Below are 288,358 nucleotides of genomic sequence, written 5' to 3'. Positions count from 1 at the left end.
CTTCCCACCGGTCGATCATTTCTTGTACTCTCTCCTTGGTGAGCACGTGCCTTGGGTGAAGAGTGACGAAGGGTCCGGAGTGGATGTCCAGACTTGCACAGAAACCGCTTAGCTGAGGAGCGTAGCCGGTTTTGTTGGAGAGAAGCATCTTCTTCAGGTTACTGAAGATGATCCAGGACCAGTTGACCGGTGTCCCAACCGTTACGGCGATCATCATCTCGAAGACCCTTTGGGTGTAGTAGTAACTCTTCTCTCTGCACAAGACAGATTTTCCCAGAATCTCGTAGAGAAGCTGGTACTTGTGAGAAAGTTGACTCTTAGGACCCCAGGGTTTAACCGGGATGTCAGATCCTGAAAACCGGCGACACATCTCTTCCATTGTCACCGGAGAGTAAGTTAGGTCGGTTACCCCTTCATTGGGCAAACCGCAATATACAGCGAAATTCGTCTCGCTGAATAGGAATTTTTGACCGTAGACCTGTGCAACGAGTATATCTCGATGCACCTCTTTCGCGGTCTCAAAGAGTTCTTCGACTACAAGGTAGTCGATGATGAATCTGTTCTCAAGAAAACTTCTTAGCCCGCTCCTTTCTATGGCTAAGAACATTTCATTTACTTCATAATCCTCATATTGGTAGATTGATTCAAAATCTGCCAATAGGATTTTCTTGGCTAAAGAGTTGGTATTCATGTTTTTGAGAGAGAGAGGATTTTATCTCAAGAATGATACTTGTGAATAGTGAACTTGTGATGTTTTGAAAAGGATTAAGGATGGTTTATATAGCCCGGGGATTCGGCTTGGTCTTTAATGAGGTTAAGCATGCCTGATGATGTCATCAGCTATTTAATAGACTTAACTTGTTGAATTAACTAATGGTTATTTCCAAGGTAAATCTAATTATTACTAAGATAGCAATGATGGAAAATATCTATTGACAAGATGTGAGTCTCCCTCTCTTGATGATGGACACATGTCGTCATTTCGATTGTGGTAGACTTGTTCTAATTAATTACAGGCTTCATTTTTCAAAACATGCACGAAAACTCAGTCAGTCATCTCAGATTAACCGGAAAAGTTCATTTCATCAGACCAGAGTGCATATGTACTAAGCGGTTTCCCATGACTGGTTTTAGTAGGATATTTCCATTTATGAAGAACAGTTGATTGGTGTCAACAGTTGTTCAACTTTGGACTTGTTTTATCCACTTCAGCCTAGTTATTTCAACCGGATAGTAGATATACATTTGATTTGAAATTATGAAGTAGTCGGGCATAACCGGAGACTTCCTCCCGGTTAGCATGTTTGATTTATTAATGGCCTATTTGAATATGGTTTGAGAAGCTTTAGCTTCTCCCTGAACACATATCCCGGTTTTATATACAAGAATGCATGATGATTATATTAATTGATTAAGATTAGTAAGACCCAAGATATTTCGAAAATGTGAAAACTTAGCTTCCTGTAGCGGTTTCGTGAATATGTCCGCTACTTGTTGCTCGGTCGACACATATTCCAGCCGGATGTGTTTCTCCTGAACATGCTCCCGGATGAAATGATGTCGGATGTCGATATGCTTTGTTCTTGAGTGCAACACCGGATTGTATGTGATCGCTATGGCGCTGGTGTTGTCACAAAAGATTGGAGACTCCTTTGCTTCTATTCCGAAATCCCTTAGTTGCTGTTGAATCCAGAGGAGTTGTGCACAGCAGCTTCCAGCCGCTAGGTACTCCGCCTCTGCGGTTGAAGTTGCAACAGATGTTTGTTTCTTGCTGCTCCAAGTGACTAACCGGTCACCTAGAAACTGACAGGTTCCACTTGTACTCTTTCTGTCGATTTTGCACCCCGCGTAATCGGCATCTGAGTAGCTTATTAGATTGAAGCTCGAGTCTTTTGGGTACCAAAGTCCCACTTCTTGAGTTCCCTTCAAATATTTTAGGATTCTTTTGGCCGCCGTATAATGAGATTGCTTTGGATTTGCTTGGAACCTTCCGCACACTCCAACCGCAAACAGAATGTCAGGTTGGCTTGCCGTGAGATACAGCAGCGATCCGATCATTCCTCGATATGCTGTGATGTCAACGGCTTGACCATCATCATCTTTGTCCAGCTTCACGGAAGGACTCATTGGCGTAGCCGCTTCGGCACAGGTATCCATCCCAAATCTCTTCAGCAGTTCGGCTGTATACTTCGGTTGGCTTATAAAGATTCCGGCTTCAATCTGCTTGACCTGAAGTCCTAGAAAGAAACTCATTTCCCCCATCATACTCATTTGAAAATTATTAGTCATCATTTTCGAAAATTTGTCACATAATTTTGGATCGGTTGACCCGAATATGATGTCATCAACATAAATCTGAACAAGTAAAATTTGTTCCTTTCTTTCAAATTTGAAAAGGGTTTTGTCTACCGAACCTATTGTAAATTTGTGATCAAATATGAATTGAGTCAAAGTATCATACCAAGCTCTTGGAGCTTGTTTCAAACCGTAAAGGGCTTTATTCAGCCGGTAAACGTGATTTTCATGTTCTGGATTTTTAAAACCTAGAGGTTGGTTAACATACACCTCTTCATTTACTTTACCGTTTAGAAAAGCACTCTTAACATCCATTTGATAAACTTTGAAAATTTTGAAAGCTCCATATGCTAAAAATATTCTAATGGCCTCAAGTCTAGCTACAGGGGCGAATGATTCTTCAAAATCAATGCCTTCTTCCTGCTTATAGCCTTGAGCCACTAACCGGGCTTTGTTCCTCGTAACTAAACCGTCTTCATTGAGTTTATTTCTGAATACCCATCGTGTGCCTATAACCGGTTTGTTTTTCGGTCTAGGGACTAGGTACCAGACTTTATTTCTCTCAAACTCGTTTAATTCCTCTTGCATTGCCAAGATCCAATCTGGATCTGACAGTGCTTCATCCACCTTTTTCGGCTCAATTTGTGATATGAAAGCAGAGTTTCCATAGTGATCCAAATTTTGTTGCCTAGTTCGGACGGGTGAGGATATGTTACCTATTACTAGTTCAAGAGGATAATTTTTGTTCCTTCTGAGGTTAATCCGAGACGTGTCTACCAAGCTTTCGGTTGGCTGATCAAGGTTAGACTGATCGGTAGGTTGAACAGAGTCAGACCGACCGATTTCTTCAGTAGAAACTGAAGCGTCAACTTTCTGCGGTAAAGCAGCTTGATCAGGCTGAATTTCAACATCAACCGCTTGGTCCTTGACAAAGCGTCTGTAAACCGGAACCTCGTCTTCATCATCAGAATAAATATTGAAATTTTCCATTCTGTTGTGAAGGTCGAAGGGTAATGCAGTGTTTCGCTCAACCGATTCATCGAAAACAACGTGTGCGGTTTCTTCAACTGTTAAAGTCCTAGTATTATATATTCTGTAGGCTTTACTCACAGCTGAATATCCCAACATTATTCCCTCATCGGATTTAGCATCAAAAGCGGTCAAGTAATTCTTGCCGTTATTGTGAACAAAGCATTTACTACCAAAAATTCGAAAATACCGTATACTTGGAACTTGATCAAAATAAATTTCAAAAGGAGTTTTCGAAAACCGTTTAGTTACTAAAGATCGATTTTGTGTATAGCAAGCGGTATTGATAGCTTCAGCCCAAAACATTTGAGCGATACCCGAATCGGCTATCATTGACCTTGCGGCTTCCTTGAGAGTTCGGTTTCTTCTCTCAGCCAGGCCATTTTGTTGAGGAGTTCTGGCACTAGACAACTCGTGCCTAATACCGGAATCATCAAGAAAAGTTGTTAGATTACTGTTTATAAACTCAGTTCCTCTATCACTTCTGATTTTATTTACTCGGATAGATTTTTCATTTTGTATTCTCAAAATCAGTTTAATCAAGTTTGGAGTTGCTTGATTTTTAGAAGCTAGAAAAGTAACCCAAGTAAATTTGGAGTAATCATCAATAACCACCATAGTATAATGCATGCCTCCTAAACTGGTTACTTTAACCGGACCAAACAGATCCATATGCAAGAGTTCTAAGCATCTTTCAGATTGATAATTTCCTTTACTTTTGAAAGATGATTTCACTTGTTTCCCCATTTGACATGCAGCACATACTTTATCTTTTTAAAACTTAACATTTGGAAAACCGTGAACTAGTTCTTTGGAACAAATAAAGTTAATCGTTTTGAAATTCAAGTGATTTAACCGTTTATGCCAAAGCCAGTTTGGGTCATTTCCGGCTATCATACACACAGGTTTTTCGAAATCAGTTTTCCAGTTCACTTTGTAAATGTTTCCTATCCGGTTACCGGTTAGCAAAATGTTATTATCTTGATTTTTGACCAAACATGAGTTTTTATGAAATTTAACTTTGTAGCCCACATCACACATTTGGCTTATGCTTAACAGGTTAAAGCTTAGTTTTTCTACCAATAGTACATTATTTATGGATAGTTCACCATGGACAATCTTACCCTTGCCCACGGTTTTACCTTTTGAGTTATCCCCGAATGTGATGAATGCTCCGGTTTCATACTTGATGTCGGTCAGTAGCTCCTTGTTTCCGGTCATATGCCTTGAGCATCCACTGTCCAAGTACCATTCAGAATTCTTTAACCGGTTGCTCCTCCTAACCTGCAACTAACAATTATTTACACCTTTTTGGTACCCACATTTAGTTGGGTCCATGGTTGATTAGTCCCTTTGGGATCCAGACTTGAATGAGTCGGATCACTTTCCCGGTTATTGTTTTGATAATATTTGACTTAACTTCTTGGTTGTTGCTCAAGAATGCCTTATGTGGTGATGGGCTTCTTTGAGGTCGAGTTTTATTTGTTTTACTTGGTTTCCGGTTGACTTTCCTTCTCTCAGGATGAAGCCATTTTTCAGATTCGTTAGGGCCTACATATTTAAGCGTTTCTTCCGGTTTTAGGTCATTTTCGGTTTGTGAACTTTTGACAAATTTTATAAATGGAGGATTATTTTTCGTTAGTTTCATCCCGTTAGGTTGTCTTGTTTCATTTTGTTTACTTGGTTCATAGCCGATACCATATCTACACTTCGGATGTCTTTTATAGTTACACATTTGCTTCACTGCTTGACGTGATCTCTCCCACGCAGCCGTGACGCACATTGCTCGTTCATCGGTTTCGGTTACCGGTTGAACTGTCTTCTCATTATCGGAGAATAGTTCATCCGGTTCATACGTTTCGATTTCACATGTTTTATCATATACATATTCTGTTTGTTCGGTTTTAGGTTCTACAGGTGTTGGTATATACGCAGATATATTTCTGAACTCAGCAACCATTTGGTTGAGTGCAGAAACTAGATCTTCTTTAGTAAACTCATCAGAAGAGAAATCAAATACCTCTTCGTCGTTTGCCATGAAGCAGGTTACTTTCTCTTCACCATCTTCATTATCGGAGTATGCCCACTCGCTTCCACCGTCGGATGCAATGAGTGCTTTTTGAATCTCCTTTCCTTCATCAGCATGTTGATCATCGTTTCTTCGGTAGTCATTTCGTTGGTTATTGTTGTTTCCCCGATAATTGTTTCCTTGATAATTGTTTCCCTGATACCGGTTGCCTTGATAGTTATTCCTTTGATAATTATTTCCTTGATAATTTCCTTCCGGTTTTCTATCGTCTCTTCTTGGTTTTCTACATTCTGACCTGAAATGTCCAAAACCATCACAGTTATAACATCTCTTGTTTGATTTATCTACATAGTTATAATTAAAATCATTATTAGATGGTGGCTGGCTCTTCTTCATGAATTTCCCGAATTTCTGGGCTAGCATCGCCATCACATCGTCGGTAATTTGATCGGTGCTTTTGACTGGAGCTGGTGCGGTTGATACTGGAGCCGTCGGTTCCACCGATGTGACTAAAGCTCTTGTTGCGGTTGATGTGGATGCTTCATCTTCGATCTGAGACTTGATCTCGAATTCGTAGGCTTTCAAGTCCTCAAACACATCATGCAACTTCATCTGCCCAAGGGTACTTGATTCCCTCATAACCATGGTCTTGATATCCCACGTGCTTGGCAAAGATCTTAGAGCTTTGATGATCACTTCTCGGTTGTCATACTTCTTTCCGAGTGTTTGAAGCTCGTTTACTACACTGGTGAACCGGTTGCTGAATTCCTTCATATTTTCTCCCGGTTTCATCCTTATGTTTTCATACTTCTGCGTAGCCACCAAGATTTTGTTCTCCTTGGTTCTTTCGTTTCCTTCGTGGATCTGAATGATCGTTTCCCAGGCTTCCTTTGCATTTTCACACTCTGATATTTTGTTCAAAGTGTTGTTATCTATAGCCTTATAGATATGCCTCATGCAATGGTTATCCAGGTTACTTCTTCTCCGATCTTCACTCGTCCATTGGCTTTCCTCCTTGTTGATCTTGATCGGTCCCTCTTTCAGGACTCGGCTCATCTCATCATCTATCGTAATCAGATGTAGATACATCTGTTTCTTACAACTACTAAACGTTTCGCTGTTTAGCATTGGCGGCTTGTCGCTGTGGGTCATGCTTCCCATCTTCTTTGGTTGCTTGAGTGCTAAGAACCTCGCTCTGATACCACTTGTTAGGATCGGGGACGCCCTTGGAGGACCGGGGTGTTTCCGGTTTCTAGGAAGGGTGGCCGCTTACACAACACACAACACTTTGGTGATAGTCCGGTTAGAGACTAAAACCTTTCTCAGCACTGCACAACCTGTCACAGACTCTTGAACCGGGTTCAAGGGTGGAAATGTCTGTTTCAGGTTGAAGTAACGTTTGCGACTGTAGATGATGTTTTTAGGAGGATTCGGTTTTATGGATGTGAGTTACCGGTTTTAGAAGTATGATTGGTTTTGAGGTTAAGGTTTAAGTAACCAAGAAATGAAAGCAAGAGAAGGAACACGAGACACGAGATTTGTTTATGGATGTTCGGAGCAAACCCTCCTACGTCACCCCTTCTTCTCAGGTTATGAGAAGGATCTCCACTAACTCTTTAGAGTTACAATTACACTTCCGGTCGAGCCCAACTTCGCTACTCGCCGGTTACACCAAACTCACACTTTTGATGTAATACAACAACACAACACAATAACACACAAAGAACTTCCGGTTTTAGGCACACCGGTTTTGGAATACAGGACTTTATCTCTCTAGAATTTAATGCTTTATGACTTTCAGAATTTATGATGCTCACAACTACAACTGCCGAACTGCATGAATGAAAACGTTTCGACTTCCTTTTATAGCTGAAAGTAGCCAACGGTTACTTTCTTCTCTCTCTTGCGGATTGGTCGATCATTATCACGCCTGTTTGCAGAAAGGTTGCTTGCACGCTTCAACTTCCTCAACACCTGGCATTCATGCAGGTGACTCTGAGCATAGGATGACATAGCCGGTTTTCAGATTGAGACACGTGTTGAACATCCGCTTCCGGTTGTCAGCATCGGATCAACAAAGCATCATTGCTTTCCTCGCATGCTTCTGATCGGATCTGATCTTCTTTTATTCTTTCAAGACACGTTTCTTCCGTCATGGTACGTCACTCTTGAATTTTGAATCTTCTGACTTTTGTTCTGAACCATCCGGTTTTTGTGTCTTGTAGTATAATCCGGTTGGAATGGAAATTTATGTCTTGGCTAACCGGTCGCTTGAGAAGGTGAAAACCGGTTCCTCTGATCTTTAACTTGATCAATTGAGACTGGTTTCTTTGAAGTAGTAGCCACCGGTTTTTGATGCCCCAACCGGTTCATACGGTTTTAGAGGTACCTGCACATGAAGTTTAACTTCTGTTTAGTTTGTCTGGCCGGTTCCAAAATTAATCTACTTAATTTTTCTATCAATATTATTTTCAATCTTTAAAAGGTTGGATACCTAATAAAGAAATACTTTTTTTTAAAATATCTTTAATATTGAAATATATATAATTTATATAATGTAAGTTAATTTATTTATATATAATTTAAATATTAAAATAAAAAATTTATGTAATATAAAATATAAGATTGCCAACATACATCTATTCTAAATTATAATATTATTTTTTTTAAAGTTGTGTAAATGTATATTAACAAAATCTGAAAAAGATTTTAAGTTATAAAATTATTTGTTAATGAAATTATTTAAATTTAAGTTTTTATTTTGTAAATGAAAAATTCCTAATATTTAATTATTTATGTCAACTACTAACTAAAATTGAAAATGGTGTAATTGGAATAAAATTTAAATTGAGGCATAAAGAATTGTACAATTAACTTTGATTTTAAAATTTATTTGATTCAATTAAAATGTTAAATGTAAAACTAATGCATGTAATATACGAATACATAATTTAAGTCATAAAAGTTGGTCTCTAAAGAATTAAAAATTAACCGTACAATTTTCACTTAAAACATTTTAAACGGAAATGAGATAACGATAATAGGTATTAAATTAAAGTATAATCAGTAAGTAGGAGATTGTAATAAAATATTAAATAAATAAATAAAAATATTTAAGGCGACTCTTATGTTATATTAACCTATTTCATTTAAATTAGTAAATGATAAAATTAAATTATTTTAATGGTTAGTTTGAGCCTTTCTATCATAAAAATATGACAATGATTAGTTTTCATAGTGAAACTAGTGGAGTAAATTTTAATAGCTTGTTTACTATTAAAATCGGAGGTGTTTAACAATGTTGGAGGCAATTTTGTATGATGATGTCAAATTTATTTAGCCGGCAGCTAAATACAAAAAAAAATTGAATGTTTATTTCTTTCCACTTTAAAATTTCAAATATTAAAAAACAAACTTGTCACCCGTAAGGAGTATATTCTTAATCAATTTTCATAAAAAATGAAAGATTTTAGATTGACACGGAGTTTCACTAAAAAAATTATAAAATTTAGATTGTGGCAAAAAAATATGTAATGATTATATTCTATTTCCGGAGGTTGATACCTTGCATAATAAGCATACCTAATTGAAAATATACCTATGAATTATAATAAATATTGAGCATGAGACCATACCAAATATTATTTGAATTTTTAACTAATTAGATTTATTGTTTTATTCACTCCATGTTTATCCCATTTGAACCAATAAATACTATTCGTTTGCACCAATAAATACAATTTATTTTCACTAATAAATACGATTGTGGAATTGGTTTTGTGAGTTTAAAGAACAATTTTAATCAAAAATTTGTTATAGGAGTATTACCTTTCCAATTTTTTGTATTTGAGGATATTTGACATACCAACAAATGTAACAACTTAGTTTTCGATCCACCACATTGTAGGTTCCATCAATAAATAATAAATAGTTAATTTGTAGACCTTCGCAAGAAAGAGAAATACCCATTAACCAGTTCTTAGCCACCACATTCTTGACAATACTATTGAAATTTCATCGTAATTGAACCTTTTCTAATTTGCAATGGTAATTAGTTAATATAGAAGAAGAGTTTTTGTTTATTTGTTGAAATGATAATAAAAATGTTGAAGATAATTGAAAAATTATATTATAAATGATGAAAATTAAAAAGAAGAGAAAAAAAAATTTGAAACTCAAAGACTTGAGGTGTAGGATGGGTAAAACCATTTTTCCAATTATTGCATTAAACTTGGAAAACGAGTATCTTTCGATTGGAGGCAATACAGTATCTTTCGAATGGGGGCAATACAGTAATTTGATAATAACTTTTCAATGGTTAGAAAGGATTTCTAAAGAAATCTATTACCCTTGCATATGTTTTTTTTTTGTTTTTGTTATTTCACCTTAATATATTGGAATAGCTTTAAGTTGATTTTTTATTTTTTTTGTTGATCACAAATATTTGTGATATTTTATATTGATTAGTATTTTTGATAATTTATTATAATTCATGTCAAAACTTTGAACTAAACATATTTTTAAATAATTCTTTTACAATAAGTTGCGATATTTGCAATTTAATAGATCAATGAAGTGTGTTTTATTACTTAAAAAATAATTATTACATCCTTGTTAAATCTATTTACAATTTATTTTCATATTTTCAAAATACATGCTTAAAATTTACATGTGTACAAAGTTTAAAAATTATTTTCTCTTTGAACTCATAAATATAAACTATTTAACATTAATCTAAAGAAAAAATGGATTATTATTAATAGCATTTGACAACAATAACTCATATTTACAAATTAACAAGGGATTATTAAAAAACAAATAAATGAAATATTTTCGCTTATAAGTTGAGAGGAATATTCTAAATGATATAAAACATAAGCCTCTTCTAGACCATAACATTAGGATCAGACCTATCATGCCTCACGTTGCTTCCAAAAATTCTCATCCACAATTAGTCCATCGGTAATTCACAAATCATTTGACAAATCTGTACTCCTTCCAACCCATGTTAATAATGTCGTTCTTCAATAAAAATATCTTCATTCCTTCCATACCATGTCAATGATTTCGTTCTTCAATAAACATGTCTTCATTCATTGACACACTCACTCATATTTAAGAGTCTTATTTAAATTTAGAGTAATTAAGATAAGAAATAGAATACAAGTTCAGACATTCTTGTAATTATCAAGAAGTGAAAATCTAATAATCTCAAACTTAAAACAAACATGAATACAATGAGAAATTACGAGTTATTGAAGTTTATGATGTTGGGTTTTTTGTTTCCTTAGTCCATGAGGAAAAGCCCAGCAAATAGGCCTATTTGGGCCCCACTTTATTCACTTATTTGGGAGCAATATAAAAGGGGAGAAATTTTCTTTTGCAAGAAATAAGATCAAAAGAAAGAGAGAGAAAATCAAGAAAGAAAAGAGGGGAAAAACTTCAATTTCAGCGGCCTTAATATTTTGATGATTGCCGGAGTTTGCACCGTTGGATCTTTCTAATTTTTGGACAGAATCTTCACAACTTCTGGGCCAACATTCTGGACAGTAGAGATCGGATTTTGAGGTCTGGAGGTCAGGGTTTTGTTGCCGGAACAGTATCAGTTGTTTTTGGTGATATTCTTCCTTTATTGTTCTTTGATTGTTTCTATATCCTTGATGTGCATGTTTCTAAGGGTATTATGAATTTGTATGCCTCTAGTATTGTCTAGAGAAGACTTTTTTATTGCTTTCTTACTGGTGATAGTGGATTTTAAGCGGCACTAGGTGTCCCGTGGTTTTTACCCATTGAGGGGTTTTCCACGCTAAAATTCTGTGTTGTTTGTGTGTGCTTGCTTGGTGTGTTACTCACTGTTTTAGGGCTGTGTTGATTGCATTTTGCATACCTATTTGTTAGCTTCCTCACAGGTTTAAACGGTTTGGGAAAGTGTTGCCAAACGTAAGATAAATTCCGCATTTGTTGTTTACTGTTGTGGTGCATTTCCATAAAAGTGGTATCAGAGCCTTGGTTGCATATTTGTGAATTGAACTATTTGAACGATGGAAACTAATACAAGTAGGATGATTAATTTTAATGGTTCTAATTATCATGATTCGAAGGCAAAAATGGAAGATCTCCTATATGTGAAAGATTATTACTTATCTGTTTTTGCTACTGATAAACCTGAGAATAAAACAGATGCAGAATGGACTATTTTGCATAGACAGGTTTGTGGATATATTCGGCAATGGGTGAAAGATAATGTGCTGAATCATATTATTGGGGAGACACATGCTCATACTTTTTCGAACAAGCTTGAACATTTGTATGCTCGGAAGACTGGGAACAATAAACTGTTCTTGATTAAGCAATTGATCAAGTTACAGTACAAAGATGGCACTCCTGTTACAGATCACTTAAATGCATTTCAGGGCATTGTGAATCAGCTTTCAGGAATGGGTATCAAGTTTGATGATGAGATTCAAGGTCTATGGCTACTTGGTACATTACCGGATTCTTGGGAGACTTTTAGGGCATCCTTGTCCAACTCTGCACCGGATGGTATTATCACCATGGAATTGGCTAAGGGCAGTGTTATGAATGAAGAGATGAGAAGAAAGTCACAGGGTTCCTCTTCACAATCAGATGTCTTGGTCTTTGAAAAGCGGGGGAGAAGTCAGAGTATAGGTCCGAGTAACAAAGGAAATCAGCGTGGTACTAGCAACTCCGGTAAAAGGAAGTATGCTAATATTGAGTGTTACTATTGTGGTAAAAAGGGGCACACAGTAAAGTTCTGCAGACAGGCAAAGAAAGAGAACAAGAAGAAAAACTACAACAACCAGAACAACAATCAAAGGAAAGATGACGATGGCAGTGACAAGGTTGAAGTGAATACTATCACTAATGATTTCTTTGTTTGTTGTGATGATAATTTGGTGAACTTTGCACATGATGAGGCGAGTTGGGTGATTGACAGTGGAGCTTCGTGTCATGTTACATCACGAAGAGATTTTTATTCATCTTACACTCCAAGTGATTTTGGGGATGTCAAGATGGGTAATAGTGGGCTATCAAAGATTGTTGGCATTGGAGAAGTCTGTTTGAAATTTGATACTGGAATGGAGTTGGTTTTACAAAATGTAAAACATGTCCCGGATATGAGATTAAATTTAATTTCTACAGGTTTACTTGATGATGATGGGTACAACAACTACTTTGGTAATGGTTTGTGGAAACTCACTCGTGGTTCTTTGATTGTGGCAAGAGGTAAAAGGTGTTCAAAGTTATATGTGGTACAACCGAAGATCTCTAAGAGCATTGTTAATGCTGTGGAGAATGCTGACATGACTGAGATATGGCATAAGAGACTTGGTCATATGAGTGAAAAGGGCATGGCTTTGTTGTCAAAGAAAGAAGTGTTATCAGGTGTAAATGATGTCCAGTTAAAGAGGTGTTCTCATTGTTTTGCAGGTAAACAAAACAGAGTTTCCTTCAAGAGCAATCCTCCCTACAGAAGAGAGAGTATACTTGATCTTGTTCATTCCGATGTTTGTGGTCCTATGAAGACAAAAACACTTGGTGGTTGCTCATATTTTGTCACATTCATTGATGATCACTCCCGGAAGGTATGGCTTTATACTTTTAAGTCTAAAGATCAAGTTTTAGATGTGTTTAAGCAGTTTCATGCCTCAGTTGAGAGAGAGACTGGAAAAAAGCTCAAGTGTATTCGGACAGACAATGGAGGTGAATACATTGGGCCATTTGATGCTTACTGTAGAGAGCAGGGTATTCGGCATCAAAAGACTCCTCCAAAGACACCACAATTGAATGGCTTAGCAGAGCGGATGAACAGAACATTGGTTGAGAGAGTCAGATGTTTGCTTTCACATTCAGGGTTGCCGCGTTTCTTTTGGGGTGAAGCGTTGAACACGACAGTACATGTTATTAATCTAACCCCTTGTGTTCCTTTGCAGTTTGATATTCCTAACAGGGTTTGGAGCGGCAAAGATGTTTCTTACAGTCACTTGCGAGTCTTTGGATGCAAGGCATTTGTGCATATTCCAAAAGATGAAAGGTCAAAGCATGATGTGAAGTCTAAGCTTTGTGCGTTCCTCGACTATGGCGATGATGAGTTTGGATACAGGCTTTATGATCCAGTTCAGAAGAAACTTGTTCGAAGTCGGGATGTTGTGTTTATGAAGATCAGATTTTGAAGGATGTTGAGAAGATAGAGACAGTTCCTCGACATAGTGATGATCTTATTGATTTGGGTCCAGTTCCTCTACAACATGTTGACACACAGGTTGGAGATGATGTTCCTATTGAAGACCATGGTACTGATGATGTTGATGCTCAAGAGCAAGATGTAGATGAAGTTGTTCATCCAGAGTTACTAGTTCCAGACATGCCACCATGTGTTCCACTCAGACGGTCTACGAGAGATCGTCATCCTTCTGTACGTTATTCTGCAAATGAGTATGTTCTTCTCACTGATGAGGGGGAGCCTGAGTGTTATGCAGAAGCTATAGAAGATGAGTATAAGAAAGAATGGGCTGAAGCTATGCAAGATGAGATGAATTCCTTGTATAAGAACAATACTTATGAGTTGGTGAAGTTGCCTAAAGGCAAGAGAGCATTGAAGAACAAGTGGGTTTATAAGGTGAAGACTGATGAGTTCACCTCACAGCCCAGATACAAAGCTATATTGGTGGTCAAAGGATTCAGCCAGAAAAAAGGTATTGATTTCGATGAGATTTTCTCTCCAGTTGTGAAGATGGGTTCTATTCGGGTGGTTCTCGGTTTAGCGGTCAGTCTTGATCTTGAGGTTGAGCAGCTGGATGTCAAGACTTCTTTCCTTCACGGTGAATTGGATAAAGAAATCTATATGGAGCAGCCTGAAGGGTTTCAGGTAGAAGGTAAAGAAGACTATGTGTGTAGACGTCAGAAAAGTCTATATGGGCTGAAGTAGGCACCAAGACAGTGGTATAAGAAGTTTGAGTCTGTTATGGGGGAGCAAGGCTACCGAAAGACTACTTCAGATCATTGTGTTTTCTTTCAGAGGTTTGGTGATGATGATTTCATCATTTTATTGCTTTATGTTGATGACATGCTTATCGTTGACAAGAATGCAGGAAGAATTGCTAAGTTGAAACAGTAGTTAAGCAAGTCTTTTGCAATGAAAGACTTGGGGCCTGTGAAACAAATTCTTGGGGTACGGATCACTCGAGATAGAGCTGCCAAGAAGTTGCATATGTCACAAGAGCGATACATTGAGAAGGTGCTTTGTAGGTTTAACATGGACAAAGCTAAAGTGGTTAGTTCTCCTCTTACTACCAACTTTAAGCTAACAGATAAAGATTGCCCTACTTCAAAGGAGGACATTGAAGATATGGATAAGGTTCCATATGCCTCAGCGGTTGGTAGCTTGATGTATGCTATGGTATGTACAAGGAAGGATTTAGCTCATGCAGTTGGTGTTGTTAGTCGGTTTCTGTCAAATCCTGGTAGGAAGCATTGGGAAGCAGTTAAATGGATTCTCATATATCTGCGCGGTACTTCCAAATTGGGTATCACATTTGGAAATGAAAAGCCGGTGCTTATGGGATACACATATTCTGATATGGCTGGAAATAAGGATAACATGAAATCCACTTCTGGATATTTGATGACATTTGCAGGGGGAGCTGTTTCATGGCAATCAAGATTGCAAAAGTGTGTGGCCTTATCGACAACAGAGGCTGAGTATATGGCAGCAACGGAAGCTTGCAAAGAACTATTGTGGTTGAAAAGATTTCTACAGGAGCTTGGCTTCAAGCAACAGCGCTACATAGTTCTTTGTGATAATCAAAGTGCAATACACCTTGCTAAGAATTCCATGTTTCATAAGAGAACGAAACATATTGATGTGCGGTATCATTGGATTAGAGAATCTCTTGAAGATGGGTTGTTTGAACTTGATAAAGTTCACACTGATGATAATGGTTCCGATATGTTAACAAAGGCATTGGCAAGGGAAAAGTTGAAGGTGTGTTGTTCGATCGCCGGGATGGCGAACATTTCCTCATAGTCAGGAAAAAGGGGAGATTTGTTGGGTTTTTTGATTCCTTAGTCCATGAGGAAAAGCCCAGCAAATAGGCCCATTTGGGCCCCACTTTATTCACTTATTTGGGAGCAATATAAAAGGGGAGAAATCTTCTTTTGCAAGAAATAAGATCAAAAGAAAGAGAGAGAAAATCAAGAAAGAAAAGAGGGGAAAAACTTCAATTTCAGCAGCCTTAGTATTTTGATGATTGCCAGAGTTTGCACCGTTGGATCGTTCTAATTTTTGGACAGAAGCTTCACAACTTCTGGGCCAACATTCTGGACGGTGGAGATCGGATTCTGAGGTCTGGAGGTCGGGGTTTTGTTGCCGGAACAGTAGCAGTTGTTTTTGGTGATATTCTTCCTTTATTGTTCTTTGATTGTTTCTATATCCTTCATGTGCATGTTTCCAAGGGTATTATGAATTTGTATGCCGCTAGTATTGTCTAGAGAAGACTTTTGTATTGCTCTCTTATTGGTGATAGTGGATTTTAAGCGGCACTAGGTGTCTCGTGGTTTTTACCCATTGAGGGGTTTTCCACGCTAAAATTCTGTGTTGTTTGTGTGTGCTTGCTTGGTGTGTTACTAACTGTTTTAGGGCTGTGTTGATTGCATTTTGTATACCTATTTGTTAGCTTCCTCACAGGTTTAAACGGTTTGGGAAAGTGTTGCCAAACGTAAGATAAATTTCGTATTTGTTGTTTACTGTTGTGGTGCATTTCCATCATATGATAGGATATGTATTAATATAAAGTTATATGTCTATGATGGTTTATATAGTTGTATCACAAGTTACTTAGATTAAAGTATACGTGAGTTTGATGTTCATATCTTTAAACTTGTTCAAGTTGAAAAAATATGTTTCAACATCAAACACAAATATAACGAAATCTTACTAACTCACAATTAAACTATATTAACTATCATAAACATATACCTTACTATTGATACTTCAAAAATATCATAAACCTCGAAACACTTGGATTTCTTTGTCGTATTCGTACCACAATCCACCTGATTAATATAAAATAGTCAAAAGTACGGATTACTATCAAAAGTCTCTTAAACATGAGAGAGTAATGTCAATGAACGGAGACAAATTAATTGAAAAAAATAATTGGCAAGATGGAGACTTTTCGAATGTGTCTGTAGGGATTACTTGTTAATTAAATATAAGAAGACACTGCAATCCACCTGATTAATATAAAATAGTATCTAGTTAATATATAATAATTATGTCAATCTCTACACATTTACATCTACAATTTAAGCAATAAAATTGAAAATATAAAATAATTGCATTACCTATCAAATTGATGATACATAAAAGGCTAGATGGACTAAAGAATGAAATCAAAATTGTAGAAAATATTTGAGAGTGTGAGAATGATGGTTAAGATAACTTCTCTATTTATATACTTATAAAGAGTATTGTAATTTAGATAGAGATGATGTATTTATAGAAAACAATAATGTTAATCATGCTTATAAGGTATAATAATATTTTAATGATATTTTCAAAATAACTTGTCCTCATAATATTGTTAACATATTACTATTATCTAGGATAAGAAATAAATCAAAATTAAAATTATATGATTGTTGTAATATAAATTTAGATTCTATTAATAATTTGTATGATGTAAGATAAAATGGATAGGGTAATTAATTTATGGGCACATAATATTTTCTTTAGATATTTATATATTGAATATTTCGATTCATTTCCATCAATATTTCAATAGAATTTAGAGATATTTTTTTTAGTAAGTTTTGAATATAAAAAGGTATAATTCAAATTATCGTTATAGTTAGAACACAAGTATAAAAATAATGAAATAATTAAACACAATAAATAAACATAAAAGGGAAAACAATGTGAAATCATTATATTAGGTGTCACAATCAAATTATAAAAATTTAATTGGTCATGTTTATAATATTATTTCCAATCTTTAAAAGGTTGGATACCTAATAAAAAAATACTTTCTTTTAAATTATCTTTAATATTGAAATATGTATAATTTATATAATGTAAATTAATATATTTATATATAATTTAAATATTAAAATAAAAAATTTATGTAATATAAAATATAAGATTGCCAACTACATCTATTCTAAATTATAATATTATTTTTTTTAAAGTTGTGTAAATGTATATTAACAAAATCTGAGTTAGATTTTAAGTTATAAAATTATTTGTTAATGAAAAATTCCTAATATTTAATTATTTATGTCAACTACTGACTAAAATTGAAAATCGTGTAATTGGAATAAAATATTAATTGAGGCATAAAGAATTGTAAATTAACTTTGATTTTAAAATTTATTTGATTCAATTAAAATGTTAAATGTAAAACTAATGCATGTAATATACGAATACATAATTTAAGTCATAATAGTTGGTGTCTAAAGAATAAAAAATTAACCGTACAATTTTCACTTAAAACGTTTTAAATGGAAATGAGATAACGATAATAGGTATTAAATTAGAGTAGAATCAGTAAGTAGGAGATTTTAATAAAATCTTAAATAAATAAATAAAAATATTTAAGGCGGCTCTTATGTTATATTAACCTATTTCATTTAAACTAGTAAATGATAAAATTAAATTATTTTAATGGATAGTTTGAGCCTTTCTATCATAAAAATATGACAATGATTAGTTTTCATAGTGAAACTAGTGGAGTAAATTTTAATAGCTTGTTTACTAAACAAATTTAAACCAAGATCCGAGGTGTTTAACAATATTGGAGGCAATTTTGTATGATTATGTCAAATTTATTTAGCCGGCAGCTAACGACAAAAAAAAAATTGAATGTTTATTTCTTTCCACTACAAAATTTCAAATGTTAAAAAAAAACTTGTCACCTGTAAGGAGTATATTCTGAATAAATTTTCATAAAAAATTAAAGATTTTAGATTGACACGGAGTTTCACTAAAAAAATTATAAAATTTAGATTGTGGCAAAAAATATGTAATGATTATATTCCATTTCCGGATATTGATACATTGCATAATAAGCATACCTAATTGAAAATATACCTTTGAATTATAATAAAGTTTGAACATGAGACCATACCAAATATTATTTGAATTTTTAACTAATTAGATTTATTGTTTTATTCACTCCATGTTTATCCCATTTGAACCAATAAATACGATTCATTTGCACCAATAAATACAATTTATTTTCACTAATAAATACGATTGTGGAATTGATTTTGTGAGTTTAAAGAACAATTTTAATCAAAAATTTGTTATAGGAGTATTACCTTTCCAATTTTTTGTATTTGAGGATATTTGACAAACCAACAAATGTAACAACAGTTTTCGATCCACCACATTGTAGGTTCCATCAATAAATAATAAATAGTTAATTTGTAGACCTTCGCGAGAAAGAGAAATACCAATTAACCAGTTCTTAGCCACCACATTCTTGACAATATTATTGAAATTTCATCGTAATTGAACCTTTTCTCATTTGCAATGGTAATTAGTTAATATAGAAGAAGATTTTTTGTTTATTTGTTGAAATGATAATAAAAATGTTGAATATAATTGAAAAATTATATTCTAAATGATGACAATTAAAAAGAAGAGAAAAAAAAATTGAAACTCAAAGACTTGAGGTGCACAATGTGACAAAAGTTGTTCTGTAGGATGGGTAAAACCATTTTTCCAATTATTGCATTAAACTTGGATAACGAGTATCTTTCGAATGGGGGCAATACAATAATTTGATAATAACTTTTCAATGGTTAGAAAGGATTTCTAAAGAAATCTATTACCCGAGATAGTGTTATTCTTCTTGCTCTTGCATATGTTTTTTTTTTTTTTTGTAATTTCACCTTTATCTATTTGAATAGCTTTAAGTTGATTTTTTATTTTTTTTTGTTGATCACAAATATTTGTGATATTTTATATTGATTAGTATTTTTGATAATTTATTATAATTCATGTCAAAATTTTGAACTAAACATATTTTTAAATAATTATTTTACAATAAGTTACGATATTTGCAATTTAATAGATCAATGAAGTGTGTTTTATTACTTAAAAAATAATTATTACATCCTTGTTAAATCTATTTACAATTTATTTTTATATTTCAAAATACATGCTTAAAATTTACATGTGTACAAAGTTTAAAAATTATTTTCTCTTTGAACTCATAAATATAAACTATTTAACATTAATCTAAAGAAAAAATGGATTATTATTAATAGCATTTGACAACAATAACTCATATTTGCAAATTAATAAGGGATTAATAAAAAACAAATAAATGAAATATTTTCACTTCTAAGTTGAGAGGAATATTCTAAATGATATAAAACATAAGATAGCCTCTTCTAGACCATAACATTAGGATCAGACCTATCATGCCTCACGTTTCTTCCAAAAATTCTCATCCACAATTAGTCCATCGGTAATTCACAAATTATTTGACAAATCTATACTCCTTCCATCCCAGGTTAATAATGTCTTTCTTCAATAAAAATGTCTTCATTCCTTCCATACCATGTCAATAATTTCGTTCTTCAATAAACATGTCTTCATTCATTGACACACTCACTCATATTTAAGAGTCTTATTTAAATTTAGAGTAGTTAAGATAAGAAATAGAATACAATTTCAGACATTGATGTAATTATCAAGAAGTGAAAATCTAATAATTTCAAACTTAAACAAACATGAATACAATGAGAAATTACGAGTTATTGAAGTTTATGATAGGATATGTATTAATATAAAGTTATGTTAGGATCGGGGACGCCCTTGGAGGACCGGGGTGTTTCCCGTTTCAAGAAGGGTGGACGCTTACAACACACACAACACTTTGGTGATAGTCCGGTTAGAGACTAAAACCGTTCTCAGCACTACACAAACTGTCACAGACTCTTGAACAGGGTTCAAGGGCGGAAATGTCTGTTTCAGGTTGAAGCAACGTATGCGACTTAGATGATGTTTAGAAGAAGTCGGTTTTATGGATATGAGTGGACCGGTTTACGGAGTGCGATTAATTTGGTTTGAGGTTAGGATAAGTAAGTAAGTAATGAAAGCAAAAGAAAGAACACGAGACAAGGATTTTTATGGATGTTCGGAGCAAACCCTCCCACGTCACCCTTCTTCTCAGGTTATGAGAAGGATCTCCACTAACTTTTATAGTTACAACAACACTGTCGGTCGAGCCCAACTTCGCTATTCGCCGGTTACACCAACTCACACTTTGATATAATACAACAACTCAACACAACACGATACCGAAAGCTTCCGGTTTTAGACACACCGGTTTGGATCGTAACAGTTTATCTCTCTAACTTATTGCTTTTATGATTCGTTTTTCGTAATCCGTAACTTGCATTAAATGAAGACGTTTCGTCTTCCTTTTATAGCTGAGAAGAGCCAACGGTCACTTTTCTTCTCTCTCCTCTGGATTGGTTGATCATTATCACGCCGGTGCAGAGAGGTTGCTTGCACGCTTCACCTTCCTCAACACTTGGCAGTCATGCAGGAAACTCTGAGTGTAAGATGACATAATCGGTTTTCAGATTTGGACACGTGTTGGACATGCACCTCAGGTTGTCAACTTCAGATCAATAAAGCATCATTGCGTTCCTCGCATGCTTCCGATCGGATCTGATCTTCTTTTATTCTTTCAAGACACGTCTGTTTCGTCATGTTATGTCACTCTTGAAGTTTGAATTTTCCAGTTTTGTCTCTTGTGCAGTATGGTCCGGCTGGTATGTAAACTTTTGTCTTTGCTGACCGGTCGCTTGAGATAGTGAAAACCGGTTCCTCTGATCTTTAACTTGATCACTTAGAACTGATTTTCTTTGAAGGATTTCAGCAATCGGTTTATGATGCCCCAACCGGTTCATACGATTTGATCTGTACCTGCACATGAAAGTTAACAACTGTTTAGTTTATCTAGTCGGTTCCAAAAATTAACTTACTTCATTTTTCTATCAATTTCTCCCTTTTTGATTATTTAGAATAAATATTCAAAACTTGTAATGTGTGGCCGATTTGAAAATTAACCTACTTAATTTTTCTATCAATTTCTCCCTTTTTGATTATTTAGAATAAATATTCAAAACTTGTAATGTGTGGCCGGTTTGAAAAACTTGTTTAGCGATTTCTCCCTTTTTGATTATTTTCAGTTTGAAGAAAATGTTTTAAAAACATGTGTTTGATTTTTCAAAAAGGTATGTGGAAACTAACATAGAAAAGTATGATAAAATAACCAAGTTCTGAAGCATAGTTAAACATAAATTGTTTTGAAGGAAATAAAGAAAAGGACTAAGGCTTGGATGGTCCCCCCTTTTCAAGATCTTTCTCCAGTTCTTTTTCAAGCCGTCTTCTTTCTTCCTCTTCCCCTGCCTTCCACTCCCTGTCGCGTCTTTCAGCGTCAATCAACATTCCGGCCCATACACTTGAGATGCCGGGAGTCCTTTTGCCAAATCCAAAACCGGCACAAACTGGTTTTGAAGGATGAAGCGGTGGAGCAACAACTGTTCTGAAGCTTGTAGTTGCGGTTGAACCTTCAATTGTCCTCTTCTTGCGCCGGTTAAGTTCTTCAGTGTCATCTTCTTCTTCTTCATCAAGAGGTTGCACATTCAGCCCGACTGGTTCAATTGCTCTTTGACTGCTTCGTTCTGCCCGCTTGATTACCTTTGCAACCGCACTCCGTTTCTTCTTGTTTCTTGTGTTCATTGAATGGGACGGTTGAGCCGGTGGAGGTTCCTGGATACCTGCCTGTTCTTCCTTGTTGCACTTTTGGGCAAGCTCGTAATCTTTGTCCTCAATCTCCTTCTACACCCGTTCCCTTTCCCTTTCTTCATCTTGCAGCCTTTTAGCGGTTTCAGCATCAGACTCGATTTGCGCTTGAGTCTTGCTGACTTGGAGTTTGGACAACTCCCCAATTTGAATAGCCATTGCCTGCAACATATCTAACAGTAGAGCGGTTGCGGTTTGAATGGACTCTGCGATTAAGGATTTGACGGAGGTCTGCATAGCCTCATCTATCATAGACTTGATAGATGTTTGAACGGTGTTGGCGATTTCGGTTTGTACAGATCCCCGTATAGTGTTTGACAGATTAGCTTCAGCAGTTGCAATCCTCTCATCGGTTGCGGTTTTATAACTGCCAAGACATGAATCAATTGTATCAACCACCGCTTGCTTCTTTTGATCGATTTCCGGAGCCTTAGCAGTTTGAGATGAGTCTTGTTCCAGATTCTCCGCTGTTATAGATGACTCCCCGACCACATAGAATGGCTTACTTTGATGTAGATCGGTATTATTGAGTTGGTTTCGGCAGCCTTTTCTCCATTGTGCATCAAGATTGTCGAGGCTTTGTAAGAGCTTTTCTCGCACCGTATGGAACCGTTCAGTCATTCTTATTTCGATCGGAGTTAGCGTCTTTCCTTCAGCTTCTTTCAATGCATCCTCCACTTCTTGCAACCAAGCATATTCAAGAATTACCGCGGTTTTGCTGAAGGCGGGTTGGATAAGATTGGTGTAAGCTAACTTGAGGGCCATTTCTTCCAGCTTGATGAGTCTATCCCAATGCTTGTTGTCGCTCAGTCCTGGAGCCATATCGGATATCTTTGTTTCACAACGGAGTTTTACCCACATGAGGTATGGTGCTATCGCATCACTAGCACCCTTGTTCATGTCCCTGAGAAGTTCCTCGAATAATTCATCTTCTTGTTCTGCGGTAAAAGGGACCTCGTCCCCGATTATGACTTCTGGTTGAGGGCCGGTTTGAAGGGTACCTTTTCCTGTTACCACTGAATCTTCAACAAGGACTTCTTTTCCTTTGTTGACCTGAACAGATCCTTCAGGTATGGATGCTGAGTCAGATGGCCCATCTTGAGCCGATTGGTTATCTGAAGCTGACTTGTTCCCCGCGAAACAGGATGGTTCCTGTTCTTCAAAATTACCTTCCTGAGCCGGAGGTGTAATGTCTGCGGTTTTGGCCGTTTCTTCGACCGGTTGAACTTCACTCTAATCGGGTATCTGAACCTTATCAACTGACTTGCGACGACTTGACACATCGTCTTCGGTTTCCCTTGCAATGTCTTGGATAACGTCCTCAATGGCTTCAGAGGTATTTAAGCCCACGTCGGCTATTACCTCTTCGATTCTTTTGCTTGGAGACTTGGAGGTTTCAGAGTGTATACTAACCTCTGCTTCCTCCTTTGAAGCTGACTCGGTTTTCTGGCTCCCCGAGGGTTCGGCTTGCCTTGGTGAGTTAGATGGAATAGGGGTAGGGTGAACGGTATTGATGGGGATGGGTTGGAAAACGTCTCCGGTTCTTTCTGGTGGATTATCCGAGGAAAGAGTTTTCTCGGAGTCCGCCGGCTTGTTGGAACTCTTCCTTGCAGTCGACTTCTTCCTCCCCTTCGGTTCTTATGCGGCTTCGGTTTCAACCGCCTTTCTTTTCGGTTTCTTTTGTTTGGAGACTTCTTCAGCCGGAGCGAAAGAGCTGGTCCCTTTGGACGACTTTGTTCTTGATGACTTCGGCTTGACCGCTTTCTCCGGTCTCTCAATCATTGACTCTGAGTTGAGAATATTGTTGAGTGGGAGCGGTTCACCTTCACCAAGTTCCACATTAAGGAACTTAAGAATTTTGACGATCTGCATTGCGAAGGCCTGAACCCGGCCATCCTTCTGAATCACCATTTGGCAAAATTCTTCGAAAATAACGAATCCCCAATCCACCTTGTCACCGCGGACAATGGCCATCAGCATTTTGAGCTTAAGTTTCGTCAGGTTGTCGAAGTTACCTCCTCTTCCCTGAAGTGAGCGGGCGATGACGTTCAACAACCACTTGAACTCCGGTTTTAGCTTATTCTTCCTGCTGGAATGAATCACTAGATCCTGATCTGAAAACGATATCACCAACCGGACAACATTTGATTCTGCAGCGGTTAGGTCAGTTTTGAGATCCAGGCCTGTGTTGGGCAAACCGAGGGCTTCAGCAAATAGCTCCTCGGTGATCAGAATGTTCTTCCCGTTGACTGTGGCGGAGATCTTCCTCTTTGTGAGCGTCGCCGTCGCCAGAAACTCCGTCACCGCCGCCGGATAAACAGTGAATGGACCAGATAGGAATTCCTCTAACCCAGAATCTCTTAGAGATTGAAGAACAGCCTTGTTTTTGTCTTCAGCATGTTCATCAATATCCGCGAAATCAACTTGCAACATCAATTGGAAGGGAGCTTTGCTTATATCCATGATAGATTTTTGAGAAGAAAAGAAATGAAGAGCGATGATAATTGGAGAGTAGAAAGCTTTTGAAGATTTGGAAATTTTAGAGAGAGAAAGCACATGTGTCAAATGGGATGGTTAGAACTTATATAGATGACGGTTCCGAACGGTTGGAAGATGAACCGTCGCTTGATGTTTTTTGCCGCCAATTTTCCCTCCAAAAGTTATTGCAGTAACTTTCGGCGGTAAAAGTGGAGAATCAATGGGCGGTAAATTTTCGGAGGTAAAACCGTGGGCGGTAAATTTTCAAACTTTTCATCTTTGCTTGTGATTCCAGTTTTACTTGAAACATTGTTAACCGGAAGTTTCGTTTAACATGAGGTTTTTGTGTTTATTATCTTTTAAAAGCCGGAAGGAAATATATGAATGAAAAGCGGAGACTTTTAAAATTAAACATTTCATAAATGATAAGAGTGAACATTGAGCGGTTTTGGTCGTACAACAAAATGACCAAAAACCGGAAAGAAAAAAACCGATAACTTAGTTTTCTTTGAACTAGTCCTCCTCCACCATTCTTTCGTACCACTTGTTCACGGTGTTTTCAGGTGTCCATTCCTCAATCCTTGATATCCATCTTTCCAACATGGATATGGTGATGGTGTTGGACGGTCCGACCGAAACACCGGGTCCAAGGTTGCGGCGCTGAGCCATCAGAAACCGGGTGATTTGAGGGGCGAAACTGGTCCTTCTCCTTGAAGCGGTTATCAACGTCTTCAGGTTGTTGAAGAGGTAGGTTGCCCAGTTAATTGAGGAGTTGCGGATGATGGCTATCATGATGTCGAACGCCTCCCGGTTATAGTTCTAGTTTGGCATTCGGCCCATGATAGACCTTTGAACCAAGTCATGCAGGACTTGGTAGTGAGGAGCAAGTTTCTCTTTCTTCCCAAAGTCCTTGATCGGAGCGTTGGAAGATGAGAGGATCTGGAAAAAGTCTTCCTTAGCCGGCAAGAATGGCGTGGGGAAGTCTGAAAATCCATCGGTTGGAAGGTGAAAGAAGTTGGCAAATTCTTCTTCGGTAAAACGAAGAAATTGGCCGTTGATGATGGTGCGGATGCTGCCATCATCTAGAATGTGGCCATTGTTGAAAAACTCACACACCTCCTCCACAAGGATAGTGTTTGAGCCTTTGAGAAAACCTTGGAGCCCCGATTCTATGATCGGTTGGAAGACCCATTCATGATATCTGCAGTCTTTTACGTCTTCGAAATCGACGATTAGGGTGTTTCTGAGTTCAGAAGACATTGTGAGAAAGGTTTTGGAAAGATTTTCTGAACTTTCAAGCTTTAGAGAGAAGGAATGCAGGAAGCGTTTTTTGAGAATGGAGGAATGAGTCCCCTTTTATAGCTTGAGACGGTTGGATGCATTTAATGAAAATATTTGAAAAATCTAACCGTTTATGTCTAGTCATTAATGACTTTGTGATTTTTCAAGAGAATAAAGGAATGTCTTGTCGAATCAAGTCAGGCATGCTCATTGAGAATGAAGATTTCTGTTTCCAAGAGAGATCTGATTTGATTTTGATACGGCACATTAAATGTTTGATCATTTATGATTTTTAGATTTTAGATTAAAAAAGGAAGAGAATATGCTTCATTAATTGAGGTGCAAAACCGGTAGTACAACAAAATTACCGGTTTTGGAAAAGAAATAAAATAAGACGGAGGGAAAGGACAGGCTAGACGTTAGATGATTCAGCCGCTTGATTTCTTTTGGCCTTGACTGCTTCCCACCGGTCGACCATCTCTTGTACTCTCTCTTTAGTGAGCACATGCCTTTGATGGAGGGTTACGAACGGTCCGTAGTGGATGTCCAGACTGGCACAAAAACCGCTCAGCTGAGGAGCGTAGCCAGTTTTGTTGGAGAGGAGCATCTTCTTCAGGTTGCTGAAGATGATCCAGGACCAGTTGACCGGTGTCCCAACCGTTACAGCAATCATCATCTCGAAAAGCCTTTGGGTGTAATAGTAGCTTTTCTCTCTGCCCAAGATGGACTTTCCCAGAATCTCACAGAGAAGCTGGTACTTGTGAGAGAGTTGGCTTTTAGCACCCTAGGGTCTAACCGACGACACATTTCTTCCATGGTCACCGGGGAGTATGTTAGATCGGTTACCCCTTCAGTGGGCAAACCGCAGTATACAGCGAAATCCGTCTCGCTGAATAGAAACTTTTGACCGTAAACTTGTGCAACGATTATGTCTCGATGCACTTCCTTTGCGGTCTGGAAGAACTCTTCGACTACTAGGTAGTCGAGAATGAATCTGTTTTCAAGGAAGCTTCTTAGCCCGCTTCTTTCGACGGCTAAGAACATTTCTTTAACTTCGTGATCTTCATATTGGTAGATTGAGTTAAAATCTGCCAATAGAATCTTCTTTGTTAGAGAGTTGGAGTTCATGTTCTTGAGAGAGAGTTTTAAGCTCAAGACTGATATTTGTGAATAGTAATCTTGTGAAGATTTGTGAAGGTTTAAGGGTGGTTTATATAGTCAGGGATTCGGCTAGATTAATAGGTTTAAGCATGCTTGATGATGTCATCAGTTATTTAATAGGCTTTAACTTGTTGAAGTAAATAATGTTTATTTCCAAGGAAAAATCTAATTATTACCAAGATATTAATGATGACAAATATCTATTGACAAGATGTGAGTCTCCCTCTCTTGATGATGGACACATGTCGTCATCTCGATTGTGGTAGACTATTTTTGTTTATTACAGGCTTCATTTTTCAAAATATGCATGAAAACTCAGTCAGTCATCCCATGTTAACCGGAGAAGTTCATTCCATCAGACCAGAATGCATTTGTACTAAGCGGTTTTCCATTACCGGTTTTAGTAGGATGTTTTGTTCCGATTGTGAAGAAATGTTGATTTATGTCAACGTTTGTTCAACTTTGGATTTATTTTATCCACTTCAACCCGGTTATTTCAACCATATAGTAAGTATACATGTGATTTGAAATAATGAAGTAATCGGGCATAACCGGAGACTTCCTCCCGGTTAGCATTTTTGATTTATCAATGGCCTATTTGAATATGGTTTGAGAAGCGAGAGCTTCTCCCTGAACACATATCCCGGTTTCTTACATGCATGCATAATCATGATATCAGTTGATTAAGATTAGTAAGTCCCAGAATATTTCGAAAGTGAGAAAACTTAGCTTCCTGTAGCGGTTTCGTAAATATATCCGCTACTTGTTGCTCGGTCGAGACATATTCCAGCCGGATGTGTTTCTCCTGAACGTGCTCCCGGATGAAATGGTGTCTTATATCGATATGCTTTGTTCTTGAGTGCAACACCGGATTGTATGTAATCGCTATAGCACTGGTGTTGTCACAGAAGATTGGCGATTCCTTGGCTTCTATCCCGAAGTCCCTTAGTTGATGTTGGATCCAGAGAAGTTGTGCACAGCAGCTTCCGGCCGCTATGTACTCTGCCTCTGCGGTTGATGTTGCAACAGATGTTTGTTTCTTGCTGCTCCAAGTGACTAACCGGTCACTTAGGAACTGGCAGGTTCCACTTGTGCTCTTTCTATCAATCTTACATCCTGCGTAATCGGCGTCTGAGTAGCTTATAAGATTGAAGCTCGAGTCTTTTGGGTACCAAAGTCCCACTTCTTGAGTTCCCTTCAGATATTTTAGGATTCTTTTGGCCGCCGTATAGTGAGATTGCTTTGGATTTGCTTGGATGTCAACGGCTTGACCATCATCATCTATGTCAGGTCGGCTGGCTGTTAGATATAGCAGTGATCCAATCATTCCTCGATATGCTATGATGTCAACGGCTTGACCATCATCATTTTTGTCCAGTTTTACGGAAGGACTCATTGGCGTAGCCGCTTCGGCGCATGTATCCATTCCAAACTTCTTCAGCAGTTCGGCTGTATACTTCGGTTGGCATATGAAGGTTCCGGCTTCAATCTGCTTAACCTGAAGTCCTAGAAAGAAACTCAATTCTCCCATCATACTCATTTGAAATCTATCAGTTATCATTTTTGAAAACTTGTCACATAACTTTTGATCGGTTGATCCGAATATAATATCATCAATGTATATCTAAACAAGTAATATGTGTTCCTTCCTTTCAAATTTGAAAAGTGTTTTGTCTACCGAACCTACTGTGAATTTGTGATCAAATAAAAATTGTTTCAATGTATCATACCAAGCTCTTGGAGCCTGTTTCAAACCGTAAAGGGCTTTGTTCAGCCGGTAGACATGATTTTCGTGTTTTGGATTTTTGAAACCTGGAGGTTGATTAACATATACCTCTTGATTTACTTTACCGTTTAGAAAAGCACTTTTAACATCCATTGTAAAACTTTGAAATTTTTAAAGGCTGCGTATGCTAGAAATATTCTAATGGCCTCAAGTCTAGCTATAGGGGCAAATGATTCTTTAAAATCAACACCTTCTTCCTGTTTATAGCCTTGAGCCACTAACCGGGATTTGTTCCTCGTAACTAAACCGTCTTCATTGAGTTTATTTCTGAATACCCATCGTGTTCCTATAACCGGTTTGTTTTTCGGTCTAGGGACTAGGTACCAGACTTTATTTCTCTCAAACTCGTTTAATTCCTCTTGCATTGCTAAAATCCAATCTGGATCTGACAATGCTTCATCCACCTTTTTCGGCTCAATTTGTGATATGAAAGCTGAGTTTTCATAGTGATCCAAATTCTGTTGCCTAGTTCGGACGGGTGAGGATATGTTACTTATTACTCATTCAAGAGGATGATTTTTGTTCCTTCTAAGGTTAATCCGAGACGTGTCTATCAAGCTTTTGGTTGGCTGATCAAGGTTAGACAGATCGGTAGGTTGAACAGAGTCAGACCGACCGATTTCTTCAGTAGAAACTGAAGAGTCAACTTTCTGAGGTAAGGCAGCTTGATCAGGCTGAGTTTCAGCATCAACCTCTTGGTCCTTGATAAAACGTCTAAAAACCGGAACCTCGTCTTCATCATCAGAATAGATATTGAAATTTTCCATTCTGTTGTGAAGATCGAAGGGTAATGCAGTGTTTCGTTCAACCGATTCATCGAAAACAACGTGTGCGGTTTCTTCAACTGTTAAAGTCCTAGTATTGTATATTCTGTAGGCTTTACTCACAGCTGAATATCCCAACATTATTCCCTCATCGGATTTAGCATCAAAAGCGGTCAAGTAATTCTTGCCGTTATTGTGAACAAAGCATTTGCTTCCAAAAATTTGAAAATACCGTACGCTTGGAATTTGATCAAAGTAAATTTCAAAAGGGGTTTTAGAAAATCGTTTAGTTACTAAAGATCGGTTTTGTGTAAAGCATGCTGTATTGATAGCTTCAACCCAAAACTTTTGAGCAATACCCGAATCAGCTATCATCGACCTTGCGGCTTCCTTGAGAGTTCGGTTTCTTCTCTCAGCCAGGCCATTTTGTTGAGGAGTTCTGGCACTAGACAACTCGTGTCTAATACCGGAATCATCAAGAAAAGTAGTTAAATTACTGTTTATAAACTCAGTTCCTCTATCACTTCTGATTTTGTTTACTCGAATAGATTTTTCATTTTGTATCCTCAAAATCAGTTTAATCAGGTTTGGAGTAGCTTGATTTTTAGAAGCTAGAAAAGTAACCCAAGTAAACTTAGAGTAATCATCAAAAACTACCATGGTATTATGCATGCCTCCTAAACTGGTCACTTTAATCGGACCAAACAGATCCATGTGTAAAAGTTCTAAGCATCGTTCAGATTGATAGTTTCCTTTACTTTTGAAAGATGATTTTACTTGTTTGCCCATTTGACATGCAACACATACTTTATCTTTTGAGAATTTAACGTTTGGAAACCGTGAACTAGTTCCTTGGAATATATGAAGTTAATCGTTTTGAAATTCAAGTGATTTAACCGTTTATGCCAAAGCCAGTTTGGATCATTTCCGGCTATCATACACATAAGTTTTTCAAAATCAGTTTTCCAGTTAACTTTGTAAATGTTTCCCATCCGGTTACCGGTTAAAAGAATGTCATTATCCTGGTTTTTAACTAGACATGAGTTTTTATGAAATTCAACTTTGTAACCCACATCACACATTTGACTTATACTTAATAGGTTAAAGCGCAGTTCTTCTACCAACAATACATTACTTATGGATAGATTACCATGGACAATCTTACCCTTGCCCACTGTTTTACCTTTCGAGTTGTCCCCGAATGTGATGATTGCTCCGGTTTCGTACTTGATGTCGGTTAATAGCTCTTTGTTTCCGGTCATATGCCTTGAACATCCGCTGTCGAGGTACCATTCTGAATTCTTTAGCCGGTTGCTCCTCCTAACCTGCAACAAACAATTATTTACACCTTTTTGGTACCCACATTTAGTTGGGTCCATGGTTGATTAGTCCCTTTGGGATCCAGACTTGAATAAGTCGGATCACTTTCCCGGTATCTGTTTTTATAATATTTGGCTTAACTTCTTGGCTGTTGCTCAAGAATGCCTTATGTTGTGATGAGTTTCTTTGATGTCGGGTTTTATTTGGTTTATTCGGTTTCTGATTGACTTTCCTTCTCTCAGGATGAAGCCATTTTTCCGATTCAGTAGGACTTACATACTTAAGTGTTTCTTCCGGTTTTAAGTTATTTTCAGTTTTTGAACTCTTGACAAATCTTATGAATGGAAGGTTGTCTTTCGTGAGTTTCATCCCATTAGGTTGTTTTAATTCGTTTTGTTTATTTGGTTCGTAACCGATACCATACCTACACTTAGGGTGTCTTTTATAGTTACACATTTGTTTTACCGCTTGACGTGATCTCTCCCACGCAGCCGTGACGTACATTGCTCGTTCATCGGTTTCAGTTACCGGTTGAACTGTCATCTCATTATCAGAGAATAGTTCATCCGGTTCATACATTTCGGTTTCCCAGATTTTATCATATACATCATTTGATTGTTCGATTTTAGATTCTACCGAAGTTGGTATGTACGCAGATATGTTTCTGAACTCAGCAACCATTTCGTTGAGTGCAGAAACCAAATCTTCTTTGGTAAACTCGTCAGAAGAGAAATCAAATACCTCTTCGTCGTTTGCCATGAAGCAGGTCACTTTCTCTTCACCGTCTTCATTATCGGAGTATGCCCACTCGCTTCCACCGTCGGATGCAATGAGCGCCTTCTGAATCTCCTTTCCTTCGTCTGCATGCTGATCATCGTTTCTCCGGTAGTCGTTTCGTTGGTTGTCGTTTCTCCGGTAGTTATTTCCCTAGTAGTTGTTTCCCTAGTACCGGTTGCCTTGATAGTTGTTCCCCTGATAGTTGTTTCCCTGATAGCTTCCTTCCGGTTTTCTATCGTCTCTACTTGGTTTTCTACATTCTGACCTGAAATGTCCAAAACCGTCACAGTTATAACATCTTTTGTTTGATTTGTCTACATAATTATAATTAAAATCATTGTTAGATGGTGGCTGGCTCTTCTTCATGAATTTCCCGAATTTCTGAGCTAGCATCGCCATCACATCTTCAGTGATTTGATCAGTGCTTTTGACTGAAGCCGGAACGGTTGATACTTGGACCGCCGGTTCCACCGATGTAACCAAAGCTCTGGTTGCGGTTGATGTGGATACTTCGTCTTCGATCCGAGACTTGATCTCGAACTCGTAGGCTTTTAGATCCTCGAACACATCATGCAACTTCCTCTGCCCGAGGGTGCTTGATTCCCTCATCACCATGGTCTTGATATCCCAAGTGCTTGGAAGAGATCTTAGGGCTTTGATGATTACTTCTCGGTTGTCATACTTCTTTCCGAGTGTTTGAAGCTCGTTGACTACACTGGTGAACCGGTTGCTGAATTCCTTCATGTTTTCCCCCGGTTTCACCCTGATGTTTTCATATTTCTGTGTAGCCACCAAAATTTTGTTCTCCTTAGTTCTTTCGTTTCCCTCATGGATCTGAATGATCGTTTCCCAGGCTTCCTTTGCACTATCACATTCTGATATTTTATTCAAGGTGTTATCATCTATAGCCTTGTAGATGTGTCTCATGCAATGGTTGTCCAGGTTACTCTGTCTTCGATCTTCATTTGTCCATTGGTCTGCCTCCTTGTTGATCTTGATCGGTCCCTCTTTCAGGACTCGGCTCATCTCATCATCTAACGTAATCAGATGTAGATACATCTGTTTCTTCCAACTGCTAAACGCTTCGCTGTTTAGCATTGGCGGCTTGTCGTTGTGGGTCATGCTTCCCATCTTCTTCGGTTGCTTGAGTGCTAAGAACCTCGCTCTGATACCACTTGTTAGGATCGGGGACGCCCTTGGAGGACGGGGTGTTTCCGGTTTCAGGAAGGGTGGCCGCTTACAACACACACAACACTTTGGTGATAGTCCGGTTAGAGACTAAAACCGTTCTCAGCACTACACAAACTGTCACAGACTCTTGAACAGGGTTCAAGGGCGGAAATGTCTGTTTCAGGTTGAAGCAACGTATGCGACTTAGATGATGTTTAGAAGGAGTCGGTTTTATGGATATGAGTGGACCGGTTTACGGAGTGCGATTAATTTGGTTTGAGGTTAGGATAAGTAAGTAAGTAATGTAAGCGAAAGAAAGAACACGAGACAAGGATTTTTATGGATGTTCGGAGCAAACCCTCCTACATCACCCCTTCTTCTTAGGTTATGAGAAGGATCTCCACTAACTTTTATAGTTACAACAACACTGCCGGTCGAGCCCAACTTCGCTACTCGCCGGTTACTCCAACTCACACTTTGATGTAATACAACAACTCAACACAACACGATACAGAAAGCTTCCGGTTTTAGACACACCGGTTTGGATCGTAACAATTTATCTCTCTAACTTATTGCTTTTATGATTCGTTTTTCGTAATCCGTAACTTGCATTAAATGAAGACGTTTCGTCTTCCTTTTATAGTTGAGAAGAGCTAACGGTCACTTTTCTTCTCTCTCCTCTGGATTGGTTGATCATTATCACGCCGGTGCAGAGAGGTTGCTTGCACGCTTCACCTTCCTCAACACTTGGCAGTCATGCAGGCAGCTCTGAGTGTAAGATGACATAATCGGTTTTCAGATTTGGACACATGCTGTACATGCACCTCAGGTTGTCAACTTCAGATCAATAAAGCATCATTGCTTTCCTCGCATGCTTCCGATCGAATCTGATCTTCTTTTATTCTTTCAAGACACGTCTGTTTCGTCATGTTACGTCACTCTTGAAGTTTGAATTTTCCGGTTTTGTCTCTTGTGCAGTATGGTTCGGATGGTATGTAAACTTTTGTCTTTGCTGACCGGTTGCTTGAGAGAGTGAAAACCGGTTTCTCTGATCTGTAACTTGATCACTTGGAACTGATTTTCTTTGAAGGATTTCAGCAACCGGTTCATACGATTTGATCTGTACCTGCACATGAAAGTTAACAACTGTTTAGTTTATCTAGCCGGTTCCAAAAATTAACTTACTTAATTTTTCTATCAAGTTATATGTCTATGATGGTTTATATAGTTGTATCACAAGTTACTTAAATTAAAGTATACGTGAGTTTGATGTTCATATCTTTAAACTTGTTCAAGTTGAAAAAATATGTTTCAACATCAAACAAAAATATAACGAAATCTTACTAACTCACAATTAAACTATATTAACTATCATAAATATATACCTTACTATTGATACTTCAAAAATATCATAAACCTCGAAACACTTGGATTTCTTTGTCGTATTCGTCAAAAGTGTGAAATTCGATCCTATTAATACCTAATAAAAACATTGTCTATAAGTGTCGATTTTCTTTCTCTTTAACTAATAAAAATAATAAAGTCTCTTAAACATGAGAGAGTAATGTCAATGAACGGACACAAATTAATTGAAAAAATAATTGGCAAGATGGAGACTTTTCGAATGTGTATGTAGGGATTACTTGTTGATTAAATATAAGAAGACACTGCAATCCACCTGATTAATAGATAAAATAGTATCTAGTTAATATATACTAATTATGTCAATCTCTACACATTTACATCTATAATTTAAGCAATAAAATTGAAAATATAAAATAATTGCATTGCCTGTCAAATTGATGATCCATAAAAGGCTAGATGGACTAAAGAATGAAATCAAAATTGTAGAAAATATTTGAGAGTGTGAGAATGATGGTTAAGATAACTTCTCTATTTATATACTTATAAAGAGTATTGTAATTTAGATAGAGATGATGTATTTATAGAAAATAATAATGTTAATCATACTTATAAGGTATAATAATATTTTAATGATATTTTCAAAATATCTTGTCCTCATAATATTGATAACATATTACTATTATCTAGGATAAGAAATAAATCAAAATTAAAATTATATGATTGTTGTAATATAAATTTAGATTCTATTAATAATTTGTATGATGTAAGATAAAATGGATAGGGTAATTAATTTATGGGCACATAATATTTTCTTTAGATATTTATATATTGAATATTTCGATTCATTTCCATCAATTTTGTATGATGATGTCAAATTTATTTAGCCGCAGCTAAATACAAAAAAAAATTGAATGTTTATTTCTTTCCACTATAAAATTTCAAATGTTAAAAAAAAAAACTTGTCACCCGTAAGGAGTATATTCTGAATAAATTTTCATAAAAAATTAAAGATTTTAGATTGACACGGAGTTTCACTAAAAAAAATAATTATATAATTTAGATTGTGGCAAAAAATATGTAATGATTATATTCCATTTCCGGATGTTGATACCTTGCATAATAAGCATACCTAATTGAAAATATACCTTTGAATTATAATAAAGTTTGAGCATGAGACCATACCAAATATTATTTGAATTTTTAACTAATTAGATTTATTGTTTTATTCACTCCATGTTTATCCCATTTGAACCAATAAATACGATTCGTTTGCACCAATAAATACAATTTATTTTCACTAATAAATACGATTGTGGAATTGGTTTTGTGAGTTTAAAGAACAATTTTAATCAAAAATTTGTTATAGGAGTATTACCTTTCCAATTTTTTGTATTTGAGGATATTTGACAAACCAACAAATGTAACAACTTAGTTTTCGATCCACCACATTGTAGGTTCCATCAATAAATAATAAATAGTTAATTTGTAGACCTTCGCGAGAAAGAGAAATACCCATTAACCAGTTCTTAGCCACCACATTCTTGACAATACTATTGAAATTTCATCGTAATTGAACCTTTTCTAATTTGCAATGGTAATTAGTTAATATAGAAGAAGAGTTTTTGTTTATTTGTTGAAATGATAATAAAATGTTGAAGATAATTGAAAAATTATATTCTAAATGATGACAATGAAAAAGAAGAGAAAAAAAAATTGAAACTCAAAGACTTGAGGTGCACAATGTGACAAAAGTTGTTTCTGTAGGATGGGTAAAACCATTTTTCCAATTATTGCATTAAACTTGGATAACGAGTATCTTTCGAATGGGGGCAATACAGTATCTTTCGAATGGGGGCAATACAGTAATTTGATAATAACTTTTCAATGGTTAGAAAGGATTTCTAAAGAAATCTATTACCCGAGATAGTGTTATTCTTCTTGCTCTTGCATATGGTTTTTTTTGTTTTTGTAATTTCACCTTAATCTATTGGAATAGCTTTAAGTTGATTTTTTTATTTTTTTATTTTTTTTTGTTGATCACAAATATTTGTGATATTTTATATTGATTAGTATTTTTGATAATTTATTATAATTCATTTCAAAACTTTGAACTAAACATATTTTTAAATAATTCTTTTACAATAAGTTGCGATATTTGCAATTTAATAGATCAATGAAGTGTGTTTTATTACTTAAAAATAATTATTACATCCTTGTGAAATCTATTTACAATTTATTTTCATATTTTCAAAATACATGCTTAAAATTTACATGTGTACAAAGTTTAAAAATTATTTCCTCTTTGAACTCATAAATATAAACTATTTAACATTAATCTAAAGAAAAAATGGATTATTATTAATAGCATTGACAACAATAACTCATATTTGCAAATTAATAAGGGATTATTAAAAAACAAATAAATGAAATATTTTCACTTCTAAGTTGAGAGGAATATTCTAAATGATATAAAACATAAGATAGCCTCTTCTAGACCATAACATTAGGATCAGACCTATCATGCCTCACGTTGCTTCCAAAAATTCTCATCCACAATTAGTCCATCGGTAATTCACAAATTATTTGACAAATCTGTACTCCTTCCATCCCATGTTAATAATGTCGTTCTTCAATAAAAATGTCTTCATTCCTTCCATACCATGTCAATAATTTCGTTCTTCAATAAACATGTCTTCATTCATTGACACACTCACTCATATTTAAGAGTCTTATTTAAATTTAGAGTAGTTAAGATAAGAAATAGAATACAAGTTCAGACATTGATGTAATTATCAAGAAGTGAAAATCTAATAATCTCAAACTTAAAACAAACATGAATACAATGAGAAATTACGAGTTATTGAAGTTTATGATATGATATGTATTAATATAAAGTTATATGTCTATGATGGTTTATATAGTTGTATCACAAGTTACTTAGATTAAAGTATACGTGAGTTTGATGTTCATATCTTTAAACTTGTTCAAGTTGAAAAAATATGTTTCAACATCAAACACAAATATAACGAAATCTTACTAACTCACAATTAAACTATATTAACTATCATAAACATATACCTTACTATTGATACTTCAAAAATATCATAAACCTCGAAACACTTGGATTTCTTTGTCGTATTCGTCTAAAGTGTGAAATTCGATCCTATTAATACATAATAAAAACATTGTCTATAAGTGTCGATTTTCTTTCTCTTTAACTAATAAAAATAATAAAGTCTCTTAAACATGAGAGAGTAATGTCAATGAACGAAGACAAATTAATTGAAAAAAATAATTGGAAAGATGGAGACTTTTCGAATGTGTCTGTAGGGATTACTTGTTGATTAAATGTAAGAAGACACTGAAATCCACCTGATTAATAGATAAAATAGTATCTAGTTAATATATACTAATTATGTCAATCTCTACACATTTACATCTACAATTTAAGCAATAAAATTGAAAATATAAAATAATTGCATTACCTGTCAAATTGATGATCCATAAAAGGCTAGATGGACTAAAGAATGAAATCAAAATTGTAGAAAATATTTGAGAGTGTGAGAATGATGGTTAAGATAACTTCTCTATTTATATACTTATAAAGAGTATTGTAATTTAGATAGAGATGATGTATTTATAGAAAATAATAATGTTAATCATGCTTATAAGGTATAATAATATTTTAATGATATTTTCAAAATATCTTGTCCTCATAATATTGTTAACATATTACTATTATCTAGGATAAGAAATAAATCAAAATTAAAATTATATGATTGTTGTAATATAAATTTAGATTCTATTAATAATTTGTATGATGTAAGATAAAATGGATAGGGTAATTAATTTATGGGCACATAATATTTTCTTTAGATATTCGATTCATTTTCATCAATATTTCAATAGAATTTAGAGATATATTTTTTAGTAAGTTTTGAATATAAAAAGGTATAATTCAAATTATCGTTATAGTTATAACACAAGTATAAAAATAATAAAATAATTAAACACAATAAATAAACATAAAAGGGAAAACAATGTGAAATCATTATTTTAGGTGTCACAATCAAATTATGAAAATTTAATTGGTCATGTTTATTATATTATTTCCAATCTTTAAAAGGTTGGATACCTAATAAAAAAAATACTTTCTTTTAAAATATCTTTAATATTGAAATATATATAATTTATATAATGTAAATTAATTTATTTATATATAATTTAAATATTAAAATAAAAAATTTATGTAATATAAAATATAAGATTGCCAACATACATCTATTCTAAATTATAATATTATTTTTTTTAAGTTGTGTAAATGTATATTAACAAAATCTGAGTTAGATTTTAAGTTATAAAATTATTTGTTAATGAAATTATTTAAATTTAACTTTTTATTTTGTAAATGAAAAATTCCTAATATTTAATTATTTATGTCAACTACTAACTAAAATTGAAAATCGTGTAATTGGAATAAAATTTAAATTGAGGCATAAAGAATTGTACAATTAACTTTGATTTAAAATTTATTTGATTCAATTAAAATGTTAAATGTAAAACTAATGCATGTAATATACGAATACATAATTTAAGTCATAAAAGTTGGTGTCTAAAGAATTAAAAATTAACCGTACAATTTTCACTTAAAACGTTTTAAATGGAAATGAGATAACGATAATAGGTATTAAATTAAAGTAGAATCATTAAAGTAGGAGATTGTAATAAAATCTTAAATAAATAAATAAAAATATTTAAGGCGACTCTTATGTTATATTAACCTATTTCATTTAAACTAGTAAATGATAAAATTAAATTATTTTAATGGTTAGTTTGAGCCTTTCTATCATAAAAATATGACAATGATTAGTTTTCATAGTGAAACTAGTGGAGTAAATTTTAATAGCTTGTTTACTAAACAAATTTAAACCAAGATCCGAGGTGTTTAACAATGTTGGAGGCAATTTTGTATGATGATGTCAAATTTATTTAGCCGGCAGCTAAATACAAAAAAAAATTGAATGTTTATTTCTTTCCACTACAAAATTTCAAATGTAAAAAAAAACTAGTCACCCGTAAGGAGTATATTCTGAATAAATTTTCATAAAAAATTAAAGATTTTAGATTGACACGGAGTTTCACTAAAAAAATTATAAAATTTAGATTGTGGCAAAAAATATGTAATGATTATATTCCATTTCGGATGTTGATACCTTGCATAATAAGCATACCTAATTGAAAATATACCTTTGAATTATAATAAAGTTTGAACATGAGACCATACCAAATATTATTTGAATTTTTAACTAATTAGATTTATTGTTTTATTCACTCCATGTTTATCCCATTTGCACCAATAAATACGATTCATTTGCACCAATAAATACAATTTATTTTCACTAATAAATACGATTGTGGAATTGATTTTGTGAGTTTAAAGAACAATTTTAATCAAAAATTTGTTATAGGAGTATTACCTTTCCAATTTTTTGTATTTGAGGATATTTGACAAACCAACAAATGTAACAACTTAGTTTTCGATCCACCACATTGTAGGTTCCATCAATAAATAATAAATAGTTAATTTATAGACCTTCGCGAGAAAGAGAAATACCCATTAACCAGTTCTTAGCCACCACATTCTTGACAATACTATTGAAATTTCATCGTAATTGAACCTTTTCTCATTTGCAATGGTAATTAGTTAATATAGAAGAAGAGTTTTTGTTTATTTGTTGAAATGATAATAAAAATGTTGAAGATAATTGAAAATTTATATTCTAAATGATGACAATTTAAAAGAAGAGAAAATAAAATTGAAACTCAAAGACTTGAGGTGCACAATATGACAAAAGTTGTTTCTGTAGGATGGGAAAAACCATTTTTCCAATTATTGTATTAAACTTGGATAACGAGTATCTTTCGAATGGGGGCAATACAGTATCTTTCGAATGGGGGCAATACAGTAATTTGATAATAACTTTTCAATGGTTAGAAAGGATTTCTAAAGAAATCTATTACCCGAGATAGTGTTATTCTTCTTGCTCTTGCATATTGTTTTTTTTTGTTTTTGTAATTTCACCTTAATATATTGGAATAGCTTTAAGTTGATTTTTTATTTTTTTTGTTGATCACAAATATTTGTGATATTTTATATTTATTAGTATTTTTGATAATTTATTATAATTCATGTCAAAACTTTGAACTAAACATATTTTTAAATAATTCTTTTACAATAAGTTGCGATATTTGCAATTTAATAGATCAATGAAGTGTGTTTTATTACTTAAAAAATAATTATTACATCCTTGTTAAATCTATTTACAATTTATTTTCATATTTTCAAAATACATGCTTAAAATTTACATGTGTACAAAGTTTAAAAATTATTTTCTCTTTGAACTCATAAATATAAACTATTTAACATTAATCTAAAGAAAAAATGGATTATTATTAATAGCATTTGACAACAATAACTCATATTTGCAAATTAATAAGGGATTATTAAAAAACAAATAAATGAAATATTTTCGCTTCTAAGTTGAGAGGAATATTCTAAATGATATAAAACATAAGATAGCCTCTTCTAGACCATAACATTAGGATCAGACCTATCATGCCTCACGTTGCTTCCAAAAATTCTCATCCACAATTAGTCCATCGGTAATTCACAAATTATTTGACAAATCTGTACTCCTTCCATCCCATGTTAATAATGTCGTTCTTCAATAAAAATGTCTTCATTCCTTCCATACCATGTCAATAATTTCGTTCTTCAATAAACATGTCTTCATTCATTGACACACTCACTCATATTTAAGAGTCTTATTTAAATTTAGAGTAGTTAAGATAAGAAATAGAATACAAGTTCAGACATTGATGTAATTATCAAGAAGTGAAAATCTAATAATCTCAAACTTAAAACAAACATGAATACAATGAGAAATTACGAGTTATTGAAGTTTATGATAGGATATGTATTAATATAAAGTTATATGTCTATGATGGTTTATATAGTTGTATCACAAGTTACTTAGATTAAAGTATACGTGAGTTTGATGTTCATATCTTTAAACTTGTTCAAGTTGAAAAAATATGTTTCAACATCAAACACAAATATAACGAAATCTTACTAACTCACAATTAAACTATATTAACTATCATAAACATATACCTTACTATTGATACTTCAAAAATATCATAAACCTCGAAACACTTGGATTTCTTTGTCGTATTCGTCTAAAGTGTGAAATTCGATCCTATTAATACCTAATAAAAACATTGTCTATAAGTGTCGATTTTCTTTCTCTTTAACTAATAAAAATAATAAAGTCTCTTAAACATGAGAGAGTAATGTCAATGAACGGAGACAAATTAATTGAAAAAAATAATTGGCAAGATGGAGACTTTTCGAATGTGTCTGTAGGGATTACTTGTTGATTAAATATAAGAAGACACTGCAATCCACCTGATTAATAGATAAAATAGTATCTAGTTAATATATAATAATTATGTCAATCTCTACACATTTACACCTGATTAATAGATAAAATAGTATCTAGTTAATATATACTTATAAAGAGTATTGTAATTTAGATAGAGATGATGTATTTATAGAAAATAATAATGTTAATCATGCTTATAAGGTATAATAATATTTTAATGATATTTTCAAAATATCTTGTCCTCATAATATTGTTAACATATTACTATTATCTAGGATAAGAAATAAATCAAAATTAAAATTATATGATTGTTGTAATATAAATTTAGATTCTATTAATAATTTGTATGATGTAAGATAAAATGGATAGGGTAATTAATTTATGGGCACATAATATTTTCTTTAGATATTTATGTATTGAATATTTCGATTCATTTCCATCAATATTTCAATAGAATTTAGAGATATTTTTTTTAGTATGTTTTGAATATAAAAAGGTATAATTCAAATTATCATTATAGTTATAACACAAGTATAAAAATAATAAAATAATTAAACACAATAAATAAACATAAAAGGGAAAACAATGTGAAATCATTATTTTTGGTGTCACAATCAAATTATAAAAGTTTAATTGGTCATGTTTATAATATTATTTACAATCTTTAAAAGGTTGGATACCTAATAAAAAAATACTTTCTTTTAAAATATCTTTAATATTGAAATATATATAATTTATATAATGTAAATTAATATATTTATATATAATTTAAATATTAAAATAAAACATTTATGTAATATAAAATATAAGATTGCCAACATACATCTATTGTAAATTATAATATTATTTTTTTTAAAGTTGTGTAATATTAACATAATCTGAGTTAGATTTTAAGTTATAAAATTATTTGTTAATGAAATTATTTAAATTTAACTTTTTATTTTGTAAATGAAAAATTCCTAATATTTAATTATTTATGTCAAATACTAACTAAAATTGAAAATCGTGTAATTGGAATAAAATTTAAATTGAGGCATAAAGAATTGTACAATTAACTTTGATTTTAAAATTTATTTGATTCAATTAAAATGTTAAATGTAAAACTAATGCATGTAGTATACGAATACATAATTTAAGTCACAAAAGTTGGTGTCTCTAGAATTAAAAATTACCCGTACAATTTTCACTTAAAACATTTTAAATGGAAATGAGATAACGATAATAGGTATTAAATTAAAGTAGAATCATTAAATTAGGAGATTGTAATAAAATCTTAAATAAATAAAAATATTTAAGGCGACTCTTATGTTATATTAATCTATTTCATTTAAACTAGTAAATGATAAAATTAAATGATTTTAATGGTAAATTTGAGCCTTTCTATCATAAAAATATAGCAATGATTAGTTTTCATAGTGAAACTAGTGGAGTAAATTTTAATAGTTTGTTTACTAAACAAATTTAAACCAAGATCCGAGGTGTATAACACTGTTGGAGGCAATTTTGTATGATGATGTCAAATTTATTTAGTCGGCTGCTAACGACCAAAAAAAATTGAATGTTTATTTCTTTCAACTACAAAATGTCAAATGTTAAAAAAAAACTTGTCACGCGTAAGGAGTGTATTCTGAATAAATTTTCATAAATAATTAAAGATTTTAGATTGACACGGAGTTTCACTAAAGAAATTATAAAATTTAGATGGCGGCGAAAATTATGTAATGATTATATTCTATTTCCGGATATTGATACCTTGCGTAATAAGCATACCTAATTGAAAATATACCTTTGAATTACAATAAAGTTTGAACATGAGACCATACCAAACATTATTTGATTTTTTAACTATTAGATTAATTTTTTTATTCACTCCATGTTTATCCCATTTGCACCAATAAATACGATTCATTTTTAGTGATAAATATGATTGTGGAATTGGTTTTGTGAGTTTAAAGAACATTTTTAATCAAAAATTTGTTATAGAATTATTAACTTTCCAATTTTTTGTATTTGAGAATATTCGACAAACCAACAAATGTAACAACTTAGTTTTGGATCCACCACATTGTAGGTTCCATCAATAAATAATAAATAGTTAATTTCTAGACCTCCGCGAGAAAGAGAAATACACATTAATCAGTTCTTAGCCACCACATTCTTTAAAATACTATTGAAATTCTATCGTAATTGAACCTTTTCTCATTTGCAATGGTAATTAGTTAATACAGAAGAAGAGTTTTTGTTTATTTGTTGAAATGATGATAAAAATGTTGAAGATAATTGCAAAATTATATTCTAAATGATGACAATTAAAAAGAAGAGCAAAAAAGATTTGAAACTCAAAGACTTGAGGTGCCCAATGTGACAAATGTTGTTTCTGTAGGATGGGTAAAACCATTTTTCCAATTATTGCATTAAACTTGGCTAACGAGTATCTTCTTTCGAATGGGGGCAATACAGTAATTTCATAATAACTTTTCAATGATTAGAAAGGATTTCTAAAGAAATCTATTACCTGAGATAGTGTTATTCTTCTTGCTCTTGCATATTTTTTTTTTTGTAATTTTACCTTAATCTATTGGAATAGCTTTAAGTTGATTTTTTTAATTTTTGTTGATCACAAATATTTTTTATATTTTAAATTGATTATTATTTTTTATAATTTATTATTATTCATGTCAAAACTTTGAGCTAAACAAATAATTCTTTAACAATATGTTGCGATATTTGCAATTTAATAGATTAATGAAGTGTGTTTTATTTCTTAAAAAATAATAATTACATCCTTGTTAAATCTATTTACAATTTATTTTCATATTTTCAAAATACATGCTTAAAATTTACTTGCGTAGAAAGTTTAAAAATTTTTTTCTCTTTGAACTCATAAATATAAACTATTTAACATTAATCTAAAGAAAAAATGGATTATTATTAATAGCATTGGACAACAATAACTCATATTTAAAAATTAATAAGGAATTATTAAAAAACAAATAAATGAAACTGATAGGATCGGCGTAATCAATAAAGACGGGGTCTGGCGATTGATAATGGCTTAGGAAAAACGATTTGATAGAAATCATGTTAAGGATTTAAATCACATTCTATTATGCACAAACCCTTACAAACTCTTGAACGATTCAAGTGCAGAAACGTTTGCTTAGGTTTGAAGCTAAGAACCAAGAATGAGAAGATGACATAATGAAAAAACACAGCAGTTTGTTTATGGATGTTCGTAGCTAACTCTCCTACGTCACCCCTTCTTCCAACCACCGGAACGATTCACTATACTCTCGAATCACAGTTGCATGAATAGCTCACTGTTGAACAGAACAGACTCTGTTCAACTTACAATATGAAAAATATCACTCAGCTAAAATAATGCTTTGATTCCAACTCTCTCGTGATTGAACACTTAGTAAAAAACAAGAGAGAAGCTCGCTCGATATGACAGTTTGTATGCTTAGATTGAATACTCTATAATTACAGCAGTGTTCACCAAATTCTCTTGTTCCGGCAGTTCTTCCATTGTCCTTCAGAATCTTTAAATAAGGAGCAGGTACCAATAGTCGAATCTTTCATAATGATACGTGGCGAGCTTCCATTGGAACACCTCCATAGTACACAGTAGACTTTGAGCACTAGGATCATGGCCGTACCAATCTGGTATTGCGCCAAATATTCTTCAAGTATAATCCTGCAAAAATGTGTAGTGGGAAGAATATTTGCTTACATGGAATTAATCAATTAGTTGCAACTTGTTGTCGTACTGATATTCACTGGAAAGTGGAGCAGGAGTAGCGTACAGCTAGTTGATCGTGGTTAGACGGGTGTTAGCTTCAAGCAACTGCTTAAGCCTAGCATTAGACGTATTTCACTTAGACGACCTCATCTAATGAAATTAGACGCCCCTGTCTAATAGCAGGATCCATTAGACTACATGGTCTAATGGGATTAGAAAACACGTCTAATACCACATCCCTTCATACTAATCTGAAAGAGTTAGACCGCATGTCTAACTTCCATTAGTTAGACTATACGTCTTTCTATACATCCTTTCAGACTAATCTGAAGGAGTTAGACCACACGTCTAACTTCCATTAGTTAGAATGCACGTCTAACTCCGTCTGTTGGACTGCACGTCTAACTCCGTCTGTTTGACTGCATGTCTAACTCCGTCTATTGGACTGCACATCTAACTCCGTTTGTTGGACTACACGTCTAACTCCGTCTGTTGGACTGCACGACTAACTCCGTCTGTTGGACTGCACGTCTAACTCCGTCTGTTAGACTGCACGTCTAACAACGTATAACTCAATGCATCTAATGCCAAATCAGTCTAATGAACTTTATTAAGACTAAGTCTAATATAACATGTTTTCGATACACCTGCACCAAAAACAATTAGACGACATAGATTGAGTTTTATATACATTCATCATCAAAATTCCAATAGTCAAACTACTTTGATGCTTAGTCAAAATAATTTGACCCAACAATTTCCCCTTTTTTGATGATGATGTTACAACTTTGCATAAGTAACAACTTAAACATCCATCATATAAAATGCAGAGTTAAACTTGTTCATCCATCTTACACAAAACTTTTCAAAACCAATATTCAAAAACCGAATTTCAAGAAACAAAGTTCATAAACTAACAGGGGAGAAGAAAGGAGATTATTGTTCTTCCCTTTTTACGCGTGGATCAATTGGATAGGTTAATCATTCACCGCTCATCCATTCACCAGTCAACAGATTTTGAAAAGGAGGAAGAGGGTGACCATCATGACCAGTTCCGTCACTTCTACCACCACGAGCGGCTCCATCACTTCGGCCACCACGATCGCCGCTAGTGCTTATACCACCGCGATCACTGCTACGACTACCGCCTCTTTTATTTGGTCTTCCGCCAGCATCGCTAGTTTGCTTTCGCTTGGAACTTGTGCCGGTAGAAACACCGTCACCTCTTCTATCTCTATCTGCCTCGTCCTGAGTAATGAGATTCGGCTCTTTCTCATCAGCAACTTTTGCATTCTCTTTAGCTTGAAATTTTCTTGCAATGTAATCAACATACTCTAATCTTCCAGCATCAGTTCTTCTCATGCTGCCTTGAATTTCAACCATCTGATTTTGAACCAAGCTTTTTCCTTCCATAACCACTCGTTGAAGATCAACATTGATCTTTCTTTCAACGTTCATCATTTCAGATTGTCGATTATAGAGTTTCTTTTCAAATCTTGAAAAGTTCGTATTGGAGACTTGAACCTCGTACGTGTTTTTCTTCAACGTTTGCTCCAACTCTTTATGAGTTTTAACAAGATCAACAAAAATTCTTCTTGTCCTCTTTTTGGGTCTTCATAATTATCGTCATATTAGATTGCATTACTGACACATTCTTCTAGAGCGTTGCTAACAAAGTTAATAAAGTTAATATGGACTTTATGAGTTTTGTACCATCAACTGAAGATCCTTCATTAGATGAGTTTTCTTGCAAATAAGCTGTTAGGATCTAGGTCGGGGCTGGGGAACCGGGGTCTGGCCGGTTATCACCTTTTACTCAAAGGTTGGTGTTTAATCCGGTTAGAGATTAACACCGGGTTTCAATACTACACAGGCTGTCACAAACCCTTGAACCGAGTCCAAGTGCGGAAATGGTTTGCTTCAGACAGAAGCAACACGCACACGGGATGAATAAGGCCGGATTTGGATAAGGTCGGTTTGGAGTTTTAGTGGGTCGGTTTGAGATTCAGTAAATCGGTTTAGGTGATGTTGAATCGGTTAGGGCGGTATGAGTCGGTTAGTATAGATCAGTTAGAATGTAAAGCCGGTAGAAAGTAAAGAACAAGACATGTTTTTATGGATGTTCAGAGATAAAACTCCTACGTCACCCATTCTTCTCGAAATCGCGAGAAAGATATTCACTAAAGAATACAAAAACACAATCCGATCGAGACTTATTTGCTGCTCGTTAAACACTCGTACAATTTTCACCGAAATTGTAATCTTACTTCAAATGCACACTTAAAACCTTGAATCTTGTAGACATATAAACTTGTAATTTATAATTCTTAGAGCTTGTAGCTGGTAGGACTGGTAACTACGTTTACTCCACTTCAACTCCTTCTTTTATTGGTGAAATGTGCCAACGGTCACATTTCTTCTCCTTGAGTCTGATTGGCTGAGCAGAGGTTCAGTGATTCAGACCTGGCGGTTTAGGCTTCTAGTGCATAGGTCAAACCGGCTAGGTTTGTCTTTTACTTAATGTGGCAACTGTCGGCTTGGCAGTTGCCTGCACCTGAAAGGTTGCGCCTCTGACTTGTACCAGAATGGAAAGATCTCTTCAAGCGGTCTACTGCAGCCTGCAGAATATCCTCAGACTTGTATGGATATGGCAATGTTATAGTCTGTTCCTTTGGTATCATCTTCTGCAGATACTCAAAGTATCTGTTTGCATCGATTTGTAGATTGTACTTAGTTTGATGTTCTTAGCTTCTTTCTCTAAGTAGCTTCTTCATCGGTTTTTCCGATTGGATGCATTTCGGTTTAGGATTTCTACCGGTTGTTTAGGTTGACCGAATGACTTCAGGTTTTTCATAACTTCAGGTTAACCGGATGACTTCCGGTTTTGGATACGCCTTTTGCCTTGTCTTCTAACCGGTCTTATTTTCCTGATCGGTTGGATTACTTGACCGGTTGGATTATTTGACTGATCCTGGTTCTTTAACCGTTCCTGCACGGGAAATTTGTTTGTTAAGTTCTATTTAACCGGTCTGATTTTATCTAACATAAGCTACAAAGGTCTGAATATGGTTGAAGTGATCATGAAATTGCATATACTTGTCTAGTTCATCTGACATACTTTCAGATTTATCTTCTTCTACATTTTCCATTTCTTCATATGCCCTGTCAATTCTCTCGAGCAGATTTCCTGAATTGTTATAAGGGTGGAGAATATTATCATAAATGTTTGCAGCATTTATATCCGAAAATGGTAGAGGTTTGGATGAATTAACATTCGCTCGTTCCCCCTCAGATGAGGAACTCTTCTCTGCTTCTTTGTCTTTTGAGGGTTTTCCCTCCGATCTGGTAACATTAGGCTGACTGACTTCAGCCTCTTTTTCTTGAGATGCCTATGATTTGACAACAGGGGATTCCACCACTTCTTCTTCATGGGTAATAAGAGCTTGAACAGGCTCTTCAACAACTTCTTTTTCTTTTGAAACAAGAGCTTGAACAGGCTCTTGATCAACATCTTCTTCAAGTGCTTGAACATGCTCTTGAATAACTTCTTCTTCTTCAATAGATGGGTTCATTTGAATAGATTCCTTGGCTTGCTAAATAGAGGGTTAAGACATTAGACGTTTTTCTTCGGTAGAAAAAACTTCCAACTTCAATCAGATGAGCAATAGCTTGCTCATCTTTATCTGCAGCAGAATCATCAGAGATGTCCATTCGTTCATCCTCATCTGAGGAACTACCAAATGGGCTAGCTCCTAAGCAGCTTGCTCCATGAACGTACCGTGTAACCACCGAAATATAATCCTCAATGATCTCGTCCAATCTCTTCAAGGCTTTCTCTTCAGCTTTGGTACTGTTCTCTAGAGAGTGGAAGTTGGCTCTTCTGGCCTACAAAATAGGAAAGAGGGCTATTCCTCTCAGGTTTGCTTCAACCAACTATTTTCTCTTAAGAGCTTCATACATCTCTGAAGTCTTGGCCCACTTCAAGACTCATTTCTCATTTTTGACGAGCTGTAACCATGGACTGGTTATGCCTTTGCCTTTGATGACCCGGTGTACTTGATAGACATTCTGTTTAGATACCAAGTATCAAAGATCTCAATCTTTTCAGTAGCAACTCCCTTTATCTGATCCATCATGAAGTCAACAATACACGTTGCCTCAGAAGCTTCTTCATCATGATTCATAGCAACATCCTTCCCTTTTCTGATTACTTCGACAAGCTTTGGAAAGGGTCTTGGTTCCCCAAAAACGATTCAAGCGGATTTTCTTGTGGAACACATGATTTCATGGGCAGACAGGGGTTTGATGAAGAGTCCTGGTGTAGGTTCGGCTGGTACAATCTTGTCAGTCACCAAAGACTCCGTTGGGACAATGTTTGGGACGTGAGGCATTTCTATTAATATAGAATTAGCCTTTTCGCATTCAACAACAACAGCAGAGGTAAGAGCAACACCTTGCTCTTGTTCAACACGTTCTGTAGCACCCGCGGTTATAAGATCAGGTTGACGAACAAGAGACGCAACCCTGTTAAATTTTCATTGGTTGGACTAACTGGCTCAACAGTTGGCTCGGCAGCAGATTCCTTAACAGGAATAAAATCAGACTTATCTTGTTCCTTCTCAGGAACATTGAATTTAGGCACTCTGGGCAGAGATTGAGGAGAGATTACCTTCGATGCCTCTTTCATCGATTTAGATGAGCGGGGCGCCTTTGAATTTTCTCCTCTTGAAATAGAGGACCTTGATGATCTTCGCAACATAGATCTTATGTTTGTTGTTTCTTCTCTCTTAAATAAGCTTTTTCGTAGAGATCTCATGCGTATGTTTCTTCGGCACCGTGTGCTTCTATTTATAGAGAAAATATGACAACGGTCATAATTTTCTCTCTCCGCTTGATTGGTCATTTGAAGCCACGCCGATCCGGTTTAGAGGTTGCGTGCACGCTTTGTCATTTCGGACACTTGGCAGTCATGCACTTAGGTCGGCTTGTATTTTTGACACATGGTATGCATGCACCAAGTCAGCCGCCTGAATCAAAGGTTATTTGTAGAGTTGGATAACCAGTTTCATCATTGTTTTCGTTGCATGTTTCTGATCCATATCTTATCTTCTTTTGTATTTTCGAGATATCTCTATGTCGTCATATTACGTCATTTTATCAGATTCACCACTTTTCATATCTTTATGTTTAACTTTTATGATCTTCAATACGAGAGAGTCAACCGGATGAATCATCTTTTGCTAGCCGATCCGGTTGAGGAGTTCAGCCGGTTTTATAGACTTATGACCAGATCATTTAATCATGTACTTCAGCCGATATGATGCGGCTTGATCTGTACCTACACAAGAATATTGAGTTTGATTAAGTTCTTTGGCCGGGTAAAATTAACTTCCTTAATTTTTCTAACAAAGAAAGACCTGTAGGGGACGTTGTTGTCTCTCCTGCAGCATCAACGGCTGCTGAAGTTGCTGGTCTGGTTGCCAAGACAGCAGTTGTTCAGATTCCTATTGAAGAACTGACTGTTACCTCTTAACTTGAAGTTGTTTCTTTGAAGGAAGCAGTTCTCGTTTCCAGCTTTCTCTAGTAGCCATAGTAAGATAGATTCAAGCTGCACAGGGTATCATCTTCAAAGAACTTGCCCTAGGTCCCAAGATTGTAGAATTTATAGGTAAGGGTAAAGGACCATTGGTTATTGATGACATTCCCGAATCTCTCTCGAATTTGTAGTAAACTCTTGACCTCATCATAGAGGATGTTGAGACAATTTCCTCTTAGAGAATATAATCTTTTGACTAATGGTGCAGCATAAGACTTCATACAAAGTTCAATGAAGTTATTTAGGGTACCAATGTATGTAAGTAGTGGAAGACACAACTTAAGTTGAAGAAATCGGTCCTCACTTGGACCCACATCCAGGATGTTAATGAGGCTCTCAAACGAAGAGAGCTCATTGTTGTAGTCGCTAGAGGGCGTGCCTTATTCCCAATCATCAACCAAAAGGAGGCCAACTATAATCCTTTAGAGAGAACGGATGAGGTAGAAGACAAGGTTAACATCCGTCTGCAATTAATCATGGACTCATATAGCTCAACAACTATGTACTTTCTTCATGGCACAGAGTCGTTCAAAACTGATGAACTGCGTAAGAATGCGCCCAATGTTGAGCTAAATAGCTTGGATGCTAAAGAGGAGTTGATATTCATTGAAAATTTACAGTCTCCTCCTGCTCGGTCTGTTGAGGAGATTCGTGTTCAAGATCTTTTCACTCCTGAGTAGTAATAGACTTCATTAGTTAAAGAGTAGGCGGATCTTCACTCTTTTGAGTTGTAGCTCCCTGAATCTGAAGAGCAACAAATTATTCTTCTGTCTGCTGAGAAGGTGTTGTCTCAATCTGTTGAGCATAAGCAAGTCTCCTCTATTGTTGAGGATTCGGTCTTAAAAGTTGCACAGAAGGAGACTTCCTCTACTCCTGAACAGTTGACCACGTCTGAGCATAATTCTTTTTCCAAGAAGGAGCCTTGCACGACTGCTGAGCTGCACTTAGCTCATGTCTCTAATAGGACCACGTCTGAAACAATCTCATCAGACAAGGAAACGTCTAGGGAAAGGTGATCTTCCCTTAAGTCCAAACGTTCTGCTCTCTCTACGTCCAAGAAATCCATCTCCGATAAATCTCTTAGTTCTAATGAATTTATCAGGGATCTGCACGCTGAGATTGAAGAAGAAAACAATGAGTCTCTAATTATGATAAATGTGCCTCGAGACTCATCTCCAGCTAAAGAACCAGAAAAGTCTGCTATTGAGGTAAGATTTCCTCCCTCCCCTCTTTACTCTGTCCCAACTGGTTCCCACATCGTCTCTTCAGCCCATCATTCCCCTAAACCCTCAATGTCCAGAACTTTATTATGTAAGCGCTTGCGCCAATACAATAGAGAATTAATACAATTTTAAAAAGTTGGAGATTCTGGAAGAGCGAACCTCCTCGGACGCAAAAGCTACTACTAATGCAGCCCTAGCTCAAGGTAATGCAATCAAAGAGTTAGCGAGGACTTTGGGTGAAGTTTCTTTGATCAGAAACCAGATGACCATGATGCAGTCAACCTTGATCTCGACCGCCTTCCATTTGCACAATGAGACAATGTCTTCAATGGGTATATTCACCCATCAGATGCTCGAAATATCTAAATCCCTCAAAACAGTAGAAGTAGAGTGAATCAAATATGCCGACGCAGTTCCTCAACGCTTCCAAGCTGAAGAAGATGCAGCTGCTGAAGTTGCCAAAGTTGATGCCCTTGCTCTTGATAATGTTAAAAAGGGGAAGGTAACCATTGAGAGGGAACTTCCGCTCGGGGCACTCGTTCCTGAAGGAACCCAGATAGAGAAGGACGAGGAGGTAGCCGAGGAGATGGCCAAGGTGCAGATCGTGGAAGAGGTCGTCGAGGCTGGGGAAAATATCTCTATCCATAATTAATAGGGGGAATCTCAAACCTTGTATATCTTATGTTTTTCATGTTTATACAAAGTTCTTATTCACTATTTATTGCCTAATTTTAACTTAGTTTTAACATCATCAAAAAGAGGGAAATTGTTGGATTAAGTTAAATAAAGAAGAAGGAAAATTAATTATTATAGAAATAATTAATTAAGGAAATTTTTTTAATTGATTTAAATGAACTAAGGTGAATTAGTTTAAATCAATACGACATAGTTTTAATGATGTGTTCATGAACAAAACTAAATTGTGTAAATTGTCTTTGCGTAGGTACGTATGCGAGAAGACGTCTTGCTTCAAAAGACGTGTTAATCTAAAGAAGCGCGAGAAGACGTCTTGCTTCAACAGACACTCTAGTCTGAAGAAGTGCGCGAGTAGACGTCTCATTTCAACAGACTCTCTACTTTAAAGAAGTGCACGAGCATGCGTCTCACGTCAACAGACACTCTGGTCTAAAGAAGTGTACGAGAAGACATATTGCTTCAACAGACGTGTTAGTCTGAAGAAGCGCGAGCATACATCTCACTTCATTAGACGATCTGGTCTGAAGAAGTGCGCGAGCAGATGTCTCTACTCATCAAACGCTCTAGTATGAAGAAGCATGAGTAGAAATCTGAAGAAGTGTCCATCTTATCTGCATGACTCATCAGCATAAGCAAACAACAACGTTCGTTATTAGACGTTTGCCAAGTCAACTTTATACGCTTAACTTCCACGTACTAAATTATTTCTTTATCATGTATTATAAATTCTAGTACACCACGTTCTACCGAATATTCTACAGTACAATCCGGTACGCCACGATCCAATGGATATATATTCTTATGTACGTTCCCATATACCTGACGTACGTCTAATGGAAAGTTGACACATATCAAAGATAAACATTCGACCGTTGCTACACTTCAATATAAAAAGTGATCAGTGTACAACGACGAATCTCTTATTTCTCGCTCTCTACACACTAAACTCTTAATCTCTCAGCACTTGCTTCCTGAACTTCCGTATTATGAATTCTTTTTTTGCTAATTGTTGTGATTTACTCTCTCTAAGATTACTATACTACCTGAGTATAATTTCAGTAGTGTAAGTTGAGCAGGACTGTATCTATTCAACAGAGTGTTAGCTAAAATTTCAGAAACAATTAGTTGTAAGTTGTCTAACTGGGTATGTGTAGTTGTTATACGAATCAAAATCTTCTAGTGAAACACCTTGAAACATAAGAATGGGTGACATAGGAGTTTTATCTCATAACATCTATAAAACTCCTTGTATTATTTCTTTTCTACATCTTGTAATCGTTTATTTGCCGCTTGAAAACGAGCAAGAAATTTTACACTTGAATCCGTTCAAGAGTTTGCGAAGATTTTTGAAGAAGAGAAACAAATTTTCATCTCTAACATGATTAAAATATAATTTAAAGTGATTATTAGTTCAAGAATATTCAACCCCCTGCATTATTGTACCCGATGCTAACAATATATTATAAGATCTATATTTCATTGCCATTGGTTTACATATGTATGCAATGGGTTGTACTCGATTAGATTTGACTTAATTAGTTAATGCAGTTAGCCGATACATGACAAATTATGGTAGAGAGTATTGGAGATCAGTTTTGTGGATCTTACAGTATTTAAGAGGTTTAACGGATGTTCACCTAGAGTTTAGGAGGACTAAAGATGGAGTTTTCGGTTATGTCGACTCTGATTTTGCTAGAAATCATGACAAAAGAAGATCGCTCATATGTTTTGTTTTTGTATTGATATATGAGAAATTAGTTAGAAAGCTACTCTATAGAGTACAATCGTATTGTCTATTACCGAGGTAGAATACATGGTCATTATAGATGCTTATAAAGAAGTTATTAGGCTGAAACACCTATTTAGAGAACTCAAGAATGATTTATAGATATAGAAAGTCTTTTGTGATAGACAAAATGATATTTTTCTAAAAAGTATTATTCCATGAAAGAACTAAGCACATTGATGTGCGATATCATTTTATACGTGATGCAATTACTCCACGTGACGTACTAATAATAATCATATTAATATGGTGACCAAGGCGCTCCCCATTACTAAATTTAGCATTCTTAAATATATGGTCTTATTTATAATATAAAATATACACAATATCAACCATTATTCTTCTCTCCCTCTCTAAGTTATAATCTCTTATTGACAACATAATGAAAAAATTTCTCTTATTCTTTTTTTTTTGTTTTGATTTCCACGTAAATTTTGTGTTATTTGTGTGTTTTCTTTGTTGATACTCATGTCTCTTATTTATCTTTTTTAGACAAGTAGCATGGAGATATTATTTCCTACCATCGAGAGAGAAATATATAATGCCTTTGTATGATTCAATCTAATATCCCAGAAATCTTTGTCATTAACCCTATTTCTGAACTTTTCTTCATGCGTTGTGTTAAAAAAATACTAGGCTTTCTCGATACAATCAATAAGTTCTTTCAATGTTATCAAATAATTAACAACTCACAAATGAAGTTTCTGACATTGGTTTAATTCATATTAAGTAAAAGCACGTCTCCCCTTTGTGCGCTCTTGACTCATCAGCTTTGACTCAACCCTTTCTTATGTTATGTCCTTCTATATGGCACTCATAATTGTCTTCTTAAATTTTAGCTAGTTATCGATACCCTACATGTAGGATTAATTTCTCTAATACTTTGTAAATGAAATCTCATCATCTTTATCCTCTTCCCAAAATCTATCGGCATCTTCGCAAATTGAATCTTTCTCTTTGTCGTCCTTGAAGTCAACCATACTAAGCATGTGATCTTGATCTATAATCATATCCAAAAGGTTTTTGTGGTTGAATTTATACTAATCATTTTAAATAATGTTCACTTATTCACATTTGGCTTCGAAAGAGTTTTATTGCCAATCAAACTCTTATCCTAGCCCTTAATATAACATAATAGTCCATGGGGTGACCTTTCATCTAATGATATTCACATGTATGGTTTCCAATTTCCCCAAATCTTGTATAATATTTGAAGGAATCAAATTTTCAATCAACCTCTTTTTTCATGATGTTTGCAAAACCTTGTCCAAACTCATGTCCAATTCATCATTACGTTGGAGTAGTCAATCAACTAGTGTTGGTGTATTATTTGGTTTAGAACTAGGTTCATTAAATTTGAATCTTTTTCCCATAAAATCTGTGTTTGTTGGTTCAGTACTCATCTCCCATGCATAGGATACAAAATTCACTCATTTCACTAATCTTTGTTGCATTACTCTTGGCCCGTTACAACTCTTACAAATAAATAGAAGATTTTCAATAATATGGAAACAGAAAATCTGTATTGATGAGGAAAACGGAAGATTTGTAAGAATGAGGAAAACAAAATATTTGCAATAAATTGTTGGAATTTAGACTATATAGATTATTTCCATTATATGAATGGAAATGAGAATGCGTGAGTCCCAAGAATAAAATCGAGTTAGTGGATTCGTCCACATTGGAAAAATAGCAAAATGTAGCATTTTTCAATTAATCGAAGTGGGGTTTAATTTATTTGCATAATGCATTTTATTGCATAAAAATAAATAATATATTTGGATTAAATATTAATTGAATGAGTCAGTTAAATGGGTATTAATATCAATGTGCAAATGAGAAATTTTCAATCAAATGCAATGATAAATGCATACATTTGAAACCTTTCACATGCAACTGATGAAAATGCAATTGATTGCATTAATTGATTTTATTCCTACGTTAAAAAATTAGTCATTATGTGGATTGACTAATTTATCTTTATATATCTCAATTGATCAGACGTTGTGAAGAAGATATATAACAATTGCAGAATTACATAGTTTATATCTTTTAATCACCCTAAATGAATTTTAATTGGTTTTATTTTCAACATCACAAGAAGCTAGCTACTTCTTAGTTTTTCAGAAAAACCTTCCATTGATCATTTTAATTGTGGCTTCACACAATTCTGCTTTGATCCCGGTGATAGTTCAGGTACGTTGGTCAAGTTCGTTGTGTAGTGATTCTGGTGCTGAATCACTACTAGATTCGTTGTACCCTGGGAGACAGCCATCTACGATAAGCTCCAGCACAAACAGGAGACGGTGGAACTGTTTTAAGGGAAATGTGCTAAGCACATGCCTCGAATCAACATCTCAATCGGTGATTTCGTTCTTTGTATATCTTATTTATTTTTATTTATTTGTAACACCATTTTATATATATATTCTGTTATTTCAAGACAAGAATACTAACAATCTTAAAACAGTTTCTTTGTGTTAAGCTATTTAAGAGCTTGCGCCATCGAATATTTTTTTTGTCTTTGATGTTTCAGAAATACGAGTCGCGGTGTTGCGAAAGAGATAATGCTCATTTCGAAAAATGGAAATGATTCATCTTAAGAAAAAAAAATCAACAAATAAAGATAAGTCTTTATTGTATATAAATATGTTGATTATTAACACATATGTTCTTATGTTGTTAAAGCTTAATTTTATAAGCTAATATATTTTGATATAAATTTTTTCTTAAAGAACTTTAATATGTATATTCATTATATCAATATTATATATCAAATAAATTAGAACAAAATTAATTTAATTTGTTCTAGTTTTATTTTGAAGATTTGTTTGGTTATTAAAATTATTAATAATAATGAATGAAAATAAGAAAGTAACTAATATGTTAGCTTTCAATTTTTATAAAATTTATGGTGTTAAAATTAATTATAATTGAAACATATGGTTTCAGTTTTAAAATAATTAATTATAATATATATCTTCTTTTTAATTAAGCAATATAATTAATAAGAATATGGTAGGAAGATTTAATAAACAAAGAAAGATGATATCTTTATTTATACATTGTTTTATATATTACATTTTATTATGATAATAAGTTATCGTTTTAAATGTACATATATTCATTTGTTGACAGAGTCTAGTCAAATATGAAGTATAAGTTGTCTCTAGAAAGAAGACAAAAGGTCATAAAAGCGGTACAACAAGGAAATGGCGCATTGGCGTAGTGGTTCGAAGTTCAGACGCGCAAGGAGGCTAAAGGTCCCTAGTTCGAATCTCATGGTTTCTTTCGTAGAAATCTGATGTGTTAAAAAATGACACTAGTCATTTATGACGAAACCATTCAAATTTCTTCTATAGAAATTATTAGATGAATGTGTTAAAAAATGACACTAGTCATTTATGGTGGAATCATTCAAATTTCTTTATTGAAATTATTATATGAATGGATAGTCAATGATTTCTTGGTAGAAATCAGACTAGTTAAAATGACTTTAGTCATTGATGCTGAAACTATATTAAAATTATTCTAATTTCTTGTGTGAAAATAATATGAGATGAAGGATAGTCAATGATTTTTCTTGGTAAAAATCAGACTTGCTAAATTGACTCTAGTCATTGATGTTGAAATCACTGCTATTTCTTGTGTAAAAAATTGTGAGATGAATGATATCTGATATCTGATTTAAATAATCATGGATGTTGAAATCATTTTAATTTCTTCTATAGAAATTATTAAATGTGAATTGGCACACTTAACGATTCTTTAAGTGCTGGAGCCATTCTAATTTCTTGTGTAGAAATTATAGAAATTTAATTTGCTAAAATGATGTTGTTATTAATATTTTGAGGCATTTAAATTTCTTGAGATTAAATAAGTTATTTGTGTTAGAACTTATTATAATCATGCATTTAAAAAGACACAACTATGTTAGTCGAAATTGTCTTTGCAAAAATTGTCTCGGTGAGAACAATTTACCCAAAGTTATTTTTGAGCATGTATAATCGTTTCACGTCGATTATTGTTCAAAATATGGCAATGTAAATGCTTCAATTAAGATATGAAATATATTTATAATTATATTTTATTTGATTATGTTGCTAAGTGATTATTTGTATATATATCATGCATATTAGTTAATAATATGATGATTCGTGTTCATTCATAATATGTTTATATAGCATTAGTATACATATATGAATAAAGATCAATTATAAATGCATTTTGTTTTAATATAAAATTCTATTTTTTTTTTCATAAAACTATTTGTCTTTTGGTATACAAAAACTTTTATGAAAAGTTAAAGTCATATAATTAATTAAGAAACGTTTGAATTGATGACATAAATAATTATTTATAACAATTAGTTATTTATATTTGATTAAAGATAAATTGTCAATTATTGATGTATTTTAGAAAGATATTTGTTTAATGATATATGAAGTAATTATAATATATATGACATATCATTTGATTATGTTATTCGATTATATATTTGATATACATGGTTCAATTTCATCATAAAGACTTGTTTAATTTGATGTTTTTGAAATCTAATAACTGCAAGAAAATTTGTGTTTGATTTGAGAAATAATGTGGCAAACGTGCCGATATTACGGGATGCAAACGTGCAACCGGAAATAAATGTTTAAGCGACTTCGGTCAAAGATGCTTGAAACATTATGATTTCTTTTGTAGAAATCATGTGATATGGTGAATATTTATTTGATTAAATATTCTAATTTCTTTTATAGAAATTAAGTGTTGAAATAAATATTTTAATTGATTAAATATTTTTAATTTCTTATGTAGAGATTATGTGAAGAATGATTTATATATGAATAAACATTCTAATCTCTTGTATAGAAATTATATTTTATTCAATTAAATATTTATGATATAGTTATCTTATTCATTGTGTGATAAGTATAACAAAAAAATCTGTAAAAGAACTATGTGACAATTTCTTGATTAGAAAATCATTGATTTAAATCATACAAATGTGTGTGATTTAAAAAAAGGATACCAACACGAATGTGGGGGCAAATATTTTTTATTGATTATAACACAAAAATAATTGTGTATATTATGATAAATGTAAAAATTATTTGTTGTTAGAGAAATATGTTCTCTTTAAAAGATAAAGTTGCGCAACTTTATAAAAAGAAATAAAATAACAAGAAAATACCTTGTTTATATTTGCTGAGTTGGTGTTCAAATCGATATTTTAGATTTGAGGATTTTGAAATCAAGAGACGTGTCATATTTTGAAATTATTTTCATAAAACTTTGAAGAACCAATGTCTTCAAAAGGATTTTATGAAATAAATGAAAAAGAAAATTTTTAAAGTATTCATATGACTTATAACAAATTTTATAATAATGATATGAAAATTTGATCATACTTTTATTAAAAAGTGGATGTGACAATTATATATATCATGAAGACAATGAAAATTATTTCATTACGTGTCTTTTGTACGATATTTTATTACGAAGTCATCCGGTTAACCTGTAGCTATGAAAAACCTAAACCCTAAACCTAAACCCTAAACCCTAAACCCTAAACCCAGGTTTTTCATAGCTTCAGGTTAACCGGATGACTTCAGGTTTTTCATAGCTTCAGGTTAACCGGATAATTTCAATTTATTTTGAAAAATTGATTTTGATCAAACATGATCGGGATGAATCAAACATAATCCAAATAATTGTCCAACATCATTACAATCATACTGGGAAGCTTTCTAGGTTGTGATTCAACAGAACTAACCCAAATACAGTAAACCCGTTTTTTTTAGGTTTTGAAAATTAAAAATTTGTGTTTTTTTTATTTAGATTGAATGATCCATTCTATCCTATCCAGATAGTTTATAAATCATCTAACGATGAATTTTCAACCATAAAACACCATAAATAGCAAACATACAAGTTTTTGCAATTTGAAGTATAAAAATTTGAAATACAAACTATAAATATGAATTAGAGGGTGATTGGAACCTTACAAATGATTGGAGAACACTTATTGATCCTTATGGAAGCTTTCTAGATGATCAGATCCAAGTTTTAAGGCCTCAAACAAAAATTCAAAAAATCTGAAGCTTCAAACTTTAATGGTGAATTTTTTTATTCTCTTTGATTTGAAGGTTATGAGTTGATTTCTTCTATTCTGAATGACTTAAGGGAGCTATTTATAGCTGTCCAAGTTCATTTGTGACCTCCAAGTGGGCTGAATCAACCAAAAGTCATTAATGTCGTTTTGATTGTTCTTCTGGTCACTTGAAGATATAGGGATGAATCATCCCTATTTTAATAGGAGGAATTATCACCATTGTAGGGTGATCATTTTGGACTTTGAATCAACCAAAATCATTGACTATCGAGAGAGTTCTAAAAGATATGATCAAAGAATGGTCTTTGATCTTCTCTACTCCGGCGTTGCGTTGGACACGAAGGTGGTGCTCAAAATGACACCATTTCGAGCGCAATCCAAAGTTTCGGCCGCAGTCCGTCAACGTTTGGGCATTTCGTTAGCGTTTGGGCTAATGGGGCTAACGTCTAGTTAGTTTAAGGGTGTGACGCGGGTGTGCGTTCCTTCTGTTAAAGCCGGCTACGCAGGCGCATCTGGGTCGTTGGATGAGGCCTCATAGCTCATCTAATGGCCCAGTTTTCGGTTGTAGATTCTTTTCCCAATTTTGGCTACACACGATTATGAATTTATTTTTATTTTAAAACCTTTAAAGTTTGTTTGCAATTGATTTTTCTTTTATCATTTTGGTTTTAATTTTGATATTTTTAAATACACAAAATATTAAAATAAATATAAAAAATATTTTACCAATTTTTTTTATTTATTTATTTTTATATTTTTAGGGTTAAATAAATAATTGTTTTAGATAAAATGGATAAAACAATTCATTCTAAATTATTTATTTTTGTCCTATAATTTTTCTAATATTATTTTAAAATAAATGAGTATAGCATTTATCTCAAATAATTTTAATTTTATTATTTTAACCAATTTCTTTAATTAATTATACTGTAATTATTATAATAATTACCCTAATTAATTGTTTTAATTAGTTTTTGGCTATAAAGTTAATTATTTTGATTTTATTTATTTAAAAATAAGTCAAAATAGTTATTTTAATATTATAAATTGGGATATAAATTTTTAGTATTTACTCAATTTTTTTTCAATTTTTTTAGTTATAATTGTGAAAAAATATACTTAAAATAAGCTTCATAGTTTGTCTAGTTAAAATTATGATTGCGAAATAATTTTAAAATCACATATAATTATTTGTAAATTTATTTTTGAGATATTTCAAAATTAATTTAAAAATAGTTAAACTTAATTTTCATTTTAAATGTATTTTAGGGTAGTAAAGTACCACTAATTTATTCAAGAAGTTCAAGAAAATAACTTTAAACTTCGATCGTCCCAATTTCAAACATTTTTGTGTGCTATTTGGAGCCAAGAAGAGATTTTCATTTTAAAAAAATAAATCTCTCTGTTTAAAATAAATTTAAAAATCAAAGCTACCCAAAAACAACACATTCACCTTCTTGACCTTGCTATTTTTGATTTTTGGTCTTCCTCTAGTCATTTTTGGCTGATATTTTATATGCATGCTCATTACTATAAATATGAAAACATATTAAAACATTGGACATTTCTGGAATGTTTTGACGAAAATAATAAATTTATAAACAGAAACTAACCCAAAACTTACATAGAGGCTATTCGGATTATGTTTTTTTTTAAATCCTAATAGGAGAAAAAAATAATGATTGGTGATGATTTTGAGTATGTGATAATTATTTTTGGTAAAAAGACTTAAAGGTTATTGTTATATATAAATAAAATAAAATAAAATAATAATTTAAATATAGAATATTTTAGTATTTTGATTAATGATTTAAGTGATGTGATGGATAAAAGGGAGTGAAGTGATGTTTGATTTTGTATGAGTTTTTTTAAAAACATATACCGAACAAGGCCATAGTTTTATTTTGTATGATATGTTATTGCTTGATTTTGATTTAAATGATTTTATGGTCTTGATTATGTTTTTATATTAATGTTGTATGTTTTAAAATATGGGTTTTGAGCCCCAAAACATTGTAGTTTTCTTTTAGTTTCGGGTTACTTGGTCGTATTTTTTGGTTTTAGGGTCGTTCGATCGAGAAAACTAGATATGGAAAAGTTTTCGACCAAAAAAACAAGCCATGGCTAGGTTTCTGACCCACATCATTGTTTTCGGACAATGAGACGTGTGACCATCCAAGAAATCCAACAACTACTCGAAAAATATAACCATTCGACCCAAAAGAAGCCTTAGAGTCGCTCCTAACGCTCACAACCGAAAAATAAACTACCTAGCGACGCTTCAACGAGCTAGTGACCAAGGAATGACCTTTAGCGTTGTTGTCGGTGCTATTTTCCTAAAGCTTACAACCAGGTTTTCTTCCAACGCCCGATCAGGAACTATCGATGCTATTTTTAAGGATGGGTCGGTACAATATTCCTTAATTTTTTTATCAATACCATATACATTACCGAAAGTTTCAGTATAGAAAAATTCATACATTTACCTTATCTTGATTTTGGTATACCTTAATTTTGGTATGATATCGATATTATACCTTTCACACCTAAAAAATATTATAACTTAAACAAAATAAAAACCAATTTAATATAGTTATTACATAAACGTTACACAAAATTAAAAATTAAATATATTTATCATAAAATAAAATATATATTTTTTTTAAATTCAACATTTGTAAAAGATAAAAAAAATTAAAATTAAATTTAGTTAAAAAAAATTAAAATTATCTAAAATAAACATATGTATAGTCTTATGTTATACTAAAGTGGACACGAGAGAGGGAGATTTATAACAATCTTTAATCGCATTTGTATATACAATTTAAATTTTTAAATTGATAATACAGTTCATGTTAGATAATAATAAATATTAGTTAATTTAAACTTAATTAATACAAATCTATCATTCTTTTAAATTTGTTAATTTTCATTGAAAAATTCAAGTTTGTAGACTCTTTTCTTAAGTTGAATTCATCTATTTTTAGTCAATGCACCCCAATACCTTCATAATTTTAAGACTCAAAATTCTCCAAAAAAAATCGAATATCCACTTACTCAAACTAAAAGCAGACTCACTAACAACCTTTGAGGATGAGATTACAAAATATCATTGACATTAATTGAAATGATTTTGCACTTAGTTTCACTCATTTTTACCGCTCCAAGAGATTGAAAGTTTGGTTGAATCCTTTTTCAATTTTATCGTTTAAAGATGTCATATATTGAATAATATTATAATTATATTTTGATTTGATTTTTTAAAAACTATGTTTCTATAATTAAATTAATATTAAATATATTTATTTTCTTAAAAGTATTATATATATATATATATATATTAATTTATAAAAACTATTTCAGTATCTCGGTATATCACGATATACCAAAATTTTGAAAATTTGATACCTTTACCGTAAAAATAATTTTGGTATCATACCTTACATTTTATCAATATACCTTAAAAATTGATATTTTCAATTTATTACGGTACAATATTTTTGATATACCTATAATATTGGTAATTTACCATCCCTAACTATTTTTCCAATGCTTTGACTACTTCTTTCAGTAAACTCATCCAAGTGATGCTCTTCACCTTCAAGTGATGCTTGTTTCTTGGCACTTCCTTCACAAAACGGACCATTTTTCCCTTTTTGCTACGATTTTAGTCCTTATGGCCAAGATATCTTTCTCTCGTATTTTTTTAAGGTTAAGGTTAGAACTGGAACTAAAGTTAGACTTACAACTCTATAGGTCAAACATAACTAGGGATACACTAGGGCTAGGGTTGAGCTTAAGCATGTACATGTCAAACGTAGCCTGGTTGATATCATGCATGTTCTCTAGAGATAAAGAGAACAATTTTATATTTAATCTCCCTAATATGTTGCAGATTTTAGATTCCCTAATTTCAGTTTAATTTTGTTGACAATAAGTGATAAATATATTAGGATTATTGTTTTGAATGCACAAATTTGAATGTGTTCATAGTCTAAAACTATTCTGCCCAAGTAAGAACATGTTCATGTTTTATATGTCAAATTTATTTGTGGTAAAACACAACAATTAGTTGAAAATTAGGAGAGGAATAACTTAAAAACAATTTAAGAATGTTAGAGATAAAAAGAACAAAGAGATCATAAAAAATCTTTAAAAGGACAAATTTATTTGGGAGAATTTCATATTTCACAAATGTCTAGGCACTAGTAAAAAAGAGGGTTTTACCGAAAGAACTTACCGACAGATTTATAAATATTTCGATAGAGGTGCCGAAAGGAAGAAATATGTTGTAAATAAGAAAGAAGGCCGACAGTCTCTATATATCTTTCGGTAGTAGAACAAAATACCGAAAGATATAGTGTATATCTTTCGGCTTTGAGTACTTCCAAAAAATAATCTTTTTTTGAAGAGTGAATACCGAAAGATATATACTATATCTTTTGGTTTTAATCCCTCTCGAAAAAAATTAGAAAAACGGCTAAGTGTGGAATTTTCTATTATGGTTATACCGAAAGATATAGTGTATATCTTTCGGCTTTGAGCACTTCCAAAAAATAATCTTTTTTTGAAGAGTGAATACCGAAAGATATAGTATATCTTTCGGTTTTATTCCCTCTAAAAAAAATCAGAAAAACGGCTAAGTGTGGAGTTTTCTATTATGGTTATACCGAAAGATATAGTGTATATCTTTCGACTTTGAGCACTTCCAAAAAATAATCTTTTTTTGAAGAGTGAATAACGAAAGATATATACTATATCTTTCAGTTTTAATACCTTTAAAAAAAATCAGAAAAACGGCTTAGTGTGGAGTTTTCTATTATGGATTGTAAAAGTTCAAATACCGAAAGATGTAAGGGAAATCTTTCGGTTTTGAAGGGTAAAACCGAAGGATTTATACAAATCTTTCGGTCTTCACCAATTTCCAGCACTTTAATGTTTTGGTTTTATAAGGTCAAAGTCGAATGATTTACCCCAAATCTTTCGGTTTTGGCCCTTTACAAATTTCTTATCCCTCTTCTAATTGGTGTCTAAGTACATGAATCTTGTTTAATTGTCCAAGCATATCAATTGTATGAATCTTGTTTAATTGTCCAAATAGATGGATTGTGATTGAATTAGTTACAAGTATAAGATTTGTGTTTGGTATATAAAATGTATACAAGTTTTGTGTTTGATCATTATATACTTAGAATGAGTGAATATGTTTTATATTTGTATGTGTAAAAATTTGTGTTTGATTTATTTGTATAGAATTGTGTTTAAGTTTTAAAGATAAAATATAACAATGGTTAAATCAAGTGAACATAATAATAATTAAAAATAATACCGACGGATGCCGACAGTCTGGCAGGCTTTCGGAAAAAGACTTCTACCGACGGATATAGGGCTTTTACCCATAAAATTTGGTAAAACACAACATTTTCAAATTGGATTATCTTCCCTATAAAAACAATCTAAAATCTAAAAACTGTAAAAGGCTCAGATATAAGTTTTGAGTCGGAAAAGAGAGAAGGGCTTGTCTTCCTTCCCTAAACATGGCTGCAACAGGCGGTTGCACGCCGAGGAGATATACTGAGTCCACTCAGCGGGCCGACCTTCCGATTTGCCTCGCCATGAAAACTGGTGTACCCTTCTCTGTCTCCAGAACTCAGATTAGAGAAAAACATCATCACAGCCATAAAAAACCCCCCAAATTAACCACATCATACAATTGATGATTCAATATAAATATATATATATATATAGAGAGAGAGAGTGAGAGAGTGAGAGAGACGCACGCACTACTGATGAGGGCTGTTGATGGAGAAAAGAAATCACCGGCTCCGATGATCGGAAAATCAACGGCAAAGGGAGGCAACCACCTTCAGAGACTCCCGTCCCTTTGTTAGAAGCCTCAATCTTTCTTAACCCTAATTTCTTAAAGATGTGACCTTCTTTATAGAGCTATTTGATGCTTGGTTAGTAGATTACTCTTTTATTCTTGATGTTGCTATAGTTTTACATATTGGGCCACCGTTCCTTTGTTAAAAGTATTTTTCTGGTTCTTTCCCAATTCCCACTAATTAACGAGTATACTCCTAAATAAAATAAATAATTAGTTGAATATTTGATTTAATAAAATTTTACAAATTTATTTTAATATATACTATTCATATTGTATTTTATTTAAATAGTCCGTATAAGAATAATTTTTAGAAATAATTCGTTGGCTCGAAATTATTAAAATTTTAAATCGGAAAGTAAAAAATTAATGTTTATAGAATACCTCTTTTAGACAAAGTTTGTATACAACACTTGGGTTTTAGGAAAATAGACCCTCGTTCAAATCTCCCACTTTATAATTTATACACATATTTTTATTTATAATAATATTGTAAAAGGATAGAAATTTTGAACCTAACAAGTCTCACAGGAGACTTGTGTTTCTTGGTTGTTGATGACCATCCCAAGTCAATTCCATACCAGCCCTTAATCATCCAACTCGATGTTTCGTTAGTAGAACCTAGTATCACTTGGTTTTCACCCATCTAAGGTTAGATTTCCACATAACTTAAGAGTATATGAAAATCAAGCTAGCTTTTGACCCAGCTAGGGTTAGCTTTCAGCATAAGCTAAAAGTACCTAACAATCTAGCTGATAATATAGCTTTTTACCGGGCTAGAGTTAGCTTCCCTGTAAGCTAAAAGTATGACAATCAAGTTAGCTTTTGACCTAGCTAGGATTAACTTTCTACATAAGATAAAAATATCTAACAATCTAACTGATAATGTAGCTTTTAGCCAACTAAGGTTAGTTTTTAACGAAAGCTAAAAGTACCTGACAATCTAGCTTTTGACCCGGCTAGGGTTAACTTTCATTATAAGCTAAAAGTTGTGTAGAGGTAGAAAGACAAACTTGACAAATATCATAAGAGAGTTTTATTTCTTGACGCCTTAAGTACATGGTTTCCATATGAGAACAATGCTATATATAGTCCTTTTCAACATAGACTTATGGACGACATGTCTTGTTCAATAATGAGACTCATATCACTTTGAAATCGTTTAACGTCTTGCTCTTGATAAATCGAGTTCTCCTCGATGTAGACTTTTCGACGACGTCTTTTGTTCAAAGAAGACTCATCTCACCTTGAAATCGTTTAACATATTACTCTTCCTAATTCGAGTTCGTCTTGAAATACACTTTTGGACGACGTGTTTCGTTCGAAGGAGATTTATCTCACCTTGAAACTGTTTAACGACTTGTTCTTAGTAAATCGAGTCTTCTAGGCGTAGACTTTTGGATGATGTGTTTTGTTCAAAGGAGACTCATTTCACCTTGAAACGGTTTAACATCTTGCTCTTGCTCGTGTTTCATTCATAGGAGACTCATCTCACCTTGAAACTATTTGACGTCTTACTCTTGCTAAGTCGAGTTCTTCTCGACGTAGACTTTGGGTGAAGTGTCTTTTTCAAAGATGAGACTTATCTCACTTTGAAATTGTATAACGCCTTTCTCTTTACTACTTCGAGTTCTTCTCGACGTACACTTTTGAACGACATGACTTGTTCAAAGATGAGATTCATCTCACTTTGAAACCATTTAACGTCTTGCTCTTTTCTACATTGAGCTCTCTTCAACATATATTATTGGGAGACGTGCCTTGTTCAAGGATGAGACTCATCTCACTTTGAAATTGTTTAACGTATTTCTCTTTACTACATCGAGTTCTTCTCGACGTAGACTTTTGGATGACGTGACTTGTTCAAAGATGAGATTCATCTCACTTTGAAACCGTTAAACGTCTTGCTGTTTTCTAAGTCGAGCTATCTTCAACATAGATTTTTGGACGACGTGCCTTGTTCAAGGATGAGACTCATCTCACTTTGAAACTGTTTAACATTTTGCTCTTGATAAATTGAGTTCTTCTCGATGTAGACTTTTGGGAAAGGGGGATGTATTCTATCCAGAGATGAGACTCCTCTCACTTTAGAGCCCGTTTAACGTCTTTCCATTCACTAATCATGACAAGTTTGATACTCGTTTCAACTTTTATTTGTGGACCTTCCTAGATATTTAAAAATCTGTCATAGGGCCTAGTCCTCCCTTGACTTTAATGGATCGCCTCTCATGGCCTAACTTTAGAGGAAAGTGCACATAATCTTTATGTTTATTTTGTTTTATTGAGAACGCTCCTAATTCTGACTTAGGTTTTAATTTTTTTAATAGCGATGGTGAAGACACATATTTTATTTTCCATTTTGTTTAACAAAATGCCACTAGTATTGACTTAGTGTTTTATTTTTTAAGACATCTCTAGCATTTAAAGGTGAAGCCTCATTTTTTTCTTATTTTGTTGGGTCAAATTATTTTAACTAAGTGTCAAAGTATTTTGACTATTGGAATTTTGATGATGTGTGTGTATAAAACTCAATCTATGTCGTCTAATCGTTTTTGGTGAAGGTGTAATGAAAAAAGTTATATTAGACTAAGTCGTAATGAGATTCATTAGACTTCTTGGCCATTAGATGTTTTATGTTAGACGTGCAGTCTAATGGATACGTAGTTAGATGTGCAGTCTAACAGACGTAGTTAGACGTGCAGTCTAACGAAGACGTAGTTAGACGTGTAGTCTAACAGACGTAGTTAGACGTGCAGTATAACAGATACGTTGTTAGACGTGTAGTCTAACAGACGTAGTTAGACGTGTAGTCTAACGAATGCGTAGTAAGATGTGCAGTCTAACAGACGTAGTTAGACATGCAGTCTAACGGATACATAGTTAGACGTGTAGTCTAACAGACGTAGTTAGACGTGCAGTTTAACAGACGTAGTTAGACGTAGTTAGACGTGCAGTCTAACGGATACGTTGTTAGACGTGCAGTCTAACAGACGTAGTTAGACATGCAATCTAATAGACGTAGTTAGACGTGTAGTCTAACGGATACGTTATTAGACGTGCAGTCTAACTAACGTAGTAAGAAGTCCAGTCTAACGGATACAAAGTTAGACGTGCAGTCTAACAGATGAGAGTTAGACGTACAGTCTAACTCTTTCAAATTTGTCTGAAGGGATGCGTAGTTAGACGTGCCGTCTAACAGATGAGAGTTAGACGTGCAGTCTAACTCATTCAGATTAGTCTGAAGGGATGCGTAGTTAGACTTTCCGTCTAACAGATGAGAGTTAGACGTGCAGTCTAACTCCTTCAGATTAGTCTGAAGGGAAATGTAATTAGACGTATCGTCTAATCCCATTAGATCAGGTGGTCTAATGGATCCTGCTATTAGACGTGTGCATCTAATTTTATTAGACGAGGCCGTCTAAGTGAAATACGTCTAATGCCATGCTTTAAAGAGTTGCTTGAAGCTAGCATACGTCTACCCACGATCAACTAGCTGTACGCTACACCTGCCCCACTTTCTAGTGAATATCAGTACGAAAGTCAGTTGCAACCAATTGATTATTTCCATGTAAACAAATATTCTTCTCACTACTTGTTTTTACAGGAATATCCTTGAAGAATATTTGGCGCACTACCAGATTGGTACGACCACGATCCTAGTGCTTAGAGTCTACTGTGTACTATGGAGGCGTTCCAATGGAAGTTAGCCACGTGTCATTATAGTAGATTCGACCGTTGGTACCTTCTCCTTATTTAAAAATCCTCAAGGACAATGGAAGAATGGCCGGACACAATTTGCTGAACACTGAAAAATACGCATACAAGAGATCTACTAATTTTACATTCTTAAGAACTGCTTTCTTGCTTTACTATGTGTTTGTCAAGATAGAGTTAGAATCAAAGCATTGTTTTAGCTGAGTGATATACTTCATCATATTGTAAGTTGAATAGAGTTTGTTCTGTTCAACAGTGATCTAATCGTGCGACTGTATTAGATTCTAGTAGTGATTCAGCACCGTGTGCTAGAGCTTGTCACAGATGGCTGTCTCCCAGGGTACAACGAATCTAGTAGTGATTCAGCACCGGAATCACTACACAACGATCTTGATAAAGTACCTGAACTATCACCGGGTTTCAACGGAAAATATCGAGCGAAGAACTCGAAGAACACTCACAAAACAAGAAGAGGGCTTTAGGAATTCTAGAGTGAGAAAGATGAAGGATTAAGTATGTTTTTGATTAGAGATGAGAGGTCTTATATTGTTGAAAAGTTAAACCATTAAATAAAATCATCATTTGATCCAACGGTTGACATTTTTTGCCTCTTCATTACCTTAACGTTTTTCTCTTCATTATAGAGTAATTGTTTGCTAAAACAATTAAGGAATTTACAATTCAATACTAACGTTACATGGTTTTCCAATTTGTTAATAATAATATTAATTATCATAACAAATAATAATAATAACAAACTCATGTAATTTACACTACAAATTAACAACATTTTGTTAATTGGTCATCAAGGCATTTTAGATCAATTAATTTAAATTAATTGATTTAAATTATACATTTGGATCAAATTTCACCCTTTAATTCACGTTTGAATTTCATGTGAATTTGATTTGATTTTATTACACACATTCTAATTTCCATTCATTAATGGAATTTATAGAATTAGTTTAAAAATTCCAACAATCCCCCACATTAATGGAAATTGAAAGATTAACCCGGTGAAAGGTTCAACAGTTGAATTCTACATAGGATAGGTAGGTGTAACCCTTTGAACCTTCCCTTGTGAAAACATATAACTTTACTAGCTGATTAGTAGACTGGATGTCCTTGAACTATTCTGCCTTTTGTGTAAACGATTACACATTTTCACATAGAATTCTCCCTGATACATGTCAAGCTCTCATGGTTGTGTCCGTTTTGGCCATGGAACACGCGCCTGGTTCTGTGAGAGGGTCTAGAATTGAGTCGTGCAATTCTCCCTCACATAGGTGATCTCTTTGTTCACAAAGAATCATTAAAAGCGATATGCATATCCTCGTCAAAATATATATTGTTTCATTATAGGATTAATCCTCAACAATAACTTTCCAAGTCAGTACAATTAGGTTGTCCCATTGAACCTAGTTCTTGGGATCTCCAGTCTGCATAGGTTGGGTTTTCCTTCATACCAACTTATAGTAGGCTAATGTCTCAAAAGACTTCAAACTATCTCTCTATTCAATAATCTGATTAGTGGATCCACAATGTTATCTTTGACTTACATAGTCAAATTTGATAACTCCATTAGAGAGTATAGTATAATGACATTATGTCTAAGACGTGTATGTCTAGACTTGTCACTAACTCTAAGCTTGTCCAATTTCTAATTACTATCATAATAATTAGAAATTTATGTTGGTACATTCTTAGTTAACCTTGGAACATCTTCTAATAAGAAGCATAGTCATTCGTACATGCTTATCATTTAATTTTTTTATAAAAATATTGTTTACTTGGCTAACTAGTAGACAAAATGTCTTTGAACTATTCTGCCTTCGTGTAAACGATTATATATTTTACATAAAAATATTTTATTTTTTGACATAAGTCAAAAATATAGATTATAACATTTAATCTATCCATCATAAGTTTCTTAGAAGATTTCCATACGTAGATTGCACTTCTAAGTGTAAACATATTCACTTTTAGATGTAAACTCTTTCATTTAATAATATCAACATATCATTTCGGTTAGTGCAATTCATATCCTTAATGGATTTTATCATTTTTATCGTAATTTTCAATGATAAAATATCGTACAAAAGACACGTAATGAAATAATTTTCATTGTCTTCATGATATATATAATTGTCACATCCACTTTTTTAATAAAAGTATGATCAAATTTTCATATCATTATTATAAAATTTATTATAAGTCATATCAAGACTTTATAAACTTTCCTTTTCATTTATTTCATAAAATCTTTTTGAAGACATTGATTCTTCAAATTTTTTATGAAAGTAATGTCAAAATATGACACGTTTCTTGATTTCAAAATTCTCAAATTTTAAATATCGATTTGAGCACCAACTCAGCAAATATAAACAAAACATTTTCTTGTTATTTTCTTTCTTTTTGTAAAGTTGCGCAACTTTATCTTTTATAGAGAACATATTTCTCTAAAAATGAATTATCTTTTCATTTATCATAATATACACAATTATTTTTGTATTATAATCAATAAAAATATTTGCCCCCACATTCGGGTTGGTATCCTTTAAATCACATACATTTGTATGATTTAAATCAATGATTTTCTAATCAAGAAATTGTCACACAATTCTTTTACAAATTTCTTTTGTTATACTTATCATACATTGAATAAGATAACTATATTATAAATATTTAATTGAATAAATCATAATTTCTATACAAGAGATTAGAATGTTTATTCATTATAAATCATTCTTCACATAATCTCTACATAAGAAATTAAAAATATTTAATCAATTAAAATATTTATTTCAACACTTAATTTCTATAAAAGAAATTAGAATATTTAATCAAATAAATATTCACCATATCACATGATTTCTACAAAAGAAATCATAATGTTTCAAGCACCTTTAACCGAAGTCGCTTAAACATTTATTTCGGTTGCACGTTTGCATCCCGTAATATCGGCACGTTTGCCACATTATTCTCAAATCAAACAAGACTTTCCTTGTAATTATTTGATTTCAAGATTATCAAATTAAGTAAGTCTTAATGATGCAATTGAACAATGTATATCAAATATATTATATTAAACCAAAATTAATATATCCATATATATGATATTATATATTATTGCTTCTTTCATTTTAGTCAGCACAATGACAAAACAACTATAATATATATAGTCAATAACATAGAAACGTAATCAGATAAATAATATGTCATATATATTATTAAATAAATATATATACAACTTCATTTATCATTAAACATACATGATAAATAATTAAAATATTAATTATTACACTTAATTAGAATGTTGATCATTTATCTGTAATCAAATATAAAACTACCTAATTATATAAATAAATATTCATGTCATCAATTATTCGTTTCTTAATTAATTAGGTGACCTTTAATATTCTATAACAAATCTTTGTGAATCAAAGAACTCATGTGACAAATTTGAAAATTATCTATTAAAATAAAAATAGATAGGAAATAAATCTTAATTTATATATATATAAATTTCTAGATAATCATACTTATTATGAATAACATGAATCATAATATTATTAGCTAATATGCATGATATATATAAATAATCACTTAGAAATATAATTAAATAAAACATAACTATAAACGTACCTCATGTCTTAATCGAAGTAATTACATTATCGTGTTATGAACGATAATCCACGTGAAGCGACAATGCTCAAAACAAATCTAGGTGGATCATTCTCACCGAGATAATTCTTGCGAAAATATTTCAACTTACATAATTGTCTCTTTCAATGCATGATTAGAATAAGTTCTAAAACAAATAACTTATTTAATCTCATTATACATATGACCTTCATTTTCTGTCATTATGAATCACATAATTTCTATAAAAGAAATCATTAGGATACCCAATTCATTTCATAATTTCTACATAAGAAATTATAATGATTTCAACATTCATGATTAATGTCATTTAGACAAATCATATTATATATTTATATATATATTTTATAAAAATCATTATGAACTCATTAATCTCATAATTTTTACACAAGAAAATTCTAATGATTTTCACATTTCTACCAAGAAATCATTGACTACCCATTCATCTCATAATTTCTACACAAGAAATGGTTTCAACATCAATGACTTTAACAAGTCTGATTTCTACCAAGAAATCATTGACTACCCATTCATCTCATAATTTCTACACAAGAAATTGGAATGGTTTCAACATAAATGACTAGTGTCATTTTATAACACAAGATTTCTTATGAAAGAAATCATTGGCTCCATTCATATAATAATTTCTATAAAAGAAATTTGAATGGTTCCATCAAAGAAATCATTGGCTAAATGGGATTCGAATTAGGGACCTTTCGCCTCCTCACACCCTTGCGTTTAAACTTTGAACCACTGCGCCAATGCACCCTTTCAATATTATATTACTGTTTACGACATTTTGTCTTCTTTTTAGAGAAACTTAATTTTCTCTTCCTTTTGACTTAAACTCTGTCAAACAATGAATATATACACATTTAAAACCATAACTTATTACCATAATTAAATATAATATATAAAACAATGTATAAATAAAGATATCACCTCTCTTTATTTATTAAATCAATCTACCATATTCTTATTAATTATATTGTTTAATTAAAAAGAAGGTATATATTATAATTAATTATTTTAAAACTGAAACCATATGTTTCAATTATAATTAATTTTAACACCATAAATTTTATAAAAATTGAAAGCTAACATATTAGTTACTTTCTTATTTTCATTCATTATTATTAATAATTTTAATAACCAAACAAATCTTTAAATAAGATTAGAACAAATTAAATTATTGTGTTCTAATTTATTTTCTATATAATATTTGTATAATGAATATACAAATTAATGTTTCTTGAGAAAATTTTCATATCAAAATATATTAGCTTATAAAACTAAGCTTTAACAGCATAAGAACATATGTGTTAATAATCAAACATATTTATATGCAATAAAGACTTATCTTTATTTGTTGATTCCTTAAGATGAATCTTTTTCATTTTTTCGAAATGAACATCATCTGTTCCGCAACACCGCGACTCGTATTTCTGAAACATCAAAGACAAAAAATATATTCGATGGTGCAAGCTCTTAAATAGCTTAGCACAAAGAAATTGTTTTAAGATTGTTAGAAATTCTTGTCTTGAAAAATAACAGAAAATATATATACATACGATGTTACAAATAAATAAAAATAAAATAAGATATACGAAAAACAGTATCACCGTATTTGATGGTTGATTCGAGGCATGTGTTAAACACATTTCCCTTAAAACAGTTCCACCGTCTCCCCGTGTGCTAGAGCTTGTCACAGATGGCTGTCTCCCAGGGTACAACGAATCTAGTAGTGATTCAGCACCGGAATCACTACACAACGAGCTTGATAAAGTACCTGAACTATCACCGGGTTTCAACGGAAAATATCGAGCGAAGAACTCGAAGAACACTCACAAAACAAGAAGAAGGCTTTAGGAATTCTAGAGTGAGAAAGATGAAGGATTAAGTATGTTTTTTATTAGAGATGAGAGGTCTTATATTGTTGAAAAGTTAAACCATTAAATAAAATCATCATTTGATCCAACGGTTGACATTTTTTGCCTCTTCATTACCTTAACGTTTTTCTCTTCATTATAGAGTAATTGTTTGCTAAAACAATTAAGGAATTTACAATTCAATACTAACGTTACATGGTTTTCCAATTTGTTAATAATAATATTAATTATCATAACAAATAATAATAATAACAAACTCATGTAATTTACACTACAAATTAACAACATTTTGTTAATTGGTCATCAAGGCATTTTAGATCAATTAATTTAAATTAATTGATTTAAATTATACATTTGGATCAAATTTCACCCTTTAATTCACCTTTGAATTTCATGTGAATTTGATTTGATTTTATTACCCACATTCTAATTTCCATTCATTAATGGAATTTATAGAATTAGTTTAAAAATTCCAACAGAGATCTCATCTGAGAATGAGATGCTCAAAGAAAAGATTCAAACTTTTTCTACTGAAAACAAAAGGCTAAACTATGTTTTTAGTGCTTGGACAAGATCTGGAGAAGCTGTCAAACATCAGATTAGTCTGTTGAAACCTTCTGGATCTAGATCCGGTTTAGGATTTGATGGCAATGACCCAAATCGGTCATGCAAAAAGTCAAACTCAACTACCAACAAGCTTAAGCCAATAATCTTTGTTAAAGAGAGTTTAACTGATATTGAATCTGATCCCATTCATGAAGAAGTAGCTTTGAAAAATGAAATAACTTATGTTCGCCGATTATTAGCTGGCTAAAAAATAAGTTAGAAGCAGTCAACAAGTCTGACAATCTAAAACCTGCCTCAAAGTCAAGGAGTTTTAAGAGAAAATCCTCTTTAAAAGCTAAGGAATCATTGGCTAGCATGAAGGCGTCTGCTAAGTCAAAATCATATGCATTAATCACAACACAAAATGAGAAATCCATTAGAATATCTCAAATATGGATTCCTAAGGGACTAATTGATCGAGGACCCAATTGAATGTGGATACCAAAGTTTGTAAATAGTTTCTTGTGTAGGTGATGTAGGAGAGTTGCAGGAAGGAAGTATGGAGAATACTCTTCTGAGTATACACTTTAAGAAGATCAACATTGGCTTTTGCCATTCAAGAGGACTAAGTGTTTTTATGTGTTAAAAATATTTTCGGTCCTAAGGACCTCCAAACATTTGTTTATTCAAATTGTACTTGCACAAAATGAGAAGATAAATTTATTTTGAAAATAAAGATACACTCAGACGAAAGGCCTTAATCGGTCTATTAAACGAGGTCATCTAAAGGGAAAAAGCGTGTACTTAGACCTATTTTTGCTCACATTCTATGCATCTAAGTCTGTGTGTCTTGGTTAATAGCCTGCGCGGTTAGACGTATACGTCTAATAGACGTTAGACATTTTTACGTCAATAGAAAGTGGATGCTCACGTCTAACTAAACACACGTCTAATACGTGATGTTCATGCGTAATTAGACGTCAACGTCTAATAGACGTTAGACTTTTATAAGACACGTGATTAGACGCTTGCGTCTAATAGACCCATGCGTCTAATAGACGTTTAGACTTCATAGATGGGTGTAAGTAAGAAAAACGTCTAAATACGTGTGTACTAGAACGATCAAGGACAGCTGTCCCACGTGAGGAGATATTTAATTTTCCTGCTCAAATAGAAACATAGTCATCTCCGAATAACATGAAGACACGTATCTTTCAAGTTACGAGACAATGACTAATATACCCTTAAAATAATGATGACAACTATGAAAGGACGTCTAATATTAATTGATGGGCCATACCCCTAGGAAATATGACGGTTATTCTATACGACTCATGGGAGTCTATATAAGGACTCTTTGCATGATATTGAAAGCTTTTTCTCACTCAAAGTTTTCTAAAACCCCTAGATTTCTTCGATCTTCTCTCTCAGAAACCCTTGTTTATCTTGTGTCTATTCGCATTTTGTTGAAAATGGGAAACAAGAGAATCATGCTTGGTCATTGTACTCTGTAGGTTGATTTTCCCTCTATCTACACGTTCAATCAGCAAGATGTGGTCGAAATATTCAGAACCCTTGAATATTCTGGTCTCGGAAAGTATCTTGGAGGGCCGTTCATCTTCCATGAAAATAAAGTTAGAGAGTTTTTCAAAACGACGATGATGGTCGGTGACTCCATTGTCGCAAATGTGAACAACACTGATATCTCCTTCAACGAAGCTGTTTATGCGGAGTTCTTTGAACTTCCGTCGGAGGGGCACATATTCAACCCAAATTTTCTATCAGAAGTCACGGTAGAGATGAAGACGGTTTTCTCCGCCGATGGCTCGGAGATTCGACTGAACGGGAGTAAGAAGGCTCTCAAACCACAATTTATTTTTCTTAATGACGTTGTGGTTAAAGCTCTTCAGGGGAAGGAGAGGTCTTTCCATTTATACAGTCAAGATCGATTTGACTACATGACGACTATTTCAAAAGGGATTCAGGTCAACTGAGCCACAACTTTGTACCAGAATCTTTTTTTGTAATCGATCAGGAGAACAAGGAAAGCGTAAACATTATCGCTCAACTAAGTCGCTTGTTAGAACATTTGGGGGTCCCCATGGGGGAGTCGGAGTCAATCAACTCGACCAGGATGTTCATTGTCTTCACCGTAGCCAACACCCTCGTCAGAATGAAGAACAATAAAGAGTCGCTCTCGGGAGCATCAAGGCAATAGATAGGAGCAAGGTCTGTTACTCGTTCCAGACATCCAACGGCTTCTGTCCCGTCTACAGGAGCCAAATGATCCAAAACTGTCAACGAATCTAATACTAGTTCAACCAGCCTTAAGAGTTCTTTGAAGAAGGATTCTGGAATATTCAATTCCAGAGTCAGGCAAGGTCCAATCGAACTTGCTACCATCCCCATGTCTCACATGTCTCAAGTTGCGAGTTAGTTACGAAAGCCATCCAGATCCTCTGTTTCAAGAGGAGAAAAATCAATGGCTCCCCGCGCGTCTAAATCGGTGAAAGCGTCATCGAAGGTAACTCCTCCCCAATCTCAGGCTGAAGTGCCTAAATTTAATGTTCTTGTGATGGAACAAGATGTATTTGTTTTTATTCTTGTTGAGGATTCTGCTGTCGGGCCAACTGTTGAGCCAGTTGGTCCAAACACTGAAAATTTTGACAGGGTTCCGTCTCCTATCCGTCAAACAAATCTTGTAGACGCTGGTGCTACAGAGTCTGCTGAACTAGAGCAAGGTGCAATTCTTACCCTTGCTGCTAGTAGTGAATCTGAGAAGGCTATTTCTATGATAGTCGAAATGCCTCATGTCCCAAATCCTGTCCCAATGGAGTCCTTAGTGACCGGTAAGCTTGTTCCAGTCGAACCCACACCTGGACTGTTTGTGAAGCCTCTTACTGCCCACGAAATCATGCGTTCCATAAGACAAACTACGGGAATTAGAATTTGGAAACCAAGGCCTATTCCAAAACCTGTTGAGGTGATTGGAAAAGGGAAGGATGTTATAATCGACCATAATGAGGATGTTTCTGAAGCAACATGTATCGTCAATCTCATGATGGATCAGGCCAACAACATTGCTACTGAAAAGATTGAAATATTTGACACTTGGGTTCTAAATAGAATGTCTATCAAGTACACTAAGGTCTTCAAGGGCAGTGGAATTAGTAGTCAATGGTTAAAGCTCATAAGCAATGAGAAGAAAGTCTTGAAATTGGCCAAGACATCTGAGGTTTACGAAGCTCTTAAGAGAAAAGACCTAGTTGAGGCAAATCTGAGAGGAAGAGCTCTCTTCCCAATTCTGCAGGCCAGAAGAGCAAATTTTAACCCTCCTGAGAAGAGTGCTAAGGCAGAAGAAAAAACTTTGAAAAGGCTGGACGAGATTATGGAGAATTACATTTCCGTTGTCTACTGTAATGTTCATGAGGATGAGCAAGCTGCTGCTCTTCTTATAGAAATGAGAAGTTTTTCAATAGAGGAAAAAAGTCTAATGGCTCAACCTCGTATTGAGCAATCTGTGGAACCCGTTCAAGCCAATCCGTCTATTGAAGAAGAAGAAATTATTAAGGAACCTATTCAATCATTGGTTAATCAAGAAGAGGAAGTTTTGGAGTCCCCTATTCTCGAAACAGAGGCATCACAAGAGAAAGAAGCTGAAGTTAGTAGGCCTGATGTTGCCAGATCTGAGGGGGAACCTTCCAAAGACAAGGAATCAGAGAAGAGTTCCTCATATGAGTGGGAACAAGACAAAAATGTTGGATCTTCCAAGCCTCTACCATTTCCTGGTATCACTGCTGCAAATATTCATGATAATATTCTCAACCCATATCATGAATTAGTAAAGTTGTCCGATATAGTTCACATGGTCTGTGAAGAAGGAAGAAGAAGAAAAATATGAAAGTGAATCAGAGAAGGATGGACCGGAGCAGTCCATGCAAGTTCATACCCACATCAGTCCATGCAAGTTCTCAAGAGATTTCATCGAACGAGGGATCATCTGTTGACGGTACGAAGCATATGAAGTCCATGACAATACTGATGGAAACTCTTCAAAAGAATATGGCTGTAATGGAAGCAAATATGATGAAAATTATGAAGACTCAGACAACAAGCAAGGAGGAATTTGCTGATCTTCTTAAGACTCAAAATGAGATGGAACAGACACTGAAGAACACGTATGAAGTTCATATCGTCAACAAGTCTTACTACAAATTTGAGAAGAATTTCTTCAAAAGGCAATATGAATTGTTTGACTACGAAAGAGAAAATAATGTCGAAATGCATAATAAAGTTATGGATGGGATGAGTCTGCTTCGAGATTAGTTAGTTGAGGTTCAAGGTAACATGATCCGAGCTGACGCTGAAAGATTGGAAATGGAAGATACCTTTGCAAGAAAAATTCAGGAAGAAGAAGATGCAAAGACTGTTGCCGAGAAAGAGAAAAATATCATCACTCAAGGTGAAGACAATAGTGGAAGAAGAGGTGGTGGTGTTTCAACAGGCACCAGGTCCAAACGATATACCAACTAAAAGAGGCGAAGGTCGTAGAGGTGATCACGGTGGCAGAAGCACTAGCGGTGATCGCGGTGGTAGAAGCTCTGGCGGCGCTCGCAGTGGACGTAATGATGGAATCGCTCGTGGTGGACGAAGTGACGGAACTGGTAGTGGTGGCCGCTCTCTTCCCCCTTTTCACAACCTGTTGACCGATGAAGAACTCAGCTATGAAGGATCTCGATTCCCAATCGACCCACTCATAAAAAAGGAAGAACAATAATCTCCTTTCTCCTCTTCTATTAATTTATGAACTCCGTTCCTTGAATTCTGTTTCTGAATACTGGTTTTGGAAAGTGTTTTTGTAAGATGGGTGAACAAGTTTAACTCTTTCTTTACATGATGAATACTTATTTTGTTACCTATGCAAAGTTTTAACATCATCATCAAAAAGGGGAAATTGTTGGGTCAAATTATTTTGACTAAGTGTCAAAGTATTTTAACTATTGGAATTTTGATGATGAGTGTGTATAAAACTCAATCTACGCCGTCTAATCGTTTTTGGTGCAGGTGTATTGAAAACATGTTATATTAGACTAAGTCTTAATGAGATTCATTATACTACTTGGCCATTAGATGTTTTATGTTAGACATGTAGTCTAACGTATACGCAGTTAGACGTGCAGTATAACAGACGTAGTTAGACGTGCAATCTAAACGAAGACGTAGTTAGACGTGTAGTCTAACAGGCGTAGTTAGACGTGCAGTATAACAGATACGTTGTTAGATGTGCAGTCTAAAAGACGTAGTTAAACGTGCAGTATAACAGATACGTAGTTAGACGTGCAGTCTAACGTATATGTAATTAGACGTGCAGTCTAACAGACGTAGTTAGATGTGTAGTCTAAAAGACGTAGTTAGACGTGCAATATAACAAATACGTAGTTAGACGTGCAGTCTAACAGACGTAGTTAGACGTGCAGTCTAACGGAGACGTAGTTAGACGTGCAGTCTAACAAATGTAGTTAGACGTGTAGTCTATCAGACGTAGTTAGACGTGCACTCTAACGGATACGTAGTTAGACGTGCAGTCTAACAGACGTAGTTAGACGTGTAGTCTAACAGACGTAGTTAGACGTACAATCTAACGGATACGTTGTTAGACGTCCAGTCTAACATACGTAGTTAGACGTACAGTCTAACAGATACGTTGTTAGACGTGTAGTCTAACAGATGTAGTTAGACGTGCAGTCTAACGGATACGGAGTTATACGTGCAGTGTAACAGATGAGAATTAGACGTGCAGTCTAACTCCTTCAGATTAGTCTGAAGGGATGCGAGTTAGACGTTCCGTCTAACAGATGAGAATTAGACGTGCAGTCTAACTCCTTCAGATTAGTCTGAAGGGATGCGTAGTTAGACATGTTGTCTAACAGATGAGAGTTAGACGTGCAGTCTAACTCTTTCAGATTAGTCTGAAGGGAAATGTAATTAGACGTATTGTCTAATCCCATTAGATCAGGTGGTCTAATGGATCCTTCTATTAGACGTTGGCGTCTAATTTCATTAGACAAGGTCGTCTAAGTGAAATACGTCTAATGTCATGCTTAAAGTAGTTGCTTGAAGCTAGCATACGTCTACCCACGATCAACTAGCTGTACGCTACTCCTGCTCCAATTTCTAGTGAAGATCAGTACGACAGCCAATTGCAACCAATTGATTAATGCACGTAAGCAAATATTCTTCCCACTACTTATTTTTGTAGGAATATCCTTGAAGAATATTTGGCGCCCTACCAAATTGGTACAACCACGATCCTGGTGCTCAGAGTCTGTTGTGTATTATGGAGGCGTTCCAATGGAAGTTATCCATGTGTCATTATAGAAGATTCGACCGTTGGTACCTGCTCCTTATTTAAAGATCCTCAAGGACAACAGAAGAATGGCCGGGCATAATTTGCTGAACAATGAAAAATACGCATACAAGAGATCTACTAATTTTACAATCTTAAGATCTACTTTCTTGCTTTACTATGTGTTTGTCAAGAGAGAGTTAAAATAAAATCATTGTTTTAGCTGAGTGATATACTTTATCATATTGTAAGTTGAACAGAGTCTATTCTGTTCAATAGTGAGCTAATCGTGCGACTGTATTTGATTCGAAAGTATAGTGAATCCTTCTGGTGGTTGGAAGAAGGGGTGACGTGGAGAGTTTGCTTCAAACATCCATAAACAAACTACTGTGTCTTTTTCATTCTATCATCTTCTCATTCTTGGTTCTTAGCTTCAAACCTAAGCAAACAATTCTACACTTGAATCGTTCAAGAGTTTGCAAGGGTTTGTGCAGAATAGAAAGTGATTTAAATCTTTAACAGCATTTCTATCAAACCGTTTTTCTTAAGCCGTCATCAATAGACAGACCCCCGTCTCTATCGATTACGCGATTACGCCGATCCTATAATATTTGTTTTTGTTTTTTACGTCATTTTTCTTAACGAAATTCCCATAGTATCGACTTAGAAGTTTATTTTACTTCTCGTTGTCTAAATGAATGAATGAAGTTCGACTAGTCTAGCCCTTTATTTTTCAATTAATGTAAACTTAAGAATATTCAAATGAAAGTGATGGTACATGTGGGTGTGAATTAAAATTTGAGGGAAGGGAGCATGATGGTTTGTATATAGAGTTAATAATTACTTTATGTGAGTCCCTATGTAAATGCGTGTGAATTTTTTGTTGATGGGAAAGTCTATAATAAAATATCAATTAGAAAAATGCTTAAAGTGAAGTAACAATATATATATAATAACGATTAATTTAAAAAGCTCTAAATTATTGGGTCTCGTACCATAGTGCTCGACACACTTTATGAGACAAAATGTACCGAGTTAAAAAATCTATTAACTCGCCAATGATATAAACGAGTTATGAAATAATATGAAGAGTCATCGACTAAAAAATTTAATTAATGAAGATGAAAAGGCATTTTTATATTTTTAATCTTCATATTTATTAAATACAAATAATGGTATACATCCTCTATATATTTATTATTTATATATTTAATTTTCTTTTATTCAATATATCTTTAATCTATTATTCTATTATTTTAACTTTTTTTTATTATTTTAATATAATTATATAATTGATTTCAAAAATATTTTTAATTTAGTTTTTAATTCAAATTTCCAAATAATTTATTAAAAAGTGTCAACTGTCCTCTCTTTTTCCCATAATATTAACCTAATTTCTAAGTCAAGAACTCTTAGATGTCAAATATAAGACAAACATAATATTTTTAATTAGGCTAACTAAGTTAATAAAAAATTTAAAATTAACTAGATTTAATAATTAAACACATTTTGCTAATAAATCATGAAATGAAAGTGCATTTTATGAGAGATATTTGGTAGAATCTATTTATTTGTAATAAGAAATTATTTTTCTAAAGTAATTTTAAATTAATTAAGAAACCAATATATTTTAGAATTTAATAGATAACACAATATAAGTTTTCAACCTAAATGTTGTGGTAATAACTAGTATCTAAAAATTAAAGATCACATATTCTATTCTAGTTAATAAAACCTGAGATGCAATTATAAGTCTTTATAAGATAAGATAATGCTAGTTTCCTAAATTATGAAAATATAAAATAAAATATATCAAAATATTTTAGTTAATGATTTTGATAATTTTAATATTTTAATAAAATAACACAAGAAACAAGTTTATTATTAATATTGATGTCTAAACTTTAATTTTTTCATTTTATAAATATCAATTTCTTTAACACCTTTTATAAATTGTAAATATCTATATTTTATAAATTTTAATAATTATTTAAGAAATATTTATTTAGAAGGTAAGAATCTGCATAAAATTTACCCTTAAAAATTATTGATATAATTTATTATTTGATCAATTTAAAATAATTATTTTAGGATTTTTTATAACAAATATCTAAATAAATTTTCTTTCTTTTAAAAGAGATTTATATAATAATTTCTTTTCATTTACATAAACTTCTTTGTTTAACATTAATTACTCTAAATAACTATTTGTTTGCTGGTGAATATTTCATTTTATAAATTATTTTTCAAATTCATAGTCTTTTAAATGAATATAAATACTCTATAGTTCTTTGAATAAATTAACTTTAAGTTGTCATATCAAACACCATGAACAAATTATTCTTCAATCTTGTGTTGGTGTTAGTTCTTCTCATTTCTTGTAAGTTTAATTTTCTCTCTATTTATGATTAGTTCAAATTTAATGATATTATTAATAATAAAAACATGTATGACTATTTAATTTTACAGAGAATGATAAAGTAGTGGCAAGAGTTTGTTTTAACAAGAGCGCTACATTTAAAGGCTTGTGTTTTAAGGATAGCAGTTGTAAAAAATATTGCTTACCCGAATCTGTTAACAATTTTGATGGGTATTGTGATAATTTTGTCTGCATATGTGAAAGACTATGTGAATAGTCTATTCATGTTCTTTAATAACACAAATGTACCAACTATGGATGTGAAAATAAATATTTAATGCTTATTTAATTGTGATATCTAATTACTAATTTTATTTTATTAGCATATAAGTTTTAACAATAATTCATTAATCATATATATATATATATAATAACACTTAATTTTAAATATTTCTAGATTATCGGGTTACCGCACCACACCCAACGTCCCGCTTTATGAGAAAAAACGAATCGGGTTACATAATCCATTGACTCGCTAATTCAAACGGGTTATAAAATAATATGAAAAGTCACAACATAAAATTAAATTAAAAAAGATGAAAATTCATTTTTAGATTATTAATATTCGTATTTATTAAATTCATTTAAATATAAAATATTTGTATCAAGGTGTAGATCAATTTTGCTCAGAACATGAATATCATTAAATTTCCAGATAAATGGAACGAAATTATAGATCTTGTTAAAGAAAAAGGCTAAGGAAATACGAATGTTTTCAAATGCTTCTTTGGATCCCTAGTCTACAATGCCCAGAGAGAAAGAAATACAAGAATTTATAGCACGAATAAAAGAACAAAAAGAAAAATTTAGGATGATATTGTCTCTGATGGCAACGCTCTCATACATAAATAGAGGGGAATTCCGATTAATGAAGACAGTTGTAATCTCAGTCAAAGATTGAATATCCCATATAAAATCATTACAAGGAAAGGAAGTTTTAAATAGTTCTTGTTTAATGACTTGTTTGTAATTCAATTGTTTGTTATTCTATTTTTTTAACTTATTTGTTTCAAACTCATTTGGTATTTTAAAAAACTCTAAGTTCTGTCTAGCTTTATTCCTTGAACTCATTTTCCTATTTTGGAATTTTTAAAAAAATTAAACTAATCCATTTTCCAAAAAAAAAATATAATTTTTTTAATTTTGGTTAAAATAAATATTTTTATTTTTTCTACCATTTATTATATGAGAAATGATTGGGAGAAGTAATTTGAGAGAAAGAATGAGGGAGGGAATGATGTGGCACAATTTGATTAGCCACAAAAATAACAAAATTTCTCTCTTTTCTCTTTCTTTTCATATTTTATCCTTTTTCCAACCAGTGATGTAGTGACACATCATTTCTTCCCCATTTCCTCCCTCAAATTCCCTTCTCCTACCACTCCTATTATTACATGCACCATTGTTTTAACAATTTTTTAATTCAACAAAATTATATATTAGATTATATAAATAATTGTACCTTAGTTTTTAATTAAAATTTCAAAATAATTTATTAAAAAAATAATGTTATACGTTTTCTATATATTTATTATTTATATAATTAATTTTCATTTTTTCATTATATGTTTGAACTATTGTTCCATTATTTTATTATTTTTGGGTTTTATATAAATATATAATAGATTTTAAATTTATTATTTTATATTAATTTTCAAATAACTTAATAAAAAAAAAAATTTATACATTCTTTTTATATATATTATTTATACAATTAATTAATTTCGTTATTTAATTATATATTTTATACATCATTCATTAATCATTAAATATATACATACATAAAAAAAAGTATGAATTAAATTCACCAAACAAAAGTGATTAAAGTGTTCACATGTCATATTTGAGGTGAGATTTTGAGTCTCAATTAATGTGAACTTAAGAATATTTAAATGAAAGTGATGGTACATGTGAGTGTGAATTGAAATTTGAGGGAAGGGAGAACGATGGTTTGTATATAGAGTTAATAATTACTTTATGTGAGTCTTTATGTAAATGCGTGTGAATTTTTGGTTGATGGGGAAAGTCTAGAATAAAATATTAATTAGAAAAAAGCTTAAAGTGAAGTAACAATATATATAATAACGGTTAAATTTAAAAAGCTCTAAATTAGTGGGTCTCGCTCGACACACTTTATGAGACAAAATGTACCGAGTTAAAAAATCTATTACCTCTTAACTTGAAGTTGTTTCTTTGAAGGAAGCAGTTCTCGTTTCCAGCTTTCTCTAGTAGCCATAGTAAGATAGATTCAAGCTGCACAGGGTATCATCTTCAAAGAACTTGCCCTAGGTCCCAAGATTGTAGAATTTATAGGTAAGGGTAAAGGACCATTGGTTATTGATGACATTCCCGAATCTCTCTCGAATTTGTAGTAAACTCTTGACCTCATCATAGAGGATGTTGAGACAATTTCCTCTTAGAGAATATAATCTTTTGACTAATGGTGCAGCATAAGACTTCATACAAAGTTCAATGAAGTTATTTAGGGTACTAATGTATGTAAGTAGTGGAAGACGCAACTTAAGTTGAAGAAATCGGTCCTCACTTGGACCCACATGCAGGATGTTAATGAGGCTCTCAAACGAAGAGAGCTCATTGTTGTAGTCGCTAGAGGGCGTGCCTTATTCCCAATCATCAACCAAAAGGAGGCCAACTATAATCCTTTAGAGAGAACGGATGAGGTAGAAGACAAGGTTAACATCCGTCTGCAATTAATCATGGACTCATATAGCTCAACAACTATGTACTTTCTTCATGGCACAGAGTCGTTCAAAACTGATGAAATGCGTAAGAATGCGCCCAATGTTGAGCTAAATAGCTTGGATGCTAAAGAGGAGCTGATATTCATTGAAAATTTACAGTCTCCTCCTGCTCGGTCTGTTGAGGAGATTCGTGTTCAAGATCTTTTCACTCCTGAGTAGTAATAGACTTCATTAGTTAAAGAGTAGGCGGATCTTCACTCTTTTGAGTTGTAGCTCCCTGAATCTGAAGAGCAACAAATTATTCTTCTGTCTGCTGAGAAGGTGTTGTCTCAATCTGTTGAGCATAAGCAAGTCTCCTCTATTGTTGAGGATTCGGTCTTAAAAGTTGCACAGAAGGAGACTTCCTCTACTCCTGAACAGTTGACCCCGTCTGAGCATAATTCATTTTCCAAGAAGGAGCCTTGCACGACTGCTGAGCTGCACTTAGCTCATGTCTCTAATAGGACCACGTCTGAAACAATCTCATCAGACAAGGAAACGTCTAGGGAAAGGTGATCTTCCCTTAAGTCCAAACGTTCTGCTCTCTCTACGTCCAAGAAATCCATCTCCGATAAATCTCTTAGTTCTAATGAATTTATCAGGGATCTGCACGCTGAGATTGAAGAAGAAAACAATGAGTCTCTAGTTATGATAAATATGCCTCGAGACTCATCTCCAGCTAAAGAACCAGAAAAGTCTGCTATTGAGGTAAGATTTCCTCCCTCCCCTCTTTACTCTGTCCCAACTGGTTCCCACATCGTCTCTTCAGCCCATCATTCCCCTAAACCCTCAATGTCCAGAACTTTATTATGTAAGCGCTTGCGCCAATACAATAGAGAATTAATACAATTTTAAAAAGTTGGAGATTCTGGAAGAGCGAACCTCCTCGGACGCAAAAGCTACTACTAATGCAGCCCTAGCTCAAGGTAATGCAATCAAAGAGTTAGCGAGGACTTTGGGTGAAGTTTCTTTGATCAGAAACCAGATGACCATGATGCAGTCAACCTTGATCTCGACCGCCTTCCATTTGCACAATGAGACAATGTCTTCAATGGGTATATTCACCCATCAGATGCTCGAAATATCTAAATCCCTCAAAACAGTAGAAGTAGAGTGAATCAAATATGCCGACGCAGTTGCTCAACGCTTCCAAGATGAAGAAGATGCAGCTGCTGAAGTTGCCAAAGTTGATGCCCTTGCTCTTGTTAATGTTAAAAAGGGGAAGGTAACCATTGAGAGGGAACTTCCGCTCGGGGCACTCGTTCCTGAAGGAACCCAGATAGAGAAGGACGAGGAGGTAGCCGAGGAGATGGCCAAGGTGCAGATCGTGGAAGAGGTCGTCGAGGCTGGGGAAAATATCTCTATCCATAATTAATAGGGGGAATCTCAAACCTTGTATATCTTATGTTTTTCATGTTTATACAAAGTTCTTATTCACTATTTATTGCCTAATTTTAACTTAGTTTTAACATCATCAAAAAGAGGGAAATTGTTGGATTAAGTTAAATAAAGAAGAAGGAAAATTAATTATTATAGAAATAATTAATTAAGGAAATTTTTTAATTGATTTAAATGAACTAAGGTGAATTAGTTTAAATCAATACGACATAGTTTTAATGATGTGTTCATGAACAAAACTAAATTGTGTAAATTGTCTTTGCGTAGGTACGTATGCGAGAAGACGTCTTGCTTCAAAAGACGTGTTAATCTAAAGAAGCGCAAGAAGACGTCTTGCTTCAACAGACGCTCTAGTCTGAAGAAGTGCGCGAGTAGACGTCTCATTTCAACAGACTCTCTACTTTAAAGAAGTGCACGAGCATGCGTCTCACGTCAACAGACACTGTGGTCTAAAGAAGTGTACGAGAAGACATATTGCTTCAACAGACGTGTTAGTCTGAAGAAGCGCGAGCATACATCTCACTTCATTAGACGATCTGGTCTGAAGAAGTGCGCGAGCAGATGTCTCTACTCATCAAACGCTCTAGTATGAAGAAGCATGAGTAGAAATCTGAAGAAGTGTCCATCTTATCTGCATGACTCATCAGCATAAGCAAACAACAACGTTCGTTATTAGACGTTTGCCAAGTCAACTTTATACGCTTAACTTCCACGTACTAAATTATTTCTTTATCATGTATTGTAAATTCTAGTACACCACGTTCTACCGAATATTCTACAGTACAATCCGGTACGCCACGATCCAATGGATATATATTCATATGTACGTTCCCATATACCTGACGTACGTCTAATGGAAAGTTGACACATATCCAAGATAAATATTCGACCGTTGCTACACTTCAATATAAAAAGATATCAGTGTACAACGACGAATCTCTTGTTTCTCACTCTCTACACACTAAACTCTTAATCTCTCAGCAGTTGCTTCCTGAACTTCCGTATTATGAATTCTTTTTTTCCTAATTGTTGTGATTTACTCTCTCTAAGATTACTATACTACCTGAGTATAATTTCAGTAGTGTAAGTTGAACAGGACTGTATCTATTCAACAGAGTGTTAGCTAAAATTTCAGAAACAATTAGTTGTAAGTTGTCTAACTGGGTATGTGTAGTTGTTATACGAATCAAAATCTTCTAGTGAAACACCTTGAAACATAAGAATGGGTGACATAGGAGTTTTATCTCATAACATCTATAAAACTCCTTGTATTATTTCTTTTCTACATCTTGTAATCGTTTATTTGCCGCTTGAAAACGAGAAAGAAATTTCACACTTGAATCCGTTCAAGAGTTTGCGAAGATTTTTGAAGAAGAGAAACAAATTTTCATCTCTAACATGATTAAAATATAATTTAAAGTGATTATTAGTTCAAGAATATTCAACCCCCTGCATTATTGTACCCGATGCTAACAATATATTATAAGATCTATATTTTATTGCCATTGGTTTACATATGTATGCAATGGGTTGTACTCGATTAGATTTGACTTAATTAGTTAATGCAGTTAGCCGATACATGACAAATTATGGTAGAGAGTATTGGAGATCAGTTTTGTGGATCTTACAGTATTTAAGAGGTTTAACGGATGTTCACCTAGAGTTTAGGAGGACTAAAGATGGAGTTTTCGGTTATGTCGACTCTGATTTTGCTAAAAATCATGACAAAAGAAGATCGCTCATATGTTTTTTTGTATTGATATATGAGAAATTAGTTAGAAAGCTACTCTATAGAGTACAATCGTATTGTCTATTACCGAGGTAGAATACATGGTCATTATAGATGCTTATAAAGAAGTTATTAGGCTGAAACACCTATTTAGAGAACTCAAGAATGATTTATAGATATAGAAAGTCTTTTGTGATAGACAAAATGATATTTTTCTAAAAAGTATTATTCCATGAAAGAACTAAGCACATTGATGTGCGATATCATTTTATACGTGATGCAATTACTCCACGTGACGTACTAATAATAATCATATTAATATGGTGACCAAGGCGCTCCCCATTACTAAATTTAGCATTCTTAAATATATGGTCTTATTTATAATATAAAATATACACAATATCAACCATTATTCTTCTCTCCCTCTCTAAGTTATAATCTCTTATTGACAACATAACGAAAAAATTTCTCTTATGCTTTTTTTTGTTTTGATTTCCACGTAAATTTTGTGTTATTTGTGTGTTTTCTTTGTTGATACTCATGTCTCTTATTTATCTTTTTTAGACAAGTAGCATGGAGATATTATTTCCTACCATCGAGATAGAAATGTATAATGCCTTTGTATGATTCAATCTAATATCCCAGAAATCTTTGTCATTAACCCTATTTCTGAACTTTTCTTCATGCGCTGTGTTAAAAAAATACTAGGCTTTCTCGATACAATCAATAAGTTCTTTCAATGTTATCAAATAATTAACAACTCACAAATGAAGTTTCTGACATTGGTTTAATTCATATTAAGTAAAAGCACGTCTCCCCTTTGTGCGCTCTTGACTCATCAGCTTTGACTCAACCCTTTCTTATGTTATGTCCTTCTATATGGCACTCATAATTGTCTTCTTAAATTTTAGCTAGTTATCGATACCCTACATGTAGGATTAATTTCTCTAATACTTTGTAAATGAAATCTCATCATCTTTATCCTCTTCCCAAAATCTATCGGCATCTTCGCAAATTGAATCTTTCTCTTTGTCGTCCTTGAAGTCAACCATACTAACCATGTGATCTTGATCTATAATCATATCCAAAAGGTTTTTGTGGTTGAATTTATACTAATAATTTTAAATAATGTTCACTTATTCACATTTGGCTTCGAAAGAGTTTTATTGCCAATCAAACTCTTATCCTAGCCCTTAATATAACATAATAGTCCATGGGGTGACCTTTCATCTAATGATATTCACATGTATGGTTTCCAATTTCCCCAAATCTTGTATAATATTTGAAGGAATCAAATTTTCAATCAACCTCTTTTTTCATGATGTTTGCAAAACCTTGTCCAAACTCATGTCCAATTCATCATTACGTTGGGGTAGTCAATCAACTAGTGTTGGTGTATTATTTGGTTTAGAACTAGGTTCATTAAATTTGAATCTTTTTCCCATAAAATCTGTGTTTGTTGGTTCAGTACTCATCTCCCATGCATAGGATACAAAATTCACTCATTTCACTAATCTTTGTTGCATTACTCTTGGCCCGTTACAACTCTTACAAATAAATAGAAGATTTTCAATAATATGGAAACAGAAAATCTGTATTGATGAGGAAAACGGAAGATTTGTAAGAATGAGGAAAACAAAATATTTGCAATAAATTGTTGGAATTTAGACTATATAGATTATTTCCATTATATGAATGGAAATGAGAATGGGTGAGTCCCAAGAATAAAATCGAGTTAGTGGATTCGTCCACATTGGAAAAATAGCAAAATGTAGCATTTTTCCATTAATCAAAGTGGGGTTTAATTTATTTGCATAATGCATTTTATTGAATAAAAATAAATAATATATTTGGATTAAATATTAATTGAATGAGTCAGTTAAATGGGTATTAATATCAATGTGCAAATGAGAAATTTTCAATCAAATGCTAATTTATCTTTATATATCTCAATTGATCAGACGTTGTGAAGAAGATATATAACAATGGCAGAATTACATAGTTTATATCTTTTAATCACCCTAAATGAATTTTAATTGGTTTTATTTTCAACATCACAAGAAGCTAGCTACTTCTTAGTTTTTCAGAAAAACCTTCCATTGATCATTTTAATTGTGGCTTCAGACAATTCTGCTTTGATCCCGGTGATAGTTCAGGTACGTTGGTCAAGTTCGTTGTGTAGTGATTCTGGTGCTGAATCACTACTAGATTCGTTGTACCCTGGGAGACAGCCATCTACGATAAGCTCCAGCACAAACAGGAGACGGTGGAACTGTTTTAAGGGAAATGTGCTAAGCACATGCCTCGAATCAACATCTCAATCGGTGATTTCGTTCTTTGTATATCTTATTTATTTTTATTTATTTGTAACACCATTTTATATATATATTCTATTATTTTAGGACAAGAATACTAACAATCTTAAAACAGTTTCTTTGTGTTAAGTTATTTAAGAGCTTGCGCCATCGAATATTTTTTTTGTCTTTGATGTTTCAGAAATACGAGTCGCGGTGTTGCGAAAGAGATAATGCACATTTCGAAAAATGGAAATGATTCATCTTAAGAAAAAAAAATCAACAAATAAAGATAAGTCTTTATTGTATATAAATATGTTGATTATTAACACATATGTTTTTATGTTGTTAAAGCTTAATTTTATAAGCTAATATATTTTGATATAAATTTTTTCTTAAAGAACTTTAATATGTATATTCATTATATCAATATTATATATCAAATAAATTAGAACATAATTAATTTAATTTGTTCTAGTTTTATTTTGAAGATTTGTTTGGTTATTAAAATTATTAATAATAATGAATGAAAATAAGAAAGTAACTAATATGTTAGCTTTCAATTTTTATAAAATTTATGGTGTTAAAATTAATTATAATTGAAACATATGGTTTCAGTTTTAAAATAATTAATTATAATATATATCTTCTTTTTAATTAAGCAATATAATTAATAATAATATGGTAGGAAGATTTAATAAACAAAGAAAGATGATATCTTTATTTATACATTGTTTTATATATTACATTTTATTATGATAATAAGTTATCGTTTTAAATGTACATATATTCATTTGTTGACAGAGTCTAGTCAAATATGAAGTATAAGTTGTCTCTAGAAAGAAGACAAAAGGTCATAAAAGCGGTACAACAAGGAAATGGCGCATTGGCGTAGTGGTTCGAAGTTCAGACGCGCAAGGAGGCGAAAGGTCCCTAGTTCGAATCTCATGGTTTCTTTCGTAGAAATCTGGTGTGTTAAAAAATGACACTAGTCATTTATGACGAAACCATTCAAATTTCTTCTATAGAAATTATTAGATGAATGTGTTAAAAAATGACACTAGTCATTTATGGTGGAATCATTCAAATTTCTTTATAGAAATTATTATATGAATGGATAGTCAATGATTTCTTGGTAGAAATCAGACTCATTAAAATGACTTTAGTCATTGATGTTGAAACTATATTAAAATTATTCTAATTTCTTGTGTGAAAATAATATGAGATGAAGGATAGTCAATGATTTTTCTTGGTAAAAATCAGACTTGCTAAATTGACTCTAGTCATTGATGTTGAAATCACTGCTATTTCTTGTGTAAAAAATTGTGAGATGAATGATATCTGATATCTGATTTAAATAATCATGGATGTTGAAATCATTTTAATTTCTTCTATAGAAATTATTAAATGTGAATTGGCACACTTAACGATTCTTTAAGTGCCGGAGCCATTCTAATTTCTTGTGTAGAAATTATAGAAATTTAATTTGCTAAAATGATGTTGTTATTAATATTTTGAGGCATTTAAATTTCTTGAGATTAAATAAGTTATTTGTGTTAGAACTTATTATAATCATGCATTTAAAAAGACACAACTATGTTAGTCGAAATTGTCTTTGCAAAAATTGTCTCGGTGAGAACAATTTACCCAAAGTTATTTTTGAGCATGTATAATCGTTTCACGTCGATTATTGTTCAAAATATGGCAATGTAAATGCTTCAATTAAGATATGAAATATATTTATAATTATATTTTATTTGATTATGTTGCTAAGTGATTATTTGTATATATATCATGCATATTAGTTAATAATATGATGATTCGTGTTCATTCATAATATGTTTATATAGCATTAGTATACATATATGAATAAAGATCAATTATAAATGCATTTTGTTTTAATATAAAATTCTATTTTTTTTTTCATAAAACTATTTGTCTTTTGGTATACAAAAACTTTTATGAAAAGTTAAAGTCATATAATTAATTAAGAAACGTTTGAATTGATGACATAAATAATTATTTATAACAATTAGTTATTTATATTTGATTAAAGATAAATTGTCAATTATTGATGTATTTTAGAAAGATATTTGTTTAATGATATATGAAGTAATTATAATATATATGACATATCATTTGATTATGTTATTCGATTATATATTTGATATACATGGTTCAATTTCATCATAAAGACTTGTTTAATTTGATGTTTTTGAAATCTAATAACTGCAAGAAAATTTGTGTTTGATTTGAGAAATAATGTGGCAAACGTGCCGATATTACGGGATGCAAACGTGCAACCGGAAATAAATGTTTAAGCGACTTCGGTCAAAGATGCTTGAAACATTATGATTTCTTTTGTAGAAATCATGTGATATGGTGAATATTTATTTGATTAAATATTCTAATTTCTTTTATAGAAATTAAGTGTTGAAATAAATATTTTAATTGATTAAATATTTTTAATTTCTTATGTAGAGATTATGTGAAGAATGATTTATATATGAATAAACATTCTAATCTCTTGTATAGAAATTATATTTTATTCAATTAAATATTTATGATATAGTTATCTTATTCATTGTGTGATAAGTATAACAAAAAAATCTGTAAAAGAACTATGTGACAATTTCTTGATTAGAAAATCATTGATTTAAATCATACAAATGTGTGTGATTTAAAAAAAGGATACCAACACGAATGTGGGGGCAAATATTTTTTATTGATTATAACACAAAAATAATTGTGTATATTATGATAAATGTAAAAATTATTTGTTGTTAGAGAAATATGTTCTCTTTAAAAGATAAAATTGCGCAACTTTATAAAAAGAAATAAAATAACAAGAAAATACCTTGTTTATATTTGCTGAGTTGGTGTTCAAATCGATATTTTAGATTTGAGGATTTTGAAATCAAGAGACGTGTCATATTTTGAAATTATTTTCATAAAACTTTGAAGAACCAATGTCTTCAAAAGGATTTTATGAAATAAATGAAAAAGAAAATTTTTAAAGTATTCATATGACTTATAACAAATTTTATAATAATGATATGAAAATTTGATCATACTTTTATTAAAAAGTGGATGTGACAATTATATATATCATGAAGACAATGAAAATTATTTCATTACGTGTCTTTTGTACGATATTTTATTACGAAGTCATCCGGTTAACCTGTAGCTATGAAAAACCTAAACCCTAAACCCTAAACCCTAAACCCTAAACCCTAAACCCAGGTTTTTCATAGCTTCAGGTTAACCGGATGACTTCAGGTTTTTTATAGCTTCAGGTTAACCGGATAATTTCAATTTATTTTGAAAAATTGATTTTGATCAAACATGATCGGGATGAATCAAACATAATCCAAATAATTGTCCAACATCATTACAATCATACTGGGAAGCTTTCTAGGTTGTGATTCAACAGAACTAACCCAAATACAGTAAACCCGTTTTTTTTAGGTTTTGAAAATTAAAATTTGTGTTTTTTTTATTTAGATTGAATGATCCATTCTATCCTATCCAGATAGTTTATAAATCATCTAACGATGAATTTTCAACCATAAAACACCATAAATAGCAAACATACAAGTTTTTGCAATTTGAAGTATAAAAATTTGAAATACAAACTATAAATATGAATTAGAGGGTGATTGGAACCTTAAAAATGATTGGAGAACACTTATTGATCCTTATAGAAGCTTTCTAGATGGTCAGATCCAAGTTTTAAGGCCTCAAACAAAAATTCAAAAAATCTGAAGCTTCAAACTTTAATGGTGAATTTTTTTATTCTCTTTGATTTGAAGGTTATGAGTTGATTTCTTCTATTCTGAATGACTTAAGGGAGCTATTTATAGCTGTCCAAGTTCATTTGTGACCTCCAAGTGGGCTGAATCAACCAAAAGTCATTAATGTCGTTTTGATTGTTCTTCTGGTCACTTGAAGATATAGGGATGAATCATCCCTATTTTAATAGGAGGAATTATCACCATCGTAGGGTGATCATTTTGGACTTTGAATCAACCAAAATCATTGACTATCGAGAGAGTTCTAAAAGATATGATCAAAGAATGGTCTTTGATCTTCTCTACTCCGGCGTTGCGTTGGACACGAAGGTGGTGCTCAAAATGACACCATTTCGAGCGCAATCCAGAGTTTCGGCCGCAGTCCGTCAACGTTTGGGCATTTCGTTACCGTTTGGGCTAATGGGGCTAACGTCTAGTTAGTTTAAGGGTGTGACGCGGGTGTGCGTTCCTTCTGTTAAAGCCGGCTACGCAGGCGCATCTGGGTCGTTGGATGAGGCCTCATAGCTCATCTAATGGCCCAGTTTTCGGTTGTAGATTCTTTTCCCAATTTTGGCTACACACGATTATGAATTTATTTTTATTTTAAAACCTTTAAAGTTTGTTTGCAATTGATTTTTCTTTTATCATTTTGGTTTTAATTTTGATATTTTTAAATACACAAAATATTAAAATAAATATAAAAAATATTTTACCAATTTTTTTTTATTTATTTTTTTTATATTTTTAGGGTTAAATAAATAATTGTTTTAGATAAAATGGATAAAATAATTCATTCTAAATTATTTATTTTTGTCCTATAATTTTTCTAATATTATTTTAAAATAAATGAGTATAGCATTTATCTCAAATAATTTTAATTTTATTATTTTAACCAATTTCTTTAATTAATTATACTGTAATTATTATAATAATTACCCTAATTAATTGTTTTAATTAGTTTTTGGCTATAAAGTTAATTATTTTGATTTTATTTATTTAAAAATAAGTCAAAATAGTTATTTTAATATTATAAATTGGGATATAAATTTTTAGTATTTACTCAATTGTTTTTCAATTTTTTTAGTTATAATTGTGAAAAAATATACCTAAAATAAGCTTCATAGTTTGTCTAGTTAAAATTATGATTGCGAAATAATTTTAAAATCACATATAATTATTTGTAAATTTATTTTTGAGATATTTCAAAATTAATTTAAAAATAGTTAAACTTAATTTTCATTTTAAATGTATTTTAGGGTAGTAAAGTACCACTAATTTATTCAAGAAGTTCAAGAAAATAACTTTAAACTTCGATCGTCCCAATTTCAAACATTTTTGTGTGCTATTTGGAGCCAAGAAGAGATTTTCATTTTAAAAAAATAAATCTCTCTGTTTAAAATAAATTTAAAAATCAAAGCTACCCAAAAACAACACATTCACCTTCTTGACCTTGCTATTTTTGATTTTTGGTCTTCCTCTAGTCGTTTTTGGCTGATATTTTATATGCATGCTCATCACTATAAATATGAAAACATATTAAAACATTGGACATTTCTGGAATGTTTTGACGAAAATAATAAATTTATAAACAGAAACTAACCCAAAACTTACATAGAGGCTGTTCGGATTATGTTTTTTTTAAAATCCTAATAGGAGAAAAAAATAATGATTGGTGATGATTTTGAGTATGTGATAATTATTTTTGGTAAAAAGACTTAAAGGTTATTGTTATATATAAATAAAATAAAATAAAATAATAATTTAAATATAGAATATTTTAGTATTTTGATTAATGATTTAAGTGATGTGATGGATAAAAGGGAGTGAAGTGATGTTTGATTTTGTATGAGTTTTTTTAAAAACTTATACCGAACAAGGCCATAGTTTTATTTTGTATGATATGTTATTGCTTGATTTTGATTTAAATGATTTTATGGTCTTGATTATGTTTTTATATTAATGTTGTATGTTTTAAAATATGGGTTTTGAGCCCCAAAACATTGTAGTTTTCTTTTAGTTTCGGGTTACTTGGTCGTATTTTTTGGTTTTAGGGTCGTTCGATCGAGAAAACTAGATATGGAAAAGTTTTCGACCAAAAAAACAAGCCATGGCTAGGTTTCTGACCCACATCATTGTTTTCGGACAATGAGACGTGTGACCATCCAAGAAATCCAACAACTACTCGAAAAATATAACCATTCGACCCAAAAGAAGCCTTAGAGTCGCTCCTAACGCTCACAACCGAAAAATAAACTACCTAGCGACGCTTCAACGAGCTAGTGACCAATGAATGACCTTTAGCGTTGTTGTCGGTGCTATTTTCCTAAAGCTTACAACCTGGTTTTCTTCCAACACCCGATCAGGAACTATCGATGCTATTTTTAAGGATGGGTCGGTACAATATTCCTTAATTTTTTTATCAATACCATATACATTACCGAAAGTTTCAGTATAGAAAAATTCATACATTTACCTTATCTTGATTTTGGTATACCTTAATTTTGGTATGATATCGGTTACACAAAATTAAAAATTAAATATATTTATCATAAAATAAAATATATATTTTTTTTAAATTCAACATTTGTAAAAGATAAAAAAAATTAAAATTAAATTTAGTTAAAAAAAATTAAAATTATCAAAAATAAACATATGTATAGTCTTATGTTATACTAAAGTGGACACGAGAGATGGAGATTTATAACAATCTTTAATCGCATTTGTATATACAATTTAAATTTTTAAATTGATAATACAGTTCATGTTAGATAATAATAAATATTAGTTAATTTAAACTTAATTAATACAAATCTATCATTCTTTTAAATTTGTTAATTTTCATTGAAAAATTCAAGTTTGTAGACTCTTTTCTTAAGTTGAATTCATCTATTTTTAGTCAATGCACCCCAATACCTTCATAATTTTAAGACTCAAAATTCTCCAAAAAAAATTCAAATATCCACTTACTCAAACTAAAAGCAGACTCACTAACAACCTTTGAGGATGAGATTACAAAATATCATTGACATTAATTGAAATGATTTTGCACTTAGTTTCACTCATTTTTACCGCTTCAAGAGATTGAAAGTTTAGTTGAATCCTTTTTCAATTTTATCGTTTAAAGATGTCATATATTGAATAATATTATAATTATATTTTGATTTGATTTTTTAAAAACTATGTTTCTATAATTAAATTAATATTAAATATATTTATTTTCTTAAAAGTATTATATATATATATATATATTAATTTATAAAAACTATTTCAGTATCTCGGTATATCACGATATACCAAAATTTTGAAAATTTGATACCTTTACCGTAAAAATAATTTCGGTATCATACCTTACATTTTATCAATATACCTTAAAAATTGATATTTTCAATTTATTACGGTACAATATTTTTGATATACCTATAATATTGGTAATTTACCATCCCTAGCTATTTTTCCAATGCTTTGACTACTTCTTTCAGTAAACTCATCCAAGTGATGCTCTTCACCTTCAAGTGATGCTTGTTTCTTGGCACTTCCTTCACAAAACGGACCATTTTTCCCTTTTTGCTACGATTTTAGTCCTTATGGCCAAGATATCTTTCTCTCGTATTTTTTTAAGGTTAAGGTTAGAACTGGAACTAAAGTTAGACTTACAACTCTATAGGTCAAACATAACTAGGGATAGACTAGGGCTAGGGTTGAGCTTAAGCATGTACATGTCAAACGTAGCCTGGTTGATATCATGCATGTTCTCTAGAGATAAAGAGAACAATTTTATATTTAATCTCCCTAATATGTTGCAGATTTTAGATTCCCTAATTTCAGTTTAATTTTGTTGACAATAAGTGATAAATATATTAGGATTATTGTTTTGAATGCACAAATTTGAATGTGTTCATAGTCTAAAACTATTCTGCCCAAGTAAGAACATGTTCATGTTTTATATGTCAAATTTATTTGTGGTAAAACACAACAATTAGTTGAAAATTAGGAGAGGAATAACTTAAAAACAATTTAAGAATGTTAGAGATAAAAAGAACAAAGAGATCATAAAAATTCTTTAAAAGGACAAATTTATTTGGGAGAATTTCATATTTTACAAATATCTAGGCACTAGTAAAAAAGAGGGTTTTACCGAAAGAACTTACCGACAGATTTATAAATCTTTCGATAGAGGTGCCGAAAGGAAGAAATATGTTGTAAATAAGAAAGAAGGCCGACAGTCTCTATATATCTTTCGGTAGTAGAACAAAATACCGAAAGATATAGTGTATATCTTTCGGCTTTGAGTACTTCCAAAAAATAATCTTTTTTTGAAGAGTGAATACCGAAAGATATATACTATATCTTTTGGTTTTAATCCCTCTCAAAAAAAATTAGAAAAACGGCTAAGTGTGGAATTTTCTATTATGGTTATACCGAAAGATATAGTGTATATCTTTCGGCTTTGAGCACTTCCAAAAAATAATCTTTTTTTGAAGAGTGAATACCGAAAGATATATACTATATCTTTTGGTTTTAATCCCTCTCAAAAAAAATTAGAAAAACGGCTAAGTGTGGAATTTTCTATTATGGTTATACCGAAAGATATAGTGTATATCTTTCGGCTTTGAGCACTTCCAAAAAATAATCTTTTTTTGAAGAGTGAATACTGAAAGATATATACTATATCTTTCGGTTTTATTCCCTCTAAAAAAAATCAGAAAAACGGCTAAGTGTGGAGTTTTCTATTATGGTTATACCGAAAGATATAGTGTATATCTTTCGACTTTGAGCACTTCCAAAAAATAATCTTTTTTTGAAGATTGACGACCGAAAGATATATACTATATCTTTCGGTTTTAATACCTTTAAAAAAAATCAGAAAAACGGCTAAGTGTGGAGTTTTCTATTATGGATTGTAAAAGTTCAAATACCGAAAGATGTAAGGGAAATCTTTCGGTTTTGAAGGGTAAAACCGAAGGATTTATACAAATCTTTCGGTCTTCACCAATTTCCAGCACTTTAATGTTTTGGTTTTATAAGGTCAAAGTCGAATGATTTACCCCAAATCTTTCGGTTTTGGCCCTTTACAAATTTCTTATCCCTCTTCCAATTGGTGTCTAAGTACATGAATCTTGTTTAATTGTCCAAGCATATCAATTGTATGAATCTTGTTTAATTGTCCAAATAGATGGATTATGATTGAATTAGTTACAAGTATAAGATTTGTGTTTGGTATATAAAATGTATACAAGTTTTGTGTTTGATCATTATATACTTAGAATGAGTGAATATGTTTTATATTTGTATGTGTAAAAATTTGTGTTTGATTTATTTGTATAGAATTGTGTTTAAGTTTTAAAGATAAAATATAACAATGGTTAAATCAAGTGAACATAATAATAATTAAAAATAATACCGACGGATGCCGACAGTCTGGCAGGCTTTCGGAAAAAGACTTCTACCGACGGATATAGGGCTTTTACCCATAAAATTTGGTAAAACACAACATTTTCAAATTGGATTATCTTCCCTATAAAAACAATCTAAAATCTAAAAACTGTAAAAGGCTCAGATATAAGTTTTGAGTCGGAAAAGAGAGAAGGGCTTGTCTTCCTTCCCTAAACATGGCTGCAACAGGCGGTTGCACGCCGAGGAGATATACTGAGTCCACTCAGCGGGCCGACCTTCCGATTTGCCTCGCCATGAAAACTGGTGTACCCTTCTCTGTCTCCAGAACTCAGATTAGAGAAAAACATCATCACAGCCATAAAAAACCCCCCAAATTAACCACATCATACAATTGATGATTCAATATAAATATATATATATATATAGAGAGAGAGAGTGAGAGAGTGAGAGAGACGCACGCACTACTGATGAGGGCTGTTGATGGAGAAAAGAAATCACCGGCTCCGATGATCGGAAAATCAACGGCAAAGGGAGGCAACCACCTTCAGAGACTCCCGTCCCTTTGTTAGAAGCCTCAATCTTTCTTAACCCTAATTTCTTAAAGATGTGACCTTCTTTATAGAGCTATTTGATGCTTGGTTAGTAGATTACTCTTTTATTCTTGATGTTGCTATAGTTTTACATATTGGGCCACCGTTCCTTTGTTAAAAGTATTTTTCTGGTTCTTTCCCAATTCCCACTAATTAACGAGTATACTCCTAAATAAAATAAATAATTAGTTGAATATTTGATTTAATAAAATTTTACAAATTTATTTTAATATATACTATTCATATTGTATTTTATTTAAATAGTCCGTATAAGAATAATTTTTAGAAATAATTCGTTGGCTCGAAATTATTAAAATTTTAAATCGGAAAGTAAAAAATTAATGTTTATAGAATACCTCTTTTAGACAAAGTTTGTATACAACACTTGGGTTTTAGGAAAATAGACCCTCGTTCAAATCTCCCACTTTATAATTTATACACATATTTTTATTTATAATAATATTGTAAAAGGATAGAAATTTTGAACCTAACAAGTCTCACAGGAGACTTGTGTTTCTTGGTTGTTGATGACCATCCCAAGTCAATTCCATACCAGCCCTTAATCATCCAACTCGATGTTTCGTTAGTAGAACCTAGTATCACTTGGTTTTCACCCATCTAAGGTTAGATTTCCACATAACTTAAGAGTATATGAAAATCAAGCTAGCTTTTGACCCAGCTAGGGTTAGCTTTCAGCATAAGCTAAAAGTACCTAACAATCTAGCTGATAATATAGCTTTTTACCGGGCTAGAGTTAGCTTCCCTGTAAGCTAAAAGTATGACAATCAAGTTAGCTTTTGACCTAGCTAGGATTAACTTTCTACATAAGATAAAAATATCTAACAATCTAACTGATAATGTAGCTTTTAGCCAACTAAGGTTAGTTTTTAACGAAAGCTAAAAGTACCTGACAATCTAGCTTTTGACCCGGCTAGGGTTAACTTTCATTATAAGCTAAAAGTTGTGTAGAGGTAGAAAGACAAACTTGACAAATATCATAAGAGAGTTTTATTTCTTGACGCCTTAAGTACATGGTTTCCATATGAGAACAATTCTATATATAGTCCTTTTCAACATAGACTTATGGACGACATGTCTTGTTCAATAATGAGACTCATATCACTTTGAAATCGTTTAACGTCTTGCTCTTGCTAAATCGAGTTCTCCTCGATGTAGACTTTTCGACGACGTCTTTTGTTCAAAGAAGACTCATCTCACCTTGAAATCGTTTAACATATTACTCTTCCTAATTCGAGTTCGTCTTGAAATACACTTTTGGACGACGTGTTTCGTTCGAAGGAGATTTATCTCACCTTGAAACTGTTTAACGGCTTGTTCTTAGTAAATCGAGTCTTCTAGGCGTAGACTTTTGGATGATGTGTTTTGTTCAAAGGAGACTCATTTCACCTTGAAACGGTTTAACATCTTGCTCTTGCTCGTGTTTCATTCATAGGAGACTCATCTCACCTTGAAACTATTTGACGTCTTACTCTTGCTAAGTCGAGTTCTTCTCAACGTAGACTTTGGGTGAAGTGTCTTTTTCAAAGATGAGACTTATCTCACTTTGAAATTGTATAACGCCTTTCTCTTTACTACTTCGAGTTCTTCTCGACGTACACTTTTGAACGACATGACTTGTTCAAAGATGAGATTCATCTCACTTTGAAACCATTTAACGTCTTGCTCTTTTCTACATTGAGCTCTCTTCAACATATATTATTGGGAGACGTGCCTTGTTCAAGGATGAGACTCATCTCACTTTGAAATTGTTTAACGTATTTCTCTTTACTACATCGAGTTCTTCTCGACGTAGACTTTTGGATGACGTGACTTGTTCAAAGATGAGATTCATCTCACTTTGAAACCGTTAAACGTCTTGCTGTTTTCTAAGTCGAGCTATCTTCAACATAGATTTTTGGACGACGTGCCTTGTTCAAGGATGAGACTCATCTCACTTTGAAACTGTTTAACATTTTGCTCTTGATAAATTGAGTTCTTCTCGACGTAGACTTTTGGGAAAGGGGGATGTATTCTATCCAGAGATGAGACTCCTCTCACTTTAGAGCCCGTTTAACGTCTTTCCATTCACTAATCATGACAAGTTTGATACTCGTTTCAACTTTTATTTGTGGACCTTCCTAGATATTTAAAAATCTGTCATAGGGCCTAGTCCTCCCTTGACTTTAATGGATCTCCTCTCATGGCCTAACTTTAGAGGAAAGTGCACATAATCTTTATGTTTATTTTGTTTTATTGAGAACGCTCCTAATTCTGACTTAGGTTTTAATTTTTTTAATAGCGATGGTGAAGACACATATTTTATTTTCCATTTTGTTTAACAAAATGCCACTAGTATTGACTTAGTGTTTTATTTTTTAAGACATCTCTAGCATTTAAATGTGAAGCCTCATTTTTTTCTTATTTTGTTGGGTCAAATTATTTTAACTAAGTGTCAAAGTATTTTGACTATTGGAATTTTGATGATGTGTGTGTATAAAACTCAATCTATGTCGTCTAATCGTTTTTGGTGCAGGTGTAATGAAAAAAGTTATATTAGACTAAGTCGTAATGAGATTCATTAGACTGCTTGGCCATTAGATGTTTTATGTTAGACGTGCAGTCTAACGGATACGTAGTTAGACGTGTAGTCTAACGAATGCGTAGTAAGACGTGAAGTCTAACAGACGTAGTTAGACATGCAGTCTAACGGATACATAGTTAGACGTGTAGTCTAACAGACGTAGTTAGACGTGCAGTTTAACAGACGTAGTTAGACGTGCAGTCTAACGGATACGTTGTTAGACGTGCAGTCTAACAGACGTAGTTAAACATGCAATCTAATAGACGTAGTTAGACGTGTAGTCTAACGGATACGTTATTAGACGTGCAGTCTAACTAACGTAGTTAGAAGTCTAGTCTAACGGATACAAAGTTAGACGTGCAGTCTAACAGATGAGAGTTAGACGTACAGTCTAACTCCTTCAAATTAGTCTGAAGGGATGCGTAGTTAGACGTGCCGTCTAACAGATGAGAGTTAGACGTGCAGTCTAACTCATTCAGATTAGTCTGAAGGGATGCGTAGTTAGACTTTCCGTCTAACAGATGAGAGTTAGACGTGCAGTCTAACTCCTTCAGATTAGTCTGAAGGGAAATGTTATTAGACGTATCGTCTAATCCCATTAGATCAGGTGGTCTAATGGATCCTGCTATTAGACGTGTGCATCTAATTTTATTAGACGAGGCCGTCTAAGTGAAATACGTCTAATGCCATGCTTAAAAGAGTTGCTTGAAGCTAGCATACGTCTACCCACGATCAACTAGCTGTACGCTACACCTGCCCCACTTTCTAGTGAATATCAGTACGAAAGTCAGTTGCAACCAATTAATTATTTCCATGTAAGCAAATATTCTTCTCACTACTTGTTTTTACAGGAATATCCTTGAAGAATATTTGGCGCACTACCAGATTGGTACGACCACGATCCTAGTGCTTAGAGTCTACTGTGTACTATGGAGGCGTTCCAATGGAAGTTAGCCACGTGTCATTATAGTAGATTCGACCGTTGGTACCTTCTCCTTATTTAAAAATCCTCAAGGACAATGGAAGAATGGCCGGACACAATTTGCTGAACACTGAAAAATACGCATACAAGAGATCTACTAATTTTACATTCTTAAGAACTGCTTTCTTGCTTTACTATGTGTTTGTCAAGATAGAGTTAGAATCAAAGCATTGTTTTAGCTGAGTGATATACTTCATCATATTGTAAGTTGAACAGAGTTTGTTCTGTTCAACAGTGATCTAATCGTGCGACTGTATTAGATTCGAAAGTATAGTAAATCCTTCCGGTTGTTGGAAGAATGGGTGATGTAGGAGAGTTTTCTCCGAACATCCAAAACAAACTGCTGTGTCTTTTTTATTCTGTCATCTTCTCATTCTTGGTTCTTAGCTTCAAACCTAAGAAAATGTTTCCGCACTTGAATCGTTCAAAAATTTGCAAGGGTTTGTGCAGAATAGAAAGTTATTTAAATCTTAACAGGATTTCTATCAAATCGTTTTTCTTAAGCCGTCATCAATAGCCAGACCCCCGTTTTTATCGATTACGCCGATCCTATCAATTGGTATCAGAGCTCTATTTCTATTCTCAAGCCTTTACTAAGAATGTCGACCATAACCAAAGATGTCAGTGCTACCGTAATCCCCACTTTCTCTATAGAAAACTATATCGTATGGAATAAGAGAGTTCGTGCTCATCTCTCCTCTCTCCATGACGACATGTGGAGTGTCGTCACAGATGGTCCTATCAAGATCGATAAGGAGAAATCTGAATGGACCATTGAAGACAAGAGGAAGAACAACCTAAACAACATGGAATTAGATGTTCTGTACAGATCACTTGATGACAACATGTTTAATTATATCATTGAGTGTGATACTGCTAAGGAGATCTGGGACAGACTCACTCAACTATGTGAGGGCAATGAGCAAACCAAGGAGAAAAATATTATGGTTGCCACTCAACAGTTCGACAACTTCAAGATGCGTCACGGAGAAACAATGAACGAGTTCGACACCTGGTTCAGCCAGATTGTCTCCACTTTATCTATCCTTGGCAAGACCTATAGCAACAGGGAGCTTGCTATAAAGGTCGTGCACGCTCTTCCAAGAGAATGGGACATAAAGACGATGACTATGAGGAAATCTAAAGTCCTCAACAAGATCTCGCTCTTCGATATGTTCGCTGATCTCAAGGATTGAAGAAGATCAATCCACATGCATTATCATTGCCAAAGCATTGGTGACTTCTGAAGAGCCACATACTGCCCCTGATGTGAAGATAGCTTCCCAGCAGCGATGCTATGTCTCTCTTCGTGAAGAAGTTTGGCGACTTCATGAAGAAGAGCAACTCTAACTCAAGCTCTTCAAATTCTAATAATAATAAGAAATCCAAAGCTAATATTAAATGTTATAACTGTGGTATTTTAGGTCATTACCAATCAGAATGTCGGAAGCCGAAGCGTGAAGAGAAGAAAAATGACAATGAAAAGGAGCTGAAAACTCTTATGGTAGGTGACGGGAAGAATAGACGAAACCACCGTGACTCTTACTTCTCATCCAACGACACTGATGAAGACCAGGTGGTTTGCTTCATGGAAAGAGAAGAAGAAGAAATTTAGGAAGCTGAGGTATTTGACTTATCGTTTGAAAAGTTTTCAAGGGAACAATTGGTAGCTGCACTAGATGACATGGTCATAGAGTACAGAAAGCTAGAAGAGTCTCTGAATGAAACAAAATTCTTACCTAAAGAGTCTCAACCTGTTTTATTTCAAACTCAAGAATCAAATATTTTGAAAAGAAAGTAGTAGAGATTGTTAGAAATTCTTGTCTTGAAAAATAACAGAAAATATATATACATACGATGTTACAAATAAATAAAAATAAAATAAGATATCCGAAAAACAGTATCACCGTATTTGATGGTTGATTTGAGGCATGTGTTAAACACATTTCCCTTAAAACAGTTCCACCGTCTCCCCGTGTGCTAGAGCTTGTCACAGATGGCTGTCTCCCAGGATACAACGAATCTAGTAGTGATTCAGCACCGGAATCACTACACAACGAGCTTGATAAAGTACCTGAACTATCACCGGGTTTCAACGGAAAATATCGAGCGAAGAACTCGAAGAACACTCACAAAACAAGAAGAGGGCTTTAGGAATTATAGAGTGAGAAAGATGAAGGATTAAGTATGTTTTTGATTAGAGATGAGAGGTCTTATATTGTTGAAAAGTTAAACCATTAAATAAAATCATCATTTGATCCAACGGTTGACATTTTTTGCCTCTTCATTACCTTAACGTTTTTCTCTTCATTATAGAGTAATTGTTTGCTAAAACAATTAAGGAATTTACAATTCAATACTAACGTTACATAGTTTTCCAATTTGTTAATAATAATATTAATTATCATAACAAATAATAATAATAACAAACTCATGTAATTTACACTACAAATTAACAACATTTTGTTAATTGGTCATCAAGGCATTTTAGATCAATTAATTTAAATTAATTGATTTAAATTATACATTTGGATCAAATTTCACCCTTTAATTCACGTTTGAATTTCATGTGAATTTGATTTGATTTTATTACCCACATTCTAATTTCCATTCATTAATGGAATTTATAGAATTAGTTTAAAAATTCCAACAATCCCCCACATTAATGGAAATTGAAAGATTAACCCGGTGAAAGGTTCAACAGTTGAATTCTACATAGGATAGGTAGGTGTAACCCTTTGAACCTTCCCTTGTGAAAACATATAACTTTACTAGCTGATTAGTAGACTGGATGTCCTTGAACTATTCTACCTTTTGTGTAAACGATTACACATTTTCACATAGAATTCTCCCTGATACATGTCAAGCTCTCATGGTTGTGTCCGTTTTGGCCATGGAACACGCGCCTGGTTCTGTGAGAGGGTCTAGAATTGAGCCGTGCAATTCTCCCTCACATAGGTGATCTCTTTGTTCACAAAGAATCATTAAAAGCGATATGCTTATCCTCGTCAAAATATATATTGTTTCATTATAGGATTAATCCTCAACAATAACTTTCCAAGTCAGTACAATTAGGTTGTCCCATTGAACCTAGTTCTTGGGATCTCCAGTCTGCATAGGTTGGGTTTTCCTTCATACCAACTTATAGTAGGCTAATGTCTCAAAAGACTTCAAACTATCTCTCTATTCAATAATCTGATTAGTGGATCCACAATGTTATCTTTGACTTACATAGTCAAATTTGATAACTCCATTAGAGAGTATAGTATAATGACATTATGTCTAAGACGTGTATGTCTAGACTTGTCACTAACTCTAAGCTTGTCCAATTTCTAATTACTATCATAATAATTAGAAATTTATGTTGGTACATTCTTAGTTAACCTTGGAACATCTTCTAATAAGAAGCATAGTCATTCGTACATGCTTATCATTTAATTTTTTTATAAAAATATTGTTTACTTGGCTAACTAGTAGACAAAATGTCTTTGAACTATTCTGCCTTCGTGTAAACGATTATATATTTTACATAAAAATATTTTATTTTTTTGACATAAGTCAAAAATATAGATTATAACATTTAATCTATCCATCATAAGTTTCTTAGAAGATTTCCATACGTAGATTGCACTTCTAAGTGTAAACATATTCACTTTTAGATGTAAACTCTTTCATTTAATAATATCAACATATCATTTCGGTTAGTGCAATTCATATCCTTAATGGATTTTATCATTTTTATCGTAATTTTCAATGATAAAATATCGTACAAAAGACACGTAATGAAATAATTTTCATTGTCTTCATGATATATATAATTGTCACATCCACTTTTTTAATAAAAGTATGATCAAATTTTCATATCATTATTATAAAATTTATTATAAGTCATATCAAGACTTTATAAACTTTCCTTTTCATTTATTTCATAAAATCTTTTTGAAGACATTGATTCTTCAGATTTTTTATGAAAGTAATGTCAAAATATGACACGTTTCTTGATTTCAAAATTCTCAAATTTTAAATATCGATTTGAGCACCAACTCAGCAAATATAAACAAAACATTTTCTTGTTATTTTCTTTCTTTTTGTAAAGTTGCGCAACTTTATCTTTTATAGAGAACATATTTCTCTAAAAATGAATTATCTTTTCATTTATCATAATATACACAATTATTTTTGTATTATAATCAATAAAAATATTTGCCCCCACATTCGGGTTGGTATCCTTTAAATCACATACATTTGTATGATTTAAATCAATGATTTTCTAATCAAGAAATTGTCACACAATTCTTTTACAAATTTCTTTTGTTATACTTATCATACATTGAATAAGATAACTATATTATAAATATTTAATTGAATAAATCATAATTTCTATACAAGAGATTAGAATGTTTATTCATTATAAATCATTCTTCACATAATCTCTACATAAGAAATTAAAAATATTTAATCAATTAAAATATTTATTTCAACACTTAATTTCTATAAAAGAAATTAGAATATTTAATCAAATAAATATTCACCATATCACATGATTTCTACAAAAGAAATCATAATGTTTCAAGCACCTTTAACCGAAGTCGCTTAAACATTTATTTCGGTTGCACGTTTGCATCCCGTAATATCTGCACGTTTGCCACATTATTCTCAAATCAAACAAGACTTTCCTTGTAATTATTTGATTTCAAGATTATCAAATTAAGTAAGTCTTAATGATGCAATTGAACAATGTATATCAAATATATTATATTAAACCAAAATTAATATATCCATATATATGATATTATATATTATTGCTTCTTTCATTTTAGTCAGCACAATGACAAAACAACTATAATATATATAGTCAATAACATAGAAACGTAATCAGATAAATAATATGTCATATATATTATTAAATAAATATATATACAACTTCATTTATCATTAAACATACATGATAAATAATTAAAATATTAATTATTACACTTAATTAGAATGTTGATCATTTATCTGTAATCAAATATAAAACTACCTAATTATATAAATAAATATTCATGTCATCAATTATTCGTTTCTTAATTAATTATGTGACCTTTAATATTCTATAACAAATCTTTGTGAATCAAAGAACTCATGTGACAAATTTCAAAATTATCTATTAAAATAAAAATAGATAGGAAATAAATCTTAATTTATATATATATATAAATTTCTAGATAATCATACTTATTATGAATAACATGAATCATAATATTATTAGCTAATATGCATGATATATATAAATAATCACTTAGAAATATAATTAAATAAAACATAACTATAAACGTACCTCATGTCTTAATCGAAGTAATTACATTATCGTGTTATGAACGATAATCCACGTGAAGCGACAATGCTCAAAACAAATCTAGGTGGATCATTCTCACCGAGATAATTCTTGCGAAAATATTTCAACTTACATAATTGTCTCTTTCAATGCATGATTAGAATAAGTTCTAAAACAAATAACTTATTTAATCTCATTATACATATGACCTTCATTTTCTGTCATTATGAATCACATAATTTCTATAAAAGAAATCATTAGGATACCCAATTCATTTCATAATTTCTACATAAGAAATTATAATGATTTCAACATTCATGATTAATGTCATTTAGAAAAATCATATTATATATTTATATATATATTTTATAAAAATCATTATGAACTCATTAATCTCATAATTTTTACACAAGAAAATTCTAATGATTTTCACATTTCTACCAAGAAATCATTGACTACTCATTCATCTCATAATTTCTACACAAGAAATGGTTTCAACATCAATGACTTTAACAAGTCTGAATTCTACCAAGAAATCATTGACTACCCATTCATCTCATAATTTCTACACAAGAAATTGGAATGGTTTCAACATAAATGACTAGTGTCATTTTATAACACAAGATTTCTTATGAAAGAAATCATTGGCTCCATTCATCTAATAATTTCTATAAAAGAAATTTGAATGGTTCCATCAAAGAAATCATTGGCTAAATGGGATTCGAATTAGGGACCTTTCGCCTCCTCACACCCTTGCGTTTAAACTTTGAACCACTGCGCCAATGCACCCTTTCAATATTATATTACTGTTTACGACATTTTGTCTTCTTTTTAGAGAAACTTAATTTTCTCTTCTTTTTGACTTAAACTCTGTCAAACAATGAATATATACACATTTAAAACCATAACTTATTACCATAATTAAATATAATATATAAAACACTGTATAAATAAAGATATCATCTCTCTTTATTTATTAAATCAATCTACCATATTCTTATTAATTATATTGTTTAATTAAAAAGAAGGTATATATTATAATTAATTATTTTAAAACTGAAACCATATGTTTCAATTATAATTAATTTTAACACCATAAATTTTATAAAAATTGAAAGCTAACATATTAGTTACTTTCTTATTTTCATTCATTATTATTAATAATTTTAATAACCAAACAAATCTTTAAATAAGATTAGAACAAATTAAATTATTGTGTTCTAATTTATTTTCTATATAATATTTGTATAATGAATATACAAATTAATGTTTCTTGAGAAAATTTTCATATCAAAATATATTAGCTTATAAAACTAAGCTTTAACAGCATAAGAACATATGTGTTAATAATCAAACATATTTATATGCAATAAAGACTTATCTTTATTTGTTGATTCCTTAAGATGAATCTTTTTCATTTTTTCGAAATGAACATCATCTGTTCCGCAACACCGCGACTCGTATTTCTGAAACATCAAAGACAAAAAATATATTCGATGGTGCAAGCTCTTAAATAGCTTAGCACAAAGAAATTGTTTTAAGATTGTTAGAAATTCTTGTCTTGAAAAATAACAGAAAATATATATACATACGATGTTACAAATAAATAAAAATAAAATAAGATATACGAAAAACAGTATCACCGTATTTGATGGTTGATTCGAGGCATGTGTTAAACACATTTCCCTTAAAACAGTTCCACCGTCTCCCCGTGTGCTAGAGCTTGTCACAGATGGCTGTCTCCCAGGGTACAACGAATCTAGTAGTGATTCAGCACCGGAATCACTACACAACGAGCTTGATAAAGTACCTGAACTATCACCGGGTTTCAACGGAAAATATCGAGCGAAGAACTCGAAGAACACTCACAAAACAAGAAGAAGGCTTTAGGAATTCTAGAGTGAGAAAGATGAAGGATTAAGTATGTTTTTGATTAGAGATGAGAGGTCTTATATTGTTGAAAAGTTAAACCATTAAATAAAATCATCATTTGATCCAACGGTTGACATTTTTTGCCTCTTCATTACCTTAACGTTTTTCTCTTCATTATAGAGTAATTGTTTGCTAAAACAATTAAGGAATTTACAATTCAATACTAACGTTACATGGTTTTCCAATTTGTTAATAATAATATTAATTATCATAACAAATAATAATAATAACAAACTCATGTAATTTACACTACAAATTAACAACATTTTGTTAATTGGTCATCAAGGCATTTTAGATCAATTAATTTAAATTAATTGATTTAAATTATACATTTGGATCAAATTTCACCCTTTAATTCACGTTTGAATTTCATGTGAATTTGATTTGATTTTATTACCCACATTCTAATTTCCATTCATTAATGGAATTTATAGAATTAGTTTAAAAATTCCAACAGAGATCTCATCTGAGAATGAGATGCTCAAAGAAAAGATTCAAACTTTTTCTACTGAAAACAAAAGGCTAAACTATGTTTTTAGTGCTTGGACAAGATCTGGAGAAGCTGTCAAACATCAGATTAGTCTGTTGAAACCTTCTGGATCTAGATCCGGTTTAGGATTTGATGGCAATGACCCAAATCGGTCATGCAAAAAGTCAAACTCAACTACCAACAAGCTTAAGCCAATAATCTTTGTTAAAGAGAGTTTAACTGATATTGAATCTGATCCCATTCATGAAGAAGTAGCTTTGAAAAATGAAATAACTTATGTTCGCCGATTATTAGCTGGCTAAAAAATAAGTTAGAAGCAGTCAACAAGTCTGACAATCTAAAACCTGCCTCAAAGTCAAGGAGTTTTAAGAGAAAATCCTCTTTAAAAGCTAAGGAATCATTGGCTAGCATGAAGGCGTCTGCTAAGTCAAAATCATATGCATTAATCACAACACAAAATGAGAAATCCATTAGAATATCTCAAATATGGATTCCTAAGGGACTAATTGATCGAGGACCCAATTGAATGTGGATACCAAAGTTTGTAAATAGTTTCTTGTGTAGGTGATGTAGGAGAGTTGCAGGAAGGAAGTATAGAGAATACTCTTCTGAGTATACACTTTAAGAAGATCAACATTGGCTTTTGCCATTCAAGAGGACTAAGTGTTTTTATGTGTTAAAAATATTTTCGGTCCTAAGGACCTCCAAACATTTGTTTATTCAAATTGTACTTGCACAAAATGAGAAGATAAATTTATTTTGAAAATAAAGATACACTCAGACGAAAGGCCTTAATCGGTCTATTAAACGAGGTCATCTAAAGGGAAAAAGCGTGTACTTAGACCTATTTTTGCTCACATTCTATGCATCTAAGTCTGTGTGTCTTGGTTAATAGCCTGCGCGGTTAGACGTATACGTCTAATAGACGTTAGACATTTTTACGTCAAGAGAAAGTGGATGCTCACGTCTAACTAAACACACGTCTAATACGTGATGTTCATGCGTAATTAGACGTCAACGTCTAATAGACGTTAGACTTTTATAAGACACGTGATTAGACGCTTGCGTCTAATAGACGTTTAGACTTCATAGATGGGTGTAAGTAAGAAAAACGTCTAAATACGTGTGTACTAGAACGATCAAGGACAGTTGTCCCACGTGAGGAGATATTTAATTTTCCTGCTCAAATAGAAACATAGTCATCTCCGAATAACATGAAGACACGTATCTTTCAAGTTACGAGACAATGACTAATATAACCTTAAAATAATGATGACAACTATGAAAGGACGTCTAATATTAATTGATGGGCCATACCCCTAGGAAATATGACGGTTATTTTATACGACTCATGGGAGTCTATATAAGGACTCTTTGCATGATATTGAAAGCTTTTTCTCACTCAAAGTTTTCTAAAACCCCTAGATTTCTTCGATCTTCTCTCTCAGAAACCCTTGTTTATCTTGTGTCTATTCGCATTTTGTTGAAAATGGGAAACAAGAGAATCATGCTTGGTCATTGTACTCTGTAGGTTGATTTTCCCTCTATCTACACGTTCAATCAGCAAGATGTGGTCGAAATATTCAGAACCCTTGAATATTCTGGTCTCGGAAAGTATCTTGGAGGGCCGTTCATCTTCCATGAAAATAAAGTTAGAGAGTTTTTCAAAACGACGATGATGGTCGGTGACTCCATTGTCGCAAATGTGAACAACACTGATATCTCCTTCAACGAAGCTGTTTATGCGGAGTTCTTTGAACTTCCGTCGGAGGGGCACACATTCAACCCAAATTTTCTATCATAAGTCACGGTAGAGATGAAGACGGTTTTCTCCGCCGATGGCTCGGAGATTCGACTGAACGGGAGTAAGAAGGCTCTCAAACCACAATTTATTTTTCTTAATGACGTTGTGGTTAAAGCTCTTCAGGGGAAGGCGAGGTCTTTCCATTTATACAGTCAAGATCGATTTGACTACATGACGACTATTTCAAAAGGGATTCAGGTCAACTGGGCCACAACTTTGTACCAGAATCTTTTTTTGTAATCGATCAGGAGAACAAGGAAAGCGTAAACATTATCGCTCAACTAAGTCGCTTGTTAGAACATTTGGGGGTCCACATGGGGGAGTCGGAGTCAATCAACTCGACCAGGATGTTCATTGTCTTCACCGTAGCCAACACCCTCGTCAGAATGAAGAACAATAAAGAGTCGCTCTCGGGAGCATCAAGGCAATAGATAGGAGCAAGGTCTGTTACTCGTTCCAGACATCCAACGGCTTCTGTCCCGTCTACAGGAGCCAAATGATCCAAAATTGTCAACGAATCTAATACTAGTTCAACCAGCCTTAAGAGTTCTTTGAAGAAGGATTCTGGAATATTGAATTCCAGAGTCAGGCAAGGTCCAGTCGAACTTGCTACCATCCCCATGTCTCACATGTCTCAAGTTGCGAGTTAGTTACGAAAGCCATCCAGATCCTCTGTTTCAAGAGGAGAAAAATCAATGGCTCCCCGCGCGTCTAAATCGGTGAAAGCGTCATCGAAGGTAACTCCTCCCCAATCTCAGGCCGAAGTGCCTAAATTTAATGTTCTTGTGATGGAACAAGATGTATTTGTTTTTATTCTTGTTGAGGATTCTACTGTCGGGCCAACTGTTGAGCCAGTTGGTCCAAACACTGAAAATTTTGACAGGGTTCCGTCTCCTATCCGTCAAACAAATCTTGTAGACGCTGGTGCTACAGAGTCTGCTGAACTAGAGCAAGGTGCAATTCTTACCCTTGCTGCTAGTAGTGAATCTGAGAAGGCTATTTCTATGATAGTCGAAATGCCTCATGTCCCAAATCCTGTCCCAATGGAGTCCTTAGTGACCGGTAAGCTTGTTCCAGTCGAACCCACACCTGGACTGTTTGTGAAGCCTCTTACTGCCCACGAAATCATGCGTTCCATAAGACAAACTACGGGAATTAGAATTTGGAAACCAAGGCCTATTCCAAAACCTGTTGAGGTGATTGGAAAAGGGAAGGATGTTATAATCGACCATAATGAGGATGTTTCTGAAGCAACATGTATCGTCAATCTCATGATGGATCAGGCCAACAACATTGCTACTGAAAAGATTGAAATATTTGACACTTGGGTTCTAAATAGAATGTCTATCAAGTACACTAAGGTCTTCAAGGGCAGTGGAATTAGTAGTCAATGGTTAAAGCTCATAAGCAATGAGAAGAAAGTCTTGAAATTGGCCAAGACATCTGAGGTTTACGAAGCTCTTAAGAGAAAAGACCTAGTTGAGGCAAATCTGAGAGGAAGAGCTCTCTTCCCAATTCTGCAGGCCAGAAGAGCAAATTTTAACCCTCCTGAGAAGAGTGCTAAGGCAGAAGAAAAAACTTTGAAAAGGCTGGACGAGATTATGGAGAATTACATTTTCGTTGTCTACTGTAATGTTCATGAGGATGAGCAAGCTGCTGCTCTTCTTATAGAAATGAGAAGTTTTTCAATAGAGGAAAAAAGTCTAATGGCTCAACCTCGTATTGAGCAATCTGTGGAACCCGTTCAAGCCAATCTGTCTATTGAAGAAGAAGAAATTATTAAGGAACCTATTCAATCATTGGTTAATCAAGAAGAGGAAGTTTTGGAGTCCCCTATTCTCGAAACAGAGGCATCACAAGAGAAAGAAGCTGAAGTTAGTAGGCCTGATGTTGCCAGATCTGAGGGGGAACCTTCCAAAGACAAGGAATCAGAGAAGAGTTCCTCCTATGAGTGGGATTAAGACAAAAATGTTGGATCTTCCAAGCCTCTACCATTTCCTGGTATCACTGCTGCAAATATTCATGATAATATTCTCAACCCATATCATGAATTAGTAAAGTTGTCCGATATAGTTCACATGGTCTGTGAAGAAGGAAGAAGAAGAAAAATATGAAAGTGAATCAGAGAAGGATGGACCGGAGCAGTCCATGCAAGTTCATACCCACATCAGTCCATGCAAGTTCTCAAGAGATTTCATCGAACGAGGGATCATCTGTTGACGGTACGAAGCATATGAAGTCCATGACAATACTGATGGAAACTCTTCAAAAGAATATGGCTGTAATGGAAGCAAATATGATGAAAATTATGAAGACTCAGACAACAAGCAAGGAGGAATTTGCTGATCTTCTTAAGACTCAAAATGAGATGGAACAGGCACTGAAGAACACGTATGAAGTTCATATCGTCAACAAGTCTTACTACAAATTTGAGAAGAATTTCTTCAAAAGGCAATCTGAATTGTTTGACTACGAAAGAGAAAATAATGTCGAAATGCATAATAAAGTTATGGATGGGATGAGTCTGCTTCGAGATTAGTTAGTTGAGGTTCAAGGTAACATGATCCGAGCTGACGCTGAAAGATTGGAAATGGAAGATACCTTTGCAAGAAAAATTCAGGAAGAAGAAGATGCAAAGACTGTTGCCGAGAAAGAGAAAAATATCATCACTCAAGGTGAAGACAATAGTGGAAGAAGAGGTGGTGGTGTTTCAACAGGCACCAGGTCCAAGCGATATACCAACTAAAAGAGGCGAAGGTCGTAGAGGTGATCACGGTGGCAGAAGCACTAGCGGTGATCGCGGTGGTAGAAGCTCTGGCGGCGCTCGCGGTGGACGTAATGATGGAATCGCTCGTGGTGGACGAAGTGACGGAACTGGTAGTGGTGGCCGCTCTCTTCCCCCTTTTCACAACCTGTTGGCCGCTCCGTTCCTTGAATTCTGTTTCTGAATACTGGTTTTGGAAAGTGTTTTTGTAAGATGGGTGAACAAGTTTAACTCTTTCTTTACATGATGAATACTTATTTTGTTACCTATGCAAAGTTTTAACATCATCATCAAAAAGGGGAAATTGTTGGGTCAAATTATTTTGACTAAGTGTCAAAGTATTTTAACTATTGGAATTTTGATGATGAGTGTGTATAAAACTCAATCTACGCCGTCTAATCGTTTTTGGTGCAGGTGTATTGAAAACATGTTATATTAGACTAAGTCTTAATGAGATTCATTATACTACTTGGCCATTAGATGTTTTATGTTAGACGTGTAGTCTAACGTATACGCAGTTAGACGTGCAGTATAACAGACGTAGTTAGACGTGCAATCTAAACGAAGACGTAGTTAGACGTGTAGTCTAACAGGCGTAGTTAGACGTGCAGTATAACAGATACGTTGTTAGATGTGCAGTCTAAAAGACGTAGTTAAACGTGCAGTATAACAGATACGTAGTTAGACGTGCAGTCTAACGTATATGTAATTAGACGTGCAGTCTAACAGACGTAGTTAGATGTGTAGTCTAAAAGACGTAGTTAGACGTGCAGTATAACAAATACGTAGTTAGACGTGCAGTCTAACAGACGTAGTTAGACGTGCAGTCTAACGGAGACGTAGTTAGACGTGCAGTCTAACAAATGTAGTTAGACGTGTAGTCTATCAGACGTAGTTAGACGTGCACTCTAACGGATACGTAGTTAGACGTGCAGTCTAACAGACGTAGTTAGACGTGTAGTCTAACAGACGTAGTTAGACGTACAATCTAACGGATAAGTTGTTAGACGTACAGTCTAACAGATACGTTGTTAGACGTGTAGTCTAACAGATGTAGTTAGACGTGCAGTCTAACGGATACGGAGTTATACGTGCAGTGTAACAGATGAGAATTAGACGTGCAGTCTAACTCCTTCAGATTAGTCTGAAGGGATGCGAGTTAGACGTTCCGTCTAACAGATGAGAATTAGACGTGCAGTCTAACTCCTTCAGATTAGTCTGAAGGGATGCGTAGTTAGACATGTCGTCTAACAGATGAGAGTTAGACGTGCAGTCTAACTCTTTCAGATTAGTCTGAAGGGAAATGTAATTAGACGTATTGTCTAATCCCATTAGATCAGGTGGTCTAATGGATCCTTCTATTAGACGTTGGCGTCTAATTTCATTAGACAAGGTCGTCTAAGTGAAATACGTCTAATGTCATGCTTAAAGTAGTTGCTTGAAGCTAGCATACGTCTACCCACGATCAACTAGCTGTACGCTACTCCTGCTCCAATTTCTAGTGAAGATCAGTACGACAGCCAATTGCAACCAATTGATTAATGCACGTAAGCAAATATTCTTCCCACTACTTATTTTTGTAGGAATATCCTTGAGAATATTTGGCGCCCTACCAAATTGGTACAACCACGATCCTAGTGCTCAGAGTCTGTTGTGTATTATGGAGGCGTTCCAATGGAAGTTAGCCATGTGTCATTATAGAAGATTCGACCGTTGGTACCTGCTCCTTATTTAAAGATCCTCAAGGACAACAGAAGAATGGCCGGGCATAATTTGCTGAACAATGAAAAATACGCATACAAGAGATCTACTAATTTTACAATCTTAAGATCTACTTTCTTGCTTTACTATGTGTTTGTCAAGAGAGAGTTAAAATCAAATCATTGTTTTAGCTGAGTGATATACTTTATCATATTGTAAGTTGAACAGAGTCTATTCTGTTCAATAGTGAGCTAATCGTGCGACTGTATTTGATTCGAAAGTATAGTGAATCCTTCTGGTGGTTGGAAGAAGGGGTGACGTGGAGAGTTTGCTTCAAACATCCATAAACAAACTACTGTGTCTTTTTCATTCTATCATCTTCTCATTCTTGGTTCTTAGCTTCAAACTTAAGCAAACAATTCTACACTTGAATCGTTCAAGAGTTTGCAAGGGTTTGTGCAGAATAGAAAGTGATTTAAATCTTTAACAGCATTTCTATCAAACCGTTTTTCTTAAGCCGTCATCAATAGACAGACCCCCGTCTCTATCGATTACGCGATTACGCCGATCCTATAATATTTGTTTTTGTTTTTTACGTCATTTTTCTTAACGAAATTCCCATAGTATCGACTTAGAAGTTTATTTTACTTCTCGTTGTCTAAATGAATGAATGAAGTTCGACTAGTCTAGCCCTTTATTTGTCAATTAATGTAAACTTAAGAATATTCAAATGAAAGTGATGGTACATGTGGGTGTGAATTAAAATTTGAGGGAAGGGAGCATGATGGTTTGTATATAGAGTTAATAATTACTTTATGTGAGTCCCTATGTAAATGCGTGTGAATTTTTGTTGATGGGAAAGTCTATAATAAAATATCAATTAGAAAAATGCTTAAAGTGAAGTGACAATATATATATAATAACGATTAATTTAAAAAGCTCTAAATTATTGGGTCTCGTACCATAGTGCTCGACACACTTTATGAGACAAAATGTACCGAGTTAAAAAATCTATTAACTCGCCAATGATATAAACGAGTTATGAAATAATATGAAGAGTCATCGACTAAAAAATTTAATTAATGAAGATGAAAAGGCATTTTTATATTTTTAATCTTCATATTTATTAAATACAAATAATGGTATACATCCTCTATATATTTATTATTTATATATTTAATTTTCTTTTATTCAATATATCTTTAATCTATTATTCTATTATTTTAACTTTTTTTTATTATTTTAATATAATTATATAATTGATTTCAAAAATATTTTTAATTTAGTTTTTAATTCAAATTTCCAAATAATTTATTAAAAAGTGTCAACTGTCCTCTCTTTTTCCCATAATATTAACCCAATTTCTAAGTCAAGAACTCTTAGATGTCAAATATAAGACAAACATAATTTTTTTAATTAGGCTAACTAAGTTAATAAAAAATTTAAAATTAACTAGATTTAATAATTAAACACATTTTGCTAATAAATCATGAAATGAAAGTGCATTTTATGAGAGATATTTGGTAGAATCTATTTATTTGTAATAAGAAATTATTTTTCTAAAGTAATTTTAAATTAATTAAGAAACCAATATATTTTAGAATTTAATAGATAACACAATATCAGTTTTCAACCTAAATGTTGTGGTAATAACTAGTATCTAAAAATTAAAGATCACATATTCTATTCTAGTTAATAAAACCTGAGATGTAATTATAAGTCTTTATAAGATAAGATAATGCTAGTTTCCTAAATTATAAAAATATAAAATAAAATATATCAAAATATTTTAGTTAATGATTTTGATAATTTTAATATTTTAATAAAATAACACAAGAAACAAGTTTATTATTAATATTGATGTCTAAACTTTAATTTTTTCATTTTATAAATATCAATTTCTTTAACACCTTTTATAAATTGTAAATATCTATATTTTATAAATTTTAATAATTATTTAAGAAATATTTATTTAGAAGGTAAGAATCTGCATAAAATTTACCCTTAAAAATTATTGATATAATTTATTATTTGATCAATTTTAAATAATTATTTTAGGATTTTTTATAACAAATATCTAAATAAATTTTCTTTCTTTTAAAAGAGATTTATATAATAATTTCTTTTCATTTACATAAACTTCTTTGTTTAACATTAATTACTCTAAATAACTATTTGTTTGCTGGTGAATATTTCATTTTATAAATTATTTTTCAAATTCATAGTCTTTTAAATGAATATAAATACTCTATAGTTCTTTGAATAAATTAACTTTAAGTTGTCATATCAAACACCATGAACAAATTATTCTTCAATCTTGTGTTGGTGTTAGTTCTTCTCATTTCTTGTAAGTTTAATTTTCTCTCTATTTATGATTAGTTCAAATTTAATGATATTATGAATAATAAAAACATGTATGACTATTTAATTTTTACAGAGAATGATAAAGTAGTGGCAAGAGTTTGTTTTAACAAGAGCGCTACATTTAAAGGCTTGTGTTTTAAGGATAGCAGTTGTAAAAAATATTGCTTACCCGAATCTGTTAACAATTTTGATGGGTATTGTGATAATTTTGTCTGCATATGTGAAAGACTATGTGAATAGTCTATTCATGTTCTTTAATATCACAAATGTACCAACTATGGATGTGAAAATAAATATTTAATGCTTATTTAATTGTGATATCTAATTACTAATTTTATTTTATTAGCATATAAGTTTTAACAATAATTCATTAATCATATATATATATATAGATATAATAACACTTAATTTTAAATATTTCTAGATTATCGGGTTACCGCACCACACCCAACGTCCCGCTTTATGAGAAAAAACGAATCGGGTTACATAATCCATTGACTCGCTAATTCAAACGGGTTATAAAATAATATGAAAAGTCACAACATAAAATTAAATTAAAAAAGATGAAAATTCATTTTTAGATTATTAATATTCGTATTTATTAAATTCATTTAAATATAAAATATTTGTATCAAGGTGTAGATCAATTTTGCTCAGAACATGAATATCATTAAATTTCCAGATAAATGGAACGAAATTATAGATCTTGTTAAAGAAAAAGGCTAAGGAAATACGAATGTTTTCAAATGCTTCTTTGGATCCCTAGTCTACAATGCCCAGAGAGAAAGAAATACAAGAATTTATAGCACGAATAAAAGAACAAAAAGAAAAATTTAGGATGATATTGTCTCTGATGGCAACGCTCTCATACATAAATAGAGGGGAATTCCGATTAATGAAGACAGTTGTAATCTCAGTCAAAGATTGAATATCCCATATAAAATCATTACAAGGAAAGGAAGTTTTAAATAGTTCTTGTTTAATGACTTGTTTGCAATTCAATTGTTTGTTATTCTATTTTTTTAACTTATTTGTTTCAAACTCATTTGGTATTTTAAAAAACTCTAAGTTCTGTCTAGCTTTATTCCTTGAACTCATTTTCCTATTTTGGAATTTTTAAAAAAATTAAACTAATCCGTTTTCCAAAAAAAAATATAATTTTTTTAATTTTGGTTAAAATAAATATTTTTATTTTTTCTACCATTTATTATATGAGAAATGATTGGGAGAAGTAATTTGAGAGAGAGAATGAGGGAGGGAATGATGTGGCACAATTTGATTAGCCACAAAAATAACAAAATTTCTCTCTTTTCTCTTTCTTTTCATATTTTATCCTTTTTCCAACCAGTGATGTAGTGACACATCATTTCTTCCCCATTTTCTCCCTCAAATTCCCTTCTCCTACCACTCCTATTATTACATGCACCATTGTTTTAACAATTTTTTAATTCAACAAAATTATATATTAGATTATATAAATAATTGTACCTTAGTTTTTAATTAAAATTTCAAAATAATTTATTAAAAAAATAATGTTATACGTTTTCTATATATTTATTATTTATATAATTAATTTTCATTTTTTCATTATATGTTTGAACTATTGTTCCATTATTTTATTATTTTTGGGTTTTATATAAATATATAATAGATTTTAAATTTATTATTTTATATTAATTTTCAAATAACTTAATAAAAAAATATTTTTATACATTCTTTTTATATATATTATTTATACAATTAATTAATTTCGTTATTTAATTATATATTTTATACATCATTCATTAATCATTAAATATATACATACATAAAAAAAGTATGAATTAAATTCACCAAACAAAAGTGATTAAAGTGTTCACATGTCATATTTGAGGTGAGATTTTGAGTCTCAATTAATGTGAACTTAAGAATATTTAAATGAAAGTGATGGTACATGTGAGTGTGAATTGAAATTTGAGGGAAGGGAGAACGATGGTTTGTATATAGAGTTAATAATTACTTTATGTGAGTCTTTATGTAAATGCGTGTGAATTTTTGGTTGATGGGGAAAGTCTATAATAAAATATTAATTAGAAAAATGCTTAAAGTGAAGTAACAATATATATAATAACGGTTAAATTTAAAAAGCTCTAAATTAGTGGGTCTCGCTCGACACACTTTATGAGACAAAATGTACCGAGTTAAAAAATCTATTACCTCTTAACTTGAAGTTGTTTCTTTGAAGGAAGCAGTTCTCGTTTCCAGCTTTCTCTAGTAGCCATAGTAAGATAGATTCAAGCTGCACAGGGTATCATCTTCAAAGAACTTGCCCTAGGTCTCAAGATTGTAGAATTTATAGGTAAGGGTAAAGGACCATTGGTTATTGATGACATTCCCGAATCTCTCTCGAATTTGTAGTAAACTCTTGACCTCATCATAGAGGATGTTGAGACAATTTCCTCTTAGAGAATATAATCTTTTGACTAATGGTGCAGCATAAGACTTCATACAAAGTTCAATGAAGTTATTTAGGGTACCAATGTATGTAAGTAGTGGAAGACGCAACTTAAGTTGAAGAAATCGGTCCTCACTTGGACCCACATGCAGGATGTTAATGAGGCTCTCAAACGAAGAGAGCTCATTGTTGTAGTCGCTAGAGGGCGTGCCTTATTCCCAATCATCAACCAAAAGGAGGCCAACTATAATCCTTTAGAGAGAACGGATGAGGTAGAAGACAAGGTTAACATCCGTCTGCAATTAATCATGGACTCATATAGCTCAACAACTATGTACTTTCTTCATGGCACAGAGTCGTTCAAAACTGATGAACTGCGTAAGAATGCGCCCAATGTTGAGCTAAATAGCTTGGATGCTAAAGAGCAGCTGATATTCATTGAAAATTTACAGTCTCCTCCTGCTCGGTCTGTTGAGGAGATTCGTGTTCAAGATCTTTTCACTCCTGAGTAGTAATAGACTTCATTAGTTAAAGAGTAGGCGGATCTTCACTCTTTTGAGTTGTAGCTCCCTGAATCTGAAGAGCAACAAATTATTCTTCTGTCTGTTGAGAAGGTGTTGTCTCAATCTGTTGAGCATAAGCAAGTCTCCTCTATTGTTGAGGATTCGGTCTTAAAAGTTGCACAGAAGGAGACTTCCTCTACTCCTGAACAGTTGACCCCGTCTGAGCATAATTCATTTTCCAAGAAGGAGCCTTGCACGACTGCTGAGCTGCACTTAGCTCATGTCTCTAATAGGACCACGTCTGAAACAATCTCATCAGACAAGGAAACGTCTAGGGAAAGGTGATCTTCCCTTAAGTCCAAACGTTCTGCTCTCTCTACGTCCAAGAAATCCATCTCCGATAAATCTCTTAGTTCTAATGAATTTATCAGGGATCTGCACGCTGAGATTGAAGAAGAAAACAATGAGTCTCTAGTTATGATAAATGTGCCTCGAGACTCATCTCCAGCTAAAGAACCAGAAAAGTCTGCTATTGAGGTAAGATTTCCTCCCTCCCCTCTTTACTCTGTCCCAACTGGTTCCCACATCGTCTCTTCAGCCCATCATTCCCCTAAACCCTCAATGTCCAGAACTTTATTATGTAAGCGCTTGCGCCAATACAATAGAGAATTAATACAATTTTAAAAAGTTGGAGATTCTGGAAGAGCGAACCTCCTCGGACGCAAAAGCTACTACTAATGCAGCCCTAGCTCAAGGTAATGCAATCAAAGAGTTAGCGAGGACTTTGGGTGAAGTTTCTTTGATCAGAAACCAGATGACCATGATGCAGTCAACCTTGATCTCGACCGCCTTCCATTTGCACAATGAGACAATGTCTTCAATGGGTATATTCACCCATCAGATGCTCGAAATATCTAAATCCCTCAAAACAGTAGAAGTAGAGTGAATCAAATATGCCGACACAGTTGCTCAACGCTTCCAAGATGAAGAAGATGCAGCTGCTGAAGTTGTCAAAGTTGATGCCCTTGCTCTTGATAATGTTAAAAAGGGGAAGGTAACCATTGAGAGGGAACTTCCGCTCGGGGCACTCGTTCCTGAAGGAACCCAGATAGAGAAGGACGAGGAGGTAGCCGAGGAGATGGCCAAGGTGCAGATCGTGGAAGAGGTCGTCGAGGCTGGGGAAAATATCTCTATCCATAATTAATAGGGGGAATCTCAAACCTTGTATATCTTATGTTTTTCATGTTTATACAAAGTTCTTATTCACTATTTATTGCCTAATTTTAACTTAGTTTTAACATCATCAAAAAGAGGGAAATTGTTGGATTAAGTTAAATAAAGAAGAAGGAAAATTAATTATTATAGAAATAATTAATTAAGGAAAATTTTTTAATTGATTTAAATGAACTAAGGTGAATTAGTTTAAATCAATACGACATAGTTTTAATGATGTGTTCATGAACAAAACTAAATTGTGTAAATTGTCTTTGCGTAGGTACGTATGTGAGAAGACGTCTTGCTTCAAAAGACGTGTTAATCTAAAGAAGCGCGAGAAGACGTCTTGCTTCAACAGACGCTCTAGTCTGAAGAAGTGCGCGAGTAGACGTCTCATTTCAACAGACTCTCTACTTTAAAGAAGTGAACGAGCATGCGTCTCACGTCAACAGACACTCTGGTCTAAAGAAGTGTACGAGAAGACATATTGCTTCAACAGACGTGTTAGTCTGAAGAAGCGCGAGCATACATCTCACTTCATTAGACGATCTGGTCTGAAGAAGTGCGCGAGCAGATGTCTCTACTCATCAAACGCTCTAGTATGAAGAAGCATGAGTAGAAATCTGAAGAAGTGTCCATCTTATCTGCATGACTCATCAGCATAAGCAAACAACAACGTTCGTTATTAGACGTTTGCCAAGTCAACTTTATACGCTTAACTTCCACGTACTAAATTATTTCTTTATCATGTATTGTAAATTCTAGTACACCACGTTCTACCGAATATTCTACAGTACAATCCGGTACGCCACGATCCAATGGATATATATTCTTATGTACGTTCCCATATACCTGACGTACGTCTAATGGAAAGTTGACACATATCCAAGATAAACATTCGACCGTTGCTACACTTCAATATAAAAAGATATCAGTGTACAACGACGAATCTCTTGTTTCTCACTCTCTACACACTAAACTCTTAATCTCTCAGCAGTTGCTTCCTGAACTTCCGTATTATGAATTCTTTTTTTGCTAATTGTTGTGATTTACTCTCTCTAAGATTACTATACTACCTGAGTATAATTTCAGTAGTGTAAGTTGAACAGGACTGTATCTATTCAACAGAGTGTTAGCTAAAATTTCAGAAACAATTAGTTGTAAGTTGTCTAACTGGGTATGTGTAGTTGTTATACGAATCAAAATCTTCTAGTGAAACACCTTGTAACATAAGAATGGGTGACATAGGAGTTTTATCTCATAACATCTATAAAACTCCTTGTATTATTTCTTTTCTACATCTTGTAATCGTTTATTTGCCGCTTGAAAACGAGCAAGAAATTTCACACTTGAATCCGTTCAAGAGTTTGCGAAGATTTTTGAAGAAGAGAAACAAATTTTCATCTCTAACATGATTAAAATATAATTTAAAGTGATTATTAGTTCAAGAATATTCAACCCCCTGCATTATTGTACCCGATGCTAACAATATATTATAAGATCTATATTTCATTGCCATTGGTTTACATATGTATGCAATGGGTTGTACTCGATTAGATTTGACTTAATTAGTTAATGCAGTTAGCCGATACATGACAAATTATGGTAGAGAGTATTGGAGATCAGTTTTGTGGATCTTACAGTATTTAAGAGGTTTAACGGATGTTCACCTAGAGTTTAGGAGGACTAAAGATGGAGTTTTCGGTTATGTCGACTCTGATTTTGCTAGAAATCATGACAAAAGAAGATCGCTCATATGTTTTGTTTTTGTATTGATATATGAGAAATTAGTTAGAAAGCTACTCTATAGAGTACAATCGTATTGTCTATTACCGAGGTAGAATACATGGTCATTATAGATGCTTATAAAGAAGTTATTAGGCTGAAACACCTATTTAGAGAACTCAAGAATGATTTATAGATATAGAAAGTCTTTTGTGATAGACAAAATGATATTTTTCTAAAAAGTATTATTCCATGAAAGAACTAAGCACATTGATGTGCGATATCATTTTATACGTGATGCAATTACTCCACGTGACGTACTAATAATAATCATATTAATATGGTGACCAAGGCGCTCCCCATTACTAAATTTAGCATTCTTAAATATATGGTCTTATTTATAATATAAAATATACACAATATCAACCATTATTCTTCTCTCCCTCTCTAAGTTATAATCTCTTATTGACAACATAACGAAAAAATTTCTCTTATGCTTTTTTTTGTTTTGATTTCCACGTAAATTTTGTGTTATTTGTGTGTTTTCTTTGTTGATACTCATGTCTCTTATTTATCTTTTTTAGACAAGTAGCATGGAGATATTATTTCCTACCATCGAGATAGAAATATATAATGCCTTTGTATGATTCAATCTAATATCCCAGAAATCTTTGTCATTAACCCTATTTCTGAACTTTTCTTCATGCGCTGTGTTAAAAAAATACTAGGCTTTCTCGATACAATCAATAAGTTCTTTCAATGTTATCAAATAATTAACAACTCACAAATGAAGTTTCTGACATTGGTTTAATTCATATTAAGTAAAAGCACGTCTCCCCTTTGTGCCCTCTTGACTCATCAGCTTTGACTCAACCCTTTCTTATGTTATGTCCTTCTATATGGCACTCATAATTGCCTTCTTAAATTTTAGCTAGTTATCGATACCCTACATGTAGGATTAATTTCTCTAATACTTTGTAAATGAAATCTCATCATCTTTATCCTCTTCCCAAAATCTATCGGCATCTTCGCAAATTGAATCTTTCTCTTTGTCGTCCTTGAAGTCAACCATACTAAGCATGTGATCTTGATCTATAATCATATCCAAAAGGTTTTTGTGGTTGAATTTATACTAATAATTTTAAATAATGTTCACTTATTCACATTTGGCTTCGAAAGAGTTTTATTGCCAATCAAACTCTTATCCTAGCCCTTAATATAACATAATAGTCCATGGGGTGACCTTTCATCTAATGATATTCACATGTATGGTTTCCAATTTCCCCAAATCTTGTATAATATTTGAAGGAATCAAATTTTCAATCAACCTCTTTTTTCATGATGTTTGCAAAACCTTGTCCAAACTCATGTCCAATTCATCATTACGTTGGGGTAGTCAATCAACTAGTGTTGGTGTATTATTTGGTTTAGAACTAGGTTCATTAAATTTGAATCTTTTTCCCATAAAATCTGTGTTTGTTGGTTCAGTACTCATCTCCCATGCATAGGATACAAAATTCACTCATTTCACTAATCTTTGTTGCATTACTCTTGGCCCGTTACAACTCTTACAAATAAATAGAAGATTTTCAATAATATGGAAACAGAAAATCTGTATTGATGAGGAAAACGGAAGATTTGTAAGAATGAGGAAAACAAAATATTTGCAATAAATTGTTGGAATTTAGACTATATAGATTATTTCCATTATATGAATGGAAATGAGAATGGGTGAGTCCCAAGAATAAAATCGAGTTAGTGGATTCGTCCACATTGGAAAAATAGCAAAATGTAGCATTTTTCCATTAATCGAAGTGGGGTTTAATTTATTTGCATAATGCATTTTATTGCATAAAAATAAATAATATATTTGGATTAAATATTAATTGAATGAGTCAGTTAAATGGGTATTAATATCAATGTGCAAATGAGAAATTTTCAATCAAATGCAATGATAAATGCATACATTTGAAACCTTTCACATGCAATTGATGAAAATGCAATTGATTGCATTAATTGATTTTATTCCTACGTTAAAAAATTAGTCAGGATTGACTAATTTATCTTTATATATCTCAATTGATCAGACGTTGTGAAGAAGATATATAACAATGGCAGAATTACATAGTTTATATCTTTTAATCACCCTAAATGAATTTTAATTGGTTTTATTTTCAACATCACAAGAAGCTAGCTACTTCTTAGTTTTTCAGAAAAACCTTCCATTGATCATTTTAATTGTGGCTTCACACAATTCTGCTTTGATCCCGGTGATAGTTCAGGTACGTTGGTCAAGTTCGTTGTGTAGTGATTCTGGTGCTGAATCACTACTAGATTCGTTGTACCCTAGGAAACAGCCATCTACGATAAGCTCCAGCACAAACAGGAGACGGTGGAACTGTTTTAAGGGTAATGTGCTAAGCACATGTCTCGAATCAACATCTCAATCGGTGATTTCGTTCTTTGTATATCTTATTTATTTTTATTTATTTGTAACACCATTTTATATATATATTCTGTTATTTCAAGACAAGAATACTAACAATCTTAAAACAGTTTCTTTGTGTTAAGCTATTTAAGAGCTTGCGCCATCGAATATTTTTTTTGTCTTTGATGTTTCAGAAATACGAGTCGCGGTGTTGCGAAAGATATAATGCTCATTTCAAAAAATGGAAATGATTCATCTTAAGAAAAAAAAAATCAACAAATAAAGATAAGTCTTTATTGTATATAAATATGTTGATTATTAACACATATGTTCTTATGTTGTTAAAGCTTAATTTTATAAGCTAATATATTTTGATATAAATTTTTTCTTAAAGAACTTTAATATGTATATTCATTATATCAATATTATATATCAAATAAATTAGAACATAATTAATTTAATTTGTTCTAGTTTTATTTTGAAGATTTGTTTGGTTATTAAAATTATTAATAATAATGAATGAAAATAAGAAAGTAACTAATATGTTAGCTTTCAATTTTTATAAAATTTATGGTGTTAAAATTAATTATAATTGAAACATATGGTTTCAGTTTTAAAATAATTAATTATAATATATATCTTCTTTTTAATTAAGCAATATAATTAATAAGAATATGGTAGGAAGATTTAATAAACAAAGAAAGATGATATCTTTATTTATACATTGTTTTATATATTACATTTTATTATGATAATAAGTTATCGTTTTAAATGTACATATATTCATTTGTTGACAGAGTCTAGTCAAATATGAAGTATAAGTTGTCTCTAGAAAGAAGACAAAAGGTCATAAAAGCGGTACAACAAGGAAATGGCGCATTGGCGTAGTGGTTCGAAGTTCAGACGCGCAAGGAGGCGAAAGGTCCCTAGTTCGAATCTCATGGTTTCTTTCGTACAAATCTGGTGTGTTAAAAAATGACACTAGTCATTTATGACGAAACCATTCAAATTTCTTCTATAGAAATTATTAGATGAATGTGTTAAAAAACGACACTAGTCATTTATGGTGGAATCATTCAAATTTCTTTATAGAAATTATTATATGAATGGATAGTCAATGATTTCTTGGTAGAAATCAGACTAGTTAAAATGACTTTAGTCATTGATGTTGAAACTATATTAAAATTATTCTAATTTCTTGTGTAAAAATAATATGAGATGAAGGATAGTCAATGATTTTTCTTGGTAAAAATCAGACTTGCTAAATTGACTCTAGTCATTGATGTTGAAATCACTGTTATTTCTTGTGTAAAAAATTGTGAGATGAATGATATCTGATATCTGATTTAAATAATCATGGATGTTGAAATCATTTTAATTTCTTCTATAGAAATTATTAAATGTGAATTGGCACACTTAACGATTCTTTAAGTGCTGGAGCCATTCTAATTTCTTGTGTAGAAATTATAGAAATTTAATTTGCTAAAATGATGTTGTTATTAATATTTTGAGACATTTAAATTTCTTGAGATTAAATAAGTTATTTGTGTTAGAACTTATTATAATCATGCATTTAAAAAGACACAACTATGTTAGTCGAAATTGTCTTTGCAAAAATTGTCTCGGTGAGAACAATTTACCCAAAGTTATTTTTGAGCATGTATAATCGTTTCACGTCGATTATTGTTCAAAATATGGCAATGTAAATGCTTCAATTAAGATATGAAATATATTTATAATTATATTTTATTTGATTATGTTGCTAAGTGATTATTTGTATATATATCATGCATATTAGTTAATAATATGATGATTCGTGTTCATTCATAATATGTTTATATAGCATTAGTATACATATATGAATAAAGATCAATTATAAATGCATTTTGTTTTAATATAAAATTCTATTTTTTTTTCATAAAACTATTTGTCTTTTGGTATACAAAAACTTTTATGAAAAGTTAAAGTCATATAATTAATTAAGAAACGTTTGAATTGATGACATAAATAATTATTTATAACAATTAGTTATTTATATTTGATTAAAGATAAATTGTCAATTATTGATGTATTTTAGAAAGATATTTGTTTAATGATATATGAAGTAATTATAATATATATGACATATCATTTGATTATGTTATTCGATTATATATTTGATATACATGGTTCAATTTCATCATAAAGACTTGTTTAATTTGATGTTTTTGAAATCTAATAACTGCAAGAAAATTTGTGTTTGATTTGAGAAATAATGTGGCAAACGTGCCGATATTACGGGATGCAAACGTGCAACCGGAAATAAATGCTTAAGCGACTTCGGTCAAAGATGCTTGAAACATTATGATTTCTTTTGTAGAAATCATGTGATATGGTGAATATTTATTTGATTAAATATTCTAATTTCTTTTATAGAAATTAAGTGTTGAAATAAATATTTTAATTGATTAAATATTTTTAATTTCTTATGTAGAGATTATGTGAAGAATGATTTATATATGAATAAACATTCTAATCTCTTGTATAGAAATTATATTTTATTTAATTAAATATTTATGATATAGTTATCTTATTCATTGTGTGATAAGTATAACAAAAGAAATCTGTAAAAGAACTATGTGACAATTTCTTGATTAGAAAATCATTGATTTAAATCATACAAATGTGTGTGATTTAAAAAAAGGATACCAACACGAATGTGGGGGCAAATATTTTTTATTGATTATAACACAAAAATAATTGTGTATATTATGATAAATGTAAAAATTATTTGTTGTTAGAGAAATATGTTCTACTTAAAAGATAAAGTTGCGCAACTTTATAAAAAAAAATAAAATAACAAGAAAATACCTTGTTTATATTTGCTGAGTTGGTGTTTAAATCGATATTTTAGATTTGAGGATTTTGAAATCAAGAGACGTGTCATATTTTGAAATTATTTTCATAAAACTTTGAAGAACCAATGTCTTCAAAAGGATTTTATGAAATAAATAAAAAAGAAAATTTTTAAAGTGTTCATATGACTTATAACAAATTTTATAATAATGATATAAAAATTTGATCATACTTTTATTACAAAAGTGGATGTGACAATTATATATATCATGAAGACAATGAAAATTATTTCATTACGTGTCTTTTGTACGATATTTTATTACGAAGTCATCCGGTTAACCTGTAGCTATGAAAAACCTAAACCCTAAACCCTAAACCCTAAACCCTAAACCCAGGTTTTTCATAGCTTCAGGTTAACCGGATGACTTCAGGTTTTTCATAGCTTCAGGTTAACCGGATAATTTCAATTTATTTTGAAAAATTGATTTTGATCAAACATGATCGGGATGAATCAAACATAATCCAAATAATTGTCCAACATCATTACAATCATACTGGGAAGCTTTCTAGGTTGTGATTCAACAGAACTAACCCAAATACAGTAAACCCGTTTTTTTATTTTGAAAATTAAAATTTGTGTTTTTTTTATTTAGATTGAATGATCCATTCTATCCTATCCAGATAGTTTATAAATCATCTAACGATGAATTTTCAACCATAAAACACCATAAATAGCAAACATACAAGTTTTTGCAATTTGAAGTATAAAAATTTGAAATACAAACTATAAATATGAATTAGAGGGTGATTGGAACCTTACAAATGATTGGAGAACACTTATTGATCCTTATGGAAGCTTTCTAGATGATCAGATCCAAGTTTTAAGGCCTCAAACAAAAATTCAAAAAATCTGAAGCTTCAAACTTTAATGGTGAATTTTTTTATTCTCTTTGATTTGAAGGTTATGAGTTGATTTCTTCTATTCTGAATGACTTAAGGGAGCTATTTATAGCTGTCCAAGTTCATTTGTGAGCTCCAAGTGGGCTGAATCAACCAAAAGTCATTAATGTCGTTTTGATTGTTCTTCTGGTCACTTGAAGATATAGGGATGAATCATCCCTATTTTAATAGGAAGAATTATCACCATCGTAGGGTGATCATTTTGGACTTTGAATCAACCAAAATCATTGACTATCGAGAGAGTTCTAAAAGATATGATCAAAGAATGGTCTTTGATCTTCTCTACTCCGGCGTTGCGTTGGACACGAAGGTGGTGCTCAAAATGACACCATTTCGAGCGCAATCCAGAGTTTCGGCCGCAGTCCGTCAACGTTTGGGCATTTTGTTAGCGTTTGGGCTAATGGGGCTAACGTCTAGTTAGTTTAAGGGTGTGACGCGGGTGTGCGTTCCTTCTGTTAAAGCCGGCTACGCAGGCGCATCTGGGTCGTTGGATGAGGCCTCATAGCTCATCTAATGGCCCAGTTTTCGGTTGTAGATTCTTTTCCCAATTTTGGCTACACACGATTATGAATTTATTTTTATTTTAAAACCTTTCAAGTTTGTTTGCAATTGATTTTTCTTTTATCATTTTGGTTTTAATTTTGATATTTTTAAATACACAAAATATTAAAATAAATATAAAAAATATTTTACCAATTTGTTTATTTATTTTTTTTTATATTTTTAGGGTTAAATAAATAATTGTTTTAGATAAAATGGATAAAACAATTCATTCTAAATTATTTATTTTTGTCCTATAATTTTTCTAATATTATTTTAAAATAAATGAGTATAGCATTTATCTCAAATAATTTTAATTTTATTATTTTAACCAATTTCTTTAATTAATTATACTGTAATTATTATAATAATTACCCTAATTAATTGTTTTAATTAGTTTTTGGCTATAAAGTTAATTATTTTGATTTTATTTATTTAAAAATAAGTCAAAATAGTTATTTTAATATTATAAATTGGGATATAAATTTTTAGTATTTACTCAATTTTGTTTTCAATTTTTTTAGTTATAATTGTGAAAAAATATACCTAAAATAAGCTTCATAGTTTGTCTAGTTAAAATTATGATTGTGAAATAATTTTAAAATCACATATAATTATTTGTAAATTTATTTTTGAGATATTTCAAAATTAATTTAAAAATAGTTAAACTTAATTTTCATTTTAAATGTATTTTAGGGTAGTAAAGTACCACTAATTTATTCAAGAAGTTCAAGAAAATAACTTTAAACTTCGATCGTCCCAATTTCAAACATTTTTGTGTGCTATTTGGAGCCAAGAAGAGATTTTCATTTTAAAAAAATAAATCTCTCTGTTTAAAATAAATTTAAAAATCAAAGCTACCCAAAAACAACACATTCACCTTCTTGACCTTGCTATTTTTGATTTTTGGTCTTCCTCTAGTCGTTTTTGGCTGATATTTTATATGCATGCTCATCACTATAAATATGAAAACATATTAAAACATTGGACATTTCTGGAATGTTTTGACGAAAATAATAAATTTATAAACAGAAACTAACCCAAAACTTACATAGAGGCTGTTCGGATTATGTTTTTTTTTAAATCCTAATAGGAGAAAAAAATAATGATTGGTGATGATTTTGAGTATGTGATAATTATTTTTGGTAAAAAGACTTAAAGGTTATTGTTATATATAAATAAAATAAAATAAAATAATAATTTAAATATAGAATATTTTAGTATTTTGATTAATGATTTAAGTGATGTGATGGATAAAAGGGAGTGAAGTGATGTTTGATTTTGTATGAGTTTTTTTAAAAACTTATACCGAACAAGGCCATAGTTTTATTTTGTATGATATGTTATTGCTTGATTTTGATTTAAATGATTTTATGGTCTTGATTATGTTTTTATATTAATGTTGTATGTTTTAAAATATGGGTTTTGAGCCCCAAAACATTGTAGTTTTCTTTTAGTTTCGGGTTACTTGTTCGTATTTTTTGGTTTTAGGGTCGTTCGATCGAGAAAACTAGATATGGAAAAGTTTTCGACCAAAAAAACAAGCCATGGCTAGGTTTCTGACCCACATCATTGTTTTCGGACAATGAGACGTGTGACCATCCAAGAAATCCAACAACTACTCGAAAAATATAACCATTCGACCCAAAAGAAGCCTTAGAGTCGCTCCTAACGCTCACAACCGAAAAATAAACTACCTAGCGACGCTTCAACGAGCTAGTGACCAAGGAATGACCTTTAGCGTTGTTGTCGGTGATATTTTCCTAAATCTTACAACCAGGTTTTCTTCCAACGCCCGATCAGGAACTATCGATGCTATTTTTAAGGATGGGTCGGTACAATATTCCTTAATTTTTTTATCAATACCATATACATTACCGAAAGTTTCAGTATAGAAAAATTCATACATTTACCTTATCTTGATTTTGGTATACCTTAATTTTGGTATGATATCGGTATTATACCTTTCACACCTAAAAAATATTATAACTTAAACAAAATAAAAACCAATTTAATATAGTTACTACATAAACGTTACACAAAATTAAAAATTAAATATATTTATCATAAAATAAAATATATATTTTTTTTTAAATTCAACATTTGTAAAAGATAAAAAAAATTAAAATTAAATTTAGTTAAAAAAAATTAAAATTATCAAAAATAAACATATGTATAGTCTTATGTTATACTAAAGTGGACACGAGAGAGGGAGATTTATAACAATCTTTAATCGCATTTGTATATACAATTTAAATTTTTAAATTGATAATACAGTTCATGTTAGATAATAATAAATATTAGTTAATTTAAACTTAATTAATACAAATCTATCATTCTTTTAAATTTGTTAATTTTCATTGAAAAATTCAAGTTTGTAGACTCTTTTCTTAAGTTGAATTCATCTATTTTTAGTCAATGCACCCCAATACCTTCATAATTTTAAGACTCAAAATTCTCCAAAAAAAATCAAATATCCACTTACTCAAACTAAAAGCAGACTCACTAACAACCTTTGAGGATGAGATTACAAAATATCATTGACATTAATTGAAATGATTTTGCACTTAGTTTCACTCATTTTTACCGCTCCAAGAGATTGAAAGTTTGGTTGAATCCTTTTTCAATTTTATCGTTTAAAGATGTCATATATTGAATAATATTATAATTATATTTTGATTTGATTTTTTAAAAACTATGTTTCTATAATTAAATTAATATTAAATATATTTATTTTCTTAAAAGTATTATATATATATATTAATTTATAAAAACTATTTCAGTATCTCGGTATATCACGATATACCAAAATTTTGAAAATTTGATACCTTTACCGTAAAAATAATTTCGGTATCATACCTTACATTTTATCAATATACCTTAAAAATTGATATTTTCAATTTATTACGGTACAATATTTTTGATATACCTATAATATTGGTAATTTACCATCCCTAGCTATTTTTCCAATGCTTTGACTACTTCTTTCAGTAAACTCATCCAAGTGATGCTCTTCACCTTCAAGTGATGCTTGTTTCTTGGCACTTCCTTCACAAAACGGACCATTTTTCCCTTTTTGCTACGATTTTAGTCCTTATGGCCAAGATATCTTTCTCTCTTATTTTTTTAAGGTTAAGGTTAGAACTGGAACTAAAGTTAGACTTACAACTCTATAGGTCAAACATAACTAGGGATAGACTAGGGCTAGGGTTGAGCTTAAGCATGTACATGTCAAACGTAGCCTGGTTGATATCATGCATGTTCTCTAGAGATAAAGAGAACAATTTTATATTTAATCTCCCTAATATGTTGCAGATTTTAGATTCCCTAATTTCAGTTTAATTTTGTTGACAATAAGTGATAAATATATTAGGATTATTGTTTTATATTAGGATTATTGTTTTGAATGCACAAATTTGAATGTGTTCATAGTCTAAAACTATTCTGCCCAAGTAAGAACATGTTCATGTTTTATATGTCAAATTTATTTGTGGTAAAACACAACAATTAGTTGAAAATTAGGAGAGGAATAACTTAAAAACAATTTAAGAATGTTAGAGATAAAAAGAACAAAGAGATCATAAAAATTCTTTAAAAGGACAAATTTATTTGGGAGAATTTCATATTTCACAAATGTCTAGGCACTAGTAAAAAAGAGGGTTTTACCGAAAGAACTTACCGACAGATTTATAAATCTTTCGATAGAGGTGCCGAAAGGAAGAAATATGTTGTAAATAAGAAAGAAGGCCGACAGTCTCTATATATCTTTCGGTAGTAGAACAAAATACCGAAAGATATAGTGTATATCTTTCGGCTTTGAGTACTTCCAAAAAATAATCTTTTTTTGAAGAGTGAATACCGAAAGATATATACTATATCTTTTGGTTTTAATCCCTCTCAAAAAAAATTAGAAAAACGGCTAAGTGTGGAATTTTCTATTATGGTTATACCGAAAGATATAGTGTATATCTTTCGGCTTTGAGTACTTCCAAAAAATAATCTTTTTTTGAAGAGTGAATACCGAAAGATATATACTATATCTTTTGGTTTTAATCCCTCTCAAAAAAAATTAGAAAAACGGCTAAGTGTGGAATTTTCTATTATGGTTATACCGAAAGATATAGTGTATATCTTTCGGCTTTGAGCACTTCCAAAAAATAATCTTTTTTTGAAGAGTGAATACCGAAAGATATATACTATATCTTTCGGTTTTATTCCCTCTAAAAAAAATCAGAAAAACGGCTAAGTGTGGAGTTTTCTATTATGGTTATACCGAAAGATATAGTGTATATCTTTCGACTTTGAGCACTTCCAAAAAATAATCTTTTTTTGAAGAGTGAATACCGAAAGATATATACTATATCTTTCGGTTTTAATACCTTTAAAAAAAATCAGAAAAACGGCTAAGTGTGGAGTTTTCTATTATGGATTGTAAAAGTTCAAATACCGAAAGATGTAAGGGAAATCTTTCGGTTTTGAAGGGTAAAACCGAAGGATTTATACAAATCTTTCGGTCTTCACCAATTTCCAGCACTTTAATGTTTTGGTTTTATAAGGTCAAAGTCGAATGATTTACCCCAAATCTTTCGGTTTTGGCCCTTTACAAATTTCTTATCCCTCTTCCAATTGGTGTCTAAGTACATGAATCTTGTTTAATTGTCCAAGCATATCAATTGTATGAATCTTGTTTAATTGTCCAAATAGATGGATTGTGATTGAATTAGTTACAAGTATAAGATTTGTGTTTGGTATATAAAATGTATACAAGTTTTGTGTTTGATCATTATATACTTAGAATGAGTGAATATGTTTTATATTTGTATGTGTAAAAATTTGTGTTTGATTTATTTGTATAAAATTGTGTTTAAGTTTTAAAGATAAAATATAACAATGGTTAAATCAAGTGAAAATAATAATAATTAAAAATAATACCGACGGATGCCGACAGTCTGGCAGGCTTTCGGAAAAAGACTTTTACCGACGGATATAGGGTTTTTACCCATAAAATTTGGTAAAACACAACATTTTCAAATTGGATTATCTTCCCTATAAAAACAATCTAAAATCTAAAAACTGTAAAAGGCTCAGATATAAGTTTTGAGTCGGAAAAGAGAGAAGGGCTTGTCTTCCTTCCCTAAACATGGCTGCAACAGGCGGTTGCACGCCGAGGAGATATACTGAGTCCACTCAGCGGGCCGACCTTCCGATTTGCCTCGCCATGAAAACTGGTGTACCCTTCTCTGTCTCCAGAACTCAGATTAGAGAAAAACATCATCACAGCCATAAAAAACCCCCCAAATTAACCACATCATACAATTGATGATTCAATATAAATATATATATATAGAGAGAGAGAGAGAGAGTGAGAGAGTGAGAGAGACGCACGCACTACTGATGAGGGCTGTTGATGGAGAAAAGAAATCACCGGCTCCGATGATCGGAAAATCAACGGCAAAGGGAGGCAACCACCTTCAGAGACTCCCGTCCCTTTGTTAGAAGCCTCAATCTTTCTTAACCCTAATTTCTTAAAGATGTGACCTTCTTTATAGAGCTATTTGATGCTTGGTTAGTAGATTACTCTTTTATTCTTGATGTTGCTATAGTTTTACATATTGGGCCACCGTTCCTTTGTTAAAAGTATTTTTCTGGTTCTTTCCCAATTCCCACTAATTAACGAGTATACTCCTAAATAAAATAAATAATTAGTTGAATATTTGATTTAATAAAATTTTACAAATTTATTTTAATATATACTATTCATATTGTATTTTATTTAAATAGTCCGTATAAGAATAATTTTTAGAAATAATTCGTTGGCTCGAAATTATTAAAATTTTAAATCGGAAAGTAAAAAATTAATGTTTATAGAATACCTCTTTTAGACAAAGTTTGTATACAACACTTGGGTTTTAGGAAAATAGACCCTCGTTCAAATCTCCCACTTTATAATTTATACACATATTTTTATTTATAATAATATTGTAAAAGGATAGAAATTTTGAACCTAACAAGTCTCACAGGAGACTTGTGTTTCTTGGTTGTTGATGACCATCCCAAGTCAATTCCATACCAGCCCTTAATCATCCAACTCGATGTTTCGTTAGTAGAACCTAGTATCACTTGGTTTTCACCCATCTAAGGTTAGATTTCCACATAACTTAAGAGTATATGACAATCAAGCTAGCTTTTGACCCAGCTAGGGTTAGCTTTCAGCATAAGCTAAAAGTACCTAACAATCTAGCTGATAATATAGCTTTTTATCGGGCTAGAGATAGCTTCCCTGTAAGCTAAAAGTATGACAATCAAGTTAGCTTTTGACCTAGCTAGGATTAACTTTCTACATAAGATAAAAATATCTAACAATCTAACTGATAATGTAGCTTTTAGCCAACTAAGGTTAGTTTTTAACGAAAGCTAAAAGTACCTGACAATCTAGCTTTTGACCCGGCTAGGGTTAACTTTCATTATAAGCTAAAAGTTGTGTAGAGGTAGAAAGACAAACTTGACAAATATCATAAGAGAGTTTTATTTCTTGACGCCTTAAGTACATGGTTTCCATATGAGAACAATGCTATATATAGTCCTTTTCAACATAGACTTATGGGCGACATGTCTTGTTCAATAATGAGACTCATATCACTTTGAAATCGTTTAACGTCTTGCTCTTGCTAAATCGAGTTCTCCTCGATGTAGACTTTTCGACGACGTCTTTTGTTCAAAGAAGACTCATCTCACCTTGAAATCGTTTAACATATTACTCTTCCTAATTCGAGTTCGTCTTGAAATACACTTTTGGACGACGTGTTTCGTTCGAAGGAGATTTATCTCACCTTGAAACTGTTTAACGGCTTGTTCTTAGTAAATCGAGTCTTCTAGGCGTAGACTTTTGGATGATGTGTTTTGTTCAAAGGAGACTCATCTCACTTTGAAATTGTTTAACGTATTTCTCTTTACTACATCGAGTTCTTCTCGACGTAGACTTTTGGATGACGTGACTTGTTCAAAGATGAGATTCATCTCACTTTGAAACCGTTAAACGTCTTGCTGTTTTCTAAGTCGAGCTATCTTCAACATAGATTTTTGGACGACGTGCCTTGTTCAAGGATGAGACTCATCTCACTTTGAAACTGTTTAACATTTTGCTCTTGATAAATTGAGTTCTTCTCGACGTAGACTTTTGGGAAAGGGGGATGTATTTTATCCAGAGATGAGACTCCTCTCACTTTAGAGCCCGTTTAACGTCTTTCCATTCACTAATCATGACAAGTTTGATACTCGTTTCAACTTTTATTTGTGGACCTTCCTAGATATTTAAAAATCTGTCATAGGGCCTAGTCCTCCGTTGACTTTAATGGATCGCCTCTCATGGCCTAACTTTAGAGGAAAGTGCACATAATCTTTATGTTTATTTTGTTTTATTGAGAACGCTCCTAATTCTGACTTAGGTTTTAATTTTTTTAATAGCGATGGTGAAGACACATATTTTATTTTCCATTTTGTTTAACAAAATGCCACTAGTATTGACTTAGTGTTTTATTTTTTAAGACATCTCTAGCATTTAAATGTGAAGCCTCATTTTTTTCTTATTTTGTTGGGTCAAATTATTTTAACTAAGTGTCAATGTATTTTGACTATTGGAATTTTGATGATGTGTGTGTATAAAACTCAATATATGTCGTCTAATCGTTTTTGGTGCAGGTGTAATGAAAAAAGTTATATTAGACTAAGTCTTAATGAGATTCATTAGACTGCTTGGCCATTAGATGTTTTATGTTAGACGTGCAGTCTAACGGATACGTAGTTAGACGTGCAGTCTAACAGACGTAGTTAGACGTGCAGTCTAACGAAGACGTAGTTAGACGTGTAGTCTAACAGACGTAGTTAGACGTGCAGTATAACAGATACGTTGTTAGACGTGTAGTCTAACAGACGTAGTTAGACGTGTAGTCTAACGAATGCGTAGTAAGATGTGTAGTCTAACAGACGTAGTTAGACATGCAGTCTAACGGATACATAGTTAGACGTGTAGTCTAACAGACGTAGTTAGACGTGCAGTTTAACAGACGTAGTTAGACGTGCAGTCTAACGGATACGTTGTTAGACGTGCAGTCTAACAGACGTAGTTAGACATGCAATCTAATAGACGTAGTTAGACGTGTAGTCTAACGGATACGTTATTAGACGTGCAGTCTAACTAACGTAGTTAGAAGTCCAGTCTAACGGATACAAAGTTAGACGTGCAGTCTAACAGATGAGAGTTAGACGTACAGTCTAACTCCTTCAAATTAGTCTGAAGGGATGCGTAGTTAGACGTGTCGTCTAACAGATGAGAGTTAGACGTGCAGTCTAACTCATTCAGATTAGTCTGAAGGGATGCGTAGTTAGACTTTCCGTCTAATAGATGAGAGTTAGACGTGCAGTCTAACTCCTTCAGATTTGTCTGAAGGGAAATGTAATTAGACGTATCGTCTAATCCCATTAGATCAGGTGGTCTAATGGATCCTGCTATTAGACGTGTGCATCTAATTTTATTAGACGAGGCCGTCTAAGTGAAATACGTCTAATGCCATGCTTAAAAGAGTTGCTTGAAGCTAGCATACGTCTACCCACGATCAACTAGCTGTACGCTACACCTGCCCCACTTTCTAGTGAATATCAGTACGAAAGTCAGTTGCAACCAATTGATTATTTCCATGTAAGCAAATATTCTTCTCACTACTTGTTTTTACAGGAATATCCTTGAAGAATATTTGGCGCACTACCAGATTGGTACGACCACGATCCTAGTGCTTAGAGTCTACTGTGTACTATGGAGGCGTTCCAATGGAAGTTAGCCACGTGTCATTATAGTAGATTCGACCGTTGGTACCTTCTCCTTATTTAAAAATCCTCAAGGACAATGGAAGAATGGCCGGACACAATTTGCTGAACACTGAAAAATACGCATACAAGAGATCTACTAATTTTACATTCTTAAGAACTGCTTTCTTGCTTTACTATGTGTTTGTCAAGATAGAGTTAGAATCAAAGCATTGTTTTAGCTGAGTGATATACTTCATCATATTGTAAGTTGAACAGAGTTTGTTCTGTTCAACAGTGATCTAATCGTGCGACTGTATTAGATTCGAAAGTATAGTAAATCCTTCCGGTTGTTGGAAGAAGGGGTGATGTAGGAGAGTTTTCTCCGAACATCCAAAACAAACTGCTGTGTCTTTTTTATTCTGTCATCTTCTCATTCTTGGTTCTTAGCTTCAAACCTAAGAAAATGTTTCCGCACTTGAATCGTTCAAAAATTTGCAAGGGTTTGTGCAGAATAGAAAGTGATTTAAATCTTAACAGGATTTCTATCAAATCGTTTTTCTTAAGTCGTCATCAATAGCCAGACCCCCGTTTTTATCGATTACGCTGATCCTATCAATTGGTATCAGAGCTCTATTTCTATTCTCAAGCCTTTACTAAGAATGTCGACCATAACCAAAGATGTCAGTGCTACCGTAATCCCCACTTTCTCTATAGAAAACTATATCGTATGGAATAAGAGAGTTCGTGCTCATCTCTCCTCTCTCCATGACGACATGTGGAGTGTCGTCACAGATGGTCCTATCAAGATCGATAAGGAGAAATCCGAATGGACCATTGAAGACAAGAGGAAGAACAACCTAAACAACATGGAATTAGATGTTCTGTACAGATCACTTGATGACAACATGTTTAATTATATCATTGAGTGTGATACTGCTAAGGAGATCTGGGACAGACTCACTCAACTATGTGAGGGCAATGAGCAAACCAAGGAGAAAAAGATTATGGTTGCCACTCAACAGTTCGACAACTTCAAGATGCGTCCCGGAGAAACAATGAACGAGTTCGACACCAGGTTCAGCCAGATTGTCTCCACTTTATCTATCCTTGGCAAGACCTATAGCAACAGGGAGCTTGCTATAAAGGTCGTGCGCGCTCTTCCAAGAGAATAGGACATAAAGACGATGACTATGAGGAAATCTAAAGTCCTCAACAAGATCTCGCTCTTCGATATGTTCGCTGATCTCAAGGATTGAAGAAGATCAATCCACATCCATTATCATTGCCAAAGCATTGGTGACTTCTGAAGAGCCACATACTGCCCCTGATGTGAAGATAGCTTCCCAGCAGCGATGCTATGTCTCTCTTCGTGAAGAAGTTTGGCGACTTCATGAAGAAGAGCAACTCTAACTCAAGCTCTTCAAATTCTAATGATAATAAGAAATCCAAAGCTAATGTTAAATGTTATAACTGTGGTATTTTAGGTCATTACCAATCAGAATGTCGGAAGCCGAAGCGTGAAGAGAAGAAAAATGACAATGAAAAGGAGCTGAAAGCTCTTATGGTAAGTGACAGGAAGAATAGACGAAACCACCGTGACTCTTACTTCTCATCCAACGACAGTGATGAAGACCAGGTGGTTTGCTTCATGGAAAGAGAAGAAGAAGAAATTTAGGAAGCTGAGGTATTTGACTTATCGTTTGAAAAGTTTTCAAGGGAACAATTGGTAGCTGCACTAGATGACATGGTCATAGAGTGCAGAAAGCTAGAAGAGTCTCTGAATGAAACAAAATTCTTACCTAAAGAGTCTCAACCTGTTTTATTTCAAACTCAAGAATCAAATATTTTGAAAAGAAAGTAGTAGAGATTGTTAGAAATTCTTGTCTTGAAAAATAACAGAAAATATATATACATACGATGTTACAAATAAATAAAAATAAAATAAGATATACGAAAAACAGTATCACCGTATTTGATGGTTGATTTGAGGCATGTGTTAAACACATTTCCCTTAAAACAGTTCCACCGTCTCCCCGTGTGCTAGAGCTTGTCACAGATGGCTGTCTCCCAGGGTACAACGAATCTAGTAGTAATTCAGCACCGGAATCACTACACAACGAGCTTGATAAAGTACTTGAACTATCACCGGGTTTCAACGGAAAATATCGAGCGAAGAACTCGAAGAACACTCACAAAACAAGAAGAGGGCTTTAGGAATTCTAGAGTGAGAAAGATGAAGGATTAAGTATGTTTTTTATTAGAGATGAGAGGTCTTATATTGTTGAAAAGTTAAACCATTAAATAAAATCATCATTTGATCCAACGGTTGACATTTTTTGCCTCTTCATTACCTTAACGTTTTTCTCTTCATTATAGAGTAATTGTTTACTAAAACAATTAAGGAATTTACAATTCAATACTAACGTTACATGGTTTTCCAATTTGTTAATAATAATATTAATTATCATAACAAATAATAATAATAACAAACTCATGTAATTTACACTACAAATTAACAACATTTTGTTAATTGGTCATCAAGGCATTTTAGATCAATTAATTTAAATTAATTGATTTAAATTATACATTTGGATCAAATTTCACCCTTTAATTCACGTTTGAATTTCATGTGAATTTGATTTGATTTTATTACCCACATTCTAATTTCCATTCATTAATGGAATTTATAGAATTAGTTTAAAAATTCCAACAATCCCCCACATTAATGGAAATTGAAAGATTAACCCGGTGAAAGGTTCAACAGTTGAATTCTACATAGGATAGGTAGGTGTAACCCTTTGAACCTTCCCTTGTGAAAACATATAACTTTACTAGCTGATTAGTAGACTCGATGTCCTTGAACTATTCTGCCTTTTGTGTAAACGATTACACATTTTCACATAGAATTCTCCCTGATACATGTCAAGCTCTCATGGTTGTGTCCGTTTTGGCCATGGAACACGCGCCTGGTTCTGTGCGAGGGTCTAGAATTGAGCCGTGCAATTCCTTCAAAGCGGCCCCACTTCTCCCTCACATAGGTGATCTCTTTGTTCACAAAGAATCATTAAAAGCGATATGCTTATCCTCGTCAAAATATATATTGTTTCATTATAGGATTAATCCTCAACAATAATTTTCCAAGTCAGTACAATTAGGTTGTCCCATTGAACCTAGTTCTTGGGATCTCCAGTCTGCATAGGTTGGGTTTTCCTTCATACCAACTTATAGTAGGCTAATGTCTCAAAAGACTTCAAACTATCTCTCTATTCAATAATCTGATTAGTGGATCCACAATGTTATCTTTGACTTACATAGTCAAATTTGATAACTCCATTAGAGAGTATAGTATAATGACATTATGTCTAAGACGTGTATGTCTAGACTTGTCAATAACTCTAAGCTTGTCCAATTTATAATTACTATCATAATAATTAGAAATTTATGTTGGTACATTCTTAGTTAACCTTGGAACATCTTCTAATAAGAAGCATAGTCATTCGTACATGCTTATCATTTAATTTTTTTATAAAAATATTGTTTACTTGGCTAACTAGTAGACAAAATGTCTTTGAACTATTCTGCCTTCGTGTAAACGATTATATATTTTACATAAAAATATTTTATTTTTTGACATAAGTCAAAAATATAGATTATAACATTTAATCTATCCATCATAAGTTTCTTAGAAGATTTTCATACGTAGATTGCACTTCTAAGTGTAAACATATTCACTTTTAGATATAAACTCTTTCATTTAATAATATCAACATATCATTTCGGTTAGTGCAATTCATATCCTTAATGGATTTTATCATTTTTATCGTAATTTTCAATGATAAAATATCGTACAAAAGACACGTAATGAAATAATTTTCATTGTCTTCATGATATATATAATTGTCACATCCACTTTTTTAATAAAAGTATGATCAAATTTTCATATCATTATTATAAAATTTATTATAAGTCATATCAAGACTTTATAAACTTTCCTTTTCATTTATTTCATAAAATCTTTTTGAAGACATTGATTCTTCAGATTTTTTATGAAAGTAATGTCAAAATATGACACGTTTCTTGATTTCAAAATTCTTAAATTTTAAATATCGATTTGAGCACCAACTCAGCAAATATAAACAAAACATTTTCTTGTTATTTTCTTTCTTTTTGTAAAGTTGCACAACTTTATCTTTTATAGAGAACATATTTCTCTAAAAATGAATTATCTTTTCATTTATCATAATATACACAATTATTTTTGTATTATAATCAATAAAAATATTTGCCCCCACATTCGGGTTGGTATCCTTTAAATCACACACATTTGTATGATTTAAATCAATGATTTTCTAATCAAGAAATTGTCACACAATTCTTTTACAAATTTCTTTTGTTATACTTATCATACATTGAATAAGATAACTATATTATAAATATTTAATTGAATAAATCATAATTTCTATACAAGAGATTAGAATGTTTATTCATTATAAATAATTCTTCACATAATCTCTACATAAGAAATTAAAAATATTTAATCAATTAAAATATTTATTTCAACACTCAATTTCTATAAAAGAAATTAGAATATTTAATCAAATAAATATTCACCATATCACATGATTTCTACAAAATAAATCATAATGTTTCAAGCACCTTTGACCGAAGTCGCTTAAACATTTATTTCCGGTTGCACGTTTGCATCCCGTAATATCGGCACGTTTGCCACATTATTCTCAAATCAAACAAGACTTTCCTTGTAATTATTTGATTTCAAGATTATCAAATTAAGTAAGTCTTAATGATGCAATTGAACAATGTATATCAAATATATTATATTAAACCAAAATTAATATATCCATATATATGATATTATATATTATTGCTTCTTTCATTTTAGTCAGCACAATGACAAAACAACTATAATATATATAGTCAATAACATAGAAACGTAATCAGATAAATAATATGTCATATATATTATTAAATAAATATATATACAACTTCATTTATCATTAAACATACATGATAAATAATTAAAATATTAATTATTACACTTAATTAGAATGTTGATCATTTATCTTTAATCAAATATAAAACTACCTAATTATATAAATAAATATTCATGTCATCAATTATTCGTTTCTTAATTAATTAGGTGACCTTTAATATTCTATAACAAATCTTTGTGAATCAAAGAACTCATGTGACAAATTTCAAAATTATCTATTAAAATAAAAATAGATAGGAAATAAATCTTAATTTTTATATATATAAATTTCTAGATAATCATACTTATTATGAATAACATGAATCATAATATTATTAGCTAATATGCATGATATATATAAATAATCACTTAGAAATATAATTAAATAAAACATAACTATAAACGTACCTCATGTCTTAGTTGAAGTAATTACATTATCGTGTTATGAACGATAATCCACGTGAAGCGACAATGCTCAAAACAAATCTAGGTGGATCATTCTCACCGAGATAATTCTTGCGAAAATATTTCAACTTACATAATTGTCTCTTTCAATGCATGATTAGAATAAGTTCTAAAACAAATAACTTATTTAATCTCATTATACATATGACATTCATTTTCTGTCATTATGAATCACATAATTTCTATAAAAGAAATCATTAGGATACCCAATTCATTTCATAATTTCTACATAAGAAATTATAATGATTTCAACATTCATGATTAATGTCATTTAGACAAATCATATTATATATTTATATATATATTTTATAAAAATCATTATGAACTCATTAATCTCATAATTTTTACACAAGAAAATTCTAATGATTTTCACATTTCTACCAAGAAATCATTGACTACCCATTCATCTCATAATTTCTACACAAGAAATGGTTTCAACATCAATGACTTTAACAAGTCTGATTTCTACCAAGAAATCATTGACTACCCATTCATCTCATAATTTCTACACAAGAAATTGGAATGGTTTCAACATAAATGACTAGTGTCATTTTATAACACAAGATTTCTTATGAAAGAAATCATTGGCTCCATTCATCTAATAATTTCTATAAAAGAAATTTGAATGGTTCCATCAAAGAAATCATTGGCTAAATGGGATTCGAATTAGGGACCTTTCGCCTCCTCACACCCTTGCGTTTAAACTTTGAACCACTGCGCCAATGCACCCTTTCAATATTATATTACTGTTTACGACATTTTGTCTTCTTTTTAGAGAAACTTAATTTTCTCTTCTTTTTGACTTAAACTCTGTCAAACAATGAATATATACACATTTAAAACCATAACTTATTACCATAATAAAATATAATATATAAAACAATGTATAAATAAAGATATCATCTCTCTTTATTTATTAAATCAATCTACCATATTCTTATTAATTATATTGTTTAATTAAAAAGAAGGTATATATTATAATTAATTATTTTAAAACTGAAACCATATGTTTCAATTATAATTAATTTTAACACCATAAATATTATAAAAATTGAAAGCTAACATATTAGTTACTTTCTTATTTTCATTCATTATTATTAATAATTTTAATAACCAAACAAATCTTTAAATAAGATTAGAACAAATTAAATTATTGTGTTCTAATTTATTTTCTATATAACATTTGTATAATGAATATACAAATTAATGTTTCTTGAGAAAATTTTCATATCAAAATATATTAGCTTATAAAACTAAGCTTTAACAGCATAAGAACATATGTGTTAATAATCAAACATATTTATATGCAATAAAGACTTATCTTTATTTGTTGATTCCTTAAGATGAATCTTTTTCATTTTTTCGAAATGAACATCATCTCTTCCGCAACACCGCGACTCGTATTTCTGAAACATCAAAGACAAAAAATATATTCGATGGTGCAAGCTCTTAAATAGCTTAGCACAAAGAAATTGTTTTAAGATTGTTAGAAATTCTTGTCTTGAAAAATAACAGAAAATATATATACATACGATGTTACAAATAAATAAAAATAAAATAAGATATACGAAAAACAGTATCACCGTATTTGATGGTTGATTCGAGGCATGTGTTAAACACATTTCCCTTAAAACAGTTCCACCGTCTCCCCGTGTGCTAGAGCTTGTCACAGATGGCTGTCTCCCAGGGTACAACGAATCTAGTAGTGATTCAGCATCGGAATCACTACACAACGAGCTTGATAAAGTACCTGAACTATCACCGGGTTTCAACGGAAAATATCGAGCGAAGAACTCGAAGAACACTCACAAAACAAGAAGAAGGCTTTAGGAGTTCTAGAGTGAGAAAGATGAAGGATTAAGTATGTTTTTGATTAGAGATGAGAGGTCTTATATTGTTGAAAAGTTAAACCATTAAATAAAATCATCATTTGATCCAACGGTTGACATTTTTTGCCTCTTCATTACCTTAACGTTTTTCTCTTCATTATAGAGTAATTGTTTGCTAAAACAATTAAAGAATTTACAATTCAATACTAACGTTACATGGTTTTCCAATTTGTTAATAATAATATTAATTATCATAACAAATAATAATAATAACAAACTTATGTAATTTACACTACAAATTAACAACATTTTGTTAATTGGTCATCAAGGCATTTTAGATCAATTAATTTAAATTAATTGATTTAAATTATACATTTGGATCAAATTTCACCCTTTAATTCACGTTTGAATTTCATGTGAATTTGATTTGATTTTATTACCCACATTCTAATTTCCATTCATTAATGGAATTTATAGAATTAGTTTAAAAATTCCAATAGAGATCTCATCTGAGAATGAGATGCTCAAAGAAAAGATTCAAACTTTTTCTACTGAAAACAAAAGGCTAAACTATGTTTTTAGTGCTTGGACAAGATCTGGAGAAGTTGTCAAACATCAGATTAGTCTGTTGAAACCTTCTGGATCTAGATCCGGTTTAGGATTTGATGGCAATGACCCAAATCGGTCATGCAAAAAGTCAAACTCAACTACCAACAAGCTTAAGCCAATAATCTTTGTTAAAGAGAGTTTAACTGATATTGAATCTGATTCCATTCATGAAGAAGTAGCTTTGAAAAATGAAATAACTTATGTTCGCCGATTATTAGCTGGCTAAAAAATAAGTTAGAAGCAGTCAACAAGTCTGACAATCTAAAACCTGCCTCAAAGTCAAGGAGTTTTAAGAGAAAATCCTCTTTAAAAGCTAAGGAATCATTGGCTAGCATGAAGGCGTCTGCTAAGTCAAAATCATATGCATTAATCACAACACAAAATGAGAAATCCATTAGAATATCTCAAATATGGATTCCTAAGGGACTAATTGATCGAGGACCCAATTGAATGTGGATACCAAAGTTTGTAAATAGTTTCTTGTGTAGGTGATGTAGGAGAGTTGCAGGAAGGAAGTATGGAGAATACTCTTCTGAGTATACACTTTAAGAAGATCAACAGTGGCTTTTGCCATTCAAGAGGACTAAGTGTTTTTATGTGTTAAAAATATTTTCGGTCCTAAGGACCTCCAAACATTTGTTTATTCAAATTGTACTTGCACAAAATGAGAAGATAAATTTATTTTGAAAATAAAGATACACTCAGACGAAAGGCCTTAATCGGTCTATTAAACGAGGCCATATAAAGGGAAAAAGCGTGTACTTAGACCTATTTTTGCTCACATTCTATGCATCTAAGTCTGTGTGTCTTGGTTAATAGCCTGCGCGGTTAGACGTATACGTCTAATAGACGTTAGACATTTTTACGTCAAGAGAAAGTGGATGCTCACGTCTAACTAAACACACGTCTAATACGTGATGTTCATGCGTAATTAGACGTCAACGTCTAATAGACGTTAGACTTTTATAAGATACGTGATTAGACGCTTGCGTCTAATAGACCCATGCGTCTAATAGACGTTTAGACTTCATAGATGGGTGTAAGTAAGAAAAACGTCTAAATACGTGTGTACTAGACCGATCAAGGACAGCTGTCCCACGTGAGGAGATATTTAATTTTCCTGCTCAAATAGAAACATAGTCATCTCCGAATAACATGAAGACACGTATCTTTCAAGTTACGAGACAATGACTAATATACCCTTAAAATAATGATGACAACTATGAAAGGACGTCTAATATTAATTGATGGGCCATACCCCTAGGAAATATGAGAGTTATTCTATACGACTCATGGGAGTCTATATAAGGACTCTTTGCATGATATTGAAAGCTTTTTCTCACTCAAAGTTTTCTAAAACCCCTAGATTTCTTCGATCTTCTCTCTCAGAAACCCTTGTTTATCTTGTGTCTATTCGCATTTTGTTGAAAATGGGAAACAAGAGAATCATGCTTGGTCATTGTACTCTGTAGGTTGATTTTCCCTCTATCTACACGTTCAATCAGCAAGATGTGGTCGAAATATTCAGAACCCTTGAATATTCTGGTCTCGGAAAGTATCTTGGAGGGCCGTTCATCTTCCATGAAAATAAAGTTAGAGAGTTTTTCGAAACGACGATGATGGTCGGTGACTCCATTGTCGCAAATGTGAACAACACTGATATCTCCTTCAACAAAGCTGTTTATGCGGAGTTCTTTGAACTTCCGTCGGAGGGGCACACATTCAACCCAAATTTTCTATCAGAAGTCACGGTAGAGATGAAGACGGTTTTCTCCGCCGATGGCTCGGAGATTCGACTGAACGGGAGTAAGAAGGCTCTCAAACCACAATTTATTTTTCTTAATGACGTTGTTGTTAAAGCTCTTCAGGGGAAGGCGAGGTCTTTCCATTTATACAGTCAAGATCGATTTGACTACATGACGACTATTTCAAAAGGGATTCAGGTCAACTGGGCCACAACTTTGTACCAGAATCTTTTTTTGTAATCGATCAGGAGAACAAGGAAAGCGTAAACATTATCGCTCAACTAAGTCGCTTGTTAGAACATTTGGGGGTCCCCATGGGGGAGTCGGAGTCAATCAACTCGACCAGGATGTTCATTGTCTTCACCGTAGCCAACACCCTCGTCAGAATGAAGAACAATAAAGAGTCGCTCTCGGGAGCATCGAGGCAATAGACAGGAGCAAGGTCTGTTACTCGTTCCAGACATCCAACGGCTTCTGTCCCGTCTACAGGAGCCAAATGATCCAAAACTGTCAACGAATCTAATACTAGTTCAACCAGCCTTAAGAGTTCTTTGAAGAAAGATTCTAGAATATTCAATTCCAGAGTCAGGCAAGGTCCAGTCGAACTTGCTACCATCCCCATGTCTCACATGTCTCAAGTTGCGAGTTAGTTACGAAAGCCATCCAGATCCTCTGTTTCAAGAGGAGAAAAATCAATGGCTCCCCGCGCGTCTAAATCGGTGAAAGCGTCATCGAAGGTAACTCCTCCCCAATCTCAGGCCGAAGTGCCTAAATTTAATGTTCTTGTGATGGAACAAGATGTATTTGTTTTTATTCTTGTTGAGGAATCTGCTGTCGGGCCAACTGTTGAGCCAGTTGGTCCAAACACTGAAAATTTTGACAGGGTTCCGTCTCCTATCCGTCAAACAAATCTTGTAGACGCTGGTGCTACAGAGTCTGCTGAACTAGAGCAAGGTGCAATTCTTACCCTTGCTGCTAGTAGTGAATCTGAGAAGGCTATTTCTATGATAGTCGAAATGCCTCATGTCCCAAATCCTGTCCCAATGGAGTCCTTAGTGACCGGTAAGCTTGTTCCAGTCGAACCCACACCTGGACTGTTTGTGAAGCCTCTTACTGCCCACGAAATCATGCGTTCCATAAGACAAACTACGGGAATTAGAATTTGGAAACCAAGGCCTATTCCAAAACCTGTTGAGGTGATTGGAAAAGGGAAGGATGTTATAATCGACCATAATGAGGATGTTTCTGAAGAAACATGTATCGTCAATCTCATGATGGATCAGGCCAACAACATTGCTATTGAAAAGATTGAAATATTTGACACTTGGGTTCTAAATAGAATGTCTATCAAGTACACTAAGGTCTTCAAGGGCAGTGGAATTAGTAGTCAATGGTTAAAGCTCATAAGCAATGAGAAGAAAGTCTTGAAATTGGCCAAGACATCTGAGGTCTACGAAGCTCTTAAGAGAAAAGACCTAGTTGAGGCAAATCTGAGAGGAAGAACTCTCTTCCCAATTCTGCAGGCCAGAAGAGCAAATTTTAACCCTCCTGAGAAGAGTGCTAAGGCAGAAGAAAAAACTTTGAAAAGGCTGGACGAGATTATGGAGAATTACATTTCCGTTGTCTACTGTAATGTTTATGAGGATGAGCAAGCTGCTGCTCTTCTTATAGAAATGAGAAGTTTTTCAATAGAGGAAAAAAGTCTAATGGCTCAACCTCGTATTGAGCAATCTGTGGAACCCGTTCAAGCCAATCCGTCTATTGAAGAAGAAGAAATTATTAAGGAACCTATTCAATCATTGGTTAATCAAGAAGAGGAAGTTTTGGAGTCCCCTATTCTCGAAACAGAGGCATCAGAAGAGAAAGAAGCTGAAGTTAGTAGACCTGATGTTGCCAGATCTGAGGGGGAACCTTCCAAAGACAAGGAATCAGAGAAGAGTTCCTCATATGAGTGGGAACAAGACAAAAATGTTGGATCTTCCAAGCCTCTACCATTTCCTGGTATCACTGCTGCAAATATTCATGATAATATTCTCAACCCATATCATGAATTAGTAAAATGTCCGATATAGTTCACATGGTCTGTGAAGAAGGAAGAAGAAGAAAAATATGAAAGTGAATCAGAGAAGGATGGACCGGAGCAGTCCATGCAAGTTCATACCCACATCAGTCCATGCAAGTTCTCAAGAGATTTCATCGAACGAGGGATCATCTGTTGACGGTACGAAGCATATGAAGTCCATGACAATACTGATGGAAACTCTTCAAAAGAATATGGCTGTAATGGAAGCAAATATGATGAAAATTATGAAGACTCAGACAACAAGCAAGGAGGAATTTGCTGATCTTCTTAAGACTCAAAATGAGATGGAACAGGCACTGAAGAACACGTATGAAGTTCATATCGTCAACAAGTCTTACTACAAATTTGAGAAGAATATCTTCAAAAGGCAATCTGAATTGTTTGACTACGAAAGAGAAAATAATGTCGAAATGCATAATAAAGTTATGGATGGGATGAGTCTGCTTCGAGATTAGTTAGTTGAGGTTCAAGGTAACATGATCCGAGCTGACGCTGAAAGATTGGAAATGGAAGATACCTTTGCAAGAAAAATTCAGGAAGAAGAAGATGCAAAGACTGTTGCCGAGAAAGAGAAAAATCTCATCACTCAAGGTGAAGACAATAGTGGAAGAAGAGGTGGTGGTGTTTCAACAGGCACCAGGTCCAAGCGATATACCAACTAAAAGAGGCGAAGGTCGTAGAGGTGATCACGGTGGCAGAAGCACTAGCGGTGATCGCGGTGGTAGAAGCTCTGGCGGCGCTCGCGGTGGACGTAATGATGGAATCGCTCGTGGTGGACGAAGTGACGGAACTGGTAGTGGTGGCCGCTCTCTTCCCCCTTTTCACAACCTGTTGACCGGTGAAGAACTCAGCTATGAAGGATCTCGATTCCCAATCGACCCACTCATAAAAAAGGAAGAACAATAATCTCCTTTCTCCTCTTCTATTAATTTATGAACTCCGTTCCTTGAATTCTGTTTCTGAATACTGGTTTTGGAAAGTGTTTTTGTAAGATGGGTGAACAAGTTTAACTCTTTCTTTACATGATGAATACTTATTTTGTTACCTATGCAAAGTTTTAACATCATCATCAAAAAGGGGAAATTGTTGGGTCAAATTATTTTGACTAAGTGTCAAAGTATTTTAACTATTGGAATTTTGATGATGAGTGTGTATAAAACTCAATTTACGCCGTCTAATCGTTTTTGGTGCAGGTGTATTGAAAACATGTTATATTAGACTAAGTATTAATGAGATTCATTATACTACTTGGCCATTAGATGTTTTATGTTAGACGTGTAGTCTAACGTATACGCAGTTAGACGTGCAGTATAACAGACGTAGTTAGACGTGCAATCTAAACGAAGACGTAGTTAGACGTGTAGTCTAACAGGCGTAGTTAGACGTGCAGTATAACAGATATGTTGTTAGATGTGCAGTCTAAAAGACATAGTTAAACGTGCAGTATAACAGATACGTAGTTAGACGTGCAGTCTAACGTATATGTAATTAGACGTGCAGTCTAACAGACGTAGTTAGATGTGTAGTCTAAAAGACGTAGTTAGACGTGCAGTATAACAAATACGTAGTTAGACGTGCAGTCTAACAGACGTAGTTAGACGTGCAGTCTAACGGAGACGTAGTTAGACGTGCAGTCTAACAAATGTAGTTAGACGTGTAGTCTATCAGACGTAGTTAGACGTGCACTCTAACGGATACGTAGTTAGACGTGCAGTCTAACAGACGTAGTTAGACGTGTAGTCTAACAGACGTAGTTAGACGTACAATCTAACGGATACGTTGTTAGACGTCCAGTCTAACATACGTAGTTAGACGTACAGTCTAACAGATACGTTGTTAGACGTGTAGTCTAACAGATGTAGTTAGACGTGCAGTCTAACGGATACGGAGTTATACGTGCAGTGTAACAGATGAGAATTAGACGTGCAGTCTAACTCCTTCAGATTAGTCTGAAGGGATGCGAGTTAGACGTTCCGTCTAACAGATGAGAATTAGACGTGCAGTCTAACTCCTTCAGATTAGTCTAAAGGGATGCGTAGTTAGACATGTCGTCTAACAGATGAGAGTTAGACGTGCAGTCTAACTCTTTCAGATTAGTCTGAAGGGAAATGTAATTAGACGTATTGTCTAATCCCATTAGATCAGGTGGTCTAATGGATCCTGCTATTAGACGTTGGCGTCTAATTTCATTAGACAAGGTCTTCTAAGTGAAATACGTCTAATGTCATGCTTAAAGTAGTTGCTTGAAGCTAGCATACGTCTACCCACGATCAACTAGCTGTACGCTACTCCTGCTCCAATTTCTAGTGAAGATCAGTACGACAGCCAATTGCAACCAATTGATTAATGCACGTAAGCAAATATTCTTCCCACTACTTATTTTTGTAGGAATATCCTTGAAGAATATTTGGCGCCCTACCAAATTGGTACAACCACGATCCTGGTGCTCAGAGTCTGTTGTGTACTATGGAGGCGTTCCAATGGAAGTTAGCCATGTGTCATTATAGAAGATTCGACCGTTGGTACCTGCTCCTTATTTAAAGATCCTCAAGGACAACAGAAGAATGGCCGGGCATAATTTGCTGAACAATGAAAAATACGCATACAAGAGATCTACTAATTTTACAATCTTAAGATCTACTTTCTTGCTTTACTATGTGTTTGTCAAGAGAGAGTTAAAATCAAATCATTGTTTTAGCTGAGTGATATACTTTATCATATTGTAAGTTGAACAGAGTCTATTCTGTTCAATAGTGAGCTAATCGTGCGACTGTATTTGATTCGAAAGTATAGTGAATCCTTCTGGTGGTTGGAAGAAGGGGTGACGTGGAGAGTTTGCTTCAAACATCCATAAACAAACTACTGTGTCTTTTTCATTCTATCATCTTCTCATTCTTGGTTCTTAGCTTCAAACCTAAGCAAACAATTCTACACTTGAATCGTTCAAGAGTTTGCAAGGGTTTGTGCAGAATAGAAAGTGATTTAAATCTTTAACAGCATTTCTATCAAACCGTTTTTCTTAAGCCGTCATCAATAGCCAGACCCCCGTCTCTATCGATTACGCGATTACGCCGATCCTATAATATTTGTTTTTGTTTTTTACGTCATTTTTCTTAACGAAATTCCCATAGTATCGACTTAGAAGTTTATTTTACTTCTCGTTGTCTAAATGAATGAATGAAGTTCGACTAGTCTAGCCCTTTATTTGTCAATTAATGTAAACTTAAGAATATTCAAATGAAAGTGATGGTACATGTGGGTGTGAATTAAAATTTGAGGGAAGGGAGCATGATGGTTTGTATATAGAGTTAATAATTACTTTATGTGAGTCCCTATGTAAATGCGTGTGAATTTTTTGTTGATGGGAAAGTCTATAATAAAATATCAATTAGAAAAATGCTTAAAGTGAAGTAACAATATATATATAATAACGATTAAATTTAAAAAGCTCTAAATTATTGGGTCTCGTACCATAGTGCTCGACACACTTTATGAGACAAAATGTACCGAGTTAAAAAATCTATTAACTCGCCAATGATATAAACGAGTTATGAAATAATATGAAGAGTCATCGACTAAAAAATTTAATTAATGAAGATGAAAAGGCATTTTTATATTTTTAATCTTCATATTTATTAAATACAAATAATGGTATACATCCTCTATATATTTATTATTTATATATTTAATTTTCTTTTATTCAATATATCTTTAATCTATTATTCTATTATTTTAACTTTTTATTATTATTTTAATATAATTATATAATTGATTTCAAAAATATTTTTAATTTAGTTTTTAATTCAAATTTCCAAATAATTTATTAAAAAGTGTCAACTGTCCTCTCTTTTTCCCATAATATTAACCCAATTTCTAAGTCAAGAACTCTTAGATGTCAAATATAAGACAAACATAATTTTTTTAATTAGGCTAACTAAGTTAATAAAAAATTTAAAATTAACTAGATTTAATAATTAAACACATTTTGCTAATAAATCATGAAATGAAAGTGCATTTTATGAGAGATATTTGGTAGAATCTATTTATTTGTAATAAGAAATTATTTTTCTAAAGTAATTTTAAATTAATTAAGAAACCAATATATTTTAGAATTTAATAGATAACACAATATCAGTTTTCAACCTAAATGTTGTGGTAATAACTAGAATCTAAAAATTAAAGATCACATATTCTATTCTAGTTAATAAAACCTGAGATGTAATTATAAGTCTTTATAAGATAAGATAATGCTAGTTTCCTAAATTATGAAAATATAAAATAAAATATATCAAAATATTTTAATTAATGATTTTGATAATTTTAATATTTTAATAAAATAACACAAGAAACAAGTTTATTATTAATATTGATGTCTAAACTTTAATTTTTTCATTTTATAAATATCAATTTCTTTAACACCTTTTATAAATTGTAAATATCTATATTTTATAAATTTTAATGATTATTTAAGAAATATTTATTTAGAAGGTAAGAATCTGCATAAAATTTACCCTTAAAAATTATTGATATAATTTATTATTTTATCAATTTTAAATAATTATTTTAGGATTTTTTTATAATAAATATCTAAAAAAAAATTCTTTCTTTTAAAAAAGATTTATATAATAGTTTATTTTTATTTACATTAATTTCTTTCTTTAACATTAATTAATCTAAATAACTATTTGTTTGCGGGTGAATACTTCATTTTACAAATTATTTTTCAAATTCACGGGCTTTTAAATGAATATAAATACTCTCTAGTTCTTTGAATAAATTAACTTTAAGTTATCATATCAAACAACATGAACAAATTGTTCTTCAATCTTGTGTTGGTGTTAGCTCTTCTCATTTCTCGTAAGTTTAATTTTTTCTCTATTTATGATTAGTTTAAATTTAATGATATCATTAATTATAAAAACATGTATGACTATTAATTTTTTTTACAGAGAATGATAAAGTAGTGGCAAGGGTTTGTTTTAAAAAGAGAGCTACTTTTAAAGACCTATGTTTTAAGGATAGCAGTTGTAAAAATCATTACTTACCCGAATCGAATCTGTTAAAAATTTTGATGGGTATTGTGATAATTTTGTATAAATATGTGAAAGACTATGTGAATAGTCTATTAATGTTCTTTAATAACACAAATGTACCAACTATGGATGTGAAAATAAATATTTAATGTTTATTTAATTGTGATATCTAATTACTAATTTTATTTCATTAACATGTAAGTTTTAACTATAATTCATTAATTATATATATATATATATATATATATATATATATATAATAACATTAAATTTTAAAAAGTTTTAGATTATCAGTCATCACACCAAGCTAAACGTCCAACTTTATGAGAAAAACGGACTGGGTTACATAATCCATTAACTCGCGAATACAAACGGGTTATGAAATAATATGAAAAGTCACAACATAAAATAAAATTAAAAAAAGATAAATAGTCATTATTAGACTATTAATATTCGTATTTATTAAATTAATTTAAATATAATTTATTTTTATCCAAGGTGTACGATCAATTTTGCTCCGAACATGAATATCACTAAATTTCCAAGTAAGTAGAAAGAAATTATAGATCTTTTAAGAAAAAAAGCTAAGGACGATAACTTTTATGCGAATGTTTTCAAATATTTTTTTGGATCCTTAGTCTACAATACCTTGAGAGAAAGAAATACAAAAATTCATAGCACGAATAAGAGAACAAAAGGAAAAGTTTTTATTATGATATTGTCTCTAATAACAACGCTCTCATACATAAATGGAGGGGAATTCCGATTAATGAAGATAGTTAGAAACTCAGTAAAAAATGAAATATCCCATATAAAATTATTACAAGGAAAGAAAGTTTCAAATAGTTTTTGTTTAATAATATATTTGTAATTCAATTGTTTGTTATTCTGTTTTTTTGTAAATTAGTTGTTTGAAACTCATTTGATATTTTCCACAACTCATTTTCCTCTTTTGAAATTTTTAATGAAATAACACTAATCCGCTTTTCAAAAAAAAATATATTTTTTTATTTTTGGTTAAAATATATATTTTTAATTTATTTACCCATTTATTATATGAAACATTGTTTTAACAATTTTTTAATTCAACATAATTATATATTAGATTATATAAATAATTGTACCTTAGTTTTTAATTAAAATTTCAAAATAATTTATTAAAAAAATAATGTTATACGTTTAAAATAACTATTGTTCCATTATTTTATTTTTTTGGGTTACCTGATATAATTATATAATAGATTTTTAAATTTTTTTAATTTTTTTTTTATTTAATTTCCAAATAATTTTATAAAAAAATATTTTTATATATTCTTTTTATATTTATTATATATACAATTAATTAATTTCTATAATTCATTATATATTTTATCGATCCTTCATTAATCATTAGCAATGATTCAATATATATAAATACATAAAAAGTTTGAATTAAATTCAACAAACATAAGCGATTAAAGTGTTCACATTTCATATTTGAGGTGAAAGTTTGAGTCTCAATTAATGTGAACTTAAGATTATTCAAATGAAAGTGATAGTACATGTGGATGTGAATAAAAATTTGAGGGATTGGAGCATGATGATTCGTATTGAGAGTTAATAAATACTTTATGTAAGTCTCTACATAAATGCGTGTGAATTTTTGGTTTATAGGGAAAGTCTATAATAAAATATCAATTGGTAAATTGCTTAAAAGTAAGGAAACAATATATATAATGATGCTCTAAATTAGTAGGTTTACCACAGTGCCGTTAAAGAATCAATTAACTCCCAATCATATAAACAAGTTATGAAATAATATAAAAGTCATTTTTATGTTTTCAATCTTCATATTTATTAAAAACAAATAATGGTATACATCCTCTATATATTTATTATTTATATAATTAATTTTCTTTTATTCGATATATATTTAATCTATTATTCTATTATTTTAATTTTTTTTATTATAGTAATATAATTATATAATTGATTTTAAAAATATTTTTAATTTAGTTTTTAATTCAAATTTCTAAATAATTTATTAAAAACATATAACTGTCTTCTTTTTTTGCACCCAATTCTAAGTCAACAACTCTTAAATATCAAATTTAAGACAAACATAACGTTTTTTAATTAGGCCAACTAAGTTAATAAAAAAATTAAAATTAACTTGATTTAATAATTAAACACATTTTGCTAATAAATCATGAAATGAAAGTGCATATTATGAGAGATATTTGATAGAATGTATTTATTTATAATAGGAAATTATTTTTCTAGAATACTTTTAAACTAATTAAGAAACCAATATATTTTAGAATTTAATAGATAACACAATATTAATTTTCAATCTAAATGTTTCAACCTAAATGTTGCGGTAATAATTGGTGTCTAAAAATTAAAGATCACATATTATATTCTAGTTAATAAAACCTGAAATGTATGTATAAGTCTTTATAAGATAATGCTAGTTTCCTAAATTATTAAAATATAAAATAAAATATATTAAAATATTTTAGTTAATTATTTTGATAAGTTTAATATTTTAATAAAATAACACAAGAAGCAAGCTTATTATTAATATGAATGTCTAAACTTTAATTTTTTCATTTTATAAATATCAATTTCTTTAAACACTTTTTATAAATTGTAAATATCGACATTTTATAAATTTTAATGATTATTTAAGAAATATTTATTTAGAAGGTAAGAATATGCATAAAATTTACCTTTAAAAAATATTGATATAATTTATTATTTTATCAATTTTAAATGATTATTTTAGGATTTTTTTTATAACAAATAACTACATAAATTTTATTTCTTTTAAAAGAGATTTATATAATAGTTTCTTTTTATTTACATAAATTTATTTGTTTAACATTAATTACTCTAAATAACTATTTGTTTGCTGGTGAATATTTCATTTTATAAATTATTTTTCAAATTCATAGTCTTTCAAATAAATATAAATACTCTCTAGTTCTTTGAATAAATTAACTTTAAGATGTCATATCAAATACCATGAACAAATTATTCTTCAATCTTGTGTTGATCTAAAATATTTGTATCCAAGGTATAGATCAATTTTGCTCAGAACATAAATATCATTAAATTTCCAGATAAATGGAACGAAATAATAGATCTTGTTAAGAAAAAGGCTAAGGAAATGCGAATGTTTTCAAATGCTTCTTTGGAGCCCTAGTATACAATGCCTAGAGAGAAATAAATATAAGAATTTATAGCACGAATAAAAGAAAAAAAAGAAAAGTTTAGGATGATATTGTCTCTGATGGCAACACTCTCATACATAAATGGAGGGGAATTCCGATTAATGAAGACAGTTGTAATCTCAGTCAAAGATTGAATATCCCATATAAAATCATTACAAGGAAAGGAAGTGTCAAATAGTTCTTGTTTAATGACTTGTTTGTAATTCAATTGTTTGTTATTCTATTTTTTTTAACTTATTTGTTTCAAACTCATTTGGTATTTTAAAAAACTCTAAGTTCTGTCTAGCTTTATTCCTTGAAATCATTTTCCTATTTTGGAATTTTAAAAAAAAATTAAACTAATCCGTTTTTCAAAAAAAAATATAATTTTTTTAATTTTGGTTAAAATAAATATTTTTATTTTTCTACCATTTATTATATGAGAAATGATTGGGAGAAGGAATTTGAGAGAGAGAATGAGGGAGGGAATGATGTGGCGCAATTTGATTAGCCACAAAAATAACAAAATTTCTCTCTCTTCTCTTCCTTTTCACATTTTATCATTTTTTCCAACCAGTGATGTAGTGACACATCATTTCTTTCCCCATTACCTCCCTCAAATTCCCTTCTCCTACCACTCCTCTTATTATATGCACCATTGTTTTAACAATTTTTTAATTCAACAAAATTATATATTAGATTATATAAATAATTGTACTTTAATTTTTAATTAAAATTTCAAAATAATTTATTAAAAAAATAATGTTATACGTTTTCTATATGTTTATTATTTATATAATTAATTTTCATTTTTTCATTATATGTTTGAACTATTGTTCCATTATTTTATTATTTTTGGGTTTTATATAAATATATAATAGATTTTAAAATTATTTTTAATTTATTTTTTCATATTAATTTCCAAATAACTTAATAAAAAAATATTTTTATACATTCTTTTTATATATATTATTTATACAATTAATTAATTTCTTTATTTACTTATATATTTTATACATCATTCATTAATCATTAAATATATATATATACATACATAAAAAGTTTGAATTAAATTCACCAAACAAAAATAATTAAAGTGTTCACATTTCATATTTGATTTCATATTTGATGTAAGAGTTTGAGTCTTAATTAATGTGAACTTAAGAATATTCAAATGAAAGTGATGGTACATGTGGGTGTGAATTGAAATTTGAAGGAAGGGAGCATGATGGTTTGTATATAGAGTTAATAATTACTTTATGTGAGTCCCTATGTAAATGTGTGTGAATTTTTGGTTGATGGGGAAAGTCTATAATAAAATATAAATTAGAAAAATGTTTAAAGTGAAATAACAATATATATATAATAACGGTTAAATTTAAAAAACTCTAAATTAGTGGGTCTTGTACCATAGTGCTCGATACACTTTATGAGACAAAATGTACCGAGTTAAAAAATCTATTAACTCGCCAATCATATAAACGAGTTATGAATTAATATGAAGAGTCATCGACTAAAAAATTAAAAAAATGAAGATGAAAAGGCATTTTTATATTTTTAATCTTCATATTTATTAAATACAAATAATGGTATACATCCTCAATATATTTATTATTTATATAACTAATTTTCTTTTATTCAATATATCTTTAATCTATTGTTCTATTGTTTTAACTTTTTTTCATTATTTTAATATAATTATATAATTGATTTCAAAAATATTTTTAATTTAGTTTTTAATTCAAATTTCTAAATAATTTATTAAAAAGCATCAACTGTCCTCTCTTTCGCCCATATATTAACCCAATTTTTAAGTCAAGAACTCTTAGATGTCAAATATAAGACAAACATAATTTATTTTAATTAGGCTAACTAAGTTAATAAAAAATTTAAAATTAACTAGATTTAATAATTAAACACATTTTACTAATAAATCATGAAATGAAAGTGCATTTTATGAAAGATATTTGGTAGAATCTATTTATTTGTAATAAGAAATTATTTTTCTAAAATAATTTTAAACTAATTAAGAAACCAATATATTTTAGAATTTAATAGATAACACAATATCAGTTTTCAACCTAAATGTTGTGGTAATAACTCGTATCTAAAAATTAAAGATCACATATTCTATTCTAGTTAATAAAACCTAAGATGTAATTATAAGTCTTTATAAGATAAGATAATGCTAGTTTCCTAAATTATGAAAATATAAAATAAAATATATAAAAATATTTTAGTTAATTATTTTGATAATTTTAATATTTTAATAAAATAACACAAGAAACAAGCTTTTTATTATTATGGATGTCTAAACTTTAATTTTTCCATTTTATAAATATCAATTTCTTTAACACCTTTTATAAATTGTAAATATCTATATTTTATAAATTTTAATGATTATTTAAGAAATATTTATTTAGAAGGTAAGAATCTGCATAAAATTTACCTTTAAAAAATATAGATATAATTTATTATTTGATCAATTTTAAATAATTATTTTAGGATTTTTTTATAACAAATATCAAAATAAGTTTTCTTTCTTTTAAAAGAGATTTATATAATAATTTCTTTTCATTTACATAAATTTCTTTGTTTAACATTAATTACTCTAAATAACTATTTGTTTGCTGGTGAATATTTCATTTTATAAATTATTTTTCAAATTCAGAGTCTTTTAAATGAATATAAATACTCTCTAGTTCTTTGAGTAAATTAACTTTAAGTTGTCATATCAAACACCATGAACAAATTTTGTATTGGTGTTAGCTCTCTTCTCATTTCTCGCAAGTTTAATTTTATATCTATATATGATTAGTCTAAATTTATAGATATCATTAATAATAAAAACATGTATGACTATTTAATTTTTACATAGAATGATAAAGTAGTGGCAAGGGTTTGTTTCAACAAGAGCGGTACTTTTAAAAGCCTATGTTTTAAGGATAAAAGTTTTAAAAATCATTACTTACCCAAATCTGTTAACAATTTTGATGGGTATTGTGATAATTTTGTATGCGTATGTGAAAGACTATGTGAATAGTCTATTCATGTTCTTTATATATATTATTTATACAATTAATTAATTTTGTTATTTAATTATATTTAATTTCTAAACAAAAATTATTAAAGTGTTCACATTTCTTAATTGAGGTGAGAGTTTGAGTCTCAATTGATGTGAACTTAAGTATATTCAAATGAAAGTGATGGTACATGTGGGTGTAAATTGAAATTTGAGGTAAGGGAGCATGATGGTTTGTATATAGAGTTAATAATTACTTTATGTGAGTCCTTATGTAAATACTTGTGAATTTTTGGTTGATGGGGAAAGTCTATAATAAAATATCAATTAGAAAAATGCTTAAAGTGAAGTAACAATATATATAATAACGGTTAAATTTAAAAAGCTCTAAATTAGTGGGTCTCGTCATCCACTAAAAAATTTAATTAATGAAGATGAAAAGTCATTTTTATATTTTTAATCTTCATATTTATTAAATACAAATAATGGTATACATCCTCTATATATTTATTATTTATATAATTAATTTTCTTTTATTCAATATATCTTTAATCTATTAATCTATTATTCTATTATTTTAACATTTTTTATTATATTAATATAATTATATAATTGATTTTAAAAATATTTTAAATTTATTTTTTAATTCAAATTTCCAAATACTTTTTATTAAAAAGCGTCAACTCGCAAGTTTAATTTTATCTCTATTTATGATTAGTCTAAATTTATAGATATCATTAATAATAAAAACATGTATGACTATTTAATTTTTACAGAGAATGATAAAGTAGTGGCAATGGTTTGTTTTAATAAGAGCCCTACTTTTAAAGGCCTATGTATTTAAGGATAGCAGTTGTAAATATCATTGCTTACCCGAATCTGTTAACAATTTTAATGCGTATTGTGATAATTTTGTATGCATATGTGAAAGACTATGTGAATAGTCTATTCATGTTCTTTAATAACACAAATGTACCAACTATGGATGTGAAAATAAAACGGACCGGGTTACATAATCCATTAACTCTCGAATACAAACGGTTTATGAAATAATATGAAAAGTCACAACCTAAAATTAAATTAAAGAAGATGAAAAGTCGTTTTTAGATTATTAATATTCGTATTTATTAAATTGATTTAAATATAATTGATAGAGCTTGTGAAGAAAAAGGCTAAGGGAGATAATTTTTATGCGGATGTTTTCAAATGCTTCTTAAATACAAGAATTCATAGTATGAATAAGAAAATAGAAGGAAAAGTTTAGAATGATATTGTCTCTGATGGCAACGCTCTCATACATAAATGGAGGGAAATTCCGTCAATAAAGACAGTTGAAAAATCAGTAAAAGATGAAATATCGTATATCAAATCATTACAAGGAAATGATGTTTCAAATATTATTTGTTTAATAACTTGTTTGTAATTTAATTGTTTGGTATTTTCAACAAAGTTAGGGTATGTCTAAGTTTGTTTTTTTTAACTAATTTTTCATTTTTTTTGGATTTTTAATGAAATAACACTAATCCGTTTTTAAAAAATATATATAATTTTTTTTAATTTTGGTTAAAATATATATTTTATTTTTTCTACCCATTTATTATATGCACCATTGTTTTAACACTTTTTTAATTTAACATAATTATATTTTAAATGATATAAATAATTGTACCTTAGTTTTTAATTAAAATTTCAAAATAATTTACTAAAAAAATAATGTTATACATTATCTATATATTTATTATTTATATAATTAATTTTCTTTTATTCATTATATCTTTAATATATTAATTTTCTTTTATTCATTATATCTTTAATATATTGTTCCATTATTTTATTTTTGTTGGGTTAATTTATATAATTATATATTAGATTTTAAAACTATTTTTAATTTTCAAATAATTTAATAAAAAATATTTTATAAATTCTTTTCATATTTATTATTTATACAATCAATTAATTTCTTTAATTCATTATATATTTTATCTAATATTCATTAATCATTAGCTGATTCAATATATATATATACATACATAAAAAGTTTGAATTAAATTCAACAAATACAAGCGATTAAAGTTTTCACATTTCATATTTGAGGGGAAAGTTTGAGTATCAATTGATGTGAACTTAAGAATATTCAAATGTAAGTGATGGTACATGTGGGTGTGAATTGAAATTTGAGGGATGAGAGGACGATGGTTCGTATTGATAGTTAATAAATACTTTATGTGAGTCCCTACGTAAATGCGTGTGAATTTATGGTTAATGAAGAAAGTCTATAATGAAATATCAATTAGAAGTGCACAACCCATTTTATGAGACAAAACGTACGCAGTCAAAACATTTATTAACTCGCCAATCATATAAACAGGTTAAAAAATAATATGAAAAGTCGTCAAGTAAAAAATTAAATTAATGAAAATGAAAAGTAATTTTTAGATTATTAATTTCATATTTATTAAAAAAAAATAATGATATACATTCTCTATATATTTATTATTTATATAATTAATTTTTTTTATTAATTGTATCTTTAATCTATTATTCTATTATTTTATAATTTTTTTATTAATTTAATATAATTATATAATTAATTTTAAAAATATTTTTAATTTAGTTTTAATTCAAATTTCCAAATAATTTATTAAAAAGTGTAAATTGTCTTCTCTTTCGCTCATATATAACCTAATTTATATGTAAAAAACAATTAGATATAAATATAAAACAAACATATAATAAAATCTGTAAAATTGACTAGATTAAATAATTAAAAAGATTTTTCTAATAAATCATAAAATGAAAGTGCATTTTATGAGAAATATTTGGTAGAATTTATTTATTTATAATAAAAAATTATATTTTTAGAGTAATTTTAAACTGATTAAGAAATCAATATATTTAGAATTTAATAGATAACTCAATATCAGTTTTGAACCTAAATATTGTGGTAATGATTGGTATCTAAAAATTAAAGATCACATATTCTATTCTAGTTTATAAAATTAAAATGTAAATATAAGTGTTTACAAGATAATGTTATTTTTCTAAATTATTAAAATATAAAATAAATTAGTATCAAAATATTTTATTTAATGATTTTGATAATTTTAATATTTTAATAAAATAATACAAGAAACTTGCTTATTATTAATATGGATGTCTAAACTTAAATTTTTCCATTTTATAAATATCAATTTCTTTAAACACTTTTTATAAATTGTAAATATCTACCTATCATAAATTTCAATTATTATTTAATAAATATTTATTTAGAAGGTAAGAATCTGCATAAAATTTATCTTTAAAACATATTTATATAATTTATTATTTTATCAATTTTAAATAACTATTTTATCAATTTTAAATAATTATTTTAGAATTTCTTTTTATATAAATATCTAAATAATTTTTCTTTCTTAAAAGAGATTTATATTATATTTTCTTTTTATTTACATAAATTTCTTTCTTTAACATTAATTACTCTAAATAACTATTTGATTGCGGGTGAATATTTCATTTTACAAATTATTTTTCAAATCAGCCTTTTAAATGAATATAAATACACTCTAGTTCTTTGAATACATTAACTTTAAGTTGTCATATCAAACACCATGAACAAATTGTTCTTCAATCTTGTGTTTGTTTTATCTCTTCTCATTTCTCGTAAGTTTATAATTTTATCTCTATTTATGATTAATTTAAATTTAATGAAATTATTAATAATAAAATCATGTACGACCATTTATTTTTACATAGATAAAGTAGTGGCAATGGTTTGTTTTAATTACCCGAATCGATTAACAATATAGATGAGTATTGTGATAATTTTGTATGCATATGTGAAAGACTATGTGAATAGTCTATTCATGTTCTTTAATAACACAAATGTACCAATAAAAATAAATATTTAATGCTTATTTAATTGTAATATCTAATTATTATTTTTATTTTATTAGCATATAAGTTTTCTCAATAATTCATTAAATATATATTTAATACACTTAAGTTTAAAAAGTTCTACATTATCGGGTCATCGCATCACACCAGACCGCACTGCACGAGCCACTTAATGAGACAATAAGACCGGTTTAAAAATCCATTAACTCAAGAATAGAAAAGGGTTATGAAATAATATAAATACTAAATAGTAACAACCTATAAATTAAATTAAAGAAGATGAAAAAGTTAATTTTAGATTATTAATATTCGTATTTATTAAACATATTTTAAAATAATTTTTTTAATTTTAGTTTAAATATTTATTTTTTCTCCACATTTATTATATACAACATTATTTTAACACTTTTTAATTTAATATAATTATATATTAGATTTTAATAATAATTTTTCCTTAGTTTTTAATTAAAATTTCTAAATAATTTATTAAAAAAATAATGTTATACATTCTCTATATATTTATTATTTATATAATTAATTTTTTTATTCATTATATCTGTGATATATTATTCCAGTATTTTAACTTTTTTGGATTAATTTAATATAATTATATATTAGATTTTAATAATATTTTAAATTTTGTTTTTAATTTAAATTTTCAAATAATTGTAGATTAGATCTTTCTTTAATGTCGTGGATGTAGATTCATTTATGTTTATATTCACAGAGAGAGAGAGTATAATTAACTTTTTGATATTGTTTAGTTTATAGTTGAATCTCTATTTCAGGTCATCATTTTCTTTGGTGACCATAATGAGATTTAAGTTGTTTTGGGCATTTCATTAATTAGTTTTAGATTCATTAACCAAACAACTTAGACATTTTGAGAGACATTAACAATAATTCATTTTTTTTTTAAAATTAATATATTTTTAGCATTTATTTTTATTAACATTCTTAAATAATAAAATAAATCACTTTTACCTTTCTCAACTTCTTGTTACCCTAATTTAGTTCACTAAATAGTCAAAAAATAAACTAAAAACATACATAAATAACATTAATAAAAATTCATATAATATCATATATAAATTATATAGCAACAAAATTCATCATTCCATACATTTCAAATTCAAAACATTGCATTCATTAGATACATCTATTCATACATCTATCCAAATTCATAATATTGTGTTCATTACATACATCTACCCAAATTTAAAAATCTACCTTCTTACAAAAACTTCATATACCAAAACCTACCAATTCACTTAGTATGTTTATCTTTTCCAAATAATTTTCTTTTTTGTTCATTGACTACATCTTGTAGTTTCCTAATTGAAATAGTCGGTGTACCTCTCCACATCAAGCCTGGTGGTCTTATACCATGTTGTAATTGAGTGGCACCAATAATAACTGGTTCACTTGCACCTCTACTTCCAACAATTTCTATATCTCTATCTCCACCAATTCTTGCATCTCCACCAGAATGTGTAACTTCTCCAATACTTGTACCAATTAATTTAATGATTGATAAAAAAAATTATTATTTTAAAATATACAAACCTAAAATAATATCACAAGTTATAAGTTTCTTAATATTACCCAAAATATTATGAAGTAGACTAGAGAATTCTCTATGTGAGGATTGCCTTTGTGAGAATGGTTGTTGTGAGGATTGACCTTGTGAGAATGATCTTTGTGAGGATTGGCCTTGTGAGAAATGGTCTTTGTGAGGATTGACCTTTTGAGAATGGCCATTGTGAGGGTTATCCTTGTGACCATGGTGATTAGGCGAACCCAAATCCATTTAGTGTCTAGCCATTGTTTATAAGTGGAAATATTTGGGTAATTAATTCAAAGCAACAAAACAAGACATTATTCAGAGTTTGGATATGATAACAATTCTTATCCTACACAAACCATGAACAACAGAAGACAATTAATTCAATTGAATTCATATAACCAACTATCGTGGAAAACGTTAAAGGAAAAGATCATGAATGGAGTAAAAGAACTTTGGATCATCGATCTCTTCCCTTAATCACAGAAGTCAATATATACTGCACTATAACCAAATTCTTATCAATGTATAGCAGCAGAAGTCAATGCTACATCTAGTAGCTACTTTCAAGGCTCCATTTCAGTAATTATATGTTGGGCGTTGGAAACAGATTTCACTTCATAAAATGGTAAGTAAATGCTATCCTGATAATGTATTCTTGTTGATAATATAAACTCTAATCAATTAGATAGATTCACATTTCTAAAACAGGACATTATTTAGAGTTTGGAAATGGAAGAAAAATGTGAACAAACTCTAAAGAGATAAGGATGCATTTAGGAAGAGAACAAGAACAATATTACAGAAATAAGCCTTTAACAGAAATAAGAAGATTTGTAAACTTCATTATCTTTCATCATTGTTCATTGTGAACTTTGTTTGAGACTGGTCGAAGTAAGAAGGCAACGTTGAGGTCTAAGGCTCGGCTGAATGTCAAAGTTCGTCGTGGTAGGGTTCTGAAATCAAAATCTCTTCTCCCATTGCCCTTAATTCTCTCGCTAACTCGTCAGTCTTCCTTCGGTTCCTTTTTCTGAGAAATCGAATCCTTCGAATAACAAGAATCGAAAAATAAGAAGAATAGTGGGCTTAGTTAATTAGGGCAGGAGAGGAGAATTATTATTGTCTTTGTAAATTTTTATTATTTGTAATTATAAATAAATATATATATATAATATATATTAATAATATATATATATATAATATATATTAATCAATAAAGATGACATGTCAATCCCACCATATATTAATTAAAAAAGATAACATGTCAATCCCACATGTCATCTCATTTAACAGAAACTTAACGGAGTTAAAGATTTGGTCGAGTAGTGACATAGATGAACATTAAGTTCAACTATAGTGGTATGAGCGAACAAAAATTAGTTCAGTGATATACATGAATATTTCATTATAGTTCAATGATAAAATTGACATTCTTCCCTATATATATATATATATATATATATTTATATTTATATCTCATAATTAATTTGTGTATTTTATCTCTCATAATATATATAATATATTTTATAATTAATTTTATATAAATATATATTTATTTGATATTGTCGCATTATTATATATATTTATAATTTTTCTCTCTTTATATATTAAATCCTATAAGCATTAAAAATACACTTTAATTTATAATTAAAATAATTAATTTGAATTATTTTTAAACAAATAAGATCAAAATAATTAACATCATGGCCAAAAACCTATTTAAAACAATTAATTAGAATTAATTAATGTGTTATTTTATCAAATTAATTATGGATTATGTTCACAATAAAAATAAAAAATTTAGAAAAATGTTGTACCCATAATGTCTCAAAATAATTTTTGAAGAAATTAAAGAATAAAAATAAATAATTTTGATGAACTTTTGTATCCATTTCATCTAAAATAATTATTCATTTAAATCTTAAAATTATATAAAAATAAAATAAAATAAATTGATAAAATATTTACCATATTTATTTTAATATTTTATGTATTTAAAAAGATCAAAATTAAAGCCATAAGGGTGAAAGAAAAATCAATTTTAAATAAACCCTTAAGGTTTTAAAATAAAAATAAAACTGTGATCTTGTGTGATTGAAACAAATAGAATCGGTTGCAGCACATGCTAGGACCATCGGATCAGCGCTGAATTTTTATCTAGCGCCTAGGAGAGGCCGCATATCCAGTTGTTGCCAAAGCAATGCGCACCTGGGCTACAACGGAACAACTAATTCCCCGTTAGCCAGGAAGCTAACAAAATTCCAACGACTGACGAAACACTAACAGAACTCCAAGGTTTTGCAGCAAGGATAGGCATGAATAAGCCGTGTTGATTTTGAGTTTTTGGAACACTTTTATTGGTCCACCAAATGAGCTTATTCAAAACTAATAATGATCACCATACGATGATGACCATTCTCCCCTACGAGAATAGGGATGATTCACCCTATTCCGGCGAATACAAGCCAAGAACAGTAAAAACCTATTAATGGTTTTGACTGATTCAGCCCACTAGGCTTCTCTAACCAACATAAGAGTAATATAAATACCCTCCTCAAGTCATTCAAAAGCCAAACTACCAACATAGAAGCCTCAAATCAAAGAAATCAACATTTTCCATTAAAGCTTCAAAGATTTAGATTTTACGAATTTTTGTTTAAGACTTTCAAGCTTGGATCTGTGCACCATTAAGCTTCCCTAAGGATCAAGGAGTGATCTATAATCCTTGGTAAAGTTTTAATTAACCTGTAATTCATATTTATAGTTTAAATTTGAAATTTTTATATATCAAATTGCATAGGCTTGTATGATTGTTGTTTATGATGTTTTATGACTGAGAATTTATCCCTAGATGGTTTATAAACTATCTGGATATGATAGAACTAATCAATCAATCAAAATAATAAAAACCCAAATTTGAATTTCAAAAAAATGGGTTTGTTTGTTCTTGGGTTAATTCGATCGATTCACAATCTAGTAAGCTTCTCAACATGATTGTAATGATGTTGGACAACTATTTGGATCATGTTTGATCCATCTCGATCATGTTTGATCAAAATGAAAATTTTCAAAACAAAATAAAAATTTTAATTTCTTGAATTGATCAAAACGAACAACCAGTATTCTAAATGAACAACCAGTATTCTTATACCCTATGACTCATGACCGAGAAAACCTAACATGGGACAATGAATCCCAAGACCTAGGATCGAAAGGTCTAACCCTATGACCGAGAATCCCAGACCCGGGACCGAGATCTTCCAAGTCCAGGACCGATGAACTTAGCCTAGATCTAACTCCAAACCGAGAGATATATACACCTCAACCAAGAAACTTAGCCCTAGGCTAGTCTATGATGGATAGGTTTTACACATAGACCAGTAATATCAATTAAGGACCGAGAGTCCTTAGCACCTCAACCAAGAGTTTCTAGACCCTGATCGATAAAATCAGACATAAACCTTAGTACTCTGGTCTAAAGGCTCGTTTAGTTCCACTTTTAAAATCATTTTCTCTTACATGTAATAAATCCCTCGATGTAATACATGAATTAGATTTCGAATCTTTGAGTAAAAATGATATTTCCTTTTAATCTGACTTAAACTTATAAGCCAAAAACTTTTAAAAATTGAGGATGAGATTGTCACCGTCGCGAAAAAGACAATTTGTAAGAACTAAAAATCTATATCAAATTTATAATATTAAAATAATTATTTTAATTATTTTAAATAAATATGATAAAAATAATTAACCCTATGGCCAAAAACATATTTATAACAATTAATTATGATTAATTAATGTATTAATTAATCAAATTAATTAAGGGTTAAGGCCAAAATAAAAATAAAATTATTTGGGATAAATGTTGTACCCATAATGTCACAAAATAATTTTAGAAAAATTAAAGGAAAAAAATAAATAATTAAGAGTAAATTTTGTATCCAATTCACCTAAAATAATTATTTATTTAAATCCTAAAAATATACAATAAAAATAAATTAAATTGGTAAAATATTTGTCATATTTATTTTAATATTTTGTGTTGAAAAAGATCAAATTTAAAGATAAAAGGATGTAAGAAAAATAAATTTCAAACAAACACTTAAGATTTTATATAAAAAATATAAATATGAATCTGTTGTAGAAGGAGCCGCACCCATTGGAGTGACGCTGAAGACTCATCCAATGCTCCAGGTGTTTACACATAGTCGGTTGCAGCTGATCAAGAAACTAATCAAGTAGAAGTGTGCCTTATTGGCAACAGATCAAGAAGCTAACTGTTAGCTAGAACGATAATAGACTGCCTAGTCACCAACGATGTCAAGACAGAATGCCAAAAACAGACGAAACAATGTTGTTTTTGGCTCCAGTCTTCTTCTTCATTGCGACTGTTGGGTCAAATTATTTTGACTAAGTGTTAAAATAATTTATCCACTGATATTTTGATGATGAAATAATCTATGAGTTTTGATACAGGTGTATTAAGACAACATGTTATTAGACTTGGATCTAATGAGGGTCATTAGACCGATTTTGATCTCCATTCGCATAAAATTAGACGCACAGTCTAACTCAACGAAGTTAGATGGGCAGTCTAATAGTTGCACGAAATTAGACGTGAGTCTAATAGAATTAGACGTACAGTCTAACTCATCGGAGTTAGACATGTAAGTCTAATAGATGTGTAAAGAATTAGACGGGTTGTCTAATGAATATACGGAATTAGACGTGAGTCTAATAGAATTAGACGTACAATCTAACTCATCGGAGTTAGACGTGTAAGTCTAATAGATGTGTAAAGAATTAGACAGGTTGTCTAATGAATACACGGAATTAGACGTGAGTCTAATAGAATTAGACGTACAGTTTAACTCATCGGAGTTAGACGTGTAAGTCTAATATACGTAAAGAAATTAGAAGGATGATCTTATGAATACGCGGAATTAGACGGGGCAGTCTAACTCAGTGGAGTTAGACGTGCCGGTCTAATTGTTATTTTAATCAGACGGGTTGTCTAATTAGTGAAAGTTAGACGTGAGTCTAACTCCTTCAGACAAGTCTGAGGTAGAACCGGAATTAGACGGGGCAGTCTAACTCAGTGGAGTTAGACGTGCCGGTCTAATGGTTAATTTAATTAGACGGGTTGTCTAATTAGTGAAAGTTAGACGTGAGCCTAACTCCTTCAGACAAGTCTGAGGTAGAACCGGAATTAGACGGGGCAGTCTAACTCAGTGGAGTTAGACGTGCCGGTCTAATGGTTATTTTAATTAGTCGGGTTGTCTAATTAGTGAAAGTTAGACGTGAGTCTAACTCCTTCAGACAAGTCTGAGGTAGAACCGGAATTAGACGGGGCAGTCTAACTCAGTGGAGTTAGACGTGCCGGTCTAATGGTTATTTTAATTAGACGGGTTGTCTAAATAGTGAAATTTAGACGTGAGTCTAACTCCTTCAGACAAGTCTGAGGTAGAACCGGAATTAGACGTGTAGTCAAACTTAGTGGAGTTAGACGTACCCGTCTAATGGTTATGTAAATTAGACGCGAGTCTAATTATATTAGACCAGGCGGTCTAATAAACGCTTTTTATTAGAAGGAGTTGACTTATTTCATTAGATTGATTTTCCCAAATCCGTCTAACTGAAATACGTCTAATGCTCTATTCAAGCAGTATGCTTGAATCTAGCATTTCTCCTACCCACGTGCTATAGCTGTACCCTACTCCTGTTCCACTTTCCTGTGAAGATTAGTACAACAACTATATGCATCCAATCAAGGAATGCCACGTAAGAGAATTTTCCTCCTATTACCCGTTTTGCAAGTACATCTCTGGTGGAATATTCGGCGCACTACCAGTTCGGTACGGCCACGATCCTTGTTCTCAGATCCTGCTGTGTACAATGGAGGCTTTCCAATGGAAGAACGCCACATATCATTCTTGAAGATTCGACCGTTAGCTCCTGCTTAGTATTTTAATCAATCCTTAGAGCAACGGACGAAACACCGGATCTTGCCTTAACCAATCTTACGAACAAGCATTCTGATTTTGCCGAGAGAGACTACTCAATCACTTTGCTTACTGAAGTTATTTTGTGAAGCTTCTTTTTGATTGTACTGTGTGTGAATCAAGAGAGAGAGCTAGAATCAAAACACCATTAGCTGAGTGATATTCTTCATCTTCTTGTAATTGAACAGAAAGTGTTCTGTTCAATAGTGAGCTAAGTGTGTGTATAAACTGTATTTGATTCTCATCATATAGTGAATCCTTCCGGTGGTTGGAAGAAGGGGTGACGTAGGAGAGTTTCTCCGAACATCCATAAACAAACTATTGTGTTCTTCATTTTTCTGTCATCTTTTTATATTTAATCTTGTGCTTCAAACCCAAGTAAACTATTCCGCCTTGAATCTGTTTCAAGTGTTTACACAAGTTTGCGTAGAATAGAAAGAGATATTAATCCATAACAGGATTTCTATCAAACCGTTTTTCATAAGCCTTCATCATTAGCCAGACCCCCGTCTCTATTGATAAAACCGATCCTATCAATTGGTATCAGAGCCTTGTTTTTATTCTCAAGCATCAAGTTCCCAAAGCATGTCTTGCATCAATGAAATCCCTCTTCTGTCAAAGGACAACTATGATGTGTGGATGGTAAAAATGCAAGCTCACTTGGCTGCCATTGACTATGATATGTGGAGTGTCATCACTGATGGTCCCATAAAGATCTCAAAGCCAAGAAGTGAGTGGACCACTGAAGATAAAGTGACCAACAACCTGGATAATGTTGCTAAGAACACTCTGTTCCAGTCTCTCAACACGGAGATGTTCTGTGAGATTAAGTCATGTTCTAATGCAAAAGAAATATGGGATAAGCTCAGCCAGATCCATGGAGTGAGCCCCCAAGAAAAGAACAACCAGAACGCATTCATTTGTAGTCAGAACAAATCCAGATGGGCTGACAGTGATACTGAGGAATCTGCCACCGAAAAAGAGAATGAAGCTGTAACATGCATGATGGCAGATGACCAACCTAAGGTAAATGATATCTCTGCACCAGAATTTACAAACGAGGAGCTAACTAATGCACTCAATGAAATGGCTATTGAGTACAAGAAGTTAGCTGATTCTTTTTATGAAATGAAAGTTAAATATGAATCAACTGCTCCCTTTTCAAAGCAAGAACCCGGATCAAATGTTTTTGATGAAAACTTAACAGAGATCTCATCTGAGAATGAGATACTCAAGGAACAGATTCAAACTCTTTCATCTGAAAATAAGAGACTGAACTACATAGTTAGTGCATGGACAAGGTCTGGTGATGCTGTCAGATATGAGATCAGCATGTTGAAACCTGCTGGATCTAGATCCGGATTGGGATTTGATAGCAATGATCATAACTTGTCCTGCAAAAAGTCAAATCCAAATGACAAACTTAAGCCAATAAGTTTTGTCAAAAGAAGTATGACTGACATTGAATCTGATCTTATTCATGAAAAAGTGGCTTTTAAAAATGAAATAGTTTATGTTCCACCAACTGTTAGCTGGCTTAAGAATAAGCTTGAAAAGGCTAATAAGTATGGTAACTTAAAACCTAACTCTAAGTCAAGGAGTTTTAAAAGAAAACCTTCTTCAAAAGTCAAAATCAGTGGTTAGCAGGAAGTCATCTGCTAAGTCAAAATGTTATGCATTAATCACAACACAGAATGGGAAATCCATCAGAATAACTCAAATATGGATTCCTAAGGGACTGATTCATCGAGGACCCAATTAAAGGTGGGTACAAAAAGATTGTAAATATTTATTTATGTATGTACAAATAAATGAAGGACTGGAGGAATCTGTATGGTATCTTGATAGCGGATGTTCTAGGCATATGACTGGAAACAAACGGCTTCTCACTAATATATCAGACTGCTCTGGACCTAAGATCACATTTGGTGACAACAAGAAGGGTAAGACCATGGGTAAGGGTAAGATTATCCATGGTAACCTAACCATTAATGATGTGCTTCTAGTTGACAACCTGTGTTATAATTTAATCAGTATCAGTCAACTATGTGATAATGGTCTGTCAGTAAATTTTCAAACTCATGCATGTTTAGTTAAAGACCAAGATGGAAAAATTTTATTAACTGGAAGTAGAGTAGGAAACTCATATAAAATGAATTGGCAAAAAGAAACATCTGATTGCCAAAAATGACCAGAAATGGTTATGGCATAAACGTCTGAACCACTTGAATTTTAAAACCATCAACAACATTTGTTCAAACAATTTAGTTATTGGTTTACCCAACCTTCAGTTTTCAAAGGACAAGATTTGAACTGTTTGCCAGTTAGGAAAACATGGCAGATCATCGTTCAAAAGCAAAGGGAAATCACAATCCAGCCATATCCTATAACTTTTACATATGGATCTTTTTGGTCCAATTCCTGTAAAAAGTGTAGGAGGAATGAGATTTGCCTTAATTGTTATTGATGACTTTTCACGTTTTACATGGGTTGCATTTTTACCATCAAAAGATAAAACTGCTGAAAATTTGATTAGGATATTTAGAGGAATTCAGAATCAGAAATTTCTAAATATCACATGCATCAGAAGTGATCAGGGAACTGAATTCACTAACAGATATCTATCATCTTATCTTGAGGAGACTGGGATTAGACACGAGTTGTCTAGTGCCAGAATTCCACAGTAAAACGGCATTGCTAAGAGAAGAGTGAGAACTCTGAAGGAAGCAGCGAGATCTATGCTTGCTGAATCAGATGTTCCTCAAAGGTTCTGGGCGGAAGCCATTAGCACTGCTTGTTATACTCAAAACCGGTCAATAATCAACACACGTTTTGATAAAACTCCCTATGAAGTGTATTATGGGAGAATTCCCACAGTTTCTTACTTTAAGATTTTTGGGTGTAAATGTTTTATCCATAACAATGGAAGGTTTATTTGACTGCTTTTGACGCTAAAGTAGACGAAGGATTCATGTTGGGATACTCATCAGTAAGCAAGGCTTACAGAGTATACAACAAAAGAACACAGACTGTTGAAGAATCCCTTCATGTAATTTTTGATGAGCCTGTTAAGAGCAAATCCAAAGAACCCATTGATCTTGCTGACAGACTACAAGCAGCTAGTCTTGAGTCTGTAAGTGAAGAAGAAGAAACCTTGTACAAGCGGATGGCTTTATCTGATCCTGTGGCTGATCCGGTTGAAGCTCAACCAGATGTACAAACTCCTGTTCAATAAGATGTTGAGAGTTTGGATGTCGCGGTGTCACCGGTTCAGATGACCAATCCCCTTGGTTCCAACTTCAGATGGAACAGAAATCATCCACAAGAACTGATAATTGGTAACCCTTTTTCTCCTCGAAGGACAAGACGTCAGTTGATGGATGAAATGGCCAATTCTGCATTTATCTCTCAAATTGAACCAAAGAAAATTGGTGAAGCCATAGTTGATCCAGATTGGATCAATGCTATGCAAGAGGAGTTAAACCAATTTGATAGAAATAAAGTGTGGTATCTTACTCCTAGACCAACTGACAAGTCAGTTATAGGAACAAGATGGGTTTTTAGAAACAAGCTTAGTGAAGATGGCCTAGTCACTAGAAACAAAGCTCGTTTAGTTGCTCAAGGATACAGACAAGAGGAAAGTATTGTTTTTGATGAGTCTTTTGCACCGGTTGCAAGACTAGAGGCAATCAGAATCTTCTTAGCATATACATCATTTAAGAACTTTAAAGTTTTTCAAATGGATGTGAAAAGTGCATTTTTAAATGGAAAATTAAGTGAAGAAGTATATATTGAGCAACCCCCTGGTTTAGTAGATCATGTTTTACCTAATCATGTTTATAGGTTTAACAAGGCATTGTATGGTCTAAAACAAGCTCCTAGAGCTTGGTATGACACCTTAACAAATTTCTTGTTTGATCATGATTTTGTTGTTGGAACAGTGGATAAAACCCTGTTTAGATTTGCTAAAGATTCCCATATATTACTTGTTCAAATATATGTTGATGACATTATCTTTGGGTCAACTAACCCCAAACTATGTGAGAAATTTGCCAAGCTGATGCAGGATAGGTTTGAAATGAGCATGATGGGAGAACTTACATTCTTCCTTGGGCTTCAAATCCGTCAACTAGAAAACAGAACTCTCATAAATCAGGCCAAATACACCAAAGAATTGCTAAAGAAATTTGGCTTGGAGAACTGTTCTGCAGCAGCTACTCCTATGAGCTCCTCAGTCAAATTGGATAAAGATGAAGGTGGCCAATGTGTAGATGTTACAGCATATAGAGGACTCATCGGTTCCTTACTATATGTAACCGCTAGCAGGCCAGACATTTAGTTTGCTGTTGGTGTCTGTGGAAGATTTTAGACTGATCCTAAACTCTCTTATTTTACTTCTGCTAAACGTATTCTTAAATAATTGAAGGGAACTCAAAATGTAGGACTGTGGTATCCGAAGGATTCCAGTTTCAATTTAATTAGTTTCTCAGATGCAGATTATGCAGGATGCAAAATTGATATAAAAATCACAAGTGGAACTTGCCAGTTCCTTGAAGATTGTCTAATCACATGGTTCAGCAAGAAGCAGACCTCTGTGGCAACTTCTACAGCTGAAGCAGAATATCTTGCAGCTGGTAGTTGCTGCTCTCAAGTTTTGTGGATTCAACAACAGCTCAGAGACTATGGGATTCAGGCTGATGAATCTCCAATTTTCTGCGACAACACAAGTGCCATCGCAATATCCTACAATCATGTTCTGCATTCTCGGACAAAGCATATTGAAATTAGGCATCATTTCATCCGAGAACATGTCAATCAAAAGCAAATCCGTCTTGAACATGTTCCTACAGATCAACAAACTGCAGATATTTTCACGAAACCTCTGCCGGAAGCTAAGTTTTCTCATTTTAGAAACATGCTAGGTCTTGTTGATCTTGATTGACGTAATTATGTGCAAAAATTGAGGGGGGACATATTGTTCAAAATGAAACTGAATAGATATGAAAGACGGAGGTCTTAACTTGTCCTAAGGATTCAGAGTTTGAGAAACACAGCTACTTAGACGAACATCTCCCTTAGCAGTTTCATCTTTATATGAAATCATTGTCTTGGTTATTTTAACCTGCTTGATTAGACGGATGCATCTATTAGACGGACACGTCTAATAGACGTTAGACGCTTCTACGTCATGAGCAAGAGGATGCTCACTTCTAATCAGACACGCGTGTCTCACGCGCTGTTATAGCACAATTAGACGCACACGTCTAATAGACTGATTTTCAAAAAGAAGTTGAAAATGTGAAAAGGAGAATAAAACGTCTAACTACTGGTGTAATTAGACTTTTCATCTTCTGGCATTTAGAACAGCTGTCCTTTAATGATGTCTGTCTAAGTTCTCTTTTCTGCCGAAAAATAAATCAGTCATTCCTCAAAAAAATTGAAGACACATGTCTCTCAATATGCAAGAAATGACTAATATTTCTGACATCTTTTGCTTGTACACTTAGTATTAGACGTTCTATTTCATGCTAACATTAGATGTTGTTTACTGGGAACTGTCTTTTGAAATTCTTGATATTAATAGGTTCATTCACTCTAAAAGGTTAGAAGATCCTTGAAATCTCTCTTTCTCTCTTTAGAAATCGAACCCTTTGAATCTCTCAATCCCTTGTTCATCAAATCAAAATGCTGCCCTTCCGACCAAAATCGATTCAGGTGGACTTTCAATCTGTTTCCACTCTTCAATCTCCGGGCATGCAAAGGATGTTCGATTCTTCACCCCTCATGATTCCTCACCCCTCATGAAACCTATCATGAACAACTTGTCAATGAATTCTTCCAAACCTCTAGCTTCTATCAAGATAATGTCATTGCTGGTGCAGTAATGGGTCAGATGGTATGGCTCACAGAAGAATCTTTTGGTGAGTTTTTCCATCTCCCAACAGAAGGTATTGATGATTTCTCTACCACTCACCCTAACCTCATGATTTCGATGATAAAAGTCTTTTCCGATTCCCCTGAAGTAGATATTCATGGAAAAAAAAACATTCTGAAGGTTGAATATACTCTTCTTAGTGATATCATTTCTAAATCCCTTCTATCTAAAGAAACCTCCTACAAGTATTGTACGAAGGTCTTTCAGATAATGGTGGCTATCACCAAGGGTGTTCCTGTGAACTAGACAAGCTTCCTCTTCGGGAATCTTGTCAGAATGGTTGTAGCTAAAAAGATCTTCGGCTTTGATGGTCCTCTCAGTTCCTTTCTCTGTCATCGTCTGAATGAACCTAGTAAGAGTTTCCCCCTCCCTTCTAAGATCCTGAACTACCAAAAAGTGGTAAATTATATTCAAAGGGTGGAAACGCTCAAGTCTAAGAAACGAAAAAGTGAAGACTCCAACTCCCCTCTAACTGCTGTCTTAGAGGCATCTTAGGTTGAAGTGTATCCCGTCCAGAAGTTGTGACCAGGAAGAAGAAGAAGAAGAAGACTAATGATTAAAATGCCTTTTGTATCTATTTTGAATATTTTTATTATGTTTTTGGTAAATTTATCATGGTTACGTTGAACAACATTTTGAGTGTTTCTTCTGAAAACACTCATAGGTGATTAACATGGTTGTTTTTGAAATGATTTCTTGCATGTTGTCTGTTTTTTTATTTATTGGATGAATGCATGTCTTGTTATATGTATGCAAGTTTGCAATTTCTTCATCAAAAAGGGGGAAATTATTGGGTCAAATAATTTTGACTAAGTGTTGAAATAATTTACCCACTGATATTTTGATGATGAAATAATCTATGAGTTTTGATACAGGTGTATTAAGACAACATGTTATTAGACTTGGATCTAATAAGGGTCATTAGACCAATTTTGATCTTCATTCGCATAAAATTAGACGCAGGTCTAATGGAATTAGACGCACAGTCTAACTCAACGAAGTTAGATGGGCAGTCTAATAGTCGCACGAAATTAGACATGAGTCTAATAGAATTAGACGTACAGTCTAACTCATCGGAATTAGACGTGTAAGTCTAATAGATGTGTAAAGAATTAGACGGGTTTTCTAATGAATATACGGAATTAAACGTACAGTCTAACTCATCGGAGTTAGACGTGTAAGTCTAATAGACGTAAAGAAATTAGACGGATGGTCTAATGAATACGCGGAATTAGACGGGGCAGTCTAACTCAGTGGAGTTAGACGTGCCGGTCTAATGATTATTTTAATTAGACGGGTTTTCTAATTAGTGAAAGTTAGACGTGAGTCTAACTCCTTCAGACAAGTCTGAGGTAGAACCGGAATTAGACGGGGCAGTCTAACTTAGTGGATTTAGACGTGCCGGTCTAGTGGTTATTTTAATTAGACGGGTTGTCTAATTAGTGAAAGTTAGACGTGAGTCTAACTCCTTCAGACAAGTCTGAGGTAGAACTGGAATTAGACGGGGCAGTCTAACTCAGTGGAGTTAGACGTGTCGGTCTAATGGTTATTTTAATTAGACGGGTTGTCTAATTAGTGAAAGTTAGACGTGAGTCTAACTCCTTCAGACAAGTCTGAGGTAGAACCGGAATTAGACGGGGAAGTCTAACATAGTGGAGTTAAACGTGCCGGTCTAATGGTTATTTTAATTAGACGGGTTGTCTAATTAGTGAAAGTTAGACGTGAGTCTAACACCTTTAGACAAGTCTGAGGTATAAACGGAATTAGACGTGTAGTCTAACTTAGTGGAGTTAGACGTACCCGTCTAATGGTTATGTAAATTAGACGCGAGTCTAATTATATTAGACCAGGCGGTCTAATAGACGCTTTTCATTAGAAGGAGTTGACTTATTTCATTAGACTGATTTTCCCAAATCCGTCTAACTGAAATACGTTTAATGCTCTGTTCAAGCAGTACGCTTGAATCTAGCATTTCTACTACCCACGTGCTATAGCTGTACCCTACTCCTGATCCACTTTCCTGTGAAGATTAGTACAATAGCTATATGCATCCAATCAAGGAATGCCACGTAAGAGAATTTTCCTCATATTACCCGTTTTGCATGTACATCTCTGATGGAATATTCGGCGCACTACCAGTTCGGTACGACCACGATCCTTGTGCTCAGATCCTACTGTGTACAATGGAGGCTTTCCAATGGAAGAGCGCCACGTATCATTCTTGAAGATTCGACCGTTAGCTCCTGCTCAGTATTTAATCAATCCTTAGAGCAACGGACGAAACATTGGATCTTGCCTTAACCAATCTTACGAACAAGCATTCTGATTTTGCAGAGAGAGACTACTCAATCACTTTGCTTACTGAAGTTATTTTGTGAAGCTTCTTTCTGATTGTACTGTGTGTGAATCGAGAGAGAGAGCTAGAATCAAAACACCATTAGCTGAGTGATATTCTTCATCTTCTTGTAATTGAACAGAAAGTGTTCTGTTCAATAGTGAGCTAAGTGTGTGTGTAAACTGTATTTTATTCTCATCATATAGTGAATCCTTCCGGTGGTTGGAAGAAAGGGTGACGTAGGAGAGTTTCTCCGAACATTCATAAACAAACTGTTGTGTTCTTCATTTTCTGTCATCTTTTCATATTTCATCTTGTGCTTCAAACCCAAGTAAACTATTCCGCCTTGAATCTGTTTCAAGTGTTTACACAAGTTTGCGTAGAATAGAAAGAGATATTAATCCCTAACAGGATTTCTATCAAACCGTTTTTCATAAGCCTTCATCATTAGCCAGACCCCCGTGTCTATTGATAAAGCCGATCCTATCAGCGACGCTACGAGGATAAGCATGAAGAACAAAAATCGATTTTGGCTTTTTGGAACTCAACCATTTGTTGATGGTTTTGACTGATTTAAACGCCAGAATGATCACGCTACGATGGTGATCATTCTCCCTATAACCATCGCCTCGACCCTCCTTAGTTCGACGAGTTGACTAAAGAAAAGCCTAAATACATTAAATGTATTTTGGCCGATTCAAGCCAATAGGCTCTCCAAACTGACTTAGGCGTGGTCTTATTACCCTCCTCAAGTCATTCTGAAGATAACCAACCCACATAGTACCCTTAAATTGAGAAAATCAAAATTCGCCATTAAAGCTTTAAAACTTGGATTTTTCGAACTTTTTGTTTAAGGCCTTGAAGCTCAGAAATGTGCATCTAGAAAGCGTCCATAAGGATCAAGGATGTTAGCCAATCCTTGGTAAGGTTTCAATCATTCTAAAATTCATATTCATAGTTTGAATTTTTAATTTTTATATTTCAAATTATTGATGCTTTGTATGCTTACTGTTTATGTGATTTTATAATCGAATATTGATCCTAAGATTATTTAGAAACTATCTTGATATGATAGAATTAATGAATCGACCTAATAAACAAAAATCCAAATTTGAATTTTAAAAATAAAAAAAAAACGGATTGTTGTTCTTGGGTTAATTTGATCGAATCACAGCCTAAAAAGCTTCACAATATTATTATAATGATGTTAGGAAATCATTGGATCATGTTTGATCCATCCCGATCATGTTTAATCAAAATCAAAAATTTCAAAATAAATGAAATTTTTGATTTCTTGAATTTGTCAAAACGAACAACCAATATTCTTTTTTTAGTACCAATCAAGTATATGTGTTATAAGGAAGCTATTGGATACCTCCTTTCATTTCAGAATAGCCTTAAAATCAAAAACCAATTTTTTAATCAAAAATTGTTTTGAAGAAATTAATCAGCATCCATGTTGATTCATACCTTGAGATGATGATCAACATGTTCATAGGAGATTTGTGAAGCTTCCCAAGCTCTTAGATAAAAGAATTAGAGCTACAAAATGAATTTAAAAATTAGATCCTTGTGTTCTTGAGAATTGACGCATGCGAGCTTAAGACCGAAAGATCCGACCGAGAATCCTTGGTCCGTAACGAGACCAAGGGCCGATAAAAATAAACCATGACCGAGACCTATGATTGATGTTCTTGAGCCATGACTGAGAAATCCAACCGAGGATTCTCACCTAGGACCGAGAGTTTTGACGTGGGGCCAAGATTCCTAGAACCCGCGACCGAGAAATCCAAATATGGGACTGAGAATCCCAGATACAGGACCGAGACTCCCAAGACCAAGGACCGAGAAACTAAGCCCAGAGCTAGCCTAGACCGATATGTTTATACACCTCGACCGAGAAAACTAAGCTCTAGGCTAGCCTAGGACCAATAGGTTTTTACACATAGATCGGTAAGATTAATTAAGGATCGAGCATCCTTAGCATTTCAACCGAGAGACTTTGGTACTCAGATTGAGAGCTCCCGAGCCCAGACTGAGGGTCTTCAGACCTCGATTAATAAAATCGGACCCAAACCTTAGTACTCGGGTCCTAGAGGCCTGTCTGGTTCAACTTTTTAAAATTTAGAATTATTTTTGTAATTTTGGGACTCCAAATCAGCTCCTAAAAATACCGAAAAATTAGAAAATATATTTTAAATATTTTTGGGGGTATTTCCACAAATATATCATCAAGGGCTTGTTTGGTGTTTATTTCTAAACTCTAATGCCTTTAAAAATTATTGATATTCTTCAGGTATTCCACCCTAGTTATCATCCGCAATAGGTACCAACATTTAAATATTGATGTATCAATATTTTAAATAACGTTAAAAACTAGAAGCATGACAAGGCCTGGAAGAATAATTGTTTAAAAACTGAAAACGTTATATAACCAATTTTTAAGAGCCAACTTTATAAGTGAGACCGTTATCGAACGGGTACAGAGGATGAAGCGCGAAAGCCCTTTCCCGAGTATCACCAAAATTTGAACCAAAAACGAAACAATAGTATAAAATATGTTTGTACGCGTATACTTTTTTATTGACTTTTCTAAAATTAATTGGCGACTCTGTCTTCAAATAAATAATATTTTCTTAAATTAATTATGTTTAATTAATTTAAACCGAATTTCAAATCAACTCGTCATTTGATTATAACAAATTCCCAAATTATTAAAATTTGAATAAAATTAATTATTTTTACATAATAAATTTTAAAAACTACTAAGTACTATCAAAATCTTTAAAAATAATGTTTTATTTTAAAATATGTCTGACACGCAAAATAATGTTGAAACCATCGAGCCTTGAGTCATCCTGAATCCCCTTGTATTTCCACATGTCCTCCAAACACATGCTAAGCTACAAAAGGGATATTCCTGGGGTTACAGCTTTTTAGCGACTCTTCGAGAGAACTAAAATGTTTAACTCAAACATATAAACTCGACTTTTTAAAACGTTTATATCATGTTTTCACACTTAATAGGCTTGTCTTACAAGGTACAGTATCTTAAAAGACACATAGGTTTTATCCTATTTTAAAGTCTTTATCCTTTATGTGTAAAGGGTACATCACCCTCTTCTTCTATAAATGTACTCGACTAGGATCAGTACTTCTTCACTTACGTGCAAATATTGTTAATGTGGAATGACAACTATTTACAAACCGAGTGATGTTGCGAGAGGAAAAACTAAGAAACCGGGATTGACCCACCCTTTGGCGATGAGTAGTCTAATAAGAGGTAGACATTATGGAGGTTTCATTATTGAGTTGATATGCTTTAGTTTATGATGGGGGTTTACCCCTTCCACTATCGGTGAATGAGACTCTCTTATCCATTCTACCCTTAGAACAAAAAACCTGGTTACTATCACCAAACCGATTGTTTGTCGTGCTTAGGCAATCAAAACACCTCGTAACTACAACCCTTATGTGGCTACTATATATGTATTATGTGTATTCATGTATAGTCTAAGTGAGCATTTTTAGCATGTTTTTTCCCTTTAAAATAGACTCATGTTTGTAAATGTTTTTAATTTTCAATCACAAACAATGTCCATGATGACGGATGTCGAGCTGATCCCATGGGTTGAGAACTTCCACGAAAACAAGTGGAAACATGAGATTTACGGACTAACCCTTGTCATGAAGTTTACAAACTTCAAGATAAACCTCACCTTCATGATACAAATGTAAAGAAGGTGGGTCAACACATGACATTTTATTATATAAGAGAAAAGGTCATGTGCCCAACCATAAAATAATTATTACATATCCTTATGATGGACAACAAAAGTGTTATGCACTTAAAGATACGTGTATAATCCATGTCTCTAAGGAATACAGATACACCAAAAAAACATCCAAAACAATCCTAAAAAACTATGTCATTGACTTCCAGAAATGGACAAAAATGGAAATTAGGAATGGACAAGTCCCTCTAACCATGGGATCCTCCTTCATAATAGTGATAGTCGTGCTGGCCCATTACTTCATGGGCCCGACAGATGATAAGCCATCTTCCAAAATCCTGAAAGCATCATACATCATGCGTAGGAGAAACAAAGACCCCTCGGGTATCATTTTGACTGAAACTCTAATGGGTTTGAAAGAATCGTTCTTAACCTATTCTGTGAGAAAAAGAGTCTCACCTCTGGTCCTTTACATATGGTTGCTTGATAAGCTTGGGCACCTGGACCACTCATATTATCTACCTCTCTTCAATATCTAAGAATGAGGAATGATTCCCTGGACCACTCATAGAAAGTGACGACGAAGTCAGGGATTTGCTCCCATGGTACCCCGTTAAAAGGATGGCATGCATTATGGATGATATACCCATGATCATGCTTATGGGCTTGGAGTGGATTATGTTCTACTACACACACGATCTCTACAAACAGTTCGGTCGTGATTTTATGCCCCATTATATGGGATACATTGTCGCTATAGACATGACAAATGATCTTAAGTCATATACAAGGTATCTCAAGAAATGACACAATGCTTCTTAAATGAGTATCATGAAATAGCAAAAGAATTACCTCACTGTCATTCTAGAAGAATACGAGAGGTCCAAGAAGGACGAATAGGAGGAAGTTTCCAGTGCTGAAACATGCTACAATAGAACTACTAGTATGTAATCACAAACTTTTTTCCTTCCAGGCTCTCTTTGTAAAATATCATAAAGAGAGTCATGTCTGTAACAAACTTTGTGAGTATATTTACATACAACTATATGCCTGTTTAATCGAATCACAAAAAAAGATGCTCATTCTCTATGATTCATTTTATATGTATATGCATTGCATTGTACTTTGATACATCTGCAAACCCTCACCTCTTTCTCTTCGCAAAAGTCCACGACTATGACAAGCCTACACGACCCCAAGAAAGAGAGATCCAAAACCGGACATTTTATATGTCATCAAATGGACAATGAACTATACCTGAATCAGTCTTAGTGGCTAAGTTTAAAGAAATGAAGGAAACTCTGCAACATGTAACAGAGCAACTCACGTTGATCACAGTTTCTTTAGTTAATCAGCAAATTCCCTCTACATCCCAGAAAATCCCTCCTTCTCCTCATTTTCCTATATAGGAAATCCCACTAATGTTCACTCATATTAACCCTCGTCCCTCTAGTCAAAAGCTCAAGAAGAAGTCTCTATCTATGAAGAGTCCATAGAGGATATCGACCAAACTACACGGGTACAACATGAGGAAGTAATCAACCCCCTGGGTTCATAGTAAAAAATTTCAGCGGTTGACCAACCACCGCTAAAAGAATATGAACGCTAAATGGCTCAAGTTCAAGCCATGCAGGTAAAAATGCAAACTCTACTATATAAGTTAGCTAAGGGAAAAAGTATTGAAGAACATCATGACTGGAAAGGCATTATGAAATCTACCGAACGAGCAATATTCTAGTGGGTTTCAAACTTCTAGCTCTGTCAATGTACATAGGAAAAAGAGATCCGTATGTCTTTTTCAAAATGTACGCTTCCGCAATGACCCCTTTGAGACTTGGAGAACCAACTGTTCTCCACTTATTCACCTAGTATATTGATGATAATGCTCTACACTAGTATCACTAACACAAGATAGTATATCTAAAGAGCATAGAAGAATTAGATGTAGGATTCATAGGATGCTTCTAAATGAATCTCAACCTTGAACGAACATAAAAGAGGTTGAAGAAAATCAAACATGGAGAAAATGGGAAATTATCTATATTTATCTAACGATGGAAAGATATCGCCAAGGAAATCGATTCCCTCCCGAGTGAACAACGTCAAATCGACATGATTTCGGAAAATGTTAACAAATGATATCATGTTGGACTCACTGTCAAAACCTTCTAAACAATGAAGAAATTGCTAAAAAGTAGCATTATAGAGACACTTTGATTTCCTTGAACCCCATACCAATCCAGATTTATAGAAATGTTTTCCAAGTTTATAAATCTTTTCAGATTGTCCTTATAATTAGAACCCTTCTGTTTGTATTATTAGGAAATGAAAGGATAATTTGCGCGACGTCCTCCTAAACTTGGCTCGGATTCCCGAGAAAGTTGCTCCAACTAAAGAATCTGGCTCTCTCGATTCTCAAGAAACCGAGTCCCTTTATCCATTGATTTTATGATCGATGAAAGTAGAACTCTTTCTCCTCTTATGTGTAAAGAGATGTTAAATACTGCACATTATAAGAAATCCACGAATAATGATATGATTGGATCATCCGTTTACATGTAATAAATACATAGATGTAATAAAAGAAGTAGATTTTGAATCTATGAGTAAAAATGATCTTTCCTTTTACTATGACTTGATTTTCAAAACCAAACAATTCTTAGAAATTGAGGATTAGATTGTGTGCGTCGTGGAAAAGACAATCGAAATCAATTTAAACACGCCCGACAATCCTTAGATCGTACTTATTGGCCAAAGCTTAAACCCCCAAGAACGTCTAGAGATTGTTGAGCTACAAAAAGCCAGCAAAGACGTCTTTGCCTGGTTATACAAAGACATGTCAGGCATTGATCCAAATATTAAATGACATAATATTCCTCAATATCTTGATGTTAAGCCTGTGAATCAAAAGCTCAGACAGATAAAGAGGAAGTCGTGAATAAAATCCGAGAAGATTTCTAAAAGCAACTCGAATCTGAATTTCTCAAGGTAGTAGAATATTCTACCTAGATTGTCAACGTAGTCCCCATCTTAGAGAAAGACGAAAGATTATGCGTGTGTGTAGATTATCGGGATTTAAACAAGGCCAACGCTAAAGATGATTTCCCGCTACAACATATTGACATACTGGTCGATCATGCCGCCGGTCATGAATTGTTGTCATTCATGGAAGAATTTTCAAGATATAACCAAATCCTGATCACTCCGCAAGACAAGGAAAAGACCATGTTTATAACATAAGTATGAACTTTCTGTTATAAGGTCATTCCCTTTAGTCTTAAGAACGTGGGAGACACCTATCAAAAGGGCAACCACTATGATCGTTCTTGACATGATCCACAAAGAAGTGGAAGTATATGTCGACGACATAATTGTCAAATAAAAGGATCAAGAAGAACATGTCCTAAACCTAGAAAAATTCCTACAACGAATCAGGAAATATCAGTTATGACTCAACCCAAAGAAATGTACCTTCGGAGTCATAGTTGGAAAAATGATAGGCTTCTTAATCACATAGAGAGACATCGAAGATGATCCCTCTAAAAACGAAAGAGAGATCCACGGATATTTGGGTAAAATCAAATTCATTAGCCGATTCATTATTGAGCTTACTATGACATGCGATTTGATGTTTAAACTATTGAAGATAGATAAAAAATTTGTATGGGATGAAGATTGTCAACTAGCCTTTGATAGAATTAAGGATTACTTTAAATCCCCTCTCATACTCATGCTGCCCCGACCCGATATTTCCTCTTATCTTATACCTTACTCTAACAGACACAACCATGGGAAGCCTGTTGGCTCAAGAAAATGAGAATAAACTCAAAATTATTGTGTACTATATTAGTAAATGAATGACTAAGTGTGAACTTTATTATATTCTAGCTGAGAAAATATGTTGAGTCTTAGAATGGGTCACCAAAAGATTGAGACACTACATGTAAGTACATTCCATCAAGATGGTATCAAGATTGGACCCAATCCAATTCTTGTTTTAATGAACACTTCTGTCACCAAGGCTAGACAAATGGATGATGATGTTATCTGAATATGTTGGATCAAATTATTTTGACTAAGTGTCAAAGTATTTTGACTATTGGAATTTTGATGATGAGTGTGTAAAAAACTTAATTTATGTCGTCTAATCGTTTTTGGTGCAGGTGTATTGAAAACATGTTATATTAGACTAAGTCTAAATAAGGTTCATTAGACTAATTGACCATCACATACGTAATTATATGTGCAGTCTAACAGACGTAGTTAGACGTGCAGTCTAATAGACGTAGTTAGACGTGTAGTCTAATCGACGTAGTTAGACGTGCAGTCTAACAGAGACGTAGTTACACGTGCAGTCTAACAGAGACGTAGTTAGACGTGCAGTCTAACAGACGTAGTTAGACGTGCAGTCTAACAGATACGTAGTTAGATGTGCAGTCTAACAGATACGTACTTAGACGTGCAGTCTAACAGATACATAGTTAGACGTTCAGTCTAACAGATACGTAGTTAAACGTGTAGTCTAACAGATACGTAGTTAGACGTGCAGTCTAACAGTTACGTAGTTAGATGTGTAGTCTAATAGATCAAGGTTAGACGTGCAGTCTAACTCCTTCAGATTAGTCTGAAGGGATGCGTAGTTAGACGTGCAGTCTAACAGATGAAGGTTAGATGTGCAGTCTAACTCCTTCAGATTAGTCTGAAGGGAACCGTAATTAGACGTGTCGTCTAATCCCATTAGACTAGGTGGTCTAATGGATATTTCTATTAGACGGGGGCGTCTAATATCAATAGACGAGGTTGTCTAAGTGAAAAACGTCTAATGCCATGCTTAAACAGTTGTTTGAAGCTAGCACCTGTCTACCCACGATCAACTAGTTGTACGCTACTCCTGCTCCACTTTTCAGTGAAGATCAGTACGATAGCTAGTTGCAACCAATTGATTAATGCCACGTAAGAAAATATTCTTCTCACTACTTGTTTCTTGCAGGAATATCCTAGAAGAATATTTGGCGCACTACCAGATTGGTACGGCCACGATCTTGGTGCTCAAAGTCTGTTGTGTACTATGAAGGCGTTCCAATGGAAGCTCGCCACGTGTCATTATGGAAGATTCGACCATTGGTACCTGTTCCCTATTTAAAGATCTTCAAGGACCACAGATGATTCATCGAACTATCGATACTTAGAGAATCATACGCAAACATAAAAACTGATATACGAAAGAATTGCTTTCTTGCTTTACTGTGTTTTTATCAAGAGAGAGTTAGAATCAAAGCATTGTTTTAGCTGAGTGATATACTTCATTATATTGTAAGTTGAACAGAGCCTGTTCTGTTCAACAGTGTGCTAATCGTGCAACTGTATTTGATTCTAAGAAACTTATAGTGAATCCTTCCGGTGGTTGGAAGAAGGGGTGACGTAGGAGAGTTTGCTCTAAACATCCTTAAACAAACTGTTGTGTCATTTACATTCTTCCATCTTCTCATTCTTTGTTTGGTTCTTAGCTTCAAACCTGAGCAAACGTTTCCGCACTTGAATCTTTCAAGAGTTTGCAAGGGTTTGTGTAGAATAGAAAGTGATTTAAATCCTGAACAGGATTTCTATCAAACTGTTTTCCCGAAGCCGTCATCAATAGCTAGACCCCTGTCTCTATCGGTTACGCCGATCCTATCAATTAGTATTAGAGCCCTATTTCTATTCTCAAGCATCAAGAACCTGAAGCATGTCTATCATGAACGAGATCCCCATTCTGTCAAGGGACAACTGCGAATATTGGATGATGAGAATGCAAGCTCACTTGGCTGCTCTTGATTGTGATATGTGGAGCATCATTACCGATGACCCTATAAAAATTTCTAAGACAAGATGTAAGTGGACTACTGGAGATAAAATGACCAACAACCTGGACAATGTGGCCAAAAATATTCTGTATCAATCGATAAACATGAACATATTTTACGAGATCAAGTCCTGTTCTTCTGCTAAAGAAATATGGAAGAAGCTGACTCAGATCTATGGTCGAAATGTTCAAGCCAAGAAGAATCAGAAGGACCAGAAAGTTTTCACGTGTGTTGAAAACAAATCCAAATGGGCCGACAGCGATTCAGAGGATTCTCTTGTTGAAAAATAGACTGAAACTGTAACATGCTTGATGAAAGACGATCAATCCAATGTAAATTATGTCTCTACACCAGAATTTACCAACGAAGAGTTAACTACTGCACTCAATGAAATGGCCATTGAGTACAAGAAGTTATCAGATTATTTTTATGAAATGAAAGTAAAATATGAGGCCCATATTTCTTTTTCACATAAAACTTCTTAATCAAATGTTTTTGAAAAGAAAGTAATAGAAATCTCATCCGAGAATGAGATGCTCAAGGAACAAATTCAAACTCTCTCCTCTGAAAACAAACGGTTAAACTATGTTATAAGTGCTTGGACGAGGTCTGGAGAAGCTGTCAAACATCAGATTAGTCTGTTGAAACCTGCTGGATCTAGATCCGGTTTAGGATTTGATGACAATGACCCAAAACAGTCCTGCAAAAAGTCGAACTTAGCAACTGACAAGCTTAAGCCAATAAGCTTTGTCAAAGGGAGCCTAACTGACAGTGAATCTGATCCAATTCATGATGAATTAGCTTTGAAGAATGAAATAACTTATGTTTCGCCGACTGTTAGCTGGCTGAAAAATAAGTTAGAAGCAGCTGGCGAGTCTGGAAATCTAAAACTTGGCTAGAAGTCAAGAATTTATTAAAAAAAAAAAATCATCTTCAAAGACTAAGGGATTAGTGGCTAGCAGGAAAGCGTCTGCTATGTCAAAATCATACGCATTAATCACAACAAAAAATGGGAAATCTATCGGAATAACTCCAATATGGATTCCTAAAAGACTGATTGACCGAGGACCCAATTGAATATGGGTACCAAAAGATTGTAAATATTATTTTGTGTAGGTACAAGTGAATGATGGTCTCGAAGAATCTGTGTGGTATCTAGATAGCGGTTGTTCTAGGCATATGACAGGAAACCGATGGCTTCTCACTGATATAGCAGATTGTTCTGGATCTAAGATCACTTTTGGTGACAACAAGAAGGGTAAGACCATGGGTAAGAGTAAGATTATCCATGGTAATCTAACCATTAATGATGTGTTACTTGTTGACAATCTGTGCTATAACCTGATTAGTATTAGTCATTTATCTGATAATAGTTTATTAGTTGATTTTCAAACTCATGCATGCCTAGTTAAGGATCAACATCGTAATACTTTATTAACCGGTAGTAGAGTAGGAAACTCATATAAAACGAATTGGCAAAAAGAATCATCTGATCATATGTGCATGATTGCCAAGAATGACCAGAAATGGTTATGGCATAAAAGGTTAAATCATCTGAATTTTAAAACCATCAACAATATTTGTTCAAACAACTTAGTTATTGGCTTACCTAAATTACAGTTTTCTAAGGACAAGGTATGTTCTGCTTGCCAGTTAGGCAAATAGGGCAGATCATCGTTCAAAAGTAAAGGGAAATCTCAATCCAGCCGTTGCTTCGAACTGTTACACATGGATCTGTTTGGTCCAATTCCTATAAAGATCTTAGGATGAATGAGACTCGCCCTAATTGTTATTGATGATTTCTCACGATTTACATGGGTAGCATTTTTACCATCAAAATATATAACTGCTGAAAACTTAATTAGAATATTTAAAAGAATTCAGAATAAGAAATCCGTGAATATTTCTTGCATTATGAGTGACTAGGGAACTGAGTTCACAAACAGATACATTTCATCTTATCTCGAGGAGTTTAGAATTAGGTACGAGTTGTCTAGTGCTAGAACTCCGCAGTAGAATGGAATTACTGAGAGAAGAGTGAGGACTCTTAAGGAAGCTGCGAGATCCATGCTTGCTGAATCAGACGTACCTTAGAGGTTCTGGGCAGAAGCCATTAACACAGCTTGCTACACACAAAATCGGTCAATAATTAACAAACGTTTTGATAAAACTCCCTATGAACTGTATTACGGGAGAATTCCCACAGTTTCATACTTCAAAGTATTCGGGTGTAAATGTTTTATTCATAACAATGGAAATTTTTATTTGACCGCTTTTGACGCTAAAGCAGATGTTGGATTCATGTTGGGTTATTCCTCAATAAGCAAGGCTTACAGAATATATAACAACATAACACAAACTGTTGAAAAATCCCTTCATATTATCTTTGATGAGCCTGTTGAGAGTAAATCCATCGATCCCATTGACCTTGCTAACAGATTAGAAGCAACGAGTCTTGAGTCTGTAAGTGAGGAAGAAGCTCTGGATAAATGGATCTCGTTGTCTGACCCTATGGCTGATCCGGTTGAAATCCAACCAGATGTACAAACTCTTGTTCAACAAACTGATGAGAGTTCGGACGTCGCAGAGTCACTTGTTCAGATGACCAATCCCTTTGGATACAACTTCAGATGGAACAAGAATCATCCACCATAATTGATCATCGGGAATCCTTTCTCTCTTCGAAGGACAAGACGTCAATTGATGGATGAAATGGCCAATTCTGCCTTTAGTTCTCAGATTGAACCCAAGAAAATTGGTGAAGTAGTGATTGATCCAAATTGGATCAATGCCATGAAGGAGGAGTTAAACCAATTTGTGAGAAATATAGTATGTCATCTAACTCCTAGACCGACTGATTAGTCAGTCATAGGAACAAGATGGGTGTTTAGAAACTAGCTTAGTAAAGATGAATTGGTTATTAGAAACAAAGCCCATTGAGTTGCTCAAGAATACAGACAGGAGGAAGGTATCAACTTTGATGAGGCTTTTGTGCCTGTAGCAAGACTTGAGACAATTAGAATCTTCCTGGCTCATGCATCATTTAAGAATTTCAAAGTTTTTCAAATGGATGTGAAAAGTGCATTTTTAAATGGTAAATTAAATGAAGATGTTTATGTTGAGCAACCCCCTGGTTTTGTAGATCATACTTTACCAAATCATGTTTTTAAACTTGACAAAGCTTTGTATGGTTTGAAACAAGCTACTAGAGCTTGGTATGACACTTTGACTGAATTTTTATTTGATCATGATTTTGTTATTAGAACTGTGGATAAAATATTGTTTAGATTCACTAAAGACTCTCACATTCTGCTTGTTCAAATATATGTTGATGATATTATATTTGGATCAACTAACCCCAAATTATGTGAGAAGTTTGCCAAAATGATGCATGATAGATTTGAAATGAGCATGATGGGAGAATTAACTTTCTTCCCCGGTCTTCAAGTTCGTCAGCTAGAAAAAGGGACCTTCATCAATCAGGCCAAGTATACCAAAGAGTTACTAAAGAAGTTTGGGATGGAGAACTGCTCTGCTGCAGCTACTCCAATGAGCTCCTCTAGTAAATTGGACAAAGATGATGGTGGTCAAAGTGTAGATGTCACAGCCTGTAAAGGTCTTATTGGGTCATTTCTCTATGTCACTGCCAGTAGACTAGATATTCAATTTGTTGTTGATGTCTGTAGAAGATTCTAGGCTAATCCTAAACTCTCACTTTACTGCTGTTGAACGCATTCTGAAGTATTTAAAGGGAAAAGTTATCTTTCTTAGCCTTTTTCTTAACAAGATCTATAATTTCGTTCCATTTATCTGGAAATTTAATGATATTCATGTTCTGAGCAAAATTGATCTACACCTTGGATACAAATCAATTATATTTAAATGAATTTAATAAATATGAATATTAATAATCTAAAATTGAGTTTTCATGTTCTTTAATTTAATTTTATGTTGTGACTTTTTATATTATTTTATAACCCGTTTGTATTCGCGAGTCAATGGATTATGTAACCCGATTCATTATTCTCATAAAGTCGGACGTTAGGTGTGGTGCGATGACCCGATAATCTAGAACTTTTTAAAATTAAGTGTTATTTTATATATATGATTAATGAATTATTGTTACAACTTTTATGCTAATAAAATAAAATTAGTAATTAGATATCACAATTAAATAAGCATTAAATATTTATTTTTACATCCATAGTTGGTACATTTGTGTTATTAAAGAACATGAATAGACTATTCACATAGTCTTTCACATATGCATACAAAATTATCACAATACCCATCAAAATTTTTAACAGATTCGGGTAAGCAATAATTTTTATAACTATTATCCTTAAAACATAGGTTTTTAAAAGTAGTGCTCTTGTTAAAACAAACCCTTGCCACTACTTTATCATTCTCTATAAAAATTAAATAGTCATACATGTTTTTATTATTAATAATATCATTAAATTTAAACTAATTATAAAAAGAGAAAAAATTAAATTATGAAGAAATGAGAAGAGCTAACACAAACACAAGATTGAAGAACAATTGTTTCATGGTGTTTGATATGACAACTTAAAGTTAGTTTATTCAAAGAACTAGAGAGTATTTATATTCATTTAAAAGACTATGAATTTAAAAAATAATTTATAAAATGAAATATTCACCCGTAAACAAATAGTTATTTAGAGTAATTAATGTTAAACAAAGAAATTATTATATAAATCTCTTTTAAAAGAAAGAAAATTTATTTAGATATTTGTTATAAAAAAATTCTAAAATAAATATTTAAAATTGATAAAATAATAAATTATATCAATATTTTTTAAAGATAATTTTTTTTTTCAGATTCTTACCTTCTAAATAAATACTTCTTAAATAATCATTAAAATTTATAAAATATAGATATTTATAATTTATAAAAGGTGTTTACAGAAATTGATATTTATAAAATAGAAAAATTAAAGTTTAGACATCCATATTAATAATAAGCTTGTTTCTTGTGTTATTTTATTAAAATATTAAAATTATCAAAATTATTAATTAAAATATTTTGATATATTTTATTTTATATTTTCATAATTTAGGAAACTAGCATTATCTTTAAAAGACTTATACTTATATTTCAGGTTTTATTAACTAGAATAGAATATGTGATCTTTAATTTTTAGATACCAGTTATTACCACAATATTTAGGTTGAAAACGGATATTGTGTTTTCTATTAAATTCTAAAATATGTGGTTTCTTAATTAGTTTAAAACTTCTTTAGAAGAAATAATTTTCTATTATAAATAAATAGATTCTACCAAATATCTCTCATAAAATGCACTTTCATTTCATGATTAATTAGTAAAAATGTGTTTAATTATTAAATTTAGTTAATTTTAAATTTTTTATTAACTTAGTTAGCCTAATTAAAAAAAAAAGTTATGTTTGTCTTAAAATTTGACATCTAAGAGTTGTTGACTTAGAATTGGGTTAATATATGGGCGAAAGAGAAGACAGTTGATGCTTTTAAATTAATTATTTGAAAATTTGAATTAAAAATTAAATTAAAAATATTTTTAAATTAAATTATTTAATTATATTAAAATAATAAAAAAAAGTTAAAATAATAGAATAATAGATTAAAGTTATATTTAATAAAAGAAAATTAATTATATAAATAATAAATATATGGAGGATGCATACCACTATTTGTATTTAATAAATATGAAGATTAAAAATACAAAAATGACTTTTCATCTTCATTAATTAAATTTTTTCGTCGGTGACTCTTCATATTATTTCATAACTCGTTTATATGATTTGCGAGTTAATAGATTCTTTAACCCGGTACATTTTGTCTCATAAAGTGGGTCGAGCACTATGATATGAGACCCACAAATTTAGAGCTTTTTAAATTTAACCGTTATTATATATATTGTTACTTCACTTTAAGCATTTTTTTAATTGATATTTTATTATAGACTTTCCCCCATCAACCAAAAATTCACACGCATTTACATAGGGACTCACATAAAGTAATTATTAACTCTATATACGAACCATCATGCTCCCTTCCCTCAAATTTTAATTCACACCCACATGTACCATCACTTTCATTTGAATATTCTTAAGTTCACATCAATTGAGACTCAAACTCTCACCTCAAATATGAAATATGAACACTATAATCACTTTTGTTTGGTGAATTTAATTCAAACTTTTTATGTATGTATATATATCTAATCATTAATGAATGATGGATAAAATATCTGAGATGATGAGCGACTTGTGTAAAAATATAGAATTCTCGTATTTAAGATAACAAGCAACTCCAATAAAATACCAAGTCCTCACATTGTCGAGATGATGAGCGACTTGTGTGAAAAATGTAGAATTCTCGTATCTAAGATAACGAGAAATTCCTAGAAAATACCAATTCCTCACATTCCGTGATGATGAGCAACATTTGTAACAAATGTAGAATTATTATATCTAAGATAATGAGCAATTCCTAGGTAACACAAAGTCCTAACATCGCGGAGATGATAAGCGACTTGTATAACAATGTATAATTCTTGTACCTCGGATAACAAACAATTCCTAGGGAACACCAAGTCCTCAAATCTCTGAGATGAATAGCGACTTGTTTAACAAATGTAGAATTCTCGTATATAAATTAACGATCAATTCCTATAGAACGCCAAGTCCTCACATCGTCGAGATGATGAACAACTTGTGTAATAAATGTAGAATTCTCGTATTTAACATAACGAGCTAGGGAACACCAAGTCCGCATATTGTCGAGATGATGAGCGACTTGTAACAAATTTAAAATTTTCGTAACTAAAATAACGAGCAATTCCTAGGAAACACCAAGTCTTCAAATCGCCGGGATGATGAACAACTTGTGTAACAAATGTAGAAAACCTATTTCTAAGATAACAAGCAATTCCTAGGGAACATAAAATTCTCACATCGTCAAGATGATGAGAAACTTGTGTAACAAATATGGAATTCTCGAATATAAAATAATGAGCAATTCCTTGAGAACACTAAGTCCTCACATCACTAAAATGATGAACAACTTTTTTAACAAATGTAGAATTCTCGTATCTAAGATAATGAGCAATTCCTAGAAAACACCAAGTCATCACATGGCCGAGATGATGAGCAATGTGTGTAACAAATGTAGAATTTTCGTATCTAAGATAACGAGAAACTCCTAGATAATACCAAGTCCTCACATCGCCAGATGATGAACGACTTTTGTCACAAATGTCGAATTCTTGTATCTAAGATAACGAGCAACCCATAAAAAATACCAAGTCCTCACATTGTGGAGATGATGAGAGACTTATATAACAAATTTAGAATTATTGTATCTAAGATAACAAGCAATTCCTAGGAAACAACAAGTCCTCACATCGCCGAGATGATGACCGACTTGTGTAACAAATGTAGAATACTCGTATCTAAGATAATGAGCAATTCCTAGGGAACACTAAGTCCTCACATCGTTGGAATGATGACCGACTTGTATAACAAATGTAGAATTCTCGTATCAAAGATAATGAGAATTTCCTAGGTAACACCAAGTCCTCACATCGTTTAGATGAGCGACTTATGTAATAAATATAGAATAAAGCACGTTCATGCCAAATAAATTTATATATATTAATTTTGAAAGGTTTCAAGATGCCATGTGATCATTCATCTTTCTTTCTCTTAATCATGTTTAATTAACTTGAAGCAGTTAATCTCTTTCTCTTTCTCTTTCTCTTTCTCTTTCTCTTTCTCTTTCTCTTTCTCTTTCTCTTTCTCTTTCTCTTTCTCTTTCTCTTTCTCTTTCTCTTTCTCTTTCTCTTCAAGGAAATTAATTGAACACAAAGAATAAGAATTTATACTTAAAATGTTTGTTCACACGGGCTTACATGCATCGGACGGTGATAAATCATCATGTATTAATTTCTATAGAAGAATAAGATCAAAATGTAATTGAATTATGAATAACCTTGCAAACAACTATATGACCATATTAAAAAACAACAAATAGAGCATTAATTTGAAGTCCATATAAAGAGGATTATTAACAAAAATAAAGGACCCCCTCATATGATCAATATAATAAATACCATTCAAACACATCCTCCAGCTTCTTATAATTTATAACAATAATATATACAAATATCATGTGTTTCAAAATCCAATAAATTGTAATTTCTTATTCTTTCTTTACAAGGAGGATGAATCTTATTTCATTTATCTAAATTTTGGTGGAATTCACTTTGTGAAAACCAATTTTATGAGCAGTAATAAAATATAGTTCAAAATCGCATCAAGACAGAATGAACATCAAAATCTATAAAAGTACAATTATGAAGCAAAAAAGTCAAAATTTTAATAGCATAACATATGTGGTTTTATTAATTTTGTAATTTATTCCATAACAAAGTTGATAATTCTTTTTCCGCCTTAAATTTCTTTTCTTTTCTATAGTTCTCTTAAACCCCATTAGGCACAGGCCCACAGTCCCTTTTCCTTGAATTTGAGTACGTGAAGAAGTGAAAATCAAATATTAGACAAATATTTTAAAATTAGTTTAATGATAATTATAAGCAAAGGCAGTTAGCTTAATTAATTAGTCTCTCCTGTCCCATGGTTTCTTTATCTTTCCTTGTTCTATTTAAACACATCCACCGCACATCTCCCTTCCCTTCAACACAATCAGTCACCTCTCTTCCAAAACCTTCAATTCTAACCCCTCTCTCTTTCTCATCCCTCAAACAAACAGATTACATCTTATTGTAGCAACTAATTTAAAAGGAGCGAAAAATGTTTAGTTTTCCCGGAAGGAAACGATGATCAATTCTTGCTGTCACTTGGTAGATCATTCCAAAATGAAGAATTTGTGTTCGGGTTAACGGTCCGTCCGGTCATGTCAAGATGACATCACCCACTCATTTTGAAAAGTTTTTAGCATAGTAACTTAGCGTTGACTTCCATTGATCCAACCTCAAACAACCTGGTTTGACTCGATTTTCACTCTTTTATCTGTTTGACAACCTTTTATACAAAATTGTAAATAACAATATTATACTTACAAGTCATAATTTTTCGTACCGCTTAATCTAAACGTATCAGGTCTTCCGAATTCTGACTTTTTATGAAAAATGATGTTTTTGTGCAAAAACAAACCTTAAAATGGTTGTTTTGTACATTTTGTCCAATGACAATATTATACTCAAAGTTTATGATTTTCCAAATTGGTCAATCTAAAGATGTTGGATAATCTGAATTCCGAGTGTTTTCAAAAATTGGTATTTTGACTGTTTCAAATGGTCATTTTTTTGCTAGTTTTTAAATGTGTTTCTGATTTTTGTTCTTTCGGTCCAGTAATCAAGTATGATCATCACTAGACCGGGCATAGTTATTTTAATTTTGGGGTGTAAAAATGAGGTGTCTATAGGAGCATACAATGCACCTTATCTATCAAGTCTTATTTATCCTCTCTACCACATCATTTTGCTAAGAATTTTTAGGCATTAAGTGGTGCTTCATGATTTCTCTAGTCCTACATACAATATTGAACTCTTCGGAACATAACTCCAAACTATTATCAGTACGCAAAGGTTTTGTTGGCTTCTTAGTGTGTTTCTCAATCAATCTTCCACCCTTTAAACTTAGAGAACACGTCACTCTTCTACTTCAAAAAGAAAGTTCAAACTTTTCAAGAGTAATATCAACAATTGTGAACATATAATAGGCATCTCCCATAGAAGGTACTTTAGACGGTCCTTAGAGAACATTTTGAATATAATCAAGTGTTCCTTCAGTGTTATGGATCGCTTAGAGAATCTAACTCTTTTTTTGTTTGTCAAAGACGCAATGCTCACAAAACTTCAATTCACTAATATTTTATCCATCAAAAAGTCATCGATTTCGGAACTCGGTCATATCATTATCACTCACGTGACCAAGTCGCATGTGCCACAACTTTATGACATCATTATCAGATAACGAGGAGGTGGCGACATCAACATTTTCTATAACTATGGATTCTTTAAGAACATGTTACATGTTTGATTTTCTTTCACTTTTCATCACGACAAGAACAAATATACTAACCTTCATAAATGCACTTTCAATAGTGTACTTGTACCCTTTTTAATCGAGCGTACTAAGAGATAAAAGAATTATCTTCAAATGAGGAATATGTCTCACATCATCAAGTGTCCGAACATCTCCATCAAACATCTTGATTTTTATTGTTTTTATACCCACGACTTTTTACATGATGAATTGTTTCCCATTAACACAACACATTTGGAAATAGTATCATATATTGAAAATTATTCCTGATTGGGACACATATAATACATAAATCCAAAATTAAGTATCCAATCATCTTTCGATTTTGCATCACAAACATAAGACATGAGGATTTCACTACTTTCAGCTTCAGATAGGGATGACAATGAGTAGCCGATAATCGGGTTTGGGTATTTTAAATCGGGTTTGGATCAGGGGAGGGAAAAAGGTACTCGATCGGGTATGGGGTCGGGGATGGGAAGTGTGCAAAACCTAAACCCGATACCCGAGTATATTAATATTAATATATTTATTTATTTTTTTGCTAAATATTAATGTGACTTTTCACATCCTCATTTTTCTCTTATCCACACTCCTTTTTTTTCATATTTCACACTTACTCATACTTCACTATTTCTCGCACATCTTTTTTTATTATAAGAAACTTATTTCTCTTTAATCACTCTTTTATTTTCATTTCTTCATCTTCAACTATCTAAAAAAAATTCTCTCTCTATCAATTCTTTATTTTCATCTCTTAATATTTTTCAATATTTTCTCTCTATTTCCTTCTACAATTATAATAATAATAAAATTGTTATATTTTTCGATATTTATAATATACATATATATATATAGGTAAATAATACTTCTATTGTTTATTTAATTTCGATATTACTACTTCAAATTTATTTATTTTCTAGTTATTTTTCAATATACTTTTGTAAATTCATTTTAGTAAAATATAAAATTTTATTTTAAACGGATAATGGGTTACCCGACGAATTAGGAATAGGAAAGAAATATAAATACCCATCGGATTTGAGTAGTAGTAAAATGGAAATCGAGTACAGGGATGAGATCTTCACTACCCCGCGGTTATGGTACCCGTTGTCATCCTTAGCTTCAGCAGTAATAGTTTCTCCGAAATTTTCTATTATCTTTTCAGTCAAAATATCATCTTTTTTTTATTTTATTTTATTTTATTTTATAATTTTCAAAACTCAAATTTTATGTGGTCTCTTTTCTTAAAATAATGACTAACCTCCATAAATCCACCCTCCTCAACTTTGAAAATCAACTAATCAAATTCATTAATGAAACATTCAAAACATATACAAAATTTGAGAAATTGTTTATTTGGATTGTGTCAGAAACAATTCAACTTTTCTTGGCGAGATTATAGTCATGTGTTGTCATATGTTTCGTACCGTTTCTAACTTCGTAATCTTTTAAACTGAATTGATTAAACTTGTTATATTTTTTGTTATTAGATTTGAGTTTTTAAAAATGATTTTGAAATAGTAAATACAAGAAGGAAAAAAAAGCTATAGCAGAAAAATGGAAGAAAATAAAACTAAGGCAAGTGGTATATTTAATTTGATAAATATAATATTTTTGTTTTATATATATATATATATATATATATATATATATATTATTTTTTATTTTATTTTTGTTTACCTATCATGTTTTTGTCGTTTTAATAAAAGGATTTTTAATATATATTTACATTTTTCAAAATATATATATATATATATATATATATATATAATAGCTTTAGTATATACATAAATTTAATAAACATAATATGTTAAGCTACTCATTTTATATTAACTATAATTTTATTATTTGTAAAAAAAAAACTATGAAGTTTTATCACTTAGTATGTCCTTATTTTAAACAAAAAACAGTAATATGTTATTAATTAAAAAAACTCATTCTCAAAAACAAATTTAAGGATATAACTCATGTGTTAATCCTTAGGAGAAACTTCTTTTTATGTCCTCAAATTTAGAGTGATTGTTCCATTATGTCCCTGAATTCACTATAAAATTGGGGATCGGAACTTTTGATCAAAACCAGAGAGAGACAAAGAACTCCAGAAAGGAAGAAGGCTCCTCGCAGAAAAGGGGTCGGAATTTTTAATGAGGGTAGTTGCCCCCCTTTTCCCGATGACTTTTTTCCGGTCATCGGAGAGCCGATGATTTCAGATCACTCTTCTCTCTAACAACCCTCTGCGTGCGTCAGTCCCCGTCTCTCTTTCTTTCTCTCTCTCTATCTCTTCCAAACACACATACACTGATACACATACAGATGCTTGATCAGATCTTTGGCGGGGCAAACACAGTTGCAGCCATGGTTGGGAAATATGCTTGATTGAGGCTGTGAAGATGAATGGTTTGTCTGGAGTTCTCTCTGAGGTGTAGGGAGAGAGAAGAGGCAACCCGTTTCCTTGGCGGGGCAACTCGTTGTTGATGGTTGCAGCCATGGTTGGGCAAACAGTCTTCTCTCTTCTCACATCCTCTATGCAGATCTGAGCCTCCATTAAAATACAATTAGTTTTTTCGGATCTGAAAATAAATCTGGTCTGGTTTCTCACATTACTTCAGTTCTCTGTTTCTAATTCTTACTACATATGATAACTGTTCATTGGTCGACCATTTCCAACTCGACTGCAAACTACTCCCAAAATGCGTTTTCCTCTTAACCCAAAATGTATATATTTTATATAAGAGGAGTGATAGAGGGAGGGAATTTAGTAAGGAAATTAGTGAGGGAATGACGTGGCATCACCTTCATTGGTTGGAATATGTAAAAGTAGGAGGAAAAAGAGAAAAGAGAGAAATTATTTGATTTTTTCAGCGAATAAGATTATGCCATATCATTCCCTCACCAAATTCCCTCACCTAATCATTTCTCTTTATATAATTTATTGATGTGTATATTATTTTTTTATTTTATCTTTTCTTTTTTTATTAATATATTTTAAATATCATAAATTTATAAATTTATAATAATAATAAAAAAAATTAAAGAAAAGGTTAAAAATAATAATATAATTGTTAATAATGTTTATTTTGATTTAATTTATTTAATAATATTTAATTAATTTATTTTTTTAATAATGTTTGTTTTGATGTAATTTGTTTTTTTTTTACTAATATAATTTGTGTTTGTTTATTTATAGTTATTTAATTTGTTTTTATTATGTTTATAAAATTATTGAATTATAATTAATTTAGTTATAATGTTTTTTAATCTGTGTGAGTTTGAAAGAATATTAGAGTTAAATTTAAAATTCAATTATTTTTTTTGTTGGTGTAGATTTAACATGTTAATCGGCTGATTGAATTTTAATGAATGTTTAGAATCTTTGGCAAAAGAGAATAAGATCATAATAGAATTCAGTTCAATTTACTCTATTTTTTCCGTTAAAATGGCTCTTAAATTATAGTCCTATTTAAATAGATATTACTCGGAGTGAAATTACTATCAATTGAATATTTAAATTACTGTAAAAATTTTATCACTCATTTTAATTTATTAATTAAAATATAAAAATATTTTAATTTTTATTAGATTTTAATTTTCAATATAAAAATATATTTAATAATTTGTATTTAAAAAATCTCAATAATTTGGTTTCTATGTAGAACAATTTTTTTTAATAAAAACATAGATCAAAACAAGCTCATTATTTCACCTTTTTTTAGCTTGAAAACAAGTATTATTGTTTGGAAAAAAAATGTCAAGAGTAAAAATAAAAACATATAAATTAGGAATATATATGAACAACATAAAACACATTAACATTTATTTTACTTCACTTTTTTTAACCTTAAATTTTAAAGAAAATATAGAATAGCTACAAAAAAATGGTTTGAAGCTTATGTTAAAATCTTTAAAAAAAAATGAATTGATAATATTATGTTATTCCGGTTATTATTAAAAAAAAAAAAATCTTCTTCATAGGAGTTTCACAACAAATTAAATTATAATTAATAAAACTAACTAACAAAAATTAATTTACAGTTTTAATCTAATTAATTAATCATTTATTAAACTGTTATTATTATTATACCTAAAAACATGGTAAACAGGACAAAGTTTAAAAAACAATTCAATAAAACATCAAACTACAGTAATATTTTGACAAGTTCTATTTTTTTAGTTACCCAATATAAATAGTCTAGTAAGCCCAATTCAACCAGCTTTATTTTTTTCAACTATTAGTTTTTAACTTTTGCTGATTTAAATTATTTAAAAAAAATCAATTTAGCAATTTTTTTTGACGAATTATATCGGCAAACTCATTTCTTTCGACGATTGCAAAGGAATTTTTCTCTACGACTTCAAGAACTTTAAAATCTCATTTTGATCCAATAAATTCGTCCTTAAATTGTAAATATTTATTTTTATATAAAGAAGCCAATTTAACATTCTTTTATTTTCCGATCTGGTGTGTCTTCCCAACGTTCATCTTCTTCTTTCATAAACACTTTACGACCATCAATGAATCATTAGATTTTACTATTAGAGTATAATATAATATATTTGTAAGATATTATCACAATATTATAAATTGTGATAATATCAATATTATATTATTTAATTTTCTTATATGTCAATTATAATGTCTATATAATAGACTTAATATATGTAACCACAAACAACAACTAAATACAATATTTCTACCTTTATTTTAACATGTTATCAGAGCCTTGTTATCGTTCTTGAGTCAATCGAGTGATAGTCCTTCGCTGCCTCCATCTATGGTTACCTTAGCCATTGATGGATGGCTCTAATCATTTAGTATTAATATTATTTTTTGTCGGTTGTCTTAAGCAACTTATCTAGGGTTTTGGATTTCATTTGAGTGGATTTGTTTTCGTTTAGTTAGATTGGAGATTTTGGTAGCTTGGTGGAAATGAGTTTGGTTGTTTTGTTCTTAAGTGAGGAGTGTAACTTGGACGAATCGAATGTTGATTTGGTTGAATAACTGGTTTAAAAGAATGTTGGTTTTATTATTAGTCTTGGAGGAGAGGAAATCGGAAGTGAGTTTTTGAAGCTTGGTTTGATTGGTCTTTATTCGATTGGTTTTGGTTTGGTTGTTTTGTTGAGTATAGGGAGTTGAATTTGGTTTGGTGTTTCCATTGTTTGTGAAACTTGGTTTGATTGGTTTTGGTTGTTGTTGAAAATAGGGAGTTGAATTTGGTTTGAGTTTTCCCTAAGTTTGTAAAGTTTAGTTTGATTAGTTTTGGTTTGGTTTGGTTTGATTGTTGCGGGTTGATGATTTCAGTTTGGTTTTTTGGAGGAGTTTGTAAAACTTGGTTTGATTGATTTTGGTTTGGTTGTTAATTTTGGTCCGAATCGAAGAAGAGATGTTTTTTGGCAGATGGTTAATGAATTGTGAATAAGAGAAGAAAGAGAAGAAAATTAATAATGTTGTATAACTTTTTATTGTTCGTGATTTCGTTTTCCGACTGTCAAACTCGCAATGTTTATTTTTGTTGCATCGTGAGTTTGAGGGAATGTTAGAGTATAATATAATATATTTGTAAGATATTATCACAATATTATAAATTATGATAATATCAATATTATATTATTTAGTTTTCTTATATGTCAATTATAATATCTATATAATAGACATAATATATATAACCTTAAATAATAATTCAATACAATCTTTCTCTCTTCATTCTATCATCTTCATTCTATCATCTTCATTCTATCATTTAAATCAATAACACAAGATTTTATTGGATCTTTCACAATTCTAGAGATATTCTTTATTAGATATTCCACAATTCATGAGACAGTGGAACATCCACCATTGAATCATCAGATTTGACTCCAACAACTGTGACAGGATCTAGCATCCCCTCCTTGTCTTCCTCACATGTAAATTTTTCCGTTGTCAAATGGAGTTCCTTCTTCTCTTCACACTACTTCAATAATCAAGAACACCCTACCAAGCACGGAAAGAAGCTTGTTTTGTTCGCTCTTGGCTACAGTTAATGGTAGCTAAACTAGTTTATGCTAAATTTATTGCCAATGATTTTGTTGAACAACACTACAAATTACTTCACCATGAATTTTTTATGTTTTTCATTTTTTTTCTCATTGTGCACTTCTAGTACAGATAATAGAAAGAATCTAAAGCATTGTCACTAGTCGATTAGAAGAAATTGACACCTAGTACGCATCTTGCCCTTGGTGACCTTGCTCGTAGTAGCCTTGGATGGAGAATTTGTTTTAGCGGAACATTTCATTCTACACATGTTTCAAACAAACTTTCCTAAACTATCACATTTTTATTTATTTTACTAAACTACTCACATTTCCTCTCTAAAATATTAATTAACTCATTCATTAACTTCTCTCTCTTAAACATTAATTAAACTCTTCTCTCTCTCAATCAACTAATTAAAGTATATTATATAAACTAGCATGTATCCCGTGCATTTGCACGAATAATAATATAAAAAACCGTGAAAAAATATTACGGTAAAATTTTTATGGGCGGGTCAACCCACAATCCGACCTAAGTATCCATTTACTCTCACATATATCCAAATTAACCAAAACTCTCGACCCGACAATCCGGACACTTTAAAAATTAAGCATCATTATATATATATAGATTATTTAGTTAAAAAGTTGAACTTATATTGTTAAAATGTCACGCGTTTATCAAATTTTGAGTTGAATTTAAAATATAAATTGTTATTAGCCTAATTGGTTAAAAGGTTGTACTTGTTTTGTTAGGTTGCAAGCTCGAACTATACCTATAGCATTTTTAATTTTATTTTTAACCGTTTTAAATTTATGGGCGGGTCAACCCACAATCCGACCCAAGTATCTATTTACTCTCACATATATCCAAATTAAACACAGCTCTCGACCCGGTAATCCGGACACTTTAATAATTAAGCATCATTATATATATATAGATTAGTTAGTTAAAAAGTTGAACTTATATTGTTAAAATATCACGCGTTTATCAAATTTTGGGTTGAATTTAAAATATAAAGTGTTATTAGCCTAGTTGGTTAAAAGGTTGTACTTGTTTTGTTAGGTTGCAAGTTCGAACCATACCTATATTATTTTTAATTTTATTTTTAACCGTTTTAAGTTTATGGGCGGGTCAACCCACAATCCGACCCAAGTATCCATTTACTCTCACATATATCCAAATTAAACACAGCTCTCGACCCGGCAATCCGGACACTTTAAAAATTAAGCATCATTATATATATATATAGATTAGTTAGTTAAAAAGTTGAACTTATATTGTTAAAATGTCACGCGTTTATCAAATTTTGGGTTGAATTTAAAATATAAAGTGTTATTAGCCTAGTTGGTTAAAATGGTGTACTTGTTTTGTTAGGTTACAAGTTCGAACCATACCTATAGCATTTTTAATTTTATTTTTAACCGTTTTAAGTTTATGGGCGGGTCAACCCACAATCCGACCCAAGTATCCATTTATTCTCATATATATCCAAATTAACCACAGCTCTCGACCCGGCAATCCGGACACTTTAAAAGTTAAGCATCATTATATATATATATATATATTAGTTAGTTAAAAAGTTGAACTTATATTGTTAAATGTCACGCGTTTATCAAAATTTGGGTTGAATTTAAAATATAAAGTGTTATTAGCCTAGTTGGTTAAAAGGTTGTACTTGTTTTGTTAGGTTGCAAGTTCGAACCATACCTATAGCATTTTTAATTTAATTTTTAACCGTTTTAAGTTTATGGGCGGGTCAACCCACAATCCGACCCAAATATCCATTTACTCTCACATATATCCAAATTAACCACAGCTCTCGACCCGGCAATCCGGACACTTTAAAAATTAAGCATCATTATATATATATAGATATTAAAATAAAATAACACATATATATTTTATTTTTACTTAAATTTATAAGTATAATATATATAATTAAAACTAAACACACTAAATTAAATAATTTAAATAAACATTATAAACTAAAATAAAATATTATACAATAAAATAAAATACATTACATAAACGTTAAAATAAAATTCATATTTTATCTTTATATTCAATTTTATTTCTATAACTTTGGTCTTATCTTTGTAATGACTTGTCTATCTAACTTTTGAGTTAGATAAATCATATCAACTTTTGTAGTGATTTGTCAATTTAATATTATATTTATAGAGACTTGTTAATCAAACTTTTGAGTTGATATGATTTATCTATTTTTTAGAAAAATATTTCTTCTATGAAAGTTATGCTATAGAACCCCGTGGCTTAACTCTTCTCGAATCTCAAAAAATTAGATAGGAAAATTATTCATATAGGATGTTGTACTATCTGTTTGAGATGAAGAACCAATGTGGATTTCTATATCATACACTTTCCTTTCTTGGCCCGTATAGGTTCTAGATTAGTACGTGTACAAAACGTAGTAATCCGGTTGACTTTAAGAGTTGGCACTTTAGTTACTACAAAAAGAAACTAAAGAAAAGATAAAAGAAAACTCACTAATTATGAGTCTGGTACTTGGTTACGCATGAGGAAAGGGTCACAACAGTTATATATCCTATGCGTGTATCCTGTGTGATAGCCTCTACTCGAATGTAGTTGACCATTAGTTTGTGTAGGCACGTTACACATTTGCATTATGAGTTCAGACTTCTTTTACTTGTGTATGTCCTAACCTTATATCCAATCCAAAAGGAGTAATCCTAACTTTGATTAGATCTCGATAAATATTGATATTAAGCCATTAGAATTCTCTTGGTTTCTATTTATCGTGTCTTAAGTCTATTTAATAGAATACTCTATGTTTAGTTCATAAATGATTGTGGACTCTCATCAGGTTTTCCTAGATAAAAGAAGACATAATGGAATCTTGAATACACTCTCTGGGCACATATGTGAACCACAATGTGAACTCTCGCATTTGCAATTGCTATGTTTGTTTGTTGATATGAATTGTGAATTCTTGTTTGAAAAAGACTGCACTAGTGTATTGGGATGTGTATTAAAGAAAGAAGAGGGGAATTGGAGCCCCGAAGTATGCAACAATCAAAATCGAGAATTTTCCCAAAAGAGTTGGAAAACCCCCAGAGTTTTTGTGCATGTCAAAGGTATTTTCAGAAATACTTTATAGTCGATTTTGGAACTTTTCAAAGTTAAGAGACACATAATATGACTCCGCTAAAATGAGTGTTATTTAGAAAGTGTTTTGAAAATGTTGAGGATGTCAAAAAAAATTTTGTAGGCCTATTGCCAAAATTTCATAATTTTCTAGGCCATGGAGCTAAAGATATGAGAATTTCAAAATAAGCCATTTTCAAACGAGCCCCAAAAACTATAGAAAATAAACATTAATGCTAAAAATAAAATTTTGACCATCCCTGAATTTTTTGAAATTTTTTAAAATCATTTAGAGGCTCCAATTGAAGAAAACATTTATTTGGTGTAAAAGGAAACAAACAAGCCTTAAGATATTTCCCAAAAGTTAGAAATTTAAATTTCATATCCAAAATTGGATCAATATAAAGTTGGAGGGTCGAATTAGACGTAAAAAATAGTTTAGAGACCAAATTTATTCAAAAATGATTCGGATATAAAAGTTTGGGATCAAATTGCACAATGCAATTAGTTTGGGGCCTATTTAATTCGAAATTAAATAATTATTTCCAAATTAAAGTTATTCGACATATTTAAACATTTGAAACTTTCAATTGCTATTGAAACCATGAACGAATAAGTATGAAGTAATAACACTTTCTTTGGACACTTCAATTTTCTCAAGTGTTCTTCATGGGCAAATGTTTAAGGCTGACTTATTGTCTCCTAAGGCCATTGGAAGGATTTTTCCTTCTGTATTGACAAAAATATACAAGGCTTTTGAGTGATTCGTGCGATGAGAAGGTAAATCGTATTCATCAAATACTACTTTTAGTTATGTTTTGTTTTGTCATCATATTTTCAAATAATATTATATTTTTAATAATATTAAAATAATATTTTGGATTTTTATATTCAAAATAACTTAAAGAAGGAATTAAAACAAAATTAAGGGTTAATTAGTGTGATAATTAAACCCTAATTAAAAAATTATTTTAAATTCTAAAAATAATTTGAAGATAAAATATTGTATTTATTTTACCCAATTTAGACCAAGGAAGGGTTAAAAATATTTAATTATGATTTATCATGATTTATGTTTAATTCATGACTTAAACCAATTAAATAAAATACCTCAAAAATTACCAAAAAAATAATTATGATCATAATTGTTATTTTGATACCAGAAATATTTTTTGTGAAATTTTTGGTGAAAAAATGGATTTAAAAGGGATTAAGAATCGATTTTTAATAACCTTTTAAATATAAATAAAATCTGATAATTCTGTGTAGCTGAAATTATTTTTAATCTTTGTAGCAGGATTATGGACCATCAGATGAGCTCCCAGATCTGATCCAACAGCCTAGATGCTCCCACACAGCCAGATGTAGTGGAGCCACGCGCGCACGCCCGCATTAGATCAACTAACGGGACGGACTAACCCGTTAGTCAAGCCGCTGACCGTCAATAGAACGCAAGACATCGTTAGATGAACCAACGTCGTTTCAGTCTTCTTCTTCGCTAGGACGATGCGCTTGATGGAATCACGACCTCGCCGGTGCAGTTTTTCCAGAAGCTCTAGCTTCCTCCACATGCGATCAAATCCCTTTATTTTTTCGGCCACGGGCAACTCTCGTTAGTGCCTACAATAGGCCTCTATCTAGAAGCCTTATCCTTCCCTGGATAAGGCTGCCAGCTAACGGAGATAAGATTATGGATAAGTTCGTTGGAGGATAAAATTTTCTCAAATTACCCATCCTCAACCGACCTATCTATCCTATAAATACTCCCTGATGGTCTATAGACCAAATCATCAAACAATAACCCATAAATCACCGGATTTCATCCCCTGAATCCATGCTTTGAAGATTCTGACGAATTGGTTTTGTCAAAACTTTTTCCGACGATCCAAGATTCAATCTAAACTCTTGAATAGCTGCCAACACACCCCATGAGTATTCTTCTACTATTGGTATGCATCTATATCGTTTGTATCACGATTTGTGATTGAAAAAATTTGAATTTTTGCAAATTTTCTTGTTTGATCAGTTTGATCGTGTTATTATGCTTGATTATGTAATTTCTTTGTTGAGTATCATTATATATATCATGTATGAACTTTTTGTTGAAATAAAATCGATCAAATCAACCTTAATAAAAAAATTTAAAATCTGATTTTTTTTAAATCTTTGTGTTCTTGGTTTAAATCTGGATTTTTTTATCAAGATAGTTGCTAAACATGTTGGTTAACATGTTTGAATGATTTTTCTAAGTAACTGTAATCATGTTTTGATTAAACATAAATTTAAAAATAAATCTTGAAAATTGGATTTTTGAAATTATGTGTTCTTGTTTTTATTCCGGATTTTTTTATCCAATTAGTTGTTATATATGTTTATAACATGTTAGGATAAATTCCAAGCAACCGTTTCATCAATTTATCAAGTTTTTGAATTTTCTTGAATTTTGATTCAATCTTAAAAAGTTGTTTTAATGATGTTCTTGTTTTGGTTTATATCAACTATATTCATCATTTCAAAGCTAATGGAACAAAAATCAGGCGTTGAAACGGCCTAATTTAAAATATCCCAAATTTTGACCTAAAAATAGTATTTGAAATTGATCCTTGTATGCGCTTCAAAATCGTGATTTATGTCAATGCATTTCTTTTTCACGATCATAAGAGCTTACTATAGCTTACGGATCATAATTTCATAATCTCAATTAAAAGTTATGGACTTCTGAAATTTTGGACCAAAATAAGAACATTTGGTTCTGAAATTTTGGACCAAAATAAGAATATTTGAGAAAACAGACCCAAGATCGTGGGTCAGAATTGGTGACATTCTTCCAGGACCGTGGAGCAGGACCAACGATTTTCTGTCAGGACCGTGGAGTAGGACTTCCAATTTTCCGCCAGGATCGTGGAGCAGGACCAGTGACCTTCACCTAGGACCGTGGAGCCTGACCAAGTTTTTTGACTTAGGACCGAGTCCTCCTCTTAGCCTAGGACCGATATTTCTAACCTAGGACTGAGCCTTACTTTGAACTAAGATCGAGAGCCTTTAACCTTAGACCGATGATTAGGACCGAGCCTCACCTAGCTTAGGACCGGAAAACCAAACCCTAACCCTAGATCTAGGACTGATGATTAGGACTGAACCTCACTTAGCCTAGGACCGGAAAACCTAAACCTAACCCTAGACCTAGGAATAAGCTACCTAACCCTAGGACCGAGTACCTAAACCAGTAGACTTGACTTGTGACCGAGCCTCTTAGGCTTTCTGCAGCCAGCCTTGAAATGATCTGGTTTATCACAATTAAAGCATTTCAAGTTAGCTTTTGATTCATCTTTATTATTAGATCTATTAAAATTAGAGTTAGAATTGTTCTTTTTTAAGAATTTGTCAAACTTCTTGACGAAAAATGACACTGCATCGTTGCTAATTTGCTTAGCAGACTTTGCAACCGTCGCGGCAAATGGCTCTTCAGCAGTCACTAGCTCCTTTGTGATGGTCGACATGGATGTCTCCTCTTCATTCCTTGAGTTTATTTCAAACTCGTAGGCTTTTAGATCGGCGAATAATTCGTGCAACTCAATCTTGTTGAGATCTTTAGATTCCCTCATCGCCATCGTCTTGATGTCCCATTCTTTGGGAAGGGCTCTCACGACTATAATAGCAACCTCTCTATTGCTGTAAGTCTTTTCCGGAGTGGAAAGTTCAATAACAATGCTTCTGAATCGTTCATCAAATTCAGTCATTGTTTCTCTGTGCTGCATCTTGATGCTATCAAACTTTTGCGTGACAACCATAAGTTTGTTCTCTTTCGTTTGATTGTTGCCCTCGCAAAGTTGTGTTAGCTTCTCCAATATTTATTTGTAGAAGAGCATGCCTTGATCTTGCTGAACATGTTTTTTGTCCATCGTCTTGTACATAATATCTTTGGCCACATTGTCTAGGTTGACCTTTATTTTATCTTCAGTAGTCCACTCATGTCTTATCTTCTCCTTCATCTCAGGAATGTCATCGGTTGAGGTTGTGGTTGTGCTGATCGTCTGGATCTTCATTGGCCCATCAGTGATGACGTACCACATATCGTCACCAAGAGCAGCCAAGTGAGCTTGCATCCTTATTTTCCAAACATCATAATATTCCTTGGTGAACATTGGGATTTGATTAGGAGAGACATGATTTGGATGTTTTTTTTTCTTGAGAATAGAAACTCCTTCTCTAATACCACTTGTTAGGATCAGTTACAACAATAGAAGGGGGTGAATATTGTTGTGTTAATCGTGACTTTCAATTCGATTTTAATCCTATTAAAGACTTAAAACCTGATTCTATTCTTCATAAAACTATCGCAAGCTCTTGAACGGTTTCAAGTGCGGAATACTTGCTTGATTTGAAGTTACGGATGCAAGACATTAAGATGCGGAAAGTAAATAACACGAGAGTTTTATGAATGTTCGGAGATAAAACTCCTACGTCACCCATTCTTTTGTTTCCATAAGGATTCCACTAGAAGACTTTGGTTTATATAGCACCTATACAAACTCAGTTAGAACTCAAGACTTAACAACTGCCTATTCTGAATTCCTAGCACTCACTATGTTGAATAGACAACTTTCTGTTCAACTTACAATAATGAATATGCTCTCAGCTTATACAATGTATACTTTTACAATTAGAGAGAGTAAGAATTTAGAATTCATAATTGTATATCGTGTTTGAGAACCCGGGAAGTAACCGTTGTACTCTGAAAATCATTTATAGTGAAGTGTAGCAACTGTCAACTTTGATTCTTAGATTGTGAAATAACCAGGAAAGATTCGTTTTACATCAAATCCAGATATTCGAGGATCCGCCGTACTGGAGCTATAGTGATCCGTCATTCATAAGTCCAGGGACTCGACGTTGTACTTTGATGCCCTTTGATGTAGGCAACAATCGAATCGGATACGTAGATACGTGTTGACTTTCTAATGGTTGAGCACTTGGTGGTAGTTGTTATAAGTTGACTAGGAAGTCTGCTTATAACAAACTCTATTGTCCATTGTGTTGATGAGCTATGTAGATAAGTAGAGCACTTCTTCAGACGACTACTAAAGCAAGACTGTTGTCAGCGCTTCTTCAGACTGCTGTTGAAATAAGGCGTCTGCTCGCGCTTGTTCAGACTACTACTAAGTAAGATGTCTGATCGCGCTTCTTCAGACTACTGCTGAAGCTAGGGGTGGCCAAAAAATCCGATCCGTTGATCCGGCCGATCCGATCCGAAAAAATCCGTATCCGATGGATCGGATTCGGATATCGATCCGATCCGATATTTTTACCGGATTTCCGGATCGGATACGGATCGGGCAAAAAAGATTTCGGATATCCGAAGCCGATCCGTTTATTTTTAAAATTTATTAAATAAACAAACCCAAACAAAAAATATAATTAAATAAATACAAACCCAACCAAAAATCTCTCTCTTCCTATATTTTCCTTCATGTTTCTTTTTACAAACTCAAATAAAAATATTATTAAACAATTACAAACTAAACAAAAATCTATCTCTTTATTTCTTTTCTTTACAAACCCAAACAAAAATACAAAATCTCCCTCTTTCTTATGTTTTCTCCCATTTTCCTTTACAAACCCAAACAAAATATGTCTCTTTTATTTGTTTTTTTCTTCCCATTTCCCTTTAGATATGTTCTCAAATCGTCATTATTCATAATTGAAATCTTTAATAGAACAATTTCAATTTTCTAGTATATAAAAAAAATTTAAATATGAAAAAAATCGGATCAGCGGGTATCCGACTGGCCGATCCGATCCGATCCGGTATTTTCGGATCGGATAGTGGTCGGATACCGGATCGGATACGGATCGCAATTTTTGAAAAAAATAAAAGCGGATATCCGATCCGAAATACCGGATCGTATCCGATCCGTAGGTTTGGCCACCCCTAGCTGACGCAAGGCGTCTGCTCTCGCTGAGACGTCTACTCTCGTTGTCTCAGCTTGAGACTTTTGTTCGAAGAGACGTCTGTTTGAAGAGAAACGTCTACTTGCGCTTTCTCAGCTAGAGACGTTTGCTTGCACTTCTAGAGACCGGGACGTTTGTTTGAAGTGAGACGTCTACTCGCGCTACTTCAGATTGAGACGTCTACTCACGCTTCATGAGCTGTACTTGCGCATAGACATATGCACAACTTAGTTTTATTCATTTATGAATTCATCATCTAAACTATGTCGTATTGATTAAACTTAGTTTTATTCACCTAAGTTTATTTTAATCAATCAATTAATGCATTTAATCTTAATTAATTCTTTGTTTTTCTTTATTTAACTTATTCTAACAAAAAAAAAAAATTATTAATTTAGTTTCGGGAATCATTCACCTACCGCCACTATTCTTAAATGACCTGTCATTTACCCATTTATGCACATTCTTTTCATTTCGTTTACATAACACTAATCCATATTTAACTCTATGTAAAAAAATTAATAATAATGAAAGAAGAATCTTAATTCAAAGAGAATAATACTATTATCACTTCATTTAAATAAGAAAAAGTTAGTATAACTCTAACCTAACACCCACTCTAACTTTTAGAATCATTTAATAGCTAATTATTAATATATATATATATATATATATATATATATATATATAAAGCAAATAATTTAATAACTATTATTAGTTCAAACAAAACTTTAAACTATAACTTAAATAAACATGTTATATGAATGTCTTCATTCAAAATATTATAACCAACCTTAGAATTAATAAATTCGCATTCAAAATAAATTAATTAATATTACGATCAATTATTCATTTTTTTTTTGAAAATGTTAGAATTATTTTATTAAAATCTCAAAAGTGTAAGGGTCAAAAATCAAAATTAGACAAACTCTAACTATAATTAAGAATGACAATAAAATACCCTAAAAAAATTGATTAATAACCATCATACATTCTATAAAAACAGAAATTACAATAAAAAAAAGTCTCCATTAAACCTAACCATCTCAGTTTGGCATTTTCAAATGTCATCCGTTTTCATTGAGAGGTCTTATTCTCTTTCCACTTCATCTTCCTCTTTCTCTTCCTTTTCTTTTTCTCTGACGATGAAAGTAGATTGTATTGAAAATGACGATAGTAAATACATTTAATAATTTTAATATTTTATGAATATTATATAAAAAAAGCGAAAACCTCATTAAATCGAACATATATATCTAACAATTCTTTATATGGTTGACCTTGATGAATTGAAAATTAAAACTAAACTTAATTACATTTTTAATTCTTGTCTGAAGAACCAAAACATTGTAATTAAACTCAAAATGGGAATCAATTTGAGTTTGTTTTTTATTCTTGATTCTTTGAATAATATTGAGAAAGACACGGAAATTTTAGGATTATTGTGAATGGCTAGATGAAATTATTTAAGCCTACTTTTTAGTTTTTATGGTTATCAATGGTAAAAATAGAAATCAGTTTAAAATTGAAATGGTAAAAAAAAAACTCAGTCAAAATGGTACATATGTTGCAAAAGAAAACTAAAATAGTGGGTATTTTGCTCAAACATATTGTACTTAATTTGAAATATTTCCATATATAATAACTTGTTCGATACAAATATTATTTTTTCATTTTTCTCCTTTACTATTTACACGGTCAGAGAGACAAATGAGAAATGAGGTGATATGTGACTTTACATTTTTTTTTCTTTTTTATTTACAAATAAAATATTATTATTATTTTTAAAATTTAAGTATAAATTATTCTTTTTCTTTCCTCATCCTCTCCCATCACACCATTAAAATTTATAATGTAATATCTCTATTTTATTTATTCAAAATTAAAACTCTAATAAAAAACAATTTATAGCTTTACAAAATGAGCCTATGCATGAAATTTATGAGCAAAGATGGATAGACACCTTTACAAAATGATTTTACAGAATTGGTTTTATTCCTATTTTTTAATAAAAATGGAAAATTATCTTCTTCTTTTTCAGTATAAATACGGGGAAGAGATTAGGGCAAAATTTGGGAGATGATAGAACTACAGAAATGAGGCATTAAGAGAAAGGGGTAGTTTGAATCGAGGGTTGTTGCTCCCCTTTTTCCGATGATTTGCGCCGTCGATTTGCGTCTCTTTATTCTTCTTCATCATCTCTCTAATATACACAGCTTCAGGCTGAGTTTAGCTGAATCAAACTTGTATGTTTGTGTTGTTTCTTCAAGACAAACATACATATATATTTATTTATAAATAATATTTTTTTTTCGAAATGAGGCAGTGAAGATGATGAATATTTGGTGGAGTTCTCTCTGAGATGGAGATGGAGCAGATGCAACCCGTTTCATTGGCGGGGCAACCCGTTTTAGATGTTGCAGCCATTGTTGGGCAAACAATCTTCTCTCATCTCACATCCCCTCTATACAGATCTGAGCCTCCATCAAACCTAAATCATATATTTTTTCAGATCTGAAAATCTGGTTTCTGTTTCTTTCTGATCATACTAAAAGGGTTTCTCATCCATTCCAAATACAGTAATATATTAAAGAGAACACCACCATTTTCATCAAACTCAATCAAGTATCGAAAGATCAATCTAAATTGAGGTTATCATATTGATGAGACTTTCATTTGTTTTTGTTAGGATTTGGAGTGTTTTCATTTGTTTTTGTTTTAATTCTCGTGTTTGCAAACCATGATACTTCAATTTTTTTTTTGTATTTTTTCCAAACTTCTTACACAATGCCAAAATGCATTTTGAGAAGAAGCTATTATCATCTTCAATTTTCTTGACAGTCCACTTTTTCACCTCACTAATGGCAAGCTAATCAAACAGTACAACATCTGGATGAAAAAACAAAATAAACTAAACAACATACCCAAAAGCAAATTCGAGGAAAAACCAAAACAACTTAAATAACATTTTACGAACTCTAAAACCTGGTTATCCCAACTAAACAAGATTCCAGTATGTTCAAGCGTTTGTGGAGTGCATTTCACTTGCATTAATCATATTTGGTCTTCATCTTATTCTATTCTGCCCATTAAGACGACTACATATATAATAATATAAATCAATATATATATATATATATGTGCACAATTGAATTTAAGATAGAATTTGGGTATAAGATAACTAAGAAAAACATAAAAATGATATAGACATCAAAAGTTGTATTGGAAACTCTCACAACTTGAATGTATATATTGTGCAATGTGCACATTTTGTTTATGCCATCTACTAATAAAATAGACATTTATATTTTATTTGGAATTGATATAAACAATTAGGATTCTATGATGTTTTGGAAATGCATGGCATTAATTTTATTTTACTTGATCATTTGAGTTTTTTGTTTTTGTTTTCTCCTATCCTTATTTTTGAACAAAACAAATCATATGGATAGTTTTAAAAATGGTCAAGAAAAATAAATTAAATGAGTTATAAAAATATCATAAGGCAAAATTTCTTCTCAAGATGCATTATATTTTATAGCTTTCTTTTCTTTATGATATATATATATATTATATTTACTTGCAGAATTGGAATTGGTAGTGTGTTTTTTTTCTTGGGTTGAGTTTTGTAATTTTTTAATCCGCATACTAAAAGAGTCAATTTCTAATATACTATTTAGAGCTTGATTTTTGAGGGCATGAGTGCAATAATGGTATTCAAAATTCAGAATGATCTCGTCCCCTTTTTTTTACCTGAATTTAAAATAAAAATACAAAATTTAATTCTGATAAAAAATTATCAAATCAATTAAACAGCTTCTCTTTTAGAAAAAAAAAAAACAATTAAAAAATCAAATAATTAATTTTGTTTAACTAGGCAAAACCTAATTTTACTAATATTTAAAAAACAATTTATCTTTAAATTATTTCTAACACAATTTCTGTAGATCATTAATCACAATCCTCATAGCTAAAATATTTGTTTCTTTTAAGATGCATATCAAAAAATTTGAGAGCTATGTTAACATGAAAGAACAGAGTTAATTGAACTGACTTCCATTCCGATCTCATTCATAAGCAATGGATGAACAGTTATCATTACTAAGAATCAGAAACAAAAAACTGAAGTAATGTGAGAAACCAGATTTATTTCCAGATCCGAAAAATATTATATATTGGTTTGATAGGGGCTCAGATCTGTACAGAGGATGTGAGATGAGAGAAAGATTGTTTGCCCAACCATGGCGGCAACATCTAAAACGGGTTGCCTTGCCAATGAAACGGGTTGCTTCTTCTCTATCTCCTTCTCAGAGAGAACTCCAGACTAAATATTCACCATCTTAACAGTCTCATTTCAAAAATAAATTAAATATAAAAAAATATAATGTATGTCTGCCTGAAGAAGCACAAACATATAAGTTTGAAGTTAGGTTTTGCGTGTTTGATTCAGCTAAACTTATTAGAGAGATGAAGAAGAACAAAGATCACACCCAATGTTGTTCTATCGGGAGAGAAGATCTGAAATCATTGGCGCTAATCGAAGAAGAAAGGGCAACAACACTCTTTTGTTATCTCAAGAAAAATGATTGAAAACAGGAAATATTAACAAAATGACGTGACATCTTTTAATTGGGAAATTTGACCAAATGACCTTAAAAAAGTCTTAAATGGGTGGTGACCAACGCATAATTTTTATTGTGCTGGTAACCACTTTATATTTTTTTTGAAGAAATTGTCTTTTCGCGAGACGTAACTGCACGTGCGTCTCACAACGCATCCCTTATAATTTTTTTCTTCTATTTGTTTCTTCCCATTCTCTCTCTTCTCCGTCCTAAACCCTAAGACGGAGATGATGAGCCGCCTTTCTCTTCTCTTCATATGCGAACGACGAACACAAACACAGACACAACGACAAAGACATTTGCGAACGACTAATTGCGAACTGAACTACGACGAAGATGAGCTTCCTTTCTCTTCTCTTCTCTTATCTTTAACCCTTATGTCATTTATAGATAAATGTTTTTGTGTTTATTTGATTCGTCTTGATTGAATGCAGGTGTTGATGGGGTCCCTATTGATGATGTTGGATTCAGTGGTGCGGTTTCATGTTGATTCGCCTTGCGGAGCCGTCGCGATTTTTGATCGCTTGATAGTTATCGATTGCATCTCGTTGTTGGTTGCATCTCTTGCGTCTTGCGAATTTGTCTCGCGATCGCGTCTCTCGAATGCGTCTCACGAATGCGTATTCGATGGTTTGATCATACAAAATGTTCACTGACTATTATTAAGCAATATGTTTATTTTCTCATGTGATTCTTTATGTAAATTATTGTACCATGCATTTGATTAAATAAACATGTCTATGTATGTTCCATTTGCGGAATAATGTAAATGTGATGGTATTTCATTCCTGAATTTATTAAAATAACAATGAAATGCAATAATTAGTTTCTTTCATATTCCTTATCCAAGAATTGCAACTTCAGTACATGTACATTGAATGATCATAAAAAGAAAGAATATGTCAGTTATGTATAGATGTGCCTGTGTGTTGATAAAACAAATGATTCTATGGTAAATTCTTGGTATAGCTCTATGAATTGTGAACTTTGAATACATCCTCAAGCTCTTGGTAAATTGTTTTGATAAAACAAAATTATCATTTTGACAAAATTATCATTTTGTGCATATTGAAACTATGAAAACAGGTTAGATACAACTAAGTTTAGTGTCTCCTTAAGTTTAGACATTAACATAAGAATCAAAACAAGAGAATCAAAACATATTGTCCCAACAGTTACAAATACAATTCTTTCACTATCATTCTCACTCATTTTGATCGCATAAACAACAAAATCAAAACAAATCATAGTCAAAACTTTTATCATTGTTAAGAGACGCAATTTAGGTCGCGAGAAGCATTTGCGAAATGCATTCGCGAGACGCATTCGCAAGACACATTCACGAGACGCAATCAAGAAACGCATCCGCGAGACACAATCGATAACTATCAAGCGATCAACAATCAAGGACCCCATCGACATCTGAATTCAATCAAGGCGAATCAATTTAAAAAACCCTAAACCCTACTATGCGTTCAAACAAGAAATAAACAATAATGAGTGAAGGATAAGGAAGCATACTAGTACCGACATCATCCTTGTACTCATGGTTTCCTTCGCTGGGATTCTGTCGTTGGGGTTCGGTCGTTTGGATGTTCAACGTTTAAGGTTTTGAGAGAAGAAGGAGAAGATTGAGAAAAGAGAGAACATGGAAGAAAAAAAAAATATGGGAGAAATGAGAGAAAGTATATTAAATAGTAAGGGCATTGAGAACTTTTCATAGGGCATCCGGTTGCGTCTCGAAACGGAGGCAATTTTGTCAAAAAAATTTTTAAGTGGTTATCAACGCAATATAATTTATGCGCTGGTGATCAGCGCATTTAAGGTCATTTCGTCAAATTTCCCCTTTAATCTTAGTTGATTAATAATTTAATAGCAAAGAAAACTGTTATATTTTCAATCCACTTAAAAAATGTCACATTATTTTCCTACAATTTTTATCATATATTTTCTACTCTACTCCCTAAAATTCTCACTCCTTTATCATTTCTCTTAGTCAAAGAGTTTAAAGATAGTGTCCTTAGTGTTTAGTTCGAAAACTACTTCCCGATTTCTATTAACTAAGTTTTTAAATTTTCTACTTCCTGATTTCTATTAACTAAGTTTTTAAATTTTCAATTTGATTAGGAAATTTAAGGCAGCCTTTATTTTAAGTTGAATTCCACTCTTTAATAATGCAGATGGAAGAATTTCAATTTGATATAAAAATTAAGGGCCTTTGAAAAAAAAAACTTAGAAATTGATGTTCAGTTATGGCCATTTATTAGCAATAGCATTCCTAAAATGGCTATTTCTAAAAATGGATATACATTTTAAACGGAAAAAAATAAAGAAAATTATGTTTTTACCTATATGTGAGAGGCATATAGACACTTTGATTACAAGGAGGATCACATATGTTCTAACTCTAAGAGTTCCTGAAATCATACATCTTAAATTTAAAAATAAAAAACTTTATATCCTTATTTTCATTATTTTAGTTTTCTTTTGCAACAAATATACCAACAATTGATTTTTAAGTATTTCAATTTTAAATTGAATCCAATTTTGGCCCTTGATAACAAATAGGCCAAAATAATTTGATGACCATAACATTCTTGATATTTCAGTCATCTTTCTCAATACCATTCTTGTTCATTTTAAGTTCAATTATAGTGTTTTGTGTCATTCAAAGAATGAGGAAACAATAATTAAAAATGCAGAGATAATTTACAAACTCACTCTCTTCTAATTTATAAGCAGTTGGGGTCGAATCTATTGTAACACTATATGTTCTAATGCTTGTTCTTTTTTCAAAACACTTCAGTATTCTTCTCTTTCTTGATGAAAAATTATTTTATATATGATTTTAAAAGTGTTTTGAAAAAAGGAACATGCTGTGAGACCAAACCTAGTGAGACCTATGATTATAGTAAGAAACATAACAATAATTATCTTTAAGAACCAAATAAAAGATTAAAATCAAACAAAGCCAAGAATATAAGCAATTCCAATCATCAAATACAAAATTAATACAGTAATCAATTTACTACAAAATTATGTTCCAAATTTCATCATTCACCATTGTCATTGAAAACCTCCCACTAGTCTAAGCACCTCCCACTAGTCTAAGCAGAGACAAATTCATATAAGGACTCGGATGAGCTAAAGCTCAACCAAAATTTTTTTAAGGTAAAATTTGACTTTACCACTATTTGTTTTTTTTAAAAATTTAATATAATTTAACTTTTTTAATCTAAAAGTTAATAAAAGTTTTCTTGTAAATTTGCCAGAAGCTAAACCACTCTTTTTTCAAACTGAATTATCAGCTATTAAAACAATCTAAAATTGAAGAACAATGGAAGACTCAGATATAAGTTTTGAGTCGGAGAAGAGATAAGAGTTTGTCTTCCTTCCCTAGACATGGTTGCAACCGACGATTGCACGCAGAGCAGATATACCGAGTCTACTCGGCGGGAAGACATTCCGATTTGCCTCGCCATGAAAACTGGTGTACCCTTCTCTGTCTCCGGAACTCAGATTAGAAAAAAAAACATCATCAGTCTCACAAAAATCCCAAATAAACCGCATCAAAAAGAATCATACAATTGCTATATGTGACCTCTTTATAGCTATTTGATGCTTGATTAGCAGATTACGCTTTTGTTGATGCTGCTAGGTTAGATATTTTGTCTTTTGAATAATATATATATATATATATATATATATATATATATAAATGATGCTAAAATAAATAAATTAAATATAATGTTATAAAAAAATAAAATGATTAGAATTAAAATGTTGATTCAATGTATGTGTTTAACATATTTATCTTAAAACAGTTACACCGTCTCCCCTTCTACTGAAGCTTATCATAAATGACTGTCTCCTAGTAGTGATTCAACACTAGAAACACTACACAACGAATTTGGCAAAATATCTGAATTGATCATCGAATTTATGTTGAAATACGACAGGTCAAGAACTCAAAGAAAACTCGTTTGAGTGAAAACTCAAAGTACACTCAATTAAGTGAAAACTCGAAGCACACTCAATTAAGTGAAAACTCGAAAAACACTCAAGAAAACAAAGGAAAAATCTTTCGAATTATAGAGATAATTAAATGAGTGAAAAAAAGATATGATATATATATAATGAGTTCAAACATGAGAGGCTATATATAGCTAGAAATTAAACCATCACAATAAATTCATTTATCAATTCAACGGTTGATAATTCATTTAATGACTTCCATTCTTAGACTCTTGACATTTCTAAACTCTTGCCATTCGATATTATTCATTGACATTAAATTTTACCAAAAAATTATATTTGAATTTGGTATGAATTTATATTTATTCATATTAAATTACATTTATTTTATTTATCCAAATTCTCATTTTCAGTTAATTAATGAAATTAGTTTAAAATTCCAAAAATCTCCCACGTTATTGAAAATTGAAAGATTAACTTGGTGAAGGGTTCAATAGTTGAATTCTACATATGATAGATATGTGTAACCTTTCGAAAATTTTCCCTTATAAAAGTATAACTTTACTAGCTAATTAGTAGACTTGATCTCCTTGAACTATTATGCTATTTGTGTAAAATATTACACACTTTCACATAGAATTCATCCTGATACATGTCAAACTCTCATTGTTGTGTCCGTTTTAACAATGGAACACGCGCCTGGTTCTGTGACAGAGTCTAAAATTGATTCGTACAATTCTCTTGAATCGACCCACTTCTTTCTCACATAGGTGATCTATTTTCTCACAAAGAATCATTAAAAACAATTTGCTTATCCTCGTCAAAATATATATTATTTCATTATAGGATTAATCCTTAACAATAATTGTTCAAGACAGTACAATCAGATTGTCCTATTGAACTTAGTTCTTGGGATCTCTCTACATAGGTTGGGGTTTTTCATACCAACTTATAGTAAGCCCACGTATTTGCAAGACTTTTAAACTAACTCTATATTCAATAGTTTGGTTAGTGGATCCACAATGTTATCATTGACCAATATAGTCAAAGGTGATAATTATATTAGAGAGTACAGTCTAATGACTTTAGAGGGACTAAAAAAGTCAAAGTCAACTACTTTGACTATTTCTTCCTCACTTTTGGCACAGAGCCCAAAGATCAAGCCATTGCAGGCTTAGACTTCACCTTCATGTTCAGCTTATGTTTCAAGCTCGCCAAATGGAATGAAGAAATGGACATCAATAGAAAACCGTCACAATCCAAATAAGTGTGGGTGAGATTGAGGAACATCCCACCGCACATTTGTAATGTCAAAACACTTGCCTACCTTTAGGGCTGTGCAAAAAAACCGGAAAACTGGTAACCCAACCGAATCGATAGTTAACCAGTTTCATTTTTAACGGTTTATTGGTTAACCGATTCTAGCGGTTCTAGTCAACTAGTTTTTACTGGTTAAATGGTTCGGTTTTCGGTTTACCTATTTTTCTAACGGTTTAACCAGTAAACCGGTAATAATTTAATTATATATTTTTATATTTTATAATTTGTATTAGTTATTTTATAAATAATAAATATATTATAAATACTATTTAATAATTTATAAATCTTTTTTATTTTTAAATTATAATTTTTAAAAAAACATTATAATTTATATGAAATTTTACAAAAACTAATTAAAATAATTTATTCAGATAACTATTATTTTATTATAACTTACCGATTCCACTACCCGTTCTATCGATTGAGAATGAGATTCAATCATATTAGCCTAAACTGGGTTGGTCAAAGACTAATCGACATAATAAATTTGAATTTTCTTAAAGAATATATAAAAAGCTAACAAAATAGCTATAAAATATATTATATTGTTACAATAAAATTATATATTATAACATATTCTTAAATATATCAATAAAATATATTATAATAATATAATATATTATAATAGAGACAAGAAAGGAGGGAGAATAGTATAATAGGAAAGTGCAAACAATAATTTAAAAAACATGATTTCATTAATTTATTACTAAATTTAAAAAATTGAATTATCGGTTCCTAGTTAAACCCGGTTAACCGACCGGAACCGACCAAAACCAGTAAAACCAGAACCGATAAAACCGATATCATTAACGGGTGGTTAACTGGTTTGTAAAATAAAATGTAAAACCGGTCTTAACCGGAACCGTTTAACCGATTAACTAGCCGATTGAACACCCCTCTTCTACATCACCGGACTCATTGGAAAGCCGCTTAAGTTCGATCTTGACTTTGACTAGTTTGAACGGGTCACGTTTGCCTGCATTTGCATTGAGATTGACTCAACGAGTACAAAACCGGAAAAATTAAAGCTAAAATGCCGGAATGAAAAGATGTCCACCATTGAGGTCATGTACAAGCAACTAGAAAAAGAGGACGGGTAAAAGAAAAAAAGAAACCCGTGGTCAACCCAAACAAGAGAATGTCAAGGTGGTCATGAAATCCTATATCGAAAATCTCAAAGTAAATGAAAGTCACAACGAACACGTGACGAAAACCAAACCGATCCCGACCCCACCGAGCCTGAAACCGAGACTCTTTTCCCACTAATTAGGTTCGAAAAACTCGACGTCGACGTGACTGATAGCAAAAGCCAAAGCATCTCAAAAATCATGAGCTCCGAAACCAAAGAAAGCTACAACATTGTCAAAGAAACCACTTTAAGGGAAACAACTCATATGCTCAACTCCAAACTCAAGCCCAAAAGGAAAAAAGTGACAAGATAAGATAGCTAAGACGTAGAAGCCGAAACTCTATCCGGAAATATATCCCCAAAAGACATAAGGGTGACAAGAAAGAAGGAAAGAAAGAAAAAGGGAAAAGACATGCAAGAGAGATGAGTCTAAGAAAATCAAACCCTACCGTCTTGTTTTAATTGATTGATTACTAGTTTCATTCCTTATTCACTTTTGTTCTTTGATTTCATGTTCGTGTGCGTTTCTTACGCCAACTGTGGATTCCTCATGACCCATCGCGTATTGACTTTGAGCAAATTGTTGTAAGTTCAATTTCAGCTCGTGTACTCTTTTTACCATTTTCGGGTCTTTTTAATTAATGACGTAAGCCATTTCTAAAAAAAGACATGTATGTCAAGACTTATCATTGACTCTAAGCTTGTTCAATTTCAAATTATTTTCACAATAATTAGAAATTTCTTTTTAGACAATCTTGAAATATCTTCTAATAAGCCCGATCATTTATACATAATTATCATTTAAACAATCTTTTATAAAAAATATTGTTTACTTGTCTAACTAGTAGACCAAATATTTTTGAACTATTATTCCTTCGTATAAATGATAACATATTTCACAAAAAATATATTTTTGACATCTGTCAAAAATTTATGAGTATAGATTATATTATTTAATCCATCGATCACAATTTTGTTAGAATATTTTCACTCATATAATTGCACTTTCAAGTATAAACATATTCAATTGTAGACATAACGTCTTTCTTGACACCTCATTTAGTGCAACTCACATCCTTAGTAGATTTAATCATTTTTATCTTAATTTCTAATGATAAAAAAATATCATATAAAGGCACGTAATGAAATAACCATTTTCATTATCTTTATGATATACACAATTGTCACATTTATTGACTTTTTAGTTAAAATCAAAATATGATCTAAATTTTCACACCATTATTATAAACATTATTATAAGTCATACAAAACTTCACAAAACAAATTTTATTTATTAATTAATTTCATAAAATCTATAATTCAAATTTGTATGAAAATAGTATTAAAGAAAAATGCGTCTCTTGATTTCAAACCCTCAAAAAATCAAATTGAGCTCCAACTAATCAAATATAAACAAGATATTTTCTTGTTATGTTAAGTTGCACAACTTTATCTTTTGTAGAGAACATATTTTTATAACAACAAATCATTATTTTATTTATCATGATATACACAATAATACTTTGTGTTATTATCAATAAAAACATTTGCCCCTACATTCGTGTTGGTACCTTTTAAAACACATCTATGTGAATTAAATATAAAGTTTTTAAATTAAGAGATTGCCACACAACTCTTTTGTTATACTTATGAGTAAATTAATAAGATAACTATTATTGTAAATATTTAATTTAATAAATCCTTCATATATAATTTCTATAGAAGAGATTATAATGTTTATTCATATACAAATTATTCTTCAACTAATCTATATATAAGAAATTATAATGTTGAATAAATTAAAATATTCATTTCAACATATTATTTTTATAAAAGAAATTAGAATATTTAATCAAATAATTATTCATCATCACGTCACATGATTTCTACAAAATAAATCATAATGTTTAAAAAAACATTTTTGGCCAAAGTCGATTGAACATTTATTTTTGGTTGCACGTTTGCATTCGATGATGTCAACACATATGTCACATTATTTCTCAACTCAATTAAGATTTTTCCTTGTAAGACCAAATCAAACAAAGTCATATTATTGAAATCTAGAACCATGTAGGCCCTCTATTAATGCTGCATAATTATGAGCCTTCTTTTTGGTTCTTTAAATCCAAGCTAAAAAAATCTTCAACTTCTTGGTATCCAACTTTACCGCTATTATGACCTTCTCTTTCCTTTATATAGAAGAATTTATTCTTTTTCTTTGACTCAACTCTCTTTATTAGTCAATTCTTCTCCTTTTTAAGATGAATGGTTTCAACTTGTCGAAATGAGCCATAATCTCTTTTACAACATCGCAACTCGTTTTTCTGAAATATTAAAGACAAAGATTTTGACGACAAAAACTACAAAATAACTTAGCACACGTAAAATATTTTAAGTTATTACAAAGAAATAAAAAAATACAATATATATGAAGAATGATATCACCGTATACGAGGTTGATTCGAGGCATGTGCTTATCACATTTCCTTTAAAACAGTTCCACCGTCTCCCCTTGTATTGGAGTTTATCACATATGGTTGTCTCCTAACAACGAATCTAGTAGTGATTCAGCACTGTGATTACTACGCATCAATCTTGACAAAGTACCTGAATCGATCACCAGGTTTCAATAGAAATACAACGAGTCAAGAACTCGAAGAACACTCGGTTGAGTAAAGAACTCGAACAAGATTCGGTTGAGTGAATAATTCGAAGAACACTCAAGAAAACAAAGAAAAAACATTTCGAATTCTAGAGAAATAATTAAATAGGTGAACAAAAGATATTAGATATATGAAGAGTTCCAACATGAAGGGATATATAACTGGAAATTAAACTATCACAATAAATTCATTTATCAATCCAACGGTTGATAATTCATCAACGACAACCATTCCTAAACTCTTGACAATTTTAGACTCTTGACATTTGATCTTATTCATTGAAATTAAATTTTACCCAAAATTCACATTTGAATTTGGTATGAATTTATATTTATTTAAAATAAATTATATCTAATTTATTTTTCCATATTTTCATTTTCATTTAATTAATGAAATTAGTTTAAAATTCCAACCTCTATATTTTTATATATTGGGCATTCCTTAGTTAAACGTATTTTTCTTATGCTTTCTCATGAATAGTAGACTTCATAACCGCTATATTTTTATATATTGGGCGTTCCTTAGTTAAACGTATTTTTCTTATGCTTTCTCATGAATAGTAGACTTCATAAGTAAAATAAATAATTAGTTGAACATTGATTCAATATTAATTTTATAAATTTATTTTAATATATATAATATTCGTATTGTATTTTTTTTTATCTTAATTCATTTATTAACTTTTGTTTAATTATTTTATATAAGTTGTATGAATATTTTTCAATTTTTCTTTGTATGACTATTACCTTCAATTATTTATTTATTATAATTTAAATAATATGATATATATATATAAAATAATGCTTAATTTCAAAGTTTTCGGGTTTTCGGGTCGAAAATTATGATTAATTTGAATATATATGTGAGAGTAAATGGATACTTGGGTCAGATTGTGGGTTGACCTGTGTATAAACTTAAAACGATTAAAAATTAAATTAAAAATGTTATATGTATGTATCGAATTTACGACCTAAGAAAACAAGTATAACATTTAACCAACTAAGGTAATAAGACTTTATTTTTAAATTCAATACCAAATTTGATAAACGCGTGACATTCTTAACAATATAAGTTCAACTATTTAACTAACCTATATATATAATAATGCTTAATTTTAAAATGTCCGGATTGCTGGGTCGAAAATTGTGGTTAATTTTGATATATATGTGAGAGTAATTGATACTTTGGTCGGATTGTGGGTTGACCCGCCCATAAACTTAAAACGGTTAAAAATAAAATAAAAAAATGTTATATGTATGTGTTGAACTTGCAACCTAATGAAACAAGTATTTCAAAGTATCCAGATTGCCAGGTTGAGAGCTGTGATTAATTTGGATATATGGGAGAGTAAATGAATATTTGTGTCGGATTGTAGGTTGACCCCCATAAACTTAACACAGTTAAAAATAAATTAAAAATACTATATGGATGTTTCAAACTTGCAACCTAACAAAACAATTACAACCATTTAACCAACTAGGGTAATAATAATTTATATTTTAAAATATATAATAATGCTTCATTTTAAAGTGTCCGGATTACCGTATTGGTTACTTGGTTGGACTATGGTTTGACCCGCCCATAAACTTAAAATAGTTAAAAATAAAAGTAAAAATGTTATATATATGTTTCGAACTTGCAACTTAGCATAATAAGTGCAACTATTTAACCAACTATACTAATAGCACTTTATATTTTAAATTCAACACATAATTTGATGAATGTGGGATATTTTTAACAATATAAGTTCAACTTTTTAACTAACTAATATATATATATATATATATATATATATAATTATGCTTAATTTCAAAGTGTCTAAATTGCCGGGTCGAGAGTTGTGGTTAATATATATATATATATATATATATATATATGAGAGTAATTAGATACTTGAATTAGAATGTGGGTTGACCAACCCATAAACTTAAAACGGTTAAAAAAATTAAATATGTTATATGTATGATAATACATATATAATAATACTTAATTTCAAAGTGTCTAGATTTTTAGGTCGAGAACTATGGTTAATTTGGATATATATGTGAAAGTAAATGTATACTTGAGTCGGAATATGGGTTGACCCGCCCATAAACATAGAATGGTTAAAAATAATATTAAAAATACTATATATATGTTTCGATCTTGCAACCTAACAAAATAAGTACAACCATTTAACCAACTAGGCTAATAAGACTTTATAATTTAAAATCAGCACTAAATTTGATGAACGTTAGACATTCTTAACAATATAAGTTCAAGTTTTTAACTAACTAATATATATATATAATAATAATGCTTAATTTTAAAGTGTCGGAATTGCCGGGTCAAGAGCTATGCTTAATTTGGATATATATGTGAGAGTAAATTGATAATTAAGTCGGATTGTGGGTTAACTCACCCTTAAACTTAAAACGGTTAAAAATAAAGTTAAAAATGATTTATGTATGTTTCGAAAACAACCTAACAAAACAAGTACAAACATTTAACCAACTTGGCTAATAAGACTTTATATTTTAAATTTAACACTAAATTTGATGAACGTGGGGCATTCATAACAATATAAATTAAACTTTTTAAATACCTAATATATATATATATATATATAATAATACTTATTTTTAAAGTGTCCGAAACTTGCAACCTATCCAAACAAGTAAAACTATTTAACCAAATAGGATAATAATACTTTATATTTCAAATTTAACACAAAATTTGACAAATATGGGACATTCTTAATAATATAAGTTTAACTTTTTAACTAAATAATATATATATATATATATATTATATATATATATGCTTAATTTCAAAGTTTCCGGATTTTAATAATAGAATGCTTCGTCCATGGAGTGAATGTGGACTTGAGTAATACAAACATTGGTGATAAAACTCAATGATTAGTGTTCACAAATTGTGAGTTAGGACCTAAGATCTTACTGAAAATGTAATCGAATGTTTAAGAATGCATTTTTGAAAATGGTAAGGTTCGTCCATGGAGGGTGAGTAAATGCTTAAAATAATATCAAAAGCGAAATTGAGAAATTATTTTTATTAGATTTTAAAATATATTTAATTAATCAAGTTATGTTTTAATGTGATTTAGAAATGTATTTTAAACTTATTTATTATTATAAAAAAAAAATTTGAGAAACAAAATAATAATTAATGTTATTTTTTAATAAAAATAGTTATTATATATATATATATATGTATATATATATATATATATATATATTAATTAAAAATGCTGAAATAAAAAAAATAAAAAAATGTTTGCTAAAAATAATTTAAAGAAACAAAAAAATATAAAACAAATAAATAAAATATATTCAATTAAATATGTTTAAAATTTAAATTATTGAGAGATGTATTTAAGACTTATTTATTATTATAAAAAATAAATTAGGACCAAAGAATAATTTTACATATAAAAATATAAAAAACTTAAATAAATAAATTATTTTTTTTTTAATATTTTTATTTTTTCAAATATGTATATAATAATAAGTAATATTAGATCTGACTAGCACATAAAGAATGTTGTTAATTTATATGATTGGTCCTTGTGTATTAGATCTAGGGATAGATATAGAAATCTGAGTTGTGGTGAGTTTGAAAATAATTTGGAGTAGACTTAAAATAATAACAAAAAAAAATTAAATACAATGATTGGATAAAAATATGTGTTGTCATCTTTTTTAATAATTAGATAAACAAATATTGAATTAAATTGAAAAAAATTAAGAAATTAAGACGTTAGTCATATTTTAACTGTAAACAAAATTACAAATTTCGAGCCCCTACATAAATATTCTCTAATTGTATATTTCTTTTAAATTTTATACTTGATAAATTAAAAAATATACGTAAGCATTAAATATCCATTTCCCAATTTATAATATTAAAATAATTATTTTAATTTATTTTTAAATAAATAAAATCAAAATAATTAACCTCGTGACCCAAAATTATTTAAAACTATTAATTAGGATTAATTAATCAAATTAATTAAAGATTAAGGCCAAAATAAAAAAATAAAATTATTTAGGATAAAAGGTTATACTCACACACAAATCAATTAAAGAAGAGAATGGAGAAAAATCGGTTGGAATGATGGGAAAACTGGTCGGTTGGTTTAAGGGAAAACCAGATCGGTTAGTCTAAGGGAAAACTAGTTCGGTTGGTTTGGGGGAAAACCGGTTCGGTTGGTTTGGTGACCGAAAATAAATGAAGAACACAAGACACAAATTTTATGGATGTTCAGAGATAAAACTCCTACGACACCCTTTCTTCTCAAACAATGAGAAGGATATTCACTAAAGAATATTCCACAACACAATACACAACACAATGGAGTCTTATTTACTGTTCGATATTCACTTTACAATACTCACATAGTATTGTAATACACTTTTACAAATATGTAAATCCACAGAACTTTTCAGTTCGTTCTTATCACTCAATAGCTTGGTGTATTTCTCAAGGTATGTTCGTAAGAGTGAAAGGATTGCGCAAGGAGTTTCTCTCTCTATATAACTTTGTAATCTGATAGCGTCTAACTATTCTTCAACTCTCCAGCTTCCTCCTTTTATAATAGAAATATGACAACAGTCATATTTCTCTCTCATCCGGTGATTGGTCAAAAGGAGCCGTGCCGGTCTGGATTAGGTAACTTGCACACTTTGTCTTTGTTCACATGGCATCTTTGCAGTGGGTGACCGCCTGCCTCTTAAAGGTTACTTGTGGACTTAGGTAAGGTCAAGTAATCATTATCCTGCCCCATGCCTAGTTTTGGAACCTTTTTTTTGCATATTCCCAAGGAATATTTTGTTTGTCTTAATAAGTTATCTTCAATATATTCATTATCGTTTGGATGATCTTCCGGTTAGAGATATATGGTAGCTTTACCTTTTTTCAAGAGGTTGAACCAACCGGATATGTCCAGCTACACTACACTACCTTCTTGTTATATTTAAACTAATTAATATACTTAATATGACTTAGTGGTTTAACATATATATTTATTTGAACTTAATTTTATCTATTCATTAAACTTTTCATAAGTTCTAACAATTATATTATAACAATTTCTCCCTTTTTGTTTATTTAGAATAAATATTCAAAAGTCGTAATTGTTGGCCGGTTTAAAGAGCTTATATTTGTTTGGCCGGTTTAAAGAGTTTATATCTGTTTGGCCGGTTGAAAAAGTTGAGGAAAATTATAAACGGTTTTGTATGTTCTAACAATTTCTCCCTTTTTGATTATTTAGAATAAATATTTAAAACTTATAATTGTTGGCCGGTTTAAAGAACTTATATTTGTTTGGCCGGTTTTTGGAAAAATGGTTTAGTTTAAGGAGAACTTTATTTGAGGAAGAATTTTGTATGAAATTTTTTGTATATTTAACAATTTCTCCCTTTTTGATTATTTAGAATAAATATTCAAAACTAGGCGGATTTTATAATTTAAATCGGTTTAGAAATTATTATAATTTAACAATCATAAATATTTCTAAGGGATGAAAACTTAGCCTCGAGAAGTGGCTTTGTGAGGATGTTAGCCACTTCATGCTTGTTCCCTTCATATGATGTGTCCGTCAACAACCGGCTGTCCGGATGCATTGTTGACTCTTCCAAGCTTCTGTCTTTATTTACCTACATTCATATACAATAGAAAATCTGGTCCCCATTTTTCTTTGGATCCGTGGCTTATTAATCCCTTCGGAATCCATACTTTGATTATTTTGATGGACTTCCCGTTGTGGGTATGTATAGTATATCTACCTACTGATGATTCTTTAAAGAATGATTTTTGGTAAAAGACTCTTGACTTTCGGTCAAGTTTTTCTTTGTCATACAAACTGGCTGTCCTTCTCTCAGGTTTCTGCCAACTTAAAGTTGGCTTTACATAAATCATCTCATCCTTTGAAGTTAAATTATTGCAGCTTGTAATTTCTTCCTTGAGCTTCTCATTCTCAGATGAGATCTCACTTATTTTATTTTTCAAAACATCATTTTCATTGTTTTGAAATAAAGATCCTGTACTGCCAGGTTTGAAATCACTTACCTCAATGTCGCCGTCAATGAGACTGTTGACCGCTCCTTCATTACTTTCACTTGATGAGTTGTCGCTGATGACCTTTCAAAAAGTTGAGTCAGCTTCTCCCATGTTTCTTTGGCAGTGGAGCATGACTTGATTGTTGCGAACATGTTTCTATCCAAAGTTTTGTATATAGCATATCTCGCTATGTTGTCAAGATTATTCTTCCTTCTGTCCCTAGTTGTCAATTCGCTTCTTTCTTTCTCTATCTTAATCGGACCGTCTGAGAGGATGAACATCATTTCGTCATCCATTGTTTTTAGGTGCAAGTGCATGCGAGTCTTCCAATCAGCGAACTTTTCGCTTTCTAGCATTGAAAGTTTCTCGCCGAAAGTCATACTTGTTTGCTTCGGGTTGCTTGGATGTTAAGATTCCTACTCTGATACCACTTGTTAGGATCGGGATCGCCAATAGGGGACCGGGGTCTGGATAAAGGAGACTTCTGAAAACACACAAAATGATTGGCGCTAATTCAGTTAAGAATTAACACAGGTCTTAATACCACAAAAACTGTCACAAACTCTTAAATCAGGTTCAAGTGCGGAAGTAGTTTGTTTCAGCTTGAAACGACTCACACATATCGGTTAAAGAAGAGAATGGAGAAAAATCGGTTGGAAAGATGGGAAAACCGGTTTAGTTGGTTTAAGAGAAAACCGGTTCGGTTAGTTTAAGGGAAAACCAGTTCAGTTGGTTTGGGGGAAAACCGGGTTGGTTGGTTTGGTAACCGAAAATAAATGAAGAACACAAGACACAGATTTTATGAATGTTCGGAGATAAAACTCTTACTTCACCCCTTCTTCTGAAATAGTGAGAAGAATATTCACTAAGGAATATTCCACAACCCAATACACAACACAATCAAGTCTTATTTACTACTCGATGTTCACTTTATAATACTCACACAATATTGTAATACACTTTTACAAATATGTAAATACACATAACTTTTCATTTCGTTCTTATCACTTAATAGTTTGGTATATCTTAGTAAGAGTGAAAGGATCACGCAAGGAGTTTTTCTCTCTCTCTAACTTTGTAATCTGATAGCACGTCCTGGAGCGTATGAGTATTCTTCAACTCTCCAGCTTCTTCCTTTTATAATGGAAATATGACAATGACCATATTTCTCTCTCATCCGGTGATTGGTCAAAAGGAGTCGTGTCGGTATGGATTTGGTAACTTGCACGCTTTGTCTTTGTACACATGGCATTTGTGTAGTGGGCGGCCGCCTGCCTCTTAAAGGTTACTTGTGGACTTAGGTAAGGTCAGGTAATCATTATCCTGCCCCATGCTCGGTTTCGGATCCATCTTTTGCATATTACCAAGGAATATTTTGTTTGTCTTAACACGTTATCTTCAATGTATTCATTATTGTTTGGATGATTTTCCCATTGGAGTTATATGGTAGCATTACGTTTTTCAAGAGGTTGAACCAGCCGGATATGTCCGACCGTATATTTTTGGTTTGTAGTTCATTTAATAATCGAAGATGAAGGAATTTAATTAACCGGAGCTCATTTAAAAACCAGAACTAATTTATGACCGAAGTCACTCCTCATTTAATGCCGAAGTATTTAATTAACCGGCCATGCTTCATTATAATACCGGTTGACCGATCTTCACTTTAGGAGCATTAAGTGTCGGTTGACCGATCTCCTCTTTGGGAGCATTAGTGATAGTTGACCGATCTCCTCTTTAGGAGCATTAAGTGTCGGTTGACCGATCTTTCATAGATCCAAAGTCGGACTACCGGTCAAGCTACCGAACCAGTATCCACGGCCAAGCCGATCTCGCCTACAGGTAAATTTCGGTATTTTTCTCAGCTTTCCTGAAATAGAAAAACTTTATTTGCATTCGGTGAGATTCGATCCATGGTCACCTGTGTGACAGACATGAGTGTTTACCACTACACTACAACACATTCTTGTTATATTTAAACCAATTAATATACTTGATATGACTTAGCGGTTTGACATATATATTTATTTGAAATTAGTTTTATTTATTCATTAAAATTTTCATAATTTCTAACAATTATATTCTAACAATTTCTTCCTTTTTGATTATTTAGAATAAATATTCAAAACTCGTAATTGTTGGCCGGTTTAAAGAGCTTATATTTGTTTAGCCGGTTTAAAGAGCTTATATTATTTGTTTGGCCGGTTGAAAAAGTTGAGGAAAATACAAATGGTTTTGTATGTTTTAACACTAACTTATGTTTAAATATATTTTATATTGTATATCTTATAGTACTCTTACCAAACTCTTATTAAAGAGCAACACACTTAGTCTCTTGATTTTCATATTTCATCTATTAAGTGTACTTAAAATCTTTACATATTCTAACCTTTTAGTTTTTCTTATTTTTGTATAAATTCATACTCTTTGTTAGAAAAAAATATGTAGATTAATTTTAAACCGGCCATAGAACTTAATCAGTCTCAATCTTCCTGTACAGGTATAGATCTATCCGTATCATACCAGCTGAAGCACATGACTCAATGATCCTGTCATAATTTGTGAAACCGGCTGAACTCCTTCAACCGGATCGGCTAGTAAAAGTGTCATCATCCGGCTGATTCATCTGGCTGATTCATCCATCTGACTCATTCTTTATTGAAGATCATAATGTTCAACGGAAAACTTTGAAAAGTGATGAATCTGAGAAGATGACGTAATACGACGATATAAAGATTTCTCGGAAATATACAAGAAGAAAAGATCCGGATCAGAAGCATGCAACGAAAACAATGATGAACTATTTATCTAAATCTACAAGCAACATCTAATTTAGGCGGCAGACCTAGTGCATGTACGCCATGTGTCCAAAATGCAAACCGGCCTAAATAACTAATAACTTCCTAAACCAAACTGACTTTCTTCTTAAACCGATATCTCCTAAGTACCTTCCAAACTGAACTATGTGTGTCACTTCAAGTTGAAACAAACCACTTCCGCACTTGATCCCAGTTCAAGAGTTTTGTGACATCTTGTGTAGTGTTAATAAGCGGTTCTAGTCTCTAACCGGACTATTACCAGTGTGTGTGTGTTGTGTTGTTAAGCGTTCACCCTTAAAAGCCGGACCCCGGTCCTCCAAGGGCGATCCCGATCCTAACACTCTTGTAATTGTAATAATACACAAAAATACATTCATAATATACATCAAGTTCTTCTTTACTTATCTTTTCTAACTTAGTATCAGAGCCATTATTAGGTTTAACAAATCTCTATATCCATGGCCTCTTCTTCATCATTTTTTTTGCTTCAACCACTCATCTCTTTCATAATCTCACATCCATTAAACTCGATCATAAAAACTTTTCTTATTTGGAAATCTCAAATCTTACCTACCTAAAAGGTTATGGACTATATCTATATGTTACTGGAAATAATTTTGCTCCTGAAGCCTTTTTGCAAGTCGATACTGCTGATGGATCTAATGTCCTCATTCCAAATCTTGCTTTTACAATCTGGGAGGAACAAGATTAGATGATCCTTTCATGGCTTCTCTCTACCTTTTCAGAATCCATCCTAGCCCAAGTGGTTGGTGAATCATGCACTAAATCTAAATCCCTTTGATCTACTTTAGATTGCACATTCGCCTCTCAAGTTCGTTTAATGTAGCTTCATCTTCAACTTCAGATGGTAAAGAAGGACTCACTCTCGATGGCCGAATATTTATAGAAAATAAAATCAATCATCGATAGTCTCGCTGGTGCTGGGAAAAACATATCTCTAGATGATTTCATCCTTTATTCTTTGGGAGGACTTGGTCCTGAATACGAATCTCTCACTATAGTGGTAACCACTCGCACCGACCTCATCGCCATCGAAGACGTCCAATGAATTCTTATTACACATGAGATTCGCCTTGAATAACTCCACTCCAACTCTCAAACCGCTAATCTTGTTTTTGGATCGAGAAGGATTTCAAAACCATCTCACTTCCAACGATCGCGACTTTCGGTCTCCCTTACGAGTGATTATAGTGTATAAAATGAAACTGTCAATAGATTAAACTCCCATAATTCTAATGGATATCAAATAAATAGGTCTGTAAGTTCATCTAAATTTTCACACTCTGATCGTGCTTCTACTATCGGGTTAGGGTGTCCTTCTACTAATGGGCCTTTTACTTTGGGTCATGGGTCTCGTAGGCCCAATATAAATAAAATACAATGTCACTGTGTGATCGTTTTGGTTATGCGGTTAATGTTTGTCGATCGGGTCTGTTTTGTAAGATTTGCAACTTTACAGGTCATTCGGTTGAAACTTGCCGACGTCGTCAGAATTACAATTCAACGACACACTCTGCTATGATGGCTAGACCTTCTCTTGTTTATGACTCGGCCTGGTATCCCGACTATGGTGCTACTGACTATCTCATGACGAATCTTGACAATTTTAGCATCTTAACTCCATATAATGGTACATAAACTATTAAAATGGGAGACAGTAACTCTCTTCATATTTCTAATATTGGAAAATCATTCATTCCATGTTCTAATAAAAACCTTCATCTATGTAATATATTACATGTCACATTAATAACCAAAAATATTCTAAGTGTTTCCAAATTTTCTATCGATAATAATATATTTTTTGAATTTCATCCAAATTATTGTATTGTCAAGGATCAGGTCACGAAGAGGGAACTCCTTCGCGACACACTTAAAAAGGGCTATATCGCCTAAACTCAACCGTCAACCCTCCGTCCACTCATCAAGCTCTTATTGGAACTCGTTCATCTGTCAACTCTTGGCATCATCGTCTTGGACACCCTTCATTATCAACATCAACATTTATTATATCTTCTTTTTATTTACCTATTATTGGCAACAATAAATTATGTTTTTGTGAATCTTGTCAATATGGAAAAGCACAAAAAATTCATTTTTCTGTTTCTCAATCTCATTGTAAGTCTCCATTAAAATTAATACATTTTGACGTTTAGGGTCCAACTCCTCTTTTCTCTACTAACGATTTTCGATATTTTGTCCATTTTATCGATGACTACAGCCGCTTTACTTGGCTATATCCTATCTATAGAAAATCTGATATCTTGCCAGCTTTTATTAAATTTAAGACACTTGTTGAAACTCAATTCAACACATCTATCAAATCTCTACAATCTAATTAAGGAGGCGAATATAAGAGTCTGAAATATTATCTTGAAACACACGGCATCATCCAACACCGTCTATCACGCCCTTATACAAGTGAATAAAATGGTGTTGCTGAACGCAAGATTTTACACCTTACAAAAATGAGTCTCACTCTTCTTGCTCATGCTTTTATTCCCTTATCGTATTAGGATGGTGTAATTTTGACAAGTATGTATCTCATTATCGTCTTCCTTCAAATGGTAATCCTCGTTAATCTCCCTTTGAAATTCTTTTTAATCGTCCTCTTAACTATCTATTCCATAAAAAATTTGGATGTTCTTGCTTTCCGCTCACTCAATCATACAACTCTCACAAAATGATCTTCGAACTCTAAAATGTACTTTTCTTGGCTATAGTCTAAATCACCAAGGCTATCGTTACCTACACCTTCCTTCTGACATAATATATCTCTCGTCACATCACTTTTGATGAACAAACATTTCCATTTAAAAGTACATTATTAGAATCTACCAATCTTTCTACACCATTGGTCTCTCCAACACCGCACTTTCATTTTCTTCCACGTTCATCACCTCCAATCTCCCCAATTTTAACATCACAAATCCCTGAAGTACCATCTTCTCAAACATTTGAAAACTCTTCATCATCATCAAACACCAACCATCCATCTTCACCAACTAACTCGCAAACATCAAACTCATATCAACCATCATCAATAACCAATTCATCCTAAATCAATCCTTCTACTCTCACACATGAACTTTTCGCCGTTATACATGCTCCTGAATGTTCTTCTCATCATATGATCACACGTGCCAAAACTCGTGCCCTTCATAATGCTAACATTGCCACCATCTCCACCTCTCCATCCACATGTTTCTCCACCGCCAATAAAGATACTCAATGGCGTTCTGCCATGGCAAGTGAGTTTAATGCTCTAATTCAAAACAAGATGTGGTCTATTATTCCTCGATCCTCGCAGAATATCATGGGTTGTAAATGAGTTTTCAAAATCAAACAAAGTGTTGATGGTTTCATTAAACGTCACAAGGCTTGTTTAGTTGGGATTTCATCAACAAGAAGACACTAACTATCTTGAAACATTCATCCAGCTGTCAAACATACTACCATCCAAACCATCCTCTCACTTGCCACCACTCATTGATGGCCTATTCATCAACTCGATGTTAACAATGCCTTTCTACATGGAACTCTACATAAGGAAGTTTTTATTTCTCAACCGCCTGAATCCACTCATCCTAATTATCTTAATCATGTGTGCAAACTTCACAAAGTACTATATGGACTCAAACAAGCTCTCCGTAAATGGTATACTACCTTGAAATCTACTCTTCTTTCCATTGGTTTTCAAGAAACCAAAAATGATTCTTCTTTATTCATGGACCACTCTCCACAAATTACATCGTTATTTCTTATCTACGTGGATGATATTATATTCACTAGTAATTCTTCCTCTCACATCTCCTCAATCATCTCTCAACTTAACCACATTTCCACTCTTAAAGATTTAGGTCCACTACACTATTTTTTCTAGATTGAAGCTCATATATCTTCCTCCGACATTTTTCTCTCTCAATCAAAATATATCAATGACATTCTTATCTGAGCCAATATGTGTGAGTCAAAACCTCTTAATACTCCAATCTCTTATGGGTCATCTTTATCTCGCCATGATGGCGACACTCTTCCTGAACCAATTTTGTACCGCAACATTATTGGTGCTCTCCAATATTTGGTGCATACTCGACTTGAACTAGCATTTGGTTTCAACCGTGCATGCCAATTCATACAGTCTCCTACCACCACTCATTGGTCTATAGTAAAAAGATTACTCCGCTACCTTCGTCATACTCCTCATCATGAACTCCTCATTCGTCCAACATCTTCTCTCGATATATCTTCCTTTTCTAACTCCAACTAGACTGGTTGTCCGAATGATCATCGCTCCACAACTGGCTACTGCATATTTCTTGGTGTCAATGTTATCTCTTAGAATTCAAAGAAACAACAAGTTATTACTTGGTTTAGTACCTAGTCTAAGTATCGAGCTCTATCTCATGCCACTACTAAACTCATCTGGCTCCAATCCTTGCTACGTGAACTTTGCATCTCCCCACTTCAACCTCCCACTCTATGGTAACATTGGTGCTGCATTTTTATTGGCCAATCTAGTTTTTAATCAACGTACAAAACATATAGAGATTGATTTTCACTTCGTTCGCGAAAATGTTGCTCAGAAATCTATTTTCAACCGATGCATACCTACTGATGATCAAATTGCTGACATCCTTGCTAAAGGACTTGCGTCAAACCGATTTGATTTATTATTTAACAAACTCACAGTGTGTGCCTCCCCATAATCAGATAAAAGATTATATGAACAATGCAATAAATACCATTATCAGATAAAAGCATAATCAAAAGAAAAGAACAAAAACACCTTTCAAGAACAAAAAATAAAAATAAATTTAGAACAACACAAAACATTTCTTCCTTCCCCGTAAGATGAAGACTAATCTTTTTCCTATCCTCCTTTTTCTCTTCCCCCTTTTTAACATCATCTAGTAAGAGAATCAACAACAGACTCTAGGACTAAAGTTAGAGCCGAGTTGAACTCGTCCCTGTTTCTCTTCTTCGATCTGAGCCTGTTAACCCTAAAGACATAATCGAAAACCTTCTGGTTGTTCAAGATTTTGGAAGAGGAGTGAAACCTGTGACCAGGTTCATCAAGAAGACAGCAAAGGAATGCGCAAAGAGGAGCGTCATAACCAAAGATCTTCTTCCGGAGCAGATCATTTTGACCAGGTTGTTCAAGAGGAATTTCGACCAGTTGATGGCTACACCCCTTGTGATGGCCACATTATTTCAAAGACCTTCGTACAGTAGATGTAGGAGGAATCTTTTGCAAGAAAGGATTTGGAGATAATGTCGTTATGTAGGGCATACTCAACTTTCAAGCAGTTACTCTTCCCGTGATACTCAACTAGAAGAGTTTCCTCTTCGGAGGTTTGATCTGAAAAGACATTCATCATTTCAGACATAATCTCATTTGAGGAAGAAGGAAACTCATGGATTCCTTCGGTTGGGAGTCTGAAGAAGAAGCCAAATGTTTATTCAGATAAGCAAATGTCTTTGCCAAGAATATTCGCAAGAATGTGTTTGCTATGGTAAAACCTAGCGGATTCGAAGAACTCACGAACAACTTGTTCGTGATAAATGCCGTGAGGGCGAAGAAACTTCTTCAACCCAGAGACTTTCAATAATTCAAACAATTGAACCATTCCAAGAATCGTCAGAGTAGAAATAGATTTGAAATATACTTGCAGGGATTTTAGAGTGAAAGAAGTTATTTTGGCAAGATGAACACAAGAATTTGACGATTCAAATTTTAGAAAGAGAGACAAGGATTTAGGAGTACTCAACCATTTGAGTGACACCATTCATTAAATACCAGAAAGCTAGCGTGTAACAATTAATATTTAATGATTATACCAACCGTCAAAAATTTCAGATACCTATTTCCAAGGGACACGTCTATCAATTAATATTAATCATGAAACTGCATAGTCAATATTAGACGTATAGATGAAAGTTATTAGAAATTTGAGTCAATTTTGAAAAATTGAGAGACACATGTCTTCAATCTATTTTTAGAAGTGACTGGTTTATTTTTGGTGGGAAAATAGTACATAGACAGATACCTTTGCAGATGACAACTATCCAGATAGCTAGAAGATGAAAAGTCTAAGTACACAAGTAGTTAGACGTTTAATCTACTTTTCATATTATTCACTTCTAATTGGGAAATCCGTCTATTAGACGCATGGGTCTATTAGACGCAAGCGTCTAATCACGTGTCTTATAAACATCTAACGTCTATTAGAGGGAAACATCTAATTACGCATGAACAACATGTATTAGACGTGTGTTTGGTTAGACGTGAGCATCCAATTGCTCTTGTCATAAAAACGTCTAACGTCTATTAGACGTATACGTCTAACCATGTAGGTTAATTAACCAAGACGTGAGTTCCCGAGAGAAGATAAAAACTGCTTGAGTAGACATACGTCTAAGTAATTATGCGTCTTAAACTTTTAGTCTATTGGATGTATTGATACCTCTGTCTTTATGCCTGTCTAGTTACGTTTGAACCAATGTTCCCCCTTAATTTATGCACATAACAACATCAATCAAGATCAACAAGTCCTAAAATGTTTCTAAAGTGAGAAAACTTAGCTTCGGGTAGAGGCTTCGTGAAGATGTCTGCCGTTTGTTGATTTGTTGGGATGTATTCAAGACAAATTTGCTTTTGATTGACATGCTCACGAATAAAGTGATGCATGATTTTGATGTGCTTTGTCCGAGAGTGCAAAACTAGATTATAGGTGATAACAATAGCACTTGTGTTGTCGCAGAAAATTGGAGATTCTTCAGCTTCAATCCCATAGTCCCTAAGCTGTTGTTAAATCCATAGAAGCTGAGAGCAACAACTACCAGCAGCAAGGTACTCTGCTTCAGCTGTAGATGCGGCAACCGACGTCTGCTTCATGCTGAACCATGAGATAAGACGATCTCCAAGGAACTGACAAGTTCCACTCGTGCTTTTTCTATCAACTTTGCACCCTGCATAATCTGCATCTGAAAAACTAGTCATATTGAAACTGGAATTCTTCAGATACCATAGTCCCACATTTTGAGTTCCATTTAAATATTTTAGAATGCATTTAACAACAGTAAAGTGAGAAATTTATGATTATCCTAGAATCTTCCACAGACACCAACATTAAATTGGATATCTGGTCTACTAGCAGTAACATATAGTAGTGACCCAATAAGACCTCTATAGGCTGTGACATCTACACTTTGACCACCATCATCTTTGTCCAATTTACTAGAGGAGCTTATTGGAGTGGCTGCAGCAAAGAAGTTTTCCATCCCAAACTTCTTTAGTAACTCTTTGATATACTTGGCCTGATTGATGAAGGTTCCTTTCTCCAGCTGATGAACTTGGAGACCAAGGAAGAAAGTTAATTCTCCTATCATGCTCATTTCAAATCAGTCCTTCATCAGCTTAGCAAATTTCTCATACAATTTGGGGTTAGTTGATCCAAATATAATATCCTCAACATATATTTGAATAAGCAGAATGTGAGAATCTGTTACTTTTTAAACTATAACCGAGCCTTTTGAGTTCTTTGATTCAAGAAACGGGTTCTTGATTGTTGGGACCAAGGATGAAATTCAATACTCAAACGCAGCGCACATAGAGTGATGAGAGAATTCGAGGTTAAAGAGAGAAGAAACCGGGGTGAGAAGATAATACCACTAGAATACACCTAGTAGTCCAAGAAAGAGGTTAAGGGCCGAGAGAATAACTTAGAGCAACAAGTTTCACAAACTTCAATTCATAGCCCCAAAAAGTGGGGTGGGCATCAGCGTTTATAGAGGCTGAGTTACGCAAGAGTATTCGGTTACCACTTGTTACAACAACTTTCAAAAGAATAACAGAATTCAGTTTAAGAGAAATAAGAGAGAAAGGAAACAAAACAGAATTATTCAACAAAAAACATAGACCGGCCCAAGTGTTCCATAGAACCGAGAAGGGTGCACTTTCGTATTCATGGATCGTAACATCAACTCCCCCATCAGAAGTTCGTCGCCCTCGACGAAAAGAACGTGGAGTGGTCAGCCTCTAATGTGCATCTTCAATCTTCAAAAACTATTGCTTCGGTTGGGCTTCGGCACATTCAACAAGAGTCACAGCATAGGACTGAATTTTCTTAAAAAAACTTTCGGCAAAATCGTTTCAGTAGTGGAACTGGCCGGGTCCTTGTGGTGTTTTGCGTTGTCGGGTCACTTGTCAATCCGCCCATGTGAGGAATTTCTGTGCACCCAAGGTCGAGTTTTTCAATGTTTAGAGCTGACCTTTGTTGCTGCAATGTCTCCAGCACCTGGTGCAAAAATAATTTCTTCCAACTTCGATTATAATCTATAATGTTATCAAAAATCCAGGCCAAGTCTTTTTCCCTAACCAGCATAACAATGACATCGAATTAGATCTTCAGGAATATTTTCCAAGGTCATTGCCGCGAGGGAAACTGTTTGGCCTTCAGGCTTACTCTTTATTTGCATTTTGGCAGCAACACTACATTCATCTAAAGTCTTTTCCAGATGGTTTCCATGCATTAAAGTGGCCTGTGAACGAGGAATACCCTTTAGGACCGTGGTTCTGTCTTGCTTCTCATAGGATAGGGTCAAGTTTTCGAAGTCCCAAGATGACAGGCCTAGAGTAATCAACCATTCATTGCCCAACACAATATCATATCCGTCCATGGAAATTACCTTCATTTTTGTTTGATATTCATTGCCTTCCATCGACCACTTCAAGTCTTTGCAAACACTAAAGCATAACACATTAGACCCATCGACCACTCTAACCGATTGCACCCGGGTTTCTATGCTTTGGTGGTGTATTTTCACAAAAATCCTGCTATTGATAAAATTGTGGGTGCTGCCTATATCAATCAGGATCACTACCGACAGGTTCCCAACTTTGACAAGAATCTGGAGCGTTTGAAAAGCTTTAGAACCGGTCAAGGCATGTAAGGATATGGCTGGTTCATCCTTTGGGCCGAGCAACGAAGGTAGATCATCAAAAACAAGTTCTTGATCGGGTTCTTGGTCTTCTTTATTGGCTGAGACCATGAATAACTTTGATTTACACCTATGGTTTGGTTGCCATTTTTCATTGCAAGAGTAGCATATGCCCTTCTTTCGCTTTTCATCCATTGAGGCCGGGTCTAATTTCTTAACATGGCCCTGATTTGCACTTGAAGAGGACCCATATGATGAATTCTTAAAGTCGGTATTGGTGCTCGGCCAGGCTGTATTGATATTCGATGGCTTGGGCAGCAACGGTGCTTCGGCGCTATACAAGTGCCTGCTGCACATTAGGGACCGATACGTTGCTTCTTGGACCTTAGCCATGGCCATGGCTTCGTTTAAAGAATTTGAGAAATGCAACCTGATTCAGTTCACAATCTCTTCCCTTAGACCAGACAAGTAGCAATCTATGACGTAGTCCCTTGGTATATGTAATAACTTTTGAGAGATCGACATGTACCGGAGATTATATTCTTGAACCGAACCAACCTGTTTCAAATTCATTAGCTGCCTCATTGGAGTGTCGTGTATAGAGGGCCCAAATTGCGCCAAGAGGTCTCTTTTGAACACATCCCATGACAATTCTTCCTTTTGGTCGCGGTTCTGAAGATATGACCCATACCACATTCTTGCTTCGCTAGAAAAGTGAATGGGGTGATATCTAATTTAGTGTCATCCTTGGTCTTGTCCTCCCCAAAGAATTGCTCGACGGATTTCAACCAGTCCTCAACATCCGACCCATCAAACCGAGGGAATTCGACCTTGGTTAGCCGAGTGGGAGGAACATAATGATGTTCGCGGTTCTGGCCAGGATGCTGGGGCCTAAATAGAGGACCGTGGCAAGAAGGCTCATCTTGATCATTGGGGCCAGCACGGGGATCTTAGCCCTTACCCGACGCGGCACTTTCGATTACTGCAAGTCTTTCTTCAGCGACATTGAATCTTCCGTCTATATTATTGCTTAGTTCAGCCATCTGCTGTTTAAGGGCACCATGCAAGGCAGCTTATTCAGTCATGTGTTGGTGCAAAATGGCCTACGTAGCTGCTGATTGTTAGGACAATCCTTCAATTAAGAACTTTAGTGCTTCCATTTCTGTTTGCTACCAGTTTCTACCATTTGGAGAATTGCCCAGTTCTGATACCTATTGTTACGCTTTAAACTATAATCGAGCCTTTCGAGTTCTTTGATTCAAGAAACAGGTTCTTGATTGTTGGGACCAAGGATGTAATTCAATACTCAAACGCAACGGACATAGAGTGAGGAGAGAATTCGAGGTTAAAGAAAGAAGAAACCGGGGTGAGAAGAGAATACCACTAGAATACACCTAGTAGTCCAAGAAAGAGGCTAAGGTCCGAGAGAATAACTTAGAGCGACAAGTTTCACAAACATCAATTCATAGCCACCAAAAGTGGGGTGGGCATCAGCATTTTGTTAGGATCGGGGACGCCCTTGGAGGACCGGGGTGTTCCGGTTTCTGGAAGGATGACCGCTTACAACACGCAACACACTTTGGTGATAGTCCGGTTAGAGACTATGACCATTCTCAGCACTTCGCAAACTGTCATAGACTCTTGAACCGGGTTCAAGGGCGGAAATGTCTGTTTCAGTCTGAAGCAACGTATGCGACTTAGATGATGTTTAGGAGGAGTCAGTTTTAGAAATATGAGTGGAACGGTTTTTGATCTAAGGAGTAAGATTGTCTTGGTTTGTGGTTAGGTTAAGTGAATAAGCCGAAAATAAAAGAAATGACACGAGACAAGATTTTTTATGAATGTTTGGAGCAAACCCTCTTACGTCACCCCTTCTTCTCATGTTATGAGAAGGATCTTCACTAACTTTCAAGTTTACAACAACTACACTGCCGGTCGAGCCTTAACTTACTACTCGCCGGTTACACCAACTCACTCTTGATGTAATACAATAACACAACACAACAATAGCTTTTGGTAAATGACACAACGGTTTTAGATTGCGCGTGAGATTTCTTTATCTCTCTAAGATTTTCGTAACTTGTCATTAATGAGGTCGCTTCGTCTTCCTTTTATAGTGAAGAGTCTTCCAACAGCCACTTTCTTTTCTCACCGTGGGATTGGTTAATTCAAAGTCACGCCGGTGCAGAGAGGTTGCTTGCACGTTTCACCTTCCTAACACTTGGCAAACATACAAATGCTCCTCAGATAAAGATGACGTAGCCGATTTGCAGATTCGATTACGTGTCAGGCATGCACCCTCCGACTGTCGAAGTCGGATCAGTAAATCATCATTGTTTTTCTCGCATGCTTCTGATCGGATCTTATCTTCTTTTATTTCTCCGAGACACGTCTATTTCGTCATATTACGTCATTTCTGTAGCTTTTAGTTTCCGGTTGACTCTTACATAGTATAGTCCGGCTGGAATGTAGACTTTTCTTTGCTAGCCGGTCTCTTGAGAATGTTTAAACCGGTTCCTCTTGATCTTGACTTGATCACTTAGAACTGGATTTCTTTGAAGTGTTCTTCAGCCGGTTTGTGAGGCATTAGCCGGTTTATGCAATTCGATCTGTTCCTGCACATAGAAGTTAATAGTTGTTTAGTTTTTTTTGGCCGGTTCCAAAAATTAACTTCATTTTTCTATCAATTTCTCCCTTTTTGATTATTTAGAATAAATATTCAAAAATTGTAGTGTGTGGCCGGTTTTAAAATTAACTTGCTTAATTTTTTCTATCAATTTCTCCCTTTTTGATTATTTAGAATAAATATTCAAAACTTGTAATGTGTGGCCGGTTTGAAAATTAACTTACTTAATTTTTCTATCAATTTCTCCCTTTTTGATTATTTAAAATAAATATTCAAAACTTGTAATGTGTGGCCGGTTTGAAAATCATGTTTAACAATTTCTCCCTATTTGATGTTTTTCTGTTTAAGAAAAATTTCAAAACATGTTTTGATTTTTCAAAGGATGTTTATTGAACTAAGTACTTTAAAGTATGATAAAAAGTGACTTAGTTCTGAAATAAAACCAAACACAGATAAATTGTTCATAAGAAAGAAAATAAACTAAGGATTGGATGATCCCCCTTTTCATTTTCTTTCTCCTTCCGCTTCCTTTCTTCTTCTGCCCTCTCCTTCCATTCCCTCTCTCTTCGTTCAGCGTCGAATTGCCATCCGGTAAATACACTTGAGATGCCGGGAGTTCGTTTGCCGAATCCGAAACCGCCACTTACTGGTCTTGGTGGGCGAGACGGTTGAGCAACAATCGGCCTGGTACTTGGAATTTCGACTGCTTTCTTCTTTCGCCGGTTGAGTTGTTTGAGATTCTCTTCTTCTTCTTCGTCAAGAGGTTTTTCGTTTAGTCTGACCGGTTGAATCTCTCCTAGACCTCTTCGTTCCGCCAGCTTCATTACGGCCGCAACCGCTTTCCGTTTGTTTTTGTTCCTTGTTTTCATAGAGTGTGAGGGTTGAGCCGGTGTGGATTCTTGTAGGGCGGCTTTTTCTTCCTCATTGCATTACTTGGCGAACTCAAGATCTTTGTCCTCAATTTCCTTCCTTAACCGTTCCCTCTCCTTTTCTTCGTCTTGAAGTTTCTTTGCAGTTTCGGCATCAGAACTAATCTGCGCTTGAGTTTTGTTGACTTGAAGTTTGGACAGCTCCTCAATCTGAGCGGCCATAGCCTGCATCATGTCTATCAAAGGAGCGGTTGTGGTTTGAACGGATTCGGCGATCATTGACTTAATTGATGTTTGCACGGTTTCATCTATCGTCGACTTGATCGATGTTTGTGTGGTGTTGGCAATTTCGGATTGAATGGATGCCCGGATAGATTCTGTCAAATTGGTTTCAACGGTTGCAATCTTCTCATCGGTAGCAATGCTGTATTTGTGAAGACAAGAGTTGATTGTATCAACCACTACTTCCTTTACTTGCTCAAGTTCGGAGTCTTATCAATCTGTGGAGGATCACTTCTCCGGTTTTTTGCTGTCATGGAGGACTCTCCGGTAACAAAGAAAGGTTTGCTTTGATAGAGAACAACATGAGTTAAAACACGTTTGCACTCGTTCCTCCATTCTTCTTTGAGCCGGTCAGTACTTTGAATGAGTTTATCACGCACAGAGTGAAACCGCTCAAACATTCTTGATTCTATTAGAGTTAATGTTGCCCCTTCTTCCTCCCTCAAGGCATCTTCTACTGCATGTAACCGGGCGTATTCGTGTATCGCCAACGTCTTATTGAATGCGGCTTGAATGACGTTGGTACCTGCTAGCTTGAGAGCCTCTTCTTCTAAAACCAGAAGTTTCTCCCAGTTCTTGTTACCGCTAATGTCGGGGAGCATGTCTGATAACTTTGTTTCGCAACGAAGCTTGACCCATAGGTTGTACGATGAGACCAACTCTTCAGCATCCTTGTTCATATCCAGGAGGAACTACTAAAACATCTCCTCCTCTTCTTCTGCTGAAATGGGGACCTCTGCTTCGTTTAAAATCTCAAGTTGTGGACCGGTTTGCAAAGCACTTTTTCCCTTTGCCGCAGAATCCTCAAGTAGAACTTCTTTGCCTTTGTTAACCTGAATTGGACTTTTAGGTGTGATTGTTGAATCGGCTGGCCCGTCTTGGGCCGATCGGAGCGTTGTTTCGGTTGGAACGGATTTGTTCCCCGCCGAGCCAGATGGTTCTTTGTCTTCAATATTTCCCTCCTGAGCAGGAGGGGTGATGTTCTCAGTTTTGGCTGTTTCTTCGACCGGATGGGTTTCACTCTGACCGGGTATCTCAACCTGATCAGTTGGCTTAAGAAGACTTGTCACGTCGTCTTCGGTTTCATTAACAGTGTTTTGGACCGCGTCCACTATGACTTCTGAGGTTCTTAAACCTACTTCAACCATTATTTCATCGAGTTTCTTGTTCGGGGACTTCGAGTTTTCAGAAAGAATACTCACCTCTTCTGCCTCCTCCGATGCTGACTTGGTTTCTTGGCTCCCCGAGGGTTCGGTTTGCCTTGTTGGTGGAGAGTCGACTGGAATGGGATGTACTGTGTTGATGGGAATGGGCTGAAAGATGTCTGCGGTTCTTTTTGGTGAATGATCCGAGGAGAGAGTTTTCTCGGAGTCTGCCGGTTTGTGGAGCTCTTCTACGCAGACGTCTTCTTCCTTCCCTTTTTCTTCTGAGAGGCCTCGGCTTGAACCGCCTTCCCCTTGGGATCTTCTTGTTTCGAACTTTCAGCAGCCGTTGCGGATGAGCTGGTTCCTTTTGATGACTTTGTTCTGGAGGACTTCGGCCTAGCCGCTTTGACAGTCTTCTTGCTCATCTGCTCAGAGTTAAGAACATTGGCGGATGGAAGCGGTTCAGCTTCACCAAGTTCCACATTAAGGAACTTAAGAATCTTCACTATTTGCATTGCAAAGGCCTGAACCCGACCATCATTCTTCACTACCATTTCGCAGAACTGTTCGAACAGAACGATTCCCCAGTCTATCTTGTCACCGCGGACAATTGCCATCATCATCTTTAACTTCATCTTGGTCAGGTTATCGAAGTTTCCTCCTCTACCCTGAAGTGATCTTGAGATTATGTTCAGCAGCCATTTGAACTGTGGCTTGAGTTTGTTCTTCCGGCTTGAGTGAATTACCAGATCCTTATCGTCAGCCGATATAACCAACCGGACCGCGTTGGATTCTGCGTCTGTCAAGCTTGTTTTGAAGTCCAGCCCAGTATTTGGCAAACCGAGTGCTTCAGAAAAGATCTCCTCCGTGATGTTAACCGCTTTGCCGTTCACGGTGGCGGAGACCGTCCTCTTCGTTAGAGTCGCCGTCGCCAGAAACTCCATAACCTCCGTCGGGTGCACGATGAACGGACCAGACAGATATGTTTCCAATCCCGAATCCCTTAGTGATTGCAGCATGGCCTTGTTCTCTTCCGCAGCGTGTTCGTCGATGTCGCTGAAATCGACCTGCAACATGTATTGAAATGGTGCTTTAACTAGATCCATGATGATTTTTGAATGAAGAAGATGAAGAACAACGATGATCGGAAGTCAGAGAGATTTTTAAGATTTAATATTTTAGAGAGAGAAAACTTGTGTAGAAAATGGACTGTTTTGAACTTATATAAGAGGCGGTTTTGAGCGGTTAGAAGGTGAACCGTCACTTGGTTATGTTTTTGGCGCCAACTTTCCCTCCCAAAGTTACTGCAGTAACTTTCGGCGGTAAATGCGGAGAATACTATGGGCGGTAATTTATGCGCGGTAAAAACCGTGGGCGGTAAGTTTTTCTAACTTTGTTTGTGATCTTGATTTACCGGAAGCTTATTAACCGGAAGTTTCGTTTAACACGGAGTCCTTTGTTTATTCAGATCAAAACCGGAAATAAATGTAATGTGAAAAACCGGAGACCTTAGAAATGGGAAATTTTATAAATGAGTCCGAAACATAGAATAATAAAGTGGTTTTCCGGTCGTACAACAAAATGACCAGAGAACCGGAAAATACAGATAAATTAAACTAGATCGATCCAATCCCCCTCGATAATTTTGACAAGCCATTGTTCACGGTGTTGTCGGGTGTCCGTTCCTCAATCCTCGATATCCATCTATCTAACATGGATAGAGTTAGGGTGTTGGCCGGTCCGACAGGAACACCGGGCCCAAGGTACGGCAATGATCCTCCAAGAATCGAGTAATTTGTGGAGTGAAACCGATCCTTCCTTTTGGAGCGGTGATGAGCTGCTTCAAATTGTTGAAGAGGTAGGAAGCCCAGTTGATGGGCGATTTTTGGATGATGGCTATCATGATGTCGAAAGCCTCCCGGTTATAGTTTTGGTTGGGCATTCGACCCATGATAGACCGCTGAACCAAGTCATGAAAAAGACTTGGTATTGAGGAGCGAGTTTGTCCTTCTTCCCGTGGTCGGCGACCAGTAAGATGGAGGAGGAGAAGATATAGGCGTAGTCTTCCTTGTCCGGGAAGAACGGCGTTGGGAATTATGAGAATCCTTCGGTTAGAAGGTCGAAGAATAGAGCAAAGTGTTCTTCGGTAAGCCGAAGAAATTTCCCGTTAATGATGGTCCGAATGCTACCATCATTAAGAATATGCCCGTTGTTGATGAACTCGTACACCTCATCTTCGAGGATGGTGTCTGAACCTTCAAGAAATTCTTATAGCCCCGATTCTACGATCGGTTGGAATATGCTTTCGTGAAACCAACCATTTCTTATTTCTTGGAAGTTAACTATGATTGTGTTTCGTAGTTCAGCATTCATTTTGGATAAAAAAAGATTGAGAATCGAACAGAGTTCTTTGAACTTTCAAGCTTAGAGAGAGAAGAGTATTAGAAGCGAATTTGAAGAGGAAGGATTAGGTCCCCTTTTATAGCGTGAGCGGTTGAGTGCATTAAATGAGAATATTTTAAATAATCAGACCGTTTATGTCTGGTCATAAATGACTTGTCAATTTTCAAGAGGATAAGGGTATGTCTAGTCCAATCGGATCAGGCATGCTTCTTGAAAGCGAATATTTCTGTTTCCAAGAGTGATTTGATTTGGTTTGATACGGCGCATTTAATGTTGGTTATTTACTTTAGGATTTCTTTGTTTTTGATTGAGGAAGAAAGAAATGGTCTTCATTAATGCAAAGTAATAAACCGGTAGTACAACAAAATTACCGGTTTGGTAAAGTATAAAGGAGATGAGGAAGAGTTAAACGATTGATGACCTGACCGCTTAATTCCTCTTGGCCTTAGCTGTTTCCCACCGGTCGATCAGCTCTTGGATTCTCTCCTTCGTGAGTACATGCTTCGGATGGAGAGTGACGAACGGTCCGGAGTGGATATCCAGACTAGCACAAAAACTGCTTAGCTGAGGAGCATAGCCGATTTTGTTTGAAAGAATCATCTTCTTCAGGTTGCTGAAGATGATCCAGGACCAGTTTACCGGTGTCCCAACCGTAACGGCAATCATCATCTCGAAGAGCCTCTGGGTGTAGTAGTAGCTCTTCTCTCTGCCCATAACAGACTTTCTCAGAATCTCACATAGAAGCTGGTACTTGTGAGAGAGTTGACTTTTAGCACCCCAGGGTCTAACCGGGATGTTAGAGTTGGAGAACCGATGATACATTTCTTCAATGGTCACTGGAGAGTAAGTTAGATCGGTTACCCCTTCAGTGGGTAAACCACAGTATTCAGCGAAATTCGTCTCGCTGAATAGAAAGGACTAACCGTAAACTCGTGCAACGATTATGTCTCGGTGCACTTCCTTTGTAGTCTGGAAGAATTCATCGACTACAAGGTAGTCGAGAATGAATCTGTTTTCCAGAAATCCTCTTAGTCTGCTTCTTTCAACGGCGAAGAACATTTCTTTGACATCGTGATCTTCGTATTGATAAATCGAGTTCAAATCAGCCAAGAGAATTTTCTTTGCGAGTGGGTCGGAGTTCATGTTCTTGAGGTAGTTTAAGCTCAAGATAGTTTTGTGAATAGTAGATTTTTGTGAAGAGTTGTGAAGATTTGAGGGTGGTTTATATAGCCAAGGGTTTGGCTAGATCAATAGGTTAAGCATGCTTAGTGATGTCATCAATTAGTTAATAGACTTTAACTTGTTGAAGTGTATAATATTTATTTCCAATGCAAAGGTAATTATTACCAAGATATTCATGATGACAAAAATCTATTGACAAGATGTGAGTCTCCCTCTCTTGATGATGGACACATGTCGTCATCTGGATTAAGGTAAACTATTTTATTAGTTACAGGCTTCATTTCTCAAGGTATGCATGAAAACGCGGTTAACTATCTCAAGTTAACCGGAAAATTTCAATCTATCGAAACCAGAGTGTATTTATACTAATCGGTTTTCCATGACCGGTTTTAGTTGGATATTTTATTCTGATTGTGAAGAAATGTTGAATCATATGAACACTTGTTCAGCTTTGGATTAAGTATATCCATTTTTACCAGGTCATTTCAACCGTGTAGTAAATATACACGTGATTTGACATCATGAAGTGATCAGGCATAACCAGAGACTTCCTCCCAGTTAGCATCCTTGAATTTTCAATGGCCTATTTGAATATGGTTTGAGAAGCGAGAGCTTCTCCCTAAACACATATCCCAGTTTTTCATAATTATGTATGTAAGCAGTATGTATGATCATGGTATAAGTTGCTTAACATCAGTAATTCCTAGAATATTTCTGAAATGACAAAACTTAGCTTCTTGTAGCGGTTTGGTGAAGATGTCTACTACTTGTTGCTCAGTTGAGACATATTCCAACCGGATGTGTTTCTCCTGAACATGTTCTTGGATGAAATGGTGTCTTATATCAATATGCTTCGTTCTTGAGTGCAACACCGGATTGTATGTAATCGCTATCGCGCTGGTGTTGTCACAAAAAATTGGTGATTCCTCAGCTACTACGCCAAAGTCCCTTAGTTGCTGTTGGATCCAGAGGAGTTGTGCACAGAAGCTTCTGGCTGCTATATATTCTGCCTCTGCGGTTGACGTTGCAACTGAGGTCTGTTTCTTGCTGCTCCAAGTAACGAGCCGGTCACCCAGGAATTGGCAGGTTCCACTTGTACTCTTTCTATTGATTTTGCATCCTGCGTAATCCGCGTCTGAGTAGCTTATGAGATTGAAACTTGAGTCTTTTGGATACCAAAGTCCCACGTCTTGAGTTCCCTTCAGATATTTCAATATTCTCTTAGCCGTAGTATAATGTGATTGCTTTGGATTGGCTTGGAATCTCCCGCATACTCCAACCGCAAACAGGATGTCCGGTCGGCTGGCTGTTAGGTAAAGCAATGATCCAATCATTCCCCGATATGCTGTGATGTCAACGACTTGACCATCCTCATCTTTGTCTAACTTTACGGAAGAGCTCATTCGTGTAGCCGCCTCGGTGCATGTATCCATTCCAAACTTCTTCAGTAGTTCGGCTGTGTACTTTGGTTGGCTTATGAACGTTCCGACTTCAATCTGCTTAACCTTAAGTCCTAGGAAGAAACTCAGTTCTCCCATCATACTCACTTGAAATTTGTCAGTCATCATTTTTGAGAATTTATCACATAGTTTTGGATCGGTTGATCCGAAGATAATATCATCGACATATATTTGAACAAGTAATATGTGTTCCTTTTTCTCAAATTTGAAAAGTGTTTTATCGACTGAACCTATTGTAAACTTGTGATCAAATAAGAATTGTGTTAACGTATCGTACCTGGCTCTTGGAGCTTGTTTCAAACCGTAAAGGGCCTTGTTCAGCCGGTAAACATGATTTTTGTGTTCTGGATCTTTGAAACCTGGAGGTTGATTAACATATACCTCCTCATTTACTTTACCGTTTAGAAAAGCGCTTTGAACATCCATTTGAAAAACTTTGAAATTTTTGAAAGCTGCAAATGCTAAAAATATTCTAATGGCCTCAAGTCTAGCTACAGGGGCAAATGATTCTTCAAAATCAATGCCTTCTTCCTGTTTGTAGCCTTGAGCCACTAACCGAGCTTTGTTCATCGTAACTAAACCGTCTTCATTGAGTTTATTTCTGAATACCCATCGTGTTCCTATAACCGGATTATTTTTCGGTCTAGGAACTAGGTACCAAACTTTATTTCTCTCAAACTCGTTTAATTCCTCTTGCATTGCTAGGATCCAATCGCGATCTGACAATGCTTCATCCACCTTTTTCGGCTCAATTTGGGATATGAAAGCTGAGTTTTCATAGTGTTCCAAATTTTGTTGCCTAGTTAGGACGTGTGAGGATATGTTACCTATTACTAGTTCAAGATGATGATTTTTGTTCCTTCTGAGGTTTATCCGAGACGTGTCTATCAAGCTTTCGGTTGGCTGGTCAAGTTAGACTGATCGGTAGGCTGAACAGAGTCAGACCGACCGATTTCTTCAGTCGAAACCGATTCATCAAAAACAACGTGGGCTGTTTCTTCAACTGTTAAATCCTAGTATTATATATCATATAAGCATTACTTACAGCTGAATATCCCAACATTATTCTCTCATCGGATTTAGCATCAAAAGTGGTCAAATAATTTTTGCCGTTGTTGTGAACAAAACATTTACTACCAAAAATTCGAAAATACCGTATGTTTGGAATTCGATCATAGTATATTTCAAAAGGAGTTTTGGAAAAATGTTTAGTTACTAAAGATCAGTTTTGGGTGTAACATGCGGTATTGATAGTCTCAGCCCAAAACTTTTGAGTGATACCCGAATCGGCTATCATTGACCTTGCAACTTCCTTGAGAGTTCGGTTTCTTCTCTCAGCCAAGCCGTTTTGTTGAGGAGTTCTAGCACTAGACAACTCGTGTCTAATACCAGAATCATCAAGAAAAGTAGTTAATATGCTATTTATAAACTCAGTTCCTCTATCACTTCTGATTTTGTTTGCTCGAATAGATTTCTCATTTTGTATTCTCAAAATCAGTTTGATCAGATTTGGAGTTGCTTGATTTTTAGAGGCTAGAAATGTTAGCCAAGTAAATTTAGAATAGTCATCATTAAATACCATAGTGTAATGCATGCCTCCTAGACTGGTTACTCTAACCGGACTAAACAGATCCATATGCAAGAGTTCTAAACACTATTCAGATTGATAATTTCCTTTACTTTTGAAAGATGACTTTATTTGTTTACCCATTTGACATGCAGCTCATACTTTATCTTTTGAAAACTTAACATTTGGAAAACTGTGATCTAATTCCTTAGAGCATATAAAGTTAATTGTTTTGAAATTCAAATGGTTTAGCCGTTTATGCCAAAGCCAGTTTGGATCATTTCCAGCTATCATGCATACAGGTTTTTCAAAGTCAGTTTTCCAATCAACTTTGTAAATATTTACCATTCGGTTACCGGTTAAAAGAATATCATTTTGATGATTTTTAACTAAACATGCATTCTTATGAAATTCAACTTTATAACCTACATCGCACATTTGACTTATACTTAATAGGTTAAAATGCAAGTGTTCTACCAGTAATACATTATTTATGGATAGGTTACCATGGACAATCTTACACTTGCCCACGGTTTCACCTTTCGAGTTGTCACCGAATGTTATGACTACTCCGGTTTCATACTTGATGTCAGTTAGTAGTTCATCGTTGCCGGTCATGTGTCTTGAGCATCCGCTGTCTAGGTACCATTCCGAGTTCTTTAGCCGGTTGCTTCTCCTAACTTTTAAGATAAAAATATTTACACCTTTTTGGTACCCACATTCAGTTGGGTCCATGGTTGATTAGTCTCTTTGGGATCCAGACTTGAATAAGTCAGATCACTTTCCCGGTATCTGTTCTTATAATGTTTGGCTTAATTTCTTGATCCTTGCTCAAGAATGCCTTATGTTGTGGTGATGAATGTTTTTGAGACCTAGATTTACTTGTTTTATGTTGTTTATTTTCTTTCCGGTTGGCTTTCCTTCTCTTAGGATGAAGCCAGTTTTCTGATTCAGTCGGACTTACATATTTAAGTTCTTTTTCCTGTTTAAGATCACGTTCTTCCTCATTTTCGGTTGATGAACTCTTGACAAATCTTATGAATGGAAGATTGTCTTTTGTGAGTTTCATCCCGTTAGGTTGATTTGATTCGTTTTGTTTGTTCTGTTCATAACCAATACCAAATCTACACTTAGGGTGTCTTTTATAATTACACATCTGTTTTACGGCTTGACGAGATCTTTCCCACGCAGCTGTAACATATAGTGCTCGTTCATCGATTTTAGTTACCGGTTGAACTGTCTCCTCATTTTCTAAGAATAGTTCATCCGGTTCATACATTGCAGTTTCGCATGACTTATCAGCGATACCACTTGACTCTACGGTTTTGTGTTCTACCGGAGTCGGTATGTATGCAGATATGTTTCTGAACTCAGCGACCATTTCGTTGAGTGTAGAAATCAAATCTTCCTTAGAGAACTCATCAGAAGAGAAATCAAATACCTCTTCGTCGTTTTCCATGAAGCATGTTACTCTTTCTTCATCATTTTCATTGTCAGAGTATGCCCATTCGCTTCCACCGTCGGATGCAATGAGTGCTTTCTGTATTACCTTTCCTTCGTCGGCCTGTTGGTCATCGTTTCTCCGGTAGCCGTTCCGTTGGTTATCATTTCTTCGATAGTTGTTCCCTTGGTAGTTGTTACCTTGGTACCGGTTACCTTGGTAGTTGTCTTCCGGTTTTCTATCGTCTCTCCTTGGTTTCCTACATTCTGACCTGAAATGTCCAAAACCGTCACAGTTATAACATTTTTTATTTGATTTATCTACATAATTATAGCTAAAGTTGTTGTTAGATGGCGGCTGGTTCTTCTTCATGAATCTCCCAAATTTCTGAGCTAGCATCGCCATCACATCTTCACTGATCTGATCAGCGTTTTTGACTTGAGCCGGAACGGTTGATACTTGGACCGCCGGTTCCACCGATTTAACTAAAGCTTTGGTTGCGGTTGACGTGGATGCTTCATCTTCGATCCGAGACTTAATCTCGAACTCGTAGGCTTTTAGATCCTCAAACACGTCATGCAACTTCATCTGCCCGAGGTTGCTTGATTCCCTCATCACCATGGTTTTGATATCCCATGTGCTCGGCAGTGATCTTAAGGCTTTAATGATTACTTCTCGGTTGTCGTATTTGTTACCGAGTGTCTGAAGCTCGTTGACCACGCTGGTGAACCGGTTGCTGAATTCCTTCATATTTTCCCCCGGTTTCATCCTGATGTTTTCATATTTCTGTGTGGCCACCAATATTTTGTTCTCCTTTGTTCTTTCGTTTCCTTCATGAATCTGAATGATCGTTTCCCAGGCTTCCTTTACATTATCACGTGCTGATATCTTGTTTAAGGTATTATCGTCTATAGCCTTATAGATGTGCCTCATGCAATGGTTGTCCAAGTTACTCCGTCTTTGATCTTCATTTGTCCATTCGTCTAATTCCTTGTTGATTTTGATTATCCCTTCTTTCAGAACTCGGCTCATCTCATCATCTAGCGTGATCAGATGTAGATACATCTATTTCTTCCAACTGCTAAACGCTTCACTGTTTAGCATTGGTGGCTTGTCGCTGTGGGTCATGCTTCCCATCTTGTTCGGTTACTTGAGTGCTAAGAACCTCGCTCTGATACCACTTGTTAGGATCGGGGACGCCCTTGGAGGACCGGGGTGTTCCGGTTTCTGGAAGGGTGTCCGCTTACAACACGCAACACACTTTGGTGATAGTCCGGTTAGAGACTATGACCGTTCTCAGCACTTCGCAAACTGTCACAGACTCTTCAACTGGGTTCCAGGGCGGAAATGTCTGTTTCCGTCTGAAGCAACGTATGCGACTTAGATGATGTTTAGGAGGAGTCGGTTTTAGAAATATGAGTGGACCGGTTTTTGATCTAAGGAGTAAGATTGTCTTGGTTTGTGGTTAGGTTAAGTGAATAAGCCGGAAATAAAAGTAATGACACGAGACAAGATTTTTATGGATGTTCGGAGCAAACCCTCCTACGTCACCCCTTCTTCTCAGGTTATGAGAAGAATCTCCACTAACTTTCAAGTTTACAACAATTACACTGCCGGTCGAGCCTTAACTTACTACTCGCCGGTTACACCAACTCACTCTTGATGTAATACAATAACACAACACAACAATAACTTTCGGTAAATGACACAACGGTTTTAGATTGCGCGTGAGATTTTTTTATCTCTCTAAGATTTTCGTAACTTGTCATTAATGAGATCGCTTCGTCTTTCTTTTATAGTGAAGAGTCTTCCAACGGTCACTTTCTTCTCTCACCGTGGGATTGGTTAATTCAAAGTCACGCCGGTGCAGAGAGGTTGCTTGCACGTTTCACCTTCCTAACACTTGGAAAGCATGCAAATGCTCCTCAGGTAAAGATGACGTAGCCAGTTTACAGATTCGAACACGTGTCAGGCATGCACCCTCCGGCTGTCAAAGTCGGATCAGTAAATCATCATTGTTTTTCTCGCATGCTTCTGATCGGATCTTATCTTCTTTTATTTCTCCGAGACACGTCTATTTCGTCATATTACGTCATCTCTGTAGCTTTTAGTTTCCAGTTGACTCTTACATAGTATAGTCCGGCTGGAATGTAGACTTTTCTTTGCTAGCTGGTCTCTTGAGAATGTTAAAACTGGTTCCTCTTGATCTTGACTTGATCACTTGGAACTGGATTTCTTTGAAGTGTTCTTCAGCCGGTTTGTGAGGCTTCAGCCGGTTTATCCAATTCGATCTGTTCCTGCACATAAAAGTTAATAGTTGTATAGTTTTTATGGACGGTTCCAAAAATTAACTTACTTAATTTTTCTATCAATTTCTCCCTTTTTGATTATTTAGAATAAATATTCAAAAATTGTAGTATGTGGCCGGTTTGAAAATTAACTTACTTAATTTTTCTATCACATTTATAGAGGCTGAGTTACCCAAGAGTATTTGGTTACCACTTGTTACGACAACTTTCAAAAGAATAACAGAATTCGGTTTAAGAGAAATAAGAGAGAAATGAAACAAAACAGAATTATTCAAAAAAAACATAGACCGGCCCAAGTGTTCCATAGGACCGAGAAGGGTGCACTTTCTTATTCTTGGATCGTAACAGAATTTTTAGTGAATCTAAACAATATTTTATCCACAGTTCCAATAATAAAATAATGATCAAACAGAAATTCAGTTAAAGTTTCATACCAAGCTCTAGGAGCTTATTTCAAACCATAAAACTTTGCAAAGTTTAAAAACATGATTTGGTAAAGTATGATCTACAAAACTAGGAGGTTGCTCAACATAAACATCTTCATTTAATTACCATTTAAAAATACACTTTTCACATCCATTTGAAAGACTTTAAAATTCTTAAATGATGCATACGCCAGGAAGATTCTAATTGTCTCAAGTCTTGCTACAGGTGCAAAAGACTCATCAATGTCGATACCTTCCTCCTGTCTGTATCCTTGAGCAACTAAGCATACTTTGTTTCTAATAACCAAGCCATCTTCACTAAGCTTGTTTCTAAATACCCATCTTTTTCCTATGAATGACTAATCAGTCGGTCTAGGAGTTAGATGCAACACTTTATTTCTCACAAATTGGTTTAACTCCTCATGCAAAGCATTGATCCAATCTGGATCAACCACTGCTTCACCAATTTTCTTTGGTTCAATTTGAGAAATAAATGCAGAATTGGCCATTTCATCTATCAATTGACGTCTTGTCCTTCGAGGAGAGAAAGGATTTCCGATGATTAATTCTGGTGGATGATTCTTGTTCCATCTAAAGTTGGATCCAAAGGAATTGATCATCTGACTATGTAACTCCACGACGTCCGAACTCTCAATAGTTTGTTGAACAGGAGTTTGTACGTCTGGTTGGATTTCAACCGGATCAGCCACAGGATCAGACAATGACATCCGTTTATCCAGAGCTTCATCCTCACTTACAGACTTAAGACTAGTCGCTTCTAATATGTTAGCAAGGTCAACAGGATCAATGGAGTTACTCTCAATAGGCTCATCAAATATAACATGAAGGGATTCCTCAATAGTTTGAGTTCTGTTGTTAAATACTCTGTAAGCCTTGCTTACTGAGGAATATCCCAGCATGAATCCAGCATCTACTTTGGCATCAAAAGCGGTCAAATAAACCATTCCATTGTTATGAATAAAACATATACACCTAAATACTTTGAAGTATGAAACTGTGAGAATTCTCCCATAATACAGTTCATAGGGAGTTTTATCTAAACATTTGTTAATTATTGACCGATTTTGTGTGTAGCAAGCTGTGTTTATGGATTCTGCCTTGAACCTCTGAGGTACGTCTGATTCAACTAACATGGATCTCGCAGTTTCCTTCGGAGTCCTCACTCTTCTCTCAGCAATGACATTATGCTGTGGAGTTCTGGCACTAGATAACTCGTGCCTAATCCCAAACTCCTCGAGATAAGAGGAAAGGTATCTGTTTGTGAACTCAGTTCCCTGATCACTTCTAATGCAAGAAATATTCAAAGATTTCTAATTCTAAATTTTTTAAATATTATAATCAAGTTTTTAGTTGTTTTATCATTTGATTGTAAAAATGCTACCATGTAAATCGTGAAAAATCATCAATAAGAATTAGGGAAAATCTCATTCCTCCTAAGCTCTTTATAGGAATTGGAGCAAACAGATCCATGTGTAACAGTTCTAAGCAACGGATGGATTGAGATTTCCCTTTACTCTTGAACGATGATTTGCCCTGTTTGCCTAACTGGAAATCATAACATTTCTTGTCCTTAGAAAACTATAATTTAGGTAATCCAATAACTAAATTGTTTGAACAAATGTTGTTGATGGTTTTAAAATTCAAATGGTTTAATCTTTATAACATAACCATTTCTGGTCATTCTTGGCAATCATGCACACAAGATCAGATGATTCTTTATGCCAATTCATTTTATACGAGTTTCCTACTCTACTACCAGTTAATAAAATATTACCATGTTGATCCTTAACTAAACATGCATGAGTTTGAAAATTAACTGACAAACCATTATCACACAACTGACTAATACTAATTAGGTTATAACACAAATTGTCAAAAACACGTCATTAATCGTTAGATTACCATGGATAATCTTACCCTTACCCATGGTATTACCCTTCTTGTTGTCACCAAAAGTATTCTTAGGTCCAGAACAATCTGCTATATTAGTGTGAAGTCGTTTGTTTCCTGTCATATGACTAGAATAGCCACAATCAAGACACCATACAGATTCCTCGAGATCATCATTCACTTGTACCTACACAAAATAATTTTTACAATCTTTTGGTATCCACATTCAATTGGGTCCTCGATCAATTAGTCTCTTAGCAATCCATATTTAAGTTATTTTGATAGATTTCCCATTTTGTGTTGTGATTAATGCGTATGATTTTGACATAGTTGATGCCTTCCTACTAGCCATTGATCCCTTAGTCTTTGAAGATGATTTTCTTTTATAAATTCTCGACTTCTTAGAAAGTTTTAGATTTCCAGACTTGCTAGCTGCTTCTAACTTATTTTTCAACCAGTTAACAGTCGGCGGAACATAAGTTATTTCATTCTTCAAAGCTACCTCTTCATAAATGGGATTAAATTCAATATCAGTTAATCTCCCTTTAACAAAGCTTATTGGCTTAATCTTGTTAGCTGATGAGTTTGACTTTTTGCAGGATTGGTTTGAGTCATTGCCATCAAATCCTAAACCGGATCTAGATCCAGCAGGTTTCAACAGACTAATCTGATGTTTAACAGCTTCTCCAGACCTTGTCCAAGCACTGACAACATAGTTTAATATTATTTTGGTATATTTCAATATACAAAAAATTTAAAAATTTCATACCTTTACTATACAAATAATTTTGATAACGGTACCATACCTTACATTTTTTCGATATGATTTTACGGTACCATGTTTTTGATACTTATAATATCGTAATTCCCCTCCTATGCATGATCCTTACATAAGATAAGTGATGTTAACATGAAAAACAGTTAGTTGGCATCTAAAAAAATCATTAGTCTTACGATCATGAGACTAGTCATACTTGATTCTAGACATTTATTTTATGTTATTTGATTTGAACAAATAAAAAATAATTTTATAAGTAGTTAGTATATCAATTACCAAAATAAAATTATGAATAATTTATTAAGAGAACAAATCATGAAGTGCTAGCAATAATGAATAATTGTTTTATGACATCAATTATAAATACCTTAATACTATTTAAATATCACAAACATTTTTTTTATGTATTAATAAGTGTTATTACATAGTATTACAAAGAAGAGTTCACATAAAATGTATAAACTAAAGGAAATGTCATATTAATTTATAAAACAATAAATTTAAATATATTATGTGAAAAAGAGACTCATTTAAGTATCATTTAATCATCTCACTTTATATACTCATAGTTAAATTTTGGGTCAAACTAATTCAAGTTTTCATTGTCACGAATTAGAGATTTACACTAGTATAATTAAAAAAAATATATCAACACTAGTTTTAGATGAGGCTTTAATGAGGGGTTATACATGTAAAATGATTGTAGGTCTAAAACTAGTCTCAAAGTTTCTTTATTTTTTTTATAGTTACTAATTGGACTACATCGAGATAAGCCCATAAACATATTTTATCCCTCACATAAGAGGGTTTTGACACGCGTGTATTCGTGAAATTAGTCGCTTTCGACCTTTTAACCGCAATACATGTATTTCAAATAAATGTAGTATGCCATAAATAAAAATATGATTGAAAGACTTCTCTTTAAACAATAAAAGGCATGTGTATGAGCTAAACCGACAAAATTTTCTTTGAAGTATATATTGCATTCAATTTGTGTATATATATAACTACTCTAAATAAATAAAATTTAGAAGAAGACGTTGCGATATGAATCAAGTTACATATGCAGAGAGTAAAGGCGTCGATCGATTCTATAAATGGCGACATCTAAGGTCTGGTGTACAATTGTGCGTATATATAATTTTTTCTAAATAAATAATATTTATTTGGTGTATTATCATGATTCTAATTCTAAAATGATGGAATATCGATTTTAGTTATATATATATATATTGGCCGTAATCAAGATTTCAATAGTCAACCACATGACTATGCATTGAGAGGAATGTCTATCAGTAATCCTACTTCTCTCATTCCCATTTTCTTTTTCATTTTAAAGAAAAAAATAAAGCCAATTGTGATAGATTAATTATTTACCAATATGGAAGAACTAGCTTTGATATAAAAACAGTTTATTTGAATTAGATCTTGCATTTACTTTGTATATATATATAAACCTAATTAGAAAGTTCTTTAGTCAAATTTCAATCCTTTTTTTATTATAAAATATTTTAAAATTTTATTTTATGTTTGAATTCAAAGGTTTTGGTTTGGAAGAGTTAGATCCTATGTTTTTAGATTTTTTTTTTGAACATGTGTATTTAAAAAGTTACAAGGGTTGATAAATTTGTTATTGTGATGAATCTCTTAGTTCATTTTGATAAAATTTAGGTTAATATATTATACATCTTATTATATTTTATCTATAATTATTTTGAATTAAAATGATCTTTGATTTAAATGATTAATTTATAATTATACAAAAATAATTTAATTTATTACTTTAATTAAAAGACATTTATTAAATTTAAAATATGCATTAAATTTAAATTATATTATATATATATATATTTTATAAATATGATAATCTAAAATATGATCTTAAATATATTTTTTTAATCTATTGTTGTCTCTTAAACTTATTCCAACAAATTTATAACTCCTAAAATAGTTTCTTGCGTATGATATATTTCTCAAAAAATAAAGATTTTGTAGATTTGTTTTAAAAAAATGTATATCAAGAAACATAAATGGAAAATAGTCATGTTAAAATGATTCTACAAAATATTTCATTTTTGTGTTTATCTTGATTAGTTTCACATTTATATTTATATGAGTTAAATAAATCATTCCTTAAATTAAAATATGCATAAAATATGAATCATATCTACCTGTATTACTAGACAATTGAAATCTTATCTCTTTACTAAAATGTAACATCTTATTCATATATTTCTTATCACTTAAATTTTATCACTATAAATCTACTTTAAGTATTTTTTTGTTTGGATATGTTATTCATAAATTTAAGATTGTGTTAAATTTGCTTGTTTTAAAAAAGTATACTAAAGTTCTTAAAGTAACATAAATGAAAGATAATTAAATTTATATAAAAATGTTTCTACAAAATATATATATTTTTTATCATTGTATCTCCACATTTATATAAAATATAAATGTATTTATTTATTAAAATTAATCGATAATTATATTTACACACAATTGTAGCTATTAATTAATTAAAAATATTGTTTCTAAATAATTAATTTGTCAATCCTCATAAAAAGAACATAATAATATGGATAATTTAGGGTTATTTGCAATTTTTTTAAAATTGTTTAAGAGTTTAAGTTATTAATAATATTATTTAAGTGTTTATTTATGTTTATGTATAATTAAGTTTAAAAAAAATAGGAAAAGAAACATCAAAACATTATAAACCATATTCTTAATGCATAAAATTTATAAATATATGGTAAATTTAAATTAGCATATTCACCTATTAATTATGAATAATATTAATTAATCATATATAATTTTTAGATTTAAACTTTGCAAATTATTAAACGAAGATTTCCTTGCTATACACACAGAAAAAAATATAAACACAAAAAAATTAATAATAAAATTATAATAATATGTTAAAATAAAACTCTCTCATTTCACATTTTATTCATTTCGATAAAACAACTAATATTCTCTCATATTTTTTTTCTCAATGAACCTCTTATCTCTTGAACATACACTTTCACTTTGGTCAATCAAATATTTGATTCATATTTTTTAACATTTAACGTCATACCCTCAATATTTGATCAATCAAATATTTGTTCATATTTTTTAATCACTTTCAATTGTTACCAGACTATTAATCATCGGCAAACCATAAATTAATCACATTTGGTTAAAGTGTTGTATTTGTTTTTGTTAGGTTGCAAGTTAAAAACATACATATATCATTTTTTTATTTTTTATAATTCTAAAATAAATTCGAATTTGTAACATAAAAGCCATTACAATCTAATCGAAATTATTACAAACTTTATTTGACTATCATACACTATATTTAATTATTTTATGTTAGGTTAGAGTTATATTAATAATTAATAGTCATCTCAACACATTATATATCATTCTGAGACATGTTTTCACATTTTGGGATATTCTAAGAAAATCTAAAAAAATCTGTTGTTATATTTTTAATCAGAACATTTTAAGAGTTTAAAAAATAATCTCATCGTATTTAAAATTACTATGAGTATTCTTAACATATTTCATGATATTTCGTGAGATTTTATGTCAACTTTCATTTATTTTATATATTTTATTCAAGTTAATCTAAAATAAATTCGAATTTGTAACATAAAAGCATAACAATCTAATCGAAATTATTACAAACTTTATTTGACTATCATACACTATATTTTATTATTTTATGTTAGTTAGAGTTATATTAATAATTAATAGTCATCTCAACACATTATATATCATTCTGAGACATGTTTTCACATTTTGGGATATTCTAAGAAAATCTAAAAAAATCAGTTGTTATATTTTTAATCAGAACATTTTAAGAGTTTAAAAAATAATCTCATCGTATTTAAAATTACTATGAGTATTCTTAATATATTTCATGATATTTCGTGAGATTTTATGTCAACTTTCATTTATTTTATATAATTTATTCAAGTTAATCTAAAATATATTCGAATTTGTAACATAAAAGTCATCTTAATCTAATCGAATATATTACAAACTTTATATGACTATCATACACTATATTTTATTATTTTATATTAGTTAGAGTTATATTAATAAATAATAGTCATCTCAACACATTATATATCATTTTGAGACATGTTTTCACATTTTGGGATATTCTAAGAAAATCTAAAAAAACTCATAGTAATATATGGGCGGGTCAACCCACAATGGGCGGGTCAACCCACAATCCGACCCAAATATCAATTTACTCTCACATATATATCCAAAATAACTACAACATTCGACCCAGCAATCTACACTTTGAAATTAAACATTATTATATATATATATATATATATATATATTAGTTACATAAAAAGTCGAATTTATATTTGTTAAGAATGTCCTGCTATAATTAAATTTAGTGTTGATTTTAAAATATAAAGTCTTATTATTAGCCTAGTTAGTTAATGAGTTGTACTTGGTTTTATTAGGTTTTAAGTTTTAAACATAAATATAAAATTTTTAATAATATTTTTAATCATTTTATGTTTATGGGCAGGTCTACCCACAATTCGACCCAAATATGCATTTACTCTTTTATATATATATATATATATATATATATATATATATATATATATATATATATATATATATATATATATATATATATATGAAGTTGAGTATAAAATCCCTTAGTAAATTTTTTTTAAGATATAAGTAGTAGTCTTCAACCTAACATGGTTATACGTGATAATAATTAAATTGTTCAATTAATATATTAAATTATTCAAGTAAAATAGTTGATAAAATGTTTCGAAGTCAAATATACTATTTTTAATATATATATTTATAATCTTGAAAACTAATTCAATTTAATATATTTTTATTAATAAAAATTGAACTCATAAACTTCATTATCTTAATAAGAGAACGATGTTGATCACTTCATCTATGAATTCAATTTTATTATATATATATATATTAATTAAAAATCAACCAAAAATATTTATTTTGTTGACTCTTAAAATAAATTCAAAATTTGATAAATATTGTACTCTTAATAAAATTCAATTTTTCTTATCAAACATAGTGAAATATCTAATTTTAAATAAATTTAAATGAATATTTTACTTTAAAATAAAATCAAAATGATTATTACAGGCTAGCTATTCTAAACCATAAATTCGAATAAAAAAACTCAATGTAGTTGATTTCAAAATAATTTATAAAATAGTTTGTTTTAAGCAAAATCTTAAATAATTATCAATCCTCTTCTCTTTCGCATTAAATTTGAACCCATCAAAAAATAAAGTGTTTTGAAGCAAAATCTCAACTTATATACTTCTTTTTCATATTATTCTCTAACTCATGAGCTTGCCCTATAAATATAGCAACGGATATATGTTTTAAGCATATGTAGATCAGAGATATCGAAAGAGAAATACATTTGGTCTAATGGAGGATGGAATAGAGTCTTCAAACATGACAGTGGTATGCAATTATAAATATCATTTGTCCACACTTCCTTTTATTTTAGTATTTAATAAATACATTTACTTTTTTTGAGGGCTCCGGACATAACATGGAATTGGGTATCAATGAAGTACATTTCCTGGAAAAGTTTGAAATGCCCAAATCAACCCAAGGAAAGTATAAAGCTACCAATTTTCCAATAATATTGCTCAAGATTGGCACTTGGGAGGTGAGGTTTTTGTTGGATCACAAAATCTTGTTCTCCATTGACTATGTTGTTGTGTTTAGTTATATTTGATTTCTTCTAGACCATTTACAATTTTTTGACAATTTGTTATAATAGTTATTGGGTTAAAACAAAAGATTGACTCTCGTTAAGAGGTTGATCATATAATCGTTTCTTTATGATAATATGCCTTTTATTTTTTAGTTGAACAAATCTCCTCTATTCTTTCGAGAGCGTGACCCAGTACCGATGAGGAAAACAGTTTGGGAGAAGTCATTTGATTTCACACAAGGTCAAGCATCCATTTTCAGGTAAATTTAGTTTTAATTAAAAAAAACGAATGTACCTTATACAAAGAATAGTGTAACAAAAGTGGAATGATGTCTCATTTCATATTTGTTATACATATTTAATATCAACTTATTATTTCATAGTCAAGGATTGAGCTTCAAATCCCATGCAAAATTGGGTCAATTAAGATACATCAATTTTATCTTTATCAAATTTTGTTTTCTAGGATTCATCATGTCAAGTTTCCTCCTGGACCACTTGATAAACACTATGAGACGCTCTTACAAAGTGATTCTCGTTTGATGGATATTAGTAAAAGTGTGTTTCCCGTGATATAATTTACGTACTTCCAACCCAACCATTCGAATACTTCAAATATCCAATTTGGTATGGGAATATTGCCCCAATCTGTACCCTCTCTAGAGATGTCATATCCATTACTCAAAATGTTACCTCCACAATATGACCCATTGCCCCAAATGTTTCCTCTACAATATGACCAGACTAACTACAACTTACATTCGATGCATTCGAACTCTATTCAGATGCATGATCACCCGAACTCTATTCAGATACATGACTCATCATTACAAAATCCAGGTAACTTATTACTCATATATGCAATAAACAGAATTATGATTTTCTTATTGTTTTCTTATTGTGTTTCTTCTATTACTTGTAGGTATGCATTACCAACAAAGTTCCACTGTCAACAATTTCGGTGATACAATAGAAACATATGGTGCACCTAACACCCTACCAATGAGCGACCAAATTCCATTCATGTCAAATGTTATGCCTTCTATACAAGAGGAAAATGTAAAATTCAATGGGACAGTAAACAACAACGATGAAATACTACGAAACATTGAGCAACACTTATTTAGTGACGAGTCACCAATGGTAGACTTCAGTGACAATTCACTTCTTCACAATCAAGTGTCTCACAACCAAGATAGTTATGTTAATAATACCTTTGATGATGATCATATTCCTCATGAACGTTTTAACCATTAATGACCTTAGACAATGACGTGATTAAGGATACAACATTTGCAGTACAATCACATCTAATATTAAATATTTTATTATTATGTAACTTTATTTCGTTTATAAAGATACCCGACTTTGATATGATTATATATATATGAATTTTATAAATTGTAAGTCAATAATTATATATACTATATATAATATAATATCTATATTTCAATGTTACTTTTGAGATGGATTGATGAAATTTAGTTTACTCAAATATTTTGTGTGTTTGTATATTAATATTTTTTATTTAAAAATTAAATATTATTTATGAATTATAAATTTATAGAAATGTCTTAAATAGTATTGAAGCATAACAAATTAATTGTGATTACATTTTTTACTAAATGAAATAAGTTAGACAGCTTTATGTTTTTTTTATTTGACATTTTTCTTTTATTTAAGTTGTATTTTTTTGTTCTTCAATGACCTTTATATTCAATGTATTTTTTTTTTTAAAAAAGTTCTAATTACAAGGGTCAAAAATATTCTCTAGAACTAAAGAAATGTTAAAGTTGTACATTATTCACATTCATTTGGTTTGAAATAGATAATCAACTGCTGCACTATTTGTTTCTCTCCCATGATGTGTTTGCTTCATTATACTAAATCTCGTTTGTTTTTATGCATAAAGTATTGATTGTTTTGGAAGTATTCTCAATATAATTAATTGCTCCAAAATTTGTTTTGTAACTAAATTGTTCTTCCAATAAATTATAAAATTAACTTATTCTTTTAAAAAGTTTTTAAAATTTATTTTTAATCTAGGGACCATTTTACATGTATCTTTTAATACTATTTTTGATCATACACTACAAAAAAACTGCTCATTTGTAACAGGTGCACCGCAACTATCTTTGCATTAAAAACGGTCTTTAACATTTGTCTTAGACTATAGACAATCGGAAAGTATGAGAAGCAAACGACCCACCAATGATGGAAAGTATTATTCAAACTATAAAAATCCGAGACAAAAATCGATCTGGCTAAATAGGATGCCGGGTCGAACAAAATGCAACATTAACTCAAAACTACGTGATAAAAAGGAAAACAAGGCACCCTCCAATACTAAAAAGGCCATCGGAGGGAAAAAGATTTGAAAGACAAGTTAAGTTTATTTTTAACTCTTAGATATTGAGATATAGAAATGGAAAAAATGGAAACCACTTAAACTACCTCCTAAATAACATAATGAGTTAAGAGCTAACATTTTTATATAATGAATTTTTATCTTTTCATATAACCTTACAACCTAAAACAAGCTCTCAAACCTTTCAAACTTAAAAATAATACCACCTTCAAATTTTAGTCTCCATTATTATTATAGTATTTCAAATAAAATGACAATTATAATTTACTCTTTTTAGGATCAGGATCGCCGATAGGGGACCGGGGTCTGGCCAAAGGAGACCTCTTAAAACACACAAAACGGTTGGCACTAATTCGGTTAAGAATTAACATCGGTCTTAACACCACACAAACTGTCACAAACTCTTAAACCGGGTTCAAGTGTGAAAATAGATTGTTTCAGCTTGAAGAAACACACAAAGATCAGTTAAAGAAGAGAATGGAGAAGAATTGGTTTGAATGATAGGAAAACTGGTTCGGTTGATTTAAGGGAAAACCAGTTCGTTTGGTTTAAGGGAAAACTGGTTCGGTTGGTTTGGGAGAAAACCGGTTCGGTTGGCTTGGTGACCGAAAATAAATGAAGAACACAAGACACATATTTTATAGATGTTCGGAGATAAAACTCCTACTTCACCCATTCTTCTCAAACAGTGAGAACGATATTCACTAAGGAATATTCCAAAACACAATCGAGTCTTATTTACAGCTCGATGTTCACTTTACAATACTCGTAAAGTATTGTAATACACTTTTACAAATATGTAAATACACAGAACTTTTCAGTTCATTCTTATCACTCAATAGCTTGGTAGATTTCTCAAGGTATGTTCGCAAGAGTGAAAGGATCGCGCAAGGAATTTTTCTCTCTCTAACTTTGTAATCTGATAGCACGTCCTGGAGTGTCTGACTATTATTCAGCTCTCCAGCTTCCTCTTTTTATAATTGGTAAAAAGGAGTCGTGCCGGTCTGGATTAGGTAACTTGCACGCTTTGTCTCTGTACACATGACATTTGTGCAGTGGGCAGCCGCCTGCCTCTTAAAGGTTACTTGTGGACTCCGGTAAGGTCAGATAATAATTATTCTACCTCATGCCTGGTTTCAGAACCTTCTTTTGCATATTACCAAGGAATATTTTGTTTGTCTTAACACGTTATCTTCAATGTATTCATTATCGTTTGGATGATCTGCCCGTTGGAGATATATGGTAGCTTTACGTTTTTCAAGAGGTTGAACCAGTCGGATATGTCCAACCGTATATTTTCGGTTTGCAGTTCATTTAATAACTGGAGCTGAAGGAATTTCATTAACCGAAGCTCATTTAATAACTAGAGCTCATTTATGACCGAAGTCACTCCTCATTTAATGCCAGTATTTAATTAACCGGCCATGCTTCATAATAATACTGGCTGATCGATCTTCACTTTAAGAGCATTAAGTGTCGGTTGACCGATCTCCTCTTCGGGAGCATTAAGTGCTGGTTGATCGATCTTTTATAGAGCTGAAGTCAGACTACCGGTCAAGATACCGAACCGGTATCCACGGCCGAGCCGATCTCGCCTATAGGTAAATTTCGGTATTTTGATTAGCTTCCCTGAAATAGCAAAACTTTATATTTCATCTATTAGTGTACTTAAAATCTTTACATATTCTAACCTTTTAGTTTCGGTATCTTCATTTTCATATTTCATCTATTAAGTGTACTTAAAATCTTTACATATTCTAACCTTTTAGTTTCTCTTATTTTTGTATAAATTCATACTCTTGTAATTTTAATAACACACAGAAATACATTCTTAATCTACATCAAGTTCTTGTTTACTTATCTTTTCTAACTTAGTATCAGAGCCATTATTCGTTTTAACAAACCTCTGTATCCATGGCCTTTTTTTCATCTTTTTTTCGCTTCAACGACTCATCTGTTTCACAATCTCACATCCATTAAACTCGATCATAAAAACTTTTCTTATTTGGAAATCTCAAATCTTACCTACCTAAAAGGTTATGGCGTATATCTATATGTTACTTGAACTAATTCTTCCCCTGAAGCCTTTTTCCAAGCCGATACTGCTGATGGATCTAGTGTCCTCATTCCAAATCTTGCTTTTACAATTTGGGAGGAACAAGATCAGAGGATCCTTTCATGGCTTCTCTCTACTTTTTCAGAATACATCTTAGCCTAAGTGGTTGGTGAATCATGCACTAAATCTAAAGCCCTTTGGTCTACTTTAGAATGCACATTCGCGTCTCAAGTTCGTTTAATGCAACTTCGTCTTCAACTTCAGATGGTAAAGAAGGACTCACTCCCGATGGCCGAATATTTATTGAAAATAAAATTAATCATCGATAGTTTCGCTGATGCTGAGAAAAACATATCTCTAGAAGATTTCATCTTTTATGCTTTGGGAGGACTTGGTCCTGAATACAAATCTCTCACTATAGCTGTAACCACTCGCACCGACCTCATCACCATCGAAGACGTCCAAGGAATTCTTCTTACACATGAGATTCGCCTTGAATCACTCCACTCTAACTCTCAAACCGTTAATCTTGCTTTTGGATCGAGAAGGATTTCGAAACCATCTCACTTCCAATGATCGCGACTTTCGGTATCCTTTACGAGTGATTATAGTGTATAAAATAAAACTGTCAATAAATTAAGCTCTAAAAATTCTAATGGATATCAAATAAAAGAGTCTTCAAGTTCATCTAAATTTTCACACTCTCATCGGGCTTCTACTATCGGGTTAGGGTGTCCTTCTACTAATAGGCCTTTTACTTTGGGTCATGGGCCTCGTAGGCCCAATAGAAATAAAATGCAAAGTCAATTGTGTAATCGTTTTGGTTATGCGATTAATGTTTGTCGATCGGGTCTGTTTTGTAAGATTTGCAACTTTACAGGTCATTTTATTGAAACTTGCCGACGTCGTTAGAATCAAAATTCAACGACATACTCTATTATTATGGATACACCTCCTCCTGTTTATGACTCGGTCTGGTATCCCGACTATGGTGCTATTGACTATCTCACAACGAATCTTGACAATTTTAGCATCTCAACTCCATATAATGGTACATAAACTATTAAAATAGGAGACAGTAACCCTCTTCATATTTCTAATATTGGGAAATCATTCATTCCATGTTCTAATAAAAACCTTCATCTATGTAATATATTACATGTCCCATTAATAACCAAAAATCTTCTAAGTGTTTCCAAATTTTATGTCGATAATAATATATTTTTTGAATTTCATCCAAATTATTGTATTGTCAAGGATCAGGTCACGAAGAGGGAACTCTTTCGCGACACACTTAAAAAGGGCTATATCGCCTAAACTCAATCGTCAACCCTCCGTCCACTCATCAAGCTCTTATTGGAACTCGTTCATCTGCCAACTCTTGACATCATTGTCTTGGACACCTTTCATCATTAACATAAACCTTTATTATGTCTTCTTTTCATTACCTATTATTGGCAACAAGAAATTAAGTTTTTGTGAATCTTGTTAATATGGAAAAGCACAAAAAAATTCATTTTTCTGTTTCTCAATCTCGTTGTAAGTCTTCATTAAATTAATACATTCTGACGTTTAGGGTCCAGCTCCTCTTTTCTCTACAAACGATTTTCGATATTTTTTCCATTTTATCGATGACTACAGCTGCTTTACTTGGCTATATCCTATTTATAGAAAATCTGATGTCTTGTCAACTTTTATGAAATTTAAGACACTTGTTGAAAATCAATTCAACACATCTATCAAAGCTCTACAATCTAATTGAGGAGGCGAATATAAGAGTTTAAAATATTATCTTGAAACTCATGGCATCATCCAACACCGTCTATCATGCCCTTATACAAGTGAATAAAATGGTGTTGCTGAATGCAAGATTCCACACCTTACAAAAATGAGTGTCACTCTTCTTGCTCATGCTTTTATTCCCCTATCGTATTGGGATGATGTAATTTTGACAAGTATGTATCTCATTATTTTCTTCCTTCAAATGGTAAGCCTCGTTAATCTCCCTTTGAAATTCTTTTTAATCGTCCTCCTAACTATCTATTCCAAAAATTTTTGGATGTTCTTGCTTTCCGCTCACTCGATCATATAACTTTCACAAAATGATCTTCGAACTCTAAAAAGTATTTTTCTTGGCTATAGTCCAAATCACAAAGGTTATCGTTACCTACACCTTCCTTCCGACATAAGATCTCTCTCGTCACGTCACTTTTGAAGAACAAACATTTCCATTTAAAAGTACATTATTAGATTCTACCAATCTTTCTACACCATCGGTCTCTCCAACACCGCACTTTCATTTTCTTCCACTTTCATCACCTTCAATCTCCCCAATTTTAACATCACAAATTTCTGAAGTACCATTTCTCAAATATTTGAACACTCATCATCATCATCAAACTCCAACCATCCATCTTCACCTACCAACTCGCAAACATCAAACTCCTATCAACCATCATCAATAACCAACTCATCTTAAATCAATCCTTCTACTCTCATACATGAACTTTCCGCCGTTATACATGCTCCTGAATGTTCCTCTCATCATATGATCACACGTGCCAAAATTCGTGCCCTTCACAATGCCAACATTGCCACTCTTTCTGAACCAATTTTGTACCGCAACATTATTGGTGCTCTCCAATATTTGGTGCATACTCGACTTGAACTAGCATTTGGTTTCAACCGTGTATGCCAATTCATGTAGTCTCCTACCACCACTCATTGGTCTATAATAAAAAGAATACTCTGCTACCTTCGTCATACTCCTCATCATGAACTCCTCATTCGTCCAATATCTTCTCTCGATGTATCTTCCTTTTTTTAACTTCGACTGGACTGGTTGTCCGGAAAATCATCACTCCACAACTAAGGACATAATCGACAACCTTCTGGTTGTTCAAGATTTCAGAAGAGGAGTGAAACCCGTGACCAGGTTCATCAAGAAGACATCAAAGGAATGCGCAAAGAGGAGCATCATAACCGAAGATCTTCTTCTGGGAGAAGATCATTTTGACCAGTTTGTTGAAGAGGAATTTCGACCAGTTGATGGCTACACCCCTTGTGATGACCACCATTATTTAAAAAACCTTCTTACAATAGATATAGGAGGAGTCTTTTGCAAGAAAGGATTTGATGATAATGTAGTTGAGTAGGGCATACTAAACTCTCAAGAAGTTACTCTTCCCGTGATACTCAACAGGAAGAGTTTCCTCTTCGGAGGTTTGATCTGAAAAGACATTCATCATTTCAGACAAAATCTTATTTGAGGAAGGAGGAAACTCATGGATTCCTTTGGTTGGGAGTCTGAATAACAAGCCAAATGTTTCTTCAGAGAAGCAGATGTCTTTGCCAAGAATATTCGCACAAATATATTTGATGTGGTAAAAGCTAACAGATTCAAAGAACTCATGAACAACTTGTTCGTGATAAATGCAATGAGGGCGAATAAACTTCTTCAACCTAGAGGCTTTCAATGATTCAAACATTTGAATCATTCCAGGAATCGCCAGAGTAGAAACAGATTTGAAATCTACTTGCAGGGGTTTTGGAGTGAAAGAAGTCATTTTGTCAGGATGAACAAAAGAATTTGACGATTCAAATTCTAGAGAGAGAGACAAGGATTTAGGATTATTCAAACATTTGAGTGACACCATTCATTAAATATCAGAGAGCTAAAGTGAAACAATTATTATTTAATGATTATACCAACCGTCAAAAATTTTAGAAACCTATTCCCAAGGGACACGTCTATAAATTAATATTAATCATGAAACTGCGCAGTCAGTATTAGACGTATAAAAGAACTTTATCAGAAATCTTAGTCACTTTTGAAAAATTGAGAGACACTTGTCTTCAATCTATTTGAGAAGAGATTGGTTTATTTTTGGCGGGAAAATAGTACATAGACAGATACCTTTGCAGATGACAACTGTCCAGATAGCTAGAAGATGAAAAGTCTAAGTACACAAGTAGTTAGACATTTAATCTACTTTTTACATTCTTCACTTCTAATTGGGAAATCCGTCTATTAGACACATGGGTCTATTAGATGCAAGCGTCTAATCACGTGTCTTATAAACATCTAACGTCTATTAGACGTAGACATCTAATTATGCATGAACAACATGTATTAGACGTGTGTTTGGTTAGACGTGAGCATACAATTGCTCTTGTCATAAAAACGTCTAACGTCTATTAGACGTATATGTCTAACCACGCGGGTTAATTAACCAAGATGTGAGTTCCCGAGAGAAAATAAAAACTTCTTGAGTAGACGTACGTCTAAGTGGTTATGCTTCTTAAACTTCTAGTCCATTGGACGTATTGAGACCTCTGTCTTCATGTCTATCCATTTACGTTTGAACTAATTGTCCCCCTCAATTTATGCACATAACAACATCAACAAGATCAATAAGTCCTAAAATGCTTCTAAAGTGAGAAAACTTAGCTTCGGGTAGAGGCTTCGTGAAGATGTCTGCCGTTTGTTGATTTATTAGGATGTATTCAAGACGAATCTATTTCTAATTGACATGCTCTCGGATAAAGTGATGCCTGATTTCGATGTGCTTTGTCCGAGAATGCAAAACTGGATTATAGGTGATTACGATAGCACTTGTGTTGTCGCAGAAAATTGGGGATTCTTCAACTTCAATCTCATAGTCCTTAAGCTGTTGTTGAATCCACATAACCTGGGAGCAACAACTGCTAGCAGCAAGGTACTCTGCTTCAGCTGTAGACGTGTCAACCGAAGTCTGCTTCTTTCTGAACCATGAGATAAGACGATCTCCAAGCAACTGGCAAGTTCCACTCGTGCTTTTTCTATCAATTTTGCACCCTGCATAAACTACATCTGAAAAACTAGTCAAATTAAAACTGGAATCCTTCGGATACCACAGTCCCACATTTTGAGTTCCCTTTAAATATTTCAGACTGCGTTTAGAAGTAGTAAAGTGAGAATGTTTAGGATTAGCCTGGAATCTTCCACAGACACCAAAAGTAAATTGGATATCTGGTCTACTAGCAGTAACATATAGTAGTGACCCAATAAGACCTCTATAGGTTGTGACATCTACACTTTGACCACTATCACCTTTATCCAATTTACTAGAGGAGCTCATTAGAGTGGCTGTAGCAGAGCAGTTCTCCATCCCAAACTTCTTTAGTAACTCTTCGGTATACTTGTCCTGATTGATGAAGGTTCCTTTCTCCAGCTGACGAACTTGGAGACTGAGGAAGAAAGTTAATTCTCCCATCATACTCATTTCAAATTTGTTATGCATCCATTAATTGTATGGTTCCTTTCTCCAGCTGAGAAATAAATGCAGAATTAGTCATTTCACCTATTAATTAACGTCTTGTCATTCGAGGAGAGAAAGGATTTCTGATGATCAATTTTGATGGATGATTCTTGTTCCATCTGAAGTTGGATCCAAAGGAATTGGTCATCTGACCATGTGACTCCACAACGTCCGAACTCTCAATAGTTTGTTGAACAGGATTTTGTACGTCTGGTTGGATTTCAACCGGATCAGCCACAGGATCAGTCAATGACATCCGTTTATCAAGAGTTTCTTCCTCACTTACAGTCTCAAGACTAATCACTTCTAATCTATTAGAAATGTCAATGGGATCAATGGAGTTACTCTCAACAGGCTCATCAAATATAACATGAAGGGATTCCTCAACAGTTTGAGTTATGTTGTTAAATACTATTTAAGCCTTGCTTACTGAGTAATATCCCAACATGAATCCAGCATCTGTATTGGCATTAAAAGGGTCAAATAAATCATTCCGTTGTTATGAATAAAACATTTACACCCGAATATTTTGAAGTATGAAACTGTGGGAATTCTCCCATATTACAGTTCATAGAGAGTTTTATCAAAATGTTTTTTAATTATTGACCAATTTTGTGTGTAGCAAGCTGTGTTTATGACTTCTGCCTAGAATCTCTAAGGTACGTCTGATTCACCTAGCATAGATCTCGCATCTTCCTTCAGAGTCCTCACTCTTCTCTCAGCAATGCCATTCTGCTATGGAGTTCTGACACTAAACAACTCGTGCCTAATCCCAGACTCCTCGAGTAAGAGGAAAGGTATCTGTTTGTGAACTC

The sequence above is a fragment of the Impatiens glandulifera genome, chromosome 8, assembly GCF_907164915.1.
Source record: "Impatiens glandulifera chromosome 8, dImpGla2.1, whole genome shotgun sequence".
Classification (NCBI taxonomy): Eukaryota; Viridiplantae; Streptophyta; class Magnoliopsida; order Ericales; family Balsaminaceae; genus Impatiens; species Impatiens glandulifera.
This window is presented reverse-complemented; position numbering follows the sequence as displayed.